At 45.9% G+C, this 276,262-nt stretch overlaps 4 protein-coding genes and 1 long non-coding RNA gene across 21 annotated transcripts; 3 read left to right on the top strand and 2 right to left on the bottom strand.

The window, feature by feature from the left end:
- Positions 1 to 15,634: 15,634 nt before the first annotated feature.
- Positions 15,635 to 58,387, top strand: KLC1 (kinesin light chain 1). Of its 11 annotated transcripts, none has more exons than XM_077266762.1 (16): positions 15,635 to 15,929; positions 31,074 to 31,335; positions 32,443 to 32,673; positions 34,289 to 34,367; positions 35,168 to 35,393; positions 35,507 to 35,594; positions 36,944 to 37,045; positions 37,917 to 38,090; positions 38,173 to 38,272; positions 38,399 to 38,448; positions 38,955 to 39,019; positions 40,003 to 40,111; positions 41,491 to 41,634; positions 50,625 to 50,755; positions 53,417 to 53,483; positions 57,473 to 58,387. In XM_077266762.1, exons 2-16 carry the CDS (start codon positions 31,075 to 31,077, stop codon positions 57,536 to 57,538), a joined length of 1,893 nt encoding a protein of 630 aa, XP_077122877.1. In that variant the 5' UTR covers positions 15,635 to 15,929; position 31,074; the 3' UTR covers positions 57,539 to 58,387. The 11 variants fall into 11 exon arrangements, with proteins under 11 accessions (XP_077122877.1, XP_077122869.1, XP_077122905.1 ...); XM_077266754.1 differs by having other exon boundaries at positions 15,701 to 15,929; positions 41,506 to 41,661; XM_077266771.1 differs by having other exon boundaries at positions 15,706 to 15,929; positions 41,506 to 41,634.
- Positions 58,388 to 88,293: 29,906 nt separating this feature from the next.
- XRCC3 (X-ray repair cross complementing 3) lies at positions 88,294 to 100,476 on the bottom strand. 5 transcript variants are annotated; one of them, XM_077266695.1, is made up of 8 exons: positions 100,455 to 100,476; positions 95,942 to 96,012; positions 95,446 to 95,586; positions 94,671 to 94,883; positions 94,445 to 94,599; positions 90,034 to 90,246; positions 89,082 to 89,128; positions 88,294 to 88,738 (listed from the first exon to the last, which is right to left on the bottom strand). In XM_077266695.1, the coding sequence occupies exons 2-8, from the start codon at positions 95,994 to 95,996 to the stop codon at positions 88,522 to 88,524; spliced, it is 1,041 nt and encodes a 346-aa protein (XP_077122810.1). In that variant the 5' UTR covers positions 95,997 to 96,012; positions 100,455 to 100,476; the 3' UTR covers positions 88,294 to 88,521. The 5 variants fall into 5 exon arrangements, with proteins under 5 accessions (XP_077122810.1, XP_077122784.1, XP_077122793.1 ...); XM_077266669.1 differs by lacking the exon at positions 100,455 to 100,476 and adding an exon at positions 100,266 to 100,395; XM_077266678.1 differs by lacking the exon at positions 100,455 to 100,476 and adding an exon at positions 100,261 to 100,306.
- Positions 100,477 to 100,534: 58 nt separating this feature from the next.
- On the top strand, positions 100,535 to 130,889 carry ZFYVE21 (zinc finger FYVE-type containing 21). Of its 2 annotated transcripts, XM_077266704.1 has the most exons (8): positions 100,535 to 100,864; positions 118,638 to 118,688; positions 120,107 to 120,275; positions 122,848 to 122,923; positions 123,683 to 123,774; positions 124,561 to 124,608; positions 129,033 to 129,175; positions 130,294 to 130,889. In XM_077266704.1, the coding sequence occupies exons 1-8, from the start codon at positions 100,550 to 100,552 to the stop codon at positions 130,327 to 130,329; spliced, it is 930 nt and encodes a 309-aa protein (XP_077122819.1). In that variant the 5' UTR covers positions 100,535 to 100,549; the 3' UTR covers positions 130,330 to 130,889. The 2 variants fall into 2 exon arrangements, with proteins under 2 accessions (XP_077122819.1, XP_077122827.1); XM_077266712.1 differs by lacking the exon at positions 124,561 to 124,608.
- Positions 130,890 to 133,056: 2,167 nt separating this feature from the next.
- On the top strand, positions 133,057 to 134,282 carry LOC143776898 (uncharacterized). The gene is made up of 2 exons (XR_013215947.1): positions 133,057 to 133,179; positions 133,262 to 134,282. It is a non-coding gene; the product is annotated as an uncharacterized LOC143776898 (long non-coding RNA).
- Positions 134,283 to 137,464: 3,182 nt separating this feature from the next.
- Positions 137,465 to 228,866, bottom strand: PPP1R13B (protein phosphatase 1 regulatory subunit 13B). 2 transcript variants are annotated; one of them, XM_077266873.1, is made up of 17 exons: positions 228,536 to 228,866; positions 196,692 to 196,839; positions 193,225 to 193,344; positions 191,434 to 191,495; positions 172,379 to 172,480; positions 157,963 to 158,137; positions 156,416 to 156,609; positions 156,129 to 156,293; positions 155,843 to 156,023; positions 152,311 to 152,480; positions 150,512 to 151,007; positions 148,776 to 149,533; positions 141,045 to 141,182; positions 140,831 to 140,964; positions 140,253 to 140,419; positions 139,817 to 140,016; positions 137,465 to 139,365 (listed from the first exon to the last, which is right to left on the bottom strand). In XM_077266873.1, exons 1-17 carry the CDS (start codon positions 228,542 to 228,544, stop codon positions 139,324 to 139,326), a joined length of 3,261 nt encoding a protein of 1,086 aa, XP_077122988.1. In that variant the 5' UTR covers positions 228,545 to 228,866; the 3' UTR covers positions 137,465 to 139,323. The 2 variants fall into 2 exon arrangements, with proteins under 2 accessions (XP_077122988.1, XP_077122996.1); XM_077266881.1 differs by lacking the exons at positions 191,434 to 191,495; positions 193,225 to 193,344; positions 196,692 to 196,839; positions 228,536 to 228,866 and adding an exon at positions 175,799 to 175,996.
- Between the last annotated feature and the right edge of the window lie 47,396 nt (positions 228,867 to 276,262).

Genomic DNA, 276,262 nt, shown 5'->3' with positions numbered 1-276,262 from the left:
TTGTCAGTGCAGCGCTGACAGCTTCTATAGCATGCAGATGCTGCTTCATCTGCATGCTATAGAAGCGATCAGCCTGAAAAAAATGATTGTCCCATAGAGGGACAAAGTAAAAATTTCAAAAAAAGTAAAAAAAAAAATTTAAATTGCAAAAATATATTTTGAAAAATAATAATAAAATCAATATGTATTCTATCACTAAATAAATATTTGACAAAAAAAAAATCTAAACAAAAGTACACATATTTGGTATCGCCGCGTCCGCAACGACCCAACCTATAAAACTGTCCCACTAGTTAACCCCTTTAGTGAACACCATGCAAAAAGGCAAAAAACCATGCTTTATCATCATACCACTGAACAAGAAGTGGAATAACACGTGATCAAAAAGATGGATATACAGTAAATAAACATGGTACCGCTGAAAACGTCATCTTGTCCCACAAAAAATAAGCCCTGATACAGCTCCATCAGCGAAAAAATGAAAAAGTTATACCTCTCAGAATAAAGGGATGTAAAAATAATTTTTTAATATAAAAGTTTTTATTGTATAAAAGCGCCAAAACAAAAAAAAAGATATAAGTGAGGTATTGCTGTAATTGCACTAACCCGAAGAATAATTCTGCCTTCTCAATTTTACCACACGTGGTACGGTATAAACGCCCCCCCTAAAAGAAATTCATGAATTGCTGTTTTTTGTTCATTCTTCCTTCCAAAAATCGGAATAGAGAGCAATCAAAAAAGTCATGTGCACGAAAATTTTACCAATAAAAACGTTAACTCGTCCCACAAAAAAATGAGACCTCACATGACTCTGTGGGCCAAACTGTGGAAAAATAATAGCTCTCAAAATATGGTAATGCAAAAACTATTTTTTTGCAATAAAAACCGTCTTTTAGTGTGTGACAGCAGCCAAACATAAAAACCTGCTATAAGGTCTCTTTCACACGTTCTTATATTTCCGGTACTGGAGATGTCACTGTCCGTTTGTGTAATACTTGCGGCACACGTGTGGCATGCGTGTGCCGCATCAGTACCACAAGGACTGGTGCCAGGGAAGAAGCGCTGTTCCCCAGCGGCTGGTGCAGAACACTCTCTCTCATCATTCTCCCCTGCTCTGCCAGCAATCGGCGCAAGCAGGGTAGAATGATGAGTTACATTTAAGTAAAAAGAGACAGCAGGCGGCGGCTGATGGGACTATTACTCCCATCAGCCTACCCCTGCTGCTGCTAATAACAGTGACAGCAGGAGCGGCGGATGGGAGTATTCATCTGCTGCTCCTGCGCTGTAAATAAATACGGTAGTTGAAAAAAGGCGTGGGTTCCCCCCTATTTTTGATAACCAGCCAGACAAAACTCACAGCTGGGGGCTGCAACCCTCAGCTGTCAGCTTCAGCAAGGTTGGATATGAAGAATAGAGGGGTCCCCATGCCATATTTTTAAATTATTTAAATAAATAATTTTTAAAAAAAATGGCATGGGGTCTTCCCCCCCATTTTTGAGAATCAGCCTTGATAAAGCTCACAGCTGGAGGCTGGTATTCTCAGGCTGGTAAGGGGCCATGGATATTGACCCCCCAGCCTAAAAATAGCAGCCCGCAGCTGCCCAGAAAAGGCACATCTATTAGATGCGCCAATTCTTGCGCTTTGCCCGGCTCTTCCCACTTGCCCTGTAGCGGTGGAAAGTGGTGTTGATGTCACCGGTGACATCAAGCCCACGGCTTAGTAATGGAGAAGCGTCTATAAGACACGTATCCATAGCTAATCCTATAGTTGTATGGTAAATAAAGACACAGCCAGAATAAACTATAAACATAAGGATGAATGACCTCGGGGAGATCAAAATATCCAACACCGCGGAGACACCATCACGTGTTTCTCAACGCAAGCAATGAATAGCCAGGTCTTTCACCGGGAAGGAACAACCACGGGAAGGGCAGCATCCAATAAAGGAAAAGCACCTATGCCAAAACATGGTATCCATCCACAGACAGCTGTTTCGGGGTATTTGCCCCTCATCAGTGTGGAGTAGGAAACTGGCTATTAGGAGCAGTGCCTAGTGAAAAGACTATAAACATAAGGATGAATGACCTCGGGGAGATCAAAACATCCAACACCACGGAGACTCCATCACGTGTTTCTCAACGCAGTGATCCAGAACACTGCCCCCATCCCTAAAGGGAAATGTGCAAATGCATGTAGAAAAGCTGCGTAGACACCATCACGTGTTTCTCAACGCAAGCAATGAATAGCCAGGTCTTTCACCGGGAAGGAACAATCACGGGAAGGGCATGCATGTCTCCGCGGCTTTTCTACATGCATTTGCATATTTCCCTTTTGGGATGGGGCAGTGTTCTGGATCACTGCGTTGAGAAACACGTGATGGTGTCTCCGTGGTGTTGGATGTTTTGATCTCCCTGAGGTCATTCATCCTTATGTTTATAGTCTTTTCACTAGGCACTGCTCCTAATAGCCAGTTTCCTACTCCACACTGATGAGGGGCAAATACCCCGAAACAGCTGTCTGTGGATGGATACCATGTTTTGGCATAGGTGGTTTTCCTTTATTGGATGCTGCCCTTCCTGTGGTTGTTCCTTCCCGGTGAAAGACCTGGCTATTCATTGTTTGCGTTGAGAAACATGTGATGGTGTCTCCGCGGCTTTTCTACAGCCAGAATAAAGTCCTTTATTTGACAAAAAAAAATGACAGACTCCTTTAATAATCTTAATTTAACCATACTTACAACCTCGCCTAATTCCACCGAAGCCCTCAATCTCATGTAATAAAAGTAAAATAATAAAACAACAATATACCATACCTGTTTGTCGTTGTGTCCCATGCAGTAATCCATGTCTGGGGATAATTAGTTTTCAACCTGGACGGTGCCAAGATGCGACCGTCCCAGCTGAAAACCACTGGTGAATGAGCTGCTGGGAATGCAGCGTCAGTGACCTGGGGTGACGTCATAGAGGTAACCTCCAGTCACTGAGCTCTATTCTCAGTTGGGCTGGGCTGCGATGAGATCCGGTGAGATCCATGCTAGCACAGTGAGTGCTCATGGTGCTAGCGGGGATCTCACCGAAGTCCCTTATATGTAACTCTCATCATTCTCCCCTGCTCGCATCGATCGCTGGCAGAGCAGGGAAGAATGAGGAGAGCCGTAGTGTAACGCTTCTTCCTTGGAGCCGATACGTCTCACTTGATGGTTCAAAGTGCTCGCCACACAGCTAGATAAGTTCCTTAGGGGGTCTAGTTGCTAAAATGGTGTCGGTCTCTGCAAACACGATATGGTGTCCGATCTCAATTCCAGCCAATTTTGCATTGAAGAGTCAAATGGTGCTCCTTCCCTTCCGAACTCTGCCATGCGCCCAAACAGTAGTTTACCTGCACATGTTGGGTATCGGCGTTCTTTTGGGGTCCAATTTCTCCTGTTACCCTTGGTAAAATAAAAAAATTTGGGTCTGAATTAAATTTTTTGTAAAAAAGTTAAATGTTAATTTTTTTAAAACATTCCAAAAATTCCTGTGAAGCACCTGAAAGGGTTAATAAACATCTTGATTGTGGTTTTGAGCACCTTGAGGGGTGCAGTTTTTAGCATGGTGTCACTTTTGGGTATTTTCTATCATATAGACCCCTCAAAGTGACTTCAAATGTAATGTGGTCCCTAAAAAAGAAAAATGGTGGTGTAAAAATGATAAACCGCTGTTTAACTTTTAACCCTTATAACTTCATAACAAAAAAAAATTTAGTTCCAAAATTGTGCTGATGTAAAAGAGACGTGGTAAATCTTAATTATTAAGTATTTTGTGTGACATATCTCTGTGATTTAAGGGCATGAAAATTCAAAATTGGAAAATTGCGAAATTTTCACCAAATTTCCGTTTTTTCTCACAAATAAACGCAAGTCAAATCAAAGAAATTTTACCACTATCATGCAGTACAATATGTCACGAGAAAACAATGTCAGAATCACTGGGATCCATAAAAGCGTTCCAGAGTTGTTACCTCATAAAGGGACAATGGTCAGAATTGTAAAAATTGGCTATTAACGTGCAAACCACCCTCGGGGGTTACGGGGTTAATGTCCAGAACTTACAAGTATACAGCACACGGTATCCTCCGGGTCGCAGCCGGGAATTAAGACAGTCTATATCCGAGACCGGTTGCTGTGGGTGGCTGCACCACCGTGTTACGCTGAGGGGTGTCTTTTGGCTTTGCTTGGCTTAAAAAAGTCCTAAAAAAAAAAAAAATAAATGCCCATGCCAGGTTTTCTTAAATCTGCCTTGGGCAAATAGCTTGCCCAATACTAAACTTACTTTTATTTTGCACTGCAATCACAGCTATATCTGTGACTGCAATGCACTCCAGCAGTCTTAATACGCTTCTACACGCATGCTGATGGACACATAGTGACCCTCGCATATAACACTTGTCACTGCTTCACATGTTCCCCTCTATTCAAACTTGTGGGGTTGAACATTTGTCACCATACAGGGGGCCCGTGATGGGGCATCCTCATTTCCCTGCTACTTCCCCGCCCAATGTTCCACTGAGAAGTTAAAGTTTTGTAGGGACAGGAACTATCTGGTGGCTCGAGCATTTCTCTCTTGCATTGCTCATCCAGACAAGGGGTGAATGGTCTATTACCAAACGAAACTGACGCCCAAGCAAATAGTAGCGTAGGGACTCCAGGACCCACTTAATCACCAAGCACTCCTTTTCTACTACGCTATAATTTTTCTCCGCCGGGGTGAGTTTCCTGCTCAAGTAGGTGACTGGATGTTCATCCTCGTTCACCTCTTGTGATAGTACGATGAATGTTTCCTTGACGTTGGGGCTGATGAAGACCGGCTGTCCACACAACACTGACTTCAGGGACTGGAATGCTTCCTCCGCCGGACCATAACCGACGTCTTACTTTTTAACAGGTCAGTTAGGGGTGCCGATCTCCCATCAAAATTGGGTATATCCTAAGTACCGGGCTTCTGTGAGTCTCACCGCACATTTTCTTGGGTTTTCTGTTAACCCCGCGATTCTGAGAGAATCCAGCACTGCTTGTACCTGGGACAGGTGGGTATTCCAGTTGGTACTAAAGATGACAATGTCATCTAAATATGCAGATGCGTACTTCGGATGAGGCTCTAATACTATGTCCATCAGCCTCTGGAATGTTATCGGAGCCCCACGTAATCCGAAAGGCAAAACGACATAGTGATAGAGTCCCTCTGGCGTTATTAAAGGGGTCTTTTCTTTTGCCGATTCTGTCAGTGGGACCTGCCAGTACCCTTTGGTGAGATCGAGCGTGGTGAAGAACTGGGCCTCCCCCAGTCCCTCAATTAGCTTGTCCACTCGGGGCATTGGATAAAGGTCAAACTTTGATACCTCATTCCGTTTTCGGAAGTCATTATAAAATCATAATGACCCGTCTGGCTTTGGAATTAACACAATGGAGCTAGCCCACTCACTCTGGGATTCGTCGATGACTCCTAACTGAAGCTTTTGCTTCACTTCGGCTGCAATGGCTTGCCTCCGGGCTTCTGGCACTCGGTACGGTTTCATCCGTACCCTTACCTGGGGCTCGGTGACAATGTCATGCTGGATCACCAAGGTCCGCCCTGGCAGCTCTGATAATACATCCATATTCTGTTGCAACAGAACCCTAGTCTCCTGTCGCTGCTGTTTGGTGAGAGCGTGTAGCTACGTCGAGCAGCCCCCTCGGATGCCTGCCATACGATAGCTCAAAGGGTGAGAAACCCGTGGATGCCTGTTTTACCTCATGGACAGTGAACATTACATAGGGCAATAACATGTCCCAGTCTCTCATATCCTTGGAGACTACCTTTTTAAGCGTGGACTTAAGGGTCTTATTAAACCTCTCTACTAACCCGTCGGTTTGTGGGTGTTACACTGACGTACATAGCTGTTTGATCCGATGCAGCTTAGCTCCTTGGTCACCTTGGACATAAAAGGTGTCCCCTGATCAGTAAGGATCTCCTTTGGTAGCCCAAGGCGACAAAACATGGCAAACAGCTTGCGGGCTGTTTTGCTGAGGTGTGGCGGATTGGTATCGCCTCTGGGTACCGAGTGGTATAGTCCACTATGACCAAAATATGTTGATAGCCACAGGCGGATTTCACTATGGGCCCAATCAGATCCATTGCTATCTGCTCAAATGGTACCTTAATAATGGGCAGAGGCACCATGGACACCGGAAATGCGCAGTGGGTGAGGTTAGCTGACACTCGGAACAGGACTTACAATACCTCTGGACCTCAGCATAAATCCCAGGCTAAAAAAAAACACTGCAGTATGCGCTCCTGCATTTTTTTTGGCCCCTTCCAGCATGTGGGTGTGAGCCATTTCGAGCACCACCTGACGGTAGGATTTGGGCACTACCAGTTGTTCCACCACTTCGCCCTAGATTTTATCGACCCTGTATAACAAATCCTGGTGGATAGCCATGTGGGGAAAAACTGCCTCAGCACCCGGTTGCTGAGCCACCCGATTTATTTCTATCACCCTTTCTCGTGCCCGGGCCAGAGAATCCTGAAGCTGAGCTGTCCCGAACCTACCAGGGGACACTTCCAGCTCGGGGATCAGTGGGGTCTCCTTGACCACTCCTGCCAATACCTCTTGGGGGAAACCTTCTCTGGGTTACAATCTGTCCCTAGGTTGGCGACCCCTACGGCAGGTATCCCCGAATCGGGATCTTCGGGTTCCGTGCCCTTAATAACATTTACCTTGGGAGAGTTAACCCTGGACTCCCACAGGGACCAGAAGAGGAGCAAGTTTCTTCCAAATACAGTCCCAGATGGAAAGGTCTTCACCACTCCCTCCAAGTTTTATTTCTCCACATGGTGTGGAAAAAGTAACCTCCGTGGTCTGGTACTCTCGGAGTTCCCAATGTATACACACCAACCCCACTTTCCGTCCTTTGGGGTTGTCCCCGGCAACAAGTGACCCATGGACCAGAGTCCCTAAACTCCTAGTCCAAGAGAGCCTCTGTTTGGTACCTGTTGACGAGTACCTGGCACAGTTGGGGTTCGCTGCTGGCAGTGCCTGTAGTTGCGGTGCAGACTGGCAGGACATGCATAGACATACGGCGAGTATACCTGCAGTCCATGTGTTCAGCTGTCAGGGGGCAGTTGGCAGCCACATGTCCGGGCCCTTGGCACCGCCATAGTTGCGGCACGACTAGACCTTGGGGCCGATTTTGGTGGAAAAGGGACTTTTGTCACCCTCACTTCGGGGTACCCCTTCAGTACTGGCTTGATTCTGAATAGCCCCAACAGAGTCGTGGATTTTTCTCGGGCTCCTGTGCTGTTGGTGCCCGACGTGACAGCCGAAGTGGAGTAGTGTCCCGTATAAAGTCCTGAGTGGCCGTATACCACTCAACCAGTCCAATCACCTGGTCCAGAGTGCCCGTGTCCCCTTGCCCCACCAAACGCTGTATGGCTGCTGACAGAGCCCTCACCAGCCAGTCAACCACCACCCTCTCTACCATCTGGAACAGGTTGAAGGTCTCAGGCTGCAGCCACTTTTTACCAGCTGTAAAACGTCATATGCCTGAGACCTGGCGGGTCGAGTCTCCACAAAAGGCCATTGGAATACCCATTGTGCACATACATACGTGTTAACCCCCAGTTGGGCAAGGATCTCACCCTTCAGTTTCCCATAGTTCAGGGCATCATCCCGACTGAGGTCCAAGTAGGCTTTCTGGGTATCTCCCGTCAGGAAGGGGGCCACCACTTCAGCCCACTGGGAAAACGCCAAGCTCTCCTGCTCAGAGAAGACGCTCGAAGACGGCGCTCGAAGACGGTAAAAAAAGGCCTCCATGTCGTCCTCAGGACCCATCTTCCCCAGCGCTAACTGGACTTTGTACCAAGCCTCCGAATGGATTGAGGTCGCTGGTGGGGCCGCCTCTCGCATAGCCGCGATCTGCTGCATCAACAGGCTAACTGTCTGCTGTTGTTGCTGATACCCCTGCTGCCGTTGCTCTTGTTGTTGCTGCTGAAACTGCTGCTGCGTGAGGACCAACTGCTTCAAAAGCTTCTCCATTTTGTCGGCAGGCTTGGGATGCAGCGATGCAGGCCTAATAATCGACATGCAGCGTGTTTTGGGTATGCTTCAGATCACACTGTCCGAATTCTCCACCATATATAGTGCAGAGGGGTTGACGCAGTGTGACAGACATGCAGTGACCCAGGAAAGTTCAAAACAAACGTGTTTTTTAATGTCCAGAACTTACAAAGTAAACAGCACACGGTATCCTCTGGATCGCAGCCGGGAATCAAGACAGTTCATATCCGAGGCCGGTTGCCGTGGGCGACTGTACCACCGTATCATGCTGAGGGGTGCCAGGCCTTTTTGCTTTGCTTGGCTCCGTGTTTCTTCATACAGGCTGACCTTAGCAGAGCCACGTGCTCTGTAAGTTTGCAAACCAAGACTAACACACCCAACCCTTTGCTGCAGTTTTTTTAAAATGGAATCGATGGCCATGGGCCACTTGTAAGGCCCAGCCTGGAGGGAGCAAACTGCCCCATTACCATCCTGTAGTTCCCTCCAAAAATAAAAGCCCATGCCGGGTTTTCTTAAATTTGCTCAATAGCTTGCCCAAGACCAAACGTACTTATATTTTGCACTGCAATCACAGCTATATCTGTGGCTGCAATGCACTCCAGCGGTCTTAATGCGCATCCTGGAGGACATATAGCAACCCTCGCATGTAATACCTGTCACGGCCTCACACTAATGTCTTCAAAGGGAGATTTGTAGTTAAAATTCTGCGCTGCAAATCTCCCTTTGAAGACATTATTTCCTCTGGTCGGTGAAGACCTGTGGATCTGCAGCAGCCGCTATCTACGTGCTCTAATCTCATCCTAACCAGGTGAGCAAATTTGGTGTATATTCTCCTCTGTGTAACGTGGATAAGTCCCTATTGCGCTCTTTGTCTCCCCATTGTTTTTTCAACGGCCTCACACTACACATACACAATAAGGCCTGTTGGTGTCTGCCATTGCCATCAGATGTGTTCTCCTGTGACTAAGCATAAAAATGTATATATGAAACGCTGAGTGAATGCATTCTTGTTTGACTCCATAAGGTTGGCACACCTGTATGTGGGCACGCGTTCTCATTATCTGCAGATCTCTGCTCTGTCGGGTTGGATGGGAGGCGTCAATACTCTTCTATTTTCAGGTCTCTTAGAGATGTTCGATCTCTTTCAAGAACTGACTCAAGGACATCCACAGACTTGTACTGCAGCCGTTCCTGCGTTCTTCACACTATGGGGCCGATTCATTAAGACCGGCATTGTGCACATCGGTCTTAATAAAGGTACGATGCGATTTACAAGGAATCTGTATCAAAGAAGTGACATGTCCTCCTTTTTTTCCATAGGGAGATTTACAAAACCTTTTCAAAATAAAAACTCCACGGTTTGAACAGTAATGTGGCTCTCCCATTAAAATCCAGTATGAAAAATTCAAACCTTAGGCTACTTTCACACATCCGTCGGTACGGGGCCGTCTCAAACCGTTGGCCCGACGTACCGACGGACGTTGTGCTAAATTTAGCACAACGTGGGCAGCGGATGCAGTTTTACAACGCATGCGCTGCCCATTGTGATGAGCGGGGAGGAGGGGGCGGAGTTTTGGCCGCGCATGCGCGGTCAAAAATGGCGGACACGTTACGTTGAACGTTTTTTTGTGCATCGCGTCCGCCAAAACACGACGGATCCGTCACACGACGGATACGACGTATGCCAATCCGTCGCGATCCGTCCTAATACAAGTCTATGGGCAAAAACGCATCCTGCAAGCACATTTGCAGGATCCGTTTTTTGCCCATAACGACTGATTGCGACGGAGGACAAAAGACGGAAGTGTGAAAGTAGCCTTACTTGAAGCTGTTTTGATGTGGATTTTGTAGCAAAGTCTACCTTAAATAAACTCTTTTCAACTATAGGTTGGGGGTCATGACACACATTGCGGCCAAGGATCGCCATGGTGCAGACCTAGGCCACCCTGAACGTAGATTACATGGCTCTTAATTTCCCCATGTCGGACACACATCGCCTGGTGTGGTGCCTCTTGTCTCAGTTATCGCACAATTAGAGGGAGGGAGGGTATGTCCTCCTATAATAAATCTCCATGAAATTGCCCTATCGCAAGTAGGCCTTTATTATATCAGAGTTTCGCCATTACGGCTTCTTCATAGGCTATGACCTTGATACCTAACTTAATCTTCAAATAGCCCAAATACACAGTATAAAACACTAGTAACCGCTCATTCAGATGTCAGTGATTATTCTCATACACAAAAAAAAAACAACAGACCTCTATTCATCAGTGTTTTTGGATCTGATTTTAATCATAAGATGGGGGAGATAACTTGCTGATCACTTGTGGTCCCAACAATAGGAGGTAGCTTTTAAGGATTTGTAATAATAAACCTATAAAAATTAATCTGATGAATGAAAACGTGCATGGGAGCTTTTTTGGTGTAGCACCTGAACCAACCATACAGGTCCTTCTCAAAAAATTAGCATATAGTGTTAAATTTCATTATTTACCATAATGTAATGATTACAATTAAACTTTCATATATTATAGATTCATTATCCACCAACTGAAATTTGTCAGGTCTTTTATTGTTTTAATACTGATGATTTTGGCATACAACTCCTGATAACCCAAAAAACCTGTCTCAATAAATTAGCATATCAAGAAAAGGTTCTCTAAACGACCTATTACCCTAATCTTCTGAATCAACTAATTAACTCTAAACACATGCAAAAGATACCTGAGGCTTTTAAAAACTCCCTGCCTGGTTCATTACTCAAAACCCCCATCATGGGTAAGACTAGCAACCTGACAGATGTCAAGAAGGCCATCATTGACACCCTCAAGCAAGAGGGTAAGACCCAGAAAGAAATTTCTCAACAAATAGGCTGTTCCCAGAGTGCTGTATCAAGGCACCTCAATGGTAAGTCTGTTGGAAGGCAAAAATGTGGCAGAAAACGCTGTACAACGAGAAGAGGTGACCGGACCCTGAGGAAGATTGTGGAGAAGGACCGATTCCAGACCTTGGGGAACCTGAGGAAGCAGTGGACTGAGTCTGGTGTGGAAACATCCAGAGCCACCGTGCACAGGCGTGTGCAGGAAATGGGCTACAGGTGCCGCATTCCCCAGGTAAAGCCACTTTTGAACCATAAACAGCGGCAGAAGCGCCTGACCTGGGCTACAGAGAAGCAGCACTGGACTGTTGCTAAGTGGTCCCAAGTACTTTTTTCTGATGAAAGCAAATTTTGCATGTCATTCGGAAATCAAGGTGCCAGAGTCTGGAGGAAGACTGGGGAGAAGGAAATGCCAAAATGCATGAAGTCCAGTGTCAAGTACCCACAGTCAGTGATGGTGTGGGGTGCCATGTCAGCTGCTGGTGTTGGTCCACTGTGTTTCATCAAGGGCAGGGTCAATGCAGCTAGCTATCAGGAGATTTTGGAGCACTTCATGCTTCCATCGGCTGAAATGCTTTATGGAGATGAAGATTTCATTTTTCAGCACGACCTGGCACCTGCTCACAGTGCCAAAACCACTGGTAAATGGTTTACTGACCATGGTATTACTGTGCTCAATTGGCCTGCCAACTCTCCTGACCTGAACCCCATAGAGAATCTGTGGGATATTGTGAAGAGAAAGTTGAGAGACGCAAGACCCAACACTCTGGATGAGCTTAAGGCCGCTATTGAAGCATCCTGGGCCTCCATAACATCTCAGCAGTGTCACAGGCTGATTGCCTCCATGCCACGCCGCATTGAAGCAGTCATTTCTGCCAAAGGATTCCCGACCAAGTATTGAGTGCATAACTGAACATTATTATTTGATGGTTTTTTTGTTTGTTATTAAAAAACACTTTTATTTGATTGGACGGGTGAAATATGCTAATTTATTGAGACAGGTTTTTTGGGTTATCAGGAGTTGTATGCCAAAATCATCAGTATTAAAACAATAAAAGACCTGACAAATTTCAGTTGGTGGATAATGAATCTATAATATATGAAAGTTTAATTGTAATCATTACATTATGGTAAATAATGAAATTTAACACTATATGCTAATTTTTTGAGAAGGACCTGTACATCACGGTAAATCGCTGCTATATCACGGGGTAATGTTAGTTGCTGCAATCTCGACAAGCAATTGACAAAGAATCGGTCACTCCAACCTGCAGGTCACAACGTGAACCTATTCACTCCCCCTACCCTGCGATTCTACAGTGACATAGTACGTGGTGTGTGGGGGCATCTGAACCCTCCCAGCTAAGATATATCGTGAAATAGAAGGATCGGTCATCTTGAATTTTAATATTCCGAATCCTGTATTTTTAAAGGGTTATCCCCATCTTCGTAGATGGGTATAGTCATATAGTGCTTGTAAATACAAGATATTTTGCAATTTACTGCTGTTCTTGAAATATTAACACTTTTCTTTTATTTACCACTCATTGCCTTGGCGACCGACCACTGCTACTAGACAGCAGAACATGCCCAGTGCTTACAAGTTGTTTTCTACTGAGCTAGTAAACACTGTGTTGAAGCTGGCTAGGAGCTTGCTGTTTCCTCTTGGTTCCGGCCTTCTTTAGCGCGGATTGTGAAAGCTACGTAGCAGCGGTGGTCGGTCTCCTAGGAAACAGGCTGTAAACAAAAGAAAAGTGTTAATATCTCAAGAACAGGTGGTAACTTTAATAAGCAGTAAATTGCAAAAGTGCTTGTTTTTTACTAATACTGTCCAACAATATCCATTGTATGAAAATGAGAAATAACACTTTACGCGAGCTCTGGCTTGGCTTCTTTCTATATCTTAAGATGCATACCTACCGTATCGGGGACTTAAGCAAGCCTTTATTTTCTACTGGAAAGAAAAGTTTTGTCAATTTAAGTTTTTCTGTGCCACAAGCTAGGAGCGCCTTCTGTCCCCTCTACTGTGGTTAGCAGAACTGGGGAAGGCAGCAGCTGGGACATTGATGAGTGATTTCGGGATGGTCGTGGAATTTTACACTAGGTCTTCGGTCATCACTGGTGCAGGCCAGCTAATAGAATGGAGATATTTTTAAGATTGGAATGTATGGCCCGGGCGGGAACGGCAGAGAGATCAGCCATAAGAACCAACTTGGGCATTTTCCAAGTGGTCGATGCAGAATGTTATTGCTTTATATGCTCTCGCACTGGAGCTGGTAGTAAGTGGCACTATCCAAGAATGAATACGTTTCAATGGTTGTGTCACTGTTTATTATGTGGTCATTGTGAAAGTTCTAGCGGTTGCCGTTGGTAACAGACAGCAGTTTAATTGCAGCCTGCAGTCAGGTATGAGCAGTCAGGCGTTGTGCGACTGCTGTGGCGCGGGGAGTCTGTAACCGACAGACAGAGAAGCTGTGATGATCGACCTTACGGCGTCCGTGCATCATGTGCGATAAAGCGGAGCAGTTTCTATACGATCACACCAGAGTATCACACACACTAACAAGATCTCCGCTCTCTTTGCTCAAAGATACACAGAAAAATGACAGAAGGAATCTGGTCATTAGTTTAAGTAATAGAGTTAGTTCTTGTGAAGAATTTAGATGGGTTGCTCTTGGCAACGGTGGTATTTGTCTGACTGGTTGCTATGGACAACTGCTCCACATGAGGAATTGCTTCACTGAAGACGGGAGCAGGTTGCTATGAACAGCTGGTGCAGGGTATGAGTTCTAGGGGTTGCTATGGACAACTGCTTCATGTAACAAGAAATTAGATTAGCAAAAGCATATGTGGGGGCACCACGGTAAATGGGACTCAACCTAGGCCTAAAAAGTACCAGAGACAGAAACAAAAGAAGAAAGTAGGCCTAACAAAACGGGAGTCACCACCATATAAATACAAAATCACAGCTTTATTTAATACATGTGAGCAAAAGGGGAAAACACTCTTAAAAACATTAAAACAAGGAGATAACAAAACTCCCACAATAACAAGAGCCCTAAATAAGGCAAAAAACCCGCATAGACCCAAACAGGGTTAAATACACATGCCCATGTGTGCACAATAGCTTAAACCACAATGAAGTGGCTATTGATGACCAGCCCTGATGGTCCCTAAAACTGGCTAAAATATACAGGCATATAACAGGCCAAACAATGTCCTGACTATCAGGCTGTAGTAATAATGATGTGGTGGTGCACCATAATACCTGTAAATGCAAAGAATATAAGGAACACAGGCATAAACATGAGATCAAAGATGCAAATGCTGTGACACAGGAAAAGTGCTATACCCACCACATAATATATCTGTGGCCAAAGATATACAACACACTAAGGTGGCTTCATCAGGGGTGTCCACTGCCCGCATTTTTTCCGCAGGGTACACATGCCCTTCTGGGCCAGTCTTATTTAGGGGCCCATTGGCTACTCACATCTTTGAGGTCCGCTGTTGTATATCTTTGGCCAGAGATATATTATGTGGTGGGTATAGCACTTTTCCTGTGTCACAGCATTTGCATCTTTGATCTCATGTTTATGCCTGTGTTCCTTATATTCTTTGCATTTACAGGTATTATGGTGCACCACCACATCATTATTACTACAGCCTGATAGTCAGGACATTGTTTGGCCTGTTATATGCCTGTATATTTTAGCCAGTTTTAGAGACCATCAGGGCTGGTCATCAATAGCCACTTCATTGTGGTTTAAGCTATTGTGCACACATGGGCATGTGTATTTAACCCTGTTTGGGTCTATGCGGGTTTTTTGCCTTATTTAGGGCTCTTGTTATTGTGGGAGTTTTGTTATCTCCTTGTTTTAATGTTTTTAAGAGTGTTTTCCTCTTTTGCTCACATGTATTAAATAAAGCTGTGATTTTGTATTTATATGGTGGTGACTCCCGTTTTGTTAGGCCTACTTTCTTCTTTTGTTTCTGTCTCAAGAAATTAGATTAGTCTCTATGGGCAATTGTTCCACTGCACAAGGAATTATTTGGGTTTCTATACTGCTATAGGCAACAGCTCAACTTAAGAAGAAATAAGCTGCGTTGCTATGGGCAACAATTCCATGTAACAAGGCATCTGATAGGTTGCTATGGGCAACTAGCTTCATTTAAGGATTCCAATGGGTTACTATTGGCAACTTCCCTGTAGAATAAATCTAATCGGCTGTTATGGGTAACTGCTCCATGTAACAAGGACTCAGGCTTGTTGCTATTGGCAACTACTCCACTTGAAAAAGAATCTGTTGGGTTGCTATCGGCGACTGTTTTTTGTGTAATGAGGAATCCTGTGGGTTGCTTTGGGCAACTGCTCCATGTAAGAATCTAGCTGAGTTGCTATGAGCAACTGCTCCACAAAACAAGGAATCTGGATGCTATGGGCAACTGCTCCATGTAAGAAGGTATCACATTAGTTGCTATGGACAACTAATTCATTTAAGGAGGTATCTGTTGCTAAGGGCAACTGCTCTACTTTTCATTTGCACCAGCAAAAGTAACACCTAGGCTACTATACAGCCATACATTACTACAGATCACCCACCACCATAACGTCTGCCCTTACCACCCAGTGATTTCCAGGATCAGCCTTTATTACTGGTCACCAGGACACACTGCTCCCCGGCAGTGACAGCGGCGGCCCCTCCTCCCCCTGCGCTGTCACTTTAAGAGCGGACACATTACGTCATGGCTCGCCGCGGTGCATTCTGGGCGGGGAGGAGACATCGCCATTTTCATTGGGGTGCAGACAGAGGCGGATACCGGCTCAGCAGCTGCAGGAGGAGGATGCGCCCCGGCACCTCGGCTGTCAGCTAGGAGAGGCCTGGGCCCTGGCCGGTGACAGGAGGACGCGGCATCCCCGGTATAAAGCCCCGGACACCCCAGCTGTCACCACTGAAGAGCACGGACCGCTGAACGGTACGGCCGCCAGGGGGCAGTGCAGGCACAATGTTCGGGGTGTTATTGTGGGAGTGCAGGGGCTGGTGGACATGGCGGAGTTCTGCTGCTCAGTCATAGGTCAGGCTGCAGGATGGAGAAGGAGGCCATGTTAGGTGCACTGACATGGAGGAGGATAAGGGGGATCTGGTGAAATGATGGAGGCTGCACTAATGGGGGATCTGGTGTAATGATGGAGGCTGCACCGATATGGGGGATCTGGTGTAATGATGGATGCTGTACCGATATGGGGGATCTGGTGTAATGATGGATGCTGCACCGATATGGGGGATCCAGTGTCATGATGGAGGCTGCACCGATGTGGGGGATCTGGTGGCATGATGGATGCTCCACCGCTATGGGGGATCTGGTGTCATGATGGAGGCTGCACCGCTATGGGGGATCTGGTGTCATGATGGAGGCTGCACTGATGTGGGGGATCTGGTGTCATGATGGAGGCTGCACCGCTATGGGGGATCTGGTGTCATGATGGAGGCTGCACCGCTATGGGGGATCTGGTGTCATGATGGAGGCTGCACCGCTATGGGGGATCTGGTGTCATGATGGAGGCTGCACCGCTATGGGGGATCTGGTGTCATGATGGAGGCTGCACCGCTATGGGGGATCTGGTGTCATGATGGAGGCTGCACCGCTATGGGGGATCTGGTGTCATGATGGAGGCTGCACCGCTATGGGGGATCTGGTGTCATGATGGAGGCTGCACCGCTGTGGGGGATCTGGTGTCATGATGGATGGAGGCTGCACCGATATGGAGACTTTCTATGTAATAGGTAAAGCATCTCCAGCACCATTTCTGATGACCATGTTGCCTGTGTTCCTCTCCGTGATCCCCCCGTAGTAATGGCCCAGACACTTTCCGTGTGCAGACGTTGTATCAGACCCCATCTATGCTATCGGTGGCCGGCGTTGCTCTTTAGGATGACGTACGTTACGTTGTTGTGGGTGCAGAGCGTGGTATCGCTCGTCTGTGAAGCCGGTCTTGTCATCGGACACGTGTGTTAGCGGTGGGGAGCAGCGATGGGCAGCTCAGGATGCTCCATTGTCCTCGGCTGTACCGTTCTGCTTCAGTCCCAGAGATGGAGGCGATATTATCACGGGGTCTTGCTGATGGATCGTTGCAGGGAGCATGGCTGTTCCATCCATCTTGTGCTGTGGATACTTTAAATTTTTATGGGTGGGGTGCAGTGATGGGGTTCTCAGTAGGTTTTGGCTGCACTGTCCTGGTGGAGGAGAAACATTTAGATGCCCAATAAGAGGGTCTTTCAGTATTACAAGGCACCCTTCTCACAGGACGTGCCATGAATACTTGGAAGTGTCCTGTTCTGTCTTCTCGAGTGCTGAAGATTGTGTACTGGAAATGAACCGCTAAGGACTGGTGTTATACTGGGAGCACTTAAGATCGAATGGCACCAATTATAAAGGTAGACAACACAAGAAAGATGAATTTAAAGGGAACCTGTCTCAATAAAAATGAAGTCTGCTCTTTGGATACTCTGATCTAGAGCTGAACAGATTGCTCCATATCCTGTATAACTTGTATTCTATCCATTTAATCTGTGCTTATTCTGGGTTTAGGAGATCAACGGGCGTCTTAATCGGTAATCTCTGTGCACACCTTTTTAAGGGGTGGTTGTCAATCACTGATTAAGACCACCCCCTGGACTCCTAACTGCAGAATGAGCAGGGATCTCAGTGGATAAATGACAAGTTAGACTGAATATTTGACTTCAAATCTATAAATCGATGTGCTCCGCTCGTACCGCTTTCTAAAATGCCGCCCGTAAGGTGACGGCAACATTTCCCTTTAAGTTGACAGCGATGGTTGCCTCAGCACAGGGCCGTCCTTTCTGACCTTGCTTCCCCTCTGCCATTTGCAGATTTTGGCAGGCGCAATGGTGTCTTGTAAAAACGAGATAAATGCTACATAGATAAAGCTGGTCTGCAACATGTGACTCCCACCCCTAGCCGCGGTGGGACTACTACTTCCAACATGTCCTTATGAGCTGTGGCAGAGGTTGCAAGGACTGTCAATCTGACTCATTGGCGTGGATCATCTCTTGTGATTATCCTTCCTGAGAGCAGGTGGATCAGCAGCAGTGAGTCACTGTGGCGTATACACCTACTGAGTCACCTGGCTGGATATGCTGCAGCATCTGTCTCTCTGGTTATCCTCCTGATATTGGGTGTTTGGATCAGAGCTCGGCTATTTCTGTCTTGTCTTTTCCCCTCCGGTGGGAGTGTACCTGCGTCACTGATCGCGGGGTCCATGCTTGTTTATTAACACATTCCCTGGCTTTTTTTTTTTTTTTTTTTTTGTAACCATTTGTCCTGCCCACCCACAGCGATGGGGGGAAAAAAGCGGGAGGTCCACTCAAGACGAGAAGCTATCTGTCACATGATACTGATTTTAAAAGCCTGTCCGCCTTTACACTTCTGGTCTTCTTCCCGGTCATTCAGGAGGAGATAATGGCAGTAGGAAACGTGGCAGACAGAAATGAGTGGCAGAGGAGATGCAGTTTTCAGAGCTGGGTTAACCCCCTTTAAGGTGATCAGTGTCAGAGGTGGATCAAGTGGCTGCTGCGGGACCCCCTGGATTTAAAGGCCTGTCCCAGGATAGCTTCATTCCTACTATATTGGCACACAAGGGTGGGTACAGGGAACTCATGCCAGAGGGGCACGGAAAGGAGATGCGAGCATGTGCTTTGATATGGCTGTCCCTAAAGGCCCCCTACAAAAATGGATAGTTTGTCGGTGGAAAAAAAAAGGGCAGGGTAAGAGGGAAGGATAAATAAAATTGTTTTGGGGTAGAAGCGATATTAGTGTAGGAAGGGGGTCCGTGTTGGCAAGTATTGTGCAGGAGGGAGCCGCTGCACGTGATGTGGCTGCGTGTATTGTGGGGGTAGACTACGGTTCGGGGGGCATTGAGAACCACATCAAAACTGCAAGAGAAGAATAGAAAATGCATGCCATCTTATGTCTTTTTTTTTTTTTTTGCAAATAAATTACCGGTATGTAAAAATAAAATAATGATGGATAATCCATCATAAAACCGCACGGCGCACTATTGCCACGTGTGGCCTTTTACTTCTGGTGTATTGAGGGGGTAGGAGATGGGTATGAAGCAGTGTCTCCTGGATGCCATGTAGCGGCACACGGCAGCAGCTTTGTTTGGTACATTTACTGCAGAGGGCATGGACTGCCCATAAACCTTCACGTCAGCACATGGCAACTGCCTCTCCCGTTGCAAGGTTACGTGTGCGGCGTTTCTCTTGGTTGCCTGGCTTTATTAATGAGATGGGGCCTGCTCCTTATTCTGGGCTGTCTTCGGCACACCCTGCCAGTGATGCATCGGGCACCGTCACCTTGCTGCCTCAGACAAGAGCCTGGCAACAAAGAACGCACGGGCTCCGATGTGAGGGCCGCTCCGCGTGCCCGCATTGTTATTCAGGTGGTGCCAGGGCCTTCGGGGGCACTGATTGTGATCGGTGCTGCGTGCCCCTGTAATTCTCTGGGGCTGCTCTGATGATTGCTCTATTAAATCCCATTTTCTGGCTGTCTGGTGTAATTGCTCTCTTAACCCTTTCTGATGGGGCTTGCTGGAGACAAGGCTTATAGAACCATGTGTAATGTCGCCCTTTTCATGTCCGGTTTATCAGCTAGGAAAATCCAAGGGCTAGTATGAGATTAGAAGGAGGGGGCTCCTTTATTTCCAGACTCCTTTCCATGATCTGCGGATTGCAGGGGGGCTTACTTGTGGCTTTCTTCTAATATTACTAATGTCTCTCTTTATGGGGTACATTCTTGCACCCATTTTTATTAGGTCATTTAGGACAGTGCTAAAATAAAAAATTATCCGTTGCTCACCTCTGTAATCCCCCACACCTTCGGTGGTCCCCCATATGTCTGCAGAAATAGTGTTGCATACATTTGTTACCACTGCAGCCAGTCACTGTCCTTGTGGGTCTTGTGTCCTCACTGCTAGCATCACTGCCAAGCATAATGATCAACCGCAGAAGTCCAGGAGTAGATATGGGAGACCACCAGGGACTCAAGCTAAAAGATCAGTAGGACCCTAGTCCATGTCCACCGGACTAGACCCCTGCAGATCTCTTACCTGCTGAGCCTGGCAAGATGTTGTCCTGGTTCTGTGGTCATGGACTACTGCCGTTGCCCGTAATAAATAACTATAGACATCTATGGATCCTTCTTTAACCTGACTACACGTCGCCCAGGTTATTAGTTTTCCAGCGGCTTCTCCAGGTCTTCCAGAGAACAGTGCAGCAATATCCCTACTGTATACTGGAGAGACCTCAGCTGGAGACCAATCCTGGCAACCGAGAAGCTTCTTGAATGTCTGTTCCCCTGAGACGTCTAATCGCTGCAGTAAATGAGCCATCTATCTTCTCCTTTACCATTGCAGTAGGAAAATGTACGGCTCCATCAAGCCCAGACCAGTCACACCCTGATATGCCAGGAATGGCTGTCACCGAATACCATATGTGAGCATACCGGATAATCCCGTCTGCAGAGAAGGGAACATCTGGCTGGAGATATAGACGAAGGGATGAAAGGAGCCCCCTGCTGCGGCTTGTGCAAAAATGAAATCCTCATATACATTGTACTTGGATGCAATGACAGCAGAATGTGCATATCAAATGTTACCGGGTACTTTAACCTTCCTGGTAAGGCTGTAGCCCATAATCAAGGGTTGTCATCTAGTACTGCATGTGGCATATCAATCTGACTTGTATCCAGGCTTAGCTCCCAACCTCAAGGGATCCCCCTCGCTGTCTTGTGTGACATGGCTGGCTGCAGCAGGAGCCTCCCCCCACTGCTCTGTGCAGTGGGACAAAAAAACTGTTAGACTCTACCCACTTCTCAGCTTCTCACTGTCCTACTTAGTTGAAGATGGATCTGATCTGCAGGAGATTAACCCTTTCAACAAGTTTAATGTTAGGGTATGTGCACACGTCAGGATTTTCTCAGGCTTTTTCATCAGGTCTTGGAGCCAAAACCAGGAGTGGGTGATAAATGCAGAAGTGGTGCATATGTTTCTACTATACTTTTCCTCTAATTGTTCCACTCCTGGTTTTGGCTACAAATCCTGATGAAAAATCCTGACAAAATCCTGACGTGTGCACATAGCCTTACTCAGATGGAGACCTCTTTCTGCTTGGCACAATAAGAGCAGATGCCTCGGCTAAAATGCAGATTCCATGGGGCAATCGTCCCCCTCCTGAGTGTGGGGGGACATCGCAGTGCTCGTCATGGTTGATGATGTGACTGGTTATTAAGGCTCCGTGTAAGTCACACTTTCCATAGTTGCTATGGGCACTTTTTGGCCACGTTGCCCGTGTCCTCTGCTGTGTGCCGGAGTCTCGCAGGACGTGAGCTCATGCTTGTGTGGGCTGCGCACCACTGACTCACATGTACCAGCTTCTATGCTTCGCATCGTGTCCTCCCTGGTGCAAACACCTGTAAGCCCTTTGTAAACACTTTATCTCCCACTGTCACACAGTCGAAAAGCGCGGTCTTGTTGCCCTAACCCCTAACAAGTCCAAACTGCTTATGGTGAACAGGCCAGTGTAATATGTCTATGACTGACTCCACTCTCTCGCTCTGTAACTTGCCATACACTTATTTATTTTTTGTTTTTCCAATGGGCAGTACCGCATCATCTGCACATTCAGCCAGCATTACCAGCGCAGGTCATTCCTTGCCCTTTTCTCAGCATGCATTGCTCCTATCATTATCCTATTACTTGCTTGTCCTCAACTGAAAACATGCCCCTATGCAGCTTAACATACAAGAAAAAAGGAGCAGGGGCATTGTGCGCCAGCCCCCCGGCATTGTGCGCTGTCATTGTGCGCCAGAGGGCCAGCAGTCGGATCAATCAAGCCAGGGGGCTTCTCTTGTTTAGCACGTCTCCACTTTGGTCTATGAGAAGGAGGCTTGGGGCCACAACAGGAGACACCTTCTGTCCAATTGATCTGCTCTGATGAGGGGCTTTGACTGCTGTAATGTTGGAGACGGCCCTTGTCTATAATGGTAATTTCCAGTGACACTTTAGAATATACCATCCTGTATGCGCACAGAGAATAACGCTGTTTCTGGCCATTATAGCTCCTGTATCCTGCAGTTGTCCCTGAGCTGGTGGGTGAAGAGACTATGCGATGTCGTCTCCTATACAACAGCAGCAACCACACAGATTCTCTGCACCAGTCATGACAAATCTAGAGCACAATCCATATATGTAAATCTGTCTGGAGGCGCACTAGGGGCGTGTCAGTGCACCTGGAAAAAGCCCTGCAAGTGGTGACGCCCCCTGTACGCTTCCCGCCTCCTTTACATATAACTCGTAGATTAGATTTCTGGTCACTGGCGCATTGTATCTCTAGAAAAACGGTGTTCCTTTAAATTTATGACAAATGCCTACATAGCCATATTGCTGCTTTCATAAGGTTACGTTCCCATGATGACTTTTTGCCACTGCCTAGTTTCACTGTGCTAAAAAAGCGCAACATACTACCGCTCCAGCAAAGTGGATGGGATTTATAGAAATCTCCTTTTTATGCTACCTGTGGGGCGTGTTTCAGATCCGCAGCATATCACTTTTTCTTGTGGGTGCACTGAGTTTCATGTGCGGATTTTACCCTTAGAATTCCATGAGCTGCGGAAAATCCGCTGGCAAAATAGAAAAGGCCTGTAATCTGCACATCACTCGAAGTTTTGTGAAAGCCAAATACCTGGAAGAACAGACAATGGCTGCAGGAACACACCGCGGCATGTGAACATGGGACTTAGGGCATGTGCTCAGTGGGGTTTTCAGGATTTGTTTGGAGCAAAAACTCAAAAAAAAAAAAAAAAAACTCCACAAAAACTTGGAGATTGAGCTCTGAAAACTCTGCTAAAAGGACTGTGTGAATATGCAAAAACTTTAGGTCTGATGCAGGAGGGGACGCCATGTGATGAGGCAGAAGAGGTCCTCTGGGTGCATGATGTGATCTCTGGAGTAATCTGATAAGGTGTATTATACGCTAAAGGTACCTTCACACTGAACAACTTAACAACGATATCGCTAGCGATCCGTGACGTTGCAGCGTCCTGGATAGCGATATCATTGTGTTTGACACGCAGCAGCGATCAGGATCCTGCTGTGCCATCGCTGGTCGGAGCTAGAAGGCCAGCACCTTATTTCGTCGCTGGATCACCCGCTGACATCGCTGAGTCGGCGTGTGTGACACCGATCCAGCGATGTCTTCACTGGTAACCAGGGTAAACATCGGGTTACTAAGCGCAGGGCCACGCTTAGTAACCCAATATTTACCCTGGTTACCAGTGTAAATGTAAAAAAAACCAAACACTACATACTTACATTCCGATGTCTGTCGCTTCCCCCGGCGTTCTGCTTCCCTGCACTGTGTCAGCGCCGGCCGTAAAGCAGGGCACAGCGGTGACGTCACCGCTGTGCTTTACGGCCGGCGCTTACAGTGCAGGGAAGCAGAACGCCGGGGGACAGACACCGGAATGTAAGTATGCAGTGTTTGTTTGTTTTTTACATTTACACTGGTAACCAGGGTAAACATCGGGTTACTAAGCGCGGCCCTGCGCTTAGTAACCCGATGTTTACCCTGGTTACCAGGGGACTTCGGCATCGTTGGTTGCTGGAGAGCGGTCTGTGTGACAGCTCTCCAGCGACCACACAACGACGAAACAGCGACGCTGCAGCGATCGGCATCGTTGTCTAGATCGCTGCAGCGTCGCTAAATGTGACGGTACCTTAAGAATCACTACCTGCAGTCTGCACCCTGCAAAATGGGGGGGGAAAAAAATAATAATAAATGATGGGATTTATGCATATGATGATTTTTCTAAAACCTGCCTTAAATGTGGAATTTCTGATCATACCAGACCCAGTATCCAGACTGCCGCGCTGTCAGCAACTCTTCTACTGCGTATCATTTTATGGCCATTTCCAAGATCTCTGCTTGTTGTCAAAGAATGGCGGCATTATATCCATCCAAAGGTTCTCTGAGTGTGTCTGGGGTGCCACACAGATAATAAATTGCACAATATTCTTGCTGTGTTGCTCATACAATATTTATCATGTCCTGTGTCGATGAAGTTCGGCTCGTTTGATTGTAATTTTGCTTGTCATTGCATTGAGCAAACATTTATAAATAATAATAATCTTTATTATATAGCGCTAACATATTCCGCAGCACTTTACAGTTTGTTTTGAACCACCCCCCTTCCCCAAAAAAATCACCTTTAAGTGCCAGCTACTAGGGGCTCTCTTGTGTAATTTGCTCCCCACTGCCTGCTGTCGAGTGTAATCTGTCTTCAGCAGCAGAGACTGATTACTGGAAGTTGGGATGGGGCTTTGTCTCTCCACTTCTGTTGTTACTGCATACAGATATAGCAGAGAGATTGAGGGCTGGCAAGTCATTGGACATCACTGCTTGCTGGAAAGTAAGCGATAAGAATGTCCAGCACTATAATGCTGGCAGAATATTGACTATGGAATTGTCCATTTTAATGCAGTAGATGGTTAGTTATAAAGTGTGAGAATTAGGAACCTTCATACACCTCAATATTGAATTTATTTGACGGCCGACTTAAGCGATGTTAGGTTTGCGGCAGGTCGAGGACTGTGATCAGTAATCATAGTCGCAGTCCATCCTGCTGCAACACATGCCAGGACACCTTAGTCTGGCCGTCGTATTGTCCTCCAGAACAAACCTGACCGGAGACCACTGTCGTAAGCATGTTACAAAATGGCTCAAGGGATCGTTTTCAATTTTTCTGGTTTTAAGTTACCGCCGCCAGCACCGATCGGCACAGACCAGTTAGATGATCACTGGGAAACTTGGCGCTGTAATGTGAAGTCAATGCTTCCTAGAATTGGGACTTCAGTGTCTCTGCCAATAAGTCACGTGAATGTGAATGTCGGTGGGAGTGTACGGGGTCCTGTCCCAGGCTGTATACCTCAATCGGGGGCCACTTAAAAAAAAAAATCTTTTTTTACTGAATGCCGCTGTAGAGTTTTGTAGTCGTAGTCAGCCAGGCAGAAAAGGTGAACCGATGTCGGCACAAAGGGGGCCGATGTGGCCCCACGTCAGTAGAATGGAAGCCTATGGGTGTGCATGCATCTGCCGACACAATAGGAATGGTTATAGCCAAATGGCTTCTGATGAGCCGACACCTGGGACCTGCACCGATCAGAACGGGGCACTTGTATCAGACTCCTAATGGAGCCGTGGGGCACATGCTCGACCACCACTCCAGTCACTCCCTACGGGGCTGCTGAGCGCTGTGCTTGGCTTTTTTTTGGGCAGTCCCATAGAGAATGGAGATGTGGTCAAATAATGGATCATGTTAGAACTTGGCTTTTATTAGCATGGACAAAGAATGGCTCATGACCCCAAAAGCAAGAGTGTTGGCAGTGTTTTGTTTCAGGTCTGCCATGCGACATCAAATGCTTTGCTGCAGTGTGTACTGACAGGGCAGGGGTCCGCAGCCTCTGGCAATGCAGCTGGGGTGGAACTAGTGTTTGCCAGAGGTTACTGACCCTTGTCAGGGCCATGCAGGCGGTAAGCCAAACCTTCCATTGTGACGTCGCAGCCGAAATGTAACGCTGAGATTTAGGAATCTGCAATAATATCATGGCTGCTTGGTGTGGTGGTGGTATTACCAGTATGCTGCCCCTCACTATTTCACCACTCAAGAATTGCACCCATGCTTTTTTCTCAAGCTTTTTCTTGCCTTTTCTATAAGGGCTTCGCCAGCCCCTCGCTGGCAGTTATGTGCTGGTGACATAAATCTGTCACTCTTCTCATGAAGGCCCATGATTCAGTTCTCCCTTGACCTCTGCAGTTGGCATTGACCATGTTAACCTAATTAGGCTGTAAATCAAAAAATAATAGCGAGGAGGGTGATGGCCGTGCGCCGTCCTGTCCCAGTAATGTGGAAATTCTCCAACTGCAGTCCAATTCTTGGGCTGCGTTCCTGCTTTCTGGTAATGGAGCCGCACTTCTATAGCTGGAAATTCAGCTACAAGACTGGTTTTGATACCAGTGTAAGCCACTGACTACTTTCTCTGCCAAAAGATCTCAACACAAGAGGCAGGCACCACCTCTGCTGCTTTTATATAAGGACATCCCTGATCTGTACATTTTTTTTTTTTTTTCCTTCCTTCCTAGCAACTTAATTTAACTTTCATAGTCTATTCATTGCTCCTCTCTGCTCTGCCACCGCTTTTGGCATTAACACTTTTTTTTTTTTTTTTCAAAGAAAAGCTGTAGGGGCAGAGGACCTCCAGTTTAGGCCCCTCTTATATAATTGAGATCTATGTGATATACAGCTATGAAAAGTGAAGGCGGCACTTAACTTACTCCAGGAGCTGGGTATTGCCGCTGCCTAACTATCTAAATACTGTTTCCATAGCTTACAATCAGAATATTTGGTTCACATGCCCGCTGCCTTTGGGTCATACTTGATTCTGAGCTTTCATTCACCCCCACATACGATCACTGGCTTCCTCTTATCTGCACCTCAAAAACATTTCTAGAATTCGACCCTTTCTTACTTTCGACTCTGCAAAAACTCTTAGGGTATGTGCACACTCTGCGGATTACTCTGCGGATTTTTCCGGACTGATTTTGGTAAATCTGCACTGTGGATTTATCACGATTTTTTTGCGAATTTCACCTGCGGTTTTATACCTGCGGATTCCTATTATGGAGCAGGTGTAAACCACCGAGGAATCCGCACAAAGAATTGACATGCTGCAGAATAAACACCGCTAGGTTTCCCAGCGTTTTTTCCCGTAGCATGTGCACTGCGGATTTTGTTTTCATAGGTTTACATGGTACTGTAAACTCATGGAAAACTGCGAATCCGCAGTGGCCAATCCGCTGCGGATCCGTAGCAAAATCCGCAACGTGTGCACATAGCCTAACTGTTTCTTATTCATTCTCGTCTGGACTATTGTATCTCTCTACTAATCGGCCTCCCTCTTGCCAAACTCTCCCCTCTCCAATTTGTCCTGAATGCTGCAGCCAGGATCATATTCCTCACCAACCGTTACACCGCTGCCTCTACCTTGTGCCAGTCATTACACTGGTTACCCATACCCTTAGGGTAAGGGTTAGCGTTTTTATTTTTTGCAAATTGTCAGCTGCATTTAAAGGGAACCTGTCACCCCCCCCAGTCGTTTCAAACTGAAAACAGCGGTGAGGAGGAGGCAGAGCCCGGCGCCAAGAAGATGTGAGTGACAGATGTGTGCTGTCTGAAGCAGGGGGGGAAACGCCGGCCCACTTGACTGAGGAGCAGGTATTTCAGACAAATTATAAAACGGATTATTTCTCTAGCTACAGCACCCAGACCTAAAAGAGCCACCTTGTCAGAATGCAGCATTACTGCTGCACACAGTGGCTCTTTTAGTTTGAAACGACTGGGGGGGGGGGGGGGGTGACAGGTTCCCTTTAACAGTACCAGCTATATCAGAGATTTCAGATATCTTAAGCACACACATTGTATTTTTTTTGTCACCAGTATGGTGTGCTTTGCATGTATTTTTGCACAATAGAGCATGTCACTTTCATGTTTTCGTCAGCGGTTTTTCACCCCTTGACATGAATGGGTGGTGAAAAAACGTTGAAAATCTGCACCGAAAATGCAGGTATCAGGTTTTGTTGCATTTTTTTGGTTTCAAAACCTGATTCTGTTGTATACTTTTTTTTTTTCAGCATTTTTTTTACACAATGAAACCTAATGAGAAGCCGCAAGAACACAGAAAAGTTCAGCACATCTCTGCTGCATTTTTGGTGAATGCAACTAACTTTATTAACGCACTGCAGACAAATCACACAATCCACAGCGCAAAAATAAAGAGCAGAAAATAGCTGCTTGTTATACATTACCGAAAAATGAAAAAGATGCGTGAACGTAGCCTAGTGCTATGTGTACTTGTTTTTCTTTTTTTTTTTTTTTTTTTTTTTTTTAATTTATTTATATTTTTTTATTCTTTAAAAAGAATTAAAAAAAAATTAAATCTTATAATTTTTTTTTATTTTTGAGCCTTAATTCTTTGGGGTCTTGAATTAGGTGTGGAAGCTGCTATAGTTCACAGTACTTCGGTCTTCCCTGTTCTCCCTTTTTCCTATAGCATGACTGCTGAGCCGGCAATACAGAAATCCCGTTCTGCTTTCTCAGTCTCCTGCCATCTTGATGTCTGTCTTCTCGTCCGTCCGCTCAGGTTGCAGCACACCGGCTCCTTTGTATTCTCTGTGCCTCCTGCCGCCTTTTCCGCAGTGATTGACATGTGATGCCCCCCAGGGGTTAGATTGAAATGCCCATCGATCCCTATTGATCAGCGCCCGGGTTGCTCTCACGTGTGAACAGACCCCTATCCAGTATGCTGTTACACGATGGCTTTGCTGCACTAGATCAGATGGTGCGCCCGTGTACAGAGGAGCGATGATTAATGAATGGCACTGTACATGGAGAGGCATGAATAATAGATGCCGGAGGTTTGTACGGTTTAGTTTCCCAGAACGTGGCGGTATTTGTTCATCTTTTTTTCCAGATATTGATGCTTGAGGATTGTAGTTCTGCATAATTGGGCCGCTCTGCAATGGGGGAATCTTGAAGACCCGGATAATTTCTGCGGAAGCTCTCGCGCAGATACTGGTTTTGCTTTTCCAGCAAAGTCTACACTGAACAGAAGAGGAGTGTGTGACATGTTTAAAGGCACGCTATAGATCTATTTTATGTGCTCCTTTAATACTAGCAGGCTTCATAGAGGAGGGGAAGGCGGCGCTGCTTTACAGATATGGTCACAGCAGCCTGTAGTCTACGAGCTCCGCGACATTGCTCTACTATGTATGGGGGCTTTAGGCCACGTGCACACGTTGCAGAAAGTGGTGTGGATTTTTCCGGACTGATTTTGGTAACTCCGCAGGTAATCCGCACTGCGGATTCCCTGTGGAATTATCACAGATTTACCGTAATTTTTTTTTTTTTTTTGCGGATTTGTGTGGATTCCACCTGCGGTTTTACACCTGCGGATTCCTATTATGGAGCAGGTGTAAACTGCTGCGGAATCCGCACAAAAAATTGACATGCTGCGGAATAAACAACGATACGTTTCATGTGCACTGCGGATTTTGTTTTCCATAGGTTTACATGGTACTGTAAATTCAGGGAAAACTGCTGTGAATCCGCAGCGGCCGATCCGCTGCGGATCCGCAGCAAAATCCGCAACGTGTGCACATATCCTTAAAGGAGTTGAAAACGGGGATTCGGGGACCATTTTCTTTTCATAAATGCATGCATTCTTGGCAAAAATAAATATTTTTGCAATTGAATTTCATTAAAATTGTTCCACCTATGGGGGACTTTACAGGAATTGTCAGTCTTCAGTTTCATAAATGGGTAGGCTAAAAATAATTTTTGCAATTGGGTTTCATTAAAAAATTTGCATTATTTGCCTTTTATAGCCGCTGTGTTGCACTGTCTATTGCTGGCTGCAGCGTGAGTTAACCTGGATCCAGTCAGTGAGCTAATTTTGACCTAACAGGACAGTTTTAACTCCCCCCTCCCCTCCTTTTTGGGCTTCTTTCGGCTGCCTGATGACCACAGACTACATCAAAAGTTGAAGGTTCAGCGAAACGAAGAGCCTGTAAAAGCAAAACCATGCAAAATTGTTAGTGAAACCTAATTGCAAAATTGGCATTTAGCCCAAAATGAAAACATTTAAGTAAATAAATAAAAACAAACAACAAAACCGCATCATTTGTCATAATTGAATACAGCCTAGATACCAAATACTACTGTGACATCACAATGGAACACAGCCTATAAATAAACTGGTTTGTGACCTTATAGGAGTAGTTCACAGCTTTGTTAAAAATAAAAGCTATAGTGGCTTCATCACAGTGTAGATCACAACTTAGAAATACACACTACTGTGACATCACAATATAGAATACAGCCTATAAGTCTGGACTGATACTAATGAGAGTCTGTTAAACTCACCAATATTACATCTGTTTGGTAAAAACGTAACTGCACCACAAGTGGACAAAGCCTAAAAACACACTACTTTCATTTCACAATAAATCAAAGCCAAGTAATGACTTCACAGAAAAATGTGACTTCAAAATACGTCACCATCTGACTCGATAGCCCACCTCCTAAAAGTCATCAAACAGCAATGAGACATCAGAATAGAACAAAGCCTATAAAAGAAGCCACACCCAGTCATGATGCCATCACAATTAAACACAGCCTATACATAAACAAGCCGAAATGTGACTTGTCAGCCGTAACGTGGCTAATAAAGCTGGATATCCTTTTTGTCTTGAACCATGGTATCCTTGTCCCTGGGCCACATGGTCCTTGATCCTTAGCCCATGGTTTCTAGAATAAAATCAGTGACTTGTTTTTTTATTTTTTTCACTTGTTTGTAGCAGTCCTGACTCCTGACCAATGTATCACTGGGGTCCTTGCAAGCGGTACAATACGGGAAGTCTTTATCTTTCTTTGTAGGTTTCCCATGTAAATATGTATTGTGTAGAGACTTCAGATGCTCATTGCGACTTCTCCTTTTTGCTTCCAGATCGCCCATTTCCTTAATAGACTTCTGGTTTCCTATTGCAAAATATTACATTGTGTACATGAGCCATAATGGAGAAGTTTGATTTACGAGAATCTTAATTCCTTGACTGGTGTCCTCCCTGGGTCTTGTGACACCTCTTCTTTTGTTTGTGTTTTTTATTTGCCATTTTCTTTGAATTTTTTTGGTGTGGAGCTACACATTACACTTTTGCTGTCACCACTACAAGGGGCAGGAATAATGACCCAGCAAAATTCTTGTCTATTAACACATTTAGTGCCCCGTCCCTACTGCAGCTTAGTCCACCCTCCTCCATGTCTGACGTAGGGAGTTGTTTGTGCTGACTAGAATCAAAGTTTATGGACGTGGCTCTGATTTTTGGTGAAGGAATCAAGTTTTATTTTTGCAATTATGACATTGGGCCTGGATTGGATCCGTTACACTCTGGATCAGTTCTGACTCTCCGGCCTTCTCTTCTTTTGCAGAATGTATGACAACATGTCCACGATGGTGTTTCTGAAGGAAGACAAGTTGGAGAAACTCACCCAAGATGAGATCATTTCTAAGACCAAGCAGGTGATCCAAGGATTGGAGGCCTTGAAAAATGAGCACAACTCCATCCTGCAGAGCTTGCTGGAAACGCTGAAGTGCTTGAAAAAGGATGACGAGAGCAACCTAGTGGAAGAGAAATCCAACATGATCCGCAAGTCTCTGGAGATGCTTGAGCTGGGGTTAAGCGAAGCACAGGTAATTGCACGGTACACCGCCCTGCCGCTCATCAGGGAATGTGTCGCATGGAGCAGCTGGCAGGTCACACAACCAGTTTTACAGATTTGTGCACGCTCCCGAAATATCTTCAGCCTACGTCATCCTGTGTTTAGTGCAGAAATGTCACAATGTTTGAGATGTTTGCTTTCAACGTTTGTAACTATATCTACCAGTCCAATAAACATGCCCTCTATATACAGGATAGGTAATAACTGTGTGATTGCAGGGGGTCCGATAACAGGTCCCAAAGCCCTTGTGTGAATGGAGTGGCAGTGAGCATGTGCAGAGGGTTGGTCGCACATGCTCACTAAAGAATATTGGGAATCTCATCAGCCAGATTCCACCCATCAATCCCACATTTTATCAACTCTCCTGGATATGTGATAGGTGCTTAAATGATACATTGGGATAGTTTAGAGCATGCAGTTCTCAGACTGGGAGAGTTGTTTGCAGGGTCCTCCATACAAATAATGGAAGTGGTTAACTTCTGCGGTCTGAGACCAGGACCCCTTCTGTTGACACTTGGTGGCCATAAGTTGCACTAGGCTATCCCCAGCTACATTGCACGCACAGGATTAAAAGGGGTATCATAAGGATGTCTGCTTAGAGAATGGCTTTTAAAAGTCCACTTGTATTAACCTTTAACCCTAAGTGAAGTTGTGGTCAGCCATTCATGAGCAGATCAGATCCTGCTATATCAGTAGATGTTGGACTTGACTTTAGGGCCCTCCCCTACCTCAGATAAGTTTCAGAGCTCTGATAGAAATGGACAGAGAAAACCATCCTCTCCGTTCCTGACAGCGCGCGTCGGGGCCTTATGGAGATTGATGTAGGCCCCAGCAGATATATCTATCTACATCTCCGATGGTAACACACTTTAATATAGAATTAGCTACAAACTGCATCTTCACTGTACTGAAGTCGGGGGTGATGCAGCTTTTCTTGATCCTGTGATTTTCCTTTCTTTACTTTTTTCTGGAACAATAATCTTCGATGTTTTCTTTCCACATAGGAGCGGTCAGCGTGCCGGTCACCCCTGGAAAATGTCGGCTTTGTGCAATTCTAATGTTTGTTCCTCCCGTTTAGGTTATGATGGCCTTATCCAACCACCTGAATGCAGTTGAGTCTGAGAAACAGAAGCTGAGGGCCCAGGTCCGACGGCTGTGCCAGGAAAATCAGTGGCTGCGGGACGAGCTGGCCAACACTCAGCAGAAGCTTCAGCGCAGCGAACAGTCCGTGGCCCAACTGGAGGAGGAAAAGAAACATCTCGAGTTCATGAATCAGCTGAAAAAATATGATGATGATATTTCGCCATCGGTTCGTAACCTTTTATTTAGTCTCCTTTTATCCTCCCTTTTAATTTGTGGAGTCATGGAAGAATTACACGTTATAAATCATTCAAACATTTTTTTTTTTTTAAAAGGCGACCAGGAATAAAAATACAAATTGATTTAAAGGGATTGCACAGTCACCAGTGAGGTGTATCTTGTCCGGTTTGGATATTTGTATGCCTACCAAAATTAGCCACTCTCTTTTGTTGGCATTGCCTATTTGATATATGCCAATTGAAAATGGCTTCCGCTGGCCGTCCTCTCTCCTGATCCTCCTCCATCGCCAGTGATCAGGGAAGATATTAAAGCAAGGCTTGGTTGGTATGTTAGTAGTTGCCAAGCACTTCTGGATGGGCTGAGGGCATCTGGCAGAAACGTAAAATATCTGAATTGGACTCGGTTGATCCTATGGAGTGTGATGGTCAGAGGTGACAACCTAAAGCATATGGCCAAGTAATGCAAATTTACATTATTCTGCATTATTTTTGCCACAACGGCTAACGCTATCCAAACAGTGCTGACCATGCAGGGTAGCGACACACAGGAGGAATAATGGAGGAACTTCATAATGCAAAGATGTAAGAGAAACTTCCAAAACTCAGAAATTCAAGTACTTGCTGAAACAAACACATCATTAGTGCTGCATGCTCCTTAGACACTTGTCACGCGGTTTAAGCACGGACTGGCCGCTGCTCTCATGACCTGAATGTGACGGCTTCATATATTTCTATGAGACTATCACGCTCGGGTCGGGAAACCCGCCGCCAGTCCGTGCATTGAGATCAGATCAAGCTCCATGGACGCCTGAATGAGCCCTTAAAGTGATAGGCTGACTTATTTCCCAGCCTAGAGTCTGATCACTCGATTGTGCACCCTAAGGAGGGTTTTCATCGATTAGTATGGATCACGGAACAAATCGATTTGCAGCACCCTGGTCTATAGCGCAAGTCTGCTGAATGGGAGTCAATGATGGAGGATGCGCTAATTACTTCTGAATCGATTGGCAGCACCCTGGTGCAGCGGCCAGGTCAGTATTCTGTGCCCGCTGGATGGGAGTCCTGCAAACCAGCCAACATCTGCGGCTCTTCTTCAGGGCTCAATACTGACCTGACCGCTGGACCGGGAAATGCTGCCAATCGACTCGCTCTTCTCAAATACGGATCTAGACTCTCAAGTCAATGGTGATAAACTGGAGGTAGGACCATGTACATCACACATGCACTGTCCTAGCCCTAGCAGGATACTGGGTACTTGCATAAAGACTACTACCCTCAGTGTGGAAGACCAGACGAGGCTACAAGTCCTTGCTCATTGGAATATGTTGAGCCATGGTTTATTCTGCTGCTATGGAGGAGAGAATGCAGAATTAATGTATATATTATACCAGTTATTACAGTCATGCTGCTGAATTACCATATAATGGTACGTATTATGGATAGTGATGGCCGTGCAAGGTCATGTGCTGTTAGCGGCTAGTGTAAAACATATGTAATACTTGCTAAAAACTGTTCACATGGAAAAACTGAAAATGGCATAAAAATCAATGTATTGAATGTCAGAGGGGATTGTCTCTTGGTTCTTAGGTTTTGTATTTTTTATAGGATGATAAAGACAGTGACTCTTCTAAGGAACCTCTGGATGACCTCTTCCCTAATGATGACGACGATCAAGGGCCGGGAAGTAAGTAGCATGTCCATCAAGAGCTCAAGGAACCACATCTAGCACCAGTTCCTCTGCTCCTTATACACTTGCACTGCAGAAAGTGCACAATGTGACGTTGCGGCACTAGAGCCATTTTTTAACCGCATTAGCAAAAAAAACCTCGATAATGCACACAGTGATGTCACAATATAGAGACGATATGCACGGTGACGTCACAGGACTGGTGGTGATGGTCACAGTGCAAAATAGTGGCGGGATGATGCACAGAGTGATGTCACTATGCAGGGGAAATGATGTCACAAAACACTAGTAACAGATGGTGATGTGATTGCACACAGTGATGTAACAGTATGGGAATAATGCATGTTGATTTCACAGCAAAGTACCGGGTTAATAAACCTGGTGATGTCACAGGCTAATAACGGAGGTCCACAGTGATGTCACGGGCTAATAACGGAGGTCCACAGTGACGTCACGGGCTAATAACGGAGGTCCACAGTGACGTCACGGGCTAATAACGGAGGTCCACAGTGATGTCACGGGCTAATAACGGAGGTCCACAGTGACGTCACGGGCTAATAACGGAGGTCCACAGTGATGTCAAGGGCTAATAAAACATTTTAGTGGAATGATCATGCACACAGTGATGTCATTATGTAGGGGTAATGGGCAGTGATTTTACAGTATTGATGGCAGTACAAAATTAAATGTGGTGGGAAAGTTAAAAAAAAAAAAAAAAATTGCTTTCATTGATGCCACAGTATTAGTTTTTTCCACTTTCATATTAAATAAATTTCAATCCTTTTTGGTGTTTGCAGTACAACAGCCCCACAGCAGCGCGGCCGCCGCTGCCCAGCAAGGTGGCTATGAGATCCCAGCACGACTAAGGACCCTCCATAATCTGGTGATCCAGTACGCATCCCAGGGCAGGTATGAAGTGGCTGTGCCGCTCTGCAAGCAAGCTCTCGAAGACCTGGAGAAGACCTCCGGCCACGATCACCCCGATGTCGCCACGATGCTTAACATACTGGCTCTGGTATACAGGTATGAGGTGATGGTGGAAAACGAAACCAGGTCCTACTGCGGTCCTCACATGTCAGCCCCGGTGCCTCTGCAACGTGTGAACTCTGCCTTATCCTACTCTTACTGTGTTCCAGGGACCAGAACAAATACAAAGATGCTGCCAATCTGCTTAACGATGCCCTCGCTATTCGTGAGAAGACCTTAGGAAAAGATCACCCGGCGGTCAGTATCCTGGCGTGGTTTTTTTATTTATTTTTTAAACCTTCCATCTAGGACTTTCTAATTTGTGCTTTTAAAGTGTTAACATTAAACTCAACAGGACAGATTGTTAATGACCCAGCTGATTCCTAGAAGCGGCAGGTAGGGTCATACAGAAGTCTACACGCCACATGTCAATCCTCTCTAATTAGCACCGCCCCCGGTGCTCTCTAATTGTGCCGCGGTCCTTCCTCCAGCACTGGTTACTGTATTAATCTACAGTGAATATTCACACAGAGCAGGTTTAGTGCAGAATTTTTCACAACCATCCCAATTTCCTAAATGGGGCTTGCAGAAATCCACAGAACACCATTCTAATGATCAGAACTTGATTTTCATGGAAATTTCTGCAACAAACCTGCCTACTTCTAAATTTGCATTCAGACCTAGATGAAAAAAAATCTGCTTCGCTGATTTTTTTTTTTTTTTTTTTTGCTACTCTAGATTATGTGGACATTTATTTCACATCTTATGCAAAATCTGCAGTTGATTTTGGATATTTAAGACCAGACCTGCCTGCTCTCCTCAAATACTTTTCCCCTGAAATGCATCTTTTCTCAGAACGTGGCATTGTACAAGTTGCTCTGTTCCTCCTGTAAATGGGCATCGGCTTTGTGGGCTCTGTCCTTACAGATGGGCTCTGTCCTTAGAGTTTAGCCCTACATTTCTAGGAGGAATAAGATAATGGAGTTTTTTTGTTTGTTTTTTTTGCAAAAGTTGCTCTTTAAATTATTTTGTTGCTAAAATAAAAAGGAGCACTGTCAGGTCCTTTAAGAGAAAATTGATTATTGATGTGGGCAGCAATCTGTCCAGTGGGCATGGCATTTTTATTTTTGACTACTCATATAAGTGGATGTAGCAGTTCCAGTTTGTTTGTTTTTTTCCCGCTGCGGTCCAACAAGATGGATCTTGTAAAGGCCAATTACACTAGGCGGCGGCAGTAATAAATGCTGTCACTGCTACACCCATCTTGCAAGGTATATGCATCAGAAATGGCTGGCCTTGTTCAAATCCACATGTCCCTCAGCTTCTGGCCCCTGTGGCCCACAGTTACCAATCCAATCTCCGTCTTCTATGCAATCACTAGTTAATTTTTTAATTCCCGGTAATGATCTATTGTTGTGCTGCTGTTCTTGTGTCCCACAATGTCATTTCGCCCACACAAATATGTCTTCTGCCCCTTTTTAAAGTTAATTCCTTCTTTTCTCACGAATTGATGTTCTGCCCTCGTCCTCGGAGACACTTTGTGCTTTGATGTGACTGCTCGGAGATCGCCGCCTGTGGATATTAAGAGGCGTCTTTACAATTTGCAGGTTGCAGCCACCCTTAATAACCTCGCTGTACTCTACGGGAAACGGGGGAAGTACAAGGAAGCTGAACCGTTATGTAAGAGGGCCTTGGAGATCCGGGAAAAGGTAAGTCACCAAAGGCTGAGCACATGCACACACTTATGTCCTAGCACCGCTGCCTGACACATATGGAGGCAATGGTTGCAGACAGACGGACAGACGCCGTCTAGGGCATGATATAAGAGGCAGCTGAATCTCCAGGAGAATAATAGTTCACGACACCATTAGTCCAGTAAGTAAAGCTAACAGGAATCTGCAGGTGCCGCTCACTCTCTGGCCAGCATTTTGTTTTAAAGGGCAGCATGTCAAGTACGCAAAATCAGTGGCCTTATTATGCTCGTCGGCATATATTGGCAACATTTTTGCCCAAAATTGTGTTAAGTAGCTCAGCAATGCTTACTTAATTCATTTAACCCCCTTCTGTATATCCTACGTACAAGTCTGGAGCAGGCTCCGAGGTTCAGCATGCCCCATTCCTGGCATATGGCTGTGTTAGAGGTGGATAATTGCCTGTTTTAACAGCAGCGAGTGGAGCTGAGCTCCACCCGCTGCTGCCAACGCCTTCAAATGCTGCTACCAACGCCTTCAAATGCTGCTGCCAACCTCGAAAGTGGCATTTTAAAGCACTACCATTCCACACACTGATCGCCAAAAACAACCCACTGGCACCACAACCTACTGAAGACCCCCCATGCCTGCCAGGACGGTGATTCTTGTGTGATTTTTTTTTTTTTTTAATACCATGTAGTATAGGCAACCAAATCGCAGGCTTAAGTCCCAGAGCGTTCTGCACCATTATTACGGTAGATCTTAGACTGACAAGGCTCTTATCTGCTCCTTTACAGAAGGACAGAGGTTGGCATTCTCCAAACTCTTGGAGTTGGGCACTTTATAGGGTACAATAGCATTTCTTGAATACTTTGATTGCCTTTTTTAGGTGCTGGGCAAGGACCACCCAGATGTAGCAAAGCAGCTGAATAACCTGGCGCTGCTGTGTCAGAACCAAGGCAAATATGAAGAAGTGGAGTATTACTACCAGAGAGCGCTGGAGATCTACCAAACCAAGCTGGGACCGGATGATCCAAACGTGGCAAAGACTAAGAACAATCTGGTAAGTTTCCCACAGTGCCAGCCTATGCGTTCTGTGCTGTATAATGGTACCGAAGCACTGAAAATCTTCTCCCACGTTCCAGGCGTCTTGTTATCTGAAGCAAGGCAAGTTTAAGCAGGCCGAGACTTTGTACAAGGAGATCCTGACCCGAGCGCACGAAAGGGAGTTTGGATCTGTGGATGGTAAGGATTGTGTTCTCAAACGACCCTCATAATTAAAAGTTAATGGCTTATCAACTTGTAAGTGACGTTCTGCTTTACATCCTCTGGTCTTTGTTTCTTAACCTTTTGATTTCCATTGCTTTGAAGATGAAAATAAACCAATCTGGATGCACGCTGAAGAAAGAGAAAAATTCAAAGTAAGTTTTCCCAAAAGAAGAATCACTAGGCCTTATATGTGAGTTCTCCAAGAGGTTGCTCTGGCCCCACACATGTGGCTGTACAGCTAGTGTTATGGCATCCGGCATGGTCAGAGGAACTAGAAATCAATACTGGGGTCACCAGCAATGATGCCAAGGTAAAGGCTTTGGAAAAAAGACAAGCGCACGTAGGGTCATATCGTTTAGTGCAAGGGGTGAGGATGGTGCTCACCTGATTGGGTTGTGTGTGGTAGAACGCCAATGAAAACCCGTTGTCACGTCTGCAGGTCCAAGATGCCCTTCTTCTGCATGTAAATATGATGAGTAGGAGAGAGTTGGCATTTGGATGGTGGCGCTGCTGTGTAGAAACAGTGGTTGCTCGCATAGAGATGGACTTCCAGTAGCTTTACGCGTTTCGGGTCCGTACAGACTGAAAACTACATGCATGGTTATATCAGAGCACAACTGTCTTCTGTGATGTATGAATCTGAATGTGTTTTTCTTAGGGGAAACAGAAGGACGGCACGTTCGGAGAATACGGAGGCTGGTATAAAGCATGCAAAGTTGACAGGTAGGAATGTTACGTGGAGGATCTGCAAATGGCAGAGACACACCTGCAGATGTCACTTAAAAGGCTGCTGATGGATGAGGGGGTTGCCTGCTTTGCACTATCCCTTTCTTTTGTTAAAAGGACCCTGCAGCAATCAGCTGATCACAGGGTGTCCTGTTCATCAAAACCCCAGCGATCAACTCTGATCTGTTAGCGACCCTTGCAGCACCTTCCCAGGTGAAACGATACATTACACAGTAGACATTGACAATGGGATGTCTGAGAAACCCAGGAACCAGGGCACCAGATGTCTGCCTTTAATAGCTTTATTGGTACAGAAAAATCACGTTTTGGCGGCTCAGGGCCTTTATCAAGCCATGCATGGCTCTCTGAAATGTGATTTTTCTGTACCAATAAAAATACCAGAGGATGACATCTGGTGCACTGGTTCCTGGAAATCGCTGTATTGCTGCAAGCTAGTGGAGGGTTGCACCAAGTATACACGGATGACAGAGTGGTGCACAGGACCCATCTATTGCAAGCACCAGTGGGATGTCCATCAGATACTGAGACATCATCCAAAACGGGGGGTTCCCTTTCTAAGTCCAGAACAGTGAATCCCTCCTGTTAGCGGGGCTCTCTCATGAATGGAGCCCGTGCCTACATACCTTATTGGGAAATTATGAACATTATAGGGAAGCACCAGGACCGCTAGGGGCTCTCCTCTAAGAGCCAGTCCTGTTGGCGGACTCAAGCGGTCCTTTCTCACATGTATGGCCATTCATCTAAATGGCCACCGTGTAATTACAGTCGCTGCAGAGTAAATGCTTGGCTTGTTGTGCTGTCTCTGGCCAAAATTGGCTTTTATCACCCCCTTGGCAATTAGTTGCAGCGTTGTCTGCATTTCACACAATATGCAATTTTTTTTCTTAAACCAATGTACAGAAGATTGTAAACACTTTGTACATACGCTTTGCCTAAAAATAATTTGCTTCTGTGTCCAGCCCAACGGTGACCACAACGCTGAAAAACCTCGGAGCACTTTATAGACGTCAGGGCAAGTTCGAAGCTGCTGAAACACTAGAGGAAGCGGCGATGAGGTCACGGAAGCAGGTAAGTGCAAGTCGTGGTGTCGTCCCGTGATTGTGAGTGCTTCATCCCTGTGACCCTGTTAGGCGCTGACACAGAGAGGGTGCAAGCACTGGAGAAATCCAGCTTTGAAGCCATGTGGAATCCTGTTGGTGCATTTGGACGACTACCAAGTGCATTGACACCCCCAGTGCACTTCCAGCATAATTTGCATATATATCTTCTATGCTTGATTTCCACTACTTCCGGAAATTAAAAAAAAAAAAAAGCATTTTTGCAGGTTCTCCTTATAGATTGGCTTAAAAAAATAAATAATAAGAATTACATTTTATCTTAAAGGCCAATTGTTTTGACATTTTTTTTTGTCCAGTTTTGTAATTTGCATTGATGGGATATTTGTGTGTTGTGTTCTCGTCTCGTGGCTGTAATTGCATGCATTCATCAGTCCGTTTTTCTGCGTAACGGGAAATGCCAATTTTCAGCCTTATTTTTTATCCTACGAAAGTGAGAATAGATGAGATCAGTGTAAAGTGTGACGACTTCTATCTCAGGCTTCGTTCACACGATGAGCTTTTGGTGAGTTTTTTTTTTTTTTTTTTTGTTTTTTAACGCTGCATATTTTTGGAAAAAAAAATGCAAGTAACCTATATTAATGGGTGCAGAAAATCTGCAACATCAAAACCCTCCCCAAAAGCTCATGGTGGGAACGTAGCCTTATACTCCATTAGATGGCTCGTTCAGTGCCATAATCTCATAAATTGACAACGGCGCCTGGCACGTGGTGCGCCGTGGTACCACAGCTGCTGAGATGCAAGTGGCAGCCTTTTTATTTGTGTGCACCCCTGTGCTAGACAATTAGTAATGCTGTACACTTGCACTACACATAGCAATGACAGGGTTACTCAAACTAATGTCCACTTTCAAAGTGGGCGAGCAAAAAATATTAAAAATTGCTATGACCATAACTAAGACAGCGGCCAAAGCCTCTGGTGAACGGTCAAGCCTCATATCAAGCATTTATTTCAGTGGCCAGCTTGCAATACTTCATTTTGCCAGCAGAGTGCACTGTAGGGAAAACATACAGCCAGAGGCCGCAATCTCCTGATCGCCAAGCGCTTTAATATTCGTAAATGACCTAAGGACCCTGGGAAAGACCCCTGACTACTTGTATAGCCGTTTTTCCATGTTAGGGCACAGTTGTCACGTAGTTTCAAGCTGCATGGCTCGCGTGTGTGTCCTCTGTGGTGTCATTATGAGACTGAAGGTGTCCGTGCCTTAAGATGCATGCCTCCTGGGAGGGAAGACCGGCTTTCCTTTCCAGGCTTTGACGTTTTTGTACGTCACCTTTCTGCCTTCCTTACTTACATCTCAGGGGCTTTTTCCTTTTTTACTTGTAACGCAAGGGTCCTGTCTCACAGGGACTAGACAATGTCCACAAGCAGCGAGTGGCCGAAGTGTTAAACGACCCAGAAAGCATCGAGAAAAGGAGGAGCCGAGAGAGTCTGGACGTGGTAAAGTACGAGAGCGGTCCTGACGGAGGGGAGGAAGTGAGTATGAGCGTAGAGTGGAACGGGGTAAGTGCAGTACACAGTGTGGCAAGTAATGGCCCGCAGACCCGTCCGAAAACTCCGCAATGTGATCCGCATGCTACTGTGATAATAATACACCGCAAACCTCCCGCCTGATAATCTCTCATCTGACCTCCTCTCCTTGTCCTGTCATGCTGATTGACTGTCCCGGGTTGTCCTTTACCCAAATCCCCATTAGTAGGCCTAGAGCGCTCTCCTTTTTAGTTACCACCTGTTCCCATTGCCTAGATTTCATTAACATTCACTACAGGCATGGCATCTCTTATGGGAAAAGTTTTATTTTTTTATTTTTTTTCTTTCCATAATTTTGACACTGAAATCAAAGATCTACAATAAACCCTCATTATTAATCAGATCTGGCCTGTTTCAAAATTATTTTTTTTATTCTGGGTAATGCTGTAAGAGATTTCATGCCTCTGTGTAGTTTCAAATATTCAAGGAAATCTACATAATTTCCTTTGCCTTGCGAAGCTCAGAATACTCCCATTTTTATATAATTGATTTGCCTTAGAGGTCATCCAGCCCTATGATATTGTCACTAATATCTGATAAGGATAATCGCCAGAGCTTACTTTGAGAGTTCTATATTTTCCATTCACACTTAAAGGAAACATGTCTCTTGTCATAAATATGTAAATTCTTTACCTGGTGTAAATCCCGCTGTTCTCCTGAATCCGGCGTTATTTTTCTTTTCTTCCTGCTCCTCTCCATTCCTCAAATAAGACCTTTTCTTATCTGTATTTAAATCTGGTCTTTTAAGCTAAGTGGGCGTGGCCCTCAGCTCTTAGAGGGTGTTGCCTTGAGGAGCACACCCAGATTTATATACAGTGCATATGAGGCCATATCTCAGGAACAGAGAGGCACACAAACAAAAGAAAAACTGCGTCGGATTCAGGAGAACAGCAGGATTTACACCTAGTAATAAAACATGCCAACTGACATGTCCTCTTTAAAAAGAGGGATTGTGCATGCTCTACCACCTCTTTACTGGGGACTCTGATTTCTATTATGTCTACTGATTCAGAATATAAGATTTTTGCCATTTATTTATCCTTTGGGACTTCATGCCCTCTATTAATGCATACTATATTTTACTTTTTTTTTTTTTTTTTTTTTTTTTAATTCTTTCCCTTGGTGAGTGATAACTAGGAGGTCTGCCACAGTAGACTCCTAATCACGTGGTTATACACTGATTCCATAATTCTTCTTTTCATCGCCCATCTTTAAAGGGGGTAGTCCAGCTCCGCTCACTTCCACATTGGAAGGGGGTCGGAGACATCACGTCTACAGATGTCAGCCTGTCTGTGCGAGCGGCAGGCATCATTCATCTATCCCATTCCATTCCTGCTCGTTAACATCTGTCCCGCTCCCTTTCACTTGGGTACTTGGTTCATAGGCGTCTCTTGCTCTGGCGAAGCGGACGATGTGTTATGCATGATCTCCCCTGTAGGAGGCGCTGTAAGGGACGGGCTTCCTGGATGTAGAAATGCATCATCTAGTCACCATCTTCCTTGTAGTTTCTTTTGCACCCAGACACTCAATCAGCATTGTTTCCACTTCTGCACAATTTCCTGTAATAATCCCAGCCGCGCCCGTGTGCCGCACGGGACCCTGCCTCGTATATTCTGCTGATTCATAACTGTGTACTGTACTCTTCCCTTCATTTCTGCTGGACTCTGCATGTTCTGTATTAAATGTCTTTGCCTAACGTGCAGATATTGGATAAGGGAAATTACAACAGTATTTCTAGGTCTGTCGCGGCCCCTTTAATGAAACTAACCCCATAATAACCCCACCATGATGTGTTATTAATAGTGATGAGAGAACGTGCTTGGATAAGGTGTTACCTGAGCATGCTCGGGTCCTAACAAAGTGTTTTCGGCTTGCTCAAATAATATGTTAGAGTTCCCGCAGCTGTATGTCTCGGGGCTGTTCGATAACCACAACTGATGCAGGGATTGCCTAACAAACAGGTAATCACAGCATGTGTTGTGACTATCTAACATCCGCGGGAACTCGAACATATTATTCGAGCACGCCGAAAGCACTGTTAGGACCCAAGCATGCTCAGATAACACCTTATCCTAACACGTGCGCTCATCACTAGTTATTAACGTATGGGGCCGCACATAACAGATTGTGCTGCTGGAAACTATGACTCTTCTGTTAGCCTGGGGTGAAGGGGATATTGACTATGAAGCCAGAATGTTATTTGTGACCCTTGTATGACTCCCCAACCTCGTCCATTCTTTTATTTGGTTACATCATATCATATTTTTTTTTTATTTTATGTTCCGAAGGAAACGTACCACATCCCATATACTTTATGTTGTGTCATTTTATTACAGCGGTTTCTGCCTGTGATACGTTCTTGCATGACTTTGTACGATGCATGATGTATGTCGGCTCCTTCTTTTCACGCCAAAAGCTCAAAAATGGGTTAAAAGTGAAGATTTAGGTGGGAGTCGGAGACTGTAAAGGGGCTTACAATAATAGCAGTTGCCTATAATTACAGGGGTATTCTCTTTCCTAACCATACGCAGTCTATGTTCTCTGGGTTTGATCTTTGCACTTTTGAACCCCTGAAAACCGCTGCAGAGGATTAGGAAGAGCAGCGTAAGCCAAGAAATCGCCATTTTAACGTTCCTCCGACTCTCCCCATTGCTCTCCGAGTGTCTCCACCTGCAATTGTGGAATCGGGGGTGTTAAAATGCAGATTTCTTACTCGTGCATCCTGCATGATCACCACTCCAGGTTTGATTACACTGCTCCTCGCTTCTTTACAGCATCGTCCGCAGTTTTCAGAGAGGTGGAAATTGCAGACTGTCTCCCTTTGCAGTGGCACTGCTGCACCAGTGAGCATGGGAAGGTTTGAAGGGTCCGCCACACTAAATTATTCCCCTTCATTCTCACTATTGGTGGCGTATACCAGTGCCATCATTGTAAGATTGGAATACCCCTTTAATCTTAAAGGGGTTGTCTTGTGACTATAACTCCTTTTTTTTTTTTTTTTTTCTTAAATGGAAATAAACCGAGCAGCAACTTTGCTTATCACCTGCATTCATCAATCGATTCTGCTGCCATTTTTACCTCCTGGACCCTCGTGATGCAGTCGGGGTGTACAGGCTGTCACCATTGCCATTAGGAAGTGCAGAGTTTATCTAGATACAGGTCTGTTTTAGGGATTTTAGCAAGAGGTATGCGACAAAATCCAATTTCTGGCATGCGCATGTACCCTCTGCACGGTCCCTTTTTGGTTCTACACGTGGTATGCATGTCTAATCCCATGAGACGGATGTGCTGACAGACGTCCGATCATCACCGACAAATATCCTGACATTTTCTGAAGCTTGCTCTGCCCGTCCTCATCAACACCATCCTGCTCTTATCACAAAACTCTTCTTTCATTGTTACCTTCCATTCACACAACTTGTGTTTTTTTTATTTTTATGCATGTTCTCACTAGATTCATGTAATCCTTGTATCCATGTTGTCCCTATTGGTGCTCGCCATGCAAAATCACTTATAACCGTCCCAAAAATAGATTCCTACCTGGCTAAAGTGGTAATTTGCCACCAGCCCCCTCCACTCCATCCATCGAGGGAGCCCAGTACTCGGGGTTCTTCCCTCTGGCTGCATTACTCGCTATAGTGTATGTGTGCCTTTGTGGGGTGCCATATATGATTATGTATGGGCACATATCAGATTACCCTGTCACGTTGGACACCGAATATATCCGTGATGTGACTGCTATAAGTGACTTGCATTGTGACTTTTGGTCATTGTGCTCTTTCTCCCTTTGCTAATAGATTAGATACTTGGCCTTTCCGATATACTGCCTTTCTTAACCTGGTCCATGTTGGCTCCTATATTTGGCCTTATTACCAAACCCTTAAAGGAGAAATCCATTTAAAGTTTGGCGTAGTCCATAATGAAGTGCAACCTCCTTTGCCACTCCGCAGAGATTTGTTATTGGGTGACCCCTTTTCTTTAGAGTATAAGTACCATTTATCACCAGTCCTCAGGATAGACGACAAATGCATGATCACCGCCGAGACTCCAGAACGAAGCTCCCAAAGTCACCTTTGTGAACGGAGCAGCAGTGAACAGGCGCAGTCACTTGCTATGGACCATGAATGGTGCAACAGTTGCACATTTACACAACTTTTAAGACCCCCGGTCTCGGTTATTCCCACAGTGATTATGCATTTATCATCTATTCTGTGGGTAAATAATACAGGTTGTGTATAAACAACGCCCTTTTAATATTTTGAAGCTAGAGTTGAGCAAAACAATTTGCAGGACCCTGGCCTGTACTCCGCGGTAGCCGGACCAGAGGGCTGTGGAGGACGTGACGACGTTGAATGGCCTCCTAATCAGAAACTGCTCCTACAAATCATTGCTCAACTCGTATTAGACATCTGATTTTCAGTAACGGAACTTTCTGTGCTAAATTGTTTTAAAGCGGTGTCCACTGCTCAGACAACCCCTTCTCAATCTGTGTTTACCCTCAGTAAAATAATAACACTTGTACTCCCCTTCTGTGCCAGCACTAGCTCCCCCGGGGCTCTCGTGACGACGTCATGCGATCCCTGTTGCCAGTTGGCGCTGCTGACTTCACGCTTCCCTTCTTTGGACAAATCGGTCAGCTAGAGGAAGCGAGAGCTGCGGCTCCTCTCCCTCGCTCTCCGAATGTCAGTCACCTCCGTAGGAGAGAAGAGTGCAGCCAGTGCTGACTGGCCACAGGGATTGCGTTGCATAATGTCATGAAAGCCCTGGGAGAGCAACACAGCTGGAACAGTGCTGGAGAGGAGTATAGGTGTTACTATTTTTCTGGGTAGAAACCTAATGATTTAGAAGGGGTTGTCGGAGTATCTTCTATAGATCCCTGATCAGTGGCGATCGGAAATTGCAGACCCTTGCCAACCATGTGTGCATAGAACAAATGGTTTTCCCCTTTAAATAACTCTATACTCATACCTTTTCCAGACATCTGGGCAGAAGTTAAAGCTTTTATTTCTCCAAATGACCAGATCGTGATGTCTTCTGGGCCATTCGACCTAGAAATACTGTCTGCAGGGGGAAAACTGTGAATTAACTCTCCAGTGTTTTCATGGAGATGTTGTTTTTTCTCTTTCCATTTCCTCTCCACAGGCGTAGATGCCTTGTGTGATACTAATTCTGTCTCCTGCATGACGGACGTGCTCCATCTTCTCAAGCTTTAACCTCTCTCTCCAGTACTGAGCGCAGTGTCTAGCACTTCAGTAGGATCCCCGTCCACGCTGTCATACACTTTCTTTGTAAATTGACCATTTCCACCACAAGAGCTGACACTTTTTGTTTTTTTCTTAACACTGTATATCTGTAGCTTTGTCCAAACTGTAATCTAGCAATGGAGAATTGTAACCCAACCATGAAGCCATGTGTTACTATAATGTATTACGTCACTAGGAAAGCACTTCTCAGCTAGCCGCTCTCTCATGGAAGGTAACTAATAATCTCGTGGTCCGTTAACGGCATGAAGTGGACCTCTAACCAAGACCACCTGTACGCTGTAGAATTACAAAGCATGTCCTGCAAGTGCTTGAACCCGGTCGTGGAGACCCATGGTGTGGTTACCATCCAACGTTGGCTTCATGGGTCTCCGGCGTTGAGTCTTCACTGGATTTAGATCTCGTTCAGTCTTTAGTGTGACTTCATGGCAGTTGTGCTTCTTCTACTAATCCTAAAAGTGTATGGTGATTTGTGTATAAGTCTTTCTACCTTCTAATAAACTCTCTCCACCTGACCTCCGTCTACGTCGTCTTGTCTGCTTGGTTCTTTTTCTTGCTAACGTGTCCTGGGTGGACCTTATCTGCAAGGAGTGACCTTACATGCATGATATTTGTGCAGTTTCTAAAATCCTCAATGTGGACATCCACAAAGCAGGAGATAGCGTAAAGTGGTGTATGTCCTACTAAGCCTCCATTTCTGCCTAAAGGGGCCAACAGCGCTACTGTCAGAGCATCCATCAACAGCTTGTCAAGTATCTCACACCTGTAAGATAAGGGATTTCCATCTCTACTCAATAGGATACATGCCGATCATCCATGCCACCTCTCTTGTTGGGTTTGTAGGAACGCAACAACTGATGCAGGAGTGGCGCCGACACATGCACAAATCCTGGCAAGTGCATGATCGACGCCACGTCGGTAGTGCCTCTACCTCCCGGTGTGGAAAGAAGAGGTTCCAGATATCCTCTTTAAACCCAGAGTGATCTGGAGACAGACCAGTTGCAGATATTTGCTGCCTGGAAGGCGAACCATGGTTGTTGTGCAATGTGAACCCTTCTGGACTTAAAGGGGTTCTCCGGAGCTAACTAACTTGCTGATTGGTTGGTGTATGACCTCTGTGACATGCACTGATCGGCAGGGCACTTTTATACCCTTTGGAATGGAGCATGCCTGGCCTCCGACAGCCCTATAGGGAATTTATGAGGTGGTCGAGCATGCATGGATAAAAATGCCCTGTTCTGTCAATCAGTGCGGGTCCCAGTGATCATGCACCAACAAGCCAAGCAACCTAAGGACAGGGGCAGCGCTGATTTCCCGGTTATGGTATCAAACGTCTGCTGAACAGTAAAAGATTGCTTCATTTAAAGGGCTTGTCCAGTTAGCTATATTTCACCTATCCTCAGAATCAATAGATATTCACCTGGGTCGGACCGCTGGGACTCCTCCTAAGCATATCCGAACAACTATGGTGTAGAAGTGAGCATGTGCGACCTCTGCTCCATTCATTGCTTATAGGAGTGGTGGTCGCACATGCTCAGGATCGGTGGGGGATCTCCGCAGCCGGACCACCTGCAGTCATACATTATCTTCTCTGCTGTTCATGCTTGCAGGTAGCTGGGGCCTTGGCATTCTAACAACCCTGCGGGTTTCCGATGCAGACATGATGGCGGGTATCAGATTATTTATGGCCCTGTTATACTTGGTATTAATATAATAAAATGATATAAACATAAAGCCAACCATGCATATGGCTGTGGTACGTTTTCAGAAAACTATATTTATAAGCTTCACTTGGTTTGGTGTGAAAAAGGAAATCTATTGAATTTTCATGTATGCAGCAGGGATTGGAGAGCACAGGGAATGACGTTCTCCTGAAGCCCCGATCCCCACTGTGGTCACATCTGTGGGTTCCTATGTCTCAGACCAGCATTTTATGGACCTGTTTGTGTGCCCCTATTATGGAGGCGAGTCCCGGCCCGGGTTATTGATCTCTAGACGTTGTCACTTTGGGTCATAGACTCTTGTTCACACCAGGAATAACACTTGTAATAGGGGTGCACAAACTGTGCCATGAATAAGCTCCCCTGACACTTCCCTAACCCACAGAATTCTGCCTGTACATGATGCGGATCGCTCTGCGACTTTGCAAATGTGAAGCGATCAAAAGACTGACCGTGTGAACAGCGAGTGGTTTTTATATTGCAAGGCATCTGTTAGTTCTTTATAACATTTATTGAGCGCTTTTTCAGGGGGTTTGCAGAGCGGAACCACCTGAAAAAGAGACGTAGTGTGCAAATATCCTATAAAAGGAAACTTTTCTTTAATTGCCCTCCCCAGGTCCAGATCTGAGTCTCTGTTGCTCCCTCTGTGTCCCCTGTTTGGCTTCAGCTGTGATGTGACATCAGCCAATTACTGAGCTTGGTGACTCTGAGCAGCTTGTACTGTCTATACAGGAAGGAAGACCCGCTCAGTTCATTGATTGGCTGCTGAGATGTTAGCGTTGCAGGCTATAAGGGTATGTGTCCACGTTCAGGATTGCATCAGGATTTGGTCAGGATTTTTCATCAGTATTTGTAAGCCAAAACCAGGAGTGGGTGATAAATCCAGAAGTGGTGCATATGTTTCTATTATACTTTTCCTCTAATTGTTCCACTCCTGGTTTTGGCTACAAATCCTGATGAAAAATCCTGACCAAATCCTGATGCAATCCTAAACGTGGACACATACCCTAAGAGACAACCTGGAGCAGTGAGGGTGAATAATTCTCAGTTTTTTTGTTTATCACAATGAACTATGAATATAAGAACGTTTTCTGAAAAGGATAGCCTGTTTAAAGGGGTTGCCCATTTCATATACAATTTTAAAGGAATATGGAGTGGATAGAGCACGGGTATGTTTAGGATCCTCCTCTCTTGGCGAGAGTGTAGAGTGGGCACAGAACATCTATTGCACAGTCTTTTCCTGCACTACAGACAACCTATTGATTTTATTAGACCTGGTGTAATGTTTAGTTTGTCCTGTGGTGGCGCTGTATAGAAATATAACACTAAGTTGACTAAGTGTGTATATCTCCTGTATACCAGATGGGTGTTAATCACACAACAGTGTGGCTCTGACTGCTGGGGCCACGAGAACAAGGGTCTTATGTGTTACAGTGGTAGTCTTTCCTCTGGATTCTAAGAGGTGAAAGCAGTGACCAACCCTGTAAAACACTTGTGTCCCAAGACATTGCCTATGCTGGACAGCCCCTTTAAGGGGTTATTCTCTTTTTTCATAAATGGGTTTTTGTCAGACAGTGCTTGTAACGTAAATGCCAACATTTTTGCAATTTACTGTTAAATAAAAAATTTTCAGCCGTTCTTGAGAGATTCACTTTTTTTTTCTTGTGTTTACAGCTCGTTGCCTAGGAGACTGACCACCACTGCTAGAAAACATAAGTGTTAATATCTCAATAACGGATGCAAATTTTAATAAGCAGTAAATGGCAAAAGTGCTTGTTTCTACATGTACTATCTGACAATAGCGATCTATGAAGATGGGACTAGCCTCTTTTAATTTATCAAGTGCTACAGCTGTATCTTGAGTGGTAGCTTCATAAGTTATATACTCCATGTTCTCCCAATCCGCACATACCCGAAGTCAATTTTTCACTCCTTTTTCAACCTTTTGTTCTAGGACGGCACTGGATCTTTAAAACGCAGCGGCTCTTTTAGCAAACTCCGAGCTTCCATACGACGCAGCAGCGAGAAGCTGGTCAGGAAGCTGAAAGGAGGCAGTTCACGAGACGGTGAACCAAAGAATCCGGGGTAATTATCCAAATCTAGCTGAGCTGCTGTATCCCCCCTGCCTGTAGCACTTAACACTTTGGTGGCTGGAGAGGGCATATGCTGAGCGTGCTGTGCACATTCCTGCTGGCTGTGGTATTCCTCAGGGATCGCAGAAACACTTACAAGATTTTAATCCATAGAATTTATTTTTATATGACTGCAAGTGTGAAAGATCCAACGTGTTTCCTCACTTTAAGGATGGGGCCCTCAATGCGAAAAGTGTATATAGATCACGGGTATCGATTTACTGTACATGGCTACACCGCTTATAATGCACAGGCCAAATAACACAAGACAAGTGATATACCGTAATCTTAAATGCTCCTTCAAGAAGTTGTCTGTATGCAAGCAGTTCAGAAGTGATCAACCCAAGTATCTCACATTAAATGGGTTGTGCAGACTTGTCCTCCTGCTCGATTTGGCATCGGAAGTAGAGAGATCCAACTGTCGTGGCATCTGGCCATCACCCAGGGAGTTACTGAGGGTCCTATTAATTAGAATAGGCCCCATTTATGATACCCAATGGCAGTTGGATGGTCGGCCAGTGTGTATCTGCTCCCTAATAATTGGAGTAAGACCCCTGCATGTTCCCCCTAGTGTGCAGTTAAGTTTCTCAGTGCCTGATATCAGATTGGGCCTGCACAAGCCCCTTTTAAAAAGGTGGTCTGGGATTTCACTATACTAACAGCAGGGAATGCTATAAAACGCCCTCCAGGGCTCCGGTGGTGGTCCCTGCCAGTCCGTTTCCATTGCTGCAGTGTTCTGGTGATCGGTGCGGGTCCCAGCAGTTTGGCTCCCACCGATCTAGTGGATATTTTGATGATGATGATGATGATGATGATGATGATGATGATGATGATGATGATCTGTTCCAATCAATCAACACTTTTAATAATTGAAAAATTGCCCTAAATCTGTGTAATCTCCACTCCTGCGCTGCTGCATTGAGCCCTATGGAGGGCGCTATAGTGATGTTATGTCCGCTGCTCTTTATCAATTAATTGCATTAATAATGTTTTTAAAAAAAAAAAAAGCTGGGCGTACAGGAAATTATTAACCCCAGTTTCCTTTTTGTATATATTTACACTGGATACCAATTTAAGAAATGTGTTTTTAATATTTCACAAAGCTAAATAATTTGGGGTTGTTTTTTTTTTTCATGTTCTTTTGGGAAAATCTTATTTGCCCTAACAAGGTCATTTAAAAATGTGAAACATTTGTATAACATATTGCTGAATAAATTGACTAAGTTTTAACCCTGGTTCATTATTTTGGTTTTAGTTTTTACTTTGTGTTGTTTTTTTGTTTTTTGTTTTTTTTAACCTTGGGTTGATTAATGGGTGAAATGTAAAGGAACTCTGCTTCTGATAATCCTGTGCACTGATTGTTAATCACTTTTAACCCCCTAATGGGTTTGTTCCTAACCAACGTTGATTTCAGCCGCATGGTCCTACTAATGCTGAATGCATCTATGTGAATACACGTCTGCTCCGTGTTCTTTACTTACAGCTGTAATCCTAACCAGAATTAGCTGCAGAAAAAGGCTTCTATTTATCACATTGTATGTTGTAGGATGTGAAAACCTGGTTCCCTTCATATGGAGATATAAGGCATAGACTAAAGCGGTTAAACTTTCTCTGCTGATTTGACATTGTATGTGTGATACAAAGCTCCAAATCTTCAGCTTCCTTTTAAAAATCCATATAGTTAAATGTTTTTCTGCAGCCACCACTAGAGGGAGCTCCCTGTATACAGGGATAAATAACATGCTGCCTTCAGCCACCACTAGGGGGAGCTCCCAGTATAGAGATACATAAGATTATTTCTGCAGCCACTGCTAGGGGGAGCTCCCTTTATACATGGATAAATATGCTGCCTGCAGCCACCACTAGGGGGAGCTCTCTACAGATTTATTGAATTACATGAGTTACGCAAAACCCCTAAGCGGGTAGCTCCCCCTAGTGGTGGCGGCAGGCAGAAAAAAATCTCACTGTAAAGTGGGGATCTGAGCAGGGTATTTGGAGCACTGTCTGAAAACTTACGAACCCTAATCAACACAAAACTATCACACCACAGGAAGGCTTTAACACTAGTAAATGGCTTAAAGGGGTTAGAAAAACATTGTCGCTTTCTTCCATAAACAGGGCTGCAGTTTGTGATATTGCAGTTCAGCTATATTGAAGTGAATAGGGCTCAGCTGCGGCACCATACACTACTGTAAACAGGTGTGGCGTTGTAGTTGACAGAAAGCAGCCATGTTTTTCTACTACTGGATAGCCCCGTTAACTGATGCCTTACAATTGCTGTAAAGAGAATTTGCAATAGCCCTGAAATTTGTAGAGGGCATCAGTTATGCCAATCGCTCACACACATGCACCAAGTATGACCTTGGCCTGACAAGACTGGTATGGTGCCTATAGTCTCGGAGAGAGGGCACTGCCGAAACCTTTCTGCCCCAGATGTTGTACACCAGGGCCCTGTGATCGGTATCATGCGGTAATAGTGCAGGTACCATTCGTGTTGAAGGAATAGTGTTTGCCCGCCAGCACATGGCATGGGGCATATGTCTTGTATTACTGTGTGCAGACCTCCAGTGACTCTCATTGGTTTGTCCTTGCATGTCCACTACCCTGGTTGCAGCATGAAGCGTGCCAGTTCTCTGAATGTTCTTAACACGGGCGGCAAAGCTGCTGAGGACCACATGCAAGTAAGACCCCCAGTCCTGTTCTTACCTCCTGTAGTGCTAGTGTGTGTACGGATGCATGACGCGTGCCAGCTGTGCCAGTGCAATGTAGACTTGCCTAGATGTTGTGCCAAGTTTCGGGGCTTTGCTTGTCAAGATCTGCACTGAGAAGTCATCCTAGCACTAAATGGCTCATGTACTACTTGTGTCCACTGCTACTTACTAACCTAATAACGGACTAACGTGCTTTTACCACTGCTTGTGCCCTCTTTATGTATCCTGAAGGGTGCAGAGGAGATTAGATCTGATTTTCCCTTGCTCCAGCTTTGCTCCATCCATATTATTCCCTTATACCTTAATTATGATTACAGTGCCTTGCGAATGTATTCAGCCCCCTGGAACTTTTCAACCTTTTCCCACATATCATGCTTCAAACATAAAGATACCAAATGTAAATTTTTGGTGAAGAATCAACAACAAGTGGAACACAATTGTGAAGTTGAACGAAATTTATTGGTTATTTTTAGTGATGAGCGAATATATTCGTTACTTTCCCTAGCACGCTCGGGGGTCCTCCGAGTATTTTTTAGAGCTCGGAGATTTAGTTTTTCTTGCCGCAGCTGAATGATTTACATCTGTTAGCCAGCATAAGTACATGTGGGGGTTGCCTGGTTGCTGGGGAATTTCCTCATGTAATCAAGCAACAGATGTAAATCATTCCGCTGAGGTGAGGAAAACTAAATCTCTTAGCACTAAAAAATACTCTGAGGACCCCCGAGCGTGCTCGAGAAATCTCCAGTAACGAGTATATTCACTCATCACTAGTTATTTTACATTTTTGTGGAAATTCAAAAACTGTAAAGTGGGGCGTGCAATATTATTCAGCCCCTTTACTTTCAGTGCAGCAAACTCACTCCAGAAGTTCATTGTGGATCTCTGAATGATCTAACGTTATCCTAAATGCCTAATGATGATAAATATAATCAACCTGTGTGTCTCCATATAAATGCACCTGCTCTGTGATAGTCTCAGGGTCCTGTTTGAAGCACAGAGAGCATCATGAAGACCAAGAACACTACAGGCAGGTCCGTGATACTGTTGTGGAGAAGTTTAAAGCCGGATTTGGATACAAAATGATTTCCAAAACTTTAAACATCCCAAGGAGTACTGTGCAAGCGATCATATTGAAATGGAAGGAGTATCATAGCACTGCAAATCTACCAAGACCAGGCCGTCCCTCTAAACTTTCATCTCAAACAAGGAGAAGACTGATCAGAGATGCAGCCAAGAGGCCCATGAACACTCTGGATGAACTGCAGAGATCTACAGCTGAGGTGGGACAGTCTGTCCATAGGACAACAATCAGTCATACACTGCACAAATCTGGCCTTTATGGAAGAGTGGCAAGAAGAAAGCTATTTCTCAAAGATATCCATAAAAAGTGTTGTTTAAAGTTTGCAACAAGCCACCTGGGAGACACACCAAACATGTGGAAGAAGGTGCTCTGGTCAGAAGAAGCCAAAATCGAACTTTTTGGCAACAATGCCAAACGATATGTTTGGCGTAAAAGGCAACACAGCTCGTCACCCTGAACACACCATCCCCACTGTCAAACATGGTGGTGGCAGCATCATGGTTTGGGCCTGATTTTCATCAGCAGGGACAGGGAAGACTGTTAAAATTGATGGGAAGATGGATGGAGCCAAATACAGGACCATTCTTGAAGAAAATCTGTTGGAGTCTGCAAAAGACCTGAGACTGGGACTGAGATTTGTCTTCCAACAAGATAATGATCCCAAACATAGAGCAAAATCTACAATGGAATGGATCACAAATAAATGTATCCAGGTGTTACAATGGCCAAGTCAAAATCCAGACCTCAATCCAATCAAGAATCTGTGGAAAGAGCTGAAAACTGCTGTTCACAAACAATCTCCATCAAACCTCACTGAGCTCGAGCTGTTTGCCAAGGAAGAATGGGCAAGAATTTCAGTCTCTCCATGTACAAAACTGATAGAGACATACCCCAAGTGACTTGCAGCTGTAATTACAGCAAAAGGTGGCGCAACAAAGTATTAAGTTAAAGGGGCCGAATAATATTGCACCCCCCCACTTTTTTAAATTTTTGAATTTCCACAAAAATTAAAAAGAACCAATAAATTTCATTCAAATTTACAATTGTGTTCCACTTGCTGTTGATTCTTCACCAAAAATTTACATTTGGTATCTTTATGTTTGAAGCATATGTGGGAAAAGGTTGAAACGTTCCAGGGGGGTGTATACTTTCGCAAGGCACTGTATCCAGCTTGTTAGAGGTTGTCTGCACTGACATATTAATGATGATGCCCCCTTAGGATAGGTTGTCCATATCAGATCAGTGGGGGTCTGACACCCGGGGTCTCGGCCGATCATCTGTTTGCAGGTCTTTTCACGGCCAGATGTGCCCAGTGTACAGCACAGCTGCATGCAGTATGTAGTGGCCATTCTCTGCTACTGCACCTCAGCTCCTATTGAAATGAATAAGGGCTGAACTGCAATACAGACCATGTTAAACCAAACACCCAGCTACCACCGAGGCTTCTAACAGATGTCCAGGTGTTGAACTCACTGGTCTGATATGGGTGACATGTCCTAAGAATAGGCCATTAATAGTCCTGGACAAGAAACCTCATTATTAATTACTTTAATCAGACCTGCAAGCTAAAAGATGATGGAGGGGAAGGTGGGGTCTCCCATTCAAGACTCACATTTGCCAAAGTAGAGAATGGATGCATCATCTCTTGCTCTGGAGGACCATCATGTTTTGTCCAATCCTATTAATTGGCAGTGTGTAATACTTTATTTCTCCTGTGGGGGTGCTGCAGGGAAACTGCACGCTTGTCCTTACAGATTTCACTTTCTGTCCAAGCTGTGATTTTAGTTTTTAGTTTAAGGGACATTTCTGTAAAAAAAAAAAAAAAAGTGGGGTTTATGCTTCGATATAGCAAATATTAGTAGATGTTCATGCATTAGGACATACCTCAATAGCAAAAATTATTTTTAGTGTCAAATGAATGCATTTAAGGAAAAAAAAAAAAAACTCCAAAGGTGCACAACAACACTCTTTTTAATATTAACTTTGGCTGCAACGCAATCTGGCAACCAACATGATTGCCATTACATGGGTGGTCGCCCACTTCTTCCAAACTTGCACCAGCCAAGTCTGCCATATGCCTCCATAAAAGCCAGAAACACACCGTATAATGGCTGAAATGCTCAACTTATCCTCAGCAAAACCAAGTGGTGCAGATTTTGAGGCAGTCTATCAATGTTATGCAGAGGGTGAAAGCCGCAGCAGACAACTTGCGCAGTGGAATTTCTTCTTACAGGGGTGCTCTTAAATTCTTCTAAGAATAGAAAAAAATAAATAAAATGTCAATTATTTAAAAAAAAAATATATATAGATAGATAGATAGATAGATAGATAGATAGATGGATATAGATATATATATATATAGCAATCCTAAATTCCAGAACTCTAAGCTGTGTCTGGTAGTTCAGTTTAGCCTCATTCACGTCCGTGGAGGGGAGTTGCAGTACCAGACACATCCCCTAGATAAAAGGGGTGCTGTTTTTGGAAGAAAGCATGAAAGTGGGATGATAACCCATGTATAGGCTGTAATGACACGTTGGCACTTGACACTGAAAACTATAACCCTTTTTTATTATAATTATTTTTATTTTGCATTTTATATATTTTTTTTAGAAATTATAAGTTTTTATATTTTTTTTAAATTAGTACTCCATTCACAGACTGTTCACCCTTGCGTTGCAGCACCCATTTATTGCTGACGTCACACCCAGATCTGACCTGAGAATGGTGCCCTATCGGCTCCTGTCGCTTACAGTGGGGTCCATAGGGGTGACCATTTGTCAGCAGGCATTTTTGCTGAGCTCTATACACATTGATTGAAAAAAAATATATAAATATATACCATATATGTTAATATTTTCTTCCCCTTTTCTTTTCACAGGAACGAAATAATTGTCTGACTGAGAGCCGAGGTCTGAGCGCCAGTCACACAGACCTGGCTCATTGAGCTGTGCGCAGAGACTCGCTACCACGAAGAACGCACTGAGACTAAGCTTCCCCTCTCCCCAAACAAGAAGCTTATTCCCCCCCTGATGTTTTTACTTTTTTTAAAAAAGACAAGAAATTTAGATTTTATATAATTCCCCCCCCCCCCTTTTTTTTTTTTTTTTTTCATCCATGACCCCTTTATTTATAGGTGTGTATGATGTATATAATTTGCTGCTTGCACTGTTGTCTGTAGAAATATAATATATAAAATGCCGAAAATGCATAATTGGGTGACTGTTACAGCCGCCAAACCATAGGCAGAAAACCTGTTGGCTTTTGATCAAGTTCATAGAGGGTTGGGGGACTTTGTTACAATGAAGACCACTCTAGAGGTAGGGAAGGAATCCATTTTATTGTAAATAACTGTTTACATTGCCCGGACAGGGACTGCGCACTTCTTTTACTACATGAACCATGGACCACCATTTTATTAAATCCAATATTTTCCATTGCATTATTCCAAAGCTGAGTCATAAGAACATATTCACGGCCTGGGGATAATCTACAGCTACACATTTTAATATAAGGTCCGATCTAGAAACTGGTGTAGAAACAAAATGGAGCTGCTTCTCACAGCAACCAATCAGATTGCTTCTTTCATTTTCCAACCTGCTTTGGAGAAATGAAAAGTGTAATCTGATTGGTTGGTATGGGCAACCGTGCTCCATTTTGTGTAGACATTGGTTTACATGCAGCACTTTTGTGACGTTTTTTTTTTTCTTTCATCTCTAAAGTGAAATGTTTATATCCTTGTGGATTTTTCACAGTAAACTGAAGACCTCAATACAGAAATAAATGGTTACTCTTACACTGTTTTATGTTGTATGTAATGAAATAACTAAAATAACGCCGTATATTTGAATTTGCTGCAAATTTGATGGGTCTGGAAACTTGCCATATTTTTCTTTATCACCTCAAACACACTTCCCTCCTATATAAGGCCTCCTTGGCTCCAACCAGGCCTCCTTGGCTCCAACCAGGCCTCCTTGGCTCCAACCAGGCCTCCTTGGCTCCAACCAGGCCTCCTTGGCTCCAACCAGGCCTCCTTGGCTCCAACCAGGCCTCCTTGGCTCCAACCAGGCCTCCTTGGCTCCAACCAGGCCTCCTTGGCTCCAACCAGGCCTCCTTGGCTCCAACCAGGCCTCCTTGGCTCCAACCAGGCCTCCTTGGCTCCAACCAGGCCTCCTTGGCTCCAACCAGGCCTCCTTGGCTCCAACCAGGCCTCCTTGGCTCCAACCAGGCCTCCTTGGCTCCAACCAGGCCTCCTTGGCTCCAACCAGGCCTCCTTGGCTCCAACCAGGCCTCCTTGGCTCCAACCAGGCCTCCTTGGCTCCAACCAGGCCTCCTTGGCTCCAACCAGGCCTCCTTGGCTCCAACCAGGCCTCCTTGGCTCCAACCAGGCCTCCTTGGCTCCAACCAGGCCTCCTTGGCTCCAACCAGGCCTCCTTGGCTCCAACCAGGCCTCCTTGGCTCCAACCAGGCCTCCTTGGCTCCAACCAGGCCTCCTTGGCTCCAACCAGGCCTCCTTGGCTCCAACCAGGCCTCCTTGGCTCCAACCAGGCCTCCTTGGCTCCAACCAGGCCTCCTTGGCTCCAACCAGGCCTCCTTGGCTCCAACCAGGCCTCCTTGGCTCCAACCAGGCCTCCTTGGCTCCAACCAGGCCTCCTTGGCTCCAACCAGGCCTCCTTGGCTCCAACCAGGCCTCCTTGGCTCCAACCAGGCCTCCTTGGCTCCAACCAGGCCTCCTTGGCTCCAACCAGGCCTCCTTGGCTCCAACCAGGCCTCCTTGGCTCCAACCAGGCCTCCTTGGCTCCAACCAGGCCTCCTTGGCTCCAACCAGGCCTCCTTGGCTCCAACCAGGCCTCCTTGGCTCCAACCAGGCCTCCTTGGCTCCAACCAGGCCTCCTTGGCTCCAACCAGGCCTCCTTGGCTCCAACCAGGCCTCCTTGGCTCCAACCAGGCCTCCTTGGCTCCAACCAGGCCTCCTTGGCTCCAACCAGGCCTCCTTGGCTCCAACCAGGCCTCCTTGGCTCCAACCAGGCCTCCTTGGCTCCAACCAGGCCTCCTTGGCTCCAACCAGGCCTCCTTGGCTCCAACCAGGCCTCCTTGGCTCCAACCAGGCCTCCTTGGCTCCAACCAGGCCTCCTTGGCTCCAACCAGGCCTCCTTGGCTCCAACCAGGCCTCCTTGGCTCCAACCAGGCCTCCTTGGCTCCAACCAGGCCTCCTTGGCTCCAACCAGGCCTCCTTGGCTCCAACCAGGCCTCATTTATCAAACTAGCCTTGTTGCCCATTGCAAAGAGTTAGACCTTTCATTTCTTGCAAACATCCTATCCCCATATGTACGTCTTGCGAAAGTATTCTCTATAATTTTATTTATTTTTATTTATTTTTTTTTTAACATTGCAACCTGTTTTTAAATATTTTTGTAATCTTGAGTTGTGTGATGCATCAGCACTAAATAGTCTAGGTTGGTGAAGTGAGAAAGCTATAGACAAAAATTACATTGGGATAAAATATACATTTACATGTGCATATGTATTCATCTGTCTTGTTAAAAAGCACCTAAAAATTTCTGATGCAAGCAATTGCTGTACCTTCGTAAGTCACATGCTTAGATTGCACACAGGTTGATGTCCTGTCACTGTGTCACTATACACACTTTACCTTTTCTGGCAAGCCACAGAGGCTGCAACACCATTAATAAGAGGCTCCACTAACCAAACACCACCATAAAGACCAAGGAGATCTCCAGACACAACCATGAAGACCAAGCAGATCTCCAAACAAGTTGGGACAAAGTTGTTGAGAAGTACAAGTCACGGTTGGGTTATACAAAATAAAATCTCCCCATCGTTTCCTCGGAGCACCATAAACTCCATTATCATCAAATGGAAAGAACATGGTACCACAACAAAGCTGCCACGAGAGGGCCGCCCACCAAAACACAGCCTGGTCAAGGAGGGCATAAATCCAGAGGCAGCACAGAGGCCAAAGGTAAACCTGAAGGAGCTGCAGAGTTCCCAGGCAGAGACTGGAGTATGTCCATACGGTCACAATAAGCCGTACACTCCATAGAGGTAGCCTTTATAGAATGGTGGCCAGAAGAAAGCCTTACAAAAAGCGTGAGGCTCGTTTTCAGTTTACCAAAAGTCATTAGGGAGACTCCCCAAATGTATGGAGGAAGTTGCTGTAGTCAGAGGAGACCAAAATTTAACTTTTAGGCCACCAAGGTATACGGTATGTCTAGTGCAAAATCATCACCGCTCATCACCCCAAGAACACCATCCCCACAGTGAAATGTGGAGGCAGCATCATGCTGTGGGGATGTTTTTTTTGCAGCAGGGACAGGCAAAATGGTCTGAGTCAAGGGGAAGATGGATGGTGCAAAATACAGCTATATAATGGAGCAAAGCCTGTTTCAATCTCAGTGATTTCAGACTGGGACAGAGGCTCACCTTCCAACAAGATAATGACCCAAAACATACTGCTAAAGCAACAATCACGTGGTTTAAGGGAAAACGTGTAAATTAGTGATGAGCGAGCGTGCTACTAGAGTATCTTCGGCGTGCTTGATAAATGTGTTCGTCGAGTGACTGCATGTCTTGATGTTCCACATCTGCAACACATGCAAGGATTGCTTTTTTTCTTTTATTAAGGCAATCCCTGGATATGTTGCGGCTGTCGAACAGCATTGAGACATGCAGACGTGGGGACTCTCACATATTATTAGAGCACAACCGAAGTCAATCAGCACCCAAGCATGGTCGCTCATCATTAGTGTAAATGTTTTGGAGTGGCCTAGTCAAAGCCCGGACCTTAATCCAATTGAGAATCCGTGGCCACACTTTAAGATCGCTGTTCCCCAGAGTAAACCCTCTAACATGAAGGAGCTAGAGCTGTTTAGCCTTGAGGAATGGGCAAATATCCCAGTGGCAAAATGTGGGAGCACCAGTGAGGGTATCCCCGTTTTTTCTTGTTAATAGGAGCACAGGACTTCACTCCTATACTGTTTGGTTTTTGCTCTGCTTTTATTTTTATGTTGGTTTTACTTGTTCTATAGGTAGAAATCGCCGCCAGCAAATACTCTGCCCTGCATGGGCTATCCTCAGATTTTACTCGGGTACCACTGTTTATCATGTTTTGATGTACGAGCATGGGATCTGAAATAATTTTTATGTCTTGGAATGTATGGGGGATTAAGTCACCTCGGAAGAAGATTAAGGTTTTCTCACAAATTAAGCGTCACCGTCCCCATGTTGTGACACTGGTGGAGACTCAGCCCGTTGTGTACAAAAGCCATGGGTGCAGTGGTCCATTCACTCGTTCCACACTAGCTATTCTAGAGGGGTCTCACTGCTTATCTACAGGGACGTTAGATGGGAGGTCAAAGAAGCTAGAAGAGATACCGAAGGCCGTTTGGTCTTTGTACATGCCTTAATCAACTCTCATGAATATGTTCTATTGTGTGTCTACAATCCCCCCCCAGCCAACATCTCTATCCTACGGAAGGCGTTGAATTTTGCCCTAAGCTTCCCAGAAGCTAATGTCATCTGTATGGGGGACTTTAATCTGATCATGGACCATCGCCTTGATAGGTTGAGATTAGGCGATGAGGCAGTTGGGGAATCTCCCTCTCAAGCTCCTTCACAACTGGCTTTATTTATGGAGGGCAGTGGGTGGTTAGATCTGTGGAGAATACGCCATCCTGAGGTGCAGGGATATACATGTCACTCATCTACTAAACGCTCTCTCTCCCGGTTAGATTACATATTTGGATCTGAGCGGGTGGCAATGTGGGTAGATAGCATTGAGCATGGCAATAGGGGAATATCTGACCACAGTCCAATTATCCTTAAGCTTAAATGCGGACAATCCAACAATGGTATAATCTGGAAATTGAATCCATTTTGGCTTAAATTAATAGACTCTAGTGATAGAACTGTTGATCAGCTGAAATGTTTTCTCTTGTCCCATCCGGAACCCCAAAACGTTAATACTAGTGTTGAGCATTCCGATACTGCAAGTATCGGGTATCGGCCGATACTTGCTGTATCGGAATTCCGATACCGAGATCCGATATTTTTGTGGTATCGGGTATCGGTATCGAAACAACATTAATGTAAAAATGTGTAAAAGAGAGAATTAAAATAAAAAATATTGCTATACTCACCTCTCCGACGCAGCCTGCACCTTACCGAGGGAAGCGGCAGCGTTCTTTGTTTAAAATTCGCGCTTTTCTTTCCTTTACGTGAGTCCCGGCTTGTGATTGGTTGCGTGCCGCCCATGTGACCGGGACGCAACCAATCACAGCAAGCCGTGACGTAATTTCAGGTCCTTCAGGATTTTAAAATTACGTTCCGGCGTTGTGATTGGTTGCGTCGCAGTCACATGGGCGACGCAACCAATCACAGCAAGCCGTGACGTAATTTCAGGTCCTTAAGGATTTTAAAATTACGTCCCGGCTTTGTGATTGGTTGCGTCGCAGTCACATGGGAGACGCAACCAATCACAAGCCGTGACGTCACGGGAGGCTGGACACGCGCGCATTTTAAAATGGGCGCGTGTCCAGCCTCCCGTGACGTCCCGGCTTGTGATTGGTTGCGCCGCGATCAACCAATCACAAGCCGGGAGGCTGGACACGCGCGCATTTTAAAATTTTAAAATGCGCGCGTGTCCAGCCTCCCGGCTTGTGATTGGTTGACCGCGGCGCAACCAATCACAAGCCGGGACGTCACGGGAGGCTGGACACGCGCCCATTTTAAAAAGCGCGCGTGTCCAGCCTCCCGTGACGTCACGGCTTGTGATTGGTTAATGGCGGCCATGTTGCCGGGACGCGGACCAATCACAGCAAGCCGTGACGTAATTTCGTCACGGCTTGCTGTGATTGGTCCGCGTCCCGGCAACATGGCCGCCCTGACCAATCACAAGCCGGGACTTCACGTAACCAAGTAAAAGCGCGAATTTTAAACAAACAACGCTGCCGGTTCCCTCGCTGAGGTCCAGGCTGCGTCGGACAGGTGAGTATAGCGATATTTTTTATTTTAATTCTTTCTTTTACACATTTATATGGATCCCAGGGCCTGAAGGAGAGTTTCCTCTCCTTCAGACCCTGGGAACCATCAGGAATACCGTCCGATACTTGAGTCCCATTGACTTGTATTGGTATCGGGTATCGGTATCGGATTGGATCCGATACTTTGCCGGTATCGGCCGATACTTTCCGATACCGATACTTTCAAGTATCGGACCGTATCGCTCAACACTAGTTAATACGCTTTGGAATACCCTCAAGGCATATTTACGGGGTTGTTTATCCTCCACAATTTCTTATATAAAGAGAACGACCTCAAGGGAGGATGATGAGGTAGAGAGGCGTTTAAAAGACTCGGAAACTGCATATATATCTGACCCTACTAATGGCAATAGAATTGCATGGTTATCTTCCCAGAGGCTATATGTGCAGCATGTAGACGCTAAGTCCAAGCGTAAACTATTCTTTACGCGTCAATCTTATGCCGAGTTTACCTTGGAGGAGGTTGAATATGCTATGGTGGATATGGCTTCTGGGAAAGCGCCTGGCCCGGACGGGTTCCCTGTTGAATTATATAAGAAATACCGCGATATACTTGCACCGCTTTTGTTAAAAGTATTTCGAGGGTTGTGGGAGAGAGGCTCTATGCCTGATACTTTCTATGAGGCAAACATTGTTGTGCTCAAAAAGGAGGGGAAGGACCCTTCGGAATGCGGATCTTACCGCCCTATATCATTGGTCAACGTGGACTACAAAATTTTTACCAAAATTTTAGCCATCAGACTGAACTCAATTATACTAGACCTTATACACCCAGACCAAACGGGTTTTATGCCGGGCAAGAACACTTCCATTAACATTAGACGAGTCCAATCAATAGTCCAATACAGTTCATTGGTATCAGATAACTCTTGGGCGTTAGCATCGCTGGATGCAGCTAAGGCCTTTGATTCTCTTGAATGGTCCTTCAGCCTGCCTGCAGAAATTTGGTTTCGGAGATAAATTCTTACAGTGGGTGTGTTTACTATATATCAAACCTAGAGCTCGTCTGGTAGTGAATGGGACAATTTCTAACCCCTTTTCACTGCATAGAGGAACCCGCCAGGGATGCCCCCTCTCCCCGGCTCTCTTCGCTCTGGCGATACGTGTAAGGTCTTCCCCGGATATCAAGGGTATAGACATAGCTGGTCAGGTGGACACTATCGGTCTGTATGCTGATGACATGGTAGTGTTTATGGATAAAGAAGAAGAAACATTGCCACAGGTAATTGCTACTAAAGATTAATTTAGTAAATACTCAGGCCTATATATAAATTGGGACAAATCGGCGTTGATGCCCCTTTCCCACACTCCAATACCCCGCCTTGAGACCCTCTCTCCTCTCCCTATTGTATCGAGCTTTAAATACCTGGGCATACATATTTCCCAATTTAGCAGACTTGACCTACAACTCAATATATCTCCTCTGATAGAGTTGGTTAAATGTAAATTTGCGACCTGGTCTAAACTTCCGCTCTCTGTAGCTGGCCGTATTAATTTAATTAAAATGATACTGCTCCCTAAGCTCAATTATTCCCTTCAGCATAGTGCAACGCCGATCCCTAAATCCTTTTTTGCCACCCTAAACTCTCAAATTACAACTTTCATTTGGGGGAATTCTAGGCCTAAACTTAAATTATCCACGCTACAGAGACCAAAACAGGAGGGAGGGGCGGCATTACCCGATCTCTATCTCTATTATCTGGCTGGCCAGGCTAGAGCTATCAGTAAGTGGATGCCAGGTGAGTCCATCCCCAACTCTGAAAGCCACTTACTTCATTCGGCCCATATCGACTGTCCATTAAATTTTTTGGAGATGGAGAAAACTAATGTTCCCCGTTTGCTGCCTCTACTTCGTTTGGCGCGTTCAGTTTGGAGGCAAATAAAAAAGATTGTTAGTTTTACAGCCATTATAGCAGAAATGCCTTTGTGGAACAACAGCTATTTTCCGGCTCTATCTGGCCACCTGTCCACGGTTTTTTGGGTGTCGCATGGTGTCTCTTCAATAGGCGATCTTTATAATGGGGGAATCTTTGTGTCTTTTGAGCAGCTACAAACTAAATATAGTATACCGAGGTCACCAGTTCTTTCGATTCTTACAATTGAGGTCAGCCGTGCAATCGTATATGAGACACTCGGACGCAAACCGTGCTATATCCTCTCTACCCTTGATAGGGATTCTCAATTCTCAAGTGTTGTGAATTTGGATTCTGGGCTCCCCCGGTGGCTACTGGTGGAATTGAACTTGTGACATCATCTTCCCTGTTCACCTGTTCTGATTAGATCTGGGTGTCGCTATATAACCTGGCTTCTCTGTTAGATGCTTGCCGGTCAACAATGTTATCAGAAGCCTCTCTGTGCTTGTTCCTGCTCCCAGACATCTACTAGATAAGTTGGACATTCGTCCATGTTTTGTTTTTGTATTTTGGTTCCAGTTCACAGCTGCAGTTTCGTTACTGTGTCTGGAAAGCTCTTGTTGATCAGGAATTGCCACTCTGGTATTATGAGTTAATGCCAGAGTCCTAAAGTAATTTCTGGATGTGTTTTGTTAGGGTTTTCTACTGACCATGAAAGTATGCTTTCTGTCTTCTGCTATCTAGAAAGCGGACCTCAAATTTGCTAAAACTATTTTCCTGCTGCGTTTGTTGTTTCATCTCATATCACCGCCAATATATGTGGGGGGCCTCTGTCTCCTTTTTGGGCATTTCTCTAGAGGTGAGTCAGGTCTTATATTTCCCTCTGCTAGCATTATTTAGTTCTCCGGCCGGCGCTGGGCATATAGGGATAAAAAGTAGGACATGCTACCTGGCTACTTCTAGATGATGCGGTAGGTTTAGTTCATGGTCAGTATAGTTACATCTTCCAAGAGCTTGTTCCTATTGAGGCTTATGCTAGTTCTCTGGCCATGGAGATCATGACAGTTTGACCGGCCCACTAAAGGGTTAAAATCCTTGGCTGAGAAAGGAGAGAAATAAGAAGTCTGCTGAAAATTTTTTTTTTTTTTTTTTTTCTCTAGTAGTTAGTGTGCTCTTAATTGGATCACTTGCCAGTCTGTCTATGCTGCAGTCTTTCTTTTTTTTCTCTCTCCTTCTAATCTTTGAATGGCTCTATGTTCACCTGTCTATAATGGATCTACAGAGTGTAACTGCAGGTTTGAATAATCTCGCCACGAAAGTACAAAGTTTGCAAGATTTTGTTGTTCATGCTCCGGTATCAGAGCCGAGAATTCCTTTGCCGGAATTCTTCTCAGGGAATAGATCTAGCTTTCAGAATTTTAGAAATAATTGTAAGTTATTTTTGTCCCTGAAATCTCGTTCTGCTGGAGACCCTGCACAGCAGGTTGGGATTGTGATTTCCTTGCTCCGCGGCGACCCTCAAGATTGGGCTTTTGCATTGGCACCAGGGGATCCTGCGTTGCGCAATGTGGATGCGTTTTTTTTGGCCTTGGGCTTGCTGTATGAGGAACCTCATTTGGAACTTCAGGCAGAAAAAACTTTGATGTCCCTATCGCAGGGGCAAGATGAAGCTGAAATTTACTGCCAAAAATTCCGTAAATTGTCTGTGCTTACTCAGTGGAATGAGTGTGCCTTGGCGGCTACTTTCAGAGAGGGTCTTTCTGATGCCATTAGGGATGTTATGGTGGGGTTCCCTGTGCCTGCAAGTCTGAATGAGTCCATGACAATGGCCATTCAGATCGATAGGCGTCTGCGGGAGCGCAAACCAGTGCACCATCTGGCGGTGTCCACTGAGAAGACGCCAGAAAACATGCAGTGTGATAGAATTCTGTCCAGAAGCGAGCGGCAGAATTTTAGACGGAAAAATGGGTTGTGTTTCTATTGTGGGGATTCTACTCATGTTATATCAGCATGCTTTAAGCGTACTAAAAAGCTTGATAAATCCGTTCCCATTGGCACTTTACAGTCTAAATTTATTTTGTCTGTGACCCTGATTTGCTCTTTGTCATCTATTACTACGGACGCCTATATCGACTCTGGCGCCGCTTTGAGTCTTATGGATTGGTCCTTTGCCAATCGTTGTGGGTATGATTTAGAGCCTTTGGAGACTCTTATTCCTCTGAAGGGGATTGACTCCACCCCATTGGCTAATAATAAACCACAATACTGGACACAAGTGACTATGTGTATTAATCCGGATCACCAGGAGACTATTCGTTTTCTGGTGCTGTATAATCTACATGATGATTTGGTGCTGGGATTGCCATGGCTGCAGTCTCACAACCCAGTCCTTGACTGGAGAGCTATGTCTGTGTTGAGCTGGGGATGTAAGGGGACTCATGGGGACGTACCTTTGGTGTCCATTTCATCATCTATTCCCTCTGAAATCCCTGAGTTCCTGTCTGATTATCGTGACGTCTTTGAAGAATCCAAGCTTGGTTCGTTACCTCCGCACCGAGAGTGCGATTGTGCCATAGATTTAATTCCGGGTAGTAAATACCCAAAGGGTCGTTTATTTAATCTGTCTGTGCCTGAACATACTGCTATGCGAGAATATATAAAGGAGTCCTTGGAAAAGGGACATATTCGTCCATCGTCATCTCCCTTAGGAGCCGGCTTTTTCTTTGTGTCAAAGAAAGACGGCTCTTTGAGACCATGTATTGATTATCGGCTTTTGAATAAAATCACGGTTAAATATCAATACCCATTGCCGTTGCTGACTGATTTGTTTGCTCGCATAAAGGGGGCCAAGTGGTTCTCTAAGATTGATCTCCGTGGGGCGTATAATTTGGTGCGGATCAGGCAGGGGGATGAGTGGAAAACCGCATTTAATACGCCCGAGGGCCACTTTGAGTATTTGGTGATGCCTTTTGGTCTTTCTAATGCCCCTTCAGTCTTCCAGTCCTTTATGCATGATATTTTCCGCGATTTTTTGGATAAATTTATGATAGTGTATCTGGATGATATTCTGATTTTTTCGGATGATTGGGACTCTCATGTCCGGCAAGTTAAGAGGGTTTTTCAGGTTTTGCGGTCTAATTCTCTGTGTGTCAAGGGTTCTAAGTGCGTTTTTGGGGTTCAGAGAATTTCCTTTTTGGGATATATTTTTTCTCCCTCTTCCATTGAGATGGATCCTGTCAAGGTTCAAGCTATTTGTGATTGGACGCAGCCCTCTTCTCTTAAAAGTCTTCAGAAATTTTTGGGCTTTGCCAACTTTTATCGTCGATTTATTTCTGGTTTTTCGGATGTCGTTAAGCCATTGACCGATTTGACTAGACAGGGTGCTGATGTTGTTAATTGGTCCCCTGATGCTGTGGAGGCCTTTCAGGAGCTTAAGCGCCGTTTTTCTTCTGCCCCTGTGTTGCGTCAGCCTGATGTGACTCTTCCTTTTCAGGTTGAGGTCGACGCTTCTGAGATCGGGGCTGGGGCAGTGTTGTCGCAGAAAAGTTCTGACTGCGCCGTGATGAGGCCTTGTGCCTTCTTTTCCCGTAAATTTTCGCCCGCTGAGCGGAATTATGATGTTGGGAATCGGGAGCTTTTGGCCATGAAGTGGGCGTTTGAGGAGTGGCGCCATTGGCTCGAGGGGGCCAGACATCAGGTGGTGGTATTGACTGACCACAAAAATTTGATCTATCTTGAGACCGCCAGGCGCCTGAATCCTAGACAGGCGCGCTGGTCATTATTTTTCTCTCGGTTTAATTTTGTGGTATCGTACCTACCGGGTTCTAAGAATGTTAAGGCGGATGCCCTTTCTAGGAGTTTTGAGCCTGATTCACCCGGCAACTCTGACCCCACAGGTATTCTTAAGGAGGGAGTTATCTTGTCAGCCGTTTCTCCAGACCTGCGGCGGGCCTTGCAGGAGTTTCAGGCGGATAGACCGGATCGTTGTCCGCCTGATAGGTTGTTTGTTCCTGATGATTGGACCAGTAGAGTCATCTCTGAGGTACATTCTTCTGCATTGGCAGGTCATCCTGGAATTTTTGGTACCAGGGATTTGGTGGCAAGATCCTTCTGGTGGCCTTCCCTGTCACGAGATGTGCGAGGCTTTGTGCAGTCTTGTGACGTTTGTGCTCGGGCCAAGCCTTGTTGTTCTCGGGCTAGTGGATTATTGTTGCCCTTGCCTATTCCTAAGAGGCCTTGGACACACATCTCGATGGATTTTATTTCAGATCTGCCTGTTTCTCAGAAGATGTTTGTCATCTGGGTGGTGTGTGACCGTTTTTCTAAGATGGTCCATTTGGTTCCCCTGCCCAAATTGCCTTCTTCTTCCGAGTTGGTGCCCCTGTTTTTTCAAAATGTTGTTCGTTTGCATGGTATTCCTGAGAATATCGTTTCTGACAGAGGAACCCAATTTGTGTCTAGATTTTGGCGGGCATTCTGTGCTAGGATGGGCATAGATTTGTCTTTTTCGTCTGCTTTTCACCCTCAGACTAATGGCCAGACCGAGCGGACTAATCAGACCCTGGAGACATATCTGAGGTGTTTTGTGTCTGCTGACCAGGATGATTGGGTTGCTTTTTTGCCATTGGCGGAGTTCGCCCTCAATAATCGGGCCAGCTCTGCCACTTTGGTGTCCCCGTTTTTCTGTAATTCGGGGTTCCACCCTCGATTTTCCTCCGGTCAGATGGAATCCTCGGATTGTCCTGGAGTGGATGCGGTGGTGGAGAGATTGCATCATATCTGGGGGCAGGTGATGGACAATTTAAAGTTGTCCCAGGAGAAGACTCAGCTTTTTGCCAACCGTCACCGTCGTGTTGGTCCTCGGCTTTGTGTTGGAGATTTGGTGTGGTTGTCTTCTCGTTTTGTCCCTATGAGGGTCTCATCTCCTAAGTTTAAGCCTCGGTTCATCGGTCCGTATAAAATATTGGAGATTCTTAACCCTGTTTCCTTCCGTTTGGACCTCCCTGCATCCTTTTCTATTCATAACGTTTTTCATCGGTCGTTATTGCGCAGGTATGAGGCACCGGTTGTGCCTTCCGTTGAGCCTCCTGCTCCGGTGTTGGTTGAGGGTGAGTTGGAGTACGTTGTGGAAAAAATCCTAGACTCCCGTGTTTCCAGACGGAGACTCCAGTATCTGGTCAAGTGGAAGGGATACGGCCAGGAGGATAATTCTTGGGTCACTGCATCTGATGTTCATGCCTCTGATCTGGTTCGTGCCTTTCATAGGGCCCATCCTGATCGCCCTGGTGGTTCTGGTGAGGGTTCGGTGCCCCCTCCTTGAGGGGGGGGTACTGTTGTGAATTTGGATTCTGGGCTCCCCCGGTGGCTACTGGTGGAATTGAACTTGTGACATCATCTTCCCTGTTCACCTGTTCTGATTAGATCTGGGTGTCGCTATATAACCTGGCTTCTCTGTTAGATGCTTGCCGGTCAACAATGTTATCAGAAGCCTCTCTGTGCTTGTTCCTGCTCCCAGACATCTACTAGATAAGTTGGACATTCGTCCATGTTTTGTTTTTGTATTTTGGTTCCAGTTCACAGCTGCAGTTTCGTTACTGTGTCTGGAAAGCTCTTGTTGATCAGGAATTGCCACTCTGGTATTATGAGTTAATGCCAGAGTCCTAAAGTAATTTCTGGATGTGTTTTGTTAGGGTTTTCTACTGACCATGAAAGTATGCTTTCTGTCTTCTGCTATCTAGAAAGCGGACCTCAAATTTGCTAAAACTATTTTCCTGCTGCGTTTGTTGTTTCATCTCATATCACCGCCAATATATGTGGGGGGCCTCTGTCTCCTTTTTGGGCATTTCTCTAGAGGTGAGTCAGGTCTTATATTTCCCTCTGCTAGCATTATTTAGTTCTCCGGCCGGCGCTGGGCATATAGGGATAAAAAGTAGGACATGCTACCTGGCTACTTCTAGATGATGCGGTAGGTTTAGTTCATGGTCAGTATAGTTACATCTTCCAAGAGCTTGTTCCTATTGAGGCTTATGCTAGTTCTCTGGCCATGGAGATCATGACACTCAAGGTCCTCAGGGTCTCATCTCCTCTCTCTATACTTATTTACTATCTATGGGAGCTACACCTACTCTAGATTCTATTAAAGGGAAATGGGGGAGACTCCTTTCCGGTATACAGGAAGAGGATTGGGATGATGTTCTTGAATCTCCAATTAAAGTATCCCCATCAGTCAACAACAGGATGACCCAGCTATATATAATACACCAAGCATGCTTAACTCCGGTACGGCTCTTTAAAATGGGTCGTTTCCAAACATCAGAGTGTTTGCGTTGTCATTCACCGGATGCAGACTTCATTCACATGATATGGGGCTGTCCTGTCATTTCTCATTATTGTAGAAAAAAATTACCGCACACTCAATACTGGTATGATGCAAAAAAGGTTTATGCCAATTTTATTCAAGAAAAAACAAAGTGATAGTTGCCACATTGATAGAGCAAAACCCGACGTTTCGACCCTCCCAGGCCTTATTCATGGGGTTACTCTAGTCCTTTGATATACATGCATAAAGGTGGCAGTAGTGGAGGAGGACCAAGCGATCCCTGTTTTATAGAGCATAACCTTATAGTGAGGCCAGTAAGGGCTGCTGTCCCAGGTAAACATAACCTATTTAAGGAGGGCCGTATTGTTCATAGTGGGCCTGAAAGGGGTCTTTTGTGGGGTCAGCGGCGCATCCCGCGCCTTGCTGTGCTGTCCTGGACGGAGGCTTGGAGAGACGTCCTTGTTGACGTCGTTATTATCAACCCCTGTTCCCCCTGACCCACTAACTTGTATATTCGGTGTGTGGGAGGAGGAGAATTGGGACCACCACACTGGGATTCGCTTGCGAGAAACTCTCTTTATGGCACGGAAAGTGTTGGCGCTGCGGTGGATGGGAGGCTCACACCCCTCCCTGAGATCTTGGATTGACCTAGTAAACTCGATCATTCCATATGAACGTACGTTGTATCAAAACGGGATGTCCAGGAAAATTTGAAAAAATTTGGGGTAGATGGTATTCTTCCCACCTTACTCTGTAGTTACAACATGACTGCTTTTGGTACTGGTAGAGTTATTATATGGGCGGCGGATATGAGATAACGCGGCGTATTAGTAGTTAGAGTAGAGATAGGTACAATTTACGATTGACTTCTTTATTGGTTACAAATAATTTGGTATCCTTATTCCATAGCTTCATGAGAATGTTTGCTATAATTAAGACAATATTCTATCATAGGTTTACTAAATGCATAATTTAGCTGTATTGTTCATTACGTTTAATTGTTTGAAAGCAAATATGAATGTAACGTAATTTCATTTTGTTCTCAATAAACGAATTAAAAAAAAAAAAAAGTGGAAGGCTCATACACTCATCCAAAGTGGCTTACAGCTGTAATTGCTGTAAAAAGAGGCTCTACAAAGTACTGACTGTAGGAAAGGGGGAGGGGGGGTTGAATACTTATACACACTGAAGTTTTCAGTTATTTTTGCCCTACCTGTTTGTTTTTTCACAAAAAAAAACCAAAACAAAATGTTCACAGATTTAGGAATGTTCCCTACATGAAGGGATGCAAACCCTAAAGAAACAAACAGTGAAATTCCAGGTTGTGAGGTAGCAAGACGTGAAAAATGCCAGGGGGTGAGTACTTTCGCAAGCCACTGTATATATTTTTATATTAACTCATTCCGACATTGGGCGTAATAATACGCCCATACTGGACTCCCCGTTTTGTGCCACGCATTTCCGGGCACATGAGAGCTGATCTATACAGCTGTCGTGTTTGCAACAGCCGAGGGTGGAATCGCAATCCACCCGCAACTGTTAATTAGTTAAATGCTGCTGTCAATCTGACAGCGGCATTTAACTTGCACTTAACGGAAGCGTGTTGCTAATGCCTCCCATCAATGACCCGTCACATGTTCGTGGGTCACTCATGGCTCAGCATGACAACAAGAGGTCTGCAGCAGACCTCTATGGTTATCATTGCCAGATTGCTATGAGCTCCACCCATTGTCAGCACTCATAGCAAGTGAGCATTTCTGCTACACACAGGAGATCTGATCGTCGCCTGTGTGTAGCCGAAGCAATCAAAGTACCATATATACTCGAGTATAAGCCGAGATTTTCAGCCCAAATTTTTGGGCTGAAAGTGCCCCTCTCGGCTTATACTCGAGTCACGGTCGGCGGGTGAGGGGGGAGAGAGCGTGTCGCATACTCGCCTAGTCCCAGCGCTCCTGGCGCTCCCCCTGCCCGTCCCACGGTCTTCGGTGCCGCAGCTCTTCCCCTGTTCAGCGGTCATATGGGACCGCTCATTAAAGTTATTAATATGGACTCCACTCCCATAGGGGTGGAGCCGCATATTCATTTCTCTAATGAGCGGTAACGGTGACTGCTGACAGAGGAAGATGCTTCGGCACCCGGAGACCAGCTGTCCGGGATAAGGAGCCAGGGACGCCGGGAGCAGGTAAGTATGTCATAGTCACCTGTCCGTGTTCCACACGCCGGGCGCCGCGCCGTCTTCCCGTCCTCTTGCTCTGACTGTTCAGGTCAGAGGGCGCGATGACGTACTAGTGTGCGCGCCGCCCTCTGCCTGAACAGTCAGTGCGGAGAGACGCCGAGACGGGACGCTGAGGAGCTGCAAGCAAGAGAGGTGAGTATGTCGGTTTTTTTTTTATTGCAGCAGCAGCAGCATTATATATTGCACAGATTTATGTGGAGCATCTATGGGGCAATAATGAACGGTGCAGAGCATTGTATATGGCACAGCTTTCTATGGGGCAATAATCAATGGTGCAGAGCATTGTATATGGCACAGCTTTCTATGGAGCATCTATGGGGCAATAATCAACGGTGCAGAGCATTGTATATGGCACAGCTTTCTATGGGGCATCTATGGGGCAATAATCAACGGTGCAGAGCATTGTATATGGCACAGCTTTCTATGGGGCAATAATCAACGGTGCAGAGCATTGTATATGGCACAGCTTTCTATGGAGCAATAATCAACGGTGCAGAGCATTGTATACAGCACAGCTTTCTATGGGGCAATAATCAACGGTGCAGAGCATTGTATATGGCACAGCTTTCTATGGAGCATCTATGGGGCAATAATCAACGGTGCAGAGCATTGTATATGGCACAGCTTTCTATGGGGCATCTATGGGGCAATAATCAACAGTGCAGAGCATTGTATATGGCACAGCTTTCTATGGGGCAATAATCAACGGTGCAGAGCATTGTATATGGCACAGCTTTCTATGGGGCAATAATCAACGGTGCAGAGCATTGTATATGGCACAGCTTTCTATGGGGCATCTATGGGGCAATAATCAACGGTGCAGAGCATTGTATATGGCACAGCTTTCTATGGGGCAATAATCAACGGTGCATAGCATTGTATATGGCACAGCTTTCTATGGGGCATCTATGGGGCAATAATCAACAGTGCAGAGCATTGTATATGGCACAGCTTTCTATGGGGCAATAATCAACGGTGCAGAGCATTGTATATGGCACAGCTTTCTATGGAGCATCTATGGGGCAATAATCAACAGTGCAGAGCATTGTATATGGCATAGCTTTCTATGGGGCATCTATGGGGCAATAATCAACAGTGCAGAGCATTGTATATGGCACAGCTTTCTATGGAGCATCTATGGGGCAATAATCAACGGTGCAGAGCATTGTATATGGCACAGCTTTCTATGGGGCAATAATCAACGGTGCAGAGCATTGTATATGGCACAGCTTTCTATGGGGCATCTATGGGGCAATAATCAACAGTGCAGAGCATTGTATATGGCACAGCTTTCTATGGGGCAATAATCAACGGTGCAGAGCATTGTATATGGCACAGCTTTCTATGGAGCATCTATGGGGCAATAATCAACAGTGCAGAGCATTGTATATGGCATAGCTTTCTATGGGGCATCTATGGGGCAATAATCAACAGTGCAGAGCATTGTATATGGCACAGCTTTCTATGGAGCATCTATGGGGCAATAATCAACAGTGCAGAGCATTGTATATGGCACAGCTTTCTATGGGGCAATAATCAATGGTGCAGAGCATTGTATATGGCACAGCATTCTATGGAGCATCTATGGGGCCATAATGAACTGTGCAGAGCATTATATATGGGGCAGCTTTATGTGGAGCATCTATGGGGCCATACTGAACGGTGCAGAGCATTATATATGGCACAGCTTTATGTGGAGCATCTATGGGTCCATACTGAACCGTGCAGAGCATTCTATATGGGGCACAGCTTTATGTGGAGCATCTATGGGGCCATAATGAACGGTGCAGAGCATTCTCTATGGCACAGCTTTATAAGGAGCATCTATGGGGCCATAATGAACGGTGCAGAGCATTACATGTGGTACAGCTTTATATGGAGCATCTATGGGGCCATAATGAACGGTGCAGAGCATTCTATATGGGGCACAGCTTTATGTGGAGCATCTATGGGGCCATAATGAACAGTGCAGAGCATTCTATATGGCACAGCTTTATAAGGAGCATCTATGGGGCCATAATGAACGGTGCAGAGCATTATATGTGGTACAGCTTTATATGGAGCATCTATGGGGCCATAATGAACGGTGCAGAGCATTCTATATGGGGCACAGCTTTATGTAGAGCATCTATGGGGCCATAATGAATGGTGCAGAGCATTCTATATGGCACAGCTTTATAAGGAGCATCTATGGGGCCATAATGAACGGTATGGAGCATCTATTTTTAATTTTGAAATTCACCGGTAGCTGCTGCATTTTCCACCCTAGGCTTATACTCGAGTCAATAAGTTTTCCCATTTTTTTGTGGCAAAATTAGGGGGGTCGGCTTATACTCGGGTCGGCTTATACTCGAGTATATACGGTACTGCAGCTTCTAGTCTCCCATGGAGAGTATCGAAGCATGCAAAAAGTAAAAAGAAAAAAAGGGGTTTTTTTTAATTATTTTAAAAAGTTCAAATCACCCCCCTTTCAATATAAAATAAATATATACATATTTGGTATCGCCATGTTCAGAATCGCTTGATCTATCAATATAAAAAGCCAGAATGAATGAGCTGCTGCAGCATCAGTGACCAGTGGTGACATCATTGTGGTTACTGTCAGTCAGTGAGGCAGCAATCCCAGTTGGCAAATGAACTGTGGTGACCTCAGCACCATGGGGAAAAAGTCAGTGATCAGGTCACCGCAGTTCAAGCTCAGTGACTTCACAGCAGATTGCCGTGAAAAATTATCACGGTGATCTGCGGTGACCTCATCACTGACTTTCCCCCCCTGGTGCTGAGGTCACAGCAGTTCAGTGTTGCTGGGAACCCAGCCTCACTGACAGGTGGTAACCTAGATGAAATCAACACCGGTCACTGACTCTGTGCTCGCAGCAGCTCATTCACCAGTGGTTCTCAGCCTAGACGGTCGCATCTTGGCACCATCCAGGTTGAAAACTATTTATCCCACACATGGATTACGGCGTGGGACAGAACGACGGACAGGTGGGGGATATTATTTTTGTTTTATTACAGACTAGGAAATCAGTGGAATTAGGCGTTAAGTTAGTATACCTGTGTTTATTTTTAAATAAAAATGGAAAAGTGTGTTTTATTTCTAATTAAAAGACTTTATTCTGGCTGTGTCTTTATTTACCATGTAACTATAGGATTAGTAATGGAGAGGTGTCGTATAGACGTTTCTCCATTACTAAGCCGTGGGCTTGATGTCACCTGAAAATACAAAGGTGACATCAGCCCCACAAATATTACCCCACTTGCCACCGCTACAGGGCAAGTAGGAAGAGACAGGCAAAGCACCAGACTTGGTGCATCTAACAGATGCCACCTTTCTGGGAGGCTGCGGGCTGGTTTTTTTTGGCTTAAGGGGGTCAGTATTCATGGCCCCTAGCTGTCGACTTTAGCAAGGCTGGTGGTCAAAAAATGCAGGAGACCCCATGCCATTTCTTTATATTACCGTATATACTCGAGTATAAGCTGACCCCCCCTAATTTTGCAACAAAAAACTGGGAAAACGTATTGACTCGAGTATAAGGCTAGGGTGGAAAATGCAGCAGCTACTGGTAAGTAAAAAAAAAAAAAAAAAAGATACCAATAAAAGTAAAATTAATTGAGACATCAGTAGGTTGTTTTTGAATATCCATATTGAATCAGGAGCCCCATATAATGCTCCATACAGTTCTATATGGCCCCATAGATGCCCCATATAATACTCCATGCAGTTCTTTATGGCCCCATAGAATACTCCATGCAGTTCTTTATGGCCCCATAGATGCCCCATATAATGCTCCATGCAGTTATGGCCCCATAGATGCCCCATATAATGCTCCATGCAGAGTTATGGCCCCATAGATGCCCCATATAATGCTCCATGCAGTTCTTTATGGCCCCATAGACGCTCCATATAGCATTGTGCCACATGTAATGCTGCTGCTGCAATAAAAAAAAAAACATACTCACCTCTTGTCGCTGCTCCTCAGAGTCCCGTCTCTCCGCACTGACTGTTCAGGCAGAGGGCGGCGCGCACACTAATGCGTCATCGCACCCTCTGACCTGCACAGTCACAGCAAGAGGACGGGAAGCAGGGCCGGACTGGCCATAGGGCACTTCTGGCAAATGCCAGAAGGGCCGGTGCCAGTGGTGGGCCGCTCAATCCGCCGCCCCCGCCGTCGCATTCAACTATACCGGCGTATAGACGCCGGTACAGTTGAATGCAATGATGGAGGAGAGAGCGTCTACAGACGCTCCTCTCCCATCATTCCCCGCTCTGCCTCTGACACTGCGGGTGCGCGATGATGTCATATCATCGCGCACCTGCTGTGTCCCGGGCAGACTGCAGCTGCTGAGACAGGAGCAGGAACCAGGAAGCAACGCTGGGCACGAGGAGAGGGGTGAGTAGAGTTTTGTTTTTTTCTGGACTGTGGGGCCATTCTCGGAGGAGGTGAGGGGAGGAAGAGAAGAGATGTGGGCTGTATATAGTTCTCTGTGGGCTGTGCTCTGTGCTGTATACTGCTGTGGGCTGTATATAGTTCTCTGTGGGCTGTGCTCTGTGCTGTATACTGCTGTGGGCTGTATATAGTTCTCTGTGGGCTGTGCTCTGTGCTGTATACTGCTGTGGGCTGTATATAGCTCTCTGTGGGCTGTGCTCTGTGCTGTATACTGCTGTGGGCTGCATATAGTTCTCTGTGGGCTGTGCTCTGTGCTGTATACTACTGTGTGCTCTGTGCTGTATATAGTTCTCTGTGGGCTGTGCTCTGTGCTGTATACTACTGTGGGCTGTATATAGCTCTCTGTGGGCTGTGCTCTGTGCTGTATACTGCTGTGGGCTGTATATAGTTCTCTGTGGGCTGTGCTCTGTGCTGTATACTGCTGTGGGCTGTATATAGTTCTCTGTGGGCTGTGCTCTGTGCTGTATACTGCTGTGGGCTGTATATAGTTCTCTGTGGGCTGTGCTCTGTGCTGTATACTACTGTGTGCTCTGTGCTATATATAGTTCTCTGTGGGCTGTGCTCTGTGCTGTATACTGCTGTGGGCTGTATATAGTTCTCTGTGGGCTGTGCTCTGTGCTGTATACTGCTGTGGGCTGTATATAGCTCTCTGTGGGCTGTGCTCTGTGCTGTATACTACTGTGTGCTCTGTGCTATATATAGTTCTCTGTGGGCTGTGCTCTGTGCTGTATACTGCTGTGTGCTCTGTGCTATATATAGTTCTCTGTGGGCTGTGCTCTGTGCTGTATACTGCTGTGGGCTGTATATAGTTCTCTGTGGGCTGTGCTCTGTGCTGTATACTGCTGTGGGCTGTATATAGTTCTCTGTGGGCTGTGCTCTGTGCTGTATACTGCTGTGGGCTGTATATAGTTCTCTGTGGGCTGTGCTCTGTGCTGTATACTGCTGTGGGCTGTATATAGTTCTCTGTGGGCTGTGCTCTGTGCTGTATACTGCTGTGGGCTGTATATAGCTCTCTGTGGGCTGTGCTCTGTGCTGTATACTGCTGTGGGCTGCATATAGTTCTCTGTGGGCTGTGCTCTGTGCTGTATACTACTGTGTGCTCTGTGCTGTATATAGTTCTCTGTGGGCTGTGCTCTGTGCTGTATACTACTGTGGGCTGTATATAGCTCTCTGTGGGCTGTGCTCTGTGCTGTATACTGCTGTGGGCTGTATATAGTTCTCTGTGGGCTGTGCTCTGTGCTGTATACTGCTGTGGGCTGTATATAGTTCTCTGTGGGCTGTGCTCTGTGCTGTATACTGCTGTGGGCTGTATATAGTTCTCTGTGGGCTGTGCTCTGTGCTGTATACTACTGTGTGCTCTGTGCTATATATAGTTCTCTGTGGGCTGTGCTCTGTGCTGTATACTGCTGTGGGCTGTATATAGTTCTCTGTGGGCTGTGCTCTGTGCTGTATACTGCTGTGGGCTGTATATAGCTCTCTGTGGGCTGTGCTCTGTGCTGTATACTACTGTGTGCTCTGTGCTATATATAGTTCTCTGTGGGCTGTGCTCTGTGCTGTATACTGCTGTGTGCTCTGTGCTATATATAGTTCTCTGTGGGCTGTGCTCTGTGCTGTATACTGCTGTGGGCTGTATATAGTTCTCTGTGGGCTGTGCTCTGTGCTGTATACTGCTGTGGGCTGTATATAGTTCTCTGTGGGCTGTGCTCTGTGCTGTATACTACTGTGTGCTCTGTGCTATATATAGTTCTCTGTGGGCTGTGCTCTGTGCTGTATACTGCTGTGGGCTGTATATAGTTCTCTGTGGGCTGTGCTCTGTGCTGTATACTGCTGTGGGCTGTATATAGTTCTCTGTGGGCTGTGCTCTGTGCTGTATACTACTGTGGGCTGTATATAGCTCTCTGTGGGCTGTGCTCTGTGCTGTATGCTACTGTGGGCTGTATATAGTTCTCTGTGGGCTGTGCTCTGTGCTGTATATAGTTCTCTGTGGGCTGTGCTCTGTGCTGTATACTACTGTGGGCTGTATATAGTTATCTGTGGGCTGTGCTCTGTGCTGTATGCTACTGTGGGCTGTATATAGTTCTCTGTGGGCTGTGCTCTGTGCTGTATATAGTTCTCTGTGGGCTGTGCTCTGTGCTGTATACTACTGTGGGCTGTATATAGTTATCTGTGGGCTGTGCTCTGTGCTGTATGCTACTGTGGGCTGTATATAGTTCTCTGTGGGCTGTGCTCTGTGCTGTATATAGTTCTCTGTGGGCTGTGCTCTGTGCTGTATACTACTGTGGGCTGTATATAGTTCTCTGTGGGCTGTGCTCTGTGCTGTATACTACTGTGTGCTGTATATAGTTCTCTGTGGGCTGTGCTGTATATAGTACTCTGTGGGCTGTGCTGTATATAGTACTCTGTGGGCTGTGCTGTATATAGTACTCTGTGGGCTGTGCTGTATATAGTACTCTGTGGGCTGTGCTGTGTATAGTACTCTGTGGGCTGTGCTGTATATAGTACTCTGTGGGCTGTGCTGTATATAGTACTCTGTGGGCTGTGCTGTATATAGTACTCTCTGGGCTGTGCTGTATATAGTACTCTCTGGGCTGTGCTGTATATAGTACTCTCTGGGCTGTGCTTTATATAGTACTCTGGGCTGTGCTGTATATAGTACTCTGGGCTGTGCTTTATATAGTTCTCTGTGGGCTGTGCTGTATATAGTTCTCTGTGGGCTGTGCTGTATATAGTACTCTCTGGGCTGTGCTGTATATAGTACTCTCTGGGCTGTGCTTTATATAGTACTCTGGGCTGTGCTGTATATAGTACTCTGGGCTGTGCTTTATATAGTTCTCTGTGGGCTGTGCTGTATATAGTTCTCTGTGGGCTGTGCTGTATATATTACTTTGTGGGCTGTGCTGTATATATTACTTTGTGGGCTGTGCTGTATATATTACTCTGTGGGCTGTGCTGTATACTACTGTGTGGACTGTGCTGTATACTTCTACGTGGGCTGTGCTGTATACTACTGCGTGGTCTGTGGTGTATACTACTGTGTGGGCTGTGTTATCTACTACGCGAGCTGTGCTATAGTATGCAGGCTGTGCTGTATACTATGCGGTTTGTGCTATATAATATGCGGGCTTTGCTATATACTATGGGGAGTATATTATATTCTATGGGGGAGGCCATGTTATGTACTATGTGGCTGTGTTATATACTATTGTGGGGGTATATTATATTCTATGGGGGAGGCTGCGCTATATACTATGGGGGGCTGCATTATATTCTATGGGGGGCTACATTATATATTATGGGGAGGTGGGCTGTATTATATTCTATGGGGGTTACATACTCTGGGGTGGCTGCATTATACTCTGTGGGGTGGCTGCATTATACTCTGGGGTGGCTGCATTATACTCTGGGGTGGCTGCATTATACTATATGTGGGCTGCATTATACTGTATCGAGGACTATGGGGAATACGTTATACTATATGAAGAACTATGGGGTGCATTATACTATGGGAAGTGAATTGTACTACATGGATGACTGTGGCGGTGCATTATACTATATGGAGCACTATGAGGATTGTATTATGCTATATGGAGGACTATGAGGATTGTATTATGCTATATGGAGGACTATGAGGAGTGTATTATACTATGTGGAGGACTGAGCAGTGTATTTTAATATATGGAGGACTATAGGGAGTGTATTATACTATATGGAGGACTATGGAGCACATTATAATATATGGAGGACTATGGGGTGTATTTTACTAAACAAGTAAAATGCTGCATATTCGGATTGTTTTTGCTGGAACAAAAAGCCTTGTTGTCAGCAGCACATTGCCAGTGTAAACTGTAGATGTGCTGCTGAAAACATGATACTGTATGGTGATCTATTAGTGATCGTTCTGTCTCATCATTATTCCTCAGCTGGTGGAAAGAGGCCGGGAAACAAGCGTTGAACAACTTCAGTATTGTCGATCAAACTCGTTTAGCGGCCTGAACTCAGCGCACGTAAATACAACAGAAAGGCTTCTGTGTGATGTGCAATATGTTAGCATTTGGGGACCCATTTTAAACTTTGCCTAGGGCCCCACTTTGCCTAAAACCGGCCCTGCCTACAAGTGTACAAAGATATTATACAGTCACCATGTGACAAGTGGGCCTGTGTAACTTCAAATGCCAGGGCTGAATTTTAGTCCCAGTCCGGCCCTGACGGGAAGACAGAGCGGCGCCCGGCGGGTGGAACCCAGACAGGTGAATATGACATACTCACCTACTCCTGATGCTGTCCCTGCATGTCCCATGGTACCGCAGCTTCCTGTAATGAGCGGTCACTGGTACTGCTCATTACAGTATTGAATATGCGGCTCCACCCCTATGGTAGTGGAGTCCATATTCATTACTTTAATGAGTGGTACCACGTGACTGCTGAAGAGGTAGAGCTGCAGCGCGGGAGACCATGGGACTGGCTGGGACAGCGTTAGGGGCGCCAGGAGCAGGTGAGTATGCGGCAGTCCTCTCACCCGCTGACCCCGCCGCCGACCATGACTCGAGTATAAGCCGAGAGGGAAACTTTCAGCCCAAAAATATGGGCAGAAAATCTCGGCTTATACTCGAGTATATACGGTATTTAAAAAATTAAAATAACTGGGGACCCCTCCATTCTTGATAACCAGCCTTGCTGAAGCTGACAGCTGAGGGTTGCAGCCCCCAGCTGTGAGTTTTGCCTGGCTGGTTATCAAAAATACAGGAGCACCCACGCCATTTTTTTAAACAAAATTATAGCGTAGGAGCAGCTGATGAATATTCCCATCAGCCGCCATCTGCTGTCACTGTTAATTGCGGCAGCAGGTGTAGGCTGATGGAAGTAATAGTGCCATTGCCTGCTGTCATTGTTATCACTTGAATATAACTCTTCATTCTCGCGCTGATCTCATGGGAGAATGATGAGAGCCATCTTCAGGGAACAGCGCTTACTGTAATGCTTTTTCCCTGGCGCCTGTCCGTGTGGTACTGACGCGGCACACAGTTGCCACATGTGTGCCGCAACTATCACACACACAGACACTGACATCTCGGATACAGGTTTTTCCGGTACCGGAAATATCAGGATGCGCTGCACGCGGCGGTCCGGTTCCAAAGATGCTGTGCCGAGAAGGACCTTCGTGACGTCACGGTCATGTGACCGCGGCGTCATCACGGTCATGTGACCGCGACGTCACCACAGGTCCTGTTCGCACAGCAACTGAGACCGGGCAGCCGCGTGCAGCGCTGAGAGGTGAGTATAGCACCATTTTTTATTTTAATTCTTCTTTTTTACACTATTTATGCTTCCCAGGGCCTGGAGGAGAGTCTCCTCACCTCCACCCCGGGTAGCAACCGCACATTAGCCGCTTACTTCCCGCAACGTGGGCACAGCCCCATGCGGGAAGTAAGCGGTTCAATGCTTTCCTATGGGTGCAGAATCGCAGCGATTCTGCACAAAGAAGTGACATGCTGCGGGTTTTAAACCGCTGCGTTTCTGCACGGTTTTTCCCGCAGAATGTGCACAGCGGTTTGCGGTTTCCATAGGGTTTACATGTTAATGTAAACGCTATGGAAACTGCTGCTGACCCGCAGCATCAAAATCGCCGCGGATCCGCGGGAAAAAACGCAAAGTGTGAACGTGGCCTTACACATCAGTATTTGTATGCCAAAACTAGGAATGTCTCCAAAACACATTTTTTCTCTGTAAGCTCTACTCCTAGTTTTGACACACAAATACTGATGCAAAATAGTGACCAAACACTGACGTGTGAATGAGGCCTTAGGGATATATTCACACACAATTTTTGTTTTAGGGTATGTGCACACTTTGCGGAATGGTGTGCGGATTTTTCCGCACTGTTTTTGGTAAATCCGCAGGTAAAACCGCACTGTGGAATTACCGCGGATTTAACGCAGTTTTTCCACGGATTCCTATTATGGAGCAGGTGTAAACCGCTGCGGAATCTGCATAAAGAATTGACATGCTGCGGAGAAAATGTTGCGTTTCCGCGCGTTTTTTCCGCAGCATATGCACTGCAGATTTTGTTTTCCATACGTTTACATGGTACTGTACAACACATGGAAAATAGCTGCGGATCCGCAGCAAAATCCGCAACGTGTGCACATAGCCTTACGTGGATTTTTCTGGCTAAAGAATACAGACTAATACAAAAAAGCTTACATTTTCAGTGAGGTATTTGATGCTGTTTTTGTGTATAGGGTTTTATTTCTGCTTTAATTGATTCAGTAATCAAATTTGAATTTTTCTGTTTTGTGTTTCTATCAGAAATGCCCCAATAAATTTGCCATGATGGGGTACGGTCATGTGATGAGCTTTGATTTATATTTTAGAAGAGATTAGCATCAAAACACAAAAAGACATGATAAACAACAGCCCAGTACGCACTACAGGCAGTTTCCCATTATTCGGATTATTTGAAGTGTTTTTTTAATGTGGATTTTAGAGCGTAATGTGCTTCAAAAGCCACTTAAAAATCTCTGTTTACTTTCTATTAGGCCCCATATCTTTTTTTCTTTGCATATGACCATTTTTCATCAGCGTGCTTAATCCAGTTTTCCTCTATTTTGATTCCATGGGTTTGTTTTTACAATTTTTTTTTTTTTTTCGATTTTGGGGAGGATTCCAATCCTTAAAGTCCAACATGGCTAAGGGCAATGTTGACTGAACCCAAAGACTTAATGCATTCAATAATCTTCCATGCATGGGGTCTGCAGACTCCTTTGGGTCTAGAAGGCTCTGGGGTGGGTATAGCAGTCTGCTGGGCGCTATCTGAGGTTTATGGCTGCCATTAGGAACACTTTGCAGCTCCATTTTTCAGCAGAAAATTAGACATTTTACATCTCCATTATGTGCAGAATATGGGAGGATAATCCAGGTACATCCCGCACACCGTAAGGCCGGGCTCACATATCTCACGGTCCGTATACACTGGAATGCCCCGACTGACCGGTTGTTACGGCCTACATATGTGTCTGGGTTGAAGGTCAGGAGGCTTGCGGTCAGTCTGGGCATTGTACACTGTTTATGGACTGCAAATCGCACCCATCTGAACCCAGAATAATGCAAAATTAGGTCATTTTCCATTATCAGGAGGTCACAGACTGATTTTTTGGAGCTCCTAGATGCTGCCACCTTACAACACTAAATTAACAAGGTGATTGATGGTGATTTTCTGGACCTTTTGCACCATGAGGCCACATCTAAGAGAAGTACGGTAGGTGTTACCCGTTGACCAAAGTCCCAAACCTTTGTGTGAACATAAGCGAAGTTCACAGGTTGCCTATCTGATGTGGATTTTTCTACAGCAAAATGCACACATTACATGCAGATTTGGTGCAGACTTTCTTTGTCGTTACAAAGGGTAATAGCCGCGCTGATTCTGTGAGAAGGATTAAATCTCCGCACTACAGGTCAGTGTCCATGAGTAGACGACATTCCTTCAAAAAGAACCTGAAGACCCACCTCTTCCGACAAGCCTACAAGCTGCAGTGACCACCAATAGACCAAACCGCTGCATGACCAGCTCTATCCTCACCTACTGTATTCTCACCCATCCCTTGTAGATTGTGAGCCCTCGCGGGCAGGGTCCTCTCTCCTCCTGTATCAGTTATGACTTGTATTGTTTAAGATTATTGTACTTGTTTTTATGTATACCCCTCCTCACATGTAAAGCGCCATGGAATAAGTGGCGCTATAATAATAAATAATAATAATTTGTGGTGATCTGATGCAAGGCGCTGCTGCTGCTGAAGATTTGTGCAACGAAAATAAACACCAACTATCCAATGCATGAAAAAACATCTGTGTGACCATAACCCAAAGGATTTTAGGATACAACAAAAATGCTGGGGATGGTGCACATGGAAAAATGAGAATCCAAATCTGCACCAAAGTGTTTTGTGGAGAAATGTGGTGGATTACACACCGATGTCACCCTTTGCATTAATTATCAGTCCATGGTCCTGTGAAGCCCACACATGCACCTACATCTGGTGACTACACCATTGGGGTATGTGCACACAGGGTCTTCATGCAGAGTTTTCAGAGCACAAACAGTGACCTTCCCAAAGTTTTTAAGAACTTCCAGTTTTCAAGGAGAATTTGTAAACTTTCCATTTAATTTGTACATCAAAATATCCTCTTTTAGAAATTAAAAACAAAATCCTGTGTGCACATACACTCACCGGCCACTTTATTAGGTACACCATGCTAGTAACGGGTTGGACCCCCTTTTGCCTTCAGAACTGCCTCAATTCTTCGTGGCATAGATTCAACAAGGTGCTGGAAGCATTCCTCAGAGATTTTGGTCCATATTGACATGATGGCATCACACAGTTGCCGCAGATTTGTCGGCTGCACATCCCAAAGATGCTCCATACAAGGCAGGATGGATCCATGCTTTCATGTTGTTTACGCCAAATTCTGACCCTACCATCCGAATGTCGCAGCAGAAATCGAGACTCATCAGACCAAGCAACGTTTTTCCAATCTTCTACTGTCCAATTTCGATGAGCTTGTACAAATTGTAGCCTCAGTTTCCTGTTCTTAGCTGAAAGGAGTGGTACCCGGTGTGGTCTTCTGCTGCTGTAGCCCATCTGCCTCAAAGTTCGACGCACTGTGCGTTCAGAGATGCTCTTAGGCCTACCTTGGTTGTAACGGGTGGCGATTTGAGTCACTGTTGCCTTTCTATCAGCTCGAACCAGTCTGCCCATTCTCCTCTGACCTCTGGCATCAACAAGGCATTTCCGCCCACAGAACTGCCGCTCACTGGATTTTTTTTCTTTTTCGGACCATTCTCTGTAAACCCTAGAGATGGTTGTGCGTGAAAATCCCAGTAGATCAGCAGTTTCTGAAATACTCAGACCAGCCCTTCTGGCACCAACAACCATGCCACGTTCAAAGGCACTCAAATCACCTTTCTTCCCCATACTGATGCTCGGTTTGAACTGCAGGAGATTGTCTTGACCATGTCTACATGCCTAAATGCACTGAGTTGCCGCCATGTGATTGGCTGATTAGAAATTAAGTGTTAACAAGAAGTTGGACAGGTGTACCTAATAAAGTGGCCAGTGAGTGTACACTAAGGGCGCATTCAGATGACGGTATAAATCAGACCACAATATCACAGAAAATATCATTTTCTAATGTTAAGTTATACAAAGAACATTTGCCATGATAGTAATACCCCTTTATAAAGCCAGGAGGTAGTAAAGCTCAATGGATGCTTGTTCCTCTAAGAACATGTTTCCATATCACCTATCTAGTGGTTTTAGCAGTTTGAGGGTCAGATGTGGTGATCGACTCCCTTTAAATAGGACCTGTCGTGTGTCATAAATCTGTGATATTTGTATGTGATGTAAATGTCGCTGTTCTCCTGAATCCGGCGCGGTTTTTCTTTTATTTCTGCGCCTCTCCTTTCCTGAGATACGGCCTCCTCTTCCTTGTATATAAATCTAGTCTTGTTGTACAAGTGGGTGTGGTCCTTAACTTGTGGCTCACGCCCAGTTGGTTAACAAAACTACATTTCTATACAGGGAAGAAAAGGTCATATCTCTGGAATGGAAAGACACAGGATCAGAAGAAAAACAACTCCGGATTCAGGAGAACAGTGGCATTTACGCCAAGAAATTTTTTTTATAGATTTTCCTCAAATAACAGATTTTATTAAAAAGAATACATAATTTAAATTTTTTTTTGTAACTTTGATTGTTGTCTTGGATTAATGAAAAAAACAACTGGATTAAAGTTATGTAAGTATTTATTACAAAACAAAGTGCATATATGGGGAAAAAGTGCAGCTGGTAGGAGGCCAAATCTAAATGCTGCATTATCTCTCCTAATATTATTGTCCTTCAGCATCTACAGCCAGAGATATAAGGGGGGTGAGGTTGATTGTTGGGGACATAAGCCCCATTTCATGGGATTTTCTCTTTTTACACTTTCTTTACCAGGTCAGAGTGTGAACCGTTCACGAAACATCAATTCCCTTGACTCCTTCCAGGTCTACTGTGTAGTAACAAGTGGAGGGCGGAATATGAGGTGCAAAAACAACTTCCATATTCCGTAAAATCCCTCCTGTATGGGGTGGAGGCGCCGTCATCTGTGTCCGGGAGACCATAAGCCTCATCAATAGCTGGTTGGACCAGGAGATGCCCAGTGCCGGCTGGACTTTTTTATCCTGTAGCCTGTACAAAAAAATAAAAAATAAATGGTCTGAACTGCAATCCCATTCACTTGTGACATTCTGCAACGTGACATCGGCATATAGAAATCTTTGGCCACTTGATCAACGTTGCGGCCATGGTCACCATGCAGATTATACAAATTCATCACCGATTACTCATGGAAATGAAATTGTTAAATCGGGATACAATTAATCACCAGTATGGGGGGGGGGGGGACCAACGGCATCCCCAATCCTCTCAATGCTGCACGGCCAGGAGGAAACAAATGGAGCAGGTGATCGTGCATGCACCACAGTGCCCCCAAATCAAACACCACGGCACTGACGTATGTAGGAAGTCTTACCCCAAATTACTCAGCACTGAGTCCATCTCCTTCATGGTGTCCGTCACCTGGTGAACAGGAGTAGAGATTTTATTATATGAAATAAGGCCCATGACTACCCCCAGTTCTACTGGACCATACCTAGATCGGGACTAGACCACCAATGGTCATGTATTAAAAGGAAAACTTCTATAACAGTCTGCATTCCGGGGCTATAGTTTGATTAGGTTCAGTAAGACAACAGCTGATCCGAAATATGGACTGATTAAGGCCGTACTGAGACGCCGGCCGCAAGGACGTTTGAGAACATCATCACAAAGTCAGCAGCTGCACAGAGGTGGCTGGACTCTTCATAGAGAAGGCAGAAATGGTTTAATACCACCTCTGCCTTCCTCATTGCCATATACACACACTGAAAGAGCATTGCTTATAGGAACCGCACTTCCTCCTTCTCCCGTCCCTGCAATGTGTTTCCTGAAGGTCGAGAGGGAGCAGGAGCTGCCAGGTCACCAGTAAGGGCAGAAGGCTGAAATTCTACTGTACCCGAGTCCAGGTTACAGGGGAAAACGGCTATTAAAAAAAAATTGTGATGTTGAAATGTCAACTTTTTGGGGGAAACACAATGTGTGAAGTAAGAAAAAGCAATAAAAACAAAGAAAAAAAAAAATCCTCCACCAGTCTCATCCTCTGAAAAAAAAAAAATATACGCAAGATATATAAAAATAATTGAAAGAGGAATGCGATTTGGAACGGATTTGAGTAGGTTTGTGCACTTTAAAAAAAAAAATGTGGAAAAAAACGTATTTCCTTTTTTGGCTTTCCGTACTGATATTGCCAAAAATATAACCTAAAAAAATTAAGCCCCGCGAATCAATGAGAAACCGGCTACAATTATTTTGATTAAAAGAGAAAAAAATAAAATAAAATGAGCTGCTCGGTCCCGTCCTGGTGAGATGGGGAGCCATTGTCACACCTGATTGATGCAGAATACAGGGGCCGTGAAGCTGCTGCTCAGATGATGGAGTTTGGCACCGAGCGACTGCAGATGTTTTGCTTTAAGGGCGGCATCTTTGGCTGTAAATTCACAACGGAACAAGGCAGCGATGGAATCTATGACGATCAGGCGGACCTGACCACGGCGGAGCAGGATGGGAAGCTTTTTAGTGATGCAGTCAGTAAGAATGTCCTAAAAGACAAAGAAGAAACAAGTGAATTGAGGAAGATTTCTTAAAAGTTTTGCTAAGAAAAATCGGAGCGCTCTTATTGGAACCAATCACAAAAAATGGGACTGTATGGAAAAACAAAACGTGCCTAAACACTAACAGGCAGGTAACTACAACTTACCTGCCTGTTGTGCTCGGCGCCTTTCTTTTCTGGCACAATGCGATCACAGACCGCTCCTGCCAGGGATTCCGCTGCCTCTGCTGACGCGACGGGGCCGGACTTCCAAGGTCATTCTGATTGACGGCCGGCTCCCCCAGTTAGGCAGCGGAGATCCTGCTGTCAATCAGAATGACCCCAGAGGTCCCACCCTGTCCACAGAGCGGACCGGAAAAGAAGCCTCCGCTCTGTAGACATGACGTTAGTAAAGGCTCTGAATCCTCGACGGGAGCATCTGTGATCGCTTTGTGCCGGGGAAGAACGGTGCCATGCACAACAGGCTGGTAAGTTGCAATTACCTGTCTGTTAGCGCTTAGGTACTTTTTTTTTTTTCTATAAAGCCCTGGATATCCCCTTTAAGCATATAAGAAAGTTGCAGAACCCCTTGAGTCCATTTTAGCACCTAGCCGAAAATATAGTGGCTTGTGAAAGTATTCACTCCCTAGGAATTTTTCATGTTTTGCTAAGTCATAACCTGGAATTTCAGTTTTTTGAGGATTTGCATCAGTTCATGTAAAGAACATACCGTATATACTCGAGTATAAGCCGACCCGAGTATAAGCCGACCCCCCTAATTTTGCAACAAAAAACTGGGAAAACTTATTGACTCGAGTATAAGCCTAGGGTGGGAAATGCAGCAGCTAGCGGTATATGTCAAAAATAAAAATAGATACCAATAAAAGTAAAATTAATTGAGACATCAGTAGGTTAAGTGTTTTTGAATATCCATATTGAATCAGGAGCCCCATATAATGCTCCATGCAGTTCTTTATGGCCCCATAGATGCCCCATATAATGCTCCATGCAGTTATAGCCCCATAGATGCCCCATATAATGCTCCATGCGGTTATGGCCCCATAGATGCCCCATACAATGCTCCATGCGGTTATGGCCCCATAGATGCTCCATATAATGCTCCATGCAGTTATGGCCCCATAGATGCCCCATATAATGCTCCATGCAGTTATGGCCCCATAGATGCCCCATATAATGCTCCATACAGTTATGGCCCCATAGATGCCCCATATGATGCTCCATGCAGTTATGGCCCCATAGATGCCCCATATAATGCTCCATGCAGTTATAGCCCCATAGATGCCCCATATAATGCTCCATGCGGTTATGGCCCCATAGATGCCCCATACAATGCTCCATGCAGTTATGGCCCCATAGATGCCCCATATAATGCTCCATGCAGTTATGGCCCCATAGATGCCCCATATAATGCTCCATGCAGTTATAGCCCCATAGATGCCCCATATAATGCTCCATGCGGTTATGGCCCCATAGATGCCCCATACAATGCTCCATGCAGTTATGGCCCCATAGATGCCCCATATAATGCTCCATGCAGTTATGGCCCCATAGATGCCCCATATAATGCTCCATGCAGTTATGGCCCCATAGATGCCCCATATAATGCTCCATACAGTTATGGCCCCATAGATGCCCCATATGATGCTCCATGCAGTTATGGCCCCATATAATGCTCCATACATTTATGGCCCCATATAATGCTCCTTGCAGTTATGGCCCCATATAATGCCCCATATAATGCTCCATGCAGTTATGGCCCCATATAATGCTCCATACAGTTATGGCCCCATATAATGCTCCATGCAGTTATGGCCCCCATATAATGCTCCATACAGTTATGGCCCCATAGATGCCCCATATAATGCTCCATGCAGTTCTTTATGGCCCCATAGACGCTCCATATAGCATTGTGCCACATGTAATGCTGCTGCTGCTGCAATAAAAAAAAAAATTAAAAATCACACACTCACCTCTCATCGCTGCCCGCTGCTCCTCAGCGTCCCGTCTCTCCGCACTGACTGTTCAGGCAGAGGGTGGCGAGCACACTAATACGTCATCGCGCCCTCTGACCTGCACAGCCACTGCAAGAGGACGCGGAAGACGGAGCGGCGCCCGGCGAATGGAACGCGGACAGTTGAATATGAAATACTCACCTGATCCCAGCGCTCCTGACGCTGTCCCTGCCTGTCCCATGGTACAGCAGCTTCTTCCTGTAATGAGCGGTCACCTGTATCGCTCATTACAGTAATGAATATGCGGCTCCGCCCCTATGGCAGTGGAGTCCATATTCATTACTTTAATGAGCGGTACCACATGACCGCTGAATAGAGGAAGAGCTGCAGCGAGGGAGACCATGGGACAGCGTTAGGAGCGCCGGGAACAGGTATGCGACTGTCCTCTCTCCCCCTCACCCGCCGACCCCCACTGCCGACCATGACTCGAGTATAAGCCGAGAGGGGCACTTTCAGCCCAAAAATTTGGGCTGAAAATCTCGGCTTATACTCGAGTATATACGGTACCTACAACTGTGAACATTTGGTTTTCTTTTTATTGTGAAGCAAACAATTAATAGGACAAAATAACTGAAAACTTCAGTGAGCATAACTATACATCCCCCTAAAGTCAGTGATTTGTGGAAACTCTTTTTGCGCCATTAACAGCTGCAAGTCACTTTGAATAAGTCTCTATGAGCTTTCCACATCTTGCCACTGTGATATTTGCCCATTCCTCAAGGCCAAACTGCTCCAGCTACTTCCAAGTTAGATGGTTTCCTCAGGTGAACAGCAATCTTCACATCTGACCACAGATTTTCAATTGAATCAAGGTCTGGGCTTTTACTAGGCCACTCCAAAACATTTACACATTTCTCCTTAAACCATTCGATTGTTGCTTTTGCAGTAGGCTGTGGGTCATCGTCTTGTTGAAAGGTGAACCTCCGTTCCAGTCTCAAATCACTGACAAACAGGATTTGCCCAAGAATATCCCTGGATTTTGCATCATCCATCTTCCCCTCTACTTGGACTATTTTCCATGTCCTGACACCCGAAAAACATCCCCACAGAATGATGCTGCCACCATCATGTTTCACTGTGGGGATGGTGTTCTTGGGGAGATAAGCTTTGTTGGTTTGGCACCAGACATAGCGTTTACCTTGGTGGCCAAAAAGTTCAATTTTGGTCTCTGCCCACAGCACCTTCCTCCCTACATTTGGGGAGTCTCTCACATGTCTTTCATCTGCTCACTCTTCTATTAAGGTTACCTCTATGGGGTGTATAGCTAATTGTGGTTGTATGGTCAGATACTCCAGTCTCTGCTTGGGAACTCTGCAGCTCTTTAAGGCTTACATTTGGTCTCTGTGCTGCCTCTCTGATTAATGCCCTCTTCGCTCGGTTTGAGAGTTTTGGTGGGTGGCCCACTCTTTGCAGTTTTCTTGTGATACCATGTTCTTTCCATTTGATGATAATGGACTTGATGGTGCTGCAGGGGATCGTCAGGGATTGGATTATTTTTTGTATAACCCAACCCTGATTTGTACTTCTCAACAACATTGTCCCTGACTTGTTTGGACTTGGTCTTCATGGTGTTGTTTGAAGATCTCCTTAGTCTTCATGGTGTTGTCTGGAGATTTCTTTGGTCTTCATGGCGTTTAGAGATCTCCTTGGTCTACATGGTGTTGTCTGGAGATCTCCTTGGTCTTCATGGTGGTGCTTGGTTAGTGATGCCTCTTGCTGAACGGTGATGCAGCCTCTGTGGCAAAAGTAGTGAATACATATGCACATGCCAATTTTTAGTTATTTGAGCCCATAAATTTAATTTATGCCCATATATTTCTTACGTCACAAATTTAAGATTATTTAGTGCTGATGAATCACAAACGAATTGGATTAGAAAAATATTTAAACACAGATTGTAATGTAACAATATAGGTAAAAAGCCAAGGGTAAGGGGGTGTAAATACTTTTGCAAGCCACTGTATACGTTGGGTATTTTTCCTGGTGTTCACTTTCTACAGTTCCCACAGGCCCCTATTCACCAAACAGAGGTCAAAAATGGCTTCTTTTGGCCTCTGCCTGGCAGGTTTCCATCTGGTACGCACAGGAAAGTATGAGCCAATATGGTGGACAGACATCCTGCCTGTGGTCACTGTGGAGCACAAACCCCCTCAGAAGATCCAAGGTGCCACTTACTATATCCGCCGTGTGCTCGATATAGATGCCGTCTCCAAAGCGGATGTTGCGGATGACGTCAGTCGGGACGTCCGACCTCAGCTTGTGCTGGGATTTAATCAACTGCTGCAATCTCTTGCTTGGAAAGGCGTCTTCGGTGCAGATGTACACAGCCCCTGAACATTACATATGTGTTATACACAGAGCGCAGAGAGGGGCCCCTATATAAGATCTGTTCTATAGGTACCTGCTCCAAGACCGCCGTAGTCTGCAGAGTACTGCACGGACAGACACAGCTGTAGAGCTATCTGGGTCTTCCCTGCGGAGCTCTCCCCAGCGAGTTCTGTTATGCCGACTATCGGGATCCCCCCTCGAAGGAAGCGATTCAGGAGGCTGCAGCCGAGGCTCAGCCTCTGGTGCTGGGAAGGGAAAGTGGCTGTGTCCTTGTATAACTGCAATGCTGGGAGTCGTAGGAAGAGGATTAGTAAGTGATCATCACATCAAACAAGTGTTTCTATTATACTTTTCCTCTAATTGTTCCACTCCTGGAATTGGCTTACAAATACTGATGTAAAATACTGACCACATACTGCTAGTGTGAACGTGGCCTACGACTCTATTCACTCAGTATATTTGTGTCACTCTGGATAAAAAAACTGATACACCGGGTAAAGGCCAATTTCATGCGTCAGACAGGGGTCTCCTAAGGTCATGGGTCTCCTGACCCACAACCCAGCAGCCACATATATTCCGATGAGGCTGTGAATTTGGGTCAGGACACCCGCAACCAGTCCGGATCTAGCGGCTCGTACTCGGACATCTGTGAGATGCGTGACACGTAGACTCGAAGAACGCTGAGATCGTGCACGACTTCTATCACTGAAGCTTTACCGGAAAGTATCTCTTTGTAAACTTCCTGATCCAATCTGACCAAAAACAGTTGCAGTGTAAAGTATGGGGGACAGCACGAACCTTGGATCAGACAGTTGTACTTTAGATGCACTGCAGTTTAGAGCTTTCACCTGTAATTGTCTTTTTATCCTTTTCCAAAGTAACAGCCGCTGCTTTCTGTAAGTCCTGGATATCTGGAATGGACAGATGAGTGATCCTCTGCAGATCCACAACGGAGTAAGTCAAAATGTCTCCGACGGATTTTAGATTTGCTGTAAAGAAAAAAAAAAAAAAGCTAAATTAATTAGGTTTATAAAAGTATCAAGCAACGAATCACAGGGTCTGTGTCACTGCACCCAGGTGAGGGCGACTATAAAAGTTTGGTTAAAGGACTTTTCTTCACTTATGAAGTTATTTGTTTTTGGAGGGGGGATGAAATGTATAAATAGTCCTGCCTAAGCGTGCATTCACACAACTGTATCTTACAGTTCCCAGCTTGAACAAGGATCTCATGACCTGAACTGACAGTCCCAGAGGCAGAAGGAAGGAGAGCTGGGGTCGGGCCAAATATGGACCGTGAAAGGCGGTCAAGTTACTATGTGTCCATATGTGAAATAAAGCTCCTACCCTGATGAAGAGCTGCGGCGACTTGAGGATCCAAATCCAAATGTTCCCAGTCCATGACCCCAAGAAAGGCACTGTGAAAACACAATAGGGGAATGTGATAGTGCCCAAATATCCGGTATCTACCATAGCCCCGCACCCCCAGCGAGACCTGCGCCTCCGCATGGCTGTGCATTAGTTATTGCTGCCGAGTACAGCCGCAGCCGAGGTTTGGATTGTAAAATCTGCAGAGTCAATGCCTGGTGCCGATTTTACCACTTTCATAGTAGACAGCTAAAATCCACAGTGAATTCCTCCAGAAATGATTGTTAGCCTAAAATAAATGTATTTAGATTAAAAATAGATTTTTAGATTTTCGTACCCTAGTTATCAAAATGCAGAGCAACCAATCACAGTGCAGGTTTCATTTCTCCATGGCATTTTAACTCCTTTCCTTCTCTAAGATTCACTTTGAGGTCCTGAAGCAAGTGTGGGTGTACTGTGCAGGTGTACAGTGAGGGAGTACAGTGTAGGTGTACAGCGAGAGTGTACTGTGCGGGTGTACAGCGAGAGTGTACTGTGCGGGTGTACAGCGAGAGTGTACTGTGCGGGTGTACAGCGAGAGTGTACTGTGCGGGTGTACAGCGAGAGTGTACTGTGCGGGTGTACAGCGAGAGTGTACTGTGCGGGTGTACAGCGAGAGTGTACTGTGCGGGTGTACAGCGAGAGTGTACTGTGCGGGTGTACAGCGAGAGTGTACTGTGCGGGTGTACAGCGAGAGTGTACTGTGCGGGTGTACAGCGAGAGTGTACTGTGCGGGTGTACAGCGAGAGTGTACTGTGCGGGTGTACAGCGAGAGTGTACTGTGCGGGTGTACAGCGAGAGTGTACTGTGCGGGTGTACAGCGAGAGTGTACTGTGCGGGTGTACAGCGAGAGTGTACTGTGCGGGTGTACAGCGAGAGTGTACTGTGCGGGTGTACAGCGAGAGTGTACTGTGCGGGTGTACAGCGAGAGTGTACTGTGCGGGTGTACAGCGAGAGTGTACTGTGCGGGTGTACAGCGAGAGTGTACTGTGCGGGTGTACAGCGAGAGTGTACTGTGCGGGTGTACAGCGAGAGTGTACTGTGCGGGTGTACAGCGAGAGTGTACTGTGCGGGTGTACAGCGAGAGTGTACTGTGCGGGTGTACAGCGAGAGTGTACTGTGCGGGTGTACAGCGAGAGTGTACTGTGCGGGTGTACAGCGAGAGTGTACTGTGCGGGTGTACAGCGAGAGTGTACTGTGCGGGTGTACAGCGAGAGTGTACTGTGCGGGTGTACAGCGAGAGTGTACTGTGCGGGTGTACAGCGAGAGTGTACTGTGCGGGTGTACAGCGAGAGTGTACTGTGCGGGTGTACAGCGAGAGTGTACTGTGCGGGTGTACAGCGAGAGTGTACTGTGCGGGTGTACAGCGAGAGTGTACTGTGCGGGTGTACAGCGAGAGTGTACTGTGCGGGTGTACAGCGAGAGTGTACTGTGCGGGTGTACAGCGAGAGTGTACTGTGCGGGTGTACAGCGAGAGTGTACTGTGCGGGTGTACAGCGAGAGTGTACTGTGCGGGTGTACAGCGAGAGTGTACTGTGCGGGTGTACAGCGAGAGTGTACTGTGCGGGTGTACAGCGAGAGTGTACTGTGCGGGTGTACAGCGAGAGTGTACTGTGCGGGTGTACAGCGAGAGTGTACTGTGCGGGTGTACAGCGAGAGTGTACTGTGCGGGTGTACAGCGAGAGTGTACTGTGCGGGTGTACAGCGAGAGTGTACTGTGCGGGTGTACAGCGAGAGTGTACTGTGCGGGTGTACAGCGAGAGTGTACTGTGCGGGTGTACAGCGAGAGTGTACTGTGCGGGTGTACAGCGAGAGTGTACTGTGCGGGTGTACAGTGAGGGTGTACAGTGCGGGTGTACAGTGAGGGTGTACAGTGAGGGAGTACTGTGTAGGTGTACAGTGAGAGTGTACAGTGAGGGAGTACTGTGTAAGTGTACAGTGAGGGTGTACAGTGAGGGAGTACTGTGTAGGTGTACTGTGAGGGTGTACTGTGAGTGTACAGTGAGGGAGTACTGTGCAGGTGTACAGTGAGTGTACTGTGCGGGTGTACAGTGAGGGAGTACAGTGAGGGAGTACTGTGCGGGTGTACAGTGAGAGTGTACAGTGAGAGTGTACAGTGAGAGAGTACTGTGTAGGTGTACAGTGAGTGTACTGTGCGGGTGTACAGTGAGGGAGTACTGTGTAGGTGTACAGTGAGAGTGTACTGTACGGGTGTACAGTGAGGGTGTACAGTGAGGGTGTACAGTGAGGGAGTACTGTGTAGGTGTACAGTGAGAGTGTACTGTGAGGGTGTACTGTGAGTGTACAGTGAGGGAGTACTGTGCAGGTGTACAGTGAGTGTACTGTGCGGGTGTACAGTGAGGGAGTACAGTGAGGGAGTACTGTGCGGGTGTACAGTGAGAGTGTACAGTGAGAGTACTGTGTAGGTGTACAGTGAGGGTGCACTGTGCGGGTGTACAGTGAGGGAGTACTGTGAGGGAGTACAGTGAGGGAGTACAGTGAGGGAGTACAGTGAGGGAGTACTGTGCGGGTGGACAGTGAGGGAGTACCGTGTAGGTGTACAGTGAGAGTGTACTGTACAGGTGTACAGTGAGAGTGTACAGTGAGAGTGTACAGTGAGAGTGTACAGTGAGAGTGTACTGTGAGGGAGTACTGTGAGGGAGTACAGTGAGGGAGTACCGTGTAGGTGTACAGTGAGAGTGTACTGTGAGGGAGTACTGTGAGGGAGTACAGTGAGGGAGTACAGTGAGGGAGTACAGTGAGGGAGTACTGTACGGGTGTAATGTGCGGGTGTACAGTGAGAGTGTACTGTGAGGGTGTACAGTGCAGGTGTACAGCGAGGGAGTACTGTGTAGGTGTACAGTGAGAGTGTACAGTGAGGGTGTACAGTGAGGGAGTACTGTGCGGGTGTACAGTGAGGGAGTACCGTGTAGGTGTACAGTGAGAGTGTACTGTACAGGTGTAATGTGCGGGTGTACAGTGAGTGTACAGTGAGAGTGTACTGTGAGGGTGTACAGTGAGGGAGTACAGTGAGGGAGTACAGTGAGGGAGTACCGTGTAGGTGTACAGTGAGAGTGTACTGTGAGGGAGTACTGTGAGGGAGTACAGTGAGGGAGTACAGTGAGGGAGTACTGTACGGGTGTAATGTGCGGGTGTACAGTGAGAGTGTACTGTGAGGGTGTACAGTGCAGGTGTACAGCGAGGGAGTACTGTGTAGGTGTACAGTGAGAGTGTACTGTACAGGTGTAATGTGTGGGTGTACAGTGAGAGTGTACAGTGAGGGTGTACTGTGAGGGTGTACTGTGAGGGTGTACTGTGAGGGAGTACCGTGTAGGTGTACAGTGAGAGTGTACTGTGAGGGAGTACAGTGAGGGAGTACAGTGAGGGAGTACAGTGAGGGAGTACTGTACGGGTGTAATGTGCGGGTGTACAGTGAGAGTGTACTGTGAGGGTGTACAGTGCAGGTGTACAGCGAGGGAGTACTGTGTAGGTGTACAGTGAGAGTGTACTGTACAGGTGTAATGTGTGGGTGTACAGTGAGAGTGTACAGTGAGGGTGTACTGTGAGGGTGTACTGTGAGGGTGTACTGTGAGGGAGTACCGTGTAGGTGTACAGTGAGAGTGTACTGTGAGGGAGTACTGTGAGGGAGTACAGTGAGGGAGTACAGTGAGGGAGTACAGTGAGGGAGTACAGTGAGGGAGTACCGTGTAGGTGTACAGTGAGAGTGTACTGTGAGGGAGTACAGTGAGGGAGTACAGCGAGGGAGTACAGCGAGGGAGTACTTGTGCAGGTGTACAGTGAGGGAGTACCGTGTAGGTGTACTTGTGCGGGCGTACTGTGAGAGTGTACAGTGAGGGCACACTATGTGTATTGTGCGGGCGTAAAGTGTGGGTGTAGTGAAGGTGTACAGTGTAGTGCGGGAGCAGTGGGGGTGTACTCCTAGGATATGGAGATCTTCACTATTTACTGCAATACTAAAGCATTATATAGTTAAAGGGATCGTAGGCTCAAGTCCGCCAGGACTAAAAAATGAGGTAAAAAAATAAAAAGTTTTTAAAAATATTACAACACAAAAAGAAGAAAAACAAACAATAGGAAGTTGTGATGAATGAGGACCAATCACATAACAAAAACAAATCGCATCCAATCAGGATCCAGATTCATTTCTCAGTGCAGAAAGTTACAAAGTTAAAAGGAGTGATTTAATTGGTCGATAAAGCCCCTGTCCTACTCAGGAACATCAGAATGTACCACATTACCTTACCAAGCAAAGGGACACCGCTTGTGCAAATGGCGGGACTTGCCCACCAATGGCGGAACAGACAAACAAAGTTATCTCTCCAATCACAGAACAATGGCTCGTCACGTGATTAGCCGCACCCCACAGTATTCACCATCGCATTGGCTGCAAGTATTATTTTTTTCTATCAACCAATTTCACGTGATACATTACCGTGTATCCAATTGGTCTCAATAGGTTGTCAACTGAGATCCTGTGATTGGTCCTTTTAGTTAACCAATTTAATGCCGGTCAGCCAATAGACGTTTATGAATAGACAGGGTTTGGTCCACCGCTTAAGGTATGGTAAAGAGTTAATGTCTTCCAAGCCTGTTTACGCCAATGAGAGAGCACGTAGAGGTGTCTGTACTGCTCTCATTGGTCGCCTGAGACTTGTCAGTCATGGAGGAACTGGGAACCGATTGGCTGCGGGGCTCCGGTGGTGTCAGGGAGTAAAGATGTCCACCGACCGAGATGGGAAGAAGCTGGTCCGCTCCCCCAGCGGGCTCCGCATGCTCCCCGAGAACCGGGCGCTTGGCAGTCCTTTTTGCCTGGAGGAACCACAGTGGATACCGGATAGAGAGGTGACTGCGGCCGTGTGCAGTGCATTGGGTGCGAGCGCGGCTGTCAGAGGCCACACGGCTCGGTCCCTGCTGTCATGCAGTGGGGCTCGGGGCGCTCCTCACAGTGCAAGTTATGCTGTGCAGCTACAGGTCACAGAATGCACGGGAAGTGGTTGTCGAGGCGTGCTGGGGCTTGTAGTGCCACAGTCTTGCATGAATGTATTACACTGTACTACCCTGTGGGGCCGCCGCGTATGGCCCGTGGGTGGAGGGGGGCTTGTGGGGTCACCGGGGTAGGACTTGAGGGGTAGCTGCGCATGGCCGGGGACAGGGGAGCTTGTGGGGTCACGTATGGTCCTGGGGGGCTTGTCCTTGTACATCCGGGGGGTTTGTGGGGTCACTGTGTACAGCCGGGGGAAGGGCTTGTGGGGCTGCTGCACTCAGCCCTTGTAGTACAGAGCAAAAGTCTGGACACACCTTCTCATTTAAAGCTTTTTCTGCATTTTCATGACTATGAAAATTGTACATTCACACTGAAGGCATCAAAACTATGAATTAACACATGTGGAATTATATACTCAACAATAAAGTGTGAAACAACTGAAATTATGTCTTATATTCTAGGTTCTTCAAAGTAGCCACCTTTTGCTTTGATGACTGCTTTGCACACTCTTGGCATTCTCTTGATGAGCTTCAAGAGGTAGTCACCGGGAATGGTCTTCCAACAATCTTGAAGGAGTTCCCAGAGATGCTTAGCACTTGTTGGCCCTTTTGCCTTCACTCTGCGGTCCAGCTCACCCCAAACCATCTCGATTGGGTTCAGGTCTGGTGTCTGTGGAGGCCAGGTCATCTGGCGTAGCACCCCATCACTCTCCTTCTTGGTCAAATAGCCCTTACACAGCCTGGAGGTGTGTTTGGGGTCATTGTCCTGTTGAAAAATAAATGTTGGTCCAACTAAACGCAAACAGGATGGAATATCATGTCGCTGCAAGATGCTGTGGTAGCCATACTGGTTCAGTATGCCTTCAATTTTGAATAAATCTCCAACAGTGTCACCAGCAAAGCACCCCCACACCATCACACCTCCTCCATGCTTCACGGTGGGAACCAGGCATGTAGAGTCCATCCTTTCACGGTGGTTGGAACCAAAGATCTCAAATTGGACTCATCAGACCAAAGCACAGATTTCCACTGGACTAATGTCCATTCCTTGTGTTCTTTAGCCCAAACAAGTCTCTTCTGCTTGTTGCCTGTCCTTAGCAGTGGTTTCCTAGCAGCTATTTTACCATGAAGGCCTGCTGCACAAAGTCTCCTCTTAACAGTTGTTGTAGAGATGTGTCTGCTGCTAGAACTCTGTGTGGCATTGACCTGGTCTTTAATCTGAGCTGCTGCTAACCTGCAATTTCTCAGGCTGGTGACTCGGATAAACTTATCCTCAGAAGCAGAGGTGACTCTTGGTCTTCCTTTCCTGGGGTGGTCCTCATGTGTGCCAGTTTCTTTGTAGCGCTTGATGGTTTTTGCTACTGCACTTGGGGACACTTTCAAATTTTTCCCAATTTTTCGGACTGACCTTCATTTCTTAAAGTAATGATGGCCACTCCGTTTTTCTTTACTTAGCTGCTTTTTTCTTGCCATAGTACACATTCTAACAGTCTATTCAGTAGGAATATCAGCTGTGTATTTACCAGACTTCTGCACAACGCAACTGATGGTCCCAACCCCATTATAAGGCAAGAAATCCCACTTATTAAACCTGACAGGGCCCACCTGTGAAGTGAAAACCATTCCCGGTGACTACCTCTTGAAAGCTAGTTTCACACTAGCGTTTTGAGGAGCTGCGGAGGGCTGCGGACTTACTCCGTGAAGCCCCGCCCTGGGCCGCACCTCCGCTGCTAGCTCCGCCTACTTCTGCATGCGGCCTGTATTCGGCATGCGTACCTATCTTTAACATTAGGTGCGCAGGTCGTGCGGCTGTATGCGGATGCTTCCGCATGCGTCGTTTTGACGATGCGGAGATAAAAAGAAATTGCTACCAGCTGTGTACTACACTGGTCGCCGCATCATCATAACGACGCATGCGGAAGCATCCGCATCCAGCCGCACGACCTGCGTACCTAATGTTAAAGATGGGTACGCAGGCCGCATGCAGAAGTATGCGGAGCTAGCAGCGGAGGTGCAGCTGAGGGCAGGGCTTCACGGAGGAAGTCCGCAGCTCCTCAAAACGCTAATGTGAAACCAGCCGAAGCTCATGAAGAGAATGCCAAGAGTGTGCAAAGCAGTCATCAAAGCAAAAGGTGGCTACTTTGAAGAACCTAGAATATAAGACATATTTTCAGTTGTTTCACACTTTTTTGTTAAGTATATAATTCCACATGTGCTAATTCATAGTTTTGATACTATACTGTACATACAGAGGGGCTTGTGGGGCTGCCGTGCACTGTCTGTGGTGCTTGTCCTTTTACAGCCAAGGGCCTTATCCTTGTACAGCCTGGGGGGCTTGTGGGGATGCCGCTCGCAGCTGGGGGGCTTATCCTTGTGGGGGGGCTTATCCTTGTGGGGTCGCTGTACATGGTCTGGTGAACCTGTCTTTGTGGGTGCAGTTGGGGGAAGGGGGGGCTTGTCCTTGTGGGAACAGTTGGGGGGGGGGGGGCGGCTTGTCCTTGTGGGAACAGTTGGGGGGGGGGGCGGCTTGTCCTTGTGGGAACAGTTGGGGGGGCGGCGGCTTGTCCTTGTGGGAACAGTTGGGGGGGGGGCGGCTTGTCCTTGTGGGAACAGTTGGGGGGGGGGCGGCTTGTCCTTGTGGGAACAGTTGGGGGGGGGGGCGGCTTGTCCTTGTGGGAACAGTTGGGGGGGGCGGCTTGTCCTTGTGGGAACAGTTGGGGGGGAGCGGCTTGTCCTTGTGGGAACAGTTGGGGGGGGAGCGGCTTGTCCTTGTGGGAACAGTTGGGGGGGGGGGAGCGGCTTGTCCTTGTGGGAACAGTTGGGGGGGGGGAGCGGCTTGTCCTTGTGGGAACAGTTGGGGGGGGGCGGCTTGTCCTTGTGGGAACAGTTGGGGGGGGGGGGGCGGCTTGTCCTTGTGGGAACAGTTGGGGGGGGGGGGGCGGCTTGTCCTTGTGGGAACAGTTGGGGGGGGGGGGCGGCTTGTCCTTGTGGGAACAGTTGGGGGGGGGGGGGCGGCTTGTCCTTGTGGGAACAGTTGGGGGGGGGGCGGCTTGTCCTTGTGGGAACAGTTGGGGGGGGGGGCGGCTCGTCCTTGTGGGAACAGTTGGGGGGGGGGGGGCGGCTCGTCCTTGTGGGAACAGTTGGGGGGGGGGGCTTGTCCTTGTGGGAACAGTTGGGGGGGGGGGCGGCTTGTCCTTGTGGGAACAGTTGGACAGTTGGTGAGCTTGTCCCTATGCGGCCCAGGGCTTGTGGTGCGCTCCTGGTATATCAATAGTGATTTGTACTTGCCAAAACTTTCCCAAGAAAGGGCCAGTAGGACAAAAAAAAAATCCCTGGTGCATCGGTTTACCGCTTGACCCCTGGTTTCTGAATAACTTGATGTTTCATTCAATGTGACCTGTACACATGGTCTTTTCCAGGCTGTCAGCTGCAGATACCTCTGCTCTTTTTGACAACATTACCCTTTGTGTCCTTTCCAGCTGGATGCCCATCACTGTATACAAGCTCCCAAAATGTTGCTTGGGAAGTTGTCAATTTTGGCAGTTCCTTTTACTCATTCAACCCATTAGGGGCTTTGTCTAGATGTTGTTTGGTTACCTCAGATACGTGACGTCATTGGCACGGCTCGCCCCCTGATGTCCGTATGAGGCATTGCTGGTGCCTAAACCTCTTGTGTCTCATGAAGATGGTCATGTACCAAGGAGTTGTTAGGACTTTCTAGTAAACACATTCCCAAATATCTTCTTTGAAACTTTACATCAGACTTTTTGGGGAAATCTATGTCTATATAACCCTCAGGAGTTGGACAGCGAAAATAATCCACCAACTGAGCACAGACGGCCCGGCTCTGGATCGCTACTGCATCTATTGATGTCCGTATGCAGTACGTGACCTGGCTGATAGGAAGACCCATCCTATTGATAGGTCCTGAATGTTGAAGTTCTGGAAAGACCGTTAACATTTTTCTAAATTGTCACCCCCCTCTTCTAGTGATCTTCCCCTACTAGTCACAGCACAGCCTCCTTGGCTAGGCTCAGTGAATACACAGAGCCCTTCATCACCAGCTCTCTGGCCTTTCACCGGGTTATTTGGCTTGTAAAGCAGGTGGAGAGCAGTGCACACATGGCAGTGTAATTGTAGCTGATTTATTGCTGGGTTTATGCAGGGCGTTTCCTGGTGTTGACGTTGACAAGTTGTGCTGTGTATGTCTGTACCTACAATGACCTATTATCTTTATTATGGTGTCAGGCCTCCAAAAGCCTCACCTTGAGGCCATAGTTTACTCTCCATCGTGGCTCAGGAATATGGAGCCATTATATCTCACCGCTACAAGCATATGGAACCTAAATGGACTTCAACATGCCTTCAATTTCATACAGAGCTACTATGAAAATGGTGGCCTCCTTGATTAGGTCCCATAGGTCCAGCGTCTATATGTGCATCACCTAATGAGGGCCATACCTCTTAGAAGGAAGCTGCTTGTCCTTAGAGTCAAAATCCCTGAGAGTATGAAGTAATGTTTTCTTGAGCCACCCAAAAAGTTTAGATCCAACCATGATTCAACAGATTTCGGGCCGACAGTCCACCTTAAGATTGGTGTAGATTTATACAAAAAAATGACTCAAGCTTAGCAAGAATTTTATTAAATGCAAAAGAGACGAAAGTGAAGTTGGACAACCTCCTAATTATTAACCAGAGAATCCCATTAGGGTCAAAAACATCTAAGAGATCATTTATTACAGCTTTCGGAAGTCACTGCATGTAAGGGTATGTTTCTACGTTCAGGATTGCATCAGAATTTGACGCAGGTAAAATCTGCACCAAATCTGCACCTGTGGTCACTGGTAGGTCACCTGCGTTTTTCATGCGGATTTATGTGTTTTTGTAAGCTCAATAAAGATATACCAAAAAAAAAGGGGTGATGTCATTTCTTGTCCAACCTCTTCATTTACATACTCCATTGAAGAATAATGTTTACACACACAGACAGATGATAGATAACAGATAGATCGATAGATAGGTAATAGATGATAGATAGATAATCGATAGATATGATAGATAATACCAAGCCCGATGTTTAGTATATCTATGTATCTTTAAATATATCTATAGATAGATTATCCATCTGTCTATATAATCATCCAAGGGGTACTTCCGTCTGTTTGTCTGTCTTTCTGTCTAACGGAAATCCCGAGTCGCTGATTGGTCATGGCCGGCAGTCTGGCCGCGAATTGGCCCCTCCCTACTCCCCATCCCGGACCATCTTTTTTACTATTGATGTTGGCTATGCAGCATCAATAGTAAAAAGATATAATGGTAAAAGTAATAAAAAAAAAAAATATCATGCTATTCTGACATTCCGTTGCCTCCGCGGCTTTCCCGCTCCTCACGATGCGCTCAGCAGCTTCCGTTCCCAGAGATGCATTGCGAAATTACACAGATGACTTAGCGGTCTCTGGCAAAGACCGCTAAGTCATCTGGGAAATTTCGCAATGCATCTCTGGTAACGGAAGCTCCCGGCTGCATCGCGAGGAGCGGGTCAGCATTGGTGGACAACGGAAGGTGAGTATATAACTATTTTTTATTTTAATTCTTTTTCTGGGCTGTGCTATATACTGCCTGGGCTGTGCTATATACTGCCTGGGCTGTGCTATATACTGCCTGGGCTGTGCTATATACTGCCTGGGCTGTGCTATATACTGCCTGGGCTGTGCTATATACTGCGCGGCCGGCCGCGACCAATCAGCGATATTGGCGCAGAATTTACCCACTCACAGCGCTACATACATGCATACATACATGCATACATACATGCATGCATACATACATACAGTGTTCCAAATTATTATGCAAATTGGATTTAAGTGTCATAAAGATTAAATTTTTTTGTTTTTCAAATAAACTCGTGGTTGGTATTGTGTCTCAGGGCTCAATGTATCACTGAAATCAATCTTAAACCCATGTGATAATTGGTTTTCCAGGTGATTCTAATTAAAGGAAAACTACTTAAAAATGATGTTCCACATTATTAAGCAGGTCACAGTTTTCAAGTAACATGGGAAAGAAAAATGATCTCTCTGCTGCTGAAAAGCATCAAATAGTGCAATGCCTTGGTGAAGGGATGAAAACATTAGAAATTTCCCAAAAACTTAAGCGTAATCATCGTACTGTTAAGAGTTTTGTGGCTGTATCTGAGCACAGACGTGTTCGTGCTGATAAAGGCATAATGAGGAAGATTTCTGCCAGGCAAGTTCATCGGATTAAAAGAGCAGCTGCTAAAAAGCCTTTACAAACCAGCAAACAGATATTTGAAGCTGCTGGTGCCTCTGGAGTCCCTCGAACCTCAAGGTATAGGCTCCTACAAAGGCTTGCTGTGGTGCATAAACCTACTACTCGGCCACCCTTAAACAGTGTTCACAAGCAGAAATGGTTGTAGTGGGCCCACACATACATGAAGACTAATTTCCAAACAGTCTTGTTTACTGATAAGTGTTGAGCAACCCTGGATGGTCCAGATGGATGGTTGGTGGATGGCCACCATGTCCCAACAAGGCTGCAACGTCAGCAAGGAGGTGGAGAAGTCATGTTTTGGGCCGGAATCATGGAGAAACAGCTGGTGGGGCCCTTTAAGGTTCCTGAAGGTGTGAAAATGACCTCTGCAAAGTATATAGAGTTTCTGACTGACAACTTTCCTCCATGGTATAAAAAGCAGAAATGTGCCTTCAGGAGCAAAATCATCTTCATGCATGACAATGCACCATCTCATGCTGGAAAGAATACCTCTGAGTCATTGTCTGCTATGGGCATAAAAAGAGATAAACTCATGGTGTGGCCACCATCTTCCCCTGACCACAACCCTATAGAGAACCTTTGGAGTATCATCAAGCAAAAGATCTATGAGGGTGGCAGGCAGTTCACATCAAAACAGCAGCTCTGGGAGGCTATTCCGACTTCATGCAAAGAAATACAAGCAGAAGCTCTCCAAAAACGCACAGGTTCAATGGATGCAAGAATTGTGAAGGTGACATCAAAGAAGGGTTCCTATGTTAACATGTAACTTGGCCCGTTAGGATGTTTTGGCGTTAAATAGCTTTTTTTGTTCAGTGAATGTGACCTCCTAATGCTGCAAATTCCACAAATGAGCATTTTCAGTTCTCTAAAACATATCAAATGTTTAGAAATTCTACTGTGCCTAATAATTTGGAACAGTGCAATTTGAGTTTTTATTCATTTTGGAGATTATACTGTTATCATTGGGAGGTTTCTTCAATAAAATTCGATGTATACTCTAATGGGTGGTGACTTTTATTAGACTGACTGTCATTTGCACCGACCATTCAGGAAAATCCGATAAAAATGTAATTTGCATAATAATTTGGAACATAGTGTACGTACGTACGTACATACATACATACATACATACATACATACATACATATTCTAGAATACCCCATGCGTTAGAATCGAGCCACCATCTAGTGTGTGTGTGTGTGTGTATATGTATATACAGTTAGGTCCATATATATTTGGACAGAGACAACATTTTTCTAATTTTGGTTATAGACATTACCACAATGAATTTTAAGCAAAACAGTTCAGATGCAGTTGAAGTTCAGACTTTCAGCTTTCATTTGAGGGTATCCACATTAAAATTGGATGAAGGGTTTAGGAGTTTCAGCTCTTTAACATGTGCCACCCTATTTTTAAAGGGACCAAAAGTAATTGGACAATTGACTCCAAGGCTATTTCATGGACAGTTGTGGGCAATCCCTTTGTTATGTAATTTTCAATTAAGCAGATAAAAGGCCTGGAGTTGATTTGAGGTGTGGTGCTTGCATTTGGAAGGTTTTGCTGTGAAGTAAACATGCGGTCAAAGGAGCTCTCCGTGCAGGTGAAACAAGCCATCCTTAAGCTCTGAAAACAGAAAAAACCCATCCGAGAAATTGCTACCATATTAGGAGTGGCAAAATCTACAGTTTGGTACATCCTGAGAAAGAAAGAAAGCACTGGTGAACTCATCAATGCAAAAAGACCTGGGCGCCCACGGAAGACAACAGTGGTGGATGATCGCAGAATAATCTCCATGGTGAAGAGAAACCCCTTCACAACAGCCAACCAAGTGAACAGCACTCTCCAGGAGGTAGGCATATCAATATCCAAATCTACCATAAAGAGAAGACTGCATGAAAGTAAATACAGAGGGTTCACTGCACGGTGCAGCCACTTATAAGCATCAAGAGTAAAAAGGCTAGACTGGACTTTGCTAAAAAACATCTAAAAAAAGCCAGCACAGTTCTGGAAGAACATTCTTTGGACAGATGAAACCAAGATCAACCTCTACCAGAATGATGGAAAGAGAAAAGTATGACGAAGGCGTGGTACAGCTCATGATCCAAAGCATGCCACATCATCTGTAAAACACGGCGGAGGCAGTGTGATGGCTTGGGCATGCATGGCTGCCAGTGGCACTGGGTCACTAGTGTTTATTGATGATGTGACACAGGACAGAAGCAGCTGAATGAATTCTGAGGTATTCAGAGCCATACTGTGTGCTCAGATCCAGCCAAATGCAGCCAAACTGGTCGTCGTTTCATACTACAGATGGACAATGACCCAAAACATAAAGCCAAAGCAATCCAGGAGTTTATTAAAACAAAGAAGTGGAATATTCTTGAATGGCCAAGTCAGTCACCTGATCTCAACCCAATTGAGCATGCATTTCACTTGTTAAAGACTAAACTTCAGACAGAAAGGCCCACAAACAAACAGCAACTGAAAACCACCGCAGTTAAGGCCTGGCAGAGCATCAAAAAGGAGGAAACACAGCGTCTGGTGATGTCCATGAGTTCAAGACTTCCGGCAGTTATTGCCAACAAAGGGTTTTCAACCAAGTACTAAAAATGAACATTTTATTTAAAATTATTGAATCTGTCCAATTACTTTTGGTCCCTTTAAAAACAGGGTGGCACATGTTAAGGAGCTGAATCCTAAAATCTTCATCCAATTTTAATGTGGATACCCTCAAATGAAAGCTGAAAGTCTGAACTTCAACTGCATCTGAATTGTTTTGTTTAAAATTCATTGCGGTAATGTCTATAATCAAAATTAGAAAAATGTTGTCTCTGTCCAAATATATATGGACCTAACTGTATGTATATATGTATATGTGTGTGTATATATATATATATATATATATATATATATATATATATATATATATATATATATATATATATATATATATATATATATATATATATATATATACAGTGCCTACAAGTAGTATTCAACCCCCTGCAGATTTAGCAGGTTTAATAAGATGCAAATAAGTTAGAGCCTTCAAACTTCAAACAAGAGCAGGATTTATTAACAGATGCATAAATCTTACAGACCAAAAAGTTTTGTTGCTCAGTTAAATTTTTATAAATTTTAAACATAAAAGTGTGGGTCAATTATTATTCAACCCCTAGGTTTAATATTTTGTGGAATAACCTTTGTTTGCAATTACAGCTAATAATCGTCTTTTATAAGACCTGATCAGGCCGGCACAGGTCTCTGGAGTTATCTTGGCCCACTCCTCCATGCAGATCTTCTCCAAGTTATCTAGGTTCTTTGGGTGTCTCATGTGGATTTTAATCTTGAGCTCCTTCCACAAGTTTTCAATTGGGTTAAGGTCAGGAGACTGACTAGGCCACTGCAACACCTTGATTTTTTGCCTCTTGAACCAGGCCTTGGTTTTCTTGGCTGTGTGCTTTGTGTCGTTGTCTTGTTGGAAGATGAAATGACGACCCATCTTAAGATCCTTGATGGAGGAGCGGAGGTTCTTGGCCAAAATCTCCAGGTAGGCCGTGCTATCCATCTTCCCATGGATGCGGACCAGATGGCCAGGCCCCTTGGCTGAGAAACAGCCCCACAGCATGATGCTGCCACCACCATGCTTGACTGTAGGGATGGTATTCTTGGGGTCGTATGCAGTGCCATCCAGTCTCCAAACGTCACGTGTGTGGTTGGCACCAAAGATCTCGATCTTGGTCTCATCAGACCAGAGAACCTTGAACCAGTCAGTCTCAGAGTCCTCCAAGTGATCATGAGCAAACTGTAGACGAGCCTTGACATGACGCTTTGAAAGTAAAGGTACCTTACGGGCTCGTCTGGAACGGAGACCATTGCGGTGGAGTACGTTACTTATGGTATTGACTGAAACCAATGTCCCACTGCCATGAGATCTTCCCGGAGCTCCTTCCTTGTTGTCCTTGGGTTAGCCTTGACTCTTCGGACAAGCCTGGCCTCGGCACGGGAGGAAACTTTCAAAGGCTGTCCAGGCCGTGGAAGGCTAACAGTAGTTCCATAAGCCTTCCACTTCCGGATGATGCTCCCAACAGTGGAGACAGGTAGGCCCAACTCCTTGGAAAGGGTTTTGTACCCCTTGCCAGCCTTGTGACCCTCCACGATCTTGTCTCTGATGGCCTTGGAATGCTCCTTTGTCTTTCCCATGTTGACCATGTGTGAGTGCTGTTCACAAGTTTGGGGAGGGTCTTAAATAGTCAGAAAAGGCTGGAAAAAGAGATAATTAATCCAAACATGTGAAGCTCATTGTTCTTTGTGCCTGAACTACTTCTTAATACTTTAGGGGAACCAAACAGAATTCTGGTGGGTTGAGGGGTTGAATAATAAATGACCCTCTGAAAAAACTTTTCCCAATTTAAAAAAAAAATAAACAAAGAAATAACATTCTTTTTTGCTGCAGTGCATTTCACACTTCCAGGCTGATCTACAGTCCAAATGTCACAATGCCAAGTTAATTCCAAATGTGTAAACCTGCTAAATCTGCAGGGGGTTGAATACTACTTGTAGGCACTGTATATATATATATATATATATATATATATATATATATATATATATATATATATATATATATATATATATATATATATATATATATATATATATTTTGACATAGATGGATGGGTGGATATACATAGATGGATGGATATAATATATATGTCATCTAAGGGTCTGTTTGTAAAGGAAATCCCGCGTCACTAATTGGTCGCGCCAGCCTTCCACGACCTATCAGCGACAGGTGCAGTCCGGCCGTGAATTGGCGCGGGATTTAAACCACGCTTCGCTGATTGCTCGCGCCAGGCCGGCCGCGAGCAATCAGCGATATTGCAGCGGGATTTAAACACCACTTCGTAAATAAACTACATACATATTCTAGAATACCTGATGCGTTAAAATCGGGCCACCATCTAGTAGATATGTAATAGCAAGGCTGATGTTTATGAATGAACGTTTAATTTAAAAAAAATTATGGGGAAAAATTAGCATGGGCTGCCGCCCAATTTTCTGCGCCAGAGGGGGAAAACCGGGGGCCAATATTTGTAGCCTGGGAAGGGGGTAATACCCATGGCCCCTCTCTAGGCTATGAATATCAGCCTTTACTGGCTATAAAGAGAGGGGGACACCCCCCCCCCCCCCCCCCCCCCAAAAAAAAAAAAAAAAAACCGAAACGTGGGGTCCCCCTATATTTTATAGCCAGAAAGGCGGGCAGATATTCATAGCCTAGAGAGGGGCCATGGTTATTGCCACCCCAGAAATGGTGCATCTGTAACATGCGCCAGTTCCGGCACTTAGCCCCTTTCTTCCCACTCCCGTGTAGCCGTGGGTTATGGGGTAATAAGAGGTTAATGTCACCTTGCTATTGTAAGGTGACATTAAGCCGGGTTAATAATGGAGAGGCGTCAATAAGACACCTATCTGTTATTAATCCTAGAGTAGTGAAAGAGTTAAAAAACAAAATAAAGACACAGCTTGAAAAAAGTATTTTAATATTCTTAATTTAACCATACTTACCATACTTGATTGCCTGCAAAAACCGTAACATAATAAACCGTATACTCCCTGTCCGACGCAGTCCAATTAATAACGAGTGTCCCACGAAGATCTCCCCTATAGAACAGTGACATCGGGTGATGTCACTGCTCTATAGGACCTCCAGTGACACACTGACAGGAGACAATGGCTCCTGCTGTGTATCACTAAGGTTACCTCAGATCAGGGTCTCACTTTATGGCATTGTTGCGTGGGAACTCTCACACAGCAGGGCCACAAGTGAGACTAGGGACTATTTTTTTACAGTGGCGGAAGAATACAGTGTGGAAGGATACCTTCCTTCATTGTATTCCTGGAGCCCCTGGAGAGCGGTCGCATCAGCTAAAGCTGCTGCTGTCCACGGGAGATCGTCGTGGGACACTCGTTTTAATTGGATTTCTGCGGATCAGGGAGTATAGTGTTTGTTTATTTTAATATTTTTTACAGGTGACACTGGCTTCGGGGATCAAAGTGACAAGTGATGGTGAGTATGTAATCTATGTACTGTATGTATGTGTTGTATGTTGCATGTCGTTGCATGTTGTCGCATGGTGTATGTTGTGTGTTGTATGTGCACACAGTGTAGACGAGTCCAGCTCTTCTACATGTGGATGCCTGACATCCAGATGTAGCAGAGCCTGTAGATGATGTCCGGAGATAACTTTCCAGCGATTACATACACTGATCAGCTGTTTGCGAGAACCAGCTAGTGACTGGAGATAAGTCCCGGTCACGTGCACGGCAGTTCTCGCGATAACATAAGTTATCGCGAGAACTGCAGTGGACGAGGGACTTCCGGTGGCGGGACAGGTGAGCCGGCAGACATGCGTAGTAAGCTGCGTGTATAGGAAAGGAATAGAAGTCACTGGAGCATTTCGTCGTCTTCTACTCTGGCTTACTTTACCACACAATAGAGGGACTGTTGGCCGGACACCCGCTCGCCCAGGAGTCGCAGATGTAGCAGAGCCTGTAGATGATGTCCGGAGATAACTTTCCAGCAATTACATACACTGATCAGCTGTTTGCGAGAACCAGCTAGTGACTGGAGATAAGTCCCGGTCACGTGCACGGCAGTTCTCGCGATAACATAAGTTATCGCGAGAACTGCAGTGGACGAGGGACTTCCGGAGGCGGGACAGGTGAGCCGGCAGACATGCGTAGTAAGCTGCGTGTACACAGTTTGTACGCATGGGACTAATCATTAGATGCGATTTTATCGTTCTGAAAAGACGCGCTGCATGTCCGTTTACGCGGGTCTGCCGCCTGCGTGTTTTACCGCTTCGTGGAGACGGGATTTCAGGAAATCCTCTCCACTATGCTGTAACTTCTGGACGCTGCGTGTTTGACGCTGCGGCTCTACGCAGCGTCAAACACACAGCGTTTCCTGAATGTGGAAACATACCCTAAGAGGAGGAGAGTTTACTCCGCAGCTCCTGAATATTGTGGGCCCTTCTCTGCTCCCAGTGTGTGTGTGTGTGTGTGTGTGCCCTTCTCTGCGCCCAGTGTGTGTGTGTGTGTGTGTGTGTGTGTGTGTGTGTGTGTGTGGGCCCGTGGGCCCTTCTCTGCGCCCAGTGTGTGTGTGTGTGTGTGTGGGCCCTTCTCTGCGCCCTGTGTGTGTGTGTGTGTGTGTGTGTGTGTGTGTGTGTGTGTGTGTGTGTGGGCCCTTCTCTGCGCCCAGTGTGTGTGTGTGTGTGTGTGTGTGTGTGGGCCCTTCTCTGCGCCCAGTGTGTGTGTGTGTGTGTGTGTGTGTGTGGGCCCTTCTCTGCGCCCAGTGTGTGTGTGTGTGGGCCCTTCTCTGCGCCCAGTGTGTGTGTGTGTGGGCCCTTCTCTGCGCCCAGTGTGTGTGTGTGTGGGCCCTTCTCTGCGCCCAGTGTGTGTGTGTGTGTGGGCCCTTCTCTGCGCCCAGTGTGTGTGTGTGGGCCCTTCTCTGCGCCGTGTGTGTGTGTGTGTGTGTGTGTGTGGGCCCTTCTCTGCGCCCAGTGTGTGTGTGTGTGTGTGTGGGCCCTTCTCTGCGCCCAGTGTGTGTGTGGGCCCTTCTCTGCGCCCAGTGTGTGTGTGGGCCCTTCTCTGCGCCCAGTGTGTGTGTGGGCCCTTCTCTGCGCCCAGTGTGTGTGTGGGCCCTTCTCTGCGCCCAGTGTGTGTGTGGGCCCTTCTCTGCGCCCAGTGTGTGTGTGGGCCCTTCTCTGCGCCCAGTGTGTGTGTGGGCCCTTCTCTGCGCCCAGTGTGTGTGTGGGCCCTTCTCTGCGCCCAGTGTGTGTGTGTGTGGGGGGCCCTTCTCTGCGCCCAGTGTGTGTGTAGGGGGGCTCTTCTCTGCGCCCAGTGTGTAGGGGGCTCTTCTCTGCGCCCAGTGTGTGTGTGGGGGGCCCTTCTCTGCGCCCAATGTGTGTGTGGGGGGGCCCTCCTCTGCGCCCAGTTTGTGTGTGTGTGTGTTTGGGCCCTTCTCTGCGCCCAGTGTGTGTGGGGGCCCTTCTCTGCGCCTAATGTGTGTGTGGGGGGGCCCGTCTCTGCTCCCTGTGTGGAGGTCCTTTACCACAATTTACATAGAATGCGGGAAGAAAAGGCTTAAGATTGTGGAGGTTCATGGGCTTGTTTGGAAAGAAATAGAAGTCACTGGAGCATTTCGTCGTCTTCTACTCTGGCTTACTTTACCACACAATAGAGGGACTGTTGGCCGGACACCCGCTCGCCCAGGAGTCGCCAGCGGGACGTAAATTTTCAGGCTGTGGTGTGTCACACATGTTTGGGAGGGTTGGGTCTGGGTTTATGGTCTGTTCTGTGCTCTGTAAGGTTCTTATACTGCCTGAGTCATTAACGGCCATGTATAATCATCGGCTGCTAGAGTTTTATGAGTCTGGGTAATGCACCTGTCACCCATATTACTGACAAGGTGTGGTGATTGTAAAAACTTCACATTTGCAGTGAAATCAATGGTCTCAAAATTGAGGGTCTGTTCTCATGGAATGGAAGTGATGTAGAAAATTTTGACGGAAAGGGTGGGGGTCCTGCCCCTATCACTTCCACATTGGGAAGTGAGTGGTCCTGATGGCGTCACAACTGCAGGCATGAGCTATTGAGTGGCGATGGACCGTTTCTTTAAGCACCCATTAGTGCTGTGAGATAGGAGTGTGCTGGGCTTTAAACCATCACCTTCATCTATGCAGGAAGGTGAGGCTTGTCGGAAGTGGGCTTGATTTACATTTCCATACCACCCCCACCACCCCCCCCTCCATTCCCAGCATCGCTGCAGCCCAGTCACATCGAATCCCTGAAGACAGAATTGTTATTATTATTAATAATAATATTATGTATAATGAACTTTGCTTTTATTGTGTGTGCCCTGTTACAGAAGCTGAATATTTCCCCCCCCGGCCGACATTCCTGCTGTCGTCTGCACTTCTCCGCACTTAATATTGTACTCGCTTGGGGGAATACTCCCAAAAAAAGTTAATACATCACAAGGGTGATGGGCGGCAATGGTCACCAATGGGACGAGGGTGGTGATAGAGACAATTCTCAGACATGAAGCCCCCTACAGTGCATTAGTCCCTTTATAGAGAGCAGATCCTGGCACAGATCCCCCTGCACACACGGGAGCGTCGGCATCGCATTGTTGTCACAGATCCTGCAGTAGTATCCTCCTTCTTCAACTCTCGCTTCCTAAAACTCAATGTAGACAAAACCGAACTCATCATCTTTCCCCCATCTAGCATATCCCCCCTACCTGATCTATCTATTATGGTAAACGGCATCATGCGCTCTCCTGCACCTGACATCCGCTGCCTCAGGGTAACTCTCGACTCTGCCCTGTCCTTCAAACCACACGTCCAAACTCTTGCCACCTCCTGTCGCCTCCAACTCAAAAATATTGCCAGAATCCGTCCCTTCCTCAGCTCACAATCTACTAAAACTCTTGTGCATGCCCTCATCATCTCCTGCCTTGATTACTGCAACACCCTCCTCTGTGGCCTTCCCGCTAACTCTCTTGCACCACTCCAGTCTGTCCTCAATTCTGCTGCCCGACTAATCCACCTCTCTCTTCGCTACTCCCCTGCTTCTCCCCTCTGCAAATCCCTCCACTGGCTCCTACTTCCCCAACAAATCCAGTTCAAACTACTAAGGCCGGCGTCACACTTGCGTTTTAAACAGCCGAGTGCAATGCAATAAAAAATCGTATTGCATTCGGACCAATGTTCAGCTATGGGGCAGCTCCCACCAGCCGACTTTTTGTCGGCCGTTTTCCTCGGTCTGAGACAATCGCAGCATGCTGCGATTCTCTGACCGAGGAAGACTCTTGGCTCACTCGCACCCATATAAGCCTATGGGTGCGAGTGAGACAGCGCACACCACTCGGATATCATCCGAGTGCTGTGCGTTATAAGCGGACCCCAGCAATGGAGGAGATGGAGAAATTCATTTCTCTGCCTCCTCCGCAGCTGTGCTCCGATCCTCCCTGTGCGGTTAGAATCGGAGCACAGACGCATGACACTCGGCTCCTGCTCTGCTGCGAGCAGGAGCCGAGTGTCATTAGCATATCGCATCCGATGATCTCGCATCGGATGCAATACGCTAGTGTGACGCCGGCCTAACACTGATCTACAAAGCCATCCACAACCTGTCCCCTCCCTATATCTCTGAACTAATCTCCCAATATCTTCCCTCACGTAATCTTCGATCCTCCCAAGACCTTCTACTCTCTTCCACACTTATTCGTTCCTCACACAACCGCCTCCAAGATCTCTCCCGAATATCCCCCATCCTCTGGAATTCCAAGCCTCAACACGACCAATTATCCACCACCCTCGGATCCTTTAGATGGAACCTGAAAACCTATCTCTTGAGGAAAACCTACAGGCTGCAATAACCATCCTGCCGCCTCACCAACCACCCGAGCTGCCGCCTCACCACCACCCGAGCCGCCGCCTCACCACCACCCGAGCCGCCGCCTCACCAACCACCCGAGCTGCCGCCTCACCAACCACCCGAGCTGCCGCCTCACCAACCACCCGAGCTGCCGCCTCACCAACCACCCGAGCTGCCGCCTCACCAACCACCCGAGCTGCAGCACCCCGACCTCCTGTGTCTTCCCCATTATCTCGAAGATTGTAAGCCCACAAGGACAGGGTCCTCTCCCCTCTGTACTAGTCATTGTACATTTGTTTACTGTTAACGATATCTATAACCCTGTATGTAACCCCTTTCTCATGTACAGCACCATGGAATTAATGGTGCTATATAAATAATAATAAAATAAATATAATTTTTTTTTCCCTTGTCTGGAACTTGTGTCCATAGCAACAAGTCAGAATGCGATTGAGCTCTGGTTGCTATGGGTCACTGCTTTTGTAAGATGCTGCTCCTCTGGCAAAATATAAACTAGGCTCTCATTTGTTGTCATGGGTGACTTGCTGCTTTGGTAAGATGAAAGCTAGGCCCTCATTGGTTGTCATGGGTGGCTTGCTGCTATGGTAAGATGAAAGCTAGGCTCTCATTGGTTGTCATGGTTGAATTGCTGCTCTGGTAAGATGAAAGCTAGGCCCTAATTGGTTGTCATGGGTGGTTTGCTGCTCTGGTTAGATGAAAGCTAGGCCCTCATTGGTTGTTATGGGTGGTTTGCTGCTATGGTAAGATGAAAGCCCTGATGGGTTGCTACCGACTGCTACTCCGGTTGCAGTTTATTTTGAGTAAAATAATCATTTTTGTAGTGGTTTTTCAGGTCCATGACCAGATATTAACCTGAGTTTTCCTTCTATTCCAGTGCCCCCGGTGTATGCATTGTGAAGCCAAATTCGACTTTATAACCAGGAAGGTGAGAGGCTCATGTAGGGCGAGCGGGCGTACTGCCCTCCAATACACCGTGCTTCACTCAGCACTGCCCAGATCTCTGCTTGCTGTCAATGAGAGGAAACCTTTGGAATTTACATTCAGTGGCCGAAAATTCTTCTAAAACTGGGAGAGTCAGAGCTGACACCACTGGAACGGCACCGGAGGGGAGTACAGTGTTGTTTTACTGGGGGGAAGCACAGGGATTAAAGGAGCTGACCGAGTAATGGACAGCCCCTTTAACATCGCTCCCCTACCTCCCTGCTGGTGGCGGTGCACGCCTGGTGACTGACAGCTCAGAATAGCGGCTCTGCTGATCCTCACTATTCACCCTGCCAGGCCCTGTGATCTGGGCGGCATCAGAGCAGCGCTTACTAGTTTACTTGTCCTTGCCTTAAGGTACCGTCACATTAAGCGACGCTGCAGCGATATCGACAACGATGCCGATCGCTGCAGCGTCACACAGACAGCTCTCCAACGATGCCGAAGTCCCCGGGTAACCAGGGTAAACATCGGGTTACTAAGCGCAGGGCCGCGCTTAGTAACCCAAAGTTTACCCTGGTTACCATTGTAAATGTTAAAAAAAAAAACAGTACATACTCACCTTCTGATTTCCGTCAGGTCCCTGGCCGTCTGCTTCCCGCACTGACTGTGAGCGCCGGCCGGCCGTAAAGTAAAAGCAGAGCACAGCGGTGACGTCACCGCTGTGCTGTGCTTTACGGCCGCTCGGCGCTCACAGTCAGTGCGGGAAGCAGACGGCCAGGGACCTGACGGACATCAGAAGGTGAGTAACCCGATATTTACCCTGGTTACCATTGTAAAACATTGCTGGCATCGTTGCTTTTGCTGTCAAACACGACGATACACGCCGATCTGACGACCAAATAAAGTTCTGGACTTCTAGCTCCGACCAGCGATATCACAGCAGGATCCTGATCGCTGCTGCGTGTCAAACACAACGATATCGCTATCCAGGACGCTGCAACGTCACGGATCGCTATCGTTATCGTTGCAAAGTCGTTTAGTGTGAAGGTACCTTAAGAGACCAGCCACTTCTTATAGAGTGTGGCGGTGGCCGGTAACCAAGGCAACCATCAATACACAATAGCATTTCAAAATCTCTCTCTGTTCTTCAGAATGGAGAGGATGTTTAATAAGAGGTAGAGTGCAAAGTTACTTGTTTTTACTTGTACTTTGACTTAAAGGGGTTTTTCTCATAAATATATGTGGTTAAAATTGAAAACAAAAAGGATCGGACTGTGAGATTCCGATGGGACGTCCCTTTTGGTGAATGGGGCCTACAGGGCGACGTCTGTGTATACGATAGAGGACAAAAAAGTCACAGGCCTGCACTCCTTAGGAGATGCTCCTAATTTAGATTCCCCCTCTTCCTTTTTCTCCTAGCATCACTGCCGGAGGTGCGGGAAATGCTTCTGCGATAAATGCTGCAGTAAGAAAGTGCCTCTTCCACGGATGTGTTTCGTGGACCCTGTGCGGCAGTGCGGGGAATGTTCTGTCATCTCACAGAAAGAGATGGAGTTCTACGATCGACAGCTGAAAGTCCTGATGAACGGTGAGCGGAGGCCATGCTCGTTTATGTGGTGTGTGATGGAAGGATGGCAATAATACACGTTTATGATTAGTTATTGCTTGTCTGAGGCCGTCCCCTTGACATGGTCACGGTCCAAGCACAGACTGTCTCCTAATTCCAGTTTGACAGCCTGGTAGGCATATATAAGGCTTTGGAGACGTTTGGACTGTGACGCCCTGATATGTGGCATTAGTCCAGGGCTCTATGGTGGGTTTTGTTTTTTTGTTTTGAACCATGATTATTGCACTGTGCAGTCATGTTGGATCACAGTGTAGTACGGATTTTGCAAAATCACACTTTTTCTGCACAGGAATAGAGATTGTTCCATTATGGCCATGTTCACACAATGCAATTGCCCTCCCTTTTTGTTTTTTTTTTGTTTTTGTTTTTTTTATTGCTGCAAAAATAAAAACAGTGTGATCACATGGTGTGAACATGGCGTAAAGGGGTTTTAATAGCAAGGCAGCAACTCTGTCAGTGATCCATGTAGAGATGCTGGAAGATAAGCCGGTCGGCGCCTGAAGACAAATCACAATTGGGTGTCCACATGATGATGGCTCAAAGCGGCAAGAATCCTAAAAGTGCAACAAGACAGTCACATAAATCGGCTTGAAATCAGAACGCAGTCCTCGGATTGGCCATCGGCTCTCCCGATCCGAGCGTGACCATTTCATGTATTTCATGTATGCTGCTGTCACACTGTGTTCTCATCTCTGTCCGATGTACAGGTGCTTCTCACAAAATTAGAATATCATCAAAAAGTTAATTTATTTCAATACAAAAAGTGAAACTCATATTATATAGTCATTATAGAGTAATCTATTTCAATTGTTTATTTCTGTTAATGTTGATGATTATGGCTTACAGTCAATGAAAACCCAAAAGTCATTATCTCAGTAAATTAGAATACTTTATAACACCAGCTTGAAAAATTATTTTAAAATCTGATATGTTGGCCGACTGAAATATATGTTCAGTAAATATACTCAATACTTGGTCTGGGCTCTTTTGGCATCAATTACTACATCAGCATGGCATGGTGGCGATCAGCCTGTGGCACTGCTGAGGTGTTATGGAAGCCCAGATTGCCTTGATAGCAGCCTTCAGCTCGTCTGCATTGTTGGGTCTGTTGTCTCTCATCTTCCTCTTGACAATACCTCATAGATTCTCTATGGGGTTAAGGTCAGGCGAGTTTGCTGGCCAATCAATCACAGTGATACTGTTGTTTTTAAACCAGTTATTGGTACTTTTGGCAGTGTGGACAGGTGCCAAGTCCTGCTGGAGAATGAAATTTCCATCTCCAAAAACCTTGTTAATAGAGGGAAGCATGAAGTGCTCTAAAATTTCCTGGTAGACGGCTGCGCTGACTTTGGTCTTGATAAAGCACAGTGGACCTACATCAGCAGATGACATGGCTCCCAAACCATCACTGATTGTGGAAACTTCACACTAGACCTCAAGCAGCTTGGATTGTGTGCTTCTCCACTCTTCCTCCAGACTCTGGGACCTTGATTTCCAAATGAAATGCACAATTTACTTTCATCTAAAAACAACACCTTGGATCACTGAGCAACAGTCCAGTTCTTTTTCTCCTTGGCCCAGGTAAGACACTTCTGGCGTTGTCTATTGGTCATGAGAGGCTTGACACAAGGAATGCGACACTTGTAGCCCATGTCCTGGATACGTCTGTATGTGGTCGCTCTTGAAGCAATGTCTCCAGCAGCAGTCCACTCCTTGTGAATCTCCCCCAAAATTTTTGAATGGTCTTTTCTTAACAATCCTTTCAAAGCTGCAGTTATCCTGTTGCTTGTGCACCTTTTTCTACCACACTTTTTCCTTCCACTCAACTTTCCATTAATATGCTTGGATACTGCACACTCTGAACAGCCAGCCTCTTTGACCTTGACCTTTTGTGGTTTACCCTCCTTGTGGAGTGTTTCAATGACTGTCTACTGGACATCTATCAAGTCAGCAGTCTTCCCCATGATTGTGGAGCCTACTGAAACAGACTAAGGGACCTTTTTTTTAAACGCTTTGGAAGCCTTTGCTGGTGTTTTCTGTTAATTATTCCAATTTACTGAGATAATGACTATTGGGTTTTCATTGGCTGTAAGCCATAATCATTAATATTAACAGAAATAAACACATGAAATAGATCACTCTGTCTGTAATGATTCTATATAATGAGTTTCACTTTTTGTATTGAAGAACTGAAATAAATTTAATTTTTGTATATTGTAATTTAGTGAGAAGCACTTGTACATGACCATCTGATTGTGACCTCAGTGTATTTACTGCACACTGTTCTGATTTGCCATGACCATGATACAGTTATCTATGTAGTTGTAGTCAGGCCGGGGATGTGTTCGGGGGATTCTCTGAGCATTTTCTAGAATGATTTCTTGATAGAAGGTAATGATTCCCAAGCACCTTCCTTATTTTTGTGTGTGTGTGTGTGTGTGTGTGTGTGTGTATGTATGTATGTATGATTATTATTTTTTTAATTTTATTTTTCCCTGTTTTGTATCTGATTTCTTTCCTATTACATTGTCAGGAGCCACCTTCAGTATTACCCAGGGATTCTCCGAGAAGCCTGAATCAGTCATGTGCCGCCTCTCCAACAACCACCGGTAATACTAACTCTCCCTCCTATAAGGAGCCTAGAAGTGACTCTGATGTTTAGCTTTTTCTGAATGGAAATAGTGAAAGGCAATGACAGAAAAAAACAATAATTGTGATCCATTTAAACCTAGGAGAAAGTTGGATTTGTCAGATCTAAAGGTGCTGACCAATTTGATCTATGGTAATAATGTGCATAAAATGAGGAGTAGCGAGATTTACTAATGACACAAGTAAGTAAATGTGGCAGTAATGGAGGCACTGGTCACGTCACATACCCTGTGGCCAGTGTGTGGACGGCGTCCTTATGTGTGCAGGCCTGGGCATATAAGAGAGGTTACTTGCCTGGTGCTTCTATATATCTGCGCTTACGATCGGCGGCTCCATTACTGCAGTCCCCTTTTATAGACCTGTTTCACTCATGTTCTGGTTCACAGAAGAGAAGAATAATTTAAAGGGTATAGTCCTGCTTTGCTCACTTCCAATGTGCCGAGCTGGTGACGTCATATCTGCTGATACTCCATCGTGCCCGTGTCCCAGCAGGTATCGAGCACACTTAATGATCAGTTATTGTATTCACTGTACACTTATTTTGTCAGCCTGAAGAGCACTACGTCATTGTGAGGCCTTTTCCAGCATCCTATAGACACCTGTGATAGACAGGCGGTGTGCTGACACTTATAGATGCATCATCGGTGGACAGAAAACACAAGGAGCTGCTGAATAGTCAAAATATACTGTATATTATATTTTTTTTTTTATTTTTGCAGATATCTGTCTCTAGATGGGGAAAACCATTATGAAATTGAAGTTGCTCGGATTTCCACAGTTCAGATCCTGACAGAGGGCTTCACTCCTGGAGGTAACGACTTACTCCAGACTGTGTTCACTAGTACTCAGCAGATTGTACGTGACTAGTGACTGTTCCCCGTCATTCACACTTATGGCGTATTGCACCTATTTCAGGAACATAAGACCCGTGACCCCTGACTTGCAGCTGCCGTGGATGGAAGGGTGTCCCATATCTATATGGCTTTTTTTTCTCCACTTTTCACATACGGTGAAAACATACGGTCACCTCTCCATTCACAACAGCTGTGAAATGTGGGTCAAGGATCCCTGTTCTTGTGATGGGCATGAGACCCACATCTATCAGACCCTTAAAATTAGTCATTCACTAGTTAAACCACTTAGACTTGATGGTTTTCCTTTTAAAAATATGGTCACCCCCTGACCATGGATTGGGCATGAAATTGCAACTCTGCTTCATTGAAGTGAATGCTGCTGATCTGCAATCTTATGCGCGACCCATGATCAGGTGTGGTGCTGTGTTTGAAGGAAAACGGCTATGTTTTTGTAATCATGGACATCCCCTTTAAGGTTTCTATTAGGGCCATGTCAGCCCTCCTAGCATGAATGAGGATGAGCTGCAATACCCAGATACAGCTCGGTAACAAGAGTGGCGCTGTTTCTGGAAAATATTAGCCAACCCTTTAAAAAAAAAAAAATGTTCCCATCACAATATGTAAAAGAATATCTGTCGGCCATCTTTCTCACCTGATACTTGCTGCTGTTAGTGATGATGTCCCAATGCTCAGCCTGTTAATAACTTTCTTTTTCACTGCTCACGCTGCTTTGATGTGAAAAGATATTCATACATACACCAGCCTGCTGGAGAGCCAGTGCGTAATTGAAGGTCAGCACAGGTTTTGTGTAGCCCCCTACCCCGTGTCCGCATGCAATGTCCAACTTTTTTTTTTTTTTTTAATCCCCCGAATCAATTTGGTCTTCGAAACGAACCTGCTCTTTAGATTTTCCCTGGTTGCATTAATTATTGGTCGTGATGATCGTGTGAGTAGCTCAGTGCTGCATGCGTCTGATTTTCTATAGACTTCAATAAGGTATAGGTACGATATAAGATATGCTGATCCAGCTCCGGCATCTTGGCTCAGCATATTTTATATTCCAATCATTTAGTCCTATAAATGGTTCTAATTGCAAAGCTGACCAGAGACGTAAAGGCTAGCCCTTCTGATCCAACCAGTGATCCACATGAGGGTTGGAAGCTGCCTGTTAAAGGGGCAGAGGTGTAACCTTACAGCACCCAGACTTGTCATTCGATTCGTACTGCCCAAACTGTGCCCCTGATTTCAGATACCAGTGGTTTGGGCAGCATCAATTGAGTGACTGGTTCCCTTTTAATGTGCATCTACCATGTGCCATGGGGTAGATGTCTAACCCTCAGGCACCAGGACACCAATACATCTGCTAATTTGTCACCCCCTCTAGCTACGCACCTGTGCAAAAAGATGGGACTCGTGCTCTGGGTGCTACAATGCTAAAAAAAATAATTGGAATAATCAAATTTAAAAAATATTTTCATTGCCCGCCATAATGGAAGGAATTTAGCTTTCATTGATTATCATTGCGTCTTTGGTTACCTTTTATTCCTGTACTTCAGATAGACATGCTTGCTTTTTTTTTTTTTTTTTTGTGTGAATTTCTTTGCATTATTTATTAAGTCTCTTAGTGGATGCTCCCATTGTTGGAGAAAGGTTGCAATGTCATGTTATTGAAGCCATAAATGCTTTGCCCTGAAACGTGGCAGCATTTAAAAAAAAAAAAAAAAAAAAAGCGGTTAATGACAATGCGATCACTAGTCCAAGAATCCAGTCATTGGGGGCTGGGACTAACCAGTCTTTCTTGCAATAAATGCACATTGGGGGAGGCCTGACAGTCTGGAGGAGCAGGGAGAAGTTGCCAGGGACCTGCCTCGCCATAGTATGTCAGGTATCCTACATCGCTTCCGGAGCCGCCGCAGACCTCTGGTGCCTCCTGAGCTGGCTCCATGGGGGTGCTGAAGGGTGAGTTTCACTCAATTTACGGTCTCCTAATGAATGCCCCCCATACACAGTGGATAGGTCGACCATCTGCTGTTCTTACTGACATCCTGGGTAGTGTGTCTTACGAACAAAAAGGATTGGGCATGCTGAAATGTAATATGCCCAACCCTTCTTTCTGCTGTCCTGTGGGAGGAGATGGGACCCCGGCATACTCATCAGTCGAGCAGGCCCTCCAGAATTCACAAGTTCAGCCAGCACTTAAGTGTGTGTTCATAGCTGTATATTAAAGGGATTTTCTGAGATTGATTCTTCAGTCTTTCTTGCCCATGTTCTCAGCACTGGGAGCATCCACAATCCGAATTTATGCACATGTGACTTGTAATATGGCTTTATAATCCGACTATTGGTGACAGTGTGTAATGTGTGCGCTTCCGCTCTGTGCTTCGGGTGATCGGGAGAAGTTACAGGGAAGGTGTCAGCAGAAAATGACCAATTGCTTAATCAGGTTTTTATGCTGAGTTTGTTATAAAATGATATTTACTTTTTATACAAGTATTCTATATTTTACACTAAATATAAAATAAAAGAAAAGTCTTGATTAACACTAACCACTAGGCCCAATACTAGACTCCTACCTCCTGTTATGCACATGGACATAAGCAGCAATAGACCAACTCTACTGACCCAATACACCGCTGAATGTAATGTGACGAACATGCTCTAATCCTGGCAAAAGTCATTGGGAAGAGAAGGTGAACTGTGACAGCACACTGTATCTAGAGGTGTGACCAGTCCTTATACAGGAGGAGGTGAGCTGTGACATCACCTGTTGTGAATGGTGGATTCTGTGTTATCTACTGTATATAGAGGTGTTATCAGTCATTGTACAGGAGGAGGAGGTGAGCTGTGACATCACCTGTTGTGAATGGTGGATTCTGTGTTATATACTGTAAATAGAGGTGTTATTAGTAGTGTTGAGCGATACCGTCCGATACTTGAAAGTATCGGTATCGGCCGATACCGGCAAAGTATCGGATCCAATCCGATACCGATACCCGATACCAATACAAGTCAATGGGACTCATGTATCGGACGGTATCCCTGATGGTTCCCAGGGTCTGAAGGAGAGGAAACTCTCCTTCAGGCCCTGGGATCCATATTAATGTGTAAAATAAAGAATTAAAATAAAAAATATTGCTATACTCACCTCTCCGACGCAGCCTGCACCTTACCGAGGGAACCGGCAGCGTTCTTTGTTTAAAATTCGCGCTTTTCTTTCCTTTACGTGAAGTCCCGGCTTGTGATTGGTCGCGTGCCGCCCATGTGGCCGGGACGCAACCAATCACAGCAAGCCGTGACGTAATTTCAGGTCCTTCAGGATTTTAAAATTACGTTCCGGCGTTGTGATTGGTTGCGTCGCAGTCACATGGGCGACGCAACCAATCACAGCAAGCCCTGACGTAATTTCAGGTCCTTCAGGATTTTAAAATTACGTCCCGGCTTTGTGATTGGTTGCGTCGCGGTCAACCAATCACAAGCCGGGAGGCTGGACACGCGCGCATTTTAAAATGCGCGCTTGTCCAACCTCCCGTGACGTCCCGGCTTGTGATTGGTTGCTTCGCGGTCAACCAATCACAAGCCGGGAGGCTGGACACGCGCGCATTTTAAAATGCACGCTTGTCCAGCCTCCCGTGACGTCCCGGCTTGTGATTGGTTGCTTCGCGGTCAACCAATCACAAGCCGGGAGGCTGGACACGCGCGCATTTTAAAATGCGCGCGTGTCCAGCCTCCCGTGACGTCACGGCTTGTGATTGGTTGCGTCGCCCATGTGACTGCGACGCAACCAATCACAAAGCCGGGACGTAATTTTAAAATCCTTAAGGACCTGAAATTACGTCACGGCTTGCTGTGATTGGTTGCGTCGCCCATGTGACTGCGACGCAACCAATCACAAAGCCGGGACTTCACGTAAGGAAAGAAAAGCGCGAATTTTAAACAAAGAACGCTGCCGCTTCCCTCGGTAAGGTGCAGGCTGCGTCGGAGAGGTGAGTATAGCAATATTTTTTATTTTAATTCTCTCTTTTACACATTTTTACATTAATGTTGTTTCGATACCGATACCCGATACCACAAAAGTATCGGATCTCGGTATCGGAATTCCGATACAGCAAATATCGGCCGATACCCGATACTTGCGGTATCGGAATGCTCAACACTAGTTATTAGTCATTGTACAGGAGGAGGAGGTGAGCTGTGACATCACCTATTGTGTATGGTGGATCCTGTGTTATCTACTGTATCTAGAGGTGTGACCAGTCCTTATACAGGAGGAGGAGAGCTGTGACATCACCTGTTGTGAATGGTGGATTCTGTGTTATATACTGTAAATAGAGGTGTTGTCAGTCATTGTACAGGAGGAGGAGATGAGCTGTGACATCACCTATTGTGAATGGTGGATTCTGTGTTATCTACTGTAAATAGAGGTGTTGTCAGTCATTGTACAGGAGGAGGAGGTGAGCTGTGACATCGCCTGTTGTGAATGGTGGATCCGGTGTTATCTACTGTATATAGAGGTGTTATCAGACATTGTACAGGAGGAAGAGGTGAGCTGTGACATCACCTATTGTGTATGGTGGATCCTGTGTTATCTACTGTATATAGAGGTGTTATCTGTCATTGTACAGGAGGAGGAGGTGAGCTGTGACATCACCTATTGTGTATGGTGGATCCTGTGTTATCTACTGTATATAGAGGTGTTATCTGTCATTGTACAGGAGGAGGAGGTGAGCTGTGACATCACCTGTTGTGAATGGTGGATCCTGTGTTATATACTGTAAATAGGTGTTATCAGTCATTGTACAGGAGGAGGTGGTGAGCTGTGACATCATCTATTGTGGATGGTGGATCCTGTGTTATCTACTGTATATAGAGAATGTTATCAGTGATGATATTGAGAATGCTGGAAAGCTATCTATACAGAACAGGATGTGTGCGTCTGGTATTGCACCTAGTGGTCAGTATTATTATTTTTTTGTGTGGATTTTTTAATCATACGTTATTAGACAGCCCCGGCCTGAGGTCTCGATCACACAGATCTTGTGCAGCTTCTTGGCTTACTTGATGAATCTTCTTCAATGTTGTAATGAAATGTGGATCCCATAATCATCCGTGTGAACATAGCCTTAGTCTGCACTGGATTTTATTCCATTCCCTGGGGTGTAAAATTCAACACTGTTTTTTTAGTTTTTTTTTTCCTTTCTCTGCATAAAATATACAGGGGGGAACAGTCGGGCAACCGGGATGCTGATCCAGTATAAACCTCAAGGCTCCGACGAACTATTACAAATGAAGTTTACAACAAGCGAAGACTTTACTAGCAACAAAAAGATGGCGGCGTCATGGCTTGCCGCCATGCACAAGGTAGAGTAGATTTCCAAGCGATGTGTTACTGTCTGATGGAAGTAGTGCCCATGCTCCCAGACTGACTCCCCTCGCCGCTGAGATCTCGAGCATTCTCCATCACCTTGGCTGCCGCATGCGCTCTAGGGTAATGTGGCATTTGCTTGCACCCAGGACCTTCACATGCACCAGCCCAAGCTGTGGAGGAGGTCGGCTGCACTGTGGATGCCTTCATTGCCTTTCCTTGCTCAGAGTAATTGATGGGACTAGTGGAAATCACCTTTGTACGACCTGATACTATTGGACTTTGATATTAGGTCACCGGAGAACTTACATGAATGAGAATGGTAAATGAAACGCAGAAATCCGAGGGATTGTCCAAGATGGGGTGCCACGTGTTGTGACTGGTATTGCAGCTCGGCTCTATGGGAGTGACTGAGCTGCAATACAGCATTTATCCTCTGGACCAGGGTGGTGCTGCTTTTGAAAGAAAGTCGTAGGAGTAGTTTTTATAAATGACGTCTTGGATGTAGTCTTTGCTACTGGTAGGGGAAGATATGGGAGCGCTGCACACATCCATCAAGTGATTTCATGCACCAAATCTGTACATCAGCTCCTATGCAGCCCTGTGTGTCTCCATGGTTACAGACTACAATGACACCCTATGTGTAGTCTGATCCTGCACTCTTCTCACTCCTTTTGTTCTGCTGCCTTTCCTTGCTTACCTGCAGGAGGGGAATTATTATATGCGTGAGTGCGGGATACAAGTATACGCTGTGTTTACTAGTGTTTTATTACCAATGGCGATTCATAGGTTTGCACAGGAGCTGTATACACTTTTTTTTGTTGTTGTTTTCTTTACTCAGAAAGCTCTTTGTAAACTAGTCCTGCTTGGAGTTTTTAGACTTTTTTTTTTTTTATGCCACCTACCCCGTCTCAAAACAAACAAAAAAAAAAATCATTTTGGATGCAGCTTTACATGCTGTGTGTGAGAGCTTGGGGTAAAATCACTCGCCTCCAGATATCATTGCATGCTCGCTGATGCCGCAGAGCTGAGCTTGTCAGCATAGCTCTTACCTGAGTCTCCGATATGACAATCTCGGCTCTGCTACATCTCTTCTGTTTTCTCCTCTCACCAGGCTGCCAAGTTTTTGTATGAATCTCGGGACCAGTGATTGAAGATGGGAGGATGCAGAGTCGTGTTTGTAATTTGTCATTTCTCGATGCCATCTACTTGCTCCACTTTCCGCACCTTATGTAAGACTAGACTTTCTAAGTTCAGGGACTTCTCAGAGCGAGAGTTCCTCACCGTAACCGTGCAATATGTATCCACAGTAATGCTTCAGACTGTACGTTCACAGGCAAGGATGCGGCCGTGGGGTTTTTCAGCTCCTTTAGTTCCAGGTGGCCATTTTTGCCACATGTTTTATGAGCCTCGGACGTCTCTGCGGAAGGATGAAGACTTTCTACACTAGATCTCAGGTTCTTTTTCTCTCTTCTACAAAAGCACTAAGCTTCTGGGCAATACAATGGACGTGAATTGTGAGGGGATGTTTGGAGCAGTGTTGCCCACCCCGTTTTCTGAGCCCCTTTCTCCTAGTGAAGTGCCCAGGATTTACCTGTTGTTGGCACTTGTGAGGACCAAGGTGCACCACTGGAGGGCAGCGCTGGCTGCATAGATACGATTGGTTTATACAGCGGGGCAGCCATTTTTATTTGCCTTATGTTTTCCCTTTTTGTCTATTTTTTAAAAAATTCTTTAAAGGGGATTCCACTTTCATTAAAAAAAAGTGTCCTAATGACTACATATCTCTAAAACAGAATACTCACCCTTCCCAGGTCCAGGACCTGCTCCCCAGCACTGGTGCAATCTGTGTTTTGAATGCAGCACTTACATCATGACCTAAGCACATGTGAGCAGCTCTACTGATGTAGCCATCACAAATCCCTGAGCTCAGTGATTGGCTGCAGCGGTCACATGCATTTTTAGTCAGGACCTCTCTGCTGCACCTGGAATACAGAGACTGGAGCACAAGTGTAGAGCCTTTTCTGGACCTGGAGAGGGTGAAGCATTATCGATTTGATATCTTGTAACTAATCAGTAGTTATTGCAAATTGATTTGTAGGTCTTGGTCAATCTGCCACGTCCGATTGATTAGCCGGCCCGGCATGACATAATCACCTGTATGATGCCGCACCAGGCCGGCTAATGAGACGCTGATGGATGCCATGCAGTAGGCACAGATTATGGGACCCGGTCCTATATATTGATCTGTATCAACCCTACACTTCAATTGTTTGGGTTCCAACTTTGTTGAAAATGGAAAATTAATTTTCAAGTCCTATCTATTTCAGAGGAAAGATGAGTGACCCTCGCTTATGGCAGACACAAACCCAACACACGGAAGAAAATCTGACACCTATATTATCACATTATCAGATTTGTCTCTCTGGGGTCTGGGAAAAAGATGGGAGATTTAATGGTGGCTAGATTATCTTGAATAATTAAAGGGGATATCCACTTAGAAAAAAAAAATGTACCGTCTATGTAAAGATATATAACTTATTAATATATACTAATGATGAAAGGTGTTCTGATCGCCAGATATCAGTGCCGGCTAGGCAGCTCCACTTCCACGGTGTTTCTATGAGTTCAGTGATGTGTGAGAGGGGCCACCGGACTTTTAGGGCTGGAGCATAGGCCAAGATGTGAAGCTGATCAGCGGCGACTCCCCCCACCCCCCCCAAACACAGCACCAGAGCACGGAGTGGGGGGTCTCCAGAGTGGAACACCTGTTCCAATCCATTTAAAATAATTTAAAAAAAAAAGCGTAACTTGCTAAACCCCCTTGGAGGATGGTATTTGTCCTGTGATTACCTGGTAATTCTTTTCTTCAGTGTTTGCCGCTGCTTCTTCTTTTTTTTTGCTTTACTCTGTAGACACATCCACAATCGGAGACCCCTGTGTAATGTGAGGCCAGGCTTGAGTCCTCACTTTGTACACCGTGTGATTGAGCTCATGCAGGGGTCACGTATAGCTGTGAGTCAAGGCACTACAGGAAACCTGCAGCAGTTTTGCTATGCAAGAGTCAAAGCCCGGACTGTACCCACACCGCAATCTGCGGCTGTACCGAACATATAGGAAAGGCTCTGCAGATTTTTAGTCTACTGTAGATTGTGGCTTCTAGGCTCATTTTCTGATTATACATTCCCTGAAATGAAGCTATTTTTTTATGGCAAATGTGTAAACTTTTTTTTTTTTTTTTTCATAGTGATCTGCATAAAAAGATCAGAAATGTAACCTTTCACATTTCCCCCAGGCGTAATATTAGACTACTAACCCTATATCACAGCTCTCCCCTCACTGTACAATGACTAAAGACAGGTTATCAGTCATTGTACAGGAGGAGGTGAGCTGTGATAACACAGGATCCACCATACACAATAGGTCAGAGGTGTCAAACTGCATTCCTCGAGGGCTGCAAACAGGTCATGTTTTCAGGATTTCCTTGTATTGCACAGGTGATAATTTAATCACCTGCACAGAATGATTCCAGCACCTTGTGGAATACTAAGGAAATCTTGAAAACACTCATGGTTTGCGGCCCTCGAGGAATGCAGTTTGACACCTCTGCAATAGGTGATGTCACAGCTCACCTCTGTAATAGGTGATGTCACAGCTCACCTCTGTATACAGTACATAACACAGGATCCACCATACACAATAGGTGATATGTACTGTATACAGAGGTGTTACCAGTCATTATACAGGAGGAGGTGAGCTGTGACATTTATTGTGAATGGTGGATCCTGTTATCTACTGTATATAGAGGTGTTATCAGTCATTGTACAGGAGGAGGAGGTGAGCTGTGATATCAACTGTTGTGTATGATAACCTCTATATACAGTAGATAACACAGGACCACCAGTCACTGTACGGGAGGAGGTGAGCTGTGACATCACCTATTGTGAATAGTGGATCGTGTTATCTACTGTATATAGGTTTTCACACTGTACGGGAGGAGGTGAGCTGTGACATCACCTATTGTGTATGGTGGATCCTGTTATCCACTGTATATAGAGGTTTTCACACTACAGGAGGAGGAGGGGAGCTGTGACATCACCTATTGTGAATGGTGGATCCTGATCTATACTGTATATAGAGGTATCAGTTATTGTTCTCAAGGGGGTGCATGGAAATGTCATCACAGCTCACCACCTCCCCCTCCTGTGAAAGACCCTTACCCTGATTTGAGCATGCTCAGATAATGCATGTGTACAAACCTTGTCTGACATGTCTGTGTCCAGTAGGAAAGTAATACTAGGCCTGGGGGCCAGTGTGAAAGTTATTAGTTATTTTCACAAACTTTGGTATGTTTTTTTTTTACATACAAATATTTAACACCAAACATTCAATTTAAAAAAACCAATAGGTCATTTTTATAATGACACGCTGTATATAAGGCAGATGCAAATTCACCTCCTTGTCTTATGAGAGGCTTAGGCTGCTGCTTTAGATCTTGTAACATACATAGATTTTTATTTTTTTTCTTTACTGGCCAGTCATCTTTAAACTTTGCCAATTTCTCCAGGATCTTGTGTACATCACGGCTGTCCCCATTAGTGTAGGATTATAAAGCTTGCTATGTCACGCGTTCCTGTACGGCAGGGGGTAGGCACATGATATAATATGCAGGGATTGAGCACATGGAGGGATAGAACTAATTATTAGGATGTCGGGGACGTCCTCTTACCATTAGGATGAAAGCTGAATCCTTTTCTACTGCTCCTGGATTTCCAGGCTGTTCAGTGTCGTTCTGCTCCTTGTAATACTCACTTTATACGATGATGATTTGTACTTCTGTATTATTATATAAGACCTTATTTTACACTAATACTCGGCGACGGCCCCCATCTCTCCAGAATGGTGATTAGTCTGTAATGATGGATTCACTGTCTCCATGTATTCGGCTACTACAGAATGCCCCCAGTGATCATTGTATAGTAAAGTAACACTGCTTGTGGTTCTGGAGGGATGATGAATTGCCACCATTGTAAAACCTGACGGGGACGGTCGCCGGCTTTTGTAGAGTCTGTGTTTACCTAATAAAGAGCACAACAGACATTACTTGGGTCATTGTGGAGTTTTCTTTATTGATGTGTCAGGCCGAGCCGATCCGAGCAGGTGAGTTGGTTTTCAGCTATAACACTACTGAGCTATTCTGCTTTTTATGCACTAAGCGTGCTGTATGGGGGTCCTGTGGTTCCGGTTTGTATGGAGGAGTGGACTGAGATATGCGCTGAGACCTAAAATGAACCCACAGGGCTCTGGCCAGGACTCTGCTGCAAACAATTTCCTACCTGCTGCCATCTCTAGCACAGCTTTTGATTATCCAGTCTGCCACAATCTTGTGTGGGCATCATACCATGCCAGCTAATCAAAGAAGCTGGAAATGGCAGCAGGTGGGAAGTGGATCATGGATCTCCTGCAAATTTATCTACTCGTTTTTACATGAGCGAATCATGCATGCACCATTACTGGCACCGGATAGGGTGATATTGCATAAGAAATGTATGGCCACTTTTCTGTCCCCAGGTAATGCAGCAGGGCAGTTCCTGCAAGCACTAAGGTAGCCACACATTTTAAGTACTGATCTGAGAATGAAGGGGTCACAGGGTAACCCCATACATTTGAGGGGCTGCAGTGAAAGTGAGTGGGGGGACCTCCTCTTATTTTCAGAATCACTTTATATAGGGGATATTTATTTAAAGGGAACCTGTCAGCAGGATTGTGCATAGTAACCTACACACAGTGTGAGATCGGCACTGTTATACTAAATAAAATGATACCTGGGTTGATGAAATCCGTCTTGTGAATGTTTTATAATCTTTATTTTCAGTTTGTTAATGATATTCCTGTGCCCTAAGGCGGGGCTGGGGTATGTGGGGCTCTGATTATATGTTCATAATGCAGACTGCTGATGGGTCACCGATCCCTTGCTGACCTGCCCCATAATTTACATAAATATGTACATACTGAAAAAAATCCTTCTCCAGACACCTGACGCATCTGTGCAGTAGCAGCTATCGGTGTGCATAGAGATCCGATAACTGCTATTGCGCAGGCACCGCCATCTTGGAGGACTTTTTTTTTCCCCCAACAAGCTGGCCCCTGCGCAATAGCAGCTATCGGATCTCCATACACACTGATGGCGCACGCCACATCTGTGCAGTAGCAGCTATTTTCAAATTGACTTTTTTCCCCTTGATCAATTAAATAAGCAAAAGGGATTATGTGCACAGTAACCATGTGATTATGCTGCAGCGCAGATGCCACGGCTGGTACCTGCCAGCAAAAATGGGGTTTTTTTTATTTGTTTTTTTAATTTGTTTTGTTTTTATTTGTTTGTTTTTTTTATTCAGTATGTACATATATTCATTATGTAAACTAGGGGGCAGGTCAGTGAGGGATCAGTGACCTGTCAGCAGTCTGCATTATGAATAGCTAATCAGATCACCACATGCCCCGCCTTAGGGCACGAGAATCTAAGGCTACGTTCACATTTGCGTTGTGCGGCGCAGCGTCGGCGACGCAACGCATGCACAACGCAGCGTTTTGTGACGCATGCGTTCATTTTTTGCATGATTTTTGGCACAGAAAAAACTGCATCATGCAGCGTCCTCTGTGCCCTGACAGTTGCGCCAAAATGACGCATGCGTCACAAAACGCAAGACAACGCATGTCCATGCGCCCCCCCCATGTTAAATATAGGGACGCATGCGTCACCGTGGCTGCGCCGCACAACGCTAATGTGAACGTAGCCTAACATAAAACTGAAAATAAAAATTAAAAAACAACCACAAGACGGATTTCATTACCAGGTACCATTGTAATCAGTATAACGGCGCCGACCTGACAGTCTGTATTTTACTGTGCACAATCCTGCTGACAGGTTCCCTTTAACTGCATTTAATATTGGAGTCTGATTTCTGAAAGATCCTTTATTTGTAATTTTTTTTTTTTTTACTCTTTATCAATTATCTTGATATCAAGAGCTTCCCATCTGAAACTTCTACTGACTGAGGATAAAATCTGCAGTGGGAACATGTTGGGTGCACGACTTGTAAGGCTATGTGCACACGTAGTTTTGAGCTCTGCGGATTTTTCTGCAGCGGATTTCAGAAATCCGCAGGTAAAAGGCACTGCGTTTTACCTATGGATTTTATGCGGATTCCATCTGCAGTTTTACACCCGCAGATTCCTATTGAGGAACAGGTGTAAACTGCTGCAGAATCCGCACAAAGAATTGACATGCTGCGTTTATGCACATTTTTTCCCACAGCATGTGCACTGCGGATTTTGTTTTCCATATGTTTACATTGTACTGTACAACGCATGGGAAACTGCTGCGGATCCGCAGCAAAATCTGCAACATGTCTAAAACACAGCTCAGATAACTGGACAGTAAGGATTCAACTGCTGGGACCCTCTGAGTGCAGGGCTCTGCAGGCACGTAGATGCACAAACTCTACCTCCGCTCCATTCATTTTCTATAGGATGGCCGGACAGGGCCGAGCGCTGTACTCAGACTGAGCATGTGCATCACTGCTCCATTCAGGACAAGTTGTGTGCTCTGGATCCCAACGATCAGCAAATTAACCCCTATTCCGTGGGTGGGGAGGGAGGAAGAGGTAGGGAATAACCCTTTAATTAAAGGGGTTGTTTTTCATGTGGGGTGCTGTTCTACAGACAGGTAAAAGCATAAGTGAGGAGTAGGGATAATTTCAACATATAGGTTGGTGGCTTTGTGTTTTCAGCATGCACTAGATGATGGATGCCCTCTTAGTGGATGGACCAAGCCAGGCCCCTTTGCCCAGGGTACATTTTTAGCCACTAAAAAAGCTTTTTATTCAATGAAAGCAAGCAGAGATCTAGAAAATGGATAGGAATTGATTCAGAAAGTGAAATTATTTAACTGTTCACCAATTATTGATGAGCGTGGTCAGATAAGGTGTCTTCAGTGTGCTCAAATACTATATTGAAGTCTCTTGGCTGGTAGACAGGCACGACACATGCAGGGATTCCCGGTTGGTTAGGCAATCCCTGGCTGTCGACCACTCTCGGATACCACCTCGCTCATCACTATTCACCACACAAAGAATAACTCCAGTTTGCTGGAGCCAAGTTTCCCCTTACAGGCCCATTATCTAGCCGAGTATATATCACAGCCCTGTTGTCTCTATAGGTGGTTTCCTGCAGGAGAGGAGCCCCCCGTCCCCTCCAGAATAAGCAGACATGGGATCACTGAACATGCTGTAGCATTTTATTGATAATTTACAACAGGTTTTCTTTCTGACCTCTTATTATCCTCTAGAACTTGGCAGAAATAAACTTCAGTAGTAGCAAATAAACTTAACAATCTTTCCACCATCACCACGATATATACACTGAACGCAAACATATCTGTAAGAGCATATTCAGCACGGCATGATGTGAGAGAACTGACACGTATCTGCACTCCGGCTGAACACAGCCCAGAACTGAAGGAAATACTTCTGGTAATAAAGTACAGTGAGTTCCAGTGAAAGTCACAATACAGTGTATAGCTTATTGCATCCCTTCCAGAACAATCTCTCCTGATCCACTGCCTGGCACAGTTTAAGACAGTGCTCTCCAATGTGCATGGCTCTGGCCAATGCAGGACTACAAGTCCAAGCATGCTGGGAGTTGTAGTGTTGCATTAGCTAGAGCCTTTAGTTTAAGGGCCACGTCCTGACCCGAGTATCCATTAAAGCTTTACCGATAAGCAGCAGAAGGTGCCACAATGGATATTTCTAGCTTTGGACTGGCCAATATTTATAAATCAGGGGGACATTGGCCCTTGGGTCTATTCTTTGGCTCTCCAGCTGTTACCCTAAATAGCTCAACGTTGCTGGGACTTGTCACTATAGCAGCTCCATTCACAACCTTCAGTATTTGGCTGGCGACAGGTAATACAGGTGAATGCAATATGACCCCATTCACTTGTGCTACTCTGCGGTATAGCACCCCCAGCCTTAAAGGGATTGTTATGAGATTAGCAGAGCATGGCTGCTCCACTCCTGGATTTCCAACAATACTGAACACATTGCGGCACTGCTGGTAGTAGAAAGCAGCCATGGTTTTCTGATCTTAAACCAACTCGATAACTTTTCTTAGACGTCATAAATTCACCTTCAGTGACCAAATCCTGCATCAAACTTGTGAAAAAAAAAATACAGTGCTCTCCCAAATTGAGTCACACGTCTAAAGTCACCCCCACTTGAATTACGTAGAGAAATGAGATGATCTGGTGATCTTAATACTACAGTATAACACCCTGCGTCTTAAGACAAGGCGTCCGCCCAGTACAAGCCACTAAATCCAATGGAGGTTAATGTGGCACTTGCCAAATGTGTGTACAGACGTACTAAGTTCTGACTAGTGGTGAATCCGTTGATGCATAAATGGATCAAAGTGCAAATAGTGTTTCATCCCCCCACTTCCATAGAAAACATGGTAGTCCGAGCCCCTCCTCACCATACACTTCCCTTACGTCTTCTGTAACATATAACCTGCACTTCCTGCTTTCTTTTCCTCTATCCACGCTGCTGTTCATCATCTACATACAGTTCGATCCTTGTCCACATCCTCTTCCGTAGTTTTTCGGGCACTCTTGATTGGCAAATAAAAAGGACACCAACTGGAAATGAAGATTTAAAAGGCGAGCGAATATGGTGAACCGCCCAAGGTGCAGTGCCCATCACGTGTTACAAGGGGTCCCACCTGGTACTATATGCACAGGCACTAAAACATTGGCGAAAAGCAGGCCGAAGGAGCAAAACACGGGAACTTAAACTTATTTACACCGAAACGTCTCGGCGGTACCGGAGGTCAGTAAATCTGCAGTGGTAATGTGGACCCAGTTCCTGCAGACGGCCTATGGCATTGCTTCGTACAGTTTGCAAATGTTTGGCTTCAACCACCGGCGAAGGAAGTTTATAATACAACTCGGGACCAGTTATCTTAACGTCTCCATTATTAAAAGCCACTGAATGTGAAATGTCGTCCTCCGAACACGTCCTGATGAAATGTTTCCAGCACGTGATCTGCGGTTTCCAGTGTGAACATAGGATGGGGTCTATACAACTCAAGCCAGAGTCCTCTGCCTGGGCTTTATACGGGGGTACAGCTGCAAAATACACAAGAATGGGGAGAACAGATCAGGACCGACGTCAATCAAACTTTAAAGTCAATGGGAGATCCTGAAGGGGGGTTGGGCCTTTACAGAATGTTTTCTACTCAAGCTACTGCGGAACCTCTTTGTAAAAGACTAAAGAAGCTTTATATCCATCACCATTGATTTTCATGAGGCTAGCACTGCAAAAACTCTCAAGGGAAAAGAAGATGAGAGAGTTGGAGAGAAAGGGGGTCCCCGCAATGACAATCACACGGCTGCAGTTCTGTATAATCGCCTTGCTCTGACATCAGAGTGCACCACACTGATAGTGTGTCCATCGGCCTTATAATGGAGGGCTCGGATGTCAGAGGGGGCAGATTATACATGTTTTATCTACACAGCTTTGATAAAAAGCAAAAAAAAAATAAATATTCAACTAAACTTCTAAAAATTTGATTCCTACCCCCAACAGGTTCTTAGGCACATATCCTTCCTTGTCGTTCAGACGTGCCCACCACCAGTCCGTCTCCACGTCATCTTTGCGCCTTAGGATCGTGATGGCGTCACCTTCTCGGAATGAAAGTTCATCAGGGTTCTGTGCTTCGTAATCCCACAGGCAGCACACCAGACCTTTATTCATGACGCCCAGCTTCTCCTGGACACCTGGGTGCAGGAAGGAGGACTGCGGTTATCATGCAGCAAGAGACTTTATAAAAGACGTTCAGTTTCTAAAAACTTATTTTTAAGTAATTTCATTTTTATGAAATTCTGAGGCTTCGCCATGGGGAGAAGAGCAGAGAGTCGCGCCAGGCTGGCAGGGAGAAGGGCAGCGGTCTCGCAGTGAAATGTTTCCTTTCAGAAATTAACACATATATACATAAAAGAACAGTCCAGTTTACCATAAAGGAACTGAGAGCACTGAATATATCCTTCTTCCATCTCTTCACATTTGTCTGCAGCGGTCTCAATATCACTAATCGTGGTCGCAAAGATGGCGGCCCCGCACTCTACCAGCATCTTGCAGAGGTGGACACTGTTACATGACGCTGCGCAGTGCAGAGGAGTCCTGAAAAGAAGAAAAAGAGACAGCCTTGAGTGACAAATGATATAGGAAGCTGCCTTCTACTTCCGGCATTATCTGTGTGCAGGTGGCTGAAAAGAAGACAATGTATTGCTTTGCACAGTGGCTCCCATTTTCCTTACACAGGACAGATGAGACAATTTTAGGCACTGACAGGGTCAGAGGTCACCTTCTGCACTTTTAAGACCACAAGGTCATATGAAGGGCATTCATTATAGCATGCCTGACAAGAGCGCTCCCTCTAGTGGACATGGTGTAGAATGCGGGTGTATGAAGGCGATAAGTAGACACTGTGCCACTAGAAGGTGTGGACCATCCCATCAAATGATCACTGTGTGACACCATCAGAAAAAAACAAAGCACAATTGAAGGCTTTTTCAAGTCCATAGCACTCACCAGCCGTCACTGTCCGCCGCGTTCACATTCACACCAAAGTCCAATAAGAACTTGACGATGTGGTGGTGCCCAGCGCACACAGCATTATGCAGAGGGGTGATGCCTTCATCATTGGGTTTGCTGGGATCCTCCACCTGCATAAAGGGCAGAGATGGTATCCACTGACGTGACTATGGTCAGATGATGACCTCTGTATGGTAGAAGTATTTCCTACCTCATATATAATCCTCTGGACTAGGTCAAACTCTCCTTCTAGAGATGCATCGAGCAGCAGAGCCAGAGGGTTAAACTTCACTCTCAGTCCATGTCCTGTCCGCTCCGAGTTTGGTTTCTTCAGATTTGTGCGTTTCACCTAGAGGAAATAGACAAAGGGTTAACCTGAAGATACATTAATGCAATCACATTATGTCACATTATGTGTACATGAAACATGGTCATCGGCTAATATGGTCTCAACGAAAAAATGGCCCTATAGTCTGTCCTTAAATCCCTCATCATCTAATGATGAGAGGACCCGGTTGACTCTGTCCCAGTCTACACAGGAAAGCAGTGTGGACTAATACGTTGCCAAACTGATGCTAAAGGGTCGGCTGTAACAACCACTTATAGAAATATTGATGGATGACAGAATCTGAACTATCGACTCCGGCCACCACCTCCAATGCTACCAGAGCCTTCACTATCATATTAGTCGACTGTCGCCAAGTATTTCCACTGGCCGTGTTCTTGCCTCTGGAAATTCTTGTCGAAGCAGCCATCCCTCCTTGTAAGACGCGAGGTGTCAGACAAGCAGGGAGCATCTGTTTTTCCACACTGAAATTACAAGAGATCTGACAGATGAGGTCTGAAGGATGTGCCGATACCGGGACACAGACATGTCCCATCATCTTGTCCTCCAGCTTCTGATATTAATACAGACCTTACAGTGCAGTCTCGGTCATACCCCCACTGCTCTGACTGTAGAGTATTGGGCTCTTATAACAACATAGTAATAAGAGAAGTACATTAACATAAGCGGTTTTTCCACAGATTCTGGATTAGCAAGTATGCTGGATCATCAGATGTAAAAATAATAAGAAAAAAATAAGCTTTATATCAATTACTTTAAAAAATGAACATGAATGGTGTGGTGGGGTTCACATGTCTGGCATGAAGCAGCCAAGTAATCGCCAATATTTCTGTATACCAAAGACAAGAGAATTGGTAAATTGTCATGGACATGTCTGTAGCCTTCACTTTCAGACCCCGGCCTCTTCAGCTGTGAACCTCCCATACCTAAGGCTATGTGCCCACGATCAGGCTATAGCAGTGTTTTGACATCCAAAATACTGCATTCTAATTGTGCAGATAAATCCGCATGTGTTCATTGAGCCATGCAGATATACCGCATGTAATGGCTATGGGTGAGACTATGCAGTGGGTCTGTATAACTGACATGCTGCGGCTGCACGTGTGCCCTGAAAAGCTGCGGCTGCAGGTGTGCCCTGTAAAGCTGCGGCTGCACGAGTGCCCTGTAAAGCTGCGGCTGCTCGAGTGCCCTGTAAAGCTGCGGCTGCACGAGTGCCCTGTAAAGCTGCGGCTGCACGAGTGCCCTGTAAAGCTGCGGCTACACGAGTGCCCTGTAAAGCTGCGGCTGCACGTGTGCCCTGTAAAGCTGCGGCTGCACGAGTGCCCTGTAAAGCTGCGGCTGCACGAGTGCCCTGTAAAGCTGCGGCTGCACGAGTGCCCTGTAAAGCTGCGGCTACACGAGTGCCCTGTAAAGCTGCGGCTGCACGTGTGCCCTGTAAAGCTGCGGCTGCACGTGTGCCCTGTAAAGCTGCGGCTGCACGAGTGCCCTGTAAAGCTGCGGCTGCACGTGTGCCCTGTAAAGCTGCGGCTGCACGTGTGCCCTGTAAAGCTGCGGCTGCACGTGTGCCCTGTAAAGCTGCGGCTGCACGAGTGCCCTGTAAAGGTGCAGTTGCACATGTGCCCTGAAAAACTGTGGATGCATGTGTGCCCTGCAAAGCTGCGGTTGCACGTGTGCCCTGAAAACCTGCGGCTGCACGTGTGCCCTGTAAACCTGCGGCTGCACACGTACCCCAAGTAAGTATTAGATCCCTTGCTGATTTTGTAAGTTTGCCCAGTGACAAAGACATGAACAATTTTAAAGGTAGGTTAACTTTAACATTGAGAGATAGAATATCAAAAATAAAATCCAGAAAAACACATTTGTATAAATTATATAAATGTATTTGCATTTTGCAGTGTGAAATAAGTATTTGATCCCTCTGGCAAACAAGACTTAATACTTGGTGGCAAAACCCTTGTTGGCAAGAACAGCAGTCAGATGTTTTTTGTAGTTGATGATGAGGTTTGCACACATGTCAGGGGGAATTTTGGTCCACTCCTCTTTGCAGATCATCTCTAAATCATTAAGATTTTGAGGCTGTCGCTTGGCAACTAGGAGCTTCAACTCCCTCCATAAGTTTTCTATAGGATTAAGGTCTGGAGACTGGCTAGGCCACTCCATGACCTTAATGCCTTAGTTGCCTTTGCTGTATGTTTTGGGTCATTGTCTTGCTGGAAAACCCAGCCACGACCCATTTTTAATGTCCTGGCAGAGGGAAGGAGGTTGTCACTCAGGATTTTACGGTACATGGCTCCATCCATTCTCCCATTGATGAGGTGAAGTAGTCCTGTGCCCTTAGCAGAGAAACACCCCCAAAACATAATGTTTCCACCTCCATGCTTGACAGTGGGGTTGGTGTTCTTTGGGTCATAGGCAGCATTTCTCTTCCTCCAAACACGGCGAGTTGAGTCAATGCCAAAGACCTCAATTTTTGTCTCATCTGACCACAGCACCTTCTCCCAAGGAGCCTTTTATAAAGGTGAATATGTAAGACAGCTGTCTTTAATGCAGGTAGCGAGTTGATTAGGAGCGTCTAACTGGTCTGTAGTAACCAGAGCTCTTAATGGTTGGTAGGGGATGAAATACTCATTTCTCACTGCAAAATGCAAATAATTTTATATAATTTATACAATGTGATTTTCTGGATTTTAGTTTTGATATTCTATCTCTCAATGTTAAAATTAACCTACTCTTAAAAATTATAGACTGTCTATGTCTTTTGTCAGTGGGCAAACTTACAAAATCAGCAAGGGATGAAATACTAATTTCCCCCACTGTATATACCATGTATAAGTGCGGCTGTATATGTACCGCAGTATAAGTGCGGCTGTATATGTACCGCAGTATAAGTGCGGCTGTATATGTACAATCAGTAGCGTAGCTACAGGGGGGCAGCGGGGGTGGTGGCCCCGGGCTCTGAGGGGACCCACTCGGAGCTAGGCTATTGTAACTATATCGGCATGCTGTGCACGCCGACACAGCTACATTCTGCGGCAGAGCAGGGAGAATCGACCTCCCTGCTCTGCCGCTATAGGGCCCCTTAGCAGGCCAGGGGCTCGGTGCCAGCAGTGGGCCCACCGCCCGTGCCATCGCAGGGTCAACTGTATCGGCTGGATGCCAATACAGCTGACCGCATTGATGAGAGAAGGAGCGTTACGCTCCCATCATCGCCCTGTCAGTGTCTCATGCAGACACTGACAGAGGGCACGATGGTGTCACTACCCGGCGCCCGCTGTCAGGAGATGAGCGGGAGCTCACCTCAGAGCAGCGGAGGAAGCAGGAGGAAGAGAGGGGAGTATTGGATTTATTTTTTTTATGGAGGTGCATTATATTAAAGTCTGCCTATGGGGGGCTGGATTATATAACAGTCTGCCTATGGGGGGCTGCATTCTATTACAGTCTGCCTATGGGGGGGCTGCATTATATTACAGTCTACCTAAGGGGAGTACTATATAGAGTCTACCTATGAGGAGTGCATTATACTATAATGAGGATTACCAGGTGCATTATACTATATGAAGGCCTATGGCAAGTGAATTATACCATATTGAGGACTATCTGGTGCATTATACTATATGGAGGCCTATGGAAAGTGCATTATACCATATTGAGGACTATCTGGTGCATTATACAAAATGGAGGCCTATGGGGAGTACATTAAACTATATGGCAGCCTATGAGGAGTGCATTATACTATAGAGTCTGCCTATGGGGGTGCATTATACTATAGAGTCTGCCTATGGGGGTGCATTATACTATAGAGTCTGCCTATGGGGGGTACATTATACAATATAGAGTCTGCCTATGGGGAGTACATTATACAATATAGAGTCTGCCTATGGGGAGTACATTATACAATATAGAGTCTGCCTATGGGGAATGCATTATACTGTCCAACAGAGTCTGCCTATGGGAAGTACATTATACTATATGGAGGCCTATGGGGAGTGCATTATACTATATGGAGGCCTATGGGGAGTGCATTATACTATATTGACGACTATCTGGTGCATTATACTATATGGAGGCTATCTAGAGGGACATCATACAGTGTGGAGATTACAGTGATGGGGCCATCATGCAGTTTTGTAGCCATCAAACAGTTTGGGGGATACTAAGAGGTCAGTATACATACAGTGAGGGGCCATTATACTATGTATATGTGTAGAGGAGCTGAATGGGGGGAGACTTGGGACATTATTAAATGCAAAGTGGGCACTTAATGTTATAGGGAACTCAAGTTACTGTGACTGTCAAAGGGGCATACAGAGCATTAATTACTTTCTAGGGGACAAAATGTGGTTACTGTTTTCTAGGGCACTTGCACCTGGCATAACTATATTATAGAAAGTTGTTTTAGAATTTAGAGGGCACAGAGAACCACACAGAAGGTGCAGTAATAAGGACACATACGGCAGCAGCACTGGGGTACCAACAGGATGAGGAAGTTGTGCAGGAGGGGGATAGATGGGGAAGGTGCTGAAAATATGAGACGTGAAACGTGTCTTTGTTAAATTCTCTGCAGATGAGTACTGGCTGGAGAAGTTGTCATGTCGGTCTGGGCCAGATGGAAAAGACCAGAAAAGTGAACTATTCCATCAGAAAGAATGCCAGCTGTAAGTCATTATCAGTAACTGTGCTGTGATCTCTTACATGTTCTGTAGGACTGGTATCTACCGCTGACCATATGGCAGTAACATCCATGTTGGTCTCTATATAGAGATTATTTTCAGCAACAGCGCGGTTATCTGCTGAGGTTCTCCTACATCCACTGTTAGGGGGCATCACCCAGTTATAGTCAAAGGTTACCTGGTTAGGGGCCTACTCAGAAGTTTCGCCCCCTGAGCCAAAACCCTAGCTATGCCTCTGTGTACCCTGTATAAGTGCGGCTGTGTCTGTACCCTGCATAACTACCCTGTAAAACTGCGGCTGTACATGTACCCTGCGTAACTGCGGCTGTACATGTACCCTGCGTAACTGCGGCTGTACATGTACCCTGCGTAACTGCGGCTGTACATGTACCCTGCATAACTGCGGCTGTACATGTACCCTGCATAACTGCGGCTGTACATGTACCCTGCGTAACTGCGGCTGTACATGTACCCTGCGTAACTGCGGCTGTACATGTACCCTGCGTAACTGCGGCTGTACATGTACCCTGCGTAACTGCGGCTGTACATGTACCCTGCATAACTGCGGCTGTACATGTACCCTGCATAACTGCGGCTGTACATGTACCCTGCATAACTGCGGCTGTATATGTACTGTACCCTGCATAACTGCGGCTGTATATGTACTGTACCCTGCATAACTGCGGCTGTATATGTACTGTACCCTGCATAACTGCGGCTGTATATGTACTGTACCCTGCATAACTGCGGCTGTATATGTACTGTACCCTGCATAACTGCGGCTGTATATGTACTGTACCCTGCATAACTGCAGCTGTATATGTACTGTACCCTGCATAACTGCAGCTGTATATGTACTGTACCCTGCATAACTGCGGCTGTATATGTACTGTACCCTGCGTAACTGCAGCTGTATATGTACTGTACCCTGCATAACTGCGGCTGTATATGTACTGTACCCTGCATAACTGCGGCTGTATATGTACTGTACCCTGCATAACTGCGGCTGTATATGTACTGTACCCTGCATAACTGCAGCTGTATATGTACTGTACCCTGCATAACTGCACTGTATAACTGACATGCTGCATCCCATCCCATCCACTGTGCTTGTAATGTTGAACACAACGTTTTGGACGCAGTGCAGGTGAGCTATTCCGGATCATGGGTATATACCCTAATATTTCATTACCTGAAGCTTGTTATCGTAATACACTCCTGCAGACGTCATTAGGTAATGGCCTATTATTTAAATCATGTTTTTAAGTCAATTGTATTTTTTTTTTTTTTTTTTTTTTAACTCATGCAACTTTCATTTTAGCCTCTGGGCCCAATACATTGATACTTCCTGTTCTGAATAGAAAACTTTTCAGCAGTCTCCTTATCACAGACAATAATGAAAATAACAGATAACACTTCTATGCACAATAAAGAATACAGAATCTATCATTCATAGTAGCTGTAACAGCTCACCTCCTCCTCCTGTACAATGACTGATAACACCTCTATATACATTAGATAACACAAGATCCACCATTCACAATAGGTGATGTCACAGCTCACCTCCTCCTCCTCCTCCTGTACAATGACTGATAACACCTCTATATACAGTAGATAACACAGGATCCACCATTCACAATAGGTGATATCACAGCTCACCTCCTCCTCCTGTACAATGACTGATAACACCTCTATATACATTAGATAACACAAGATCCACCATTCACAATAGGTGATGTCACAGCTCACCTCCTCCTCCTGTACAATGACTGATAACACCTCTATATACATTAGATAACACACGATCCACCATTCACAATAGGTGATGTCACAGCTCACTTCCTCCTCCTCCTGTACAATGACTGATAATATCTCTATATACAGTAGATGACACAGGATCCACCATTCACAATAGGTGATGTCACAGCTCACCTTCTCCTGTACGACTGATAACACCTCTATATACATTAGATAACACAGGATTCACCATTCACAATAGGTGATATCACAGATCACCTCCTCCTGCTGTATAATGACTGATATCTCCTCTATATACAGTAGATAACACAGGATCCACCATACACAATAGGTGATGTCACAGCTCACCTCCTCCTCCTGTACAATGACTGATAACACCTCTATATACAGTAGATAGCACAGGATCCACCATTCACAATAGGTGATGTCACAGCTCACCTCCTCCTCCTGTACAATGACTGATAACACCTCTATATACAGTAGATAACACAGGATCCACCATTCACAATAGGTGATATCACAGCTCACCTCCTCCTCCTGTACAATGACTGATAACACCTCTATATACAGTAGATAACACAGGATCCACCATACACAATAGGTGATATCACAGCTCACCTCCTCCTCCTGTACAATGAATGATAACACCTCTATACACAATAGATAACACAGTAATTACCATTCACAATAGATGTCACAGCTCACCTCCTCCCTCTACCTGCACAGATCATAGCATTTCCAGGAAATACTTCTGTACAAGCCAATGAGACAGTATATAAAGCCAGTCTATTTCTGCTGATGCCCATCTGCTTGCTATAAAGAACAGGAACAAGGAATCTAGTTCTAGGCCTAAAGGAATCCCTTTGCCTATCTCCACTTGTAGTTAACAGCAGGGACAAAGTAAAGGACTGCAGTAATTTACATGACCGCCTACTCTGCCTCACTGTAAGATAGGAGAGTGATGTTTTTTAATACTACCTTCTTAAAATCCTAAAACAGCCACATTTCACCGTAATGACTACACTAGCCTTTACGCTTCTGCGATCCTTTCATCTCTGAGTTATATGTAATGCTGATCAAGAAAGACCAAGAAAGGAGAACTGGAAAAAAACCTAACACGGAAAATCATAAAACTAAAGCAATAATCTCCATGATCCATGGTACTCACAGTAGGAGTCAGTGCTGGGACGCCGGCGGGTGAAGGGACTTCTTCTTTCACCGGAGATGCTGCTTCGAGTACAGGGCTGGGCGTCTTCTCCGCAGAGGGTACGATGGCCGGATTATTATTGTTGTTGTCTTCGGTTTCGGAGATCTGGTTTATGATCTCACTGCTGATCAGTTCCTCTGTGATGGGTGAACACATCTTATTGTCATTATTGTCTGCGGAGACCTGTGGTTCTGGTACTTGTGGGGGTGAAGGAGGTTGGGGAAGAGGAGGAATGGAGGGGACAGCGGCTGATTGCAAGGAACCAGCCTCTTCTATGTTACCGTTAGTGCCAGCGTTGCCATTGTCCACGTCGGCCAATATGCCAAAGTCCTGCGAGTTGCACTGTTGGTAGAAAGGTGGGGCCTCCATTCCTCCAGCCAAAGTATTGAAACGCTGATACAGCAGTTTCTGAATGTTGGGTCCGCTGGGACCTTCCGGCTCAGTTATAGAACTCCTCTTCTTCAGAGGTCTTGGAGCATTGGCCAGCTTTCTCCTCAAAGCTTCCAGGTCAGCATCACTTTGATATCGCAGAGGCGAATGCACGATTGGGGTCAGTTTGGTGGGGCTCAGAGGACGGGGTATGTTCTCTACACCGTTATTGTCACCCGCAAGAGGAGCGGCCTCTCCATCCTTATCAGCATTGGGTGGTGGTCCAGAATGTAGGAAAGGAAGGGGTGAAGAGTTGGAGGAGCTGGGCAGGACAACTGGTTTTCCATATACTGAAACAGATGGATACAACACATTAATATGGAAGACTAACCCTTTGTAAGGCATCACACGTCACCACGGCGGCTTTTCATTATCATGCCCTGTATAGGTTCCATGTAAATCTGGTTACCCCTTGAATACTTTTCATATCAGAAATCCTGAAAGACTTAATAGCAGTAATTAAAGACTTTGCAGTGTTTCCAGTATAAAAAGTTACCTTTTCAAAACATTTTCCCATACTTCCTTAGGTACGGCGGTCTCCTCCCCCATCTGGCAGCAGATAATACAGTCCCTTTCAAACTTCCTCGTTACACAGTATTCTCAGTTTAACTTCAAAGGTTCTGACAATTTCTATTAGTCATTATGCCAGTAGCCTCTTTAGAGAGGAAGAGGTCAAGAACTATAGCACTACCGTTTGGCTGTAGAAATCCTAAACGTCAACATCGACCCTTTAAAGAGTATAAGGAGGCAAACCAGAAATTCTATATTCAGACACCTGTTTTGGGGTGTCTGCCCATCATCAGTGCAAAACAGAACTGATTTGGCTGGGTGAGAGGCCTCTGACAGGAGGTCTAAGGGGTAAAGGTTCTTAGGCCAAGTTGATGTAGAGAGACTTATAGGCCATGCAATGCAATATGCAAATAGCCTCTTTAGAGAGGAACTCTACTGCCACCTATTGGAAGAATTGTCTACTATGTATTATTTGGAGCACTAATACCAGGCACATCCACACTCTTGGGAAGGTCACGCTCTAGCAAGTGCCCCTACCCCTTCTCGGTTCTGATAGGGGCCGGACCCCCAGTGTTCTTTTTTTGCTGGCCAATTCTAATGAGAATATGACGTATAACCTGACTGGTGTCTGGTGGAGGTATGACAGTCATACTTTGCTCTATAATGGGGCACTGTGCCTGCAGGTGCAGATAGGACCCATGACCCATACACATTAGATACAGACATTACAGAGAAGCTATTGTAGTCGTCTTTGGTACCTGCTTTGACAGACTTGTTCAGGGTGTTATACACGGCTTGCTGATAGTTCTTTGGTGGGGTTGATTGCTGAAGATACATAGAATAAATAGAGCTGGAGTTCACCGTCTGTGGCCCTTTTCTTGGGGACTGAGGCCTCGATCCTTTCTCAGCCAGGAAAGGTCTTATGGCCACGGTTAGAGGAGGGTCAGGTCTAGTGTCTGTCCCAGGGAACATGGGGGAAGAGGAAGGCGGGTAGGTAGGGCTCGGGGGCACAGAGATTCTTTGTTGTATTTGCTGCGAGGAGCCCGGAGGATGGACGTTGCTGGTTGTGGGGAGCGGTAGAGGCCGGGTGCGGGTGTTGGATCCAGATCCAGGTCTTGGCAGACTTCCATCTTTTCTCCTTTCCAAAGAATTTGTAGCGCTCAATGGAAGAGGACCCTGGTACATGCCATAATTATGTGGCAGAGACTTGCTCAACCCGGGCATTGGAGATGGTAGCTTTCCAGCATCACCAGACTAGGGAAAAATAGCGAGTAAATTTAGAAATTTAAGGGGTATTCCCATCTTTAAGATTGCATCCCAATAAGTAGTAGCTGTAATAGTAATATTAGCAAATACCTCCAATTAGAAATGTAGTATAGTTTTTCTGATTCACTATGTCTCTTTCCTCATGTTCAGGTAGTGCAGGATCTTAGGTATCCATGGTTACGACCACAGATAAAGGGACAGTTGGCTAGTTGCTAGTGGGCATAACCATGGATACCTAAGGTCCTGCAAAGTCTGAACATGAGGAAAGACATAACGAATCAGAAAAACTATACTACATTTCTAATTGGAGGTATTTGCTAATACTCTTATTATTACACCTACTACATATTGGGATAGAATCAGGTTGATGGGAATATTCCTTTAACGAGGCATAATCTTTGACACTTCTTTGTACACTTTTTAAAGGGAACCTGTCAGCAGGATTGCGCACAGTAACCTACACACAGTGTCAGGTCGGTGCCGTTATACTGATTACAATGATACCTTGGTTGATGAAATCCGTCGTATGGTTGTTCTTTAATCTTTATTTTCAGTTTGTAGTTAGTGAGATTCTCGTGCCCTAAGGCGAGGCTGGTCTTTATGTGGTGCTCCGATTAGGTATTCACACACAAGAATCTCATTAACACAAAACTGAAAATAAAGATTAAGAAACAACCACGAGACGGATTTCATCAACCCAGGTATCATTTTATTCAGAATAATGGCGCCGACCTGACACGGTGTGTAGGTTACTGTGCACAATCCTGCTGACAGGGTAATGGTGGTATGTGAGTTAGAGCGCTCCATCTGAGAGAAGCACAACATGCTGATGTAATTACATAGGCTCGTGATATATTAAAGGGGTATTCCAGCCTCACGATATTGATGACTTATCCTTGTCCACTAGGAACCCCAGTGATCCGGAGATTGGCCCTAGAAGCTGACAACCGGACTTTTCACAACACCTTTTTTGATATAGCAGAACTGTGTGCTCGACCTCCGCTCCCCTCCATTGTCTATGGCACTACTTGTAGAAGCCCAGTTATTTCCTGCAGTCCCATATACAATTAATGAAGCGGAGGTCGAGCATGCACATGTTCACTTAATTAAAAAAAAAAAAAAAAAGTCTCTGCAGAGCCCACTTCCCAAATCCAGGACCCCAGTTTTGTGATCACTGGGGGTTCGAATGTTCAGATGCCCAGCGATCACTAAGTGATCTCCTAACCTATGGCTAACGTATTTTCTTGACAACAACCCTTTAATGAGCAGCGATGGCGGGTGGGATACTCACCAACTTCTCAGTGGGTCCTACAGCAGAAGACGGTAAGGGCTGGGTGGATATAGGTGCGTTCTTGAAGCCGGGCTCCATACTTGATTCGTTCCAGTCCGAGGTGTTGAGTGGAGGCGCCTTCACCACGGACATTGTGCTTTGTTTCAGCGTCGGCCAACTCGTATCATTACCTGGAAAGTCAGGATTGTTTGACCATAGGGCATAAAGGCAACACTTTCCAAACACAATACTTATACCCCAGGCCAAAAATAATATAAAATTATCTCAGAATTATCAAAACTAAGAAAGGATTAAAAAAAAAATAAAAGTAAATGAATTATTGTGACAATAGGATTAAAAAAAAGCCAATGTGAAGCATTAGTGACTTTTCTATATCTACAGTTGACATTGGAGAGGTACTACGGATTTATCACACACAAGCCCGTTCTCTCATGTCAATGGACCCGTCTATCTGTCATGGTTGGAATATGAATAGGAATAGTCAGAGAGACAGCCATTATCAGACAGAGGGACAGCCAAAAATCTGATATGGTTGAAGGTCTCTCAACGAGAGCCCATTCATTTGTATAGCACTGCGATATAGCAGCCGCACCCCCAACCTAATGGCTATTCTCACAAGGGGCTAAAGATGGAAAGTGGCAGCATCGTAGACTTTATTTTGGGATTCTGTCAGTTCAGGTCACTAAACCCTCAGTGATAATTCGACTATAGAAACGCAGAGGTGTAAAACCTGTCTATCCCGACTGCCTTTTCGATCCTAGTTTTGCACTGCGCTGATAGGGGGCTGCTCGCAGTCCTTAAATTGACAATATCAGTTCCATCATAGAAAAAGTTTCCATGATGCTCATCTGTGTCCCCGGTGACTTCTCTCTGCCCCAGTTTTCACATCAATTAACAGCAAAACCAGGGAGCAGAAAGAAAGAAGGTCAAGAGGCCTATTAAAGTCAATTAACCCGCGTCTCATTACAATTAAGAATGTATTCTCTAATATAGAAGTAGGAACGTCATGGCATTGACAACGACCAGTGGACTCCTAACATCCGAGCCAAAATTTGAGTGGCTCTGATCACACTTTCCCCATAGTGTCAATTTTTTTTCTTTTTTCCTGGATCTGACAATGTTGAGTCACTTTAAGACCATCATGTGTAAATGTCATTTTTTCAGCTGCTTCTAACTATTCAGGTAAAATGGATGTGATTTCATGAAAATTGCCACCCACTGTGCGTGTTAAAAGACCCTGAGGAACTGCATTCATTGGTGCGTTAATTTTTATAGGCTCCTATGAGGAGCCTTGAAAAAGCATGTGTTTTTACAACCTTTTTTTTTGTGTGGAATCACGTTTCTGCATTAAAAAAAAATGCATAAATAAAAAACACTGTCAAATCTGCACAAAAGAGCAAAAAGAAAAAAGGGAAAATGCATAAAAAGGGTATCAAAAAGCACAACAATCAGAGCTGACTGCTATTGTGTATTTTGGTACGCACACCTGTAGAAAATCACAATGGAAAAAATGCAAACTTTCCGCATGTAAAAACTAATGTCTCTAACGTATATGAAATATTTCTCAGTCTCTTAGGTGCATGACCTTCCAAATGGTGTCACCCCCTTCTCCACAACTTATTCTCATAAATGGGGTAGTACAACATCTTATAGTGATCATACGATATGCAAATTACTGATCAAGACATTATGTCAACAAGATCTGCAAAAGTGAAGTCAGTCTTGATGGGACAGCTATGGGCACAAGTGCACAGCCTAACATATAACCAACAATTTACATTCACTAAGGCCTAAAAAGGAAAGATCATGCTTGGGTTATCTTTCTAATCCAAGTCTGTGTTCCTTAGTCAAGCCTGTATGCCAGTAAACTGATAATTAATATTTATGGGCTGGGAGAAGACCCCACTACAGCTCTCTCCAGAACAGGATGCATTTGATAACACAGCACATAGACTGATTAGAGTGATCTGGTGCGATTCGGAAAGCAAAGGGTAAGAATTCCTGCGGAGCAGACTCACTGTGCAGGGTGTCAGAGAGGCCAGGTGCCTGATGGAAGACACTGTGGTCAGGAGACTGAAGACAGGAGGTGGAAGACGAGCGCACAGGATCCGCTAGAATGTCTAAATCTGAAACCTTCCAGGGACCTGGAGATTTTTTCACAAAGTCACTGTCTCCCTCTATTGGAGGACAGGAGGCCACCCAGATGTCAGAAGGAAAAAAAACATCACGGAAAGAGGAAAAAAAAAAGCACGAAGACCAAGAGAAGACACAAGACACAGGACAAGACATTAGGATGTAAAAAGAATAGTGAAGTGAGAAACAAATACACAGAAACCAGTGTAATAGTACAAGAAATTAATATCAGCATCATAATATGGTGTGAGATCTGGAAAGAAACTTTACTTTTTAAAGAGGAAGTATCGGACCTGAATCTATCATTTCAAAATTAAATGAATCGCTGACTAGTAGGGGGTGTGATCTAGAGATACATAATTACAACACAGCCATCATGGATGTCTGTATCATTTACTTGTTCCATGTGGTTAGGTGTAAACCACCAGCAATGAAAGCCAACTGCTGGCACCATGGGGCAGGGATTCTGGGTAGTATGGCGCTTAGTGGAAATGCAAATCTCTTAAGATCCAATCCCAGAGCTGCATTCACAATTCTGCTCACCTCAACTGGAAATCGTAAATGAGCTTGTTTCAAAATGCACCCCTAAAAAAGCTCAGCCGAACTCCATTGGGACTGTTAATTTTCCCCAATATCGATTAACTAGACAGTGCCTGGTGTGAAATAAAACCCAGCCAGAACAAGGGAGATTTCAGCTCTGAAGTCTGAAGAATCATGAATGCAGCTGAGAACTATAATATAAGTGGTTAAGGGTATATTTAAGTGGTATATATATATATATATATATATATATATATATATATATATATATATATATATATATATATATATATATATATATATATATATATATATATAGTGGTAGGATATATTATAGAGAATAAGTCTGTGCTCAATTAGCATAAAATAAATTGCAACCGTTATTTATATAGATATGGCGTCTTATAAAATTGTAAGTAATAGTATACTAATATTCTGTAAGAACAGAACAATGCAGGTCAAGGATCAGTACTTCCCCTTTAAATAAAGCTGTACAATACACATAAGATGATGGTTCACATGAAGATGATTGGTACTCAACAGGACAGAAATCTTAAAGGCAATGTGTGCACTTGGGCAAATAAAAATCAGGCAAATATATTTCAGCTTGACTTTAAAGGGGTGGTCCGGTGCCACTCATTTCCTCAATGGGAGTCGAGATGTGCCAATGACGTTCCAACTACACATAACTGCAGATTGTGCGAGAGTTCCAGCTGATATTTGTAGAGAGAAAGTCATCTGCATTATGCTCCTCTGGATACAGAAGTGAGTGGCACAGGACAACCCCTTTAATTCCCGATGCCGTCTCTAATGGACAGCCCATTAAATTTCTAAACATACTTTGCAAACAATGACTTACCAGATTTGGAGCGCTGCTGTGTTCCAGTAGCAGCAAGTGACAGAGATTGAGGTTTGACCGGGTCAGGAGGCAGCGGGTAGTTGACTGTGCTTGGAATTTGGATGTAAGGACCCACGGCCGCTACTCGCCCCGATGCCGATAACGTGGACTGAGGCGACGGCGTTCCATTGATGCGATTCAGCTATGATTTAAAGATTGAAACGCGTCAGTGATGGACTGGAAGGAGGCGATACACCATGAAAATGTTAACAACTCCACCAAAACCATTGTTAAAAGTAAATCTTACGGGAATGTTTTCTTTTTGACGTGCCTCAACCTTCTTCTTGTACAGACGCTCACGCAGCTCGTTGATCCGCTTGTCCATAATGGCCACCTCCATGTTGCGCTTGTTTAGCAGTTCCTTCTGCTGCTGGAGCTTCGTGTTCTGCTCCTGGTTGAGACGATTTCTGATCTGGAGGACACGAGATGACTGGTTACAAGGGAACCATATTGTGATGAGCCCTAGCAGAATAAGTTTTCTCCACCTGTGTACGGTGACACTTTGCAGAGGTCAGCACGTGTGACGCCACTCACCTGCAGCTCTTGATAAAGCTTCTTCAGCTCCAGAGCGGCAGGACCAGTCATTTGTCCGTAAGCCTGGAAACCATTTAACTTTCCTTTCCGGAGGTCCTCCAGCTGCTGAGACAGCTGCTCCACCTTCAGCACAGCCGCCTGGAGCTCCTGCTGCTTCTCCTGAAACATGTCACTGATGTGCTCAATCTCTGTAGCTGTAACGTAATGGGAAAAGCGTCAGTGGGGATCGACTGCAACCGACAAAGACAAGAGTCTGGGACATATACAAGGCGGACTTCTGGGCACTTCCCTAATGTATTATATCACCACCATATTACTAATGGAGGGACCTGATGAATCTACAAATGGCTTCCACGAAGGACGTGAGCAGACGTGACACTTGCACTACTGCCCAAGTATGAAGGGTCCCACTGACCCTGACGGATCAATGGAGGGGTCAGTTGTGGAACACTGTGACCCCTTCAAACGGCTGATTGGAGGGGGATTGGAGAGCAAAACCCCCAAAATATTGATGACCTATCCTAAGGATAAACCATTAACTTTCACGTCCTTTATAACCCCTTCAAGATATATTTGCATCCAAAGTTGCTGCCGAGACAATCTCTTTAAACCCCTTCACGACATCCGCCGTATATAAACAGCGCATGTCAGGAACGGGTGTATGGACCGGGTTCACGCAGCGAGCCTGTCCCATATCGGCAGGTGAGGGCTGTGCATTACCCGCCAGGTGACGGCTGTGCATTTCCCGCCACGTGACGGCTGTGCATTAGTCAGGACCTGAGGCTACCAATTGCGGGTAGAGAGGTGCTCTGCCCGTGATTGTAAACCTTTTAAATGCCGCTGTCAGTCTCCGATAGCGGCATTTAACACACATCAACTTGCGCATGCGTCATAAAGTCCGTTCATCGGCATGCTCGTGACGTGATTGCGGGTAGCTGATGGGCTGACATGACAGCCGGGAGTCTGCTGATGACCCCAGTGCCTATCATTACAGAGCTCCTTTGAACAAGAGACTGTGACCGGGCGTCAGAGGAGACTGTGATTTCTTCTATAAGCAGCGATGTTGTGGTATCGCTGTATTTAGCACAAGTGATTGGACGATCGCATCTTCAAGTCCTCTAAGGAGGCTAACAAGAACAGGGAAAAGTAAAAACAAAAAGTTAAAAAAATATATGGAAAAAAAAATAAATCACTCCCTTCTGGCCCCATTGAAAATAAAGATATTAAAAATTAGCAATACACATTTCTGGTTATCGCTGAGTTCAGAAAAGTCTGATCTATCAAAATCTAAAAACAACACGATCGGTAAACACTAAACGGAAAAAAATTCAAGAACACTAAAATTACGTTCTCCAAAAAATGCTGTAACAAGTGATCAAAAAGTCACATCTATCTCAAAATAGTACAAATAAAAACATTGTCTTGCCCTGCAAAAAACAGCTCCAAATGCTACGGGACTTGGAAGATGGCGATAACTCCAAAAAATGATAAGAAAAAAAAAACGGAAATGGGCTGCGGTGTGAAAGGGTTAACACAGCAACACCTACACAGGTTCCCGTTCATGACTTTGCTGTAGTCCACTTGTCCTCTCATGGCCCGGATCTTCTTGAGTTTGTTCTCCTGCGTCTCCACTCGTTCTTTGAGCTTCTGAAGTTTTTCGGTTTCGGAGACGGCCTGCAGCTGACGACGCTCCTGTTGCTTCAGATAACGCAAACGTTGTTCCTGCCGATGAAGATAACAGAACAAAGTTTAGGTACAAAAGATGATAACAGGAAAAGGAAAAAAAAAAGCAAAACTCGAGGCGACCGGAAAAAGACAATGGAGGAGGTAAACATGGATTCCCTCACATCTGCGAGTCTCCCTGCGCCGCCGATTGCTTTCTGAGACCTGCAGTCGCCATCATGGCTCCCTGATGTCTCCTAAACTAGAGATAAGTAGAGGAGAGAGATCATAATGTTCACTGTGATGAGTTGCAGAGACGGGAGAGCGCCACCCGTGCCAGCGGACACCGCGGCACCTCCACGAGGCCATGGAGTAATCTGTGTTGGTGGGATTGGCACGGATTATTCTGCACAGCGAGTCAGCCAGAAAGCACAAAGACGGGCGGACAGCAGAGAGGACACTAAAGGCTGCAATAAATAAAAGAACCAGTCACGTCAGTCCCAGCAGACAAACCCTAGGCTCTCTGGCTCCACAGACTGCGCTGTATGGACGCATGGGTGTAAAGAACAGCATGGTACAGCCGGCGATTGTCAAACCTACACTAAATGCAAACAGCCCCCGAATACAGGAACTCACCATCCACTCACAATGCATCAAGGTTTGAATTTTATAGAAAAAGCTTATAACAGCTAGGGGGCGCCGCAAACTTTTAGGTCTACAGATATATATGCACAGATAGTATGGCCTTCCCTGGAAATAAAGTTGACATAAATCATTCTCTCTGCCTATATGTAATATTACTATGGCTTGTACTGTCGTCCAGCCTCCCCCTGTAAATTATGTAGGCACAGATAGTACTACCTTCCCGTTTCTCCCTATAAATGATGTAGGTATATACAATACTGCCTTCCCGTTTCTCCCTGTAAATGATGTAGGAACATATAGTACTGCCTTCCTGTTTCTCCCTGTAAATGATGTAGGTACATATAGTACTGCCTTCCTGTTTCTCCCTGTAAATGATGTAGGTACATATAGTACTGCCTTCCTGTTTCTCCCTGTAAATGATGTAGGTACATATAGTACTGCCTTCCTGTTTCTCGCTATAAATGATGTAGGTACAGATCGTACTGCCTTCCTGTTTCTCCCTGTAAATGATGTAGGCACAGATAATACTGCCGTCCCGTCACCCCCTGTAAATTATCTAGGTACAGATCGTACTGCCTTCCTGTCACCCCCTGCAAATTATGTAGGTACAGATAGTACTGCCTTCCTGTCTCTCCCTGTAAATGATGTATGTAGAGATCGTAACATCTACCTGTAATTATTATTGGTCTGGATAGTATTGTATTCCTGCCCAACTGATAAATGAGGTGAGGTACAGACAGTAACGTCTCTCTCTCTCCCTGTAAAAGATATTGGTATTGATAGTTCTCTCCTCCGCCCACCACTGCCACCTCCAACTCCCCTCATCTCTTCTGAGAAGTTTGCCACCTACTTCAAAAACAAGATCGATCAAACAAGGCAAACCTTTACTGTTCCACCACCCCAACCACTCCATATACCAGACCTCTGCCCTTCCCTAATAACTTCCCTCTCCAACATCACTGAAAGAGAGCTTACTCACCTCCTTTCCAAATCACACCTCACCACCTATGCACTTGACCCCATCCCTCCAACCTGCTCCCCAACCTCACTAACATGCTCATTCCAGCCCTAACCCATCTCTTCAACCTATCGCTATCTTATGGTACCTTCCACTCTGCCTTCAAATATGCCACCATCACACCCATCCCCAAAAAAGCTAACCTTGACCCAACTGCTATGTCCAGCTATCGCCCCATATCACTGCTCCCGTTTGCTTCCAAACTCCTTGAGCAGGAACTTTGAACTTTCCTCCCACCTCTCATCTAACTCTCTTCTTGACAACCTCCAATCTGGCTTCTGCCCTCATCACTCCACAGAAACTGCTCTGACCAAAATTACTAATGACTTACTCACAGCCAAAGCTAACAGACAGTTCTCCATCCTCCTCCTTCTCGACCTCTCCTCTGCTTTCGACACAGTCGACCACTGCCTACTGCTACAGATTCTTTCTTCCCTTGGCATCAAAGGCCTTGCACTGTCCTGGATTGCTTCATACCTTTCCAACCGCACATTTAGCATTTCCCACTCCCACACTACCTCCTCATCCCGCCCTTTCTCTGTTGGAGTCCCTCAAGGCTCGGTCCTAGGGCCCCTACTTTTTTCCATCTATACCCTCGGCCTAGGACAATTCAAAGTCCCATGGCTTCCAGTACCACCTGTATGCAGACACCACTCAGATCTACCTCTCTGGCCCAGATGTCACCTCTCTGCTGTCCAGAATCCCGGAGTGTCTATCAGCCATATCCTCCTTCAACTCTCGCTTTCTAAAACTCAATGTAAACAAAAGCAAACTCATCATCTTTCCCCCATCTTGCGTATCCCCCCTACCTGATCTATCTATTACAGTAAACGGCATCACGCTCTCTCCTGCGCCTGAAATCCGCTACCTTGGGGTAACTCTCGACTGCCCTGTCCTTCAAGCCGCACGTCCAAACTCTTGCTACCTCCTGTCACCTCCAACTCAAAAATATTGCCAGAATCCGTCCCTTCCTCAGCCTACAATCTACTAAAACTCTTGTGCATGCCCTCATCTCCAGCCTCGATTACTGCAACACCCTCCTCTGTGGCCTTCCCGCTAACTCTCTTGCACCGCTCCAGTCTGTCCTCAACTCTGCTGCCCGGCTAATCCACCTCTCTCCTCCCCTGCTTCTCTCCTCTGCAAATCCCTCCACTGGCTCCCAGTTCCCCAACTAATCCAGTTCAAACTACTAACACTGATCCAAAAAGCCATCCACAACCTGTCCCCTCACTATATCTCTGAACTAATCTCCCAATATCTTCCCTCACGTAATCTTCGATCCTCCCAAGACCTCCTACTCTCCTCCACACTTATTCGTTCCTCACACAACCGCCAATATTTCTCCCGAATATCCTCCATCCTCTGGAACTCCATGCCTCAACACATCCGATTATCCACCACCCTCAGATCCTTCAGATGGAACCTGAAAACCCATCTCTTCAGGAAAACCTACAGCCTGCAATAATCATTCTGCCACGTTACCAACCACCAGAGCTGCCGCCTCACCAACCACCAGAGCTGCAGCTCCCCTAACCTTCTGTCTCCTCCCCATTATGCCGTAGAATGTAAGTCCGCAAAGACAGGGTCCTCTCCCCTCTGTACCAGTCTGTCACTGTAAATTTGTTAACTGTAAACATTATCTATAACCCTCTACGTAACCCCTTTTCTCATGTACAGCACCATGGAATTAATGCTGCTATATAAATAAATAAGTAATAATAATAGTACTACCCTCCTTGTCTTTTTTTCTGGTAAAATTGAAATTGTTACATGCAGTACGTCTCTTCGTCTTTTTCTGTTGTTTATAAAATTGGTACAGGTAGGACCGTCTCCTTGCCTTTTCTGTTAATGATTGTAGTGAAAATATGTATTTGTAGGCGATGTATGACAGGCAGTAAATTAGCATCTGTTCTTAGGCTGCAGCTCTTCACAAAGGTCATAACCTATGTTATCTATCACAAAGGTAGTTTTCCTGATTTCAGGGTCTCAAACCCCAGGGTGCCTTCCTGAGAACATACAGAATTGGAACCATTTCACACACCTGATGCCTTTGAAGGAAGACGCCAAATGGGACCTAGTGCAGCCTGACACTTGCTATTTACTATGGGAAAGAAAGGTTACAACAAAAAGCTTTAGAAAACAAATAATGCATTTATTGGTAAAGTAGCTGTGGTCCAGTCACAAACCAGGAATTAGAATATTAACCTGAAAGGTTGGTCTAGAGATCTGATCTAATCTGGCTAATCGGACATGTCCGCTCTTCGCCAGTCGTTACACTGGCTGCCCATTCATTATAGGATCCAATTCAAAGTACTTGTTCTCACCCACAAAGCTCTCCACAGTGCGGCACCCCCTTACATCTCCTCCCTCATTTCTGTCTATCGGCTTAACCGACCGCTGTGCTCTGCGAATGACTTTCGACTAACCTCTGCACTAATCCGTACCTCCCACTCCCGACTCCAAGACTTCTCTCGTGCTGCGCCAATCCTCTGAAATGCTCTACCCCAAGATATTAGGACCAACCACAACTTGCACAGTTTTAGGCGCTCCCTCAAAACACATTTGTTCAGAGCGGCCTATCCCGTTCCCTAATCAAAGTCAGTGTGTGTGTGTGTGTGTGTGTGTGTGTGTGTGTGTGTGTGTGTGTGTGTGTGTGTGTGTGTGTGTGTGGCCCATTCACTACTTCCATCTATCCCCCACTCCCTAACCGCACCTCCCTCCCCCACACCTGTACTTTGACTCTCCCCCACCTCATTGTAGATTGTAAGCTCTCACGAGCAGGGTAGTCCTATTTTGCTTAAATTATTGTATTGTTAACATTGTTACTTATGACTTTTGTGTTTGAAACTCTTAAACTGTAAAGCACTGCGGAATATGTTGATGCTATATAAATAAAGATTATTATTTATTATTATCACCTCCAGGCTAAGCCTATAAATTGGGCTCTCCACAAAGAAAGTTGTTCACAAATTGAGGGCAGCCAAGCTATTGTAATCCATTTCATATCTCCCACCGCAACAACGGCCCCCCCGCCAAGGGAACAGAATACCAGACTGCAAAGTTTAGATTTTCTGTAAGTTTTCTAGCTTTTATTTTAGAAGTCTTTTGCATATGTATGTATGTCACTTTGTATATCCATATTTTTATATCCTTTTATTGTAAGCACTGTACCTTTTCTATTAAAGCTTAAAACTTTAATAAGTTTGAACCTTGTATACTCTAAAAGAATCCATAGCCCTAGAGTGTGTAATCTTGGTGATTGGCAGACAGTAGTAGTAGTAATATTTCCGGGACTCATCGTCCATATGTTCGGTGAGGGGTGGCAGCGTGTTTGAAGTGGAGTGCATGGTCTGTGTCGGGGTGTGATTTATGCTCCCATTGCAGCATAGGACAGAGGTTGAATGCCGGATTGAGTGAGAGGAGATATATCAACCCTTGAAGGCGCATCCCTCAGTCACGTGCTGAGAAGGGGGTACGTGACAATGATATTGGTACAGGTAGGACTGGCTCCTTGTCTTTTTTCTGTTAATTATATGGGTACAGGCAGGACTGTCTTCTAGTCTAGAGGCCAGGTTCTGAATTGGTTTCCATGTTCAGAAGAATCCCAATCCATGGTGAATCATTAGTCACGAGCTTAAGACCCAGAATTGTCGAACAGCATCAGTATCTCATGGGGATCCCCTATGCTGGATTTCCTTGGTTGAGCAAGCCTAATTAACTAAAAATGTCTAGAAATACTGTCTGTGACCTGAAACTATCACTTCTTTCTGTAGATTACAACCAGTAACCTACTTTCCAGCAGACTCTTAGTACTAAAATGCTGCCAACATTCAATTCCTAAGTAAATTATCATCTTGTATATATAAATTACAGGACTTGTCATACAGACGTCGACAAATTACTCTTTTGTTTTGTCTGAAAAAAATGACTAGACAAATACATAAACTGTGGAGTGATGGAAATTGCAGTTGCACAATCCTTAATTAAAAGTGTCCCCAAAGTTAAAGTAATGCAGAGCAAATGCGCCCGCAGAGCTCTACTGGCCGGTACCTGGCAAAAATAGGGAATTTTTTCCTATTGGTTCCTTTTGATCACTATGATACATGCCATCACAGTGATCAAAAGAAAAAAAAAAAGTAAATCATACCCTCTGTCACCCCCTTAGTTAGATAAAGTGATGTAAATAAATTACTTTTTTTAATTCTATTTTTTTGCAGTTAGGATTGGGGCTAGGGTTGGAGTTTTTTCAAAAGTAAAAGTAAAAAAAAAAAAAAAAAAAAGGACGATGGCTAGTGTTGAGCCCTAGTGCTTGCTACTTGAGTTTGCATCGGGTGCTCGGCTATGCACAGAGTATCGCGGATCCAACATAGACACCCAAATAAAACTAACAGCCGCAAAACCACAGTTCAAATTCACCGCAGTTAAATTTTCCAGGTGCACTCGCCTCTGCACAGTGAGACTTTTTCCTCACTGTGCGAGCGGTGATCTCACTGACGTCATTGCAGTTCAGCCCGACTGGGAACACAGCCTCAGTGACCGGCAATAACGTCACCGTCTGTCACTGATGCTGCTCTCGCAGCAACTCATTCTCCCAGTGGTTCTCAGCCTGGACGGTCGCATCTTGGCACCGTCCAAATTGAAAACTGTTTATCCCCGAGACATGGATTACGGCGTGGCACAGAACGACAGACAGGTGAGGGATGTGGTTTTTTATTTTTGTTATATTACAGAAGAAGGTGGAATTAGGCGTTAGGGGAGTATAACTGTGTTTGTTATTTTTAAATTAAAAAAAAGTTAAACTGTGCTTTGTTTTATTTCAAATAAAAAGACTTTATCCTTGCTGTGTCTTTATTTACCACTTAATTATAGGATTAGTAATGGATAGATGTCTTATAGATGCTTCTCCATTACTAATAAGTGGGCTTGATGTCACCTGATAATACAAAGGTGACATCAACCCCACAAATATGAACTCCACTTGCCACCACTACAGGGCAAGTGGGAAGAGTCGGGCAAAGCACCAGAATTGGCACATTTAATAGATGTGTCTTTTCTAGGCAGCTGAGAGCTGCTATTTTTAGGCTGGGGAGGCCAATATCCATGGCTCCTTACCAGCCTGAGAATACCAGCCCCAGCTGTCTGTTTTAGCAAGGCTGGTTGTCAAAAATAAGAGGGACCCCATGCTGTTTTTTTAAAATTATTATTATTTATTTAAACAGTTAAAAAATCAGAGTGGGGACCCCTCTATTCTTGATAACCAGCCTTGCTGACGCCGACAGCTGAGGGTTGCAGGCCCCATCAGTGAGTTTTGCCTGGCAGGTCATCAAAAATACAGGGGAATCCACACAGGTTTTTTTTTTTTTTTAAATTAGTTATTTATAGCGCAGGTACCATCTGTTAAATACTCCCATCAACTGCTCCTGATCTCGCTGTTATTAGTAGGAGCAGTAGTCCTATCAGCTGACAACAGTAACCGGAGGTAAACTTTATACCTCCAATCACAGCTGCTGGTTCACGCTTTCTTTTGACAGTGTGGGAACCGCGGCTGTCTGACCAGCAGTGATTTCATCGCTGATCAGAAGTGGTGTTTGCTGCTCTGTTATGCACATGGCAGCATGGAAAATACTGGATCTTCGGGCCCCCATTCAAATCAATGTGCTCCGGGTTCAGGTACTGTTCTGGTATCCAAACTCAAACTTTTTTTTAACTGTTCGGCCGAACCTGCAGAACCCAAACATTCAGGTGTTCGCCTATCTCTACTCAACACTAATGACGAAATATTCAACATAACAACCTACATGTTAAATTCTGTGTCGTACCTGTAGGTTCAAAACACTCGCTATACCCCTGGATAAAGTCCTTGAGGGGTGTGGTTTCCAAAATGGAGTCACTTGTGGGGGTTGCCACTGTTTAGGCACATCAGGGGCTCTCCAAACGCAACAAGGCATCCGCTCTCAATTCCAGCCAATTTTGCGTTCAAAAAGTCAAACGCTACTCCTTCCCTTCGGAGCCCAAACAGAAGTTTTCCTCCACATATGGGGTATCTGTGTAGTCAGGAGAAATTGCACAACAAATTTTGGGGTCCGTTTTCCCTCGTTACCCTTGTCGAAATAAAGGTTGGGTCCAAAGTATATTTTTTTGTGAAAATAGTTAAACGTTCATTTTTTTCTTCCACATTGCTTCAGTTCTCGTGAAACACCTGAAGGGTTAATAAACTTCTTGAATGTGGTTTTGTGCACCTTGAGGGGTGCAGTTTTTAGAATGGTGTCATTTTTGTGTATTTTCTCTCTTATAGGCCCCGGAAAGTCACTTCAAATATGGTGTGGTCCCTACAAAAGTCGTAGTTACTCACCGATAACGGTGTTTCTCAGAGCCCATGACAGCACTACCAGAGAGAGGGAATCCGCCCTTCAGGGACAGGAAACCTACAGGATAAAAAGGGCGGTACCTCTCTCCTGCCTCAGTTTAGTTTACAGAGCATCAGAGGTCCTCCAGGTTAGTGATAACAAGAAATACACATTTTAGCAAAATAATTATGAAGATTACACCGTGTCTAAATCAAACACACACTTCGTATAATAAAGTGCTCACCGCACACGTGATAAGGGGGGGGAATAAGCAGTTGCTGTCATGGGCTCTGAGAAACACCGTTATCGGTGAGTAACTACGACTTTCTCAGTCGCCCATGACAGCACTACCAGAGAGAATTGCAGAGATTATTGCTTTAGGGAGGGACCACAGCCTGCAAGACCCTTCTTCCGAAGGTTAAGTCCGACGAAGAGGCTAAGTCTAAGCGATAGTGCCTAAAGAAGGTTGAAGGTGTTGACCAGGTGGCTGCCTTACAGATTTTATCTATTGGTACCTCCGACCTTTCGGCCCAGGAGGTCGCCATAGCCCTTGTAGAGTGTGCCTTGAGTCCTTCAGGAACTGCATTTCCCGTGGACGAGTATGCCAAGGCTATCGCATCAGTAACCCAACGAGCTATAGTGCCTTTGGAGGCTTTGAGTCCTTTCCTAGGTCCCTGAAAGCAGACAAAAAGACAGCCTTCCTTCCTACACTGACGGGAGGATTCTAGGTAGTGTATTAGACACCTTCTCACATCTAAGGTGTGGAATTTTTCCTCTTTTTGATTTTTCGGGTTTGGACAGAAGGAAGGAAGGATTATTTCCTGGGATCTATGGAAATTGGAAGCAACTTTGGGTAGATAAGCAGGGTCTGTTCTTAATATTACCCTATCCTCCATGATTTGTGTGAAGGGAGGGTTCGCAGATAGAGCCTGAAGGTCACTAATCCTACGGGCAGATGTTAGGGCTGTAAGAAGGGCCGTTTTGAGGGATAAGATTTTAAGTGGTATCGAATCTATGGGTTCAAACGGGGGTTCTGTCAGAGCTGATAGTACTAAATTTAAGTCCCAAGATGGAGGGTTTCTGATTTTTATTGGCCTAGACCGTACAGCGGCTTTAATGAATCTTGCTATCCATGGGTTAGTGGCAATACTATCATTGTATAACGCCCCTAAGGCCGCTACTTGTACCTTTAAGGTGCTCACCGATAGGTTTGGATATGGGCCTTTCTGTAGGAACTCTAATATTTCGACCACTGGAACCCCATCTTGTAGTCTTACCCCGGAGGTGGACAGAAACTTTTTCCAAGTTTTACCATAAATTTTAGTTGTTATTGTCTTCCTACTTTTTAATAGCGTGGAGACTAAATTATCTGAGAATCCCCTTGCCCTTAGCAGTGACCTTTCAAGTTCCACGCTGTCAAGTGTAGATTTGCCGACTGAGGGTGGAACACCGGCCCCTGTGATAAGAGGTCCGGAAGATCCGGAAGGACCCAGGGATCTGTGACCGATAGAATCCTCAGCCAGGAAAACCAGGCCCTTTTGGGCCAGAAGGGGGCTATTAGAATGATACTCGCCCTGTCCTGTCTTATCTTCCGTAGGACTGCCGGTATAAGTATATAAGGGGGAAAGGCATATGTCAGACCGTGAGTCCAGGGAATCGAGAATGCATCCAGTGCTCGGGGGTTCCCTCTGTGGTTTAGAGAACAAAACTGTTTTACTTTTCTGTTCTCTATACTGGCGAAGAGGTCTATTACTGGTACCCCCCAGATTTTTGTGATCTGATCGAAGACCCTTTGGTTCAGAGCCCATTCCCCCTGTTTTAGCTGGGTACGGCTTAGGAAGTCTGCCTTTTTGTTCACTACGCCTCTTATGTGCAACGCCGAGAGGGATAGGAAGTGATGTTCGGCTAAGGTGAAGATTTGGGAGGTAGTTTCCATCAGGGCTTGGGATCTGGTCCCCCCCTGGTGGTTCAGGTAGGCCACTACTACTTGATTGTCCGAGAAAACCCGGACATGTTGTCCCCGTAGTTTGGGAAGAAAAACTGACAGAGCATGGCTCACTGCGCAAAGTTCTTTTTGATTTGAGGATACCTGGTATTCTCGATCTGTCCAGACCCCCTGAGTAACACTGTTTCCCAGGTGAGCTCCCCATCCCGTGGGACTGGCATCCGTGGTAACTACTTGATGTACATCTATCACCCACGGAACCCCCTATGATAGATTGTTGGGATCTAGCCACCAGTCTAGGGAACGAATAGTGTCTGAACTTAGAGTCATGTGACCTTCTAGGTGTCCCCTCAGTGTAACCTGATTTTTCAGGACATCCCACTGGAGGTCTCTTGTGTGGATCTGAGCCCACTGTACTGCCGGGAGACAAGCAGAAAGGGACCCTAGTAGTGACATCGCTCCTCTTAAGGTCATATGAGGGTTTGAGCGAGCTCCGGACACAATGCTTAGTATTTTTTGTTTCTTCAGGTCTGGAATGCGACATTCCTGTAAAACCGAGTCCAGAGTTAGGCCCAGAAACTCTTGCACCATGGTCGGTTCCAGTTTTGACTTCTGGAGATTTAGGAGCCAACCTAATTCTGTTAGAGTTTTTATCACTCTGCTGCACTGTTGGCGACAATGTTGGGCTGAGTTGCTGACAATCAGGAAGTCGTCTAGGTATGGTATTATAATAACATCTTCCTCCCTTATGTGGGCCATCATTTCTACTACCACCTTGGTAAAACCACGGGGCGCTACCGAAATGCCAAACGGGAGGGCCTTGTACTGGTATTCTTTTACTACTCCCTCCATGACTACTGCTAGTCTGAGGTATTTCTGTGAGTTTTTGTGGATGGGGACGTGATAGTACGCGTCGCTGAGATCCAACACTACCATGAAACAATTTGGAAACAGGTTTTTTATTGTAGATCTTATCGATTCCATTTTGAATGTTTGATTCTTTACATAACTGTTTAATCTCCGTAGATTTATTATTGTGCAGAAGGAACCGTCCAGCTTTGGAATCAGAAACAGTGGGGAAAAGAATCCTTTTCCTCTTTCCGGTAATGGAACCTCTCGGATCACATCCTTGGTTATGAGTTTTGAGATTTCTAGTTCCAAGGCCTGTTGTTGCCACCATGAAGGTTTCAATGGAGTGACCACATAGTGTTGGGGAGGAAGGGTGGTAAAGTTTATTTGAAGTCCCATTTTTATTAGGTTTAAAATCCAAGTACTGGAAGAGATTTTTTCCCAGGCCGGAAGGTATTGAGACAGTCTCCCTCCCACCCTGGGGGAGGTGTCACTTAGGGTTTTTTTTATTTCTGGGGGAGTTGCCAAAGAGGAAGCCCCTGTCTCTATTTCTCCCCTCCTCCCACCTGTTCTGTTCTCTAGGGGGGCGTCTGCGGAAAAATTTCCTGTTCCGAAAGGGCCGCCTAACGTATGGTGCGGCCAGGTTAGGGAACCCCTTCTTATCCCCTGCTTTTTGTAAAATGTCATCTAGGGTTTCCCCAAACAGAAATTTTCCCTCACATGGGATTGAACAAAGTTTTTGTTTTGTCTGTAGATCGCCTGGCCAGTTTTTCAGCCACAGCGTTCTACGAGCTGCATTGGACAGGGCTGCCGATTTTGAAGTCAGTTTGATAGAGTCCGCCGAAGAGTCGGCCAAGAAGGCTGCCGCCCCCCTAATCATGGGAATTGATTCGATGATTTTTTGTCGGGATACTCCATCCCTTAACTGTTTCTCCAGATTGTCTATCCAAATCATTAGAGACCTGGAAGTACATGCGGCCGCTATGGTAGGTCTTAAACATCCCCCTGCTGACTCCCAGGCCCCTTTTAGGAAGGTGTCGGCTCTTTTATCAAGGGGGTCTTTTAGCGTACCCATGTCCTCAAAGGGCAGTGCAAATTTCTTTGACGCTTTAGCTACTGCCACATCAAGTTTAGGGGCTAGAATCATCTTCCGCAAAAGGATATTTCCTTTTAAGGGAGGGTACAGATGAATTTTTTCTTTCTGGCTTTTCCCACTCCTTTTTAATCAGGGCCTGCACGTTTTCGTTAAGTGGAAAAACTCTGCGTTTTTTCTGGCCCAGGCCGCCAAACATAATGTCCTGTACCGTTTTGTCAGGACGTGGGTCTAGGACCCCCATTGTAGATCTTACAGTTTTTACGAGGGCATCTATTTCATCTAAGGGGAAGCAGTGGCGGCCTCCACTCTCAGAGTCTGAGGAGGAGGAGGAACCTTTCTTGTCTGACACATCCTCATCAGAGCTAGAAGGATCGGAGTGAGAAAGGGGGACAGGTGTTCTCTCCTTAACCCCCTCCCCTTTAAGGGATTTAAACGCTGTTTCTACCTCTGATCTTATTACTGAACGTAATTCAGAGGCAAAACTAGGGGTTTCTTCACAAAGGACTTGTCCTATACAGGAACCGCATAATTTCTTATCCCAGTTCTGTAACAGGGGTTCTCCACATAAGGGACAGTCTCTATGTTTAGTTTTCTCTATTTTTTAGGCAAGAAAAAAAACGAACAGAAAAGGGGACCCTATTACTTGGTGAACTTTCACGAAGATCACTCACCCATCTTGCGCAGCTACAGGTACCAGTTCTGGAGGAGGCACGGGATCTTGTATGAGACCCGAAGTAGAAGGTGTCGGCTGGCTGGAGATATTGGAGGTTTTACTCTGCGGCGTGGAATGGCTCCTGGAGCGGGTACTTCGGGTGTCTGCAGAGGTCCTTCCGCCCGACTTGCGCTGGTGGTGACGCTGCTGTTGCTGCGGTGGTGGCTGTAAGGGCTGCGCCGGCTGGAGCTGCTGATCGCTGTCCGCCATAGTGGGACTGCATGCAGCAAAGGGCGCTCTCACAGCGGCGTTTTAAATAGTGCGCCGATCACCCCTCCTCCAGGCTGCGTTGCAGGGTAGCGCTGGTCCCCAGTGCGCATGCGCGCTCCCCGGGTCCCGGAAGTAGACAGCGTCTATATCCGGTGCGGCGGCCATCTTGGTGCTCTCACACACCAGGTCGTCGCTCCGGACCGGGCCTCTCTGCAGAGGCACACCGGGTCCCTAAAGCCCCTACCCCAATCCGGGGAGGCAGCCGCGCTCCCCTCCGCCCGCTCTGCAGCCCCATCGGACCCAGAAGCGGCGGCGTCGGACACCGAGCCAGCGGTGACAGGGGCCTCCCCGCCGTCATACCTCCACTGGTCGGCTCCGGATACAGGTACCGATCCTGAGGGTTCCCCTGTCAGGGACAGGAAACAAAACTGAGGCAGGAGAGAGGTACCGCCCTTTTTATCCTGTAGGTTTCCTGTCCCTGAAGGGCGGATTCCCTCTCTCTGGTAGTGCTGTCATGGGCGACTGAGAAAAGATGGTTTTGTACATTTTGTTGCAAAAAATGAGAAATTGCTGATCAACTTTTAACCCTTATAACTTCTTTAAAAAAAAAAATAAATGTTGCTAACATTGTGCTGATGTAAAGTAGGCGTGTCGGAAATACGATTTATGAACTATTTTGTGTCATAACTCTCTGATTTATGGGCACAAAAATAAAAAGTTTGAAAATTTAAAAATTTTCTAAATTTTTGCCAAATTTCCATTTTTTTCATAAATAAACATAAGTCATATCGAAGAAATTTTACCACTAACATGAAGTTTAATATGTCAAGAAAAAACAATTTCAGAGTCAGTGAGATCCATTGAAGTGTTCCAGAGTCATTACTACATAAAGTGACAGTGGTCAGAATTGAACATTTTGGCTTGATCATTAAGGTCAATATTAGCTTGATTTAATTGTCTATTCAGCACATTCACGCACATGTTGGATCCTCCTGAGAAAGAGGCAGTATTGGTTTCCTCTCCTTCTGTATAATTCACTGGACAATAAGTTGTCTGCACTAGACAACCCCCTTAACAGACACCTGCCACTTGTATAAAAAAAAAAAAAATACAATAAATTGGATATATTTATTGCTTGGTGTAAATGCCGCTGTTCTGAATCCGGCGATGTTTTTCTTTTGTTCCTGTGCCTCTCCATTCCGTAGATATGGCCCCCTCTTCCTTGTATATAAATACACTCTTGTAAGCTAAGTGGGTGTGGTCATCAAAAAAACACCCACAGAGACTTGTTGAAGACCAGGCCCATGACTAGATTTACAGACGAGGAGGCCATATTTCAGGAATGGAAAGGCGCAGAAACAAAAGAAAAACAGCGCCAGATTCAGGAGAACAGCGACATTTACACAAAGTAAAGTAATTATGGTACATAGTTCTGTCATTACTTAACTTATCATCTCACTCTAGGCATACTGTACTCACCTTTGCCACCAACATCTGTTGTTGATTCTCGATCTGCTGCTGTTGGCGTGAGGCCATATCCTGCAGCTCTGAAAGAGTCAGCTCCACTCTAGGGTTGCCCACCTAAGTAAAAAAAATAAATTAAGCTCTGATATAGTTAAAATTGCTATTATACATTTACATACATTAAAATATACAAAATCATGGTTGACCTCAAAATCCAAGTGATTGACACAAAAAAACAAGATTGCATGCACATGATATGATATATCAGTGGGGACTATATGGATGAATTGCATGTCCTACACCCTCCCAACCTCCAGACACCATGCGCAGAATCGGTACTAGGTCCCTTTAATTCCGCGCAATCTAATTCTGACAGTTTTCAATTTCAAAGTAAGACAACGTAATAATAATTCAAGTTAAGTAAAAAGAAAAGGATTTCCGTATTAAGATAAAGTCAGGTAGCCAGGAAATCGCAGACATCTCGAAAAATCTGGTTCCTATTATAGCACAATCTCCAGAGTATACAGCGAACCAGCACAGAGTCAGAGTCAAAGGGCCCAGATATAAGGTATATACATCACCAGAGCGGTGTATGGAAGCTTCGACTAGTCATGCTAGTTGTGCAGATTAATACTTATCCGGCTCTGTGCACAATTTTCGCAGGTTAACAAAAACATGGAACCTTCATAAAAATATATAATCAATAAAAAAAAATTAAAAATAAATAGGAAATTTTAAACAAAACGATTTGTGTGCCAGGAGCTTCTATGATGGATCATTCAGGGTAGGTTCATGTGGATTTTGGAGTGGAGTGAATTCTGCTCCTACATGGACATGATAAAATGCTTCAAATACTCTCGGAATAAGTTTTCTATTTATATCAATGGGAAAATACACCTATGTGGTATGCATGGGGCTTTTTTCCAGATAACTTCTTCACATTACATACATTTCTTAGTAATTTGTTTTTAGAAACATATACAGTACAGACCAAAAGTTTGGACACACCTTCCCATTTAAAGATTTTCCTGTATTTTCATGACTATGAAAATTGTAAATTCACACTGAAGGCATCAAAACTATGAACTAACACATGTGGAATTATATACTTAACAAAAAAGTGTGAAACAACTGAAAATATATCTTATATTCTAGGTTCTTCAAAGTAGCCACCTTTTGCTTTGATGACTGCTTTGCACACTCTTGGCATTCTCTTGATGAGCTTCAATAGGTAGTCACCGGAAATGGTCTTCCAACAATCTTGAAGGAGTTCCCAGAGATGCTTAGCACTTGTTGGCCCTTTTGCCTTCACTCTGCGGTCCAGCTCACCCCAAACCATCTCGATTGGGTGGGCTCTGCTCTGGTGACTGTGGAGGCCAGGTCATCTGGCGTAGCACCCCATCACTCTCCTTCTTGGTCAAACAGCCCTTACACAGCCTGGAGGTGTCTTTGGGGTCATTGTCCTTTTGAAAAATAAATGTTGGTCCAACTAAACGCAAACAGGATGGAATAGCATGCCGATGCAAGATGCTGTGGTAGCCATGCTGGTTCAGTATGCCTTCAATTTTGAATAAATCCCCAACAGTGTCACCAGCAAAGCATCCCCACACCATCACACCTCTTCCTCCATGCTTCACAGTGAGAACCAGGCATGTAGAGTCCATCCGTTCACCTTTTGTGTGTCACACAAAGACATGGTGTTTGGAACCAAAGATCTCAAATTTGGACTTATTAGACCAAAGCACAGATTTCCACTGGTCTAATGTCCATTCCTTGTGTTCTTTAGCCCAAACAAGTCTCTTCTACTTGTTGCCTGTCCTTAGCAGTAATTTCCTAGCAGCTATTTTACCATGAAGGCCTGCTGCACAAAGTCTCCTCTTAACAGTTGTTGTAGAGATGGGTCTGCTGCTAGAACTGTGTGTGGCATTGACCTGGTCTCTAATCTGAGCTGCTGTTAACCTGCGATTTTTGAGGCTGGTGACTCGGATAAAGTTATCCTCAGAAGCAGAGGTGACTCTTGGTCTTCCTTTCCTGGGGCGGTCCTCATGTGAGCCAGTTTCTTTGTAGCGCATGATGGTTTTTGCACCTGCACTTGGGGACACTTTCAATGTTTTCCCAATTTTTTTGGACTGACTGACCTTCATTTCTTAAAGTAATGATGGCCACTCGTTTTTCTTTACTTAGCTGCTTTTTTCTTGCCATAATACACATTCTAACAGTCTATTCAGTAGGACTATCTGCTGTGTATTTACCAGACTTCTGCTCAACACAACTGATGGTCCCAACCCCGTTTATAAGTCAAGAAATCCCACTTATTAAACCTGACAGGTCACACCTGTGAAGTGAAAACCATTCCCGGTGACTACCTCTTGAAGCTCATCAAGAGAATGCCAAGAGTGTGCAAAGCAGTCATCAAAGCAAAAGGTGGCTACTTTGAAGAACCTAGAATATAAGACATAATTTCAGTTGTTTCACACTTTTTTGTTAAGTATATAATTCCACATGTGTTAATTCATAGTTTTGATGCCTTCAGTGTGAATGCACACTTTACATAGACATGAAAATACAGAAAAATCTTTAAATGAGAAGGTGTGTCCAAACTTTTGGTCTGTACTGTACATTAACAAAATCAATACATGTACGTCAACAAAATGTTTATACTAAGCGACTGAGCTGCGTTTTTTTGCTGTCATCTCCAAAAATGACTGCAAAAACTAAGCGTTTCGCCACAATTTTCGAAAATCTTGTTCAAAAGACATTGCATGATAACATCATGTCTCTCCGCTCAGAACAGCGGAGCTGTGGACACTTCCTGTGCCGCAATCTCAACACTTACTAGACAATTCTGCTCTAGAAATAATATTCCAACCGATACAGAGTACAGCTCCGTATTACCCCACGGACAATACCTATGTATAGGACTAGAATGTGCCCTTTGTGGAGAGTCTAAAGACGATGCAAAATCTAAACAGATGCACAATTTCATAGGGCGAGGAAAAAAAATATTTTAAAAAAAGGAAATAAACCCCCCTCTCCTTATATGCCGTGATTCAGTTACATAAAGGGAATGCAGACATACAAAGGTAATGTAGCAAGAAAAGCTGGAAATATAAACGTCCATTATTAGAACGCACGGAATGCGGCGCACGATACAACATTCTTCTGTTTAACCCCTCAACAGCCAGACAAACACCTTCCAAATCCCTGGGGTGCACTCTACATCCTTCCTGGAAGTGAAGGGGTTACAGGAGCGCGGCCAAATCCCGCAGCACAATTAGTGTAAGAGGCAGCAGGAAATCCTCTTAATTCAGTGAGCATTAGAGGCGCAGAGACAATGTGCTGCCACCCACTCTCCAGCCTGAAGGAAAGCAGCACAGATACATGGCGGTGTATGGGGATAGGGATGGCGGTGTATGGGGATAGGGATGGGGGAACCTGTAGCTTGACGAGCTGCGCTTTCCTCCTCGCCCACATCCTGGTAGGGTGGCTATTGGGGGGACGCTCGTAGGCCAGGGTCTTGCCGAGTGACTGCAGGCGCTGAGGCAGGTGCTGCTCTCGAGGAGTGTGCACATGAGTGACAGGCGACAGGTACGTGCCTGGGAGCGCCTCACGTCCCAATGAGAGCGCATCTCTGCTGTAATCCTACACATTCCCACAGCTTAACAACAGGCCCCGAATATTAGATCCTCCCTTTCTTCAGCCACAAAATTAATAATAAGCAGCGGGCTCAGCCCACACATAGGGAGAATTCACACAGGCTCTTAAGAAATAGTAAAAAAAAACAAAAAAAAACAACACTTTACAAAATTAACCCCTAATGACCGCCAATACATCTTTTAACTGACCTGAGATATTAGAGAATAGCCTCCCCATACAGGTGACAATCCAGGAGCTGTTGGCTGGACACTATAGCCGACAACTTGCTGTATCAGCCACAATCAGTGTTTGCGCCATCCAGATCCGTTTAACCCCTAAGGCTGGGTTCACATTACGTTTAAGCAGTCCGTTAGACAGACTGCGTTACACCGCGGCATAAACCAGCGGTGTAACGCAGTCCGTTAACGCTGCCATTAAGCCCTATTTCGGGCGCATCGCCAACGCATGCCAAAACGGGTGTGCGCTAGCGATGTGCCGTCATTGAGTGACGGACCCTCGGACGCGGGCTGCAGCATTTCTGGGTCCGTCACCACTAGCGCAGATAGAGCATCTGCTAGCTCTATCTGCACTAGGGCGATCAAATTTCGGCACTTGCATTAACAGCAGACCGTTTAACGCATGTGTTGAACGGGCTGCTTTAACGCAATGTGAACCTACTGTAGCCTTAGATGCTGCTGTCAATAGTGACTAAATCATATAAATGGTTAACAGAGTGAGGGGGCTTCCTCTTTATCCCAATTGGTGCCCTCAGATCATGATTGTGTGGTCCTGATGTTTGTGATGGCAATTCACAGCCAAATAGCGGCCTTAGAGTCTGACGGCTGTTGTAACCTGTTCAGAAGTTAGAGGCATTTAAGTAGTAAAAATCTACATTTTCATTCCTATTATGCCAGTTTGCATTAATTCCTGAAAAGCACCTGAAGGGTTAATAAACTACCTGACTGCAGTTTTCAATATGTCAGGGGGTGCCGTTTTTGAAATGGTTTAACTTTTGGGGGTTTCCCAATATATGAGGCCCCTAAAGGCACTTTAAACATGGATAGGTCCCTAAAAAAATAAATTTTGTAAATTTCCTTGAAAAAATGACTGATACATTTTTTAACCTCCTAAAATGTTACCAAAATAAAATAACATTTTATAAATGGTGCTGATGTAAAGCCGACATGTGGGAAATGTTATTTATTAATGCATTTCTGCGGTATGACTATCTGGATTAAAGGGATAATCATTCATAGTTTGAAAATTGCTAATTTTTTAACATTTTTCTCAAATTTCTGATTTTTTTTTATAAAACATATCAACCTAAATTTACCATTATCATAAAGTATAATGTGTCATGAAAAAAACAGTCTCAAAATCACTGGGATTTGTTGAAGCGTTCCAGAGTTTTTACCACATAATGTGATACTGGTCAGATTTCAAAAATTTGGCTCCGTCACTAATGGGTTAAAGGGAGTCTTCTCAGTCCCCCAAAATCTGCATCTAAGTAGTCGCAGGTTCTACTAAGAGGAGCCAAAACCCTCAGAACTTTTCTTTATTCCTACATGCAAAAGAGGTGCTTGGAGCACTGTGGGCGGGGCCATGCAGTTTGGGGCATGGTGGGCGGGGCTGCACAGTATGATGCACCCTTCCTTGCCACTATTTTTCGGACCCCACCCACAATGCTACAAGAACCTAATTTGCATATGAAAATACAGAATGGTTCCCCCAAAACTATGCAGGCGATTTTTTTATTTATTTGAAGCTATGGCTCCTCTTAGCGCAAGTTTCCCTACAGTGTAAAACCCGAGGGCAGCTGTGGGTTGTGTACACAAATCAGAGGAAGAGGCGTTGGGTCTTCTCATTGAGTGTTGATCTCAGGCGTGATGGAAAATATGGACACTGCCTTCATTCAGCTTTATAAGAGGTCATCATGGGACCACAGAATCACGAGTCCGACTCAATAAAACTTTGAACCAGTTCTATCCAAAAAATAAACGGTGCAGAAACTATATTGGTTTAAAGGTGAACTTAAAGGGGTTCTCCCATTCAGCTGATCAGTGCGGGTCCCAGAAGTCGAACCCTCACCAATTTAGAAGTTACCACTTATGGTGATACCTGATTTCCATTTACTATTATTTACTATTATTGCACTAAGTCAATTAAAATAAAAAGGAAGAATGCAATCAATTCAAAAAAATCTTAACCATGCAGCTCTGAGCGTCTCCATGGTAACAGACTACAAACAAATCCTATGTAGTCAGATTTTACAGTCGTATCTATTGGTTTCCGACTTCTTGATAACATACATTGGCATGTCGGTAAAGTGTAGGGGGCCAGACTGAAGCCACTATGACTGCAGGAGCAGACTTCTTTGTAGTGTTACCATGGTGACATATTGGTCATCTGCATGGGAGATGTAGATGCAAAGCTATATATTTTTAATTAGAACCATTTTAATAGTTACTTTCATTTTTCTTGCATTAGAATAATAAAATCCTCCAATGTCATTTAATATCCTTTAAATCTATTAGCGGTGTATATCTTGCTATTTGCACGCGTAATCGAGAAGACAATATCCTATTGTAATGTTTTCTACAGGCATCTATAGGGTTAAGCGTGGTGTATGTGTTGGCTTTTGTCCTGTGCGTATGGGTGTGTATGTGTGGGTGGGTGGGTGTATGGCGTTCTATCGCTTTGTTAGAAGGACTCGGAGTATTAGGATATTAGCTGGAGAATGCCTTCTACGCCATTGTGTTTATTACAGTCATTCCAGCAATGCGGGTAGTGCCACCCCCTACTGACAGGACCCTCTGATCCAAGCCATCGCTCACATCTGGAGAGCCGCATGCGGCCAGGGATGGGCAGCACGCACACAGCGCCTCCCGGGAAAAACATGACAAATTAAAGAGGATTTTATATAATGGATCACAAAAGAAAGTTCTCACTTGAAGCGACTTTAAAGAGTAATCATCTTTTTAATTATTACTTCATAATTCAATAGCACATATGAAAATAAGAAACCCTCTAACAGGTCTCATCAGCGAAATCTGCTTTTTTTACTCCCAATTCTTACCTAAAATCTGTATTTGCTTAAAGACATACTGTAGATTCCCCTTTATGGAGATAGGAGATGACAGTTGGTGCTTCTAAAATCCTATCCTATGGCGCTAGATGCCGACAGACATTTTGCTGCAAGTTCCTTACAACTTTATGAGCACCAACTATCACCTCCTATCTCAGCAATGGGTAAGTCTGTATTCACTGATGACAGACTTCACCTATGAATTGAGGATGCTGAGAAAGAATGAACAGTCCTGGAGGAGAAAGAAGCAGATTTCTCTGATAAGATACAGCAGGTGAAATAAATAGTGAGCAGAACCAATTTCATAAGTAAATCTATTTCTAAAGGTGCTATTGACATGAAATTCTCACCAGATGTCAGTAACAACCCATCCAATCCACAAAGGCAAATAAATCAAACCATCGCTGTCCATAAATCAAGTTATGTGTAATAATGAGAAATGACACAGGGATAAAGTATTGAACACATTTAGGCTATGTGCCCACGTTCAGGATTTTTAGCGGGTTTTTTTCATGTTTTTACCGCCTTTTTCCGCTGCAAAAACGCTTAAAAACACTTACATTAAGCATCCCATCATTTTAATGCATTCCACAATTTTTGTGCCCATGCTGCGTTTTTTTCCGTGAAAAAAACGCAGCATGTTCATTAATTTTGCGGATTTTTCGCGGTTTTGCCGCTATATTAGACTATGTGCACACGGTGCGGATTCGTGGGCCGATTTTTCCGCACCGTTTTTTGAAAAATCCGCAGGTAAAACGCACTGTGTTTTACTGTGGTTTTCTTGCATTTTTTGTGCGGATTTCACCTGCGATTTTACACCTGCGGATTCCTATTGAGGAGCACAAAGAATTGACATGCTGCGGAAAATACAATGCAGCGTTTCCGCGCTGTATTTTCCGCACCATGGGCACAGCGGATTTGGTTTTCCATAGGTTTACATGGTACTGTAAACCTGATGGAAAACTGCTGCGAATGCACAGCAGTTAATCCGCTGCGGACCTGCAGGCAAATCCACACCGTGTGCACATAGCCTTATTGCATTGGGTAGCTCCGGAAAAAAAACGAGAAAAACGAGGAAAAAACGCGAGCGGAATTCCTGCGCAGGGAGTCCAGTTTTGCTCAGGAAAGTTCTGCAGACATTCTGCAACGTGGGCACATAGCCTTACTGTAAACTTATTTAATACTTCGTACAAAACCCGTTGTTGGTGATGAAGCTCCAAGACGTCTGCTGTATGGAGAAACCAGTCGCCTGCATTGCTCAGGGGTGATATGGCCCATTCTTCCACACAAACACTTCACATCCTGAAGGTCCCGTGGGCTCCTTCTAAGAACTCTCAGCTTTAGTTCCTTCCATACATTTTCTATTGGATTCAGGTCCGGTGATCGGCTCGGCCATTCTAAGCAGCTTCATTTTCCTTTCTCTGAAACCAATTGAGAGTTTTTTTGCCAGTGTGTTTGGGATCATTGTCTTGCCGAAATGTCCATCCTTGTTTCATGTTCATCATCCTGGTAGATGGCGGTAGATTTTTTTTCAAGAATGTCTTGGTACATTTGTCCATTCATCATTTCTTCAGTTATTCAGCATATGCCACTGGCAAACTTCATATAACAGTCCCACACCATGATGTTCCCACCTCCATACTTCACAGTACAGGTATGGTGTTAGGGGTGATATGTAGTGCCTTTTGGCCTCCACACATGGTGTGTATTATGGCATCCAAAGAGTTAAATTTTTCTTCTCATCTGATCAGACTATATTCACTCAGTACGTCACAGGATTGTCTAAATGTCGTTGAGCAAACTTTAAAACGCGCTTGAACATGCCTTTTGTTCAGCAATGTAGTCTTGCGTGGTGAGCGTGCATACAGGCCATGGGGGTTGAGTGCATTACTTACAGCTTTTTGAAATAACTGTACTTGCTGATTCCAGGTCTTTCTGTAGCTCTCCATAGGTGGTCCTTGGCTCCTGGACAAATCTTCTGACAATTCTTTTCACTCCTATGTCTGAAATATTGAGGAGAGCACCTGGTTGTGGCCAGCTTATGGAGAAATGATGTTCTTTTCACTTCCGGATTATGGCCCCACAGTGCTCACTGGAACCTTCAGTAGTTTAGAAGTTCTTCTTTTAACAATGAAATCAGTATGTTTCCAACAATAAGGTTGCAAAAGTCTTGAGATGGCTCATTGGTTTTTCCCATCATGAGAGGCTTCTTGTGTGGCACCTTGGTAATGAGACACCTTTTTATAGGCCATCAGTTGAACCAGCTGATATTCGTGAATAAGTGGCAGGATTGCTTTCTAATTACTGATAGATTTCTGCTGGTGTCATGACTATCCATGGATTTTTGCACCTCTCTATTCATGTGTTCAATACTTTTTTCCTGTGTCATTCTCATTATTATACATAACTAAATTTCTGGACATCTATGGTTTGATTTCTTTGCCTGTGTGGATTTGATGGATTGTTCCCAACATCTGGTGAGAATTTCATGTCTTTAGCACCTTTAGAAATAGATTTACTTAGAAAATTAGTGACATGTTCAATACTTATTTCACCCGCTGTATATTACAAAGTTGCTTATCTTCACATGTGCAATTGGTAACAAAACAAAATCAATAAATAAAATGATAGTTACTCTTTAATACTTTATGGGTCAATAACCAATGATGCCCTTAAAATCTATAGATGTAATTAACTGCCCAAAGCGTGTGCCAGGAAATTAATTTGCAGCGCTGGGTGACTACACCAGCAATCACTGCTGGCTGCAAAGCAATTTATTATATAAGCAGCCAATATGGGTATGTGATTGGTGCCAAGCTCTAAGACGCACCCATGGGTCTAGAAAAGTATGTACCAAAAGGTCCCAACCACTTCAAGACCTAATAACTATATAAAATGTGTGGTGAGCGGAGCCGCGTACTAGACCTGCAGCAGTACAGCAAGCTGCATAATGCCCTGGACTGCCGACACTGCCCTGAGGTGCCAGATTTAGGAAAAGTCCACCAATGTATCGTAGCTGTATTTTCTGCTCTGTATTACAGCCGACTACGGTTCTTGTGACGCAGACTGCCATAGGTATCTATGACACTGTTGGTTCCTGGCTTTTATACGCCAGAATAGAGATATGCTAAATCCGACCGCCATGTGATGCTACATTTATTCCGCAACAGGTCCTCCAGGGACAATGCCAAGATTGGCAAGCATTTAAGGGCAAAATCATCCGCTAGCTGGGGGTGCCCTATGGGCCACAAATTTAAAGAAGTTGTCTCAGATGAGACCTTACTCTTAATGGGGTTTTATCTACCATTATCGCTGGTCCGTATTATGCCTGCTAGTCCTAGTTAATGGAAGTTCACCGGAGCATATAGCGGTGATTACTTTTGATCCATATCACGACTGTTGGTCCCAGTATGGGAAAATTTGCCTGAGCATTCCAACCACAAACCCTGGGTCCAACCAACATCATCATATATAGCTATGATACTAGTCCGGGTCACGAACCAGAAGTAACAGTTACTTTACAAACAAAAGGTCTGCTTTAGTGTCTCTCCGTTCCGGATTGTAAGCGGGGTCCGAAGTGGAGAAACCAATCATTATATCGCCCGTATGCTCCAATGCCTTGATAGTGCACCCCTTCCTTTATAAGGAAGGGTGCATACGATTATACTCTAGGATTTTTAGCCATGCGGCCATTGAGAAAGACATTCATCATTGCTGGGTAATATAAGTGTCTTCTTCATAAAGGTCTCGAAAAACACACAGTGACATCCAGGATGGCTGCGGTCAATTATGTTAGGGGCCGCTGCTGTTTACACAGGGAGTAATATGCTGAATGCGGCATTCTTGTGCTGCTGACTAAGAGTTAAAGGCTTATTAACACTCCATGGCGGTGTGAGGGAGGTCAGGAGAATGACCCAGAAGCCTGGCCAGGAGCTCTCCTCATACACCAGGCACGTGTGCAGGGATTTTCGGATTACATGCTTTCAGAAACTGATGCAAATGTTACGGGTTACTGTGAATCATGGGGTCACTCGGTTATTCATACAGGCAGGTTATCATGGCGCCAATACTGTATTATTCCATAGCTCTTTAGCACCAACGTCTAATCTACAGAAGCAGAACGTTTCATCTTTGTGTAGATACAAAATCTGTATGTTGCATTACAAATAGTGGAGGAAAAGTTTTTAAAAAGTAATTTAAAGGAATTGTCAAAGATAGAATAAATTTGCCGCCTTTTATCTTTGCAATCTCACTACATAAATAGAGAAGAGCTATACTATCAGCCAGACCCCACTAACAAGAAAGGCACCGTTTCTGTGAAAAAGCAGCCATGTCTTCCTAATATCATACAATCCCTTTAAATCCCGCCCCTTGGACTTGCTTCTCAAAGTTCAGAGTCCGGATGGTAGTCTCTCCTGCTAGCACACAGCGATTGTCTGTTTCCTGTAAGAGTATTTAATGCAAGCGTCAGTCATCGTGTACAAATATGGAAGGCCACATTTTGGGCTCACTAGTTCTGACAAGAGGGGCCGTGTTATTCGCCTCTCCTAGGTCCAGTGCCGGGCACCACTACGTCCTTCTCTTTTGGCCAGCTTTCTCTGTTGCTTGGGGCCATTGCCATCAAACGCACCCCACTGATTTCAAGCTCATAGGCCACCTTAGACACCTGGCATCCACACTGCTATCATGGACTGCTCTAAGACTCTCTTCCAAAACCAGCTCTGCCTGGGACCTTGGGACAAACCCAGCTCAGTCACATTTCTAGTTAAGTCTGCCACACTGCTGGCCAGATGCATCTTGGACTCAGACACACCCAGCCTTACCACACAATTGTGCCAACTCTGCCTTGGACTCACGTAGCTCTGCTATATTACTGACTCAACAGTGCCGTACTGCGGTGACAACTCTGGTACCTCACTGTGCAACTCTGCTATATAATTATACAACTCAGCCCTGGTTCTTCAATTCTGAGTAAATTCTGCTACGTCGCCAGCCCAGCTTTGCCTTTAATCCTCAGCTCTGCTTTATCGGTTCCTTTACTCCTGTAAGAAGTACAACACTGCCATAATCTCATCCCTGATGCATCGGATGTTGTGCTTCCCATTTTCTCCTGTTTCCATTCTGCCACCATTGCTTCAGGTGTTTATCCGGATCTCCCTACTGCACCAACGTCATCGGTCCGTGCTGCATAAAAACTGCTCATCCAGATCAACGGTTGTTGGGATCCATCTCACAAGGGCACACATAACAATACGGAGCCAGAAAGACTTGTTTGTGCACTACTCGTATTAAAAGTTCAGGTAGTACAGCAACAGATTATCTTGGATGTTTTACTAAAAAAATAAATGGTAATTAACATTTACCCAAAGGGAATAAAAACATTTCAAGACAGAACTGTTGCTCACTAATCAGTTCCAACAAGGCAGAGAAATTAAATTTAAGCCCCGAGCTTCACGAGACATTACCTCAAACTAAAAAGTCTTTGCCGGGCAGACGAGAAATTATTAGGTTATGTTCAAGTGGCCTGGAAGAAGCCGGAGATAGAGGAAGATTTCCGGGAAGGGGATTAATGTACGGACACAGATTCTCAGGGTAAGGGCGCTCCTTCTACATGGTCCTTCTCTTCTATAAACCAAGGATGGGACTGGACCACCAAAATGGGAAAAAAGGAAAACATTGCCCCTTTCTTCTCTCCTCCTTGGTAGAAACTACATAGTACATGTATACGGTATGAAAAATAGGAGATTAGGGTCTCCGTGTGAAAAAAGCTTCAGCAACGAGAGAGAATGCATATATTTGCTGCAGATGCTTAAAAAGCTGTAAAATATCATTTGCAATATAATATACAACAATATATTATATATTTTAACTATATTTTTCCTGGTTTGCTTTTAGTAAGACTGAAACAATAATACAAGTAGATGAAGCTACCCCGAATAACAGGACTCACAAGAGCCCCAAAGGAGACGAGGATGTTAATCAGCAAACGGAGACCAAAACTTGGACTCCTTGTGAATTTTTTTGTTATCTCTCAATGTCCAGCTTTTCAGCCAGACACCACTGTAAAGTTGCATATTTTGGACTGATACGAAGTGTGAACCTAGCCGGGCTCCGACCGATGGGTGAGGAAATACAGGCATTGTTGTGCATCTTCCTGATATTGTTACATGGTCTACCAAAGTGACACGGTTGGTTCCTCTGGAACGAGATAAGATGGTGTCATATTAGCTTCAAACTCTTCCAATGTAAGTCACTTTTACACCCGGATTTTTGGGTAAAAGAACAAATGAAGCAGTTAGATTATCTACGTGTATCAATAACGGTAATAACTAAAATTAGAGTGAAGAGAAATAACATGGGCTTCTTTAAAGTTGTGTGTGCGCTTTGAGATCATCACAAATGTGAAAATAATTTAAAAAAATTGGAGAATGGAGTTTGTAATTAAGAGACAATGAAATATCTCCAGTTACAGTCACACTGCCCCACAAAACAGACACATCCAGAACCACGCAGCTTAGTCAGCCGGCTTACCGTCAGTGCCACCGTTGTATGCCGCTTTATACTGGCCGAAGAATGGCGCCACACAGACTGATACTAAAATACTGAAAAATGTTTAGAATTGAGAGTCCTCAGTGGTTGATACCTTTTAATGGCTAACTAAAAAGATGGTAACAAATTGCAAGCTTTCAAGACTACACAGGTCTCTTCATCAGGAATAGACTTACGGTATTTAGATTTATGGAACTAAAATACTGTACATTAATAGGACATCATTAATCCCAAATGGATCATGATTACCAGGGCTGTGGAATTGGTAAGCCTAGCCTCCGACTGACTGACCCCCGACTCCACAGCACCGGTCACTACTGAGCATGTACATAAAGTGCAGCACAGATTCATCTCAACTAAAAGCCGAGATCCTTAGATCAGGAACAGAACAGACATTAATTGGACATTTCATAACTTTCCCAAATTATGAAAGCATTTACAGCACATCCTGCTTTGTACAACTGTACACAATTTATTATATATTTGAGCCCTGAATGACCCTTTCTGAGGTGCTGAGACAGAACTGTAAAGATGCTTGGTTCACCAGAAATAAAGAAGTAAAAGGAGAGCGACAGAGGGAGAGCGACAGAGAGAAGGCGACAGAGGGAGAGCGACAGAGAGAAGGCGACAGAGGGAGAGCGACAGAGAGAAGGCGACAGAGGGAGAGCGACAGAGAGAAGGCGACAGAGGGAGAGCGACAGAGAGAAGGCGACAGAGGGAGAGCGACAGAGAGAAGGCGACAGAGGGAGAGCGAGAGCGCGAAGGCGACAGAGGGAGAGCGAGCGCGAAGGCGACAGAGGGAGAGCGAGCGCGAAGGCGACAGAGGGAGAGCGAGCGCGAAGGCGACAGAGGGAGAGCGAGCGCGAAGGCGACAGAGGGAGAGCGAGCGCGAAGGCGACAGAGGGAGAGCGAGCGCGAAGGCGACAGAGGGAGAGCGAGCGCGAAGGCGACAGAGGGAGAGCGAGCGCGAAGGCGACAGAGGGAGAGCGAGCGCGAAGGCGACAGAGGGAGAGCGAGCGCGAAGGCGACAGAGGGAGAGCGAGCGCGAAGGCGACAGAGGGAGAGCGAGCGCGAAGGCGACAGAGGGAGAGCGAGCGCGAAGGCGACAGAGGGAGAGCGAGCGCGAAGGCGACAGAGGGAGAGCGAGCGCGAAGGCGACAGAGGGAGAGCGAGCGCGAAGGCGACAGAGGGAGAGCGAGCGCGAAGGCGACAGAGGGAGAGCGAGCGCGAAGGCGACAGAGGGAGAGCGAGCGCGAAGGCGACAGAGGGAGAGCGAGCGCGAAGGCGACAGAGGGAGAGCGAGCGCGAAGGCGACAGAGGGAGAGCGAGCGCGAAGGCGACAGAGGGAGAGCGAGCGCGAAGGCGACAGAGGGAGAGCGAGCGCGAAGGCGACAGAGGGAGAGCGAGCGCGAAGGCGACAGAGGGAGAGCGAGCGCGAAGGCGACAGAGGGAGAGCGAGCGCGAAGGCGACAGAGGGAGAGCGAGCGCGAAGGCGACAGAGGGAGAGCGAGCGCGAAGGCGACAGAGGGAGAGCGAGCGCGAAGGCGACAGAGGGAGAGCGAGCGCGAAGGCGACAGAGGGAGAGCGAGCGCGAAGGCGACAGAGGGAGAGCGAGCGCGAAGGCGACAGAGGGAGAGCGAGCGCGAAGGCGACAGAGGGAGAGCGAGCGCGAAGGCGACAGAGGGAGAGCGAGCGCGAAGGCGACAGAGGGAGAGCGAGCGCGAAGGCGACAGAGGGAGAGCGCGAAGGCGACAGAGGGAGAGCGCGAAGGCGACAGAGGGAGAGCGCGAAGGCGACAGAGGGAGAGCGCGAAGGCGACAGAGGGAGAGCGCGAAGGCGACAGAGGGAGAGCGCGAAGGCGACAGAGGGAGAGCGCGAAGGCGACAGAGGGAGAGCGCGAAGGCGACAGAGGGAGAGCGCGAAGGCGACAGAGGGAGAGCGCGAAGGCGACAGAGGGAGAGCGCGAAGGCGACAGAGGGAGAGCGCGAAGGCGACAGAGGGAGAGCGCGAAGGCGACAGAGGGAGAGCGCGAAGGCGACAGAGGGAGAGCGCGAAGGCGACAGAGGGAGAGCGCGAAGGCGACAGAGGGAGAGCGCGAAGGCGACAGAGGGAGAGCGCGAAGGCGACAGAGGGAGAGCGCGAAGGCGACAGAGGGAGAGCGCGAAGGCGACAGAGGGAGAGCGCGAAGGCGACAGAGGGAGAGCGCGAAGGCGACAGAGGGAGAGCGCGAAGGCGACAGAGGGAGAGCGCGAAGGCGACAGAGGGAGAGCGCGAAGGCGATAGAGGGAGAGCGCGAAGGCGACAGAGGGAGAGCGCGAAGGCGACAGAGGGAGAGCGCGAAGGCGACAGAGGGAGAGCGCGAAGGCGACAGAGGGAGAGCGCGAAGGCGACAGAGGGAGAGCGCGAAGGCGACAGAGGGAGAGCGCGAAGGCGACAGAGGGAGAGCGCGAAGGCGACAGAGGGAGAGCGCGAAGGCGACAGAGGGAGAGCGCGAAGGCGACAGAGGGAGAGCGAGAAGGCGACAGAGGGAGAGCGAGAAGGCGACAGAGGGAGAGCGAGAAAGGGATAGTGAAAAAGCGAGAGAGAAGAGATTGGTTGAGATTATGTAAAATAGACAGGTCTGAAATACAGAAGATAGATGCGAAAGAGACAGAACAGAAAGGAGAAAGCAAAAGAAAATAGACATAAGAAATAGAAAATGGAAGAGAGATACAAGTAAGATACAAAATAAATAGGGGAGAGATACAAGATCTATAGATACGAAATAGATACAAGACAGACAGATATAAAAGAAAGATATACAGTACATTGAGCAAGGCTGAACACTGTCTCTCTGAGAACTGCACATATTAGGTACACAATGAAATCTACAAAGCTTAGCAGTAATGTAGATGTGTCTCCACCAACTGGAAGCAGAAGAGACATCACACCGTATAATACATCTACGACTAATTCCAGAAAACACAAGGTATACTGTACGGAGCCTTCTGTTACCGTTGTGACGCTCCCCCATGTGACGGTGTAGGAGGACACTCTGATCTTGCTGAATTCTCCATCAGAGGTGATCTCCTGAACGCTCTCCAAGTGGGTCAGCTCCATGACAGGTTTTATTTTAAGGAATTATCAATGGAAGCCAAAGGAGGTTTTGAAAAAACAAAAACTAAATCAAACCATGTGGAGCAGGAAGGAAGAAATAACTACAGCATAGAAATAGTCCTTCATGCTCCAGAGCTGAACTCCAGGAAAAGTATATTGTAATTTCACACTGCGGTGGCGTCCGGAATATTGGTGCGCGGCGTTATCAATATGAAAATCTGTCCTTGTGCGTGGATCAGCAATCAGTGACATGGAAAAGACTAGTGGATTTTGCCAGCAGTCAGACACCTAATCAAGGCAAGATCAAGCTAGCTGTCAGCTCCCATCAGCGTCATGTCCTGCACAGTCTGTACTAGCTGCGCGAGGTCTGCATGCAGCACATCACATCCCCACCCACCCGCATCCCCTCATCTCTGCAAAAGGAAGGTGCCTGCACATTACCAGCATAGTATTTGCATTTATCCAGAGAGGTTTGAACAAAATGAATTTTCATCAGGTACAAACAATCTCTGGGGACGGGGGGGGCTCGGTGCGCTCACTAATCGAGAACACGGCTGTTCAAGAGTTCACAATCATTTCAAACAATAAAGAATCGGGGGAAGAAGATACTTCCATGACTCACACGTTATGCAAGTACAGGTGACCGGCCCACAGCTATTCATGGAGGGGTTGGGATCTTAATCACTTGAAATATTACTTTAGGGGGCTGAACTATGAGTAATTTTCTAATAGAAAGCAAAGGGGGGGGCAAGGGCGAGGAAAGGGGAGGCAAGGAGGAGGAAAGGGGAGGCAAGGAGGAGGAAAGGGGAGGCAAGGAGGAGGAAAGGGGAGGCAAGGAGGAGTAAAGGGGAGGCAAGGAGGAGGAAAGGGGAGGCAAGGAGGAGGAAAGGGGAGGCAAGGAGGAGGAAAGGGGAGGCAAGGAGGAGGCAAGGGGAGGCAAGGAGGAGGCAAGGAGGAGGCAAGGGGAGGCAAGGAGGAGGCAAGGGGAGGCAAGGAGGAGGCAAGGGGAGGCAAGGAGGAGGCAAGGGGAGGCAAGGAGGAGGCAAGGGGAAGCAAGGAGGAGGCAAGGGGAGGCAAGGAGGAGGCAAGGGGAGGCAAGGAGGAGGCAAGGGGAGGCAAGGAGGAGGCAAGGGGAGGCAAGGAGGAGGCAAGGGGAGGCAAGGAGGAGGCAAGGGGAGGCAAGGAGGAGGCAAGGGGAGGCAAGGAGGAGGCAAGGGGAGGCAAGGACGAGGCAAGGGGAGGCAAGGACGAGGCAAGGGGAGGCAAGGACGAGGCAAGGGGAGGCAAGGACGAGGCAAGGGGAGGCAAGGACGAGGCAAGGACGAGGAAAGGGCGAGATAAAAGAGCAGAGGATTTGAACTCTAGGGCCAATTACTGGATGTAGCAATCCTAAATGTAATATTAACCCTTCAAAGAGAGTCTTGCTACATGATTTAGGATAAGACGACAAACCAGACACTCCATTTGCAGACACATGTTTGGGAGTGATCTGGATAGGTGAGAGGGCCTCTGACAAGTCCTTTTTAATTTAGGAAAGAGTGGCACAAGATCCCAAATTACTAAACAATGATAAGTATAATGGTTCCTGAAGCTAAAGACCTCTACACGTTACATATACCACAAAAGCACAGGCACCAGCCACCCCCTCTTGCACCTTCCTATTTGGGGGAACCCTGGGTCCATTCCTAGATCCCATTTTCAAAGACAATAATGTCACATTTATCAAAACAAATTTCTTTGCTGCCACTTGTTTGTCCACCTAAATGATATGACCTGACACTAAAATTATAGTTTAAAGCCAGAAATAAAACACAATGACACACTTATTTCAGAAAACAGCTTAACCGAGGTGGCAAAGCCCTGAACAAAGGGAATCCGTGCGCTGTTCTTGTGTGGCGGGCACGGACATGCGTTGTTTTAATTACCGGTCTGCAAAATATCATGGTGCCATGCCACGTCAGATTGGCAGCTGCGCAGAATGAAAAGTACACAACTGGCAGGAAAAGTTACTTTCCATCCCTCCACAAGAAGTTACGTAACTTCTTAATTCATCTTTAATTTCCGGCATTGATTTAGTAATTCGAGCCTTGCTGTTGCCAAAGTAAACCCAAAACATGCATGCGACTGCCGTGCCTGTATCTGAGCAAGTGTTAGACCGTAGGAAGACGTTTCCAGGCTAGGCACATATGTAGGTAAACTATGGCACATGCTGTGAAAATACTATGCTAAATGAGACCACAGACCTAATAGGGCCCAACCAGCATCTGCCGGGCTAGTATATATATTAATATAGCTATTATAGGCGAGCATAACCTTCTATAGTCTGCAGACCCCCCAAAAGTGGTTCAAACTCATCTTATGTTTCCACCACGCGTAAAACCATAAATTAGTGCCCATAAATCGATCGAAACCAAGGATGCAATATCCCCAACAAGTTATGGTGAAATCAGAGAATATTTATAATAGAAGTAAAGCATAGTCTAGCAGAAGGAGATTCTGGGAAAAGCCCAGAAGATGACCATATGTAGTGAGAAGGTGACTACCAAGGACAAGACGGACGGATGTACCCGAGAACTGACAACAATAAGAGAAGCCAGGACACCATGGTGGAATTATAGGCAACCTGCAAGCCATGGCGGCAGTAATGATCCCAGGCAGAGGCCCCATCATCTACAACAACGGTTTAAGTGATAACTTGTCTTACCCCATTTTCAAGACGCTTCTCTCCAGTCAGTCCGTTCCTCTGATTTGGAGCCTGACGAGCAGCTAAAAAAAAAAAAAAAAAACTAAGTTGGTGTACTTTTGTTTCCTTATTTTTTAAGTGACCTGCGAAAGAAAATAATCCTAAAGTGGAATTTAAAAAAAAAAACAAAAAACGTTCTCCACTATTTAATGAAAATTACAACTAGAAATGAATAAGAATAGAAATCCACGAGAGAATATTTTGTACAGCGGCATCCCATTGCAGACGAGGGATCGCCTCCACCCCAGGAGATCTATTGTTCTCATAGCTGTATAAGAATGTTAGTCCTTCATTGTCATTTTCTTCCTTCTTACCAAAATAGGACAAGTGTATTTTTATAGCAGCTGTGGCTCCAGATCCCACAAGAAGCCACAGAATTTGGGTCAATGCTAATACGGTTTTTCTGAAGGTGCCAGGTATAGGTGCCAGTACAACTAAAAGAATGACACCAGTCTTGTAGTAATCCCATGTGCCAGCGCTGAGAAATCAAGCTTAGAAGTCATATGTAAAATAGCCTGAAAGTGCACTGACACCCCCAATGCACTTGCAAATTAGTCTGGCAGTGCACTGGGGGCGTGTCAGTGCACTTTCAGGCTAATTTGCATATGACTTCTAAGCTTGATTTCTCAGCGCTGGCACATGGGGTTACTACAAGATGGGTATCATTTTTCTTGTTGTTGTATGCCCTATACAGCCGTACTACCAGTTTTAGTAGAACAATAAACTAGAGCGGTTCCCTATTAAGATTAAATGCGTATTTTCTGAGGCAGAGATCTAGTGCTGATCCTTGGATACTTGGCATTTCTGCAGCCACTTCATAATTCGCCCTGGAGACTCAAGCCAACTTTAGGTAGGAGGCTACCTATTTCTGCTTTGATTTATTCTGTGATGGGACCAAAAATCAGTACAGAAAATTGACAGCTTACCAACACATTGGAAGAAATTAAAAAGGGTGAAATCTGCAGCACATCAGCAAGAATCAGCATGTCGCGCCTGCAGATTTTCCAAGGATTAGCCTCAGTTTTGCGGCTAAGTCAGAAGAGGATTCGCTGGGAGCAAATGCACCGCCACATGCCAGCACACAGTATACACATTATTGCCTTTTAATGCAGTGGTTCATTTCCATTTCTCAGATGTATTTGGAGTTTACCCAAGAAAGTGATTCAGTGGCCAAATCTAGAAAGAAGCCAGCAGAAACAGACGCTCTTCCAACCGCAGCTCCGCGTATATGACAAGTCCTAACAGTGGCACCAGTGCACGGTGACCCAGCGCAGGGCTCTGCTATACATCAAGTGTTAAAGTGTCATGATAGTAAAAGTGCTGGCAGCTTGCCAGGCCAGAGGATATAACAGAGGCGCACATTCCTGCTCGGGCCATTATGACGCACGGGCGGCTACTACTCTGACGGGAGAGACTCTAGTTTTCCAGGAAGCCGGAACAGAAATTCGCCATTCATCACAAGATCAGTATATAAAATAACAAGCAGGGCAGCAAGAGAAGAAGTGTGCCAGGAAGATGTATAATACATCCGTACGGTCACCGTTCTTCCAAAACTCGGGGTATTGCAGCTCATTCCCAATCAAGACTCTTAGCATTTTTTTGTTGGTCCTATTCAGCAACCTCAGGTGCGCACTCCCAATATTTCAGATCTCAGACAGTGGTTGTTGGTAGCTGTATACTGTGCACCATGACGCCCCCTAGTACCGGATCGATAGCAAGTTTTTCAGCGTTTCTTCATGATACAGAGCTTACCCTGTTCATTGCTTTCTGATGGGAAATCGTCATGACGTAGGAAGAACTTCACCTCCTCCTTTCGGGGACCCCATTTTTGTAAGTGCTCGAACATCAGGTGATCAAAAGGCAAAGGTCGTTCTAAAAAAAGACAAAAACACGAATAATTACACCAGATGTAATAATTGCAAAAATACAAAAAAACTCAATTTTACCTTTAGATTCACTACAAGTTTCAATGAGGGCCCTGAGCACAAGAGCTTACAATCCATGAGGAAATAGAGGGAGGTGGTGGTTACCGGTGAGTAAAGAAGTCAGTGTCTGAGGGATAACTGAGGTATAGGCCAGCTTCACACGCCTATGTGCAGATCATAATGTCCGGACCAGTGACGGATCTCCTGAGCTAAACATAACAGCTTCAGAGACATACATGAGATGGATGAATTTGGGTCGGGAAACCTGTGACCAGTCCCATACTTGGCTGTCCCCCAAACGGGCTGTGAATTGCGAATGTGTGAAGCGGGCCCGAAATCCAGGCACTAATTACTGAAATGTAATTGGCCTGGCTGAACAGATGCATAAAACAGTAGCTGTTAGAAATTAAACTGATTGTCTGGGGCAGTGCATCCCAGTGAAATGATGCAGCACAAGAAAAGTTCTGCAGACGGCAACAGGAGATTCTGATTAAAATTAGTCTTGGATCAATGGCAAAATGAAGAGCACTGGTAAGGTCGTACAGATGTGGAAATGTAGGGTGGTGTACAACTGTGGAGAGGACAGGTAGAGCGGTAGACAAAAAGGAGATGTAGGGTGGTGCAGTACTGTGGAGAGGACGGGTTGGGTGGTAAACAGATGAAGAGGAGATGTAGTGCTGTGCAGCACTGTGGAGAGGACGGGTTGGGTGGTAGACAGAAAAAAGGAGATGTAGGGCGATGCAGCACTGTAGAGAGAACGGTTTGGGTGGTAGACAGATAAGGAGGAGATGTAGTGCTGTGCAGCACTATGGAGACGGGTTGAATGGCAGACAGATGAGGAAGAGATGTAGGGCGATGCAGCACTGTGGAGAGGACGGGTTGGGTGGTAAACAGATGAAGAGGAGATGTAGTGCTGTGCAGCACTGTGGAGAGGACGGGTTGGGTGGTAGACAGAAAAAAGGAGATGTAGGGCGGTGCAGCACTGTGGAGAGGATGGGTTGGGTGGTAGACAGATGAGGAGGAGATGTAGGGGGTGTAGCGCTGTGGAGAGCTTTGTGGCGCAGGGTAACAGGTTTATACTGTATTCTACAGTGGATGAGTCATCAGTGTGGTGACTGGCACAGGGTAGAGTCATGGCGGTAATAGTCGGACTAAGGGATGAGCCTGACATTTTCTTGATTGGAAACGTCAAGCATGTTTGATTTTCAGCTGTTGCACAGAACACGCAGGACACATTGCAGGACGGATGATCAAACAATTTTTCCCCATTCTGCTGGTACAGAGTGGTATAAATAAGACGGAGGAGGAACACTGGACTCAGGAACGTCTCCTCCTGTAAGTTTACAGCACTGAATTACATTTTGAAAAAAAGTCCTGTATAAACTCTGTGCTTTGGTGACCTTGACTGTCTCCGCTTATCGCAAACACTAACAGCTGTCTGGCCGCGATGAGCTGCAGAGCCTCCAACCATATTTATTATGTTCAAAAACCATTACCAATGAGTCATCAGGACGGCGAAGAGGGGGAAGAAAAATCGTCAAAAATACATGAGTCAACCAGGCTGCGTTTCTGATTTTGTAAAGGTTCTGTCAGGAAGCGTCTCGAGCGCTCAGAAGAGACGAGCGCGCTAATGCATTTCAGCAACAAACATCTGGAAGCCGGAGCCCCCAGCGCTGGCGAACTCTAAAAAACATTAAATGCCTCCGAGGAGGGGGAGACGAGGGGCCGCACGGTGCCTGGCCTATCCGATCCTGTTAGATAAAGTGTCCCTTACATTACATGCGGCAGAGCGAGAATTATTAGACGTATTCATCCAAATTGTTATTTGGAACAGAAAAATTATTCAGCGGTAATTAATGGGGCAAACAGCAGCCGAGTACAAGGATACAAGCCGCAGGGTATCAACACAGGGATGATAGTCATTATGTAAGGGTTTACCTCCAGGTATTCACCCACAGGGTCCAGGTATACCCCTCCCCCACAGGGGTCCAGGTATACACCTCCCCCACAGGTGTCCAGGTATACACCTCCCCCACAGGTGTCCAGGTATACACCTATAGAAGAGCCCCGTATGCTCCTGCTGGTAATAATATCTGGGCGCAGCACCCCGTATGCTCCTGCTGGTAATAATATCTGGGCGCAGCACCTCATATGCTCCTGCTGGTAGCAATATCTGGGCACAGCGCCCAGTATGCTCATGCTGGTAACAATATCTGGGCGCAGCACCCCGCATGCTCCTGCTGGTAACAATATCTGGACGCAGCACCCCAGTTTGCTCATGCTGGTAGCAATATCTGGGCACAGCGCCCAGTATGCTCATGCTGGTAACAGTATCTGGGTGTAGTGCCCCATATGCAGCCACTTGCACAGTATATGGGGACAGTGCCCTGTTTGCACCTACTGGTACAGTATCTTGGTGCAGCACCCCATATGCAACTACTGGTACATTATCTGGCTGACGTGACCCATAGCTGCCCGCCAGCACAGTACCTGTTAGCAGTAGCCCATATGCACTTGCTGGTATAGTATCTTGCAGCAGTCCCCCATAACCGCTCGCCAGTACAGCACATGGCTTCAGTACCCCCACATGACCTATGTGTTGCCGTCTGTGAATTAGATGTGAGGGCTTCCTCTTCATATCCTGTGTTACCACGTCACAGAGCACGTTGTGCTCTCCGCGCGTTTACCAGGCACCTGCCCCGCGCGTTTACCAGGCACCTGCCCCGCGCGTTTACCAGGCACCTGCCCTTGTGTGAGAGCCATGTACATGTGGCTACACAGAATACAAGCCTTTTCTGCACCACGACCGCACATACATGCATGGGACTTGCTGCAGATTACTTTACAAATCCAATTTCAGACAGAAACCTTCTCTACAATCCGCAGAACTAGAACAGCGGTGAAAATGTTGTACATGCATAGCAGCATGTCAAGAAGCCAGGAGTACAGAGATCAGCCCTGGGCCAGTATTGCGGTGCCATGGCAGAAGGGGCGAGTGTAATGGGTTTTGTTTGTTTTTTTCATTTAACATGGAGCTGTTGCTTTCCACAGGAAAATTAACAACAAAATTTGCCACAGACTGGGACGGGGATGGAGCAGAGACCGGTACAGGGAGCGAGAGAGCCAGAGACCGGAAAGGGAACCTCCACAACCCCATTCCATCCATTTTTCGTATTTTATACTATTCAAAACCCTTTATATCAGCAGTACAACCTCTAACTTTCCATCCAACATCGTTGATTAACTTTATAACGTTCAAGCTCCATTTGATTCCCATATTATAGGACGACTTACCGTTCCCCCGCCACACTTCTGCCAGGTGGCACGCGCCTTCTCCAGGCTCCTTGCAGAACTCCACCACATCCCGGCACGTTGTCTCGGGAGTTATTGGGACTTCAGTTAATATTTGTTCATTGTTACTGAGAAACACTGTTAATATAGTCTGAAAGAGAAAAAGATAAAGCGCCGGTTACACAGGTCTACGGAGGGACAAATACATTTTCTAGCATCAATGAAACATAAATGAAGACTCTGGAAAATGCTGATGCCTTGATGGTACACCAAGTGCAGGGACTGAAAGGGCAGGGTATAACAAGCCCCCTCCAATCCTACACATCAGTTGCCTTGGAGAGTTGATTTAACCTACATTTTATAAGGCTCATGACCCATAAACATTAAAGGAAACTATTCCACTTTGTCTATGATTATTGCAGAATTTTTCATAATTTGGGGTTTGGAAATGAGTAACGTCCTGGCCATTTACAAGGTGAAATTTTGAAGTAGGGAAGGGTCATGAAAATGACATGGAAGACTCTGTGAGGGCACTAGAGATTTTACTGCAACGTGTGAATAAACCCTACGCAGGAAGGCGATAATGTATGCAGATGTAGGCACTAAATAAGCAATGCTAATGTGCTGGTACACCCGGAGGAACATCCACCGCAGGTTCATTTTTCTGCTTATTTGACTGTGCACATGTAATTTGGACGCAGAAACTAGGTCACCGGAGAGGACGTCTCCTCGTGTGTCACCAGACAGAACAAGAGCTTCTTTATTTACCGTACATGTATTTTCTAGCACCTCTTAACAATGGTGGCGTCTATGGGAGGTCTACACGTTTCTACATCTGTCTGACAACACAGGACTTATCCAATATTATGGATTCCAAACTAAAAGGAATTTTGTTTTTTAGCTCTATATTTTTATGAAATTCCTTTGTTATCTACTTAGAGTAGCTCCTGAAGTACCAGAAGAATAAAAAATAGTGTGCATACTATAGTGAAAAAATTACATGTCAATTAGAGCATTGGCTCTCACAACAAGCCGAGCAGCGGCATGCAGCCTTACATCACCAAGCACAATGCCGAGCGTCGGATGGAGTAGGGTAAATCATCTACCACTGGGACCTGGAGGAGACATTGTGCCGCGATGGATCACACTTTTCTGATAGAGGAGTATGGGTTTGGTGAATGGCAGAACGTTACAAGCCCGAGTGCATTGTGCCGCTATACGGTTTGGTGGAGGAGGGATAATTTCCAATATGTCTTGTTGAAGAAGTAAGATTTTCCTTCACTGGAACTAAATGGCCGAGGCTGACCCTCGTGTTATCCTATGGGCTTAATTTTCAGGGGTCGGCCTCGGTCCTTTAGTTCCAGTGAAGGAAAATCTTACTTCTTTGGCAAAAGATATTTTGGACAATTGTAGCTTCCAGCTCTGTGGGCACAGTTTGGGGAAGGCTTTTTTTTGCTCTCCAAGACTAATAGCACCCGCGTGGTGCACAGGGGCCCTAGGCAGCTGCCTAGTCTGCCTGCCCCCAACGCCGGCCCTGACTGTGACCAATCCATAAAGGTATGGTTGGGAAGTCTGATGTGGAAGTACATGCCCCAACCTCAACCCCATCCAACACCTTTGGGATGAACTAGAACAGTGTTCCCCAAGTCCGGTCCTCAAGAGCCACCAACAGGTCATGTTTTCAGGATTTCCTTAGTATTGCCCAGGTGAGAATTGCATCACCTGGACAGGCAAGCACTCAATGACCTGTGCAATACTAAGGAAATCCTCAAAACATGACCTGTTGGTGGCTCTTGAGGACCAGACTTGGGGAACACGGAACTAGAACATAGACTGTGAGCCCGGCCTCTCCCCCAATATCTCATTATCCTTTCAACTCCAAGTCCACTGATTTTTCCAATCATGCCGTCATCTACTGTATATTACATTTGTCCAAAAATTAACAAAATTAGGACAATTATTTTGGCTTTTCTACAAGATATTTTGCTTTATATTCCTAAATGAAAATTGACTATTGGAAAAAAAAATTATAGGAAAAAAAAATAAATCAAAGCAATCCAAAAAGCAATGGAGACTTGGCCCGCTTCTTACTCACACAACACAAAGAAACGTTTGCTGGATGCTCAGCTTATTTCTACGTGATATCTCATTATATGATGTATAGAAGAGGAAACTAATACACGCAAATAGGCAAATATACAGAAAAGTCGTAGTCGTTAGACGAGCCGATCACATGAGTATTTCTAGACATATCTGAACAGTTATACCTATTCAATTCTGTGTGCCACCCAGCTTTCCCAGAGCTCTGAATGGCAGACACCCGGCAAAATGGCTACAATCTTCGTAATGCGATAATAGAATAAATTTGCTTGTATGTATAAATACCATTATGACAAACTTAGCTCTGCTACATCTGCAAAAAAGAAAAAAGACTACTTCTACCTTTCTGTGGATCTTGTTCTTCGCAGATGTGGCTCCCGCCTTATCCCGTGGCAGAGACTTGTCCTTGGCTTTAGTTATGAGGCTCTGCAGGATCATGGTGAACAGATTCTTCATGTGAAATTGCGCAGAAAAAGGGGATCATTTAGGGGAAAAAGCGGTGGGATCCCCGGATCTCAGCGACGAGATCCCGTGCAGGCGAGCTGTGCTGCTGGTATTTGGAGGACGCTGATAAGGAGCAATGAGGACACAAAGCAGGCCGCGGACGTGACAGCTCGACGATAGGGTGGATGAAGCTTCGCCTAATTAGGCAACAAGCGCTGGGAGAGATCTGTACACCGTGCACCCTGGGGCGGCGAGAACACGGGGGCAAAAAGTCAGTCCAAGAACCGGAAGCGTCTTCCAGTATGTAGGCACGGAACATATGATGCGCAGCGCAGGACCCTCGTGTTAAAAGGGCCGAAGAGTAAATATTAGCGCAGGCGAGGTGGAATTTCAATAGACCGCCCAAAAATCTCCAGATCAAATTGCCATATGTTTAGTACATAATAATAAAACTAAAATTTGCTGCAGGAAAATCAAGTGTTTTTTAAACTTACTGTATTTTTAATGAAAACCCATCACTTGCCATAAATATGTATATGTTTTTTTTTCTTGGTGTAAATGCCGCTATTCTCCGGAATCCGGTGTCGTTTTTCTTTTGTTCCTGCTCCTCTCCGTTCCCAAGATATGGCCTCCTCTTGTCCTGTATATGAAGCTAGTTTTTATAGCCAAGTGGGCGTGATCCTAAACAAATTCTACCCTAAAACCATGCCCAGTTGCAGTCGGAAACTGCATACATTACTAAACCTGATGAAACTGATATATTTACCTCCTTGAACATCCATGTAAGTATGGCCATTTCCCTGCCTATTAACAACATGAGTGAAACCCCCTGTGTCAGGATTACACAGATTACACAGCCATTCTGATACGGTTCTTCAGAGGAAGCACACCAGCCTCATATGGTCCAAGGGATCTGTTTATTATTGTATGTGGTTTGTGCATTTTGGAGGTAGATCCACTTGAAGAATACAATGTAAGACGACGACAATAGCGGACGGGCCAGTATAACACTGCAGATGTGCGGTGCTCCCTGTGCGATCCCGGAATGCTTCCCCTTCTGCATCGGATACATTACTACACAGGACAATAATGCGATGAGACAGCGTCAGGAAGGAAGAGGGGCGGAGCGGGGCTTTGCCCTAACAAAACATTCAAACGTCTAGGATCTATACAATCATATCCTGCTCAACCGGAGAGACGTGGGTCTTTAAAGGGCCAAGGTTTGCTATAATGAGAACCGCTCGTTAGAAAGGTAAATTGCATTCACTTTCTGGATGTGTCAAAAAGACAAAAAAAATAAATTAAAAGCTGATGGCAGCCACTGACATTCTTACTGTGTCTGCACGTGCCTTTATTTAGTCCCAAGACTTTAATATACGGTACTCCAAAAGTTAGGCTGGCCCTAGAGACCACCACTGGAGAGGGGTCTGCACATAGCACATGTTGAAGGGGTTCCTTGAAACAATTGCAGAAGCCACGTGCTAAGCAAATAGCTGGCGCAGAGGCTGCAGAAAGCACCTGACTACAGCACATACCGAGGAGGAGAAGTAGTAGTAAATACCTCCAATTAGAAATGTAGTATAGTTCTTCTGATTTGCTATGTCACTTACCCCATGTGCAGGGTATTGCAGTAGCTTAGGTATCAATGGTTACAACTACTCATATAGTGAGTTAGTTAGCTTTCAGTGGTCATAACCATGGATACCTAAGCTACTGCAATGCGTGCACATGGAGTAAGCGATATAGCTAATCAGAAGAACTATACTACATTTCTAATTGGAGGTATTTGCTAATATTATTACAACTACTACAAACTGGGATAAGATCTTGGGGATGGGAATACCCCTTTCGGTAAGAAAGATTAGATTGACAAAAAGGCGAAGGACAAGTTTATGGCCCCGTTAGAGGTTTTGCTTTGGGGCCCACATGCCTCTGGACACAACTTATTCTAAGGAAATTAATGGGGTTCACGTTATATTCTTTTTTCTGCCTCCCAGAGTCTGGTGGAATATTCTTGTATGCCTAAGAACAAGAGACCTCCCGTTACCGGAGAACGTGTTATGACAGCAGAGCTATGCGCCATCATCCCTGCACAGACAAAACAACTGCAGAGAGTGTTTAGGACAAGTATCTGAGCCGCCATAATCATCCCCTGGAATGCCCCGGACCCCGGCTCCGCACAACATGTTTTCGTGCTGAAAAGTCAATGACTGGGATGGAAAAGCCTTGCAACTCCTCGCATGATAACGCTCCGGTGTAAATATTCAAGGAATGAAAGGACAGGAGCCCGCGGGTGCCAAAGGACCAGCTACAGGGTGCCTGCAGGGGGCGCTATAACATCTAAGAGGGTCACCAAGGAGATCATTTGTGAAGATGCACCCCTCATTATAAATGCAGAATCAGGGTGCAACAGATATCTCATAAGGAAAATCGCACGTCCGATATATAAGGGGGGAAGGCAACGAGATGTGAACGGCAGTTCATGTAATTGACCGCTGCAGCTCATCATAATAAGACACAAGAGGACGGTACCGTGAGAAGATTAATTAAGGTAGTAGACAATGATTGATCAGTTTACCTCCAGCAGCTCCCATACAAGAGGAGAAAATAACGAGCTGCTATATGCCGACAACGTCAATGGCTGTGTTCACACACTGCGACCATAGTGTGGTTTTCTGCCATTTTTTTGTTTTGTTTTTTTTTAACAAGATAGGTCGGTCTTTCTTTCTTTACAGGATCCGGCCTAATCGGGGCATTATGTGGACCACACAATTATTGTAATTGGCCCAGTGTAATGCTTTAATTCCCCTGTGGAGGCGCTGTAGAAAAACTGAACACTGCAAGAATCCAACCCTTCTATGTAAATTAAATCTCCACCTGCTATATATTTCATACTGGGATTATTTATATAGAGGATATGCTCCTTTCTGAAAGCAATTTAAAGGGTTATTCTCATCTCCAAGATCCTGTCCCAGTATGTAGTAGGTGTAATAATAATAATAATAATAATAATAATAATAATAATAAATAATATTAGCAACTTCCCCCAATTAGATAACGTAGTATAGTTCTTCTGATTAGCTATGTCGCTTACCCCATGTGCAGGGCATTGCATTAGCTTAGCTGGAGCTGTGAGAACGACACATGCTGCTATTCCCCATAGACCCTGGTTTAAGGGCTAATGGCTAAAATGTTGCTACTAAGTAATCTACATGTATCACAGTGGTGATATATAGGTGCAACATGGAATAAAATACTTATTGCATGTTCACCCACAATTTGGACTCTTTCTTCCCAAGCTTTGTCTTCCACTCCATGCAAGTGATTAGTGGAAGCCAAGACAAAGAGTAGGGAAGATCTCAGCAATATAGGACCTTTGGGAAAGGAAGTACGTAGGTACAATAGTTGGGGGAAAATGCCTAAAACTGCAGTTAGCCTTAGACCAAATTATAAACAGATTTCACCTTAAAGGGACAAAATGTTACTAATCAGACTAATGGTACGGCTGCGTAGGTCCTAGTATAACAATAAATACGACACCTGTCTTGTAGTAATCCAATGTTCCAGGACTGAGAAATCAAGCTTAGGAGCCACATGCAAATTAGCCTGGAAAAGCTCTTCTTCTCCGAGTGCACAGACACGCCTCCAATGCACTTCCAGGAAAATTTACATGTGGCTTCAAAGCTCAATTTCTCAGCGATGGAACATCGGATTACTACAAGAAAGGTATCAAACATTAAGTTGTTCTACTACCTATACAGCTATTCTACTAGTGTCAGCAATAAAGTTTTCACGATAGGATCCCTTTAAGAGGAACAGCCTTGGGGCCACAGCAGGGATGCAGTATCCATCCCATTTACACATCACAATAACCATAGCTCTTAGCAGATAAACAACTTAATGGCTTAAACAAGAGAGGCTAAAAAGATTAAAAAAAAATATTTCTACAGAAAAAAAAGGACATTTTTTGGTCTAGGAACAGGAATAGTCTCTGCTAAGATGGGCTCATAAAAAAAAATCCATTACTTAATTATAGATCATACAAGATAAAATTAAAGCCCTCAGATGACAATTTCAATAGTAACCAAAATTGGAAAGTAAAGCTATTTCCCGAGTCGCCAAGAAACCCGAATCTCAGCTATTTTCGCTGAACAATTTAACAGTTTTTTTTTATCAGTTATTTCTTTTGAAAAAGCAGCAGAGATTCTAAAAGAAAAACAATAAAATGTATGAAAATATATATATAAAAAAAAAAAGAAAAAAATAGTAACAAAATAGCAAGTGAGCAGCGCAGCACGCGCATGAACCCGGCCTAGCGGTGCTAATTCCATCTCGGCAGCTAAAGAGCATTATAATGGGAAATTATTATTAGCGCCTTTAGCTCTACTTGTGATGCTAATTCAGTTAGCGCCATGCACACTGGGACTCTCGTCCGGCTCGATTTTATTTTTGGAGCTGCATATGGTATGATATATGGTGGATGCGTTTTATCAAGCAGAAACCACTTTAGCAAAAGCTCCTTTTTCTGTAGAGTTCTTAGGTCGTGTTCACATTGAGTCTTTTTGCAGAGTTTTTGGAATGGAAACTAAGCAGAAAGTTTGAGGCTTTTTTTGGTTTTGGTGAATAATGCCCAGTATATGAAACACGTGCTATAGAGGGAGCACATGTAATCAGCACCCAAAAACAACCATAAGGGTATGTGCACACGTTGCGGATTTGACGCTGTGGATCTGCAGCAGTTTTCCATGCGGTTTACAGTACCATGTAATCCTATGGAAAATCAAATCCACAGTGCACATGGAGCGGAAAATACCACGTGGAAACACTGCGGTTTATTTTCTGCAACATGTTAATTCTTTGTGCGGATTCCGCAGCGTTTTACACCTGCTCCATAATAGGAATCCGCAGGTGTAAAACCACAGGTGAAATCTTCACAAAAAAATCCGTGGGTAATCCGCAGGTAAAACGTACTGTGTTTTAGCTGCGGATTTTTCAGAAAAGGTGCGGAAAAATCCGCACACGAATCTGCAACGTGTGCACATAGCCTAAAAAAGCACGAAAAATTGCACGAAAACTCAGCAAAAGGTGTGCAGATCATTACTACTTGATAAGGGGGCTCACAGAACATTGATAAGGGGGCTCCCAGATCATTATTACTTTATAAGGGGGCTCACAGTTCATTACTACTTGATAAGGGGGCTCACAGATCATTACTACTTGATAAGGGGGCTCGCAGATCATTGATAAAGGGGCTCGCAGATCATTACTACTTGATAAGGGGGCTCGCAGATCATTACTACTTGATGAGGGGGCTAACAGATCATTACTACTTGATAAGGGGGCTCACAGATCATTACTACTTGATAAGGGGGCTCACAGATCATTACTACTTGATAAGGGGGCTCGCAGATCATTGATAAAGGGGCTCGCAGATCATTACTACTTGATAAGGGGGCTCGCAGATCATTACTACTTGATAAGGGGGCTAACAGATCATTACTACTTGATAAGGGGGCTCACAGATCATTACTACTTGATAAGGGGGCTCGCAGATCATTGATAAAGGGGCTCGCAGATCATTACTACTTGATAAGGGGGCTCGCAGATCATTACTACTTGATGAGGGGGCTAACAGATCATTACTACTTGATAAGGGGGCTCACAGATCATTACTACTTGATAAGGGGGCTCACAGATCATTACTACTTGATAAGGGGGCTCGCAGATCATTGATAAAGGGGCTCGCAGATCATTACTACTTGATAAGGGGGCTCGCAGATCATTACTACTTGATAAGGGGGCTAACAGATCATTACTACTTGATAAGGGGGCTCACAGATCATTACTACTTGATAAGGGGGCTCACAGATCATTACTACTTGATAGGGGCTCACAGATCATTACTACTTGATAAGGGGGCTCGCAGATCATTGATAAAGGGGCTCGCAGATCATTACTACTTGATAAGGGGGCTCACAGATCATTACTACTTGATAAGGGGGCTCACAGATCATTACTACTTGATAAGGGGGCTCACAGATCATTACTACTTGATAAGGGGGCTCACAGATCATTACTACTTGATAAGGGGGCTCACAGATCATTACTACTTGATAAGGGGGCTCACAGATCATTACTACTTGATAAGGGGGCTCGCAGATCATTGATAAGGGGGGCTCGCAGATCATTGATAAGGGGCACCATTTCTCAGGACTAACTCCCCAAACCAACTCCACAGTTCTACTACCCCACTGGATGGAACGAATATCACGATCCGGAGCGCACTCTTCGCAGACAACGGCACACGCACATTCCCAGCCTCCCCAGTATCCGGCACCATGGCAGATAATATATCACCTGCACAGCAGGCTGACGAACCCATATACACTTTATAGTCATCTGTGTGGTGCGGTCACACTTATATTTGGACGTCAGACACCATATTCCAGCTTGTTATGACACAGTCAGCGCTGGCTCATGGGATGACACGGGCTGTGTACACTCCACGGAGGATGTCAGCCGCTGACTAAAGGAAGCAATATGCAAATGGAGGACAGCGCAGGTCACATTACCAGGAGCACGTGAAGAATGATCACACATTGCTGCCTCCTCTCTGGGTAATGGAAGAAGGGTGCCAGCCCAAAGACATGCCACAAATGTGTGATCCATGCAGTCACACCGCAGCCAGCCGATGCCAGGGGCGAAGGGTACTGCAACGTGATTCATGCATCGCCCTCTTCCGTATATATATATATATATATATATATATATATATATATATATATATATATATATATATATATATATATATATATATATATATATATATATATTCTCCATTAATTTGGGTACTGAAAACCACGGTTGGCAGTAGAACATCGGCCATACTACTGCTGAAAAAAATTTCAGCAGCAATACATTAGTGTGAACCTTCCCTAGAGAAAATCAGCAGTTGACACTTAGAGGGGTTCTCTGCTTTAAATAACTCATTTCTAAATACCCTATTGAAAAGATAGCGTTGGACCCTCACTTAATAGAAAGTTTAGAAAAAGCATTTTTGGGTCTGGAGGACCTGACACATCAGTGTATCGTATGCTAAGCCCACTGTGTGTAATGCTTCGCTCGCCCTGCGGAGGTGCTGCAGGAAAACTAAACATTTGTTGGCAGGTTACACCACCGATCACAGCTGATTACTGGGGTACTTGGCAGCGGGATGCCGCGTGACCAGCATATTGTTAAAGTGGTCCTTCTAAAAAGGGATTAGGTGTCATAGTAAAGGAGTATCATATCTATGAGGAGGATTGCCATGAAACAAAGTAGTGGCATATCACTATACGACTGGCAGAGGTCCTAAGATCATGACAATAAAGAGGCCAATTTAATCTCTGCATAATTTATCTCTGCATAGCGGAGCTCCTGGCAACTTGGCGAAGTGGTCCTGGAAGTTGTGGCCCCCTCATTCCCAAAATAAGTGGGGGTCCCATAAGACAGTCCCCCACCAATTGTAATAGGATAGTGACATCACCAGGTTCTAAGACGGGAATACCCCTTTAAATAATACGTCTGGAATGCAGGCAAGTAAAAGAGGAAGAACAGCTTCTATATTACAGAGACTTCCTCGTTTGACAAAACAAATAGGAGATTATATCTAATGTAAATTCATTAAAGAAAAAGATGGCTATCACACAACGCTTATTCTGGTTATACAGAAGCCCTGCGCACCTCGTTACAGGACAGCCTCTATACAGCAGCATGGCGCCTCGTTACAGGACGGTCTCTATATAGCAGAGTGGTGCCTCGTTACAGGACGGCCTCTATAAAGCAGCGTGGCGCCTCGTTACAGGACGACCTCTATATAGCAGCGTGGCGCCTCGTTACAGGACGACCTCTATATAGCAGTGTGGCGCCTCGTTACAGGACGACCTCTATACAGCAGTGTGGTGCCTCGTTACAGGACAACCTCTATACAGCAGCATGGCGCCTCGTTACAGGACAGCTTCTATACAGCAGCATGGCGCCTCATTACAGGACGGTCTCTATATAGCAGAGTGGTGCCTCGTTACAGGACGGCCTCTATATAGCAGCATGGCGCCTCCTACAGGACGGCCTCTATATAGCAGCGTGGCGCCTCATTACAGGACGACCTCTATATAGCAGCGTGGCGCCTCGTTACAGGACGACCTCTATATAGCAGTATGGTGCCTCGTTACAGGACGACCTCTATATAGCAGTGTGGCGCCTCGTTACAGGACGACCTCTATATAGCAGTGTGGTGCCTCGTTACAGGACGACCTCTATATAGCAGTGTGGTGCCTCGTTACAGGACGGCCTCTATACAGAAGCATGGCGCCTCGTTACAAGACAGTCTCTATATAGCAGCGTGATGCCTCGTTACAGGACAGTCTCTATACAGCAGAATGGCACCTCGTTACAGGACGGCCTCTATACAGAAGCATGGCGCCTCGTTACAAGACAGTCTCTATATAGCAGCGTGATGCCTCGTTACAGGACAGTCTCTATACAGCAGAATGGCACCTCGTTACAGGACGGCCTCTATATAGAAGCGTGGACCCTCGTTACAGGACGGTCTCTATAAAGAAGCGTGGAACCTAGTTACAGGACGGTCTCTATATAGCAGCGTGGACCCTCGTTACAGGACGACCTCTATATAGCAGTGTGGCGCCTCGTTACAGGACGGCCTCTATATAGCAGTGTGAAGCTGTGATCTCCGATACAAAGGAGGTTCTATAAATGAGAAAAAGATTGTAACTTCTTCCAAAAACAGTGCCAGTCTTGATCAGAGATTGTGTCTGGTACTGCAGCTAAGGTGTACTGAAGTGAAGGAGGCTGAGCTGCATTACCAAAAACAACCTTAGAAACTGGTGAGGTGACATTTTTGGGGAAAAACAAAAAACTGTTGTGGTTTATTCTAATTCTGGATTCACACTAGATTGATAACTTTTTTCTTTTTAGGACGGGTCATCAATACCAGACCGATGGGGGTCGACACCCCAGCACCACCACTGATTTCAGCTCCGGTGGTGGCTGGAGTTAAACAGGTAACTGGTCCATACAGCGCCGTTCACTATGAAGAGGCCGTTCTGGGTTCTGCCACTTGTCTCCCATTCACTTCAATAGGAGCTGAGATGCAGTACCTGAAAACGGCCACTACATGGGGTACAGACCTGTGCTGTTCATCTCCATTCACACTGGAGCTTGGAAACCCTCTTAGGTCAGTTTCGCACACCGGAAATTCACATTCAAAGAATCAGACTGCGATGTATGGACGGGGTGCAGGTCCCCTGACCCAGACTCATCAGCCTCGTATTTATGTATGAGCCTGTTGAGTTCGGGAAAGGAATGGCTACTATACCATGTACAGAGCTGTACTGTTCGCCACAGTTCACAAAAAAAAAAAAATATGATCGGTGGCGGCATCAGGTGTCGGACCTTCACTGATCTGACTCTGATGACCTTTCCTAAGAGCAGGTAGCACGAACCTGGAAAATCCTAAACTTATCTTTTTTAGCCCTAATGTGTAACCGGTCAATAGGCACAGTTTACACAGAAGTAAAAAAAATGATACGACCCAAATTAAACAAAAAGTGACATAACATCCTGACTGCAGCATTCCCTCAGTAACATTACAGCAGAGTAACGCGCTCATTGACACGTCCTCGGTTATCTGGCGCAGTGGTGGGAGCGCTGTTTTGTGCTGGTCAAGGTTGCTGCGTCCACCCCCATAGATTCCAGAGAAATCCTGATAAATCAACCTCTGTTACCAACTAGGACTCACGGAAGACTGCAGAATCCAACAGATTATGGGTGTTAAAGGGGGGATTCGTAAATTTGGAAGTAATGCAATCACTGGGACGCATACCGATCCTCAAAACAGGGGCACTCAGTGGTCCATCATGCTCAATGCAGCTCAGACGCTGGAAATTGAGTAAATGGAGCGGCAGTGCGGATGACCGATCTTCGCTCCATTCACACCCCCTTCAGAGCCCCGATTCTCAGGATCGGTACAATGCGAAATTACAACATTCTTCTAATTTATCCAAAATTAGTTGACGTAGGCTGACCCCGGTGACCATGAGGCTGTCGGACCCTCACGGGCTAGCGCCAGGACTGACCACGCCAACATAAAGTCACTGCACGGCAACTATCAACAGGCTAAAAATGGAAATGATGAACAGGTTAATGATTTCAGGGACGTCACTTCAACCTCAGGCTACAAGGATAGCAGACGTTATGCCGCATTCACACATCTGTGTTTCGTGATGCGATCATTGTCCGGCCGCAGGACAACAGCTTCATAGGCCTGCGACTGTCAAGTATTTTAATTTTAGAGACAAAAAGAGTAAAAAATTGGGTTTGTTTAGAGGTTTTGCCATTGGTGCAGCTGTGCGAGGATCCGTTTTTTTTCAGCCGTCAACTCAGCGACTGAGCTGCCTGACTGTCTGCAGCAGTGTTGGCGTGACGTTAAACAATAATAAACGCTGGGAGCAGCAGCATAGACTCAGGGTTGGACCTGGGGAGGGCACTTAAAGCACAGTTTGTTCTTTAAAAACGAAACTGCGCTGGTTTTCGAAAACCCCTTTCAATGCCACCATCAGGGATGGAGAGTGGCGTTTAAGGGAGTTAATTTCAGAGATCGGTTCACAGCTGTCAGAGGCAGATGTGCTGGCTGTATAATACAGTCCTGAGCCCACTCCACACACCCCAACTCGCCCTATGAAGGACTTATCCGTAAATGGCATTATGGGGGTTAAACAGAAAAAAAATGATATATACACACACATACATATATATGTTGCTGAAACAGCATCACGTCGTGCGCGGTATGGCAGCTCACATTAATGAGGCTGAGCAAGAATACCAGGATTATACCAAGGAACAGAAGGAAGAAAGCAGCCATGTTTTTCAATCCCCCCTATGAGGGAATGAGATATTTATGTAATAAAGGCACCCATGATGATTATACAGTACCAATCCGTGTACCACATATGTACAGGAACAAAATGTCACTTGCAGAAAAGCCCGGTTGGAGACTTTGCAGCACTTGGTTACCATAGAAACAGTAAAAGCCAAAAAGAAAACGCCGAAATTTTTCTTCAGCTCTCCTTGAAGTCGCACACAACACTACAGCCCCCACTGAGCTCACAAAAGGGACACAAATTTGTTTTTAATTCTATAAGTCCAAACATTGAAAACACCACTTAAGGGAACCCCGCGGTTCGCCCACAAGTGACAGATCATTTCCATAGCTTTCCACAGTGGAAAATCCACACCAAATAGTGCAGATTTTGGTGGGTGTGGGAACTTGCGGATTTCCCTGTGGAAAATAGTGAAAGTGTGAGATCCTGTCCAAAAAATACGCACACAAAAAAAAAAAAGCTTTTCAGAGCTTTTTTTTTTTGCCGTTACTCTTTTTCATGTAGAAACCCCAAGACTTTCTATGTTGAGTCTTTAAAAAATAAAATAAAATAAAAAAGCACCGTGTGCACTGTAGGCAGTTTCTGATTAAATGAATAGGGAATGTATTTCAGAAGTATTTGAAGCAGGTTTTCAGATGGATTGTGCTGCAGAATCCACATCAAATAACTGAAAATACTAACTCCTCTTCGTGGAACGCGGCCTCCTGCAACCAATGTGTGACTGCGGGCAGCGGGCACACGGGGCGAGGACTCACAGCAGGAGGCGAGGTTGTGCAGAGATAGGAGAACCACACAAGTGCCGGGGCAGGAGAAGAGAGCGATCCCGAAAAACAGGGCTCTGAAGTTGTGACCTGCTAGGAAATGTGGCATTAAAGGGGATGTCTATGTTTGTGAAGAAAGTCTGCAGTCACTATGCAACTGCTAACGTCTGAGTGCTCCCACTGTGAGCTGTGAAGAATCTCCAATGCCGGTGGTCATGTGACCATAAGTACGATATTTGCATACTTCTGTCCACATATCGACTAAACGTGTGATGCCTGTGAATTGAGCAGAGTCTAGTCTGCACATGATTGCATGTTTGAAAATCGCATACTAACAGCCACACACCTTCCCGCTCTCCCTGCAGTCAGCAGAGAATCCTAACAGTGTACGGTGTGCGCGCTGTGACAACTCAGACGTCTGCAGCTACATAGAGTGACTGCAGACTTTTATCACAAACCTGGACATTCTCTTTCAGAATTCAATTTGTCTACAGTGCCTCCAGAGGAGAAACTAAGCATTACACAATGCCTACTGAAATCAATGAGTTGTCTCTGTAATGAGGGACAGGATGGGTCCTCCTGAGCGGGAGTCGCTCTTTGTAACCAGGAAAAATACCAGAAAACAGTATTGACCATGGGGCGACCATTACTAAAATAAAGGAAAAAAATAGGAAACAAAAGAGAAAAATAAAAGATTATTCGCAAGAAAGGGTTCAGCAGAGCAAAGAAAAACAAAAAACACAAAAAAAACGCTCCAAATTCTCTGCCCACTCATCACAATATACGTATATGTATGTATCTATATGTAGCACCTAAAAATATATTAGTCAGCAGATGACAGAAAAGGACAGAAAGAAAACAAAAACCATTATCTGCATTGTTGTGCGTCCTCGGTGAGCACAAAAGATGTAATTGTGTCAATAATCGCAGCCTTTTATGTGGATGTAAAACCATCCGAATGCAATTCTCCTAATGACTAAGCAGCCTGACATTTCACTGGCATCACCCTCCCAAGAAGTCAGCGGGTTACGTGTTATGGGAGGAATGTCAGCACGTTTTATTAGGGCTTGTGCTAGACATGACTCTGGCGATGTTACTACCGGCACCGGACATGTGCCACAAACACGGCAGACATAACCAAATCCTTAACGATAAAGTCCAGTTTTGACTCTTCTCAGGAACGCTGCAGCCAATCAGTACATGCAACTGCAGTGAGCAACGTGTGACAGTTGGGGCCAGTGATTGGATGCAGCGGTCACTTGCCCCCAAGACAGATTTGTACAACAGAGGCCAATAACTGGCCGCAGTGGTCACACATTGATCACTACTGAGGCTACTGGACTAAGTGCAGTGGTCACTCAATGTCCTTGCCCGTGGAAAAAGCTCAAAAACCGTCAAGGAACTTGATAGGCAAGACTACTATAGGGAGGCCTATGGGAAAATAAGTACCATTGGACCCCCCTACCATAATAAAAAAAAACAAAACTATTTTTTTGGTGTGCGTTATACTGTATACTTCACAACACATTTTAATTATTTGACTGCGCCAGTTTTATCCCCCCAAAAAAAAGGAAAAAAAAAAAAGTAGTGCTTATTCACACTTGCTATTTTTTCGTGCAGAAAAAAAAGTTTTGCAGTAGCAGCAACATAAATATGATTTCGAAAATCTCATTCATAAAGTGCGTTTTTTTCCTTATGTTTTTGGAGATGTGGAACGTTTTTGTTTTAAATCCGCAGCATGGCAGTTATTCCAAATTTTTTACCCATTTTATTGAATGCATAAGTAAAAAAAAAAACACAAAAAACATATTGAAAATACACATAACGTAGTGTTTTTCTTGCCTACACTTTGCGTTTTCCAAGCGAAAAAAAAAAAAACGCTGCAAAAAGCACTGTGTGATCATACCCTTACACTGCAAAACATGTCCGTGTTTTGCATTGGGAGGAAGGATTGGAATCGCCAGCAACCTCGGTCTCTGTGACCGAGTGGCGGAAAAAACCTGAAAACACAAAGATTGTGGATTTTCCTGAAACAGTTTAAAATTACATAGTCCACTAGGTCCTTCTGTCTTTTTGCTCCAAAACGTGGTATTCCTACCTCAGACACAGCCAGGATAGATCATAAATGTCCAATAGGTGCAGGTCCCAAAGCGAGACCAATGTATGCCCAATAGCACCCGGACGCGCGTCAGAGAGTGAGTGCTTTACCAAACAGACAAAAATCAGTCGAAGTACAGTATGTTCTCATACTGCACAGTTTGCGGATGAGAGTGCGCTCGATCCAATTGTGCATGTGGGCACAGTCATGGCTGCACGCTTTGGGCATGACTGGAGAAGACTGTGTATTATGTCTCAGTTTAGTGCAGTTCATAAAAGGTACAAATATCCCAAACCTAAAGCCACAGAACTAGGCCACCGGCAAATTGCTAAAACATATTGATTGTTACTGCAGCCACAAAGTGATTGGAGGAAATCTTCAGTCTGATCTAATGAAAGCAGTCCTTGTGGAGGGGGACGGACGGACAGGGGGACGGAGACGGACGGACAGGGGGACGGAGACGGACGGACAGGGGGACGGAGACGGACGGACAGGGGGACGGAGACGGACGGACAGGGGGACGGAGACGGACGGACAGGGGGACGGAGACGGACGGACAGGGGGACGGAGACGGACGGACAGGGGGACGGAGACGGACGGACAGGGGGACGGAGACGGACGGACAGGGGGACGGAGACGGACGGACAGGGGGACGGAGACGGACGGACAGGGGGACGGAGACGGACGGACAGGGGGACGGAGACGGACGGACAGGGGGACGGAGACGGACGGACAGGGGGACGGAGACGGACGGACAGGGGGACGGAGACGGACGGACAGGGGGACGGAGACGGACGGACAGGGGGACGGAGACGGACGGACAGGGGGACGGAGACGGACGGACAGGGGGACGGAGACGGACGGACAGGGGGACGGAGACGGACGGACAGGGGGACGGAGACGGACGGACAGGGGGACGGAGACGGACGGACAGGGGGACGGAGACGGACGGACAGGGGGACGGAGACGGACGGACAGGGGGACGGAGACGGACGGACAGGGGGACGGAGACGGACGGACAGGGGGACGGAGACGGACGGACAGGGGGACGGAGACGGACGGACAGGGGGACGGAGACGGACGGACAGGGGGACGGAGACGGACGGACAGGGGGACGGAGACGGACGGACAGGGGGACGGAGACGGACGGACAGGGGGACGGAGACGGACGGACAGGGGGACGGAGACGGACGGACAGGGGGACGGAGACGGACGGACAGGGGGACGGAGACGGACGGACAGGGGGACGGAGACGGACGGACAGGGGGACGGAGACGGACGGACAGGGGGACGGAGACGGACGGACAGGGGGACGGAGACGGACGGACAGGGGGACGGAGACGGACGGACAGGGGGACGGAGACGGACAGACAGGGGGACGGAGACGGACGGACAGGGGGACGGAGACGGACGGACAGGGGGACGGAGACGGACGGACAGGGGGACGGAGACGGACGGACAGGGGGACGGAGACGGACGGACAGGGGGACGGAGACGGACGGACAGGGGGACGGAGACGGACGGACAGGGGGACGGAGACGGACGGACAGGGGGACGGAGACGGACGGACAGGGGGACGGAGACGGACGGACAGGGGGACGGAGACGGACGGACAGGGGGACGGAGACGGACGGACAGGGGGACGGAGACGGACGGACAGGGGGACGGAGACGGACGGACAGGGGGACGGAGACGGACGGACAGGGGGACGGAGACGGACGGACAGGGGGACGGAGACGGACGGACAGGGGGACGGAGACGGACGGACAGGGGGACGGAGACGGACGGACAGGGGGACGGAGACGGACGGACAGGGGGACGGAGACGGACGGACAGGGGGACGGAGACGGACGGACAGGGGGACGGAGACGGACGGACAGGGGGACGGAGACGGACGGACAGGGGGACGGAGACGGACGGACAGGGGGACGGAGACGGACGGACAGGGGGACGGAGACGGACGGACAGGGGGACGGAGACGGACGGACAGGGGGACGGAGACGGACGGACAGGGGGACGGAGACGGACGGACAGGGGGACGGAGACGGACGGACAGGGGGACGGAGACGGACGGACAGGGGGACGGAGACGGACGGACAGGGGGACGGAGACGGACGGACAGGGGGACGGAGACGGACGGACAGGGGGACGGAGACGGACGGACAGGGGGACGGAGACGGACGGACAGGGGGACGGAGACGGACGGACAGGGGGACGGAGACGGACGGACAGGGGGACGGAGACGGACGGACAGGGGGACGGAGACGGACGGACAGGGGGACGGAGACGGACGGACAGGGGGACGGAGACGGACGGACAGGGGGACGGAGACGGACGGACAGGGGGACGGAGACGGACGGACAGGGGGACGGAGACGGACGGACAGGGGGACGGAGACGGACGGACAGGGGGACGGAGACGGACGGACAGGGGGACGGAGACGGACGGACAGGGGGACGGAGACGGACGGACAGGGGGACGGACGGACAGGGGGAAGGACGGACAGGGGGAAGGACGGACAGGGGGAAGGACGGACAGGGGGAAGGACGGACAGGGGGAAGGACGGACAGGGGGAAGGACGGACAGGGGGAAGGACGGACAGGGGGAAGGACGGACAGGGGGACGGTGATCGCATGGCTGTGGTGTCAATGGTGGAGACGTATGAGCAGTGCTGGAGCCCAGCCGGCCATCCCAACTGACAGGAAAATCAGCTTTATAAAAAAAGAGGAACACGAAAACCCAAGACAAATCCGCAAATGTGGAGGATCGCACCCCGACATGAAGGGGAGAGAATATGAAGGGACGCACATTGTGTGCTGTGTCCACACCACATCTGGGGCTTCTGTATCCATCCATGTATGGGCACAGGGGGACATGGCGTCCCATATTAAAAGCTAGGGAGGATTCTGTATAGGAAGCCACAAAAGACTGCGCTTTCTGTACACCAATGGATGGCAGACAGGTATGTGGAAAGAAGACACCTGGCACCTGTTGGGCGAACGGGATGTTTGTGCCATCTGTTCAAAGTAGTATAAATAGATGCTCACCCCCTCAAATAAAGAAAAAAAAGACAAAGTGGCAAGAGCGCAACCCTCCCACAAAAAAAACACCATGACATGGAGAACACATGGAAAGAGTGCAGCCAAAAGTCTCACACCCATCACTGCTAATTACCATGGAATCCTACCCTGTCGACACCTCAACTACCACTCAAAAATCAGAAGGGTCTGCAGTGTACCCCCACGTCTATAGATACACTACATACATATATACCGTATATATATATTAGGGCATATGAGTGGTAAAGTATAGCTAACACACAAAATACAGAACGTTTCCCCAGGATTACCGCCAGCTCCAACCATCAGTGGATGCTGCCCATCATAGTAGCCAGATGTAACCCCTGATGGAGCGGCCAAAGGGTTGTGTGGTGCAGACAGCAGAGCACAGCCATCATATACAGCGGGTAAAACTGACCAGGCAGTATGATTCTCCAGGTCAGCGCGAGAACGCAGATACAGTGGGGGAAATAATTAATTGATCCCATGCTGATTTTGTAAGTTTGCCCCCTGACAAAGACATGAACAGTCTATGCTTGCAAATCCGCAGAGAAAACCGCATCAAAACTGAACGGATTTTCAACTGCGTTTTCTGCCAAGAGATGCAGAATCTGCGCAGATTTTTGCAAAGGCAAATCCTCACCATGTGCACATTCCCTAAATAAGACGCTGGGTGAGAAGGAGTCAACTTTTGGTGCAGTAGTAAGAAAATGGAAGAAATACAAAATGACTGTCAACCGACATCAATCTGGGGCACCATGCAAAATCTCACCTCGTGGGGTATCCTTGATCATGAGGAAGGTGAGAGGTCAGCCTAAGGCCATGTGCACACGTTGCAGATTGGGGTGCAGAATTTTCTGCACAACATCTGCCTCTCCTGGCAGAAAACGCAGGTGCAGGTTTGATGCGTTTTTTACGCGATTTTGTGCGTTTTTGTTGCGGATTTCATGCGTTTTTTACCCCTGCGGATTTCTATAATGGAATGGATGCAGAAACGCTGCAGATCCGCACAAAAGAAGAGACATACTACTTCTTTTGATCTCCAGCATTTTCCATGCGGAATTTTCCACACCATTAGCACAGCATTTTTTTCCCTATTGATTTACATTGTACTGTAAATCACTTTGCGTTTGCGGATCTGCAGCATTTCTGTGCAGAAAAAACGCTGCGGATCTGCAGTATATCCGCATCGTGTGCACATAGCCTAAAAGTACAGGGTGGAAACTGGTTAATGATCTCAAGGCAGCTGGGACCACAGTCACCAAGAAAACCATTGGTAATACATTACGCCATAAAGGTTTAAAATCCTGCAGTGCCCGCAAGGTCCCCTGCTCAAGAAGACACATGTGCAGGCCAGTCTGAAGTTTGCTAATGAACACCTGGATGATTCTGTGAGTGATTGGGAGAAAGTGCTGTGGTCAGGTGAGACAAAAATTGAGGTCTTTGACATTGAAGAGAAATGCTGCCTATGATCCAAAGAACACTGTCCCCACTGTCAAGCATGGATGTGGAAACATTATGTTTTGGGGGTGTTTCTCAGCTAAGGGCACAGGACTACTTCACTGCATCAATGGGAGAATGGATGGAGCCATATACCGTAAAATACTGAGTGACAACCGCCCTCCTCCGCTCCCACTACTATTACCAGTCGCCCCTCCTTCCCTCCAAAAATGGGTTGTGGCTGGGTCTTCCAGCAAGACAATGACCCAAAACCTACAGCCAAGGCAACAAAGGAGTGGCTCAAAAAGAAGCACATTAACCCCTTCATGACCTTTGGATTTTCCGTTTTTTCGTGTTCGTTTCTCGCTCCCCTCCTTCCCAGAGCCATAACTTTTTTATTTTTCCGTCAATATCGCCATGTGAGGGCTTATTTTTTGCGGGACGAGTTGTACTTTTGAACGACATCATTGGTTTTACCATGTCGTGTACTAGAAAACGGGAAAAAAATTCCAAGTGCGGTGAAATTGCAAAAAAAGTGAAGTCCCACACTTGTTTTTTGTTTGGCTTTTTTGCTAGGTTTACTAAATGCTAAAACTGTCCTGCCATTATGATTCTCCAGGTCAGTACGAGTTCATAGACACCCAACATGACTAGGTTATTTTTTATCTAAGTGGTGAAAAAGAATTCCAAACTTTGCTAAAAAAAAAAAAACAAATTGCGCCATTTTCCGATACACGTAGCATGTCGAGCTGATGTTTTTAATGATAGCATTTTGGTGCAGATAAGTTCTTTTGACCACCCGTTATTGCATTTTAATGCAATGTCGCGGAGACAAAAAAAACGTAATTCTGGCGTTTCAAATTTTTTTCTCGCTACGCTGTTTAGCAATCAGGTTAATGCTTTTTTTTTATTGATAGATCGGGCGATTCTGAACACGGCGATACCAAATATGTGTAGGTTTGACTTTTTTTATTGATTTATTTTGAATGGGGCGAAAGGGGGGTGATTTAAACTTATATTTTTTTATTATTTTTTTTTCACTTTTTTTTTTTTTTTTTTTTTTACTTTTGCCATGCTTCAATAGCCTCCATAGGAGGCTAGAAGCTGGCACAACGCGATCGGCTCTGCTACATAGCAGTGATCATCAGATCACAGCTGCCGGCGATCAGTAACCATAGAGGTCTCAAGGACCTCTATGGTTACTATTCAGAAGCATCGCTGACCCCCGATCATGTGACGGGGGTCGGCGATGTGCTCATTTCCGGCCGCCCGGCTGGAAGCACCGGTTAAATGCCGCTGTCTGCGTTTGACAGCGGCATTTAACTAGTTAATAGTGGCGGGTGAATCGCGATTTCACCCGCCGCTATTGCAGGCACATGTCAGCTGTTCAAAACAGCTGACATATCCCGGCTTTGATGCGGGCTCACCGCCGGAGCCCTGCATCAAAGCGGGGAATCTGACCTCGGACGTATTATCCCATCCGAGGTCAGAAAGGGGTTAAGGTCATGGAGTGGAGTGGCCTAGCCTGTCTCCAGACCTTAATCCTATAGAAAACTTATGGAGGGAGTTGAAGCTCCGAGTTGCCAAGCGACAGCCTCAAAATCTTAATGATTTAGAGATGATCTGCAAAGTTGAGTGGACCAAAATTCCCCCTGACATGTGTGCAAACCTCATCATCAACTACAAAAAACGTCTGACTGCTGTATTGCCAACAAGGGTTTTGCGACCAAGTATTAAGTCTTGTTTGCCAGAGGGATCAAATACTTATTTCTCACTGCAAAATGCAAATACATTTATACAATGTGATTTTCTGGATTTTATTTTTGATATTCTATCTCTCGATGTTAAAATTAACCCATCCTTAAAATTATAGACTGTTCATGTCTTTGTCAGTAAGCAAACTTACAAAATCAGCAAGGGATCAAATACTTATTTCCTCCACTGTATATATAGGGTGACAGCCGCCTTCATCATACAGAGCACAGCCATCATACATATATACAGTGGGTACGGAAATTATTCAGACCTCTTTACATTTTTCACTGTTTTATTGCAGCCATTTGGAAAATTCTAAACAGTTCATTTTTATCCCATTAACGTGCAGAACCCCATCTTAACTGGAAAAAAAAAAAAACAGGATTGTCATTTTTGCAAATTTATTATAAAGGAAAAACTGAAATATGACATGGTCATAAGTATTCCGACCCTTTGGTCAGACACTCATATTTACGTCACATGCTGTCCATTTCCTTGTGATCCTCCTTGGGATGGTTCTACTCCTTCATTGGAGTCCAGCTGTGTTTAAACTGATAGGACTTGATTTGGAAAGGCGCACACCTGTCTATATAAGACCTCACAGCTCACAGTGCATGTCAGACCAAATGAGAATCATGAGGTCAAAGGAACTGGCCAAGGAGCTCAGAGACAGAATTGTGGCAAGGAACAGATCTGGCCGAGGTTACAACAGAATTTTTGCAGTTCTCAAGGTTCTTAAGAGCACATTGGGCTCCATAATCCTTAAATGGAAGAAGTCTTCCTAGACCTGGCCTTCAAGCCAAACTGAGCAATCATGGGAGAAGAGCCTTGGTGAGAGAGGTAACGAAGAACCCCAAGATCACTGAGACAGAGCTCCAGAGATGCAGCAGGGAGATGGGAGAAAGTTCCTCAAAGTCAACTATCACTGCAGCCCTCCACCAGTTGGGCCTTTATGGCAGAGTGGCCCGACGGAAGCCTCTCCTCAGTGCAAGGCATATGAAAGCCTGCATAGAGTTTGCTAAAAAACACAAGAAGGACTCCCAGACTATGAGAAATAAGATTCTCTGGTCTGATAAGATGAAGATAGACCTTTTTGGTGATAATTCTAAGCGGTATGTGAGGAGAAAACCAGGCACTGCTCATCACCTGCCCAATACAATGTCAACAGTGAAACATGGTGGTGGCAGCATCATGCTATGCGGGTGATTTTCAGTTGTATGGACAGCATGACTGGTTGCCATTGAAGGAAACATGAATGCGGCCAAGTACAGAGATATCCTGGATGAAAACCTCTTCCAGAGTGCTCTGGACCTCAGACTTGGCCGAAGGTTCACCTTCCAACAAGACAATGACCCTAAGCACACAGCTAAAATAACAAAGGAGTGGCTTGAGAACAACTCTGTGACCATTCTTGACTGGCCCAGCCAGAGCCCTGACCTAAACCCAATTGAGCATCTCTGGAGAGACCTGAAAATGGCTGTCCACCAACGTTCACCATCCAACCTGACGGAACTGGAGAGAATCTGCAAGGAAGAATGGCAGAGGATCCCCAAATCCAGGTGTGAAAAACTTGTTGCATCATTCCCAAGAAGACTCATGGCTGCAGTAGCTCAAAAGGGTGCTTCTACTCAATACTGAGCCAAGGGTCTGAATACTTATTACCATGTGATATTTCAGCTTTTCTGTTTTAATAAATTTGCAAACATTTCTACATTTTTGTTGTTTTTCAGCCAAGATGGGGTGCAGAGTGTACATTACTGAGAACAAAAATTAACTTTTTTTTAATTTACCAAATGGCTGCAATGGAAAAAAAGAGTGAAAAATGTAAAGGGGTCTGAATACTTTCCGTACCCACTGTATATAGGGTGACAGCCGCCTCCATCACACAGGTGCAGCCATCACACATACATATATATTGTGAAAGCCGCCTCCATCACACAGGTGCAGCCATCATACATATATAGGCTGAGAGCCGCCTCCATCACACAGGTGCAGCCATCATACATACATATATATATATATACACAGAGTGACAGTCACCTCCATCACAAAGGTGCAGCCATCATACATACATATATATAGGGTGACAGCCGCCTCCATCACACATACATATATATATACATAGGGTGACAGCCGCCTCCATCACACAGGTGCAGCCATCATACATACATATATATATAGGGTGACAGCTGCCTCCATCACACAGGTGCAGCCATCACACGTATATATATATATATATATATATATAGGGTGAAAGCCGCCTCCATCACACAGGTGCAGCCATCATACATACATATATATATAGGGTGAGAGCCGCCTCCATCACACAGGTGCAGCCATCATATATATAGGGTGACAGCCGCCTCCATCACACAGGTGCAGCCATCATACATACATATATATAGGGTGACAGTCGCCTCCATCACACAGGTGCAGCCATCATACATACATATATATATATATATAGGGTGAGAGCCGCCTCCATCACACAGGTGCAGCCATCATACATACATATATATATAGGGTGACAGCCGCCTCCATCACACAGGTGCAGCCATCATACATACATATATATATAGGGTGACAGCCGCCTCCATCACACAGGTGCAGCCATCATACATACATATATATAGGGTGACAGCCACTTCCATCACACAGGTGCAGCCATCATACATACATATATATAGGGTGACAGCCGCTTCCATCACACAGGTGCAGCCATCATACATACATATATATAGGGTGACAGCCGCTTCCATCACACAGGTGCAGCCATCATACATACATATATATAGGGTGACAGCCGCTTCCATCACACAGGTGCAGCCATCACACATACATATATATAGGGTGACAGCCGCCTCCATCACACAGGTGCAGCCATCACACATACATATATATAGGGTGACAGCCGCCTCCATCACACAGGTGCAGCCATCATACATATATATAGGGTGACAGCCACCTCCATCACACAGGTGCAGCCATCACACATACATATATATAGAGTGAGAGCCGCCTCCATCACACAGGTGCAGCCATCATACATATATATAGGGTGACAGCCGCCTCCATCACACAGGTGCAGCCATCATACATACATATATATATAGGGTGACAGCCGCCTCCATCACACAGGTGCAGCCATCATACATACATATATAGGGTGACAGTCGCCTCCATCACACAGGTGCAGCCATCATACATACATATATAGGGTGACAGTCGCCTCCATCACACAGGTGCAGCCATCATACATATATAGGGTGACAGCCGCCTCCATCACACAGGTGCAGCCATCATACATACATATACAGGGTGACAGCCGCCTCCATCACACAGGTGCAGCCATCATACATATACATATATATAGGGTGACAGCCGCCTCCATCACACAGGTGCAGCCATCATACATACATATACAGGGTGACAGCCGCCTCCATCACACAGGTGCAGCCATCATACATACATATATATATAGGGTGACAGCCGCCTCCATCACACAGGTGCAGCCATCATACATACATATATAGGGTGACAGTCGCCTCCATCACACAGGTGCAGCCATCATACATACATATATAGGGTGACAGCCGCCTCCATCACACAGGTGCAGCCATCATACATATATAGGGTGACAGCCGCCTCCATCACACAGGTGCAGCCATCATACATACATATACAGGGTGACAGCCGCCTCCATCACACAGGTGCAGCCATCATACATATACATATATATAGGGTGACAGCCGCCTCCATCACACAGGTGCAGCCATCATACATATATAGGGTGACAGCCGCCTCCATCACACAAGTGCAGCCATCATACATATATATATATATATATATAGGGTGACAGCCGCCTCCATCACACAGGTGCAGCCATCATACATATATATATATATATATAGGGTGACAGCCGCCTCCATCACACAGGTGCAGCCATCATACATATATATATATATATAGGGTGACAGCCGCCTCCATCACACAGGTGCAGCCATCATACATATATATATATAGGGTGACAGCCGCCTCCATCACACAGGTGCAGCCATCATATATATATATATATATAGGGTGACAGCCGCCTCCATCACACAGGTGCAGCCATCATACATATATATATATATATATAGGGTGACAGCCGCCTCCATCACACAGATGCAGCCATCATACATACATATACATAGGGTGACAGCCGCCTCCATCACACAGGTGCAGCCATCATACATACATATACATATACATAGGGTGACAGCCGCCTCCATCACACAGGTGCAGCCATCATACATATATATATATAGGGTGACAGCCGCCTCCATCACACAGATGCAGCCATCATACATACATATACATATACATAGGGTGACAGCCGCCTCCATCACACAGGTGCAGCCATCATACATATATATATATATAGGGTGACAGCCGCTTCCATCACACAGGTGCAGCCATCATACATACATATATATGGTGACAGCCGCCTCCATCACACAGGTGCAGCCATCATACATACATATATATATATAGGGTGACAGCCGCCTCCATCACACAGATGCAGCCATCATACATACATATACATAGGGTGACAGCCGCCTCCATCACACAGGTGCAGCCATCATACATACATATACATATACATAGGGTGACAGCCGCCTCCATCACACAGGTGCAGCCATCATACATATATATATATAGGGTGACAGCCGCCTCCATCACACAGATGCAGCCATCATACATACATATACATATACATAGGGTGACAGCCGCCTCCATCACACAGGTGCAGCCATCATACATATATATATATATAGGGTGACAGCCGCTTCCATCACACAGGTGCAGCCATCATACATACATATATATGGTGACAGCCGCCTCCATCACACAGGTGCAGCCATCATACATACATATATATATATAGGGTGACAGCCGCCTCCATCACACAGATGCAGCCATCATACATATATATATATAGGGTGACAGCCGCCTCCATCACACAGGTGCAGCCATCATACATACATATACATATACATAGGGTGACAGCCGCCTCCATCACACAGGTGCAGCCATCATACATACATATATATAGGGTGACAGCCGCCTCCATCACACAGGTGCAGCCATCATACATACATATATATATATATAGGGTGACAGCCGCCTCCATCACACAGGTGCAGCCATCATACATACATATACATATACATAGGGTGACAGCCGCCTCCATCACACAGGTGCAGCCATCATACATATATATATATATAGGGTGACAGCCGCCTCCATCACACAGGTGCAGCCATCATACATACATATATATATATATAGGGTGACAGCCGCCTCCATCACACAGGTGCAGCCATCATACATACATATACATATACATAGGGTGACAGCCGCCTCCATCACACAGGTGCAGCCATCATACATATATATATATAGGGTGACAGCCGCCTCCATCACACAGGTGCAGCCATCATACATATATATATATAGGGTGACAGCCGCCTCCATCACACAGGTGCAGCCATCATACATACATATACATATATAGGGTGACAGCCGCCTCCATCACACAGGTGCAGCCATCATACATATATATATAGGGTGACAGCCGCCTCCATCACACAGGTGCAGCCATCATACATATATATATAGGGTGACAGCCGCCTCCATCACACAGGTGCAGCCATCATACATATATATATATATAGGGTGACAGCCGCCTCCATCACACAGATGCAGCCATCATACATACATATACATATACAAAGGGGGACAGCCGCCTCCATCACACAGATGCAGCCATCATACATACATATACATATACATAGGGTGACAGCCGCCTCCATCACACAGGTGCAGCCATCATACATACATATATATATATAGGGTGACAGCCGCCTCCATCACACAGGTGCAGCCATCATACATACATATACATATACATAGGGTGACAGCCGCCTCCATCACACAGGTGCAGCCATCATACATATATATAGGGTGACAGCCGCCTCCATCACACAGGTGCAGACATCATACATACATATACATATACATAGGGTGACAGCCGCCTCCATCACACAGGTGCAGCCATCATACATATATATATATAGGGTGACAGCCGCCTCCATCACACAGGTGCAGCCATCATACATATATATATATAGGGTGACAGCCGCCTCCATCACACAGGTGCAGCCATCATACATACATATACATATACAAAGGGGGACAGCCGCCTCCATCACACAGATGCAGCCATCATACATACATATACATATACATAGGGTGACAGCCGCCTCCATCACACAGGTGCAGCCATCATACATACATATATATATATAGGGTGACAGCCGCCTCCATCACACAGGTGCAGCCATCATACATACATATACATATACATAGGGTGACAGCCGCCTCCATCACACAGGTGCAGCCATCATACATATATATAGGGTGACAGCCGCCTCCATCACACAGGTGCAGACATCATACATACATATACATATACATAGGGTGACAGCCGCCTCCATCACACAGGTGCAGCCATCATACATATATATATATAGGGTGACAGCCGCCTCCATCACACAGGTGCAGCCATCATATATAATATATATATATATATATATATATAGGGTGACAGCCGCTTCCATCACACAGGTGCAGCCATCACACATATATATAGGGTGACAGTCGCCTCCATCACACAGGTGCAGCCATCATACATATATATAGGGTGACAGCCGCCTCCATCACACAGGTGCAGCCATCATACATACATATATATATATAGGGTGACAGCCGCCTCCATCACACAGGTGCAGCCATCATACATATATATATATATAGGGTGACAGCCGCCTCCATCACACAGATGCAGCCATCATACATACATATACATAGGGTGACAGCCGCCTCCATCACACAGGTGCAGCCATCATACATATATATATATAGGGTGACAGCCGCTTCCATCACACAGGTGCAGCCATCATACATACATATACATATATAGGGTGACAGCCGCCTCCATCACACAGGTGCAGCCATGATACATACATATATATATATAGGGTGACAGCCGCCTCCATCACACAGGTGCAGCCATCATACATACATATATATATAGGGTGACAGCCGCCTCCATCACACAGGTGCAGCCATCATACATATATATATATATATATATATATATATATATATAGGGTGACAGCCGCCTCCATCACACAGGTGCAGCCATCATACATACATATACATATACATAGGGTGACAGCCGCCTCCATCACACAGGTGCAGCCATCATACATATATATATATAGGGTGACAGCCGCTTCCATCACACAGGTGCAGCCATCATACATACATATATAGGGTGACAGCCGCCTCCATCACACAGGTGCAGCCATCATACATATATACATATAGGGTGACAGCCGCCTCCATCACACAGGTGCAGCCATCATACATATATATATATATATGGTGACAGCTGCCTCCATCACACAGGTGCAGCCATCATACATATATATATATATAGGGTGACAGCCGCCTCCATCACACAGATGCAGCCATCATACATACATATACATATATAGGGTGACAGCCGCCTCCATCACACAGGTGCAGCCATCATACATATATAGGGTGACAGCCGCCTCCATCACACAGGTGCAGCCATCATACATATATAGGGTGACAGCCGCCTCCATCACACAGGTGCAGCCATCATACATATATATATATATATATATATATATATATATATATATATATATATATATATATATATATATATATAGGGTGACAGCCGCCTCCATCACACAGGTGCAGCCATCATACATATATAGGGTGACAGCCGCCTCCATCACACAGGTGCAGCCATCATACATATATATATAGGGTGACAGCCGCTTCCATCACACAGGTGCAGCCATCATACATATACATATACATAGGGTGACAGCCGCCTCCATCACACAGATGCAGCCATCATACATACATATACATATATAGGGTGACAGCCGCCTCCATCACACAGGTGCAGCCATCATACATATATATATATAGGGTGACAGCCGCCTCCATCACACAGATGCAGCCATCATACATACATATACATATACATAGGGTGACAGCCGCCTCCATCACACAGGTGCAGCCATCATACATACATATATATAGGGTGACAGCCGCCTCCATCACACAGGTGCAGCCATCATACATACATATATATAGGGTGACAGCCGCTTCCATCACACAGGTGCAGCCATCATACATATACATATACATAGGGTGACAGCCGCCTCCATCACACAGATGCAGCCATCATACATACATATACATATATAGGGTGACAGCCGCCTCCATCACACAGGTGCAGCCATCATACATATATATATATATATATATATATATAGGGTGACAGCCGCCTCCATCACACAAGTGCAGCCATCATACATATATATATATATATATAGGGTGACAGCCGCCTCCATCACACAGGTGCAGCCATCATACATATATATAGGGTGACAGCCGCCTCCATCACACAGATGCAGCCATCATACATACATATACATATACATAGGGTGACAGCCGCCTCCATCACACAGGTGCAGCCATCATACATACATATATATATATAGGGTGACAGCCGCCTCCATCACACAGATGCAGCCATCATACATACATATACATATACATAGGGTGACAGCCGCCTCCATCACACAGGTGCAGCCATCATACATACATATATATAGGGTGACAGCCGCCTCCATCACACAGGTGCAGCCATCATACATACATATACATATACATAGGGTGACAGCCGCCTCCATCACACAGATGCAGCCATCATACATACATATATATATATAGGGTGACAGCCGCCTCCATCACACAGGTGCAGCCATCATACATATATATAGGGTGACAGCCGCCTCCATCACACAGATGCAGCCATCATACATACATATACACATACATAGGGTGACAGCCGCCTCCATCACACAGGTGCAGCCATCATACATACATATATATAGGGTGACAGCCGCCTCCATCACACAGGTGCAGCCATCATACATACATATATAGGGTGACAGCCGCCTCCATCACACAGGTGCAGCCATCATACATACATACATATATATAGGGTGACAGCCGCCTCCATCACACAGGTGCAGCGTGCGCTACAGACACTGCACAGGATGAGAGCCGCACATCCGGGCACACAGTGGGTACATACCGGCATCATGGCTGCAGCTCCCGGGAGCCCCGTGTACGGGCAGGACCCCCGCCCTGCTGCTCTCAGCTCCACGGATCAGGCAGGGAAATCCAAGCACGAAATGGCTGCAGATCCGCAGGGCAGGCCTGTCCTCCTCTCACTGCCGCTTCCTCCTCCCTCTCCTCTCTTCTCCTCCCTCCCAGGCTTCCTTCCTTCCTTCCTTCCTGGCTGCGGGATAGGTAGAGACTCAGGTTGGGAAGCAGAAGGCTGCGGCGCTGCAGAGAGGAGAGGCGGGGACACCGGGGAGGGCGGGGACAGACAGAAGGGCGGGGCAGCGAGGAGGGTGGGGCTCAGGTAGATGACTGACAGATCATCAATTGATAGACAGGTCTGGAAGTGACTGACAGCTGGGCGGGTCCACGTGACGTCGGTAGAAAGCAATGTCAGGAATGAAGGAGAACCAGGCGGCACGAGGTGGCTCCGCCTAGCGGCGCTCAGGTGCAGGGTGGCTGCGCGGACAGTCAGTGACTCAGGGACCGGTGCTGCCGGACGGAAGCTTCAATCACTTACTGCCTGCAAGGAAGAACTCACGTGCCTACAAGCACAAAAGCCTGCAATAATCATGAGATTTATTGCCGCCTCATAATAGGCGGTGCCACATGTGACCCCCCAGCTGTATATCCTACACATACTAGATAAGCAGTGCCACATGTGACCCCCAGCTATATATCACCCCCATATACTAAATAAGCAGTGCCACATGTGACCCCCAGCTGTATATCCTACACATACTAGATAAGCAGTGCCACATGTGACCCCCAGCTATATATCACCCCCATATACTAAATAAGCAGTGCCACATGTGACCCCCAGCTATATATCACCCCCATATACTAAATAAGCAGTGCCACATGTGACCCCCAGCTATATATCACCCCCATATACTAAATAAGCAGTGCCACATGTGACCCCCAGCTATATATCACCCCCATATACTAAATAAGCAGTGCCACATGTGACCCCCAGCTATATATCACCCCCATATACTAAATAAGCAGTGCCACATGTGACCCCCAGCTGTATATCACCCCCATATACTAGATAAGCAGTGCCACATGTGACCCCCAGCTATATATCACCCCCATATACTAAATAAGCAGTGCCACATGTGACCCCCAGCTGTATATCACCCCCATATACTAGATAAGCAGTGCCACATGTGACCCCCAGCTATATATCACCCCCATATACTAAATAAGCAGTGCCACATGTGACCCCCAGCTATATATCACCCCCATATACTAAATAAGCAGTGCCACATGTGACCCCCAGCTATATATCACCCCCATATACTAAATAAGCAGTGCCACATGTGACCCCCAGCTATATATCACCCCCATATACTAAATAAGCAGTGCCACATGTGACCCCCAGCTGTATATCACCCCCATATACTAAATAAGCAGTGCCACATGTGACCCCCAGCTATATATCACCCCCATATACTAAATAAGCAGTGCCACATGTGACCCCCAGCTATATATCACCCCCATATACTAAATAAGCAGTGCCACATGTGACCCCCAGCTATATATCACCCCCATATACTAAATAAGCAGTGCCACATGTGACCCCCAGCTATATATCACCCCCATATACTAAATAAGCAGTGCCACATGTGACCCCCAGCTATATATCACCCCCATATACTAAATAAGCAGTGCCACATGTGACCCCCAGCTGTATATCACCCCCATATACTAGATAAGCAGTGCCACATGTGACCCCCAGCTATATATCACCCCCATATACTAAATAAGCAGTGCCACATGTGACCCCCAGCTGTATATCACCCCCATATACTAGATAAGCAGTGCCACATGTGACCCCCAGCTATATATCACCCCCATATACTAAATAAGCAGTGCCACATGTGACCCCCAGCTATATATCACCCCCATATACTAAATAAGCAGTGCCACATGTGACCCCCAGCTATATATCACCCCCATATACTAAATAAGCAGTGCCACATGTGACCCCCAGCTGTATATCACCCCCATATACTAGATAAGCAGTGCCACATGTGACCCCCAGCTATATATCACCCCCATATACTAAATAAGCAGTGCCACATGTGACCCCCAGCTATATATCACCCCCATATACTAAATAAGCAGTGCCACATGTGACCCCCAGCTATATATCACCCCCATATACTAAATAAGCAGTGCCACATGTGACCCCCAGCTATATATCACCCCCATATACTAAATAAGCAGTGCCACATGTGACCCCCAGCTGTATATCACCCCCATATACTAAATAAGCAGTGCCACATGTGACCCCCAGCTATATATCACCCCCATATACTAAATAAGCAGTGCCACATGTGACCCCCAGCTATATATCACCCCCATATACTAAATAAGCAGTGCCACATGTGACCCCCAGCTATATATCACCCCCATATACTAAATAAGCAGTGCCACATGTGACCCCCAGCTATATATCACCCCCATATACTAAATAAGCAGTGCCACATGTGACCCCCAGCTATATATCACCCCCATATACTAAATAAGCAGTGCCACATGTGACCCCCAGCTGTATATCACCCCCATATACTAGATAAGCAGTGCCACATGTGACCCCCAGCTATATATCACCCCCATATACTAAATAAGCAGTGCCACATGTGACCCCCAGCTGTATATCACCCCCATATACTAGATAAGCAGTGCCACATGTGACCCCCAGCTATATATCACCCCCATATACTAAATAAGCAGTGCCACATGTGACCCCCAGCTATATATCACCCCCATATACTAAATAAGCAGTGCCACATGTGACCCCCAGCTATATATCACCCCCATATACTAAATAAGCAGTGCCACATGTGACCCCCAGCTGTATATCACCCCCATATACTAGATAAGCAGTGCCACATGTGACCCCCAGCTATATATCACCCCCATATACTAAATAAGCAGTGCCACATGTGACCCCCAGCTATATATCACCCCCATATACTAAATAAGCAGTGCCACATGTGACCCCCAGCTATATATCACCCCCATATACTAAATAAGCAGTGCCACATGTGACCCCCAGCTATATATCACCCCCATATACTAAATAAGCAGTGCCACATGTGACCCCCAGCTGTATATCACCCCCATATACTAGATAAGCAGTGCCACATGTGACCCCCAGCTGTATATCACCCCCATATACTAAATAAGCAGTGCCACATGTGACCCCCAGCTATATATCACCCCCATATACTAAATAAGCAGTGCCACATGTGACCCCCAGCTATATATCACCCCCATATACTAAATAAGCAGTGCCACATGTGACCCCCAGCTGTATATCACCCCCATATACTAAATAAGCAGTGCCACATGTGACCCCCAGCTATATATCACCCCCATATACTAAATAAGCAGTGCCACATGTGACCCCCAGCTATATATCACCCCCATATACTAAATAAGCAGTGCCACATGTGACCCCCAGCTCTATATCACCCCCATATACTAAATAAGCAGTGCCACATGTGACCCCCAGCTATATATCACCCCCATATACTAAATAAGCAGTGCCACATGTGACCCCCAGCTATATATCACCCCCATATACTAGATAAGCAGTGCCACATGTGACCCCCAGCTGTATATCCCCCCCATATACTAGATAAACAGTGCCACATGTGACCCCCAGCTATATATCACCCCCATATACTAGATAAGCAGTGCCACATGTGACCCCCAGCTATATATCACCCCCATATACTAGATAAACAGTGCCACATGTGACCCCCAGCTGTATATCCCCCCCCATATACTAGATAAACAGTGCCACATGTGACCCCCAGCTATATATCACCCCCATATCTAATATATAAAGCTGAATGTGTGTGTGTGTGTATGTATGTATGTATGTATGTATGTCCGGGATTGGCATCTGAACCGTAGCAGCTACAGCCACAAAATTTTGCACAGTCACACGTCTGGACCCCGAGAGCGTCATAGGCTATGTTGTGAGGTGAAATTTTAACCCCGCGCTTTCCAATTCACCAAACAATTTTGCCCCTATCTACATAATGGGGAAAAAGTGAAAGGAAAAGTGTTGGAGGCGTCGCAGCTACAGGCACAAAATTTTGCACAGTCACACGTCTGGACCCTGAGAGCGTCAAAGCTATATTGTGAGGTGAAATTTTAACCCCGCGCTTTCCAAGTCACCAAACAATTTTGCCCCTATCTACATAATGGGGAAAAAATGAAAGGAAAAGTGTTGGAGGCAAATTAACAGCTGCCAGATGTGAACAAGGGGGACTTAAAGAATGACAGCGATGGCACCAAAGAGTATATACTGTACAGTTGCTAAGGTGGGGCCCCAACATGGGATAATCACACCACCACGGGGATATGAACACACACACAAAATGCGCCACACACTACCACGTGCTCGAACACATATACCACCCTCAGTGCACATTTCACCACACATACACCAACCTCGCCACATAAAAGTAGAAACACAAAAGTCGCCGCTCAAAACTCGCCACGCGCAAAACTCTCCACATGCAAAACTCGCCACACGTGCAAAACTCGCCACACGCAAAACTTGCACACGCAGAAAAATTGCCACACGCAGAAAAATTGCCACATGCACAAAAGTTGCAACACATGCAAAAGTTGCCTCACACAAAACTTGCACATACTCAAAAGGCACCACACATAAAACTCGCCACGCGCAAAACTCGCCATGCGCAAAACTTGCTGCACACAACTTGCTACACTAACCTGTCACATGCAACTCGACACACAAAAAGTTGCTACACGCATGTCGCCACACAAAACTCATCTCACAAAAGTCCCTACATGCATGTCGCCACACGCAACTCAACACACACAACTTGACACACGAAACTCGCCCTAAAACACACACAAGTCTGGTATCCTTCAAAAATAAAAATCTGATTAATAAGCAGACAAACTACAAGAGCAACAAATGTACCATATAGGAATCCGGCAGCTGTCAGTCACATGACCAGTCTATTATGTGTATGTGTGAGCTAATATATACTGCCAGGGGGTGGGCTTACTGTTGGCTGGGGATTTATCAGGCTGCCATTTTAGCTTACAAATACTGAGGTAAAAATACTGACCAAATAACGTGTGAACGAGGGCTAATACAGGAGGAGATGGCATACAGCTATATACTATATACAGGAGATGACACACAGGTATATACTATTTACAGGGGAGATGACACACAGGTATATACTATATACAGGAGGAGATGACACACAGATATATACTATATACAGGAGAGATGACACACAGGTATATACTATATAGAGGAGGAGATGACATACAGGTACATACTACATACAGGAGGAGATGACATACAGGTATATACTATATACAGGAGGAGATGACACACAGGTATATACTATATACAGGAGCAGATTACCTACAGGTATATAGTATATACAGGAGGAGATGACACAGGTATATGCTATGTATAGGAGGAGATGACATACAGGTATATACTATATACAGGAGATGACACACAGATATATACTATATATAGGTGAGATGACACACAGGTATATACTATATACAGGAGATTACATACAGGTATATCTAATATATAAAGCTGAATGTGTGTATGTATGTATGTGTGTATGTCCGGGATTGGCATCTGTACCGTCGCAGCTACAGCCACAAAATTTTGCACAGTCACACGTCTGGACCCCGAGAGCGTCATAGGCTATGTTGTGAGGTGAAATTTTAACCCCGCGCGTTCCAATTCACCAAACAATTTTGCTCCTATCTACATAATGGGGAAAAAGTGAAGGGAAAAGTGTTGGAGGAAAATTGACAGCTGCCAGATGTGAACAATGAGGACTTAAAGAATGAGAGCGATGGCGACAAAGAGTATATACCGTACAGTTGCTAAGGTGGGGCCCCGACATGGGATACTCACCACACACGGGGATATGAACACAAACACAAAATGCGCCACACACTACCACGTGCTTGAACACATATACCACCCTCAGCACACATTTCACCACACACACACACCAACCTCGCCACATAAAAGTCGAAACACAAAAGTCACCACTCAAAACTCGCTACATGCAAAACTCGCCATATGCAAAACTAGGCTCACGCAAAACTCGCCACACGTGCAAAACTCACCTCATGGAAAACTCACCTCATGCAAAACTTGCACACACAGAAAAATTGCCACATGTACAAAAGTTGCACCACATGCAAAAGTTGCCTCACACAAAACTTGCACATACTCAAAATGCACCACACATAAAACTCGCCACGCGCAAAACTCGCCATGCACAAATCTTGCTGCACACAACTTGCTACACTAACCTGTCACATGCAACTCAACACACAAAATGTTGCTACACGCATGTCGCCACACAAAACTCATCTCACAAAAGTCGCTACATGCATGTCGCCACACGCAACTCAACACACACAACTTGACACATAAAACTCGCCCTAAAACACACACAAGTCTGGTATTGTCCTTCAAAAATAAAAATCTGATTAATAAGCAAACTACAAGAGCAACAAATGTACCATATAGGAAATACGGCAGCTGTCAGTCACATGACCTGTCTATTATGTGTATGTGTGAGCTAATATATACTGCCAGGGGGGAGGGCTTCCTGTTGGCTGGGGATTTATCAGGCTGCCAATAGCAACCAATCACAGCTCAGCTTCTATTTTGCTACAGTTAATTAACCTGAGCTCTGATTGGTTAATATAGGCAACAAAGACATTCTCAGTATAACAAAGCTAATATATGTTGTGAAATGCTTCTATTTGCTTAGTTTTTGCCTTTTAATAATTACATTTCTATCTATTTGTTTTGTGGTTTTTGTGTGCAGAATAAATTTTTGTTAACACATTCTATTTTGCTAACAGCACTCATTAACCCGGGCGAAGCCGGGTAGTACAGCTAGTACTAGATAAGCAGTGCCACATGTGACCCCCAGCTATATATCACCCCCATATACTAGATAAGCAGTGCCACATATGACCCCCCCAGCTGTATATCTCCCACATACTAGATAAGCAGTGCCACATGTGACCCCCCAGCTATATATCCCCCCACATACTAGATAAGCAGTGCCACGTGACCCCCCAGCTATATATCACCCCCATATAGTAGCTAAGCAGTGCCACATGTGATCGCCCAGCTATATATGCCCCCACATACTAGATAAGCAGTGCCACTTGTGACCCCCCAGCTATATATCACCCCCATATACTAGCTAAGCAGTGCCACATGTGACCCCCCAGCTATATATCCCCCCACATACTAGATAAGCAGTGCCACATGTGACCCCCCAGCTGTATATCCCCCACATACTAGATAAGCAGTGACACGTGACCCCCCAGCTATATATTACCCCCATATACTAGCTAAGCAGTGCCACATGTGACCCCCCAGCTGTATATCCCCCATATACTAGATAAGCAGTGCCGCATGTGACCCCCCAGCTGTATATCCCCCACATACTAGATAAGCAGTGCCACGTGACCCCCCAGCTATATATCTCCCCCACATACTAGATAAGCAGTGCCATATGTGACCCCCCAGCTCCAGCTGTATATCCCCCCACATACTAGATAAGCAGTGCCATATGTGACCCCCCACCAATATATCCCCCCACATACTAGATAAGCAGTGCCACATGTGACCCCAGCTGTATATCCCCCCACATACCAGATAATCAGTGTCACATGTGACCCCCCAGCTGTATATCCCCCTCATACTAGATAAGTAGTGCCACATGTGACCACCAGCTGTATATCCCACCACATACTAGATAAGCAGTGCCACATGTGACCCCCCCAGCTATATATCACCCCCATATACTAGATAAGCAGTGCCACGTGACCCCCCAGCTATATATCTCCCCCACATACTAGATAAGCAGTGCCATATGTGACCCCCCAGCTCCAGCTGTATATCCCTCCACATACTAGATAAGCAGTGCCATATGTGACCCCCCACCAATATATCCCCCCACATACTAGATAAGCAGTGCCACATGTGACCCCAGCTGTATATCCCCCCACATACCAGATAATCAGTGTCACATGTGACCCCCCAGCTGTATATCCCCCTCATACTAGATAAGTAGTGCCACATGTGACCACCAGCTGTATATCCCACCACATACTAGATAAGCAGTGCCACATGTGACCCCCCCAGCTATATATCACCCCCATATACTAGATAAGCAGTGCCACATGTGACCCCCCCCAGCTGTATATCCCCCACATACTAGATAAGCAGTGCCACATTTGACCCCCAGCTATATATCTCCCCCACATACTAGATAAGCAGTGCCACATGTGACCCCCCAGCTCCAGCTGTATATTCCTCCACATACTAGATAAGCAGTGCCACATGTGACCCCCCCAGCTGTATATCCCCCCACATACTAGATAAGCAGTGCCACATGTGACCCCAACTGTATATCCCCCCACATACCAGATAATCAGTGTCACATGTGACCCCCCCAGCTGTATATCCCCCTCATGCTAGATAAGCAGTGCCACATGTGACCCCCCCAGCTATATATCACCCCCATATACTAGATAAGCAGTGCCACATGTGACCCCCCAGCTGTATATCCCCCACATACTAGATAAGCAGTGCCACATGTGACCCCCAGTTATATATCACCCCCATATAGGACTTTGCCACCTACTTCAAAAACAAGATCGACCAAACAAGGCAAACCTTTACTTGTCCACCACCCCAACCACTCCATACCCCAGACCTCTGCCCTTCCCTAATAACCTCCCTCTCCAACATCACTGAAGGAGAGCTTACTCGCCTCTTTTCCAAATCACACCTCACCACCTGTGCACTTGACCCCATGCCTTCCCACCTGCTCCCCAACCTCACTAACACGCTTATTCCAGCCCTAACCCATCTCTTCAACCTATCGCTCTCCTCTGGTACCTTCCCCTCTGCCTTCAAACATGCCACCATCACACCTATCCTCAAAAAAACTAACCTTGACCCAACTGCTATGCCCAGCTATCGCCCCATATCGCTGCTCCCGTTTGCTTCAAAACTCCTTGAGCAGCATGTCCATGGTCAACTTTCCTCCCACCTCTCATCTAACTCTCTCCTTGACAACCTCCAATCTGGCTTCCGCCCCCACCACTCCACCGAAACTGCCCTGACAAAAATTACTAATGACCTAGTCACAGCCAAAGCTAACAGACAGTTCTCCATCCTCCTCCTTCTTGACCTGTCCTCTGCTTTCGACACAGTCGATCACTGCCTACTGCTACAGATTCTTTCTTCCCTTGGCATCAAAGACCTCGCCCTGTCCTGGATTGCCTCATACCTATCCAACAGCACATTTAGCGTTTCCCACTCCCACACTACCTCCTCATCCCGCCCTCTCTCTGTTGGAGTCCCTCAAGGCTCTGTCCTAGGACCCCTACTTTTTTCCATCTATACCCTTGGCCTAGGACAACTCATAAAGTCCCATGGCTTCCAGTACCACCTGTATGCAGACGACACTCAGATCTATATCTCTGGCCCAGATGTCACCTCCCTGCTGTCCAGAATCCCGAAGTGTCTGTCAGCCATATCCTCCTTCTTCACCTCTCGCTTCCTAAAAATCAATGTAGACAAAACCGAACTCATCATCTTTCCCCCACCTCACGTATCCCACCTACCCAATCTATCTATTATGGTAATCAGCATCACGCTCTCTCCCGCTCCTGAAATCCGCTGCCTCGGGGTAACTCTTGACTCTGCCCTGTCCTTCAAACCTCACGTCCAAGCTCTTGCCACCTCCTGTCGCCTCCAACTCAAAAATATTGCCAGAATCCGTCCCTTCCTCAGCCCACAATCTACCAAATCTCTTGTACATGCTCTCATCATCTCCCGCCTCGATTACTGCAACACCCTCCTCTGTGGCCTCCCCGCTAACTCTCTTGCACCACTCCAGTCTGTCCTCAACTCTGCTGCCCACCTAATCCACTTCTCTCCTCGCTACTCCCCTGCTTCTCCCCTCTGCAAATCCCTCCACTGGCTCCCAATCCCCCAACGAATCCAGTTCAAACTACTAACACTGATCTACAAAGCCATCCACAACCTATCCCCTCCCTATATCTCTGAACTAATCTCCCAATATCTTCCTTCACGTAATCTTCGTTCATCTCAAGACCTCCTACTCTCCTCCGCACTTATTCGTTCCTCACACAATCGCCTCCAAGATTTCTCCCGAATATCCCCCATCCTCTGGAATTCCATGCCTCAACACATCCGATTATCCACCACCCTCGGATCCTTCAGACGGAACCTGAAAACCCATCTCTTCAGGAAAGCCTACAGCCTACAATAACCGAGCCGCCGTCTCACAACCGCCAGAGCCGCCGCCCACCCCTACCTTCTGTATCTTCCCCACTATCCCATAGAATGTAAGTCCGCAAGGACAGGGTTCTCTCCCCTCTGTACCAGTGTGTCACTGTAAACCTGTTTACTGTAAATGATATCTATAACTCTGTATGTAACCCCTTTCTCATGTACAGCACCATGGAATTAATGGTGCTATATAAATAAATAATAATAATAATATAGTAGATAAGCAGTGCCACATGTGACCCCCCAGCTATATATCCCCCACATACTAGATAAGCAGTGCCACATGTGACCCCCAGCTGTATGTCCCCCCCACATACTAAATAAGCAGTGCCACATGTGACCCTCAGCTATATATCTCTCTCATACTAGATAAGCAGTGACACATGTGACCCCCAGGTATATATCCCCCCACATATTAGATAAGCAGTGCCACATGTGACCCCCCAGCTATACAGTATATCACCCCCATATACTAGATAAGCAGTGCCACATGTGACCCCCCAGCTGTATATCTCCCACATACTAGATAAGCAGTGCCACATGTGACCCCCCAGCTATATATCCCCCACATACTAGATAAGCAGTGCCACATGTGACCCTAGCTATATATCTCCCCCACATACTAGATAAGCAGTGTCACATGTGACCCTCAGCTATATATCTCCCCCACATACTAGATAAGCAGTGCCACATGTGACCCCCAGCTGAATATCCCCCCACATACTAGATATGCAGTGCCACATGTGACCCCAGCTATATATCTCCCCCACATACTAGATAAGCAGTGGCACATGTGACCCCCAGCTGTATATCCCCCACATACTAGATAATCAGTGCCACATGTGACCCCCAGCTGTATATCCCCCCACATACTAGATAAGCAGTGCCACATGTGACCCCAGCTATACATCTCCCCCACATACTAGATAATCAGTGTCACATGTGACCCCCAGCTGTATATCCCCCTCAAACTACATAAGCAGTGCCACATGTGACCCCAGCTGTATATCCCCCACATACTAGATAATCAGTGCCACATGTGACCCCCAGCTGTATATCCCCCCACATACTAGATAAGCAGTGCCACATGTGACCCCCCAGCTATATATCACCCCCATATACTAGATAAGCAGTGTCACATGTGACCCCAGCTATATATCTCCCCCACCTACCAAATAATCAGTGTCACATGTGACCCCCCAGCTATATATCACCCCCATATACTACATAAGCAGTGCCACATGTGACTCCAGCTGTATATCCCCCTCATACTAGATAAGCAGTGCCACATGTGACCACCAGCTGTATATCCCCCTCATACTAGATAAGCAGTGCCACATGTGACCCCCCAGCTATATATCACCCCCATATACTAGATAAGCAGTGCCACATGTGACCCCCCAGCTGTATATCCCCCACATACTAGATAAGCAGTGCCACATTTGACCCCCAGCTATATATCTCCCCCACATACTAGATAAGCAGTGCCACATGTGACCCCCCAGCTCCAGCTGTATATCCCCCCACATACTAGATAAGCAGTGCAACATGTGACCCCCCAACTATATATCCCCCCACATACTAGATAAGCAGTGCCACATGTGACCCCCAGCTGTATATCCCCCCACATACTAAATAAGCAGTGCCACATGTGACCCCCAGCTGTATATCTCCCCACATACTAGATAAGCAGTGCCACATGTGACCCCCAGCTATATATCTCCCTCATACTAGATAAGCAGTGCCACATGTGACCCCCAGCTGTATATCTCCCCACATACTAGATAAGCAGTGCCACATGTGACCCCCAGCTATATATCTCCCTCATACTAGATAAACAGTGCCACATGTGACCCCCAGCTGTATATCCCCCCACATACTAGATAAGCAGTGCCACATGTGACCCCCCAGCTATATATCACCCCCATATACTAGATAAGCAGTGCCACATGTGACCTCCCAGCTGTATATCCCCCCACATACTAGATAAGCAGTGCCACATGTGACCCCCCAGCTATATATCACCCCCATATACTAGATAAGCAGTGCCACATGTGACCCCCAGCTGTATATCCCCCCACATACTAGATAAGCAGTGCCACATGTGACCCCCCAGCTATATATCACCCCCATATACTAGATAAGCAGTGCCACATGTGACCTCCCAGCTGTATATCCCCCACATACCAGATAAGCAGTGTACATGTGACCCTAGCTACTGTATATATCTCACCCACATACTAGATAAGCAGTGCCACATGTGACCCCCAGCTATATATCTCCCTCACATAATAGATAAGCAGTGCCACATGTGACCCTCAGCTATATATCTCCCCCACATACTAGATAAGCAGTGCCACATGTGACCCCCAGCTATATATCTCCCTCATACTAGATAAGCAGTGCCACATGTGACCCCCAGCTGTATATCCCCCCACATCTATATATATAATTGTCTAAGGGTTTTTCTGTCTGTCTGTCTGTCTGTCTTTCTGTCTGTCTGTCTGTCTGTCCTGGAAATCCCGCGGCCTCGACCAATCAGCGACGGGCACAGCATGGCGACGATGATGTCATAATGGAAAACCCGCGTCTCTGATTGGTCGAGGCCGCCAGGCTTCGACCAGTCAGCGACGGGCACAGTCTGCCACAAATTCTGGAATCATTATTGTCCATATACTACGGGGACATGCATATTCTAGAATACCCGATGCGTTAGAATCGGGCCACAGTCTAGTACTAAATAAGCAGTGCCACATGTGACCCCCAGATATATTTCTCCCCCACATACTAAATAAGCAGTGCCACATGTGACCCCCAGATATATTTCTCCCCCACATACTAAATAAGCAGTGCCACATGTGACCCCCAGCTATATACCTCCCTCATACTAGATAAGCAGTGCCATATGTGACCCTCAGGTGTATATCCCCCCACATACTAGATAAGCAGTGCCACTTGACCCCAGCTGTATATCCCCCACATACTAGATAAGCAGTGCCACATGTGACCCTCCAGCTGTATATCCCCCTCATACTAGATAAGCAGTGCCGCATGTGACCCCAGCTGTATATCCCCCACATACTAGATAAGCGATGCCACATGTGACCGCCAGCTGTATATCCCCTTCATACTAGATAAGCGGTGCCACATGTAACCCCCAGCTATATATCTCCCCCACATACTACATAAGCGATGCCACATGTGACCCCCAGCTATATATCTCTCTCATACTAGATAAGCGATCCTGGGCTGGATCCGGGGGCCGCTGGAAGGTGAGTATATAACTAATTTTTTTTTTTTTCACAGGGATATGGTGCCCACATTGCTATATACTACGTGGGATGTGTTATATACTACGTGGGCTGTGTTATACACTGCATAGCCTGTGTTATATACTGCATGGGCTGTGTTATATACTACCTCGCTGTGCTATATACTACGTGGCTCTGCAATATACTACGTGGCTGTGTTATATACTACGTGGCTCTGTTTTATACTACGTGGCCTGTGTTATATACTGCGTGGGCTGTGTTATATACTGCGTGGGCTGTGTTATATACTGCGTGGGCTGTGTTATATACTGCGTGGGCTGTACAATATACTACGTGGCTGTGCTATATGCTACGTGGGCTGTGTTATATGCTACGTGGGCTGTCAGACTCTTTCACCCGGGGCCCTCAAAAACCTGGAGCTGGCCCTGGCTTCACTAATTGGTCGCACCCGGCTAGCCTCGAACAATCAGCGACAGGCGCAGTGCGGCCGCGAATTCACGCGGGATTTGAACCACGCTTCGCTGATTGGTCACGCCCGGCCGGCCGAACCCTGTGTATTCATTGCATTATTCTGAAATCTTCATAAATAAACTACATACATATTCTAGAATACCCGATGCGATAGAATCGGGCCACCATCTAGTATATACAGTATATACAGTATATAATTTGCAGAATCGTCTTCTAGACTTATCTCTTGCGTTTTTTTTTTTGTTTTTTTTAAATATGTTTCATTAACCCCTTAACGACCGCCGATACGCCTTTTAACGGCGGCCGCTAAGGGTACTTAAACCACAGCGCCGTTAATTAACGGCGCTGTGGAAAAAGTGTATAGCGCCCCCCACAGTCCGATTTTCTCCGGGGTCTCGGCTGCCGGGGGTAGCCGAGACCCCAGAGAACATGATTCGGGTCGGTTTTTACCGACCCCGCTTTTGCGATCGCCGGTAATTAACCGTTTACCGGCGATCGCAAAAAAAAAAAAAAAAATCCGGACTTGCGTTTCTTTCTCTCCCCTCTAATGTGATCGCACATTAGATGGGAGAGAAATAGGGTCCCCCGAGCCCCCCACGGTACCTTATGTACCGAAAAAGTTCCCCCTCCGGTCCCCGACCCTCCTCCTTTGTCCTAGTGCTCCAAAATGGCGGGCGCATGAGCAGATGCGCCCGCCAGAACATAACTCCGGCCTCCAGAACTCAGCCTCCCCGCAGTGTATTGGGGTCGGTTTTTACCGACCCCTGGAGCGATCGCAATCCCGGGGGTCTTTACAGACCCCCGGGGTTGCGATCGCTGCATATTGTTTGTAAAAAAAAAAAAAAGTTTGCTTTTCATTTCTCTCCCCTCTGATGTGACCGTACATCAGAAGGGAGAGAAATAAGAGTCCCCAGAGCCCCCCACCATACCTCCGGTGTGTCCCCCTGTCCCCGATCCCCGGTCCCCGATCCAAGGTTCCCAGCCCACAGCTCCCGGCCCCCCTTCTTCTTCTCTGCTGGAAGAAAATGGCGGGCGCATGCGCAGTGCGCCTGCCATGATCTGCCAGCAGAGACCCAGCAACCTGTGAGAATTTTCTCATAGGCTGCTGGGTTTTGATTACTGTGATATGTCCTATCACAGTGATCAAAACCCCTAATGTTTTATAAACATGGCAGCACTTGGGATGTACCTCTCTCTTCTCTCCTTGTAGTTGTTCTGGGAGAGAAGAGAGAGAGACTACATATCAAGCGCTGCCCTGTCAGTAATAAAAAAAGCCATTTCTATATCCGCCAGCATCAAATTTACCCACCCCCGTTCCCCGTAATCCCTGCGTCATAAGCAGGGGATTATAAAAAAAAAAAAAAAATTATAATTTTTTTTTTACATTTTTTTTTAGGGTTAGGGTTAGGGTTAGGGTTAGGGTTGGGGTTGGAAATAAAATGGCCCGCAGAAGTTTCAGCGCGGAGCAAGCTTACAGCCTGCTTTGCTCCGGCAGCTCCGGCAGTGAAACAGAATCTGCCTCTGAAGCTGAGCAGCTTTCAGACAGTGATGATGACTCTTCGTCCACGGGATCCCCCGGCCCGATGGTAGCGGAGTCGGTCGTCACTGCTGAAGCTTCAGAGGCAGGACCAAGTACCGCAGTCCCCCCACCGCTGTGGTATAATGACACCTCATTTTCCCCTCAAATTCCCCCTTTTTCTGCAGTCCCTGGAATAAAAGTAAATGTCGCCAATTTTACCCCCATTGATTTTTTTGAAATTTTCATTAGCCCCGAAGTCCTGCAATTAATCGTCCACCAAACCAACCTATATGCCCGCCAGTATATTTCCCAAAAACCCAATGCCTTTCATTCCCGTTCCTGGATCCCCACAAATGTCCCCGAAATAAAAAAATTCTTAGGCCTCACCCTGAATATGGGTATAGTCAAAAAACCCACTCTCCGCTCTTACTGGGCAACAAAAGCTGTCCACAGCACCCCTGTATTTGCAGCAGTCATGACCCGAGTCCGTTACGAAGCCCTGATGAGATTCCTCCACTTTAGTGACAATTCCCAAGCCCTCCCAAGAACTGACCCCAACTACGATCGGCTAAATAAATTAAGACCCCTAATTTCCCTCCTAAAAATTTCCTTTCTAAATTCCTATACCCCAGAGCAAAATGTGGCAGTCGACGAGTCCTTGATGAGCTACAAGGGCCGTCTGTCATTCCGCCAATTTATTCCCTCCAAGAGAGCCAAATATGGCGTAAAATTATATAAAGCATGCGAGAGCTCATCAGGGTACACGTCCACCTTTTTAATTTATGAAGGTAGGGACCGCCAAATAAACCCCCCAAACTGCCCCCAGACAATTGGTATCCCAGGCAAAATTGTCTGGGAGCTAATGACGCCCTTTCTCAATCAAGGGTACCACGTGTATACGGACAACTATTACACGAGCATCCCCCTATACAAATCCCTACATGCTGCAAATACAGGGGCCTGTGGGACAGTGAGGAAAAATAGAGTGGGGCTTCCGTCACAGTTGGTGTCCAGACGCTTGGAGAGGGGGGCGTCATTCTCACTTGCAAGCGACCAACTTCTTGCAGTGAAGTGGAAAGACAGGAAGGACGTCTACATGCTTTCCACACTGCATACGGACACCACTGTGACGGTCAGAGAGAGGGGTGCCACCAGGGACAAAGAAAAACCTGTCTGCGTCACAGACTACAACAAACACATGGGTGGCGTAGACTTGTCAGACCAGGTTCTGCAACCATACCTGGTCAAGAGGAAGACCAGGGCATGGTATAAAAAGGTGGCAATCTATCTAATCCAAACTGCCACATATAACAGTTTTGTCCTATATAAAAAATCACAAGGACCACTTACGTTCCTGCACTTTCAGGAAAAAGTTGTGGAGAGCCTCATATTTGAGTCCATGGCACCGGGGGAAGCCTTCGACTCTGAGGATTCCCGGAGACTTTCAGAACGCCATTTTCCTCACCCTGTCCCTGTCACTCCCACCCAAAGGTATCCTCAAAAAAGGTGCAGAGTTTGCAGAAAGCATGGCAGACGGAGTGATTCCCGATTCTATTGCCCCACATGCCCATCCCAACCAGGCCTTTGTATCTCCCCCTGTTTTGAGACCTACCACACCACCTACAATTATTAGTTTGTTTTTTTTTCAATAATTTTTATTTTCTGCTTAGTGGCCCAAGTAGTACAATTTGGAACAATTGATAAATATTATTTTAATTAGTAGATCCCATTTTACCCCATTTCATAATTAATTCCAGAACTTGATCAATCCCATACCAAACTACTATCCCAACAAATTCTCATCCACGTACCCACGTCTGTACGCTCTAGAGTGTGGACCCCACAAATGTTCTTGCAAAGTCAGGTCATCTGAAAATTCTAGAACTTGATCAATCCCATACCAAACTACTATCCCAACAAATTCTCATCCACGTACCCACGTCTGTACGCTCTAGAGTGTGGACCCCACAAATGTTCTTGCAAAGTCAGGTCATCTGAAAATTCTAGAACTTGATCAATCCCATACCAAACTACTATCCCAACAAATTCTCATCCACGTACCCACGTCTGTACGCTCTAGAGTGTGGACCCCACAAATGTTCTTGCAAAGTCAGGTCATCTGACAATTCTAGAACTTGATCAATCCCATGCCAAACTACTATTCCAACAAATTCTCGTCCACGTACCCATGTCAATAAGCGTTAGAATGTGGACCCCAGAAATGATCTTGAAAAGTGAGATCATCTGAAAATGAATTCTAGGACTTGATTACTCACAAACATTTTTGACCATTTATCTATTTTTGACCATTTTTTATGACTGTCTTGCTACACAAAACTTTGGCTTCCATTTATATTACTTATATTTATGTTGATGATACGGGCATGATCATTTTATTGTAGGATTTCCAAAAAAATTAGGAAGTTCCGTACTTATACACTATGGGCTTTACTTTATGGTTCTTGCCGAACCTCTGGTACCAGACAATACTTTCTATAGAGAACTGGTTGTTTTGTGCATATAGCGGTTCTGACCTTGGCGGGTGGGAGCTTGCTATGGTGTACCACGTCTATTGGCACATTTGTCCCCATATAGGGACTGATGGAGCTAAAAGGACGTTGTACGACCAGTCTCTGAAAGTGTCTGCCATTCTAGCCCTGATGGTGTTCTTTCATCTTTGGAACAAACTCTGATTTGCCACATAGTTGGCTGCATTTTCCTACACATTTTGCCCTTCATTCCAGTACAGTTTATTCTTCCTGCTACAATATACGCAAATGCGGGACAACTGTTTTGTTAGCAAGACCAATTTTATAGTCAGCCAATGTGTTTTAGGAGCATGCCTCCCTCTGTGAGTAATAATTCCTGGAAGGATTTTCTTTTTTGCTCAATGTCTCTAGAAGCTTTGAATGGGTCCTGGATCTTCAATTTCAAATAAAGCCAAATTTGTCACATTGTGCCCCTTTCTGTCCACGCCCTGCCATTTGTCCAAACAGAACTTTTTGACTACATATGGGATATCGCTGCACTCATAATAAAGTGGGTAACGAATTGTGGGGTCCACTTTTTGATGTTATTTCTGAAAAAGTGAGACATTCAGGTCTAAAACAAGATTCTCGTGGAAAAAAATGAATTTTTTCAGTATGCCGACCTAATGTTATCAAACTCTGTGTCGTACATGTGGGTTCAAATTGCTCAATATACCCCTGATTAAATTCTTTGAGGGGTGTAGTTTCCAAAACAGGGTCAGTTGTGGGGGGTTTCTGCTGTTAGGCACATGTACAAACCCAAAATGGCGTCCGCTCTCACAATTAAGAGATTAAAAAGTCAAACGGCGCTCCTTCCCTTCTGAGCTCTACTGTGCGCCCAAACAGAGGTTTACTCCCACATACAGGGTATCGACATACTCAGGACAAATTGCACAACAACTTTTGGGAACCAATTTCTCTTGCTACCCTTGGGAAAATAAAAAATTGGGGGTGAAAAGATCATTCTTGTGAAAAAAAAATGATTTTTAATTTTTTCGGCTCTACGTTATAAACTTGTGTGAAGCACTTGGGGGTTCAAAGTGTTGACCACACACCTAGATAAGTTCCTTAGGGGGTCTAGTTTCCAAAATGGGGTCACTTTTGGGGGGTTTCCACTGTTTAGGCACATCAGCGCCTCTCCAAACGCGACATGGTGTCCGATCTCAATTCCAGGGAATTCTATGTTGAAAAAGCCAAATGGCGCTCCTTCCCTTCTGAGCTCTACTGTGCACCCAAACAGAGGTTTACCCCCACATACAGGGTATCGACATACTCAGGACAAATTGCACAACAACTTTTGGGAACCAATTTCTCTTGCTACCCTTGGGAAAATAAAAAATTGGGGGTGAAAAGATCATTCTTGTGAAAAAAAAATGATTTTTAATTTTTTCGGCTCTACGTTATAAACTTGTGTGAAGCACTTGGGGGTTCAAAGTGTTGACCACACACCTAGATAAGTTCCTTAGGGGGTCTAGTTTCCAAAATGGGGTCACTTTTGGGGGGTTTCCACTGTTTAGGCACATCAGCGCCTCTCCAAACGCGACATGGTGTCCGATCTCAATTCCAGGGAATTCTATGTTGAAAAAGCCAAATGGCGCTCCTTCCCTTCTGAGCTCTACTGTGCACCCAAACAGAGGTTTACCCCCACATACAGGGTATCGACATACTCAGGACAAATTGAACAACAACTATTGGGAACCAATTTCTCTTGCTACCCTTGGGAAAATAAAAAATTGGGGGTGAAAAGATCATTCTTGTGAAAAAAAAATGATTTTTAATTTTTTCGGCTCTACGTTATAAACTTATGTGAAGCACTTGGGGGTTCAAAGTGTTGACCACACACCTAGATAAGTTCCTTAGGGGGTCTAGTTTCCAAAATGGGGTAACTTTTGGAGGGGTTTCCACTGTTTAGGCGCATCAGCGGCTCTCCAAACGCGACATGGTGTTCGATCTCAATTCCAGGGAATTCTATGTTGAAAAAGCCAAATGGCGCTCCTTCCCTTCTGAGCTCTACTGTGCACCCAAACAGAGGTTTACCCCCACATACGGGGTATCTACATACTCAGGACAAATTGCACAACAACTTTTGGGAACCAATTTCTCTTGCTACCCTTGGAAAAATAAAAAATTGGGGGTGAAAAGATCATTCTTGTGAAAAAAAAATGATTTTTAATTTTTTCGGCTCTACGTTATAAACTTGTGTGAAGCACTTGGGGGTTCAAAGTGTTGACCACACACCTAGATAAGTTCCTTAGGGGGTCTAGTTTCCAAAATGGGGTCACTTTTGGGGGGTTTCCACTGTTTAGGCGCATCAGCGGCTCTCCAAACGCGACATGGTGTTCGATCTCAATTCCAGGGAATTCTGTGTTGAAAAAGTCAAATGGCGCTCTTTCCCTTCGGAGCTCTGCTGTGCACCCAAAAAGTGGTCCCCCCCCACATATAACATATCGACATTCTCCAGACAAATTGCACAACAAATTATGTGGTTCATTTTCTTTTTTTACACTTATGAAAATAAAAAAAATTAGTTCTGAAGTAAAATGTTTGTGAAAAAAAGTAAAATGTTCATTTTTTCCTTCCACATTGCTTTAGCTCTCGTGAAGCACCTGAAGGGTTAATAAACTTCTTGAATGTGGTTTTGCGCACCTTGAGGGGTGCAGTTTTTAGAATGGTGTCACTTTTGGGTATTTTCAGCCATATAGACCCCTCAAACTGACTTCAAATGTGAGGTGGTCCCTAAAAAAAATGGTTTAGTAAATTTTGCTGTAAAAATAAGAAATTGCTGGTCAAATTTTAACCCTTATAACTCCCTAATGTATTTTTTTTTTTCCAAAATTGCGCTGATGTAAAGTAGACATATGGGAAATGTTATTTATTGACCATTTTGTGTGACACATCTCTCTGATGTAAGGGAATAAAAATTCAAATTTTGAAAATTGCAAAATTTTCAAAATTTTCGCCATATTTCCATTTTTTTAATAAATAAACGCAAGTAATATCGAATAAATGTTACCACTAACATGAAGTACAATATGTCACGAGAAAACAATCTCAGAATCAGCAGGATCTGTTGAAGCGTTCCCGAGTTATGACCTCATAAAGTGACAGTGGTCAGAATTGTAAAAATTGGCTCGGTCATTAAGTACCAAATTGGCTCTGTCACTAAGGGGTTAAGCATGTACATTTTGCTGCCATCTTTTACATGGTTACACCATGTAAAAGATGGCAGCAATTAAATAATAAATGATTCACTCACTGTCTGGTCAATCCCATTACCTCAACCTTCGGGGAAGACAAAAGAAAAAAAATCCACTTTTATGCTCTTTTGTTCCTTTCAAAGGCAAGGTACAGGTGTCACGTATTTGGTTTGGAGCTTGCACACGAATATCTGAACTAAATTTTGCTACATTTCTGCATTGAAAATCCGTGCATATTTTCTACATTTATTCTTGTGGTTTTTTTGCTATGGAAATGCACCAATACAATGCTTATAAGGCCGGCGTCACACTAGCGTGTTTTACGGACGTATGAGAGGTGCAGAAAATACGGATTGCATACGGTACAATGATTCTCTATGGCCCAGCTCCTATCTGCCGTATTTTACTGATCCGTATTATACGGTCTTGTACGGCCGTAGAAAATCGCAGCATGCTGCGTTTGTCACCAGTGTTATAGAGAAAAGCCGGCAATTCAGTGCGGTGTACAGTAAAATCACACTGACAGAATAGAATAGGTAGAATAAATGTGTATATGTCTACACATAGAATAGGTATATATATATATATATGTCAGTGAGACATATATATATATATATATATATATATATATATATATACATATATATATTTATATTTCATACAGCGCTAGATATCATAAAAGCCAGTAATTCAATTGCCGGCTTTTGCTATCTCCTTCACAAACCCGACAGGATATGAGCGCAGATGGAGCGCTCTGCTGCCCGGGACTTCAGGAAAATGGCCGCGGGATTCCGCGCGTGCGCAGATGGAGATCGCGGCGGCCATTTTCCTGAAGCCGCGGCCAGCAGAGCGCCGCTTCTGCGCACGCGCGGCCAAAGGAAGATGGCCGCGCCCACCGATCACCAATGAAATAACGAACAGCGCGCTCTTTTAAATCCCCTGGCAGAGGATTCGGGACCTTGGGCATGCGCACACCACTACGCCACCAACGGAAAACTAGGCAAAATCTGGGGGAAGACAACACGCCCTTTTGACCAGACCAGCCTGATTGACAGGCGAAAACGGAGACTTTGCAAAGGTATTTCGGCAACTTAGGTGGGTAATAAACGCATAACAAACACACTAATGTAACGCCCACCTCTGCCCCTATTTAACGCTATTTTTATCCCATCTTCCAAAAACGTGGTGACAGGTTCCCTTTAAATTGTTCACTCTTTGTTTTATTGCAGCCATTTGGTAAATTCAAAAAGTTCTTTTTTTTTTCTCATTAATGTACAATCTGCACTCAACATTCACTGGAAAAAAAAAAGAAATGTAGATTTTTTTGCAAGTTTATTAAAAAAAATAAATAAATAAAAATCACATGGTCATAAGTATGTACCCTTTGGTCAGACACTCATATTTAAGTAAAATTCTGTTAATTTCCTTGTGATCCTCCTTGAGATGGTTCTATTTCTTCATTTAAGGCCAGTTGTGTCCCAAACTGATAGGACTTGATTTGGAAAGGCACACACCTGTCTATATCAGACCTCACAGCTCACGTCAGACAAGTGAGAATCACGAGGTCAAAGGAACTGGCCAAGGAGCTCAGAGACAGAATTGTGGCAAGGCACTGATCTGGCCAAAGTTAAAACAGAATTTCTGCAGTACTCAAGGTTCCTAAGAGCACAGTGTCCTCCATAATCCTTATATGGAAGAAGTTTGGGATCACCAGAAGTCTTCCTAGACCTGGCCGTCCAGCCAAACTGAGAAATCATGGGAGAAGAGCCTTGGAGATAGAGGTAAAGAAGAACCCCAAGATCACTGTGGCTGAGCTCCAGAGATGCAATAGGGAGATGGGAGAAAGTTCCACAAAGTCAACTTGTGGCCCGATGGAAGCCTCTCCTCAGTGCAAGACATATGAAAGCCCGCATAGAGTTTGCTAAAAAACACATGAAGGACTCCCAGACTATGAGAAATAAGATTCTCTGGTCTGATGAGACGAAGATAGACCTTTTTGGTGATAATTCTAAGTGGTATCTGTGGAGAAAACCAGGCACTGCTCATCACCTGCTCAATACAATCCCAACAGTGAAATATGGTGGAGGCAGCATCATGCTATGGGGGTGTTTTTCAGCTGTAGGGACAGGACTACTCGTGTCATCGAAGGAAACATGAATGCGGCCAAGTACAGAGACATCCTGGATGAAAACCTCTTCCAGAGTGCTCTGGACCTCAAACTTGGCCGAAGGTTCACCTTCCAACAAGACAATGACCCTAAGCACACAGATAAAATAGCAAAGGACTGGCTTTAGAACAACTTTGTGACCATTCTTGACTGGCCCAGCCAGAGCCCTGACCTAAACCCAATTGAGCATCTCTGAAGAGACCTACTGTAAAAGTGGCTGTCCACCAACGTTCACCATCCAACCTGGTGGAACTGGAGAGGATCTGCAAGGAAGGATAGCGGAGGATCCCCAAATCCAGGTGTGAAAAACTTGTTGCATCATTCCCAAGAAGACTCATGGCTTTCCTAGCTCAACAGGGTGCTTCTACTTGTCACGCTCGTGCCCAGACTGGTTGGCGCGGGCGTGCGGCCCCACTGGACCACAGACCAAACTTCCCTGGAAGGGGCGTAACTAAGCAGCTTCCTAGGTGTTCGCTGGAACCTCTGATGGTGAGATCAGACTAGTGCAATAGGAAGCTACTAGGTACCACTCCAGGGTGGGGTCTGGCTGTGGCTGCTGATCCCACCAGGAAACGGAACATAGACAGGCAAGCGGGCACGGCTGGCACTCTGGCAGACAGGCGGGCATGGCTGGGACACAGGCAGGCAGACGGGTACAACAGAGACACTGGCAGGCAGGCGGGCACGGCTGGCTCTCTGGTAGGCAGGCAGGTATGGCTGGATCTCTGGCAGGACAGACGGACAAGACTGGTACACTGGAAGAACCGGTAGGGACCGGTCTACAGGCAGGTATGTAAAACAGGTAAGAACCTGCTCAGACAGGAGGACTTAAGAATAGGTAGATAAAGACCGCAAGAGCAGATGCAGAGCGAAAGCACAGGAGCTAGAGCCAAGAACAGAGATGCCGGAGGCAGAGCCCAGCACAGAAACGCAGGAGGCGGAGCCAAGAGCAGGCGGCAGAACCAAGCACAGAAACGCAGGAGGCGGAGCCAAGAGCAGGAGGCGAAGCCAAGTGCGGAAACGCTGGAGGCGGAGCCAAGAGCTGAAGGCAGAGCCAAATGCAGAAACACAGGAGGCGGAGCCAAGAGCTAGAGGCGGAGCCAAGTTCAGAAACGCAGGAGGCGGAGCCAAGAGCTAGAGGCAGAGCCAAGTGCAGAAACGAAGGAGGAGGAGCCAACAGCTGGAGCCGGAGCCAAGTGCAGAAATGTAGGAGGCGGAGCCAAGAGCTGGAGGCGGAGCCAAGTGCAGAAACGCAGGAGTCAGAGCCAAGTGCAGAAACGCAGGAGGCGGAGCCAGGAGCTGGAGCCAAGTGCAGAAACGCAGGAGGCGGAGCCAAGAGCAGGAGAAGTAGAACCGCAAGGAGCGGAGCAAAGTAGAACCACAGGAAGCGGAGCCGCAGAGCAAGAGCTGAGTGGAGCCACAGAGCAGGGCCACAGAGTGCAGAGAAAAGTCAGAGTACAAAGCAAAGTGCAGAGCAAAGCTTACAGAGAGCAGAGCTGAGAGCAAAGCCACAGAGTGCAGAGCTGAGAGCCGAGCAAAGTCAGAGTACAGAGCAAAGTGCAGAGCAAAGCTACAGAGAGCAGAGCTGAGAGCAAAGCCACAGAGTGCAGAGCTGAGAGCTGAGCAAAGTCAGAGTGCAGAGCAAGACACAGAGTGCAGAGCCCAGAGCAAAACCAAGGTTGCAGAAAGCGGAGCCGAAAGCAGAGCAGAGCAAGACACAGTACGCACAGCAGGGAAAGGAAACCAAGGCAAGGATATAAACGGACACAGGAACAAGACTAGGCTAAGACAAAGTCAGGAACCGGACAAGACACAGAGACATGGACACAAGCTAGGGTACGATGCCCTTCTGGGTGGCAGACATAGGTGTTATGGACTGGTAATTTAGGAGCGACATGCGACTAGCTCTGAGCAGGTGGTATCTATACAGACCGCAGTTCCTGATCTTAACACAACACTAGCAGTAGCCGTGGGATGTTCCTGTCACTCCCTGGACACCTCGTCACAGCCGGAGAACTAGCTACCCCTAAAGGTAGGAATAGGAAAGCTATCTTGCCTCAGAGAAGATCCCCAAAGGATAGGACAGCCCCCCACAAATATTGACTGTGAGAGGAGAAGGAAATGACATACGTAGTATGAAACAAGATTTAGCAAAGGAGGCCACTTCTAGCTAGATAGATAGTACAGGAAAGAACACTGTGCGGTCAGTAATAAAAACTAGAAAAAGTCCACCGCAGAGATATGCAAAAATCTCCACACCTGACTAAAGGTATGGAGGGCAAAATCTGCAGCCCAGAGCTTCCAGCTTAGCTGAATAGATCCATACTGATAAGCTGGACAAATGAGCAAAACATAGAATGTGCTGAACAAATAAGTCCACAACAAGTGGACTGCAAAAGGACAAGCAAGGACTTATCTTTGCTGAACTGGACAGAGTGTCAGGGAAATCCAAAAGAGCAGTGGCTCCAAGCAGGAACAATTGACAACTGGCATTGATTGAGGGATAAGGCCAGACTAAAATAGCCGAGCCAGAAAGACGATCAGTGGAAGCAGCTGCTGATGCTAAATCCAAGAAGCAGCTATACCACTCAAAACCACAGGAGGGAGCCCAAGAGCAGAATTCACAAAAGTGCTACTTACAACCACCGGAGGGAGCCCAAGGGCGGAATTCACAACACATAGGCCAGGGTACGAAGCCCCGCTGGGTGGCTACACAAAGACATAGGCCAGAGTACTAAGCCCCACTGGGTGGCTACACAGAAAACAGACCAGGGTACAACACCCCCCCTGGGTGGCAGACATGAGAGTAAGCGAGACAGGGCCTGGCACCTCAGCAGCTAAGAACTGACTGAGGGAGTAAGTTGCACAGGCCCCCACCAATGGGTGGGGATATCTTAAATACAGGAAGCCTCATGGCGATTGGCCAGGGACACCTTAGCAAGGTGCACACAGTCTCTATAAGAAACAGGAGTTGCCGGCGCCGCCCCCCTATGCACACAGACAGAGCATGCACAGAGCAAACAGCAGACATGAGGCACACAGCATGGAGCTGGCAGCAGAGAGAAGTCACAACAAGGCCCAGAGAAGTAAGTGAGCTGAGTGTAATGCAGGTGGGGGATGGGAAGCCATGCAGTGATGCCAGCAGAGTTGTTACACTACTCAATACTGAGCAATGGGTTTGAATACTTATGATCATGTGATATTTCAGTTTTTCTCTTTTAATAAATTTACAAACATTTCTACATTTCTGGGTTTTTTTTTCAGTCAAGATGAGGTGCAGAGTGTACATTACTGAGAAAAAAATGAACTTTTTAGAATTTAAATGGCTGCAATGAAACAAAGAGTGGAAAATTTAAAGGGTCTGAATACTTTCCGCACCCACTGTTCACTCTGCAACCCATCTTGACTGAAAAAAAAAACAGAAATGTAGTAATTTTTCCAAATTTATTACAAAATAAAAACTGAAATATCACAAGGTCATAAGTATTCAGATGTTGCACATTTTGGCCTTTACAGACTCTTTGTTTCCCTCAACATTCACAATCGATTCAACTTCGAAACCCAATTACAAAATTGATTTCTAGCCCCAGGTTTTTTCAAGACACCATAATGGTATCCCTTGTCTTGGAATCGTTTCCGTAAGTTCCATGAAATCAGACTCAAGGGAACAGTTCCGTTTTAAGCATAAGTACTGTCCCTTTGGGATGCCCTTCCTCAGTGGGACCGGATGATGACTGTCCCACCGAAGAAGGGCATTTGTTGAAGTCGGTTTTCGGTAAACTTTAAACCGGTCTTTGTGGCCTCAGACCCACATACATGGTGCACGTAGGATGCACGTGGTCATTTATGAAGGAACCTTTCTTCCCCCTTTCCTTTATATGCCTTTCTCCCCTGATGACTGAAACTGAAACGCGTCGGGAGATGACGGGGATACGGTCATACATCTGGATATCATAGTGGTGGGCTCTCATATGATAGAGTATTTGGTTTTTCTTCCCCCCTTCCCCGGACTACCAGGACTGATATTATTTCTACTACCCGGATACTGATGCACACATACCGGGTGAGATTGTTCCTTTTACTCTTGGTTATACAGGATTATTAACAGCATTTTGACACACAGCATATATCTCTTTGCAACATGTGTAAAATTCCTCCTTGTGGATAGAGGAATTATGATGATATCTACATTTGTGTTTTACACAACAAGGTAGACTCTTTTGGCCGAGCCCTACTCTACTCTACTCTGTTAATGATTTGTTAAAATTGGATACAATTTAGTTGGATTTATTTTTAAATGTTTAAAATGACCAATAACGCCACATACAAGGTACAAATACCGCCGCACCATGACCAGACACCATATTACCACAACAGTGACCGAATCATATTTATTAGAAGGACACTGAAGCACTGCTGCAATAGGTATTAGAAGGAAATAAGTCACACAAACTCCCTCTTCATGCCCTTTAGGCCACGCAGGATAGCTCCAAACAGAGATATATACAAAAAAACGGAGCAAAAATATCCACAACAACATAGTTGTATATAAAAACAGAAAAGTTTATTTAAATATAACTCATAAACATTAATGTATATATATATAAATGCACATACCACCACGGGTGCTGTATGCGACCCGCAGATATAGGGAGGTAACACAAGAAAGGGGAAAGGAATGGTAGCCAACCACAAGGAGGAGCGGCACAAGACAATGTGCCCATAAAAACCCCCCTGGCTCAATAAGGTGCCCAGCTCAAAGCCATCTCAGTACCATACAGGGTCCTACGGTATCCCCTGTTCACAGTCAATAAACAGCTGATGCATAGACAGGCAGTGTGCTATATTCAATAGGGCTTACCCATACTAAGGTCCTGGAAAGGGTCTCTCCTGGTGTGGCACCCCTGGACGCGCGTTTCGCGTTGTCGCTTTTTCAACAGGGCTCATACAAGGGACAAATACCGCCGCACCATGACCAGACACCATATTACCACAACAGTGACCGAATCATAGCACAAACAAGGAACAAATACTGTCACACCATGACCAGACCACATATTACCACCACAGTGACCGAATAATACTACATACGAGGAATAAATATCGCCACACCATGAGCAGACAACATATTACCACCACAGTGACCGAATAATGCCACATACAAGGAATTAATACCACCGCACCATGACCAGACAACATATTACCACCAGATAGTGACATATAATACCACATACAAGGAACAAATACAGCCACACCATGGCCAGGCCACATATTACCACCACATAGTGACCAAATACTAAAATACTGATCATTAATAAAAAAAACCTCAATACTAATATCAACATAAGTGCCATTATACACAGGAGATCTGTACTTAGTATGCAGTGTCCGTGTACAGGTAATACAGTGATCAGTGACACTAACCACAGGAGCTCTGTATACAGTGTAAATGTACAGGTAATAAAGTGATCACTGGTGACACTGTACACAAGAGCTCTGTATAAAGTATACAGTGTATAGTGTCAGTGTACAGGTAAGGCTGGTTCACATTTGTGTCTTTGTGTGCAGCGTTTGATCCGTATAGATTCACATGCGTCATGCATATATATTTAACATGGAATACGTATGGACATGCGTTTGCATGCGTTCGCATGCTTTTTTACTATTATTTATTATTATAGCGCCATTTATTCCATGGCGCTTTACATGTGGGGAGGGGTATACATAATAAAAACAGTACAATAATCTTGAACAATACAAGTCACAACTGGTACAGGAGGAGAGAGGACCCTGCCCGCGATGGCTCACAATCTACAAGGGACGGGAGAGGATACAGTAGGTGAAGGTAGAGCTGGTCATGCAGCGGTTTGGTCGATCGGTGGTTACTGCAGGTTGTAGGCTTGTCGGAAGAGGTGGGTCTTCAGGTTCTTTTTGAAGGTTTCGATGGTACTGTAGGTGAGAGTCTGATGTGTTGTGGTAGAGAGTTCCAGAGTAGGGGTGATGCGCGAGAGAAATCTTGTATGCGATTGTGGGAAGAAGAGATAAGAGGGGAGTAGAGAAGATCTATTGAGGATCGGAGGTTGCGTGCAGGAAAGTACCGGGAGATGAGGTCACAGATGTATGGAGGAGACAGGTTGTGGATGGCTTTGTATGTCATGGTTAGGCTTTTGTACTGGAGTCTCTGGGTAATGGGGAGCCAGTGAAGGGATTGACAGAGGGGAGAGGCCGGGGAATAGTGGGGGGACAGGTTGATTAGTCGGGCAGAGTTTAGAGCAGATTGGAGGGGTGCGAGAGTGTTAGAGGGGAGGCCACAGAGCAGGAGGTTACAGTAGTCAAGGCAGGAGATGATGAGGGCATGGACTAGGGTTTTTGCAGATTCTTGGTTTAGGAATGTACGGATGTGTGAAATATTTTTGAGTTGAAGGCAGCAGGAAGAAGAAAGGGCTTGGATATGTGGTTTGAAGGATAGATCAGTGTCAATGATTACCCCAAGGCAGCGAGCTTGTGGCACTGGGGAGAGTGGGCAGCCATTTACTGTAATGGATAGGTTCGTTGGGGGGGGTTCACGTGAGATGGGGGAAAGACGATGAATTCTGTTTTGACCATGTTAAGTTTTAGAAATCTAGCGGGGAAGAAGGATGAAATAGTGGACAGACATTGAGGGATTCTGGTTAGTAGGGTGGTGATATCTGGGCCAAAGATGTAAATCTGTGTGTCGTCAGCATAGAGATGATACTGAAAACCGTGAGATTCTATGAGCTGTCCCAAGCCAAAGGTGTAGATGGAGAAGAGCAGGGGCCCTAGAACTGAACCTTGCGGGACTCCGACAGATAGGGGGCGAGGTGAGTAGGTGGTGTGTGAGTGGGAGACGCTGAATGTCCCGTCAGTTAGCTATGACGAGATCCAGGATAGGGCCAAGTCTGTGATGCCAAGGGATGAGAGGGTCCACAGCAACAGGGAATGGTCCACTGTGTCAAAGGCAGAGGACAGGTCCAGGAGGAGGAGGATAGAGTATTGTTGCTTGCTCTTGGCGGTTAATAGGTCATTGGTGACCTTAGTTAAGGCAGTTTCAGTGGAGTGGTGTGACCAGAAGCCTGATTGTAAGTGGTCGAAGAGGGAGCAGGAAGATAGATGGGAGGACAGTTCAAGATGGACGTGTTGTTCCAGTAGTTTTGAGCCATAGGGAAGAAGTGATATAGGGCCATAGCTAGATACAGAGAATGGGTCAAGGGAGGGTTTTTTGAGGATAGGTGTGATTGAGGCATGTTTAAAGCTTGAGGGGAAAACACCAGTTGTTAGTGATAGGTTGAAGAGTTGGGTTAGGGTTGGGATGAAGACTGTGGCGAGGTTTGGCATGAAGTGTGGGATCGGGTCAAGTGCACAGGTGGTGAGATGCGATCTTGAGAGTAGAATGGAGAGTCGATCTTCTGTAATGGTGGAGAAGTTGGTTTTGGAGGTGGAGGGCTGGGTAGTTGGGAGGAAGGGCTCTGGGGGTTGTTCACTAAAACTGTCTCTGATGTTCTCAATCTTCTGCTTGAAAAATGAGCAAAAATGTCTTCAGCTGAGATGAGTGGGGAGGGAGGAGGTGCTGGGGGGGACGGAGGAGAGAATTGAAGGTGTTGAATAACTGTTTAGGGTTGTGAGACAGGGAGGATATGAGAGATGAGAAGTAGGTTTGTTTTGCTGTGGTGAGTGTGGTCTTGAAAGTAGTGAGGGACTGTTTGAATGCGATGAAGTGCTCGTTGGAGTGGGATCTTTTCCATCTGTGCTCAGCAGCCCTGAAAGCTTGCCTCAGTTCTTTGGTCAGGCTGGTGTGCCAGGGCTGTCTGTTGATTTTGCGAGCTTTAGTATGTGTGAGAGGGGCAAGAGATTCCAAAGCTACAGCTATTGTGGTGTTATATAGAGCAGCAGCGTCATCCGCATTGTGTAGGGAACTTACATCTGTGAAAGGGAGGAGGGATTCAGAGAGTGAGTGTAGATCAAAGTGTTTAACCCCTCTGTGACCTTAGACGTACTATCCCGTCGAGGTGACCTGGGCCTATCTGACCCTCGACGGGATAGTACGTCATACGCGATCGGCCACGCTCACGGGGGGAGCGCGGCCAATCGCGGCCGGGTGTCAGCTGACTATCGCAGCTGACATCCGGCACTATGTGCCAGGAGCGGTCACGGACCGCCCCCGGCACATTAACCCCCGGCACACCGCGATCAAACATGATCGCGGTGTACCGGCGGTATAGGGAAGCATCGCGCAGGGAGGGGGCTCCCTGCGGGCTTCCCTGAGACCCCCGGAGCAACGCAATGTGATCGCGTTGCTCCGAGGGTCTCCTACCTCCCTCCTCGCCGCAGGTCCCGGATCCAAGATGGCCGCGGCATCCGGGTCCTGCAGGGAGGGAGGTGGCTTACCGAGTGCCTGCTCAGAGCAGGCGCTGGTAAGCCTGCAGCCCTGCACAGCAGATCGTCGATCTGACAGAGTGCTGTGCACACTGCCAGATCAATGATCTGTGATGTCCCCCCCTGGGACAAAGTAAAAAAGTAAAAAAAAAAATCCCCACATGTGTGTAAAAAAAAAATAAAAAAAATATCCTAAATAAAGAAAAAATATATATATATTATTCCCATAAATACATTTCTTTAGCTAAATAAAATAAAAAAAACAATAAAAGTACACATATTTAGTATCGCCGCGTCCGTAACGACCCAACCTATAAAACTGTCCCACTAGTTAACCCCTTCAGTAAACACCGTAAGAAAAAAAAAAAAAACAGGCAAAAAACAACGCTTTATTATCATACCGCCGAACATAAAGTGGAATAACACGCGATCAAAAAGACTGATATAAATAACCATGGTACCACTGCAAATGTCATATTGTCCCGCAAAAAACGAGCCGCCATACAGCATCATCAGCAAAAAAATAAAAAAGTTATAGTCCTGAGAATAAAGCGATACCAAAATAATTATTTTTTCTATAAAATAGTTTTTATCGTATAAAAGCGCCAAAACATAAAAAAAATGATATAAATGAGATATCGTTGTAATCGTACTGACCCGACGAATAAAACTGCTTTATCAATTTTACCAAACGCGGAACGGTATAAACGCCTCCCCCAAAAGAAATTCATGAATAGCTGGTTTTTGATCACTCGACCTCACAAAAATCAGAATAAAAAGCGATCAAAAAATGTCACGTGTCCGAAAATGTAACCAATAAAAACGTCAACTCGTCCCGCAAAAAACAAGATCTCACATGACTCTGTGGACTCAAATATGGAAAAATTACAGCTCTCAAAATGTGGTAATGCAAAAAATATTTTTTGCAATGAAAAGCGTTTTTCAGTGTGTGACGGCTGCCAATCATAAAAATCCGCTAAAAACCCCGCTATAAAAGTAAATCAAACCCCCCTTCATCACCCCCTTAGTTAGGGAAAAATAAAAAAATTAAAAAATTTATTTATTTCCATTTTCCCATTAGGGTTAGGGTTAGGGCTAGAGTTAGGACTAGAGTTAGGGCTAGGGTTAGGGTTAGGGCAAGGGTTAGGGCTAGGGTTAGGGTTAGGGTTAGGGCTAGGGTTAGGGCTAGGGTTGGGGCTAGGGTTAGGGTTGGGGCTAGGGTTAGGGTTAGGGCTAGGGTTGGGGCTAGGGTTAGGGCTAGGGTTAGGGCTAGTGTTACGGCTAGTGTTAGGGCTAGTGATAGGGCTAGGGTTATTGCTAGGGTTAGGGCTAGGGTTGGGGCTAGGGTTGGGGCTACAGTTAGGGTTGGGGCTAAAGATACGGTTAGGGTTTGGATTACATTTATGGTTGGGAATAGGATTGGTGTGTCTGGGTTAGAGGAGTGGTTAGGGTTACTGTTGGGATTAGGGTAAGGGGTGTGTTTGGATTAGGGTTTCAGTTATAATTGGGGGGTTTCCACTGTTTAGGCACATCAGGGGCTCTCCAAACGGGACATGGCATCCGATCTGAATTCCAGCCAATTCTGCGTTGAAAAAGGAAAACAGTGCTCCTTCCCTTCAGAGCTCTCCCGTGTGCCCAAACAGGGGTTTACCCCAACATATGGGGTATCAGCGTACTCAGGACAAATTGGACATCATCTTTTGGGGTCCAATTTCTCCTGCTACCCTTGGGAAAATACAAAACTGGGGGCCAAAAAATAAGTTTTGTGGGAAAAAAAAGGATTTTTTATTTTCACGGCTCTGCGTTGTAAACTGTAGTGAAACACTTGGGGGTTCAAAGTTCTCACAACACATCTAGATAAGTTCCTTGGGGGGGTCTAGTTTCCAATATGGGGTCACTTGTGGGGGGTTTGTACTGTTTGGGTACATCAGGGGCTCTGCAAATGCAACGTGACGCCTGCAGACCAATCCATTTAAGTCTGCATTCCAAATGGCGCTCCTTCCCTTCCGACCTCTGTCATGCGCCCAAACAGTGGTTCCCCCCCGCATATGGGGTATCAGCGTACTCAGGACAAATTGGACAACAATGTTTGAGGTCCAATTTATCCTGATACCCTTGTGAAAATACAAAACTGGGGGCTAAAAAATCATTTTTGTGAACAAAAAAGAATTTTTATTTTCACGGCTCTGCGTTATAAACTGTAGTGAAACACTTGGGGGTTCAAAGTTCTCACAACACATCTAGATAAGTTCCTTAGGGGGTCTACTTTCCAAAATGGTGTCACTTGTGGGGGTTTTTAATGTTTAGGCACATCAGGGGCTCTCCAAACGCAACATGGCATCCCATCTTAATTCCAGTCAATTTTGCATTGAAAAGTAAAATAGCGCTCCTTCCCTTCCGAGCTCTGCTATGCGCCCAAACAGTGGTTTACCCCCACATATGGGGTATCGTCGTACTCAGGACAAATTGCACAACAACTTTTGTGGTCTAATTTCTTCTCTTACCCTTGGGGAAATAAAAAAATGGGGGCGAAAAGATCATTTTTGTGAAAAAATATGATTTTTTATTTTTACAGCTCTGCATTATAAACTTCTGTGAAGCACTTGTTGGGTCAAAGTGCTCACCACACATCTAGATAAGTTCCTTAAGGGGTCTACTTTCCAAAATGGTGTCACTTGTGGGGGGTTTCAATGTTTAGGCACATCAGGGGCTCTCCAAACGCAACATGGCGTCCCATCTCAATTCCAGTCAATTTTGCATTGAAAAGTCAAATGGCGCTCCTTCCCTTCCGAGCTCTGCCCTGCGCCCAAACAATGGTTTACACCCACATATGGGGTATCAGCGTACTCAGGACAAATTGCACAACAATTTTTGGTGTCCAATTTCTTCACTTACCCTTGGGAAAATAAAAAATTGGGGGCGAAAAGATCATTTTTGTGAAAAAATATGATTTTTTATTTTTACTGCTCTGCATTATAAACTTCTGTGAAGCACTTGTTGGGTCAAAGTGCTCAACACACATCTAGATAAGTTCCTTAAGGGGTCTACTTTCCAAAATGGTGTCACTTGTGGGGGGTTTCAATGTTTAGGCACATCAGGGGCTCTCCAAATGCAACATGGCGTCCCATCTCAATTCCAGTCAATTTTGCATTGAAAAGTCAAATGGCGTTCCTTCCCTTCCGAGCTCTGCCCTGCGCCCAAACAATGGTTTACACCCACATGTGGGGTATCAGCGTACTCAGGACAAATTGCACAACAATTTTTGGGGTCCAATTTCTTCTCTTACCCTTGGGAAAATAAAAAATTGGGGGCGAAAAGATAATTTTTGTGAAAAAATATGATTTTTTATTTTTACGGCTCTGCATTATAAACTTCTGTGAAGCACTTGTTGGGTCAAAGTGCTCACCACACATCTAGATAAGATCCTTAGGGGGTCTACTTTCCAAAATGGTGTCACTTGTGGGGGGTTTCAATGTTTAGGCACATCAGGGGCTCTCCAAATGCAACATGGCGTCCCATCTCAATTCCGGTCAATTTTGCATTGAAAAGTCAAATGGCGCTCCTTTCCTTCCGAGCTCTGCCATGCGCCCAAACAGTGGTTTACCCCCACATATGGGGTATCAGCGTACTCAGGACAAATTGTACAACAAATTTTGGGGTCTATTTTCTCCTGTTACCCTTGGTAAAATAAAAGAAATTGGAGCTGAAATAATTTTTTTGTGAAAAAAAGTTAATTGTTCATTTTTATTTAAACATTCCAAAAATTTCTGTGAAACACCTGAAGGGTTAATAAACTTCTTGAAAGTGGTTTTGAGTACCTTGAGGGGTGCAGTTTTTAGAATGGTGTCACACTTGGGTATTTTCTATCATATAGACCCCTCAAAATGACTTCAAATGAGATGTGGTCCCTAAAAAAAAATGGTGTTGTAAAAATGAGAAATTGCTGGTCAACTTTTAACCCTTATAACTCCGTCACAAAAAAAATTTTGGTTCCAAAATTGTGCTGATGTAAAGTAGACATGTGGGAAATGTTACTTATTAAGTATTTTGCGTGACATATGTCTGTGATTTAAGGGCATAAAAATTCAAAGTTGGAAAATTGCAAAATTTTCAAAATTTTCGCCAAATATTCTTTTTTTTCACAAATAAACGCAAATTATATCGAATAAATTTTATCACTATAATGAAGTACAATATGTCAGGAGAAAACAATGTCAGAATCGCCAAGATCCGTTGAAGCGTTCCAGAGTTATAACCTCATAAAGGGACAGTGGTCAGAATTGTAAAAATTGGCCTGGTCATTAACGTGCATACCACCCTTGGGGGTGAAGGGGTTAAGATTTCTGCGAGGGTGTGCAAGTTTGTGGGGTGGGGATTGTAGACAAGGAGTGGAGAGGGAAGAGAATGTTAGTAGATTGTGGTCAGAAAGAGGAAGAGGTGAGTTACAGAAGTTAGATAGGGAGCAGAGGCGGGTGAAGATGAGGTCCTTTTGCGTACAAATGCGTCGTTTCGCGGTGAGTGGCGGGACGCAGCGAACGCAACATGTTGCATTTTTGGAGGCATGAAAAATCAGTCAAATATGTGCAGGCATGCGCATGCGGATGAGTGCATAAAAAAACGCATTACTGTCTATGGGAACACATTGGTACGCAAGGACATGCGTATGCATGCGTTCGATATGCAATGCGTACTTCATACTGTGTGCAGCGCCCCCACTGCCGCAGGGCTGAGGGGTACCCGGTACCGGGCCTCTGAGTCTCTGTTCTGGGGTTGTCACGGTGGCTAGACCCGGTCCGTGACCCTGCTGACGGGCGCCCAATGAAAGGTGTGGATGGTGATGATATTGTGGTGCGGTGCAGGTCGCAGTAAATAACGAGGACACCAGGTTGCAGTCTCTTTACCTCTTTACTGAAGGCTTCAGGATCCTCAGTCCGGAATACGGTTAACCGGGCTGCGCAAGTCCAGCCGGTCCGATGGCACATCCAGAGTTCCCTTTGCAGGTGGAAATCTGTGCCTACCTTCTAGCGCTTGTGTGTTGTGGTCCTCCCCTGCTGTGCTTACGGGATAGTCCCCACAACTGTTGTGTCTGTTTCTGAAGTTCCCTCACAACTTGATTCTGATGTTCTTCGTCCCCCAGATGATATGGCTAGGACGCACCCATATGACGGGTAGGCTCGGAGGTCTTCCGGGACCCTAGTGTCGCCCCTCTCCAACTGTTGCCCCCTATGTCTTAGGTGATTTGAGTGAGACAGCCCGCCTATAACTGACTGTCCTGCCGTAGGTTTGAAGTAAGGCCTGGAGCTCAATACTTCCTCGGCGTTCCGGCCACCGGCTACGCGCCTCAGTAGGATGTTTCCTCGTCTTACAGCACGACTCCTACTGGTGTTTCTCTTTGTTGCGTTGATCTCGTTTCTCACTCAGCACAATAAACCTCGCTTCTTGTCCTTTCTTAGGGTACCGCCGCGATCAGGTGCAGGCGCGGTCCCGTAACGTTCTCTCTGTTCGCTAGGCCTCTGTCAGGATCCCACCCCTGACAGGGACCCCCCTGAATCTTCCCCTGCAACACTCTCTGCCACAGGATGTTGCCTGGTTCCAACCCAGTCAGCTTCTCTCTCAACTTCCTATCTAACCCCCAGTTTTACCAGACTGTGAGGAGTGGCCTAATACATAGTACCCTTAGCTCCCCCTGGAGGCCAGACTGTAAAGTGTATTGGTGTCTGTGATACCTGGTCAGGTGAACTCCTTCAGTGCCATCAGACGTACCATAGCCCCCCTTAGCGGCGGAGCATCAGTACTGCAATGACCAGGACTCTGGGGTGCTGCACTCCCCCCCGGTTAAATCCAGTACTCCTGGACTGGGAAGAAAACAACAATACATGTCAGCAAAAAGACATACAATTTTGAAATGCAATAACAATAAGCAAGTTTGAACAGAGCTTCCCTTTATGGGAGGTGAGGACACTTGAACGTTACAAACATGGTTAAATATTTTAAATAACATACTATAAATAACTTTTCTTACCCAACCGGGTATTCTAATAAGTGCAAATTTTTGAACAATAATTTAACGTTGCCTTTAAGGACGTACACGCTGAATCCACTAAAGACCTTCTTACAAAACACTATAAGGCTAATCAACTTTTCTTCATTTTCCATCTTTACATCTGCAGGACCGGCTGTCTATCTGCCCCAGGCCTACTGCCTCTCGTTCTGTTGCAGGACCGCTCCTTTCCGCCCGGGCCTTCTGCCTTTCTGCTACTATACACAGTATAGACCGTACCATCCATCTCTCAGTTCAGGATCACCGAGCCATCTCTGTATGGCTCCTAGGAGGACTCACCGACTAACCCCGTACGGGTTCACTTCCTGTCCTCATTCTCTAACACATTATTAAACATTTCTTACAATTAACTAGCTAACTACATATAACTGCTACATGCCAGCATTATTTCTTCTTCTGTTAAAGTATCATCATTCTCTAAGTGCTATCGATGGACGTCCCCTTTAAGAAGGGACCAAGTCTCTATGAGGTAGTGCAACTTCTCAAGCTGCAAGTCCGTATGCAGTAAGGACTCCGGTGCTGTTTCCAGGAACAGTTTCTTCGCACAGAGTCCTTTTCTTTGTAAAACCAGTAGAGGGCACCTTTAAGAAGGTGCAAACTATTTACAATGAGTTTGTAATCATGCAGTGTTCATGATCCAGCAGTTCTTTCAACAATGATAAAACGAGAAACAAAAGCAAAAGAAGGGATCCCGGGTAAACAAAGGGATCCCTTTAAGAGTAACCCCAGGTCGGGTTGTAGCAGCAAAAAGACAGAGAGAGACAAACAGTTAACTATTTACATCCTTGTCGAACATTAGAGCTTCATAGTATATGGCAAGATATCAGCCGGTAGTGGATATCTCCTGACCGTACAGGCTTCGGCCCCTGGTCCCCGGCGGATGCGGTGTCAGTATTGGTGGTTGGTCTCTCGGGTGTAGTCAGATCACCCGGTGTCTGGATTCGAAGGCTAACCTTAGCTGCAAGCTCAGTAGCCGCAACAAGGCGTACAGTGGCGATAGTAGCAAGATCTGTCAAGTCTGGTTCGTTCATGGTCGGGGCAGCAGGTGGCACCCCCTCAGGCCCACATCGTTGGACATTCCGTGCGCACCATCCTTGGGCACTCCGGTGGCGGGTATAGGTCACCTGACCCCCCCTGTGCAATAGTGGGTCACCATATCGGTTGCGGAAGGGAGTCTTCACATCATGACTAGTAACGAAGACGTCAGTCGGTAGTCCCGGTTCCTGTATGGATCCCCACCCCCGCTTTGGGTGAAAGGCCAGCACAGTTCCCCGCTTTACCATGTCTTTCCTGCCGAGCGCAGGCTTTGGGTGTTTCACTTTTGGCGCGTCAGTTTGTTCTGTCTCTTTCCGGTTTTTCCAATGTAGGATCAAGCATTGTTTATATTGTTCCCAAGTAAGCACAGCAAGGGTGAGGCCCTCCTCCCAAGCTCCATCTGGCCCGATCCAGGGGGTGTCCCACCGGAGGACCACCCCGTCTGAGCTCACGTCTATGGGTTCTCCCATCTTGGTCGGTAGTGGAGGTACCAGCCTCCCCATCGTGTCGGGGGGTGAGGATCACCCGCTCCACCGAGAGGAAACAGTTATTGCTGGGGTGAGGAGCGGTCACGGGAGCGGGATCGGTCAGGAGAGCAGGATCGGGATCGGTCAGGAGAGCTGGATCGGTCGGGGGAGCAGAATCGTCCGGGGGAGTAGGGGCGCCTTCCATACCTGCGCCTGATGTGATTCCACCGATGTCGATCCGTTCCGCTGACAAGTACACTGGAATCGGCTGCAGCCCGGACCGCGGCTCCTCCAAGGTGGCCTCTCGATGTGGCTCTGCTCTCTATGGCTCCGCACCTGCTGGCTCCGTGGTCAGGATAGGTAGGCTCGGCTCCTCCGCCAGCGGCTCCAAGGAGTTCAGATCCTTCAGCTGCGGTGGATGCGGGTCCGCCTCTGGTGGGTGAGGGCAAGCCGGGATCACTTCGCCGTCGCTCGGGCACCCGCTGATCATCTTCGCTGTCTTGAGATCGGCAGCCGTGCATACACCTGACTCTGCCATTTCTCCGAGGTCGAGCTCCCTCTTCACCTCGTTCCCGCCGTTGCCAATCAGGGGGCGGTTCTCCTCTGCTGCTGGGCAGGTCGTCATCTCGCAGCAGAAGTCGGAGGGGGCGGTCGTTGCTTTTGGCGCCGCTTTGGTAGTCTCCTCCCATGACACGCCCTTCTTCCTCTGCACTCTCCTTAGCGCTGTAATGTCGTCAGGTTTTGGCGGGAACTTTTGGCGGCAAGTGGCAATATACAGTCTTTGCAATAAGTCACAGTCCAAGCACAATAAATCACAGTTCCAAGGCACACATGACCTGATTCTTCAGGCTTAAGTAGATCCTGTTCGTGACGCCAAGTTGCAGCGCCCCCACTGCCGCAGGGCCGAGGGGTACCCGGTACCGGGCCTCTGAGTCTCTATTCTGGGGTTGTCACGGTGGCTAGACCCGGTCCGTGACCCTGCTGACGGGCGCCCAATGAAAGGTGTGGATGGTGATGATATTGTGGTGCGGTGCAGGTCGCAGTAAATAACGAGGACACCAGGTTGCAGTCTCTTTACCTCTTTACTGAAGGCTTCAGGATCCTCAGTCCGGAATACGGTTAACCAGGCTGCGCAAGTCCAGCCGGTCCGATGGCACCTCCAGAGTTCCCTTTGCAGGTGGAAATCTGTGCCTACCTTCTAGCGCTTGTGTGTTGTGGTCCTCCCCTGCTGTGCTTACGGGATAGTCCCCACAACTGTTGTGTCTGTTTCTGAAGTTCCCTCACAACTCGATTCTGATGTTCTTCTTCGTCCCCCAGATGATATGGCTAGGACGCACCCATATGACGGGTAGGCTCGGAGGTCTTCCGGGACCCTAGTGTCGCCCCTCTCCAACTGTTGCCCCCTATGTCTTCTTAGGTGATTTGAGTGAGGCAGCCCGCCTATAACTGACTGTCCTGCCGTAGGTTTGAAGTAAGGCCTGGAGCTCAATACTTCCTCGGCGTTCCGGCCACCGGCTACGCGCCTCAGTAGGATGTTGCCTCGTCTTACAGCACCACTCCTACTGGTGTTTCTCCTTGTTGCGTTGATCTCGTTTCTCACTCAGCACAATAAACCTCGCTTCTTGTCCTTTCTTAGGGTACCGCCGCGATCAGGTGCAGGCGCGGTCCCGTAACGTTCTCTCTGTTCGCTAGGCCTCTGTCAGGATCCCACCCCTGACAGGGACCCCCCCTGAATCTTCCCCTGCAACACCCTCTGCCACAGGATGTTGCCTGGTTCCAACCCAGTCAGCTTCTCTCTCAACTTCCTATCTAACCCCCAGTTTTACCAGACTGTGAGGAGTGGCCTAATACATAGTACCCTTAGCTCCCCCTGGAGGCCAGACTGTAAAGTGTATTGGTGTCTGTGATACCTGGTCAGGTGAACTCCTTCAGTGCCACCAGACGTACCATAGCCCCCCTTAGCGGCGGAGCATCAGTACTGCAACGACCAGGACTCTGGGGCGCTGCATGTGCATATCCAGAAAATTATGTCACTGCCTCCACCATGCACATAAAAAACGCAAATGCATGCCAAAACGCATTTAACTCCTTCAAGACGCAGCCCTTTTTAGTTTTTGCGTTTTCGTTTTTCGCTCCCCTCCTTCCGAGAGCCATAACTTTTTTATTTTTCCGTCAATATGGCAAACTGAGGGCTTATTTTTTGCGGGATGAGTTGTACTTTTGAATGACTTTATTGGTTTTACCATGTCTTGTACTAGAAAACGGGAAAAAAATTCCAAGTGTGGTGAAATTGCAAAAAAAGTGCAATCCCACACTTGTTTATTGTTTGGCTTTTTTGCTAGGTTCACTAAATGCTAAAACTGACCTGCCGTTTTGATTCTCCAGGTCATTACGAGTTCATAGACACCAAACATGTCTAGGTTATTTTTTATCTAAGTGGTGAAAAAAAATTCAAAACTTTGCAAAAAAAAAAAAATTGCTCCATTTTCCGATACTGGTAGCGTCTCCATTTTTAGGGATCTCGGGTCAGCTGAGGGCTTATTTTTTGCATACCGAGCTGCCGTTTTTAATGATACGTTTGTGCAGATAAGTTCTTTTGATCACCCATTATTGCATTTTAATGCAATGTCGCGGTGACTAAAAAAAGTAATTCTGGCGTTTTGAATTTCTTTCCCGCTACGCTGTTTAGCGATCAGGTTAATACTTTTTTTTAATTTATGGGGCGATTCTGAACGCGGCGATACCAAATATATGTATGTTTGATTTTTTTTATTGTTTTATTTTGGATGGGGCGAAAGGTGGGTGATTTAAACTTTTATATTTTTTTTATTTTTTTTATATTTTTTAAACCTTTTTTTTTTTTACTTTTGCCATGCTTCAGTAGCCATGGGAGGCTAGAAGCTGCCATAGCCTGATCGGCTCTACTACATAGCAGCGATCATCAGATCGCTCCTATGTAGCTGAATTGCAGGCTTGCTATGAGCACCGACCACAGGGTGGCGCTCACAGCAAGCCGGCATCAGTAACCATAGAGGTCTCAAGGAGACCTCTGGTTACGATGCCGGCGCATCGCTGACCCCCGATCATGTGACGGGGGTCGGTGATGCTGTCAGCGTTTGACAGCGGCATTTAACTGGTTAATAGCGGCAGGTGGATCGCGATTCCACCTGCCGCTATAGCGCGCACATGTCAGCTGTACAAAACAGCTGACATGTCGCGACTTTGATGTGGGCTCACCGCCGGAGCCCACATCAAAGGGGGAGACACGACATCCACCATACTAGTACGGGGCATGTCATGAAGGGGTTAAACGCATGCACACTCAGCGTTTTTGTTTGCGTTATGCGCAATATGATGCGCAGGCGTAAGTATGCTTTTGCATGCGTTTTGGCATGTGTTTGCACATGCAGATGATACGCTGTGCACCGAAATGCTAATGTGAACCTAGCCTTACACACTGACTCACCAGTGACGTCTCTAGGTGAAGTCCTTCATCTTTGCTTTTCATCTTCATCCAGCACAGACCGCCATCACTTCTTCCAGCCAGGGCTCGTCTCTGCAGGAAATAACACCATTATCTAGAGCACTGCTTGCAGAGCACATTACTTAATTTTTTCCCAACTTCTACACTACACCAGATGAAGAAAAAAAGGCGACATAGTGTCGCTCTGCACAGTAACAGGGCCAACCCCCCTTGAAAACAGTATCCTCTAAAAATAAAATACATGACTGCAGTAATAATATCCCTTAATTAGCCCCTAGGGTAATAATATTCCCCATCCTTGCCCTCTTGTGTCTCATTCCTGGCTCCATCCATATGTTCTCCCATCCTGCCCTCATGAGTATCCATTCTCCCCATGTGATGTCCCATCCTGCCCCATATGATCTTCCCATCCTGCCACATCTGTCTCCATCCTGCCCCATCTGTCCCATGATCCTGCCACATCTGTCTCCATCGTATCCATCCAGCCCCATCATCCTGCACCATGCATCTCCATCCTGCCCCATGATCCTGCCCCAACTGTCTCCATCCTGCCCCATCTTTCTCCATCCTGCCCCATGTTCCTGCCCCATCTGTCTCCATCCTGCATCGTGATCCTGTCCCATCTGTCTCCATCCTGCCCCATGATCCTGCCCCAGCTGTCTCTATCCTGCCCCATGATCCTGCACCATCTGTCTCCATCCTGCCCATGTTTTTATCCTGCCCCATGTCTCTATCCTGCACCATGTGGAACTTTTACACTTGTCTGTCATACAGGGCTCTCTTGTGCCACCCAAACTGCCCTGGTGCATGGAGGCACGGACTCCACAAGGTGTACTGTGATACCTGCACCAAGAGCAGTAGATCCTAGAAGTTGTGCAAGTTGCTCTGTACAGCTTCCATGGCTCGTACTTGATTTTCCAGCAGATCCCACAGATGATCAATCAGATGGAGATCTGGGGAATTGAAGACTTTATTTCCTTGATCTCTGTCTAAGGCCGGTTTCACACGTCAGTGGCTCCGGTACGTGAGGTGACAGTTTCCTCACGTACCGGAGACACTGACACACGTAGACCCATAAAAATCAATGCATCTGTGCAGATGTCATTGATTTTTTGCGGACCGTGTCTCCGTGTGCCAAACACGGAGACATGTCAGTGTTCGTGGGAGCGCACGTATTACACGGACCCATTAAAGTCAATGGGTCCGTGTAAAACACGCACCTCACACGGACGGTCTCCGTGTGGCGTGCCGGAGACAGCGCTACAGTAAGCGCTGTCCCCCCCCACTGGTGCTGAATCCGCGATTCATATGTTCCCTGCAGCAGCGTTTGCTGCAGAGAAAATATGAATAATAGTGTTTAAAATAAAGATCTACCTGTCCCCCGCCCTCCCCCCCCTGTGCGCCCCCCCCCCGCTGTTCAGAAAATACTCACCCGCTCCCACGTTGGCTGTCACTCCTTCCTCTCTGCCCCGCGCCTTCTACTGTATGCGGTCACGTGGGGCCGCTCATTTACAATCATGAATAGTCGTCTCCGCCCCTATGGGAGGTGGAGCCGCTTATTCATGACTGTAAATGATCGGCCCCACGTGACCGCATACAGGAGAAGATGGGGCCAGACCAGGAAGCCGCGACAGCCAACGAGGGAGCGGGTGAGTATTTTCTGAACAGCGGGGAAGGGGGGCGCACAGGGAGTGGGGGGGCGGGGGACACACAGATCTTTATTTTAAACACTATTATTCATATTTTCTCTGCAGCAAACGCTGCTGCAGGGAACATATGAATCGCGGCTTCAGCACGATGCAGGGTACCACACGCGTGGGTACCACACGCTCCGTGTGGTACCCACTCGCCATACGGGCGGCACACGTGTGCCGCACGTATGGCCTACGTGAGTTCACAGGCACACGGACACGGATAACTCCGGTACCGATTTATTCCGGTACCGGAATTATCTGGACGTGTGGGACAGCCCTTAACAGTTTTGAAGTGTGGCAGGTGCATGATCATTGTCCTTCTTTACACCACTTTTAGTAGTTACTGACCAATACATACCACAACACCTGTCATTTTGGAGATCCTCTTACTCACTTATCCAGCACAAGATATTCCTTGTCAAAGTCGCTTCGATCCTAAGGCTTACACGTTTTCCTGCTTCCAACACATCAACTTCAAGAACTCACTGTTCACATGCTGCCAGATATCTCCTACCCCCCGACTGGTGACCTTTACTACACCTGTTTGGGGTTTTCTATTGTCCTTGCTTACACTTTCTATTCAAAACTTCAAAGCAGGAGAAAAAGGTCAGGTGCCAGCGGCACAATAGGGTCAGATTCATTATTGCATTTGCATTTTTTTTGTATAGGTTTTTGGTGTTTTTAGCCTTTTATTTTATTTGTGCTAATTCCTGCTTTTAAATTATGCTTTTTCTATCTCTATTTTATATGTATTTTTTTCCTGGTTTTTTTTTATGCTAACCAATATGGGTGTGTTTTTTTGCTTTTCAGATGTTTGTGGCAAATTTGTTTTTACTCAAATATAGTCCAGTTCTCCGAAAAGATTTTACGTATACCTGACATTTTTGCCCAAATTTGGGGACATTTTAGCAGGACATTCAGCTTTTTGCTCTTAAAAAATAAATCTACTATATAATTGTCTAAGGGTCACTTCTGTCTTTCTGTCTGTCTTTCTGTCTGTCTGTCACGGATATTCATTGGTCGCGGCCTCTGTCATGGAAATCCAAGTCGCTGATTGGTCGCGGCAAAACGGCCACAACCAATCAGCGACGGGCACAGTCCGGCGGCAAAATGGCCGCTCCTTCCTCCCCACAGTCAGTGCCCGCTCCATAATCCCCTCCAGTCAGCGCTCACACAGGGTTAATGGCAGCGGTAACGGACCGCGTTATGCCGCGGTGTAATGCACTCCGCTACAGCTGCTATTAACCCTGTGTGACCAACTTTTTACTATTGATGCTGCCTATGCGGCTTCAATAGTTAAAAGATCTAATGTTAAAAATAATACAAAAAATAAAAAATCGTTATATACTCACCGTCCGTCGGCCCCCGGATCAGGAACAGGCCTTCCCCGCGGCCTTCCTGATCTCGCGAGACCGCTATGTCATCATCTCGTGAGACCGCAATGCACTCTTGGGAGCGGAGCGCGCGAGGAGCGTCGGTAACCACTTCGCCTGGATCCGGGGCCAATGGAAGGTGAGTATATAACTATTTTTAATTTAAATTCTTTTTTTTTAACAGGGATATGATGCCCACATTACTGTATACTGTGTGGGCTGTGCTATATACTACGTGGGCTGTGCAAAATAATACGTGGGCTGTGCAATATACTACGTGGGCTGTGCAATATACTACGTGGGCTGTGCAATATAATACGTGGGCTGTGCAAAATAATACGTGGGCTGTGCAAAATAATACGTGGGCTGTGCAATATAATATGTTGGCTGCAATATACTACGTGGGCTGTGCAATATACTACGTGGGCTGTGCAATGTACTACGTGGGCTGTGCAATGTACTACGTGGGCAGTGCTATATACTACGTGGGCAGTGCAAAATAATACGTGGGCTGTGCAATATATACGTGGGCTGTGCAATATAATACGTGGGCTGTGCAATATAATATGTGGGCTGTGCAAAATAATACGTGGGCTGTGCAATATACTATGTGGGCTGTGCAATATACTACATGGGCTGTGCAATGTACTGCGTGGGCTGTGCTATATACTACGTGGGCTGTGCAATATAATACGTGGGCTGTGCAATATAATACGTGGGCTGTGCAATATATCACGTGGGCTGCTATATACTATGTGGGCTGTGCAATGTACTACGTGGGCTGTGCAATGTACTACGTGAGCTGTGCAATGTACTACGTGGCCTGTGCTATACACTGCGTGGCCTGTGCTATACACTACGTGGCCTGTGCTATACACTACGTGGCCTGTGCTATACACTATGTGGGCTGTGTTATATACTGCGTGCGTGGGCTGTTATATACTACATGAGCTGTGTTATATGCAACGTGGGCTGTTATAAACTACGTGGCTGTGTTATATGCTATGTGGGCTGTTATACACTCAGTGGGCTGTGCTATATACTACGCGGCTGTGCTATATACTCCGTGGGCTGTGCTATATACTACTTAGCTGTGCTATATACTACGTGGCTGTACAATATATGGCCTGTTATATACTACATGGCCGGCCGCGAACAATCAGCGACAGGTGCAGCGAATTGGCGCGGGATTTGAACCACGCTTCGCTAATTGGTCGCGGCCGGCCGAATCCTGTGTATTCAATGTATTATTCTAAAATCTTCATAAATAAACTACATACAGTACAATATATTATGGGGGACACTCGCTTGGCACGGGATAAACGCATAAAGGCACGGTTTTCTTGCAAAACACAGTCTCTTAGGTTTATTTCACATCCACATAAACAACATCCTCAGGAACTTGATAACAGCATGAACACCGTCTGTATATATTCAGCTTCATCACAGTACCTCACTGATCCCGGTCAGCATTACCTACGGTTATCAGACCGTTTCACACACTGGCATGTGCCAGGTCCAGAGCCCCGCCATGTGCTCTTCAGGAATCCTATTCTCCCGGACTTCCAACACAGGCTTCCAGGGCCTTGCAGTTGAACCATTCAGATCCAAACACCGGAACATGTGACCCACACCCT

Source organism: Ranitomeya variabilis, chromosome 1 (assembly GCF_051348905.1).
Source record: "Ranitomeya variabilis isolate aRanVar5 chromosome 1, aRanVar5.hap1, whole genome shotgun sequence".
NCBI lineage: Eukaryota > Metazoa > Chordata > Amphibia > Anura > Dendrobatidae > Ranitomeya > Ranitomeya variabilis.
This window is presented reverse-complemented; position numbering and strand designations above follow the sequence as displayed.

What these genes read in the sequence shown, in the direction of transcription:
- KLC1 (XM_077266744.1), top strand. Translation starts at nt 31,075, where the DNA reads ATGTATGACAACATGTCCACGATGGTGTTTCTGAAGGAAGACAAGTTG. An exon ending in ATACTGGCTCTGGTATACAG is followed by an intron (nt 35,394 to 35,506) that starts GTATGAGGTGAT and finishes ACTGTGTTCCAG; the next exon opens with GGACCAGAACAAATACAAAG. An exon ending in GGAGTTTGGATCTGTGGATG is followed by an intron (nt 38,273 to 38,398) that starts GTAAGGATTGTG and finishes ATTGCTTTGAAG; the next exon opens with ATGAAAATAAACCAATCTGG.
- XRCC3 (XM_077266663.1), bottom strand. An exon ending in GGATAAAAAGACAATTACAG is followed by an intron (nt 94,884 to 95,445) that starts GTGAAAGCTCTA and finishes TACGACTCCCAG; the next exon opens with CATTGCAGTTATACAAGGAC. An exon ending in CTACGGCGGTCTTGGAGCAG is followed by an intron (nt 94,600 to 94,670) that starts GTACCTATAGAA and finishes TGTAATGTTCAG; the next exon opens with GGGCTGTGTACATCTGCACC.
- ZFYVE21 (XM_077266704.1), top strand. Translation starts at nt 100,550, where the DNA reads ATGAATAGACAGGGTTTGGTCCACCGCTTAAGGTATGGTAAAGAGTTA. An exon ending in CGCCTCTCCAACAACCACCG is followed by an intron (nt 122,924 to 123,682) that starts GTAATACTAACT and finishes TTATTTTTGCAG; the next exon opens with ATATCTGTCTCTAGATGGGG. An exon ending in GGCTTGCCGCCATGCACAAG is followed by an intron (nt 129,176 to 130,293) that starts GTAGAGTAGATT and finishes TCCTCTCACCAG; the next exon opens with GCTGCCAAGTTTTTGTATGA.
- PPP1R13B (XM_077266873.1), bottom strand. An exon ending in AACAGATGTTGGTGGCAAAG is followed by an intron (nt 158,138 to 172,378) that starts GTGAGTACAGTA and finishes CTTCATCGGCAG; the next exon opens with GAACAACGTTTGCGTTATCT. An exon ending in GTGCTCTCAGTTCCTTTATG is followed by an intron (nt 140,017 to 140,252) that starts GTAAACTGGACT and finishes TCCTGCACCCAG; the next exon opens with GTGTCCAGGAGAAGCTGGGC.